We start from the raw sequence: 288,358 nt of genomic DNA on the forward strand, positions 1-288,358 counted from the left end.
GTTAAGTTCAATCAATATCAAAGGGCAAAGGATTGCCTCTGCAGCAAATTCAATGCAGACGTTAAAGGAGATTCATTTTAATTGCTGTGGTTTTTGTAGAGTTAGCATAACAGAGACAGGAAATGGAAAAATGGGGAAAAATGAAACTTTTTACAGTGGGGATGTAATGGTATTAATCACCAATGCCTGAGATGACCAAAAACATGCACAACTGTCAAGAGGTTTGCTTTGTGTCCAAGCTGCTGTAGGTGGCAGCAATGTGCATTTGTCTGTTTTTCTGTGTTGGGTCCTAAGTCTGGTACTAAAGAGGGGGAAACGTACAGAACAAATTGCTTCTTTTTTTGAAAACTTTTTAAATTGAAAATTTAAACCTCTCCTGTCTCATACTAATGACTGATTTCATTTAGCCTATGATATGATGGTGATAAACATTACACAAAAATAGCAGGTTAACTTTGGCGCATCATTGAGTTGTTGATAAATTTGGATGGACACAATGGAATTTGAGTTAGCTGGCTATCAAGATAACACCTACTTACAAGATAGCTGGCTAAGATAGCTCTTAGGGAAAATAAATAAATAATTATTGTCAGTTTGTAAGTTTTCCTATCAAGTAAGTGAGGATTCACAGAGTGGTGGAATTTGATGAGCTTGTCAATTAATCGATACTTTAGTATTTAATTCTGTAAACAACCAGAATTGTATCATTAATTTTTGTTTCTAGTAATTATATAAATTTGTTTGTTTTACCACTTCTGAAATGTGAATTGCTACATACTGAGATAAATTCTTGATAATAAATTAAATCATAGATGCAATATTTAGCTGGCAAGATTAAAAACATACAGTGACTTTGGACAATTAAAGTTATTTATCTTTGGCTTTTAAAAAGATCAGTTATATCTTGATATTTTTCCTTGTGGTATCTAAAAGATTGTTCTTAGTAGGTAATCAAAACATGCCTGATCACTGTGAGTATATTGCAGGCTATGTTATAATGAGCTTCTGTAATTAAGTAGCCAGTTACTCACCACCAGAATTGACATTTACATGAATTTCATTTAAATTGCTTTTCAACATCGATTTATTAAAGAATTAGCCAGATGCATCTTTACATCACAAAAGTAGAATGGCACAATGGCAAATGTTCATTTACATATTTCTAGTAAGTGTATTATTTAGCAAAAATAAGACTGGGATCATACATCTCTTAAATGCCTTTTGAATAATTGAATAACATAAATAATTGAATAAGATAAATATAAAGACAATGGCTCAGCTGCTGTTCATGAGTCTTACTTTTTCTAAATCAAATCATCAAGTTTGTCTTTCCCTTATTGTACCATTGACCTACCATGGATGTACAAAACCCATCCATGGGTATAATGCCCAGTGAAAACACCATCTTCATGTTCATGACAGTCCCATTATGAACCTGGATGAAATGGATCTAGACTATGTGGAGCATCTGCCAGTCATAAGGGACTGGTGTCGCCCTTGATAAACCCATCTGAAATATGTGAGATTTCAGGTTTCCTCCTGAAAGAGTTTTTCCCTGCTGTAGCAGAATTACAGTCACTTTCTATTGGCATTGTGTCATAGGCAGAGACATGTAAAACAAGGGAGGGAAACAGGAGAGCAGAGAGGCCGGAGATGAATATGTTCGCATTGCTGCCCACATTCAGTCATGAACCCATTTTATTCTGAAATTGAAGGTGAATGAGTCTGCATCTTATTAAGTGGTATATGTTTTTGAGTGACTGGGAGCCAGTGGCAGCCATGGAGCCTGAGGTGCTGACAGAGCTGCAGTTGGAGCTGGTGGGAGACCAGACAATCCATTCCTGAAAGCCGGCTGCCGCCATTAGGGCTGTAGCAGAGGCATAAGTGTGTGGAAGACAGCAATATCGCATGCTTTTACTGTGTTTTGCTGATCCTGAAGATAAAAAACGATGTCTGTGATTCCTCGGTGTGAATGCGCATGGGTGGATGGGCAGCCACATGTTGTTCCCACAGTGGGCCTGCTGAGGGTGTCCATCATGCAAAAGGGGTCCAGGCGTTATCCTGTGGCAGTGAGAGAGAACCCGACTGATTCAGTTTCAGCAGCAGTTTCTGCCAGGGCCAAAAACGCTGAGCTTTGATTAATTTTGCGGAGGTGGTTCTCAACCTGGGCCAGCCAGCAGAGGGGGGAAGAGAAGCTTTGCCAAGCCTTATTTTTGTACATTTGTCATGCCTGTGTTGGTGCAAACCTCTTTACAGCAGTTGTTGTCACTGTTTTTTTTTTTGGTTTGATTGTAACAACCCTTTGGGAATACAGTAGCAGTGTGTCCTGTGTAACCTCCTAGTGGGCTTTCAGCATAGGTAAATGTGTAATGCACTTACAGTGTAGTGAAGTGCAATTGTATGCATGTGGGCTGTGCTTTGAACCATGTTGGACAGCTGTGGGCTATGGTCAGGAACAAAGTCCTGTGCAGGGAGACGATATTTCCAACTGCAAAAATTAGATTCATGATCTTTGTTTCTGTTTGTCTCTCCTTGGTTATGGCTGAGAAGGCCGTGTTCCCTTCCATCATCTTTTTATGAGTTTCATTGAAGTATTTTTTTCCTTGACCACCATTGTGAAAAAATCCCTTTAAATTGTTTGCCCTTTGACAAGAACATTATTTATTCCCTTAACTTATGTCTTCATACCATGAGACATAGAGCTTTAATCTTTACTCATTAGCTATCTCTCATTGCTAGCAAAACTCTGACATGGCTGTGATGTTTTTAGTCCAGGTATTGTCACTGCCTATTAATAGATGCATGACATAAAAACTGGCACAGCAGCTGAAGGATCTGGCGCATGCAGAGGATAACACAAAGGTGAAATTCACTGCTGCTGGCAGAAAACAATGAAGTACAGAATCTGCAACACTTACCCTGTCAGCAGCTACATTTTCATTGGCTCCTGATACACAATCTGCATTTGGAACTGATCCTGCTGATGCACACTACAAATTATGTTACCTTCCCATCTCTTAAAAAACAAATAAATGCATGCATACATCCATATATACATATATAAATGCATGAATGAATAATTCAATAATTCATAATAGAGTACATTATGGTAAAAGGTGTACAAAGGTGGACAAAGTGAAAAGAAAAAAATAGAAATTTAAATCAGCATTTATGCAATAAAAGCTTTTTAGATCACTGTGCTGATTGAACTTCTCTGTATCTTTTATGTCACCGAAGATTATTTCATGTTTGATATTTATTGATTTTTCAAAGGCTGACTGTGAAGATGAAGGATGATTGTGTTTATGTTTCATGCCTTTTATTCAGTCTAACCCTAATCCTGTTTCAGCAGCTGTTCAGCAATGTTGTACCGGCTTGTGCTTGAAAATATCACTAACACGACACACAGCTCTGCTGAGTGCTGCAACTCCTGTGTCAAGATGTACACGTTCATTGAAGGAAAGTGGACGAGTGGCCACACCTGATTAAATTAAATTTTCTTCCACTCATGGTTTATGCATCAGCTCTAGAGAGTGACTGCAAGAGCCTTACTTTAGCATGCGCCTAACAATGGGATTTACACAGGATCAAGGTTAGTTGTCTCCACTCAACCACAGCATCTTCGGATAATCCCTGTTGGGGCGACTGCAGTACTCCTAGGAAACATTCACTTTTGATTATGGCACTTATTTCACAACAAACGTTATCTTAATTTGTTGCTATATTTCAATGAGAAATGAACCCATTCTGTTGACAGTAACCTACATTCTGTGAGCTAAGCTTAATGTGTAAAGGTACATATCCCTTGGAAGTGTGAAAAAAGCACCATGGATGAATTAAAATATCTTAAATGTTCCACAGTTGCACACTGGCACACTACTGTAGCTTTCAATTGGCATACACATGTCTAACTCCTGTCAGTTAAAACAGGTACAGAATTAATGGGAATACCAGTATAACGTTAGCTAGCTGGCTAGCTAGTTCGCTATACAAATTGTTTCTGCTTTGTTGGTGTCTTAGGAGGTGTGAGGTTTGTGCTGTACTGTAGGGTAATATTACAAGGTGTCAGTTACAATATCTGAGAAAATACTTGTTTCTCACTCTGTCTCCCTCTTCGGTTTCAATACATAAAATTATCTTTGGACAATGAATGCCATCACACCTCTTTGCCATTGTAACTATACAGCCTTCCTATCATGACACTTTGTTATAGTGACATTTTGTCCATTTCACGTTTACATACATTTATTGATTGACAGGTATAACTAAATGAATTCATTAAAGCAATGTCTGGGTGAGAGATCAGTGTTAAGTCAAATATCACTGCGGTTTACTTCAAATGTATTGTTATTGTATGTAGCAACAGGCTATTGTCCTAGAGGGAATTGGAATTTTCTTTATATCTTAAAATTAGTTATACATGAAATGTTGAATATCTTCATTCCATGAATGATAATTCCTCCATGAACAATAATCATACATGATAATGTGCTGTCAAAATTATTGTCCGTTCGGAACACACAGGTAGCACTTCTCAAAGGTTTGTGTAGAGGAGCTGGTGCTTCTGGATGGTAGGCATTGTAGTAAGACCACTGTCCCAGCAAGGGATTTTCTGTCAAACCATTAAGTGTGTCTGTTGAGAAGATAATACTGCAGTATTCCAGCCTCCTCTATATAAGATTTTAAAGCTGCAGTTTGATGTTACAAGATGCTACAGTTCTGTGAATTAAAAGAGGTTTTTTTATATACTGCATTTCACAACTAGTCAAACACCCATTGCCATTGGGATCAAAAGTTAGGAAGAAGGACAAGAGACTAATGTGCATGACCACCGTCATTTTTTTAAAAATGAAAACTACATTAAAAAGTTAGAGAAAGGGTCACAGTTACGCTTCAGTTCAATTCACCAACAGATGACACCTGAACTTGGTTTCCCCACATACACATTGTTTTTTGTTTATTCTTTTTTTTGGAGGGAGGGGAGTGGGAAGGGGGCCTTCAGTCTGACATAAAACACAGCATGTGAACAATATGTCATTTTCTTCCTTGGTAAGCATTTTTCCTATCAATATGTTCTCCTGATGTCCTTCTACCCCTATATGGCTGCTTTTGTGACAGACGTGCAGAAAGCATTGCACAGGCATTCTGTCCTACATCCTGACTGTTGTTTGTGCTCCATTAGTTGATACTATTTGTAGATTTTTGATTTATAGCTCCTTTAAAACATAAAACAATCCCCCGGGACACGCATGGGGACCATTTGTTATTGTTGTTCCAGCCCTACATTCTGTTTCCCACTACAGCGGAGACTGTAACATCATACCCTAATTGGCAGCTGCTGAATGTTCTGATGATTGTATTGAGTTGGAAATTCCACCAGAGTGAAATCAATCTGCAGGAAAAAAAGTACTAAATTATGAACAGACCTGTAAACATTCCATACAACTAAAACAACCCTATTAACCCTTACCGTACGCTTTGAACTTTATTAATCTTTTCCATTCCATGCCTTCACAAGCACTGTTTGGAGAAAATCATATCCAACAGTACAGAAAAAAAAGGAAAAAATAAACTCTTCTGAGGGCGATGACAACCTCTTTCATATGCATTCACAGTTTCACAAGAAACAACTTAGGGTATATTACTTTTGAGTATTTTATTTTTACCCAAAGGATCCCCTGTGTGTTTTTGAAGTATCCCTGGGGGTATTGTGGTCACACCCTCCCAGCTACAGTGATACAAATGATTCTCATTATTCAAGTACTTTAATGTTAATGTTGCACATTTATTGCATAAAACAAATATGGTGAGACTTTAAGCTTATTGCAGGCTGTGTTGAAGCATTTTCTGTAATAAGCAACGACTGTGGGGCATTGATGTATTTTCAAAATCGTGTTCATGTCACTTCATTGTAGGGGATGCATTGGGACTTTGCAGGCGTTGCCGACCATCCTTGAGTACACCTCTGTGTCCCAGCAGACAGTTGAATGATCTGTAAAGATTTATTCAATCATATTCTACAACGATCATTATAGTCAGACATGGGATATGTGTGGCGGTACAATGCAAAAACTATAGACGCTACCATGTCCTCAATTGACTAAATGATCAAGTATTCAATTATACTATATATAATTGTAATTCGCTTAGTAAAAACAACATTAACAAAACATAGGTATATAAAGTGCTTAGGTATCTTTTTTCAGTGCGTTCGAAAGAAGATAGAAAGTGCAACAGTTTTAAATCTTCATTTTTCTGGAGATTAACAAACTGCGTGTGCAGGCGAAGTCTTATTCTGAAAATGACATTTGAAATTTTTGAAAAACAAAGTTACGTTGTTAAATGGATAGTTTCCCCGCGTTTAGTTTGTACGCTTTAGCACATATCTCAGAGAACTTGACGTCGCAATCGCGCCGCATTTACTGTGGAGCTGTTTCAAGGGCTCAAGCAGCTACAATGGTGGCTCCTCCTTTTCTGTACCTTGTGACAACAACAACGCGTCCAAACAGCGAGCTGCACTTCTCCACTCATTTCCCCCCTGCCAGTCACCCTCATTCAATGATCAATGTACTGCCGAGCCGAGGATAAATCGCACCTATCTCACCTCCTCTGCATCTCTTTTAATTGTAAAACGAACATCAGAAGAGCTCGCCCTTTTTAGATTTCTCTTTTTCATGCCTTGGGACACTCTTTATGCACTGTTTTTTGTACTTTAAACTTATTCTCACTGGTGACCATGGCCGTACCAGCTGCTTTGATCCCTCCGACCGCTCTGGCTCAGCCGCCTCCGATCGCAACTTCTTCAGCTGCAACCACCTCGCCCTCAACAACCTCTTCGCCGTCTCCCTCATCAGCGCTTTCTGGACCAAACCTGTTTCGATCTGAGATTATTACTACCACCAGCCCCGGCACCCCTGCCGGCAACCTGCCCAGCAAGCCCGTGTACTCGACTCCGTCTCCTGTTGAGAACACTCCACAGAATAACGAGTGTAAAATGGTAGAAGTGCGGGGAGTTAAGGTGGCTTCCTTTACGGTGGACGGACGCGAGCTCATCTGTCTTCCCCAGGTATTCGACCTCTTTTTGAAACACTTCGTAGGGGGGCTGCACACTGTTTACACCAAGCTGAAGAGGCTCGACATCACGCCGATAGTGTGCAATGTGGAGCAAGTCCGCATCCTACGGGGACTCGGGGCTATCCAGCCGGGAGTCAATAGGTGCAAGCTCATCTCCAGAAAGGACTTCGAGATTCTTTACAACGACTGCACAAATGCGAGGTGAGTCCAAAGAAAAAGATACCGTATCTTTTAACGTCGGGTACAGTGTATGTGTGCTTGTGGTATGTCTCTCAAACCCGTTTTCGACAGTGTTATTTGTTAAAGTTCGGGCAGCTAGCTAACTTCGGTTAATAAGCGCAGTACAGTACTGGCTGTTGGGGTAAGGATATACACAGTGACCTACAGTTACTAAAGACGTTAAAACGGATAAAACCTCCGCGCGTCAGTAGAGGCGATACAGTTCTTCTTTATTTGCATAAATTCAAAGCATATTGGTATTAGTTGCCCTGAATAATAATTTATTAACGTCGTTGGTTAATAATAGTGGCCACTAATTACCCTTTTTTTTGCTGTACCCAGTTTCAAGACAGTAGATTAGAGTTAGCTTTTTAAACAAAGAAACCAGTATATCTTTAGTCATGTTTAACACCAACTTTACGAAGAAGGTGCAATTATTTCATCACATGGTATCTACGACCAATTTTGTTTGGTTGTCCATGGTTCTATTACTATATTTAAGGCATTTACTATATTATCGACAATCTTCCTTAACCATTGTCCAATTCTGATATTAAACATGCCAATTAATTATTTTAATCCGTAATTTGTCGCTGATGTGCTTTTATGGGACAATACATGTATGAACGATCCATAATTCAACAAGTGATGCATCAATGTTACGTGTAGACGTTGCAAAGAAAGGCATGTTGGTCAAAATGAACATTAATATGAATATAAAATAATATGCGCAAAGTACTGGTTTACAAGTGCATTTTATTCCACTGTCAGTATAGTGATGTGAGTGGTGTTCTAAATAGGGGAACTCGTTTGCTTGTAGGTTTTTACATGTGCATACATTGCGTATATACGTATTTACACGAGTTTTTGTTAACTGTATGCCCGAACTGAATAGGTGAATATATAGAACATGGGGGTCATGGACATGCGCCCTCTTTTGCTCAGGATCTGTTCCTAAACCAGGCCCTGACTCACGTCATTTTCATGAAAATTATCCTATAGTGACTATGTAACTGAATTAAAATTCACACTCTTGTCCAATGCTTACATACACTGTTTCAGCTTCACTGCAGTGTAATGTTGTAAGCACTTTGGTGGTTCCCTGAATAATATTTTACATTAATAATGCATTATGCAATAATGGTCTTATTACCTGTGTTCTTTCACAAGTGTCTGTGTTTTGAATGCATTGTATATTTGTTTTCCCTGTGTATGCACACACACACAAAACCACACACACATTTAACTAACTTAACTGACAGTGTTACATTTTTAATGAACACATTAAATAAACACAAACACATGATGTGCTTTGTATAATAACACCAGTGATAATATAAGCAGGCTAATTTTAGAACAGAATATTAGAAATCCAAGCCATGTATGCATATTATGCAAAGTGCCTACTATCAGTGTCGGCTGTAATAAAACCAGGGGCTTGGGATGAAGCGTAGTTAGGTGGTGATGTCATTAGCTCAGATTGACAGACTGACGGATTTATTTCGAAGCTCCACACCTCCTTCCCTCTTTCTTTTTTTAAGTAGTGAAATGGTCATTGTGATTCTCACTAAAGGAAGAAAACCGCTGAGCTTGTGTTTTTTTTTTTTTCGCACATGGGCAACTTTCTCCCCTCTGTCTCGCTTTTCCAGTGCATCTGAGTGAGAGCGGTTGGTGTCCGTTTCCAGGCCGCGGGTAATAATGTCCGGTGAAAGGGTCGCGGCGTAATGGCGCGCGGTGCGTTGGTTTAATGGCGGTAAAGTGCTCGGCCATTTACGCTGCTCGGGGAGGCCTGTAATTGTCTCTGAAGGCACCTGGGTGTTGTGGGGGCCGCGCCCCAATCAATCACTCTTCTAGCAATGGCCACTGCCCGGCTACAGGATCATGTCATTTGTATGAGCGGGCAGGCATTGATTTGGTATCATAAGTGGTAAGTAAGGAGCCGTGTCCAGGTTGAGTCGCTCGTCGGGTTGGAGCCGATCCAGGTTTTTGGTGGCGTGAAAAGTACGCCTCCCTTCCCTGGATAGGATGCCAGTCCAGTGCAGGGCCATTACCCCCAATCCATCTCTTTTATTGCTGATTGCCCTGCAGAGAGGCACCGGGGGCACTTTTTACCGTAATTGGCGTGACGTGGCAGGGGATTGAAACCAAGGACACTGTAACCGCTTGGCCACGGAGCTGGCCATTAGATCCCATACATCCAGGAAAGGAACAACAGCTTTTGTTGTGTACATTGTTATATATATATATAATGTACATTTCTGCATTTCCAGTACTGAATAAATGGTGGTCTGCAGTGTGCTCGTAATGCATTCCTGTTTATTTTTTATTTTGTAAATGGGTGAAGAAAATGAGTAACACATATAGTAATGTAATAGTAGTAATTTTGTAATCTGACTTCTGCTTTGTAAGTTTCTGCTGCTTTTTTGATCATAGATTCACATCTGAAACTTTATATGCAGTGCTTGGATATTTTACTTGTGCATAAATCCATAAATAGTGCTGTCACTATAGAGCTAAAGAGAGATTTGTGTTGTTTGTAAGCCATATTTTTTTGACCACTGTTGGTTGGTTATTGTAAGGTTGGTCACGCTCATGTTGGTGTCACAGTTTCACATTTCTCACAGGACATCTTGTCTCTCTTTGCAGTTTGTCCTGAAATATATCACGTATTTAAAGGCAAAAGTGCATTGTTGCGACATGTTTCATGCTTTTAGAAATTCTACAATTTCCTGCAACATCTACCTGGGTGATAATTACTTTTCTATCAAGGACTGAGACTGAGCCCAGTATTCACTTTTAGTTGGGTTAACATGAGACTAATGTCCACATTTAGTGGTGTGAAGTTGTGGGGCGATCGTCTCTTTGCATTCAGTCACAGGGCTGTGAGCACTAAACATTAAGATTCATTTGGATTATTATTGTAGTTCTCAATGTTACAGTCTGATGTTGGTTGAGCAAGTTCTCTGGTGCTTAGCCTGGAATACAGCTGTTTATGGACAGTCATTGCCTACACTAACTGTGAGAGATGGGCTTGTGTCAGAGTTGCCACAGCGGATGTGATTCTGTGTTTTATCACTGCCTCTTGTAATTTCTCTAAATTGAGGTGCACTCTCACGCACATTGAGGTGGCTCATGATACAGTCAAGTGACATTCAGTGGTGTAAATTTTACTACAATATTGTGAAGGCCAGAGCATTCCTATTTAAAGCAGTTGTTCTTTCCTCATTTTTTTTTCTTTTTAATATTTTATTTATGATAAAAAGTACATTTGCATGTGTGTGCTTACGTGTGTGTTATAATTATTTCATTTAGCATGCACTATTAATCTGTACTATCACAACGCATTATACTTTTGAAACATTTATTTGTTGTTCACTAGTGGTTTGTTTGTTTTCTTCAAGACAGATAGATATGATCACAGGTACTCATGGGAAATCTCTGGAGCAGATTCAGATCCTTCCCAGTCAGAATGGGTGCTACGATACCCGTCACCCAGCAACCGCATCCAAGAGGGATAATAATATCCCATGGTGATAATGACCGAAAAAAAAGAGTGACAGATGCCTGATTTCGATGAAAGAGGGGAGGAATGCATGAAAAATTAGGCTTGTTAAAATCCAAATTCAATTCAGATATCTTCACACAAATCAAATGAACACTCTCATCTTTTATCTCATGATCCATGGTATTTCCACTGATTGACCAGAGAGGCGATTTGTTAGAAACCATAAATGTGATTTTTACACCAATTAACAAGTAATTGGAGCACTGTTTTGGAGTGGAATTGGCCACCTGTGATCAGAGCTGCTGCTGTATTTGAAACATGTCTGCAAATGTTTTTGTTGACATAAAGAACATAATGGAGAACAATGATTGATTTTGAAACATGACATTAGGCAGTAGGCAATTATGTATCAATTCCTCATTTGTTAAAACAAAGGCTCTGCTTGACTGTTCTGAACATAATTGTTTCATGCTCCACATTTAAAATTGGTTTCCACTGAAAATAGACTGGTAATTTCCATATGCCTATTCAAGCCCTGATCCTATTTTCATATTTTATCAGTTGAATTAAGTATATCTGAGAATTAAGTTTATTGTACATTGAGCTATGCTTGAATCTTATATTTCAAAGCTCAAAGCAGTAAGACTAATTTCCAATAGACTGATCGTGTTTTATTTGCATTCTTACCTATCTCATAAGACAAAAATATTGTGCGTATGATTGGAAAGTTACAGTTTCAACCCATATGATCCATACATTAAAACAGCTAACATAATCATTTGCAGTATTAAACATACTACTTGTACTGCCTGTAAGGTATAAAGAACAGCATCAGACTCAAGATATTGTGTATCTGGAATATCAGTGTGATTAAACTAATTAAGGGAACAACAAGGTATCTTTAATGACATCATGCCTGAGAAGAAATCAGGGTTATGGATTCCTCCATTTCCAAGCCTGATATTGTGTGCTTTAGCAGTTCTTGAGACACCAGCTCTTTGCACCATAGCATGTGTGAGGAAAGTAGTGAAAATCACTGGTGCTTTTACAGGGATGTTAAATGCTGCTGACAGAGGTTGGAAGGAGCAGATGAGACTCCCTGATTGGAGGAATAATCCAGGCCTTTCCATGGCACAGTCTAATGTGGTCACGTAGGGAAATTGATTTTCCTCAGAAATTAATTAATTTTTCATATAGCCCAAAGCTGCTGTTTAAAAAAAGTGTGCACTTACAGGCTTCCTCTTGCTCCCTTTTAAAGAATTATTGCCTAATCATATTAATACTTTACCCCAAGGATGAAAAGATAATTGTACAAATGCATTTGGAAATATGTAATGCTGAGTGTTTATTATTAAATTATGCAAATAGCAGCTTCCATCCTTCATGGCTGCAGATCGTCTAATTAGGACCGCTATGCCAGATAGATGTTCGTAAATCTGAATACAAGCATGTCTAAATAGCAGAAAATTGAAAATGACAAGACAGGAATTCATAAAAGTTTTTTTTTCAGTGTCTAATTCAGCATTACTCTATTGGGGAGTTACTTTCTCGGCCATCATTTCTCATTGGAGTGGACAGAAAAATTGAATACATCAAGGAGCACATTTCAGATGGTGCTCCAGAAATTGCCTGTACTTGTTTTTTCACTTTTAATTTTCGTGATGGCAGTCAAAGATTTATGTTCTACAGTGTAAAAACTATAATACGCATTTTCCTAAATGTCTGGATGAAAATGTTCGCTGAATTGATTACATGATTCATAAAAAAGTGCAATTCTGTTTGAGATTAAGTACTATCAAAACAGAAGGCACTATACACTTTTCACTCTTGTAATGCTGTTCATTTTCCACTTTAATGTGGCCTCTCTGCATTCCAGTCACAATGTGATTTGTCTGTAATTTTGAGTACCACATATAACCAATTGTCATTATGAGTGCTACATATATGAAATGACACTAAACTGCTGTAAAACCTAACAATCTAACAAACACTTGCTAACTTATTACTCAAAGTTAAGGACAAAGTATTAGTTAGTATGTTAGTATGAGAGAAAACCCGCATGCTATGGGCAAGCTAGTTTTTTATTCTTATTTTCCCTTCTTACCTCGTTATTTTAATTGAGAAACATTTTGCCCCTCTGCTGGTGAGGTATGAGTATTATTTCTGTAGCTTTGCGTGATTTAAATTCTCTTAAGTACAGAAGGAACAACTATAGCAAAAAAGGGCATGCATTGCACAGAATTAAGACAGGTGCTCATCAGCAAAGTATTCTGAAGTTATAAATGATTTGTGAGCCTGTTGGCTGGCTCCAGCTCCCCCTTTTTTATTTTGCTTAGTTGTGTTTTTCAACTGGGTCAGGGCAGGAAAAGATTAAAAAGAGGGACAATAACACCACCATGAAAGGAAAACAAAGGGCTCAGGAGAGCCTGCTACACGCGGAGGGGGGCGAAAGTGAACGCCGAGACTCTGAAGTCACCTTCAAAGCTCAAGTGAGAACTGAAATAGGTTATTAGCTGTTCCTGTTTGCCTAAAACTCTCAGGAACGGGGGCTGCATTGTTATTCACTTCAAGGGGACGGTGAGCGTGGCGGCAAGGAGGAGAGTTCATCCTAATAACAGCGGAGCGGTGCATGTTTGTACAGACTTCACTTACTCATGCACAAAAAAAGACACTGTAGCGGTTTTGAAATGAGCAGTGGGAGCATGACAAATCTTTTCCACCACTGCACAGACGCGCACTGCACCTGTGTGGTGGACAGGAACAGAGATAGGTACATTCTGATCCCAGTGTTTTGTGAATTCTGACTTTGAATTCAGTGGGGGTTTTTTTATTGTTTTGTTTTGTTTATACGTAAGGCCTGCAGGCTCCGTAAGAATAAAAACGTAGGCATTACTTTAATAGAGATCATAATGAAATTACACCAGATAAACTGCCTCTCTACAAATAGAGTCATATTGCATTGTTTTGAAGTCTTAGATGCATTGAGAGTATCAGTGATTGGATGTCGTTAGATTCCAACCCAAACGTATTAGTCAGGTCATATGTTGAATTGCAACCAAAAGGCCTGATTTTGACACTGTAAACAGTGTTGTCCGACACAAACGTAATTGACAAGCACAGGTTGAAGAATTGGAGGTGGAGGAACGTGTACTTGTGTACTGGCTATTCAGAATGTGTGCCACATTTACAATGGTGTTTACCCTAGCAACCCTAACCTACTCTAGCAAATGTCATGGGGCAATGACATTTTCTGAACTATGGCCAATAGCGACTGTGATTGGCTTTGACACAGGCTTGGAGGAAGAGTAAGATGACAGAATGCGAAAGACGAGAACGAATCATTCATTGTGAAACTTGCATTAATAAAAGGCTTGGAACAATCGTATTATTTTTTTTACATTTGTGAAATGACTTAATTTAGATATACCTCTTTAAATGTAGTTATATGTGCATATTGTACGCACAGATGTAGCTAATGTGTTAATATTTAAAGTAATAGCAGTCTACCAGAGAAACACTCAAAACACTCACGTAAATAGATTGTTTAAAATACTTTCTTTTTAATGATATTCCTAACTATAAGGGTTTATTACAGGTATATTTTTCTCTATCCCATCATCTTAATTATTTTGAAATGAAAGTAAAACAACACGAAATTAAATGATTAATTCATGCAGCATTATATATTATTATTTTAATGAATTTAGTTTTGTCATTTATTAAATTATGTTACTGATCAGCAATAACAGGGACAATGGCAACAGTTTAAGTACAGGAGTTGCTGTTGTTAGAAAAGTTAAAGATGGTGAATTACTTTCAGCATTTCGAAGGTTCCTTTGAGTCTGTGAAAGCCAGCTTTTGAGAGACCGCTGTCATTGTGTAGTGGGTGAAATATAGTGACAAGGTTGAAGAGGTCGCAAGCCAATCCAGGATAGCTACTGTAAACAAGTGATTGTACGGGTTCCATTGCAGAATACCTGGACGTTGAATGAGTGGACCCCTCCTGGGGGTGACATTAATGGCAACTGTGTGAGGGTAGGGTCTACAGTGACGTGACCTCACGCAGAGCAAAACTGACAGCCTGGTCGGGAAACACTGGTGACCTGACCCCAGGGTGTGCTGGAATGGCCTATTGGTATAGAGGGGAAAGGCGTTGGGAGAGAGGGATGTGCTGTGTGCATGCTGCAGATCTCAGCCACAGCATTCTGAGATAGGCAGAGATCCTTAGGCAGAGAGAACAGTATATATGTAAGGTTTATGCGCTTACTGTTCATACACTATCCCCTGTGCCATCATACCCACTGAGGACTCGCCTCAACCACTAATGTGTAGCACCCACCTGGGTGCTGCACCGCAGCTGGCTTTGCACCAGAATGCTAACCACACATCAGATGAGGTGGAGAGGGGCTAGGAGTCATCTAGCCAAATGAAATGGGGGGATTATTAGATGTCCAACTTGAACGAGCCTGATTGGGAACTGCATGCATATTTGCCATTTCACAAAGCACACTTGATTCTTATTTCCTTGTTTATTGCGGGAAACCTTTCTCAGTTTTGCTGGTTCTTATTTGTCACATGCACTGGGTTAACAGTAGTGAGCAACATTATGAAGAAAAGATGCACTGTGCAGTGCAGTGTGTTTTGCAAGTAATTCAATGATACTTGCAATACAATCAAAATATTCAATAGCATTATTGTAACATTTATGATCTGTGGCAATCATAACATTAAAGTAATATTGCAATGACGGTAGAAGGTTGTTTGGAAGGACACTCTTATTTCACTGTGTGAGTTACCTTGTGTGTGGTAACAAGTTGTAAATATTGAGATGTATGGGAGAAGCCCCCTGAGAACTAGCTATACCCTAGAGGAAAGTCTACCCATATGATTTTTTAAGTTCAAAGGGGTAGAGGTATTTACTGCTGTAAGTGTATGTCCAAGAGGTTGTAATCTATGGGGTCAATCAGTAGGTCACAGATTGCCATAACTGTTTGTGAGATCTGGCGTCCTACCCTGTAACACTCTATGGCTCAGACAAGAATCACTTTTTTGAGATGCTGTTCTGTATTAATCTCTAGTGCTTTGTTTTGCCGTGATTGATTTGTCTTTTTCTTCAAGGCATCTTGACATTTTCGACCAGGTCCAGGCCCATGCTTCTGATTTTCACTTAGGCCAGTGACTCATCTTTGACATTCTTGATCTCTGCTTGTAAACTGCCTTTGATGGAAAAGAGAATGTATTAAGACAAGCTGACATTGCATGCTGGTAATTTCTTTCACTCCTAATGCAGTCATTTTGTACCATAGATAGATTTATTGCATAGTCAACATTTATGAGAGGATGACCTAGTTCTTAGTAATGGAACAAAAATGGATTTCAGGGAATGGGTTTACCTTCCTGTCTATTGAGTAAACCCATGTCAAGAAATGAAATAAAGTCCGTGGCCTAGGCCTAGATGCAGGTTTTACATGTATGCCTTTGTAAATAGTATTGGGAATGGCCTTGAAGCAACTAATATTGCATAGTTTTACAGAGTATATAATGTATGTTTACCTTTATTGTAGCATAACTCAAAACTATGTATCTTCAGACAAATGAAAATGTGTGTATTCTGCTTTGTTAATCGTTTATGTCTACTGTATTTGTCATTCTTTTGATGTTTTTATGGAAAGGTTTTTATCTTTTTCCTTTTCTTTTTCAGCATGTTCAACATATCACCCTGTCTAGATGCCCTTTATAGACTTAAAACAGGGTTTCCTGTGAACAGTCATCTTTATTGATAGTCATCATTTAATTGCTATTTGATATTTAATCTTCCTGGTAACATCAACATCTCTAAGTGCCACTGGACTCATTTTTCTAAGTTGTTCATCTTGTATGCTTTCTTAAACCCTTTAATGGTGCCTTAAAAACATATATGTAATATTTCATACATTATTTATATCTTTATATTAACTTCTTCATTCTGCTTGGTGAAGGAAGGAAGTCACTCAGACTAAATGCTTAGTGTAACCGCATAATATTCAGCCAGTTTCACAGGAAATGTATGTCTTGCTAAATTGTACTGCGGTACAGAGTTGAAGAGAATTAAAAGATGTGGAAATCACAAAAGAATGAAGTTGTTAGAGTACACAATATTTACCATAGCCGTAAAAGAATATTGATGAAGAAATACATTTTACACAGCTCTTTTTTTTCTGCAGTGTTCAAACAGTAACTTCAGTTAATGTTTATTCGATTAAAAATACACCTTTTGACTACTGCCCATAAAACAATATTCTGTGTATGGAAAAATTTCCAGTATTAACACCAAACTATTCAGTCCAGAAGAGTTAGTATGAATATTTTTATGTATACGTTCCATTCATTCGTACCATGCATTGACTTGGTACTGTAAATACAATGGGCTGCTGACCAGACTTCGAGTAACTTTAGTCGTTGTCATGTTTTTCTTTTCCCCAAAGGGAGACAGGTTATGTTTTACTGTTTCCTGGAACTGGAAACCGGTTGTAAGACAAAATAAATGGCTTTGTAATTTTCAAGTGTCCTTTTACTCCGCACCTTTTGAATGTCACAAAGAAACATGAAACAGTACCAGGCAGGGAGATCTGATTACATGGCTCAAACACGATTGTGCCCCCGTCGTGTAGAGTGAGAACTCATTGTCAGAAATGTGGGCCAAAAGTAAGCAAGTATCTTTCGTTCATGATCCATCCTGCCTTACAGCATTTTTATGTTGTTTTATTGCTGAATGTGACCACAGGATTCAACACCTGGTATATTATGACTTGATATAATCTATGTATTGAAAATACAGTTTGTTGTAGCCATGCTGGGTGCTGTTCGGAGCATTCTCCCTTGCAGTTCATTATTTCAGGAGCTGATAGTCTGTGGGAGGTGTCTTTATACAGTATGCATGATCACTTACATCACACTCATACATTCATATCTATGATGATGTTGCCTCAGTTCTCGAATGGGGACTTGGTACTCAGACGTATGGTTTTGCAGGTCAGGAATGAGATAATGGGGATGTCAGTGCATAGCGAGGAAATGACAGCCCCTTCCACTGCTGCAGATCGGGTGGGGGGGTATGCAGCCACAGCAGGAAGACATCAGTTAGCATCGATAGTGAGCATACTGGGAGTCCAGTCAGCACAGTGGACACTTTCACAAGATTACACGTGGCCTGCAGGTCGCAGTGTTCCCACCGCTAAAACAGGCCAGAGGGCTTCATCACCCTAATTAATTACAATCGGAAGAGAAGAACAAATCAAGCTTCCATAACAAACAATTCCGCCATTTCATTACGATACATGTGCTGTAGTCCATTTGTTATCACTCTGAGTGTAATACAGTATATGCAGCTTGTATGCAATATGTTAAAAACTTACCTTTAAATTACAGTTTACACATTGTAATTAAATTGTTCTGCTAGAAGATGCTTCATAAACATTGTGAAAGCACAAATGTTGTGTATGGATACGTGTCTTTACTACCATTTAGTACTTTAAACTTTAAGCAAAAATTAATGTGGGTTATGGAAAATGCCTGTATAGATATGTCTGGTGGCGGAGTCAGAAGACACAAGCTCAGCCCTCCTCCAACCTAAGCGGTGACTCAGGGTAGTGATATCATACTCTATTGAACAGGAAATTGTACATGATTGCTGAGTATTCTTGATGAAGTCATGTCTTGCGATTAGAATCATGACTATTAGTTTTCAATAAAAAAAAAAAAGTTTGTGAGTTGATCGCACATCTCTTTCAGACGTCTGAATTGGGGGTTGCAGCAGAGGCTCAAATGAGGGTAAACGTGACAGAAATTAATGGATTGCACTGGGTTGCACAATGGGTTGCAAGCCCCATGCAATACTTTAAACTGAGTGGCATTTCTGTGTGTGTTTTTTCAGCGAAAGGTTGAGTGTGACATATTCACTCCTTTGTTTCACACTGCTGACTGTATTTAATTTCGCATTGTATCGGCTCCGCTTTGTCTGTCTGAGAGTCGCTCTGGAGTCACAGAGACCCCCTGAGATAAACTCTGTCAGCCTCCAAGATGATTTATTAAAATCTGATTTCTGTGAAGGACTTTAATGTCAGGGGGAAAGAAAATGCATCGCAGGTGTCTGCCAGCTCCAGGCAGTATTTGCTCTCTGTTCCAGCTTTCAAAGGTACAGTAAACGCACAAAAAAAGAGAAATGTACAAATATGTGTGGGATTTCCTGTCTTTGTTGTGGAAATTGGGGTTTCTCTCTGTATCGCCTTCTACTCCTTTCCCCTAAACGCCTGAGAGCGGTTTTATTTCTATGCAAATTCAGCTGGGAATGACTGCATTGGTGGACACTTACATGCGCAGATTGCCCTCTGTCCAAATCCGTTGGGAAGGTGATTGACATAATCACCACCATCATTATTCGATTTGAATAAATTCTGACTCACAGTTGCCAGGGGTTACATCAATGTTTTCAGATGCTTATCAACCACCCATCTGTTTATGAGGGCTTTTTTGAAGCTCACAAGGTATATTTTCACACGTGCACAGCATTGATTGAGAGTGCCCATTGAAGTTGAGTGTAATTTCTTCAATTGGTTGGCTGTGTGTCTTTTGCATGCGAACCCATTTGATGTGATACCAGTGATAACAGGAACTCAAAGTACTTCCTTCAACACTGGAACCAGCAGGTATTTGATCTGATAGAGCAATGACTGGGAAGCAAATTGCCGATGACAATTTACTTTTTTTCACATTCTCCTCATTCACTCAGCACTTGAAGGCTCTCATAACGCTTTAAATTAATAAATTGATAGAGATCCTTCGGGCTTTTCTCCACATTTCAATTTGGTCTTTAAAGGTCTGTCAAGTTATCAAAAGTGTCTTGACAGGAGAAAAAGGGGAAAAAAAATCACAGTCTTCACTATCTTCAAAAGTGCACACATCATTTAACTTCATAGATAATTAAGCAAGTATAATTAAGCATGCTGAGCTGTGTGTTTTTGACCGGAGGTCACATAAGTATTTATTTTGCAGAAGTCATAAATAGATTGAGAGTGCAGCTCATAAAAGTGATGCTTTGCTCAGTTTATAGTTATCTCTGAACTGCAACACGATTATATGCTAATGTTCAGAGAGGCAATTCCCGGCTTGGCCCCTTTGTTCCATCCTGGTGTCCCAGGGCTCTTTTTTTCCCTACAATGGTTCCATTCTCCAGAGCCCTGAATGGATGATAAAGCGTTATGAATTTCACATATTTATTTATTGCTTTCATTGAAGCAGTTTAATGGAACACGCTGGGCCGCGATGCGTGAACGGCTTACGGGGGCCGGCCTGACCGCGCGAGCGGGGATTTGGGGGGCGAAGGAAGGGGGGGGGAGCGGAAACGGGGCCGCTCATCTGGCTGCTAAATCACTCGGTTAACTTGTCAGGCGTTGCTCGCTCACTCTCCCAGGGAACCGTGGACGCGAAACCAGGGCAGCTCCCCTTTGAAAAGGATCTCGGGGAACGTCCCCCACAGCAACCCAGGCGGCTCGGGTTCGCCATTGTCCCACCCCCCCCCCCCACACCCCCCCAGTTCGTCCGCGCCTTTTGTCTTCGCCCCCTCTGATTTGCGTTTTGATCTGCGCAGGTGATTTATCTGCGCCGAGCCGTTTCCTCACTGTTGCCCCCTCAGGAAGTTTCGAGGGGAGCCTCTTGTAACCTTGCCAGAGCCAAACAAAGCCTGGACATTTATATCTTCTGATACAGTCCTCAGTGAAACAGATGAAATCAGAAGGGACATAATTGGTTCTGTCATTCATTGCCTGTCAAACTTAACATAAAAAACAGCACCTTAATTTGACCATTACAAATACCAGATACCAACAACTACATGTAACATTGCTATGATTCCAATTCCTACAATAAATGCTACAGTCTGGCCCTCACTCGTGGTCCACGCGTGTTATTCTGTCTGCGTGTGCCTCCGGTGGCTGAGACGCAGCAGAAGGTGTTTGGTGCAAGGCAATCATCTCGTTTGACTGCAACAGTTTTCCCTCTGTTTGCCCGGTTAAAAGCACTGTGGATTCAGGGAATTGGAGTCGACAACCCTCAGGGTATTAGAGCTGTTTGCCTTCTCCTTTTTTTTCCAATTGTGCAGGCTGCAGCTGTCTGAGTCTCCTCCTGCCAGCTGTCAAGTTTCGACGGCTTTCCGTAAACACCTCCACACGCCACCTGCTTCCCAGTTCGAAAATAGGTGCGCGTTCTGTAAGTTTGAACAAGGCAGCGAAGGGGGACAGGTGTGTGTTATGCATTCAAGGGGTCTAGATAGGGGAAAATGAAGCTTTTGTGCAGGCCTTGTGTTTTCACGTCTGAATGATTGATCTCATTCAAGGTAATTTTAATGCGGCGGTGTTGAGCGAATTTAACACCAGCTCAGAGTGATCCCTCCCTGTATTTTGGCACATTTTAATCTTAATAAATTAACCCAGGGAGAGGGAGTTTTCAGACCAGCAACACAGTATGCATGTGGCAGCACAGTGGGTACATTTCTTTATAGCTGACATTTACAATGTATATTAAACCATGTGCAGTGTCTGTATTGCAGTTCAGTATACATATATATATACGTGTTAATGTTAATGTTCTTTTCTGATTATCTCTCCAAGCAGTTTATGCTACAGAATAGATATATTACTGTAAAATCGTGACTCAAAAATTGTGACTGTCATTTCAGGTGTTTTAGATATTGATAGGCACTTTCGTTGTTAATGGTTTTGGATTGTCCTTTGTAGAGTAGTGACATTAACGAATATGGGTTGAATGAACAAATGGGGGAATAAGTACTAGATCTCTTTTGCTTTTAACTGCATTTGTTTGTTTGAAGAGTATATTCTCCATTATGTACTTTCAGAGTTACTACATGTGCCATATTGACAGTGAACAGAAAATGTACCATATTGTGACCAGTGACCATGAACCATATTGACAGTGACATATGACCAGAACTACTATTCTGTACTTCATTTGAGTATGTGTGTTGCTAAGCATTGTTGGATTTAACCACTGCCTACCTGTTGGTGTGTTGTTTTTTGCACCAGCCAAATATTATCGTGAATCCCCCACTTTGCATTAAGTCTGGATATTTGCTGTCGAACCTTTTTCTTTTAAAAGCATTGAAGTAGAAAAACAAGTGAAACAGTCTCCACTTTCCAAAGTGCTGCACGTGAACATAAAGATAAGTGACTGATGCAAGCTTAAGAATAATTGAAAGATAAGGTCTAACTGAATATTTTGCTTTGGTGATGCCTTAAATATGTTAAGTATTACAGATAAGATATCCTGTATTGTTGATAAGAAAGAACTGAAAGTGTGCAGTGTGAAGACATTTTTATTTCATTTAATCCATCTGAAGCTTTTATGTTTGGTCAGCTTTCAGTGTTACGGTTTGCTTTTCATAGTAAGAGAACAGTTTATAGTTATGTAGACAGACAATTGCTTTTTTAAAGTTTCTTCTTTGTATTTGTGGGTCTGGACTGACAATTTGTTGACATTATTTAAATAAGGAATTCAAAAAACTAATTAGGGTAATATCTCTTATATATATATGATAAGGTGATTCTGGCCTGAATTGTGACTCTGGCATTTCAAGTAATGTCTCACTGTTGAGACACTTGTGGTAGATTGCTCTTTGTACAGGAAATTTTGAAAGTATTCTCCATTTGCACAATCTTCACTGGCTGTCTTGAATGTAATGAGTGACTATGTTTAGGGTTAAGCAACTGACCACGAAAAAAGTTTTTTTATTTCTTTAAAGCAGGGTTTATTTTATCATGTGCAATGCAAAATTCAAATAGAAAACAGGTTATTCCTGTTTCTAATTTGACTGTCCTGTGATAGACTATGGTTAGCATAATGATACAAAAAACAAAGGTCACTCACAAATGATAGATGTTGCAACATTAACTGAACTATTATTTTCATAACAAGGTGCTCTGTACCATACCACCATACCACACACTTCTGACTAAATTCAGTAATGCTACTATTAATGTCAATCAAAAGTGATATGGTTAATTGAAAAAGCACATTCATTTGAGATAATACTGTTATCTGTTCTTAGTTTTTTTTTTTTTTTTCTGAGAAGGAGAGGCCAGTTTAGCCCATTTCACAGGTTATCATTTAACCTAACAGTGAAGAAACTGATAACCTCATTCTAAGATTTGAGGATTTCACCACTGTTCTATGGCATTTCTTTGTTGTGCTTTAAGTTTTGCAATGTATTACACAAGTGCTGTAGGACGGTGTGAGTTTCTGTCAAGGCAGATATTTTTCTCCAGAACATGCAACACATTGCTTTGAAAACCCGCACACAGATATTTTTGTAGAAAGCAGGGAAGTTGACATTCTTGATTGGATTTACAGGGACTTTTGTTTGGATTTTAAGAGCCCCCCAGGGAACTGGAAGCCATTAAGGACACCTGGGTGAGATGTTATTAAAGTATGAAATAAGAGGTCCAAACCTCCCCTCTGTCACACAACATCCTGCTGCTTGCTCTCCCTTCTTTCAGCTGTCCTGGGCTACATTTTGATGAGTTATCCATGAAAGTGTTTTCCATGAATCCGTTCAGGGAGCACTGTTTTTCTTCTGTGACACATACAAATTCAAATCCCTCTGGCCATTAGAAGCATGCCAAAGTCATCAGGTTTCTTAGTCAGTGGTAGCTGTTTATTTATCTGAAATCCATGACATTGCACAGACACCGGGACTGTTCACAGGAATCCATAGATTGAATTTGTAGATTGCATTAATGGTAATTAATTTTCCCATATTAAGAAGCACAACATCATTAACAAACATTCTTTGATAGCTGTTTCAAACAAAAAAACCTGTTTCAAATCAAATCATTAACCTAATAGTCTCACAGATGCGGTCATTTTAAAACCTGCTACAGCAGCTAGCTTGCAGGCAATGGGTCTTGCACTACCTGAGCTCTTGTTAAATTTGATGACCAGGACCTTGCAACTTGCAGCTTTAACTAGTGTCTGCTTAATCCTGTTTTGCAAACAGGTGAGGTGTAGGAAATGGTTTGTCTGTATGAGTGAAACAAGATGTCCCTTTTCCTAAATAAAAGGTTGATGTGGAAAATGGTACCTTCAAAGAGCAGTGGAGGAATTATCTTGGGTACCTCCCATACTGATGCTAAACCCATGTGCCACTTAGAAAAAAAATGCTTGTATAGCACAGCACAGCCTATATTGACACTTCAGGTTTAGTCAGAGCATATTACTGTCAGTTACAGAGTTTGTCTCACACCTCTCTGAAGACAGCAGCAAGCCTGAAGCCTAATTGCAATCGTGATTGCTTTAATGCACAACACACACACACACATAGACACACAACTGTGTATACATTTATAATACTATTCAGTATGGCAATATCACACAAAACATGTATGTGAAAGTACCTTTGGAGTTTTGTACCCATATGTTGTCCACTAGTAGTCAATTGCATTGCATTAATATTTTTCTGAATGATTATACTTGTGTGTGAGCTGAAAGGTTGTTTTTACACAAGCAGCTGATTTGTATGCTGCTCTTCAGACATCTCGTTGGACAAGCTTTAAGTACCTCCAAGCCTTGATTGTGAGGGTTTACATTTTGCAAATTAAAATGTACCCTTACTGCTCTAGGGAATGAATGATGAGTCTTTGATGTGCTTTGATCAGTTTAGATGTATTGTGTTCTGGGGAACGTGAAGATGTGAGATACATTTCTGATTGTGCACCTTTGAAGAATATGACATTCTCTGCTTGAAATTCAATGACTTGACAATCCCTCTGAAAAATATAGATTTTTGGTGTGATGCTGAAGTGGACAAACATGATTATAGAGGGCTCTTTCACGGTTCAGTATGACCAAGAACATTGAAATGTTTCTTCTTTGATTTTTGCAGAAGTGGAGTTAAATGAAATTCTGAAAAAGCCATGTGCAATATCACTTACAGATATCAGAAAGCAGAGACTGAAGTATGTACTTATTTCTGCAGGCAGGTGAGATGCTGTACATTCCAGTGATCATTTCCTCAATCATTATTTGTTTTTGATTGTTCTTTTAAGCTTAGAGCTTTCTAAGCTTTTTAAGTTCTTAAAGGTGTTTTAGAATTGGATGCTTTTGTGGTTGGCATGGAAGCATAACAGTCTGATATGAAATAACTGCTGCCAAGGAATGTGCTCTCTGGTCAGTTCCATGTGAAAACAAGTTGATTTTGGCATTACCCGTTTTGTTTTATTTTTGTGAGAGTTGGCACATGTATGTCGCCAGTTAAATCCTTTTTGAGTAGGCTTGAATGAGAGAGTTTTGCTATTTGTGTGCCTACCCAGGCCTCATTTAAAACATTCAGTTGGCCCGACCATTGATGCAGTATTGCAGGCAAACACAAGGGCAAAGGAGCATTTCACCATTTCTGACAGGAGAAAGTCGGTGCCAGGGCAGAAACAAAAGTACTGCACTTTTCAGAAGCTCGTCTTATACAGTAGCTTTCCCATTGGGTTTACTGCCTTTTACCGTGTGTTCTCAGTAGCATTACCTTGGATGGGTGTTGTCTACATAGTGCTGTGTTCCCTTTCGTAATGGAGTGCTCATAAAGAGAAGCAAGGCTTACCCAGGAACACCAAACGCCATAGCCACAAAGTGTATGCAGGTTCCAGAAACGAAAATCTCTAAGCAAGGAAATAAAGAATAGCGGGACCTCAGCAAGAGTGGAGCTGTGTGGCTTTTGTTTTCATTGACAGACAGGCAGTCAGGCGCTGCATGTTCAAATTTAATTTGGCTTTAATTTTACTGTGTCTCCTAAAATTAAATTAAATTAAATTAAATTAAATATTTTCTCTTTTTTTTACAGGTTTATGAGATCTGTGAGATATTATTTTTTTTAAAGATAAACCCATTGTAATTTTTTAGGATTGTGGCATTCATCCAAATGTTTTGCACCCCTGGGGATCTGTTCAATAGGACTGACAGGCTTTTCCAAATGTACATTTATCAGGTTCATAAGACTGCAAACAAAGACATTATTACTCCTGACAGCTCAATAGAACAGCGCAGACCAGGGGTCGGTCAGCAATATATAATCATTGTGACTGAACTGCCTTGTTATGTTGGTCTCATTTTTGGTTTATATGTATCCATATACTTAAGCACATTACTACCATTTGAATATTTTTTCTAAATATTGATCAACAAGTTTATAAAAGGCACACAAATAGTGCGTAAATAGCACATATAGTAAGGCATTTTTCCCAAATAGTATGTATTGCTCTTGTGGGTGCATTTATGGAAAAAAGGTCAGCATTATCAACGTCATATTTTGACTATTTTTTAGGTTGTAACTATGTGCCGAAGTGGAATTGTGTTTTAGCGTATGTGGTAGGGATGTAACGGTCTATCGAATTTTGCGATAAAAAATGTCTCGATACCGTTGTGGGACTGTGACGAAATCTACCAGGATATTACATGGTTATTTCGCTAGTATAGTTGCGTTTTACGATCTCTCCCTGTCAAAAATTGTATTGTTTTTGTTTTGCAATTGTACCAGGGGCGGTTTTTTCCTTAGGCCAGTCAGGCAACACACCACCAAAGGGGGAAAGGGAGGGAATTTTTGTTATCACATTCTACCACAGTGTTACGCTAGCTGTGACTGTTCTAGACAGCCCAATCAGCATCAAGTCGTGTTCCGTGGAGTACCGCCCCTTTCGGGCGATTTCAGTCTGCCCAGATCGCTCTGATAGACTCTCATGTTAAGACAATTTTTTTCAAACTGCAGGAACTGCAGTGCAATCTGTATGGGTTCTGGGTGGCCTTGCACTAACGTGCTTTCGTCATACGTAACCTGGTGTAGAGATCACCGCATTCGCCAGGGCAGCCAGCGATCTTGTCACATTCAAGGTCAACATGGCTAATGTTACTTCAGCTCAGAGCAATTCAATCATGTCATTAAGAGAAATACTGTTCAGTCGTCGTAGTAATCAGGATAAATTGGCAACTAAAGAATTAGGTCCACCCAGACGAAATTTAAACATCAAGCAAGTATCTTCAAAAGGGGGGAAATCGTATAACTGGGGATTTTTGTGGAGCTGGTATGAGCTGAAAACGTGGCTAGCAGGCTGCGAAGTAAACGCTTTATTTGCAATGTGACAATGTCAAGTTAGCTAGCTGTTAATTTACCCATTGAACGGGTCAACTTAGCATTCATAGCAACAATTGCCCCCTTGAGAGATTTGGCAGGAGCCGCCACTGAATTGTACATACATAGTTCAATCATTCATTGCCAAAGAGAATTCATGCCAATTTTTGCAGGTTATGGCTGGCTACTTTTATTTTATTTTATTAAAGAAGGAAAGCAGAAGCACTTTAAGTTAAAAGGAAAAACAAATTTTATACAAGTAAAAAATGCTGATTTATTATTTAATGAAGGACATTTTTTTCAAGTCATCATTTTTCTTCGTTTTTTAGTATCGCAATAAATATCGTATCGTGGATTTTCAATTGTCCTAAACTTGACATACACAAAGAATAAAGTATTTATAGTATTTATTATTCCTTTGCAAAGTAATTTTATTAATTTTTCTGTGCCAGTTCTATACCAGGCTCATCTCGCAGCAATGATGGGAGCACTGATAGAGGCAAATGCAGTCCTCCAATACACTTTTTCACACTACACATCACACAGTGGCAACAGTTGAGTGAAAACTCATTGAAGGATAGGCACTATTGTACTGATGTCATTTGAGTAACTCACAGGCACCTGATGAATAATGTGCCTGATAGGAGTGAGACAAACGGCCCCTGCCAACAGCCCCGCCCCTAAATAAAACCGGTTTGTTCTGCCACTGTGGTCTTCCAGACATCATTGTCTGATGACAGCTGGGTTTGAATCTGAACCATAGAGCTCAACTTGTGCTCAAGGCAAGGCCTTTAACCATAGAGCTACTTGGAAGCCCTTTGTATTCATTTCATTCAACTTGTGCAAATCTACGACTGAACATACACAGATCTACTGACCCACCCACACCGACACTCACACACACACACACACACACACACACACACACACACACACACACACACACACGCATGCACGCGCGGACAATAGCTGATTGCAGTCTAGCTCAGCCAGTGGGATTGTGGGATAGACCAGTGGGAGAAGTGTCACATTGCTAATGTGCTAGTGCAGAAGAGTCCTTGCAGAGGAATCCTAACTAAAGAGAGACATGTCCAACCTAAAGGGAGCCATTTTGGCTTGTGTTGCCAGCCGTGTTAAATCACAGCAAAGGCAGTGGACATCAGAAGGACTGTTCCTAAAATAAGCCACCCATGAGTGGCACTCAGATTTCCCCACTGAGAGTGGGCTGCTGTGCTGGGTGGCTGAGTGCCTGCTGCAGTGTGGATGACGGCTACACAGGGAACCGGTGAATCATGTCAGGCCTCACACAGTCCCAGAGTTCAGTGTGATCAGGCAGGGGGCCTTTGCCTTTCTTGGCTTTGATGTCGTTCCTATGGAAGTCATGCACAGACAGTAGCCTCCAGCTCTCTTCCATGGTCTCACTTTTTATCTCTGTTGTCGTGAATGTTTGGCCAATGCTACACTCAACCCTCCGAGTCTGATCTCCATTAGCTCCATGTGTGTTATGAGAAATGCATTTCCCACCGTAAATCATCTCTCATTAAACACGTCAAAAAATCATGTCCCTCCCATCCTGCTGTGACTGCTCTGTTTCCTCTGTTTGACCTCTCCTTCGTTCCATTACAGCCTCCCAGTAAACAGAACCGTGACCTAACTATCTAAGAAAGCATAAGCTTGGTTTTGAATTTTAGGGCAAGGCAAGGTTGAGTTTTGCCTGAGCCTCATTCATAAGGATGAGGGTGCATTTGGACAGAGCATGCAGCAGTTTCTATTTCGGCTTAAAAAAAAAAAAAACACTTCCCCCTCTGGGATCCCTGCTTATTTTGGAATTGTCTGTGCTCTTTACTTTCTGTGGTACAGTAGGTGTCCTTGCACTAGAGTGGATGCCCTTTTAAAGGTAACGCAACTGTCTCTTGATTTGAAAGTTGATTTCACCTCCCAGTTATTTGTGGCTGGCTCAATACAGCATTTGGATGTCACATTCCACTTGTGCCTGGTGTTGCCTCATAAAAATTGTTGACTTACGTCAGACTAATCGTCTGCAAACAAAAAGTTTCTTCATTACCTTTGTCCTCACACTTTAAAAAATGACTCTTTAATGTTAATGTTAGATACAGAAAACATGATTTTCTTTTACTGCACTTTATATTTGCTTTTCTCTTTTAAACAGCATAACAGTAAAACCATGTGTATGGACATTCCATATTCTTTTGCAGACTCATGCATTACTTTGGTGAAAATTTTCAAAAAAGCATGTGAGCCTTTACAAAGCTAGTCTCCCTTTAGCAGTTTACAGAGCAAAAGCAGTTGTTCTAATCTCTTTTCTCAAAGCATAGCATTTTTTTCTTACTTGTGGAATGCAACAGGAAATGCTTATTTCCCATTTGCAGTCCCTGGTGTAGAGAATGACATACCTTCTGTCTGCAGTTATACTGATTTGTATCATCAAAGGAATGTATTCTGCCAAACAAGACTGACTGAAATATCTATTTTACAGAAGAAATGTGATTTTTTTTAACATTCACTCATTAAAGGTCTTGGTTAGTTAATGTCTTAAGAGGCCTGAAGGTTGAAGCATGTGGCTAGTTTATCTAAGTCCCATTCGTAGCCATTACTGTGTGTCTTTTTGTTGCTGCTTGTAAAGTGCTGCAAGTGTAAACTTTGCACTAATAACATAAAATAAACTTCCATCACTTTTAGGAAGGTCAAGGTTGCCCTTTCCTCTTCATCAGTGCATCAGTGTGGGTCATTTTCAGGTTACATTTTTTTTTATCTGCCACCTCCCATATCTACATGAACATGAAAGGAAAAATTGGCGTTCAAGGGATCACAGATCATCAGTTCTCACAGCAAGTAATTTTTATTATACTTGAGCAAACAGACAACATTTCGACCCATCTGGTCTTTGTCAAGAGCAGGAGGAACTTTACATGTTTTTTTAAATACCATTTTGTGATGTTACAACAATCAAAGATCATGTTCAGTGACATTATCTGATATTTATGACCCAAATAAATCCTTTTACTGTCTCCCATTTTGATAGTCACTGCGTAGACACATCAAAACTAAGATGGATTGCTCATTAGCACGTAGGGATTGAAGGGTTTGAATTTATTTTGACACTGTTTGCTGAGCATGGAAACATTACTACTGTAAATAATTTTTTTTGGACTGTTGCGAAATGGACATTTATTAATCACCATTAAAAAGCTAGCTGCAAAAGCAGAACATCTGAAAGCAAAACATTAGCTTAAGTTATGAAAGAGTTTCTCCTGGAATGTTTTGGGGAAAACGGAGTACAATGAACTGGGTATAAATAAACAGCGGTCAGGAAAGCAAACATTACAAAAGGCCGGCAGAGAGGTATTCTGTTGAGTCGAACTGAAGTTCTGTGGCTTTCCATGAATGCGTATTGTTTTAGGAGTAAACTTTGAGCTTGTGATATGTTAATTACCATGTGACGCACAGCCTTAGAAGTAAGGTGGCCGACAAGATCATGAAAATAAGGATGAACCATTGTGTGCAAGCGCTGAACAGGATTTTCTGCAAATTAGCTGGGCATTTGCTTATCTAGGACAAAATAAACAATTCCTGCTTCAGTTGTCAAATTTAATATGCATTCGTGAGGATTAATTTGCACAAATGGGTGAAGGTGCGTCAGTTTGACGGTAGAAGGGACTGCTTGTGCTAAAAAAAAAAAAACACATATGCAAATCATAACACAAAGGCAACCAACTTTGACTAGTTCACTGAAGCCAATTTTTCTTTTTGTACATTTTACACAATATTATGAATATTGTGGTAGTCACTGAAAGAAAGAAGTACCACTTTTTGTTATGAACTATGAAAGTTACACCCATTCTCAAAGTGGAGGGTTAACTCTTAACTGAAGAGGAGTGTGTAGTTATCCTACAAGGTAAAGTTAATATGTGTGTGTATTATTAACTTAACATTGTCTGGATAGAATTTTGAGTTACAGAAGTACAAGAATAATAGGATTTGACCACATGATTAATAGTCTGGCATGTTTCCCATCCAGATTAAAAATCTGGGGTTCAATGTTCATAAGTGTTTAATTATTCACTTATTTCTTTTTACTGGCTGATCGATGATTGTCAAGATGTTATACAACATAGTTATGTAAAGACTATTAGAAAACATTCAGCGCTATTGAATGATATTATTCCTGTATAGTGTCAATTTATTTATGCTAAAAGTCATTTCAGGTCCAGATAGAAGGCAGCCCTAACCTTTCCTGCTCTTTTTTTTTTGCAAGACAGGAAGAAAAGAAAATCTTGACTCTCTGAAACGGCCGGCCGTGATTTTCGGATTCCAGCCCTTTCTTATCTTTCCGGGAGCCTTTAGGGAAATAAATATCTGAGAACATTCAGTGGAATGAAGCTCACTCAATAAATCAACCTGACACGATAAATACTGCAGGCACATGAGTCCCCATCCTCCAAGGCACCACCCACCTCTCCCACTCCTGTGAGACCGAGCTGAGGCCTCCCCAAAGGCCTGCAAATAATATCAACACACACATACAGCCAGCAGTCATTCGCGCTGGCTTTGTGTTCTGCTTAACATCTGATTGCTGGGGGGACCGTCCTGATAATAAATCTTGTCCTAAGGACTGAATCGCCAAAAAGCCTGTTGCAATTTCTAAATAAATAATGTTGTTTCACAATCTCATTGTACAATAGAAAGAAATTGACATATCCAATATCATTTTATGATGGTACTTTATTTTTTTTTTCCATTTTGTGCATGCATTCTCAGATGACACAGAGAATTGCAGTACAGTATTGTCTCCCTTGCTACATATTTTCTTTGTGGCCATGTACATACATTATACAAGAATTTCAACTCATTACAAATCAACTGCAAAGAGAAACATTGTATTACGCATGGATAGTTTCAAAACACAGGCTGTTTTTTTTTTTTTTTCTATTGCAAATGCAGACTTTTCTTGAATAATTTATCCAACCATGTTGTTGACAGTGAACTAAAAAAGTGATTTTTCTGACAATCTGATGCACAGAGCCTACCAGTCTACAGTGTGAGGAACATCCTGTCTCATTATGGTTGACTGTCATCTTATGTATTACTGTGACATTTAATTGTCTGGTAAAACAGTCTGCAGCCAATCAGTGAAACTCTACTTTCCTTCTTTACTCTTAACTTGAATTTAAGGCCATGAAATCTGAGTTTGAAACACTCAGCTTTAATGCAAGCTCAAGCTTATTGCAAGCACATGTGCGGGCATGTCTGAGCTGAGTTTGGTCATTTTGAGATACCACCACTTGGCACACTGGTGGTGCCAGTGAGAATTCAATGAATTAATAGCCTGGGGGTGTGGTGAACGTGTGATGCCATAACAGCCAATCAGATCTCCCCAACTCATATCCTTTAAAATCCCTCGCGCCAGTGTCTAATTTGTTGACAGTTTTCCCATGGAAGGAAGCACAGTTTGCATCAAAGCAGCAAGAAAGATTCTCAAAAGAAAAGATGGAGGTAATTGTGTGGGAGGTGCACGCCAGACATCAAACCTTTTTTGGCACAATGTGGGCAATCTACCAAAGTCCCCCACAACTTACAAAAGTTTATTCAAAGCAAACAGGAACAGAAATTATAAAAAAGAGCTACTAAAAAGGGGGAAGTAATCTCATTTTCGGTGTGTGTTTTTCGTTGTCTGAGCTACAAATTAACAACATAATAGCAATATAAGACCATTCAACACTATTCACCAATGTAAAGTTTTAGTCCTTTTTCAAACATGCACATAAAATGTCTGTAAAGCAGCCTACTATCTGGGGCAAAGCTCCTCAGCCAAAAGGTCCCTTTTCTCCTGAGCAGATGGTGCTGCACCCCGCATCTCTGCCAACCCTACATGCAACTCTGCCTCACATCGTCTGAAGTCCTCTAATGTGTCCTCTGGGAAATGCATGTTTCATCCATGGTTTACGGCAACGGAGTGTAAATATTGTGAGAAGAGGCAGGGCTGTTTTCCACATACTGGAAAAAGAGAATGGACATCCTCAATAGTCCAGCCGTCAAGTCCAGCCACTGCTTTTTTCAACAGACAGAACTGTCTTCCTTTGCAGTCTCTGTACAAGAGCATGTTTCCGTTCTACACTGTGGTGAGAGTCTGCATTGAACATCGTTGTTTTGTGCTCAATACAATATTTCTACACTTTTTTGCTTTTCAGTGATGTGAAAACTGCTGAATTATCCAAATGTCAAGGTGAATGAATGAAATGTCAGTTTCAATGAGTGAAATGTCAAGGTGAATTAATGACTGAAGTATTGGGACTTTTAACTTCCATTGCAGTTTTGTTAGAAAGCATTATAAACAATATACACATTTCAATATGTTCAAACAGAACATAAATTTGGATATGACCATGGCTTTACAAATCGTCAGAGACTACCATTGAGACCTGAGTCTTGAAACTTGGGACCTGAATCCCGATTCCATCATCTTGTGAGTTGACTTTACCTGACTTAGGCAGCTTGGACCTCTACTTGAAGACTCTACCATTTTGACTGGAGACTCTTCCTTTAGGATATGTAACTCACTTGGGGTTGACACTTTGTGCCATGTCTGGAATGCACCTGTTGGAAGGCTGGACAGCAGCGGTGGTTAGTTGTGGCACCCTGTCAGTGATGCCAGGGTGTGCTGGAATGACCCAGTGGAGCCAGAGGACACAGGGGCTGCAGTGAACTTAAAGGCCACAGGGATAGTGGGGGGACATGGTGTGTTATAGCTTCATCACAAGTCCTTTAGCAGGTTAACTGTATGATAGCTCCCAAATGCTTGAAACTGAACTCAATGGAGCAACAGTTCTTTATGTCCCTCATCTTTCAACAGTTTGTTCAATTGGTAGATATTTACACACAGTTAGTGTAGATGTTTGCTGCATGTGGTATAGTGTAAATATTTAGAAATGGATGCATATGTAGTCCTGGAAACAATGTAAATGCAAAAGGTTTTGAACTTCTATTCTGAAAGCATTATATGATTGCAATGAGTTGCTAATAAAATGACCAATGTAAAGACTTAGTGATGTGGTATGCACGTGTGTTAGAGGACAACACCTTATCAGATGTATCAGAGCTCCACATAACGTCCAAAATCAAAACGTTCATCAAAAAGCGTTATACTCAGTCAATGATAATTATGAGGCTGCCGCTGAATATTACACATGCATTGATGTGACATTCTTTCACTTCCTGTATTTCAAAAATCTTTGCTCTTTTCGCTTAGGCTCAACAGATATACTGACTACATACCCAGTGTAGAATTTTGCTACTGGAAATGTCCAGTCTTTACATTCTCACATAACCTGCTATTCCCAATAGCTGAATGGTTAGTGGATGCAAATGTTTTAAATCCTTCAAATTTGCATTCAAATATACGCAGATATCTTCCCATTGAAATGAAACCCTAAACTATACAATCCAGTACCCTTGCATTATTGAGCAAAGCCATGAGAAGGCCCTTGTGCGTGGATGTTCAGCTTTGTTTGGTGCTCTTGGTCCCTGGTGAGAGCCTTAATTGCATTTTTTCCCTCACAGTAACAGGCTAAGTAATGGTTTTCCTCCCTGCTGATGCCTGAGGTTTCAGGCTCTATTACTCTGTGGAGGAGGAGGCCATTCCTTTGCCAAGGGAAAATTTCCGAAGTGTGTTTCAAAGCAGGTATTCTCAGCTCAAAGGACCCGTCCGGTATCCATGTGCATAATTAGTTTATTATTATGGTAGAATACATTAAATCAGTAACATACACACAGGTTCATCTTTACTGATACAAATATGTCTGTGTTTGTTAACTTTCAGAATCCATCACGCAATTTATAAATCAAAGGAATCCATTAGAATGATTGCACCCTTTCATATGACTGTAATTCCTTCATGAATGAAAAGAACATGTCTGAAAATATGCCATACATGCAGATTTTTCATTTACAGTGGGCTGAGGTTTCCAGGGTTAGGAGCGCTGAAGTATCTGTAAACAACATTAAAATGTTAAAATATTTATAGAAATACTGCAGTTGAGATTATATTCATGCTTTTAAATGTTAATGTGTTTAAATGTTAAGGCTGAGTGCCAATGCGTGCAAGAACATAATGGAATCACGTTTAGTTGATTTTATCAAAATGGCTTACTGCACGTTAGACCTTAGTACTCAGTGATCATTTTCTATTCAATAGTGTAATCTGACAATACTTGGATTGGCGGTGGCTTTCATATCTCAGCAGGAACCCCTGACACAGTGTGCTGAAGTCAGATTAAAGCAAAGTGTTCGAATGTATAAAGAATTTGAGTCTGAAATCTGCACAGTAAAAGTTTTTCTTACTCCTTTGCAATTAGAATTTCACTCCTGCTTAGTAACAATTTATTTAAGATCAGGCAGTTAGCCATACATAGAGCCAGACACCTTCAGAAGTGTATGTGTATAGCAAAACATGTGCTGGTAGTGCTGTCCTCCAGAATACAGTGAATATCATATCTATAGAGCAATGCACAGAATTTCTACAGCAAAAAGAGATCTGATACAATTTATATAAGCTGCGTAACCGTTTGCTTAAGATATCAATGTCTTTTAGTTTGGGTGCTGTCCCTGTTTCACTGAAAAACACTGGCAACTGGCAACAGACAACAGCCTAATAAAGACAGTCACATTAGTCTTTCCTGCTGCAGGATGAATGTAATTGTATTCGAGTTGTTGCCTCTCTTGCGCTGCTGTAAATATATATATTTTAGTGAGAATGCTGAGGTTGAATTGATGTTGCTTGTTTAATCCTATTCTTTCTTCCTTCATTTATGGATTTTGTTAGAGATCCATTTTGAAGGCGATGAGCTAACAAAAGGCTGTTTTAACAGCTGTATGTCTGATTATGTGCCACTTTGAAGTATCACTTTGATTTAGCCTTTGAACGTGGACAAGGATCAGAAATGAATCCCGCCTCCCTTTTGATGTAGAAGGAGGGATTTTATTGTTGAAATGATCATAAACTGTCTGTGGCCATTTTTAAAACAAGTTGGTGTTGATTTTGAATGGAAGCAGGGAAGAGATCTAGGGAAAAGGCCAGGCTCTCATGGACTGGGAGAGCAAAAAGAGACATACATACTGCATTCTGCTGATATCTGCCTTTGAGAAACAGACTTGCATTGGGCAATAAGTAACATTTTCCTTTGCAAGTGATGCTGGTTTGAGGACAATTTATCTACGTCTGAGGAGTTACGACAAAGCCAACAACCAGCAGGAAAAGAATAAAAAAAACTGACCTTTGATTCAGTCAATATCTGTCCTTAAATTTGTCCCATAATCAACCGTGAGCCTTTTTTTCTCCTTGAACAATTTGGTGAGTTGCACGGTCACCAAAATGGATAAACCTGTTTTTATTGGAACAAAGGATTGCTAGTATTCAGCAAGTCATAGCTGAGGAAAAAATGACAATTGAGTAGAGGCGAAGGCTTTGTAAGGTAGTTTTGGATGCACGGTATGTATTTGCACAAACAAACAAACAAAAATAATAAATAAAAGGAGCTGAAATAAATAATTTACTAGCCAGATTTGATTTTTCTTCTCCTCTGCAATCTGTGTGTGCGAGTGGAGCTCAATCACGGTGTTTCATGGGGTGACAAAGACTCACTCACATCATGATGAATCCCAATACTGACAAAAACGAATCCTTATTTATTTCAAAACTTCCTCCCAACCACCTGTCCTTTATCAGTTGGGTTGGTTTAATATGCTTTCACATATTTGTTTTGGTACATCTGAATTCAGTTACCCTTTTCTCCCTTTCTTTTGGTTTCCTTGTTCACTCAAGAGTACACTTATGATCATATTAGCTGTGCAGTAAAGTTTCCTATTGCTAAATTAGGTGTTGGTCAAAATCTCAAACGCTTGCACATGACTTTAACACTATTGTAAATGTATTTTCTTTCAATGTCTTCTAATTCTGGCAGAAAAGGATGGAATCAGTGAAAGAAAAGCAGATTAGTCCTGGTTCTACAGTGAGTTTGAGCTACTCTTAGTTCTGTGGATTTCTTTTCATTGTGAATCACTTATTTGTGCATAAGTGCATTTTAATCTTCCATAATTATTACAAATAAATATAATAAATGTCAGATTTGTGGCATTTCTACCGTGTTTCAGTCAATGAGACTTTCCCCATGGAGCCATAGTTGGTAAAGTATACAGTCTTGTCATTTTCACAAAATCTGGCTGTAGAGATTTACTTGTACTGCTCAGAGACCAAAGAACTAGTCCAGAAAAAAATACACATTTTAAGAAAGTGCCCTATATCTGTCAAAGTCATTGAGAGATGGAGCATAATGCTTGATTTATATTCTGCTCCAGAAAAAAAAAGCTTTTTTGTTTTAAATTTTCATTGAATCAAGGACAGAGAAATGAATGTCCCCTATACTCCAAATGACCCACATAAGACTGTACGTGAAATAGATTATGTCTGTAAATGTATCTGTGCGGTATGATCTTCTTAGACAACATGGTTGCTGCAGGTAGCAACAGTAGTCTGTGCTGCTGTAAGTTTATAATCAAATTAATCAAATATGGTACATCATATTTTCATGTCCCTCATCTTTCAAAAAAAAATGACACACTTTCAGTAGATGGTGTAAATATCTTTATGTAAAAATATAACTAAATGAATTACTTACTTATTATTATTTTTTCCACAGTGCTTCATGTCCTGGATTTAGTATGCTAAAAGTGGAATATCGCCTGAGAGAGGGGAAAAGTGTGTTCTTCAGTTGTCAAAAGGCAATAAGTAGTGATTAAATATGGCAGTGTGAAACGCTTGGAGATTAAAGTGATGCTAATGATAAGTGAGAGAAGAAAAGAGTAAGCTATATTTTAATTCCTGGGAGAATGGTTAATGACTTCTATCGGCCGAGATTAAACTAAACCTGTCTCATCAGCTTTTTCTGCTCTGTGGAAAAAAAAGCTCTCTGCAGTTTCATTTACTAAATTCTTTTAAGGAAGTTCTCTGATCTGTGTTGGCTAAGCTTTCAAAATTTGGGTGGAACCCGCCGAATGGCTGTTATAAAGGGCAAGGTAGTGAGTCTGATTTGACAGGAACTGCGTATCACAAAGAATTCATTATCTCTGAGCTGTGAAAACATCAGATATCTTTAAGGGAATGATTGATTCCAGTTTAAGGCATGATGATTTACTGACTGACTAGATCAAAATAACAAGAGCATCAAATCCATATTTTGCAATTTATCATGTGGTAACACTTTTGCTCAATACAATTATTGTTATGCGGAAATAATGTACAACTGAGTGAGTGAGTGTATGTTTGTGAGAGTGTGTGTGATTACAACTATATGCAAAATATAAAGTAAATATTTCACTTCTCAGACATCCCATTGAGTGAGGTCTGTGTTGTATATAGATAGACCCTGGTGTTAAAACACAGGACCCTGTGACATACAGACTGCTGGATAGAACTAATTTGATGAAATGATTTTGTCGACCTTCTGTTACAGTGTTTCAGCACCGCACATTAGTCTTTGTTTTCTTTCGGCATGTCCGTGGAAGTATGGAGCGATGGCCGAAATTGTAAGGCTTAGCACATATTTTGACGGTAATTAACATGCATTCCGATCCCCTGAGCCCCGCGGAACAGCAGAACCCTTGCAGCCACTACTCTTTATCAGCACGGCGCTGATAGGAGTCATTGAACATTCTGCTGACAGCAGATTATTTCTGTTTTTATACAGATGTCAGCCTTGAGTTGATGGTGTTTTTTTGTGCTTCTAAGGGGCCCCTTTTCCCTTAGTGCATATCTGTTGAGGAGAGGAGAAAAAAATGTGTGTGTTTGTATGTGTGTGTATACAGTATATAGTATATAGCATATAGTACTATAGTACAGTGTGTGTGTGTGTATATGTATACATACACACACACACACACACACACACTGTACTATAGTACTATATATATGGAGAGAGAGAGACAGACAGAGAGGAGAGCGAGAGAGGAGGAAAAAGGTTTAATTATTTTTACAGACGAAGATCAGGCCTCAGAGCCATTACCACAGAAGCTATGTCCTCTACCAAATGTTCTGCTGTGTTGAGTGTAGGAGCTATTTTTACATGGTAATGTCAAAGACCTGAGAAATAAAAAGGAAACACCCCCACCAACGACACTCCCTTCCAAAAATAGAAAAAAAAACAGTAACAGGCATTTTATACATTTTAAAAGAGGGGCTCATGCAATATTTCAGTGTCTTCACATTAATCTCCAAGAGCCAGCATTAACTGAGCCAGATGACTAAATGAGCTAATTCAAGTCAAAATTATTTGTTTATGCTGGTGGTCTGAAAACTGGTATTCTCATTATACTGTGTTCGTGAGTATATTTTATAAGCAGCTGCTCATTGTCAAATCACCTTTATAGTACTTGTATTTTGTGATATATTTATAAATGTCCTCTAGATATCAGCTTGTCACAGTTGTTAAATCCCCAGCGATTTAATTTAAAATCAGAGGCAGTGAAAATAGTCAATTAAATTGGAGCAAGTACTTGAGAGGTATGTGAGGTCTGATTAAAGAAACCTTGAACATTAACTGGAGTCAAAGAAAGCTTAAGCATCTTTTTATAACTACATGCTATGTTTAATGCTACTATGCTAAAACCATTGCATTATTATCTGTCTTTGAAGTCAACGTCTTTCAAAGAAATTTCCTGTTTCCAAACTTCTGTCTCTCTCTCTCTCCCTCTTTACATATGTGTGTGTCTGTGCATGTGCGCTTGTGTGTTAATGTGTGTGTGTGTGTCTGTATGTGAGACAGCACTTTGCTGGTGGTGTTCTGAGGTGCAGGTTTAACATGTGCTCAAACGTATGCAGAGGCACATCACTTGCCGCTGAATGTGCTGCAAACAGTGTGTGATTAGTGCAGTAAGCGCTATCACATTCCTCAGCCCCTTCCCAAGTGTCTCCTTCCCTGACAGTGTTTTATACATTAGCATCTGTCTGCTTTGCCGCGCTGCATTTTAACAGATCACATGCCCCCAGATTCACCCCTGGCGTATATGCGGGATTTCAGACCCTTTTCTCTTTTTTCCAACTGTTGGTGTCCTCAGCAATTCCCCTGCCGCATGACATACGATGAACACCCAGCGAGTCTCGCTGTCTTTCCCTTTCAGGCCTCTGATTCACAACCAAAGCTCCTAAAGAATGGCTCTACATCCTTTCACTGTTTAACCCTTGTAATAATGGCTCCAAATGTCCAACGGGCCATCAGTCTCTATCAGGCCTTTTTTTTTCAGAGCACTTGATACCCCCTAAGGGCTGGGAAATGTCTGATTCATCTAATAGGGCGACGAAGCTCATTAATTCCAGCCCTCATTAAGAATGTGTTGTGGCATCTCCTGGATTTTCCATATCTATAGCCTCTCTCTCCTTGCCCCTCCTCCCTTCCTGCCCGGACACCCTCGTACTCACTTTCTGCCCTTGGCAAAGGAAAGGTCAGAGACACTCCAGTGATTAATGATCAAGCAGCTCTGGGATCTCTCTGTCACCCCCCCCCCCCATGGCCCCCCCTGTGTTTTCATTTTATCTACTAATTCCTCTAAGACTGCCCAGATTTTATTGTCAGATGGCAATGACATGCTGTCTACAGATGTTCTATCAATACTTACTTTTTAACACAAATGAAATACGTACTTGCAATCGAAGCTTTTTGAAATATTTTAGCTGAAATGTTTAGAACAGATGTGGTATTTATGTACATTTCTATTTAAATGCCCTGCTTTTCATCTGAAGTATGTCTTTTCATTTGAAGTATCTCCTTTTTTTTTTGGTCGGACATTAATTGGCCTTTTCTCAAGTAGATTTTTGGAAGCGCTACATTTGAAATGCAAAGAGGAGGGAGCAGTGCTGCTTCAAACAGACCTGCCCTAGAGGGATCCATGTATTTTAAATGCTGTCACATTAAACGCGGCTCTCCATCAGTACAGACCAAATGTTTATTTGAAAGTGTAATGAAATATTTACCTTCCACTGCAATAAGGATTAGCGCCGGTAATTGACTGGGGGGCAGAGCTGAATGAGCCTGAATGTGTCCATGTGAGAGGGCCCCGCTGGTCTGAATGGGGATCCTCGGGGCACAATGGGCCGGTTACTGAGAGCGTATTCCCGCCTGTCACTTTCTCTCCACACGTTGCTTTTTCTTTGAGAGATAAGTGCGGCCTAATGCTGAACAAATACTGGAAATCAGAGGCCACTGAGAATCATTTGGCTCTCATTTTCCCATGGTGTGCAAATAAGCCCAGTCAGAGAGAGAGTGTGAGAGAGGGAGAGAGAGAGGGTGAGGGAGAGAACTCCTTTCTGCCAGCAAAACAATTTTGTCACTACAAGCAAATCCAATTGAAGAGTCCCCTGGACTTGGGGGGAGCTGGAGATGTCACTTTGGGCAGCGGTAATGAAAAGATCGGAGTGGTCTAAATTGGCATCAGGTGCAGGCCACTCTCGGTGGTAATAGGCTGCCACATTGTGCTGCCAAGACACTCGGCCATCTCCGCATATAATGGGAGAAATTAATGCAAATGAGCAGATAGAATGAAATGTATTTAAATGCAGATTGAAAGGGGGCTCTGCGTTCTGCCTGATAACAAGTGGCTCCAGGAGAAGGGCCACATTGTGCCGGCTCGTCCAGCCCACTGACTACCGTTTTTTTTTTAAACTTATCCATTTTTTTTCCCCCACTCTCACTTGTGTCTCATAAGTGTCTTTTGTCCAGCGGGTAATCTCTCTCTCTGTAAACTATTTACATTGCTCATTTGTTTAGATTGCAGACGCCTCTCCACTGGCACTGAGGCCTTTGGATGTCTGGTAAAATGCTGGTTACGTGAGGGCAGGGGGACCAGAGGGGAAAAAGGGGAGCACAGTCATTAATGATTGCTTCGCCGTAGTCCATTACCTCATTAGAATCTACACAGCAGACGGTAGCGTGTGGGTTTCACAAGCGAGTTCCCGGCCGAGTGCCGGGCTGTCCATCTATTGAAGCCCCTCCTTCTTTAGTAACGGGGTTGGCTGTAGCTTCAGAGGCTTTGAACATGTAAAACACACTTGTCTGCTAATTTCTACAAATGCCAAAAAGTTGCTGTATGGTATTTGGAGCAGGTGACAATTTTTTTTCACATCTGTGGAAATACATGACATCATAATGACCAGTTAATGTGGTGATGCTGCAATCTCATCTGCATTTTCCCTGTCACTGTCATTGTCCATTTCAGTATATATTGACTTGGGCTTTCTCAGAAAAAAAAAAAAAAGAAAACAATAAAGCAACCTGATGACTTCAACACTTTCCGCCAGGCAGCGATAACAGCTTTGGCTCCAGCTACACTGTAGATTCCGCGAGCCAGCTTCGAAACCGAGCGGCCATTTTAAAAAAATCAAACTTCAGCCGACGGCCCGTGGAGCGAGGCACCCGAAGACTCTCTCTTGTCCAGGAGTTGCGGTCTGGTGATTAATGAGTGAGATAATGTACTTTGGAAATGAGTAAACACTCCCCGGCTCCCTGGCTTTGTGCTTGAGTGGGCTGATGACGAGGGCAGATGAAGGTGAGCCCCAGCCAAGTGAAGCATTACCGCAGCCAGGCAGATACACTCTCTTGAGTGGGAGTGGGCAGCCCTGCGATGAAAAGGGCAGACAGAGTGGAAGTTTTCCAGATCAGCAATAATTAGATTCAGTCAAGGAGCCACAGTTTTAATTTTGCATGCGAGGGGCTAAAGATTCCATTTAAAGAGGCACTGAGCAGGGGAGGATTTTAATAAGATGAACAAAGCATGGAATGTGGGACCATGCTTTGAGAAGAACGGGCACGGACTTTCACCTGACACGTTATTAATTATCCAACTCTAGCCTCTTTTACACAAGGAGAGAGGAAAACATCAACTGATTAACAATCTCTGTAACTGATTACTTACACATGGTAATTGTTCCTAAAAAGATTGTAACACACCAAAACTTGTTCTGCATTAAATGTATTGTAACGTGTGGCATTTTTTTTAGATTACATTGTCATTGAGAAAAAAGGCCTTTATATAACACACGATTCTGTAACACATTTATGTGTTACATACACATATGTAACAGAATTCGTAAAACAGTCTGGTATTTAAGAGAAGAAACTGACTTTATATGACACCTCAAACACACACATGCACACACACACACACAGGCAAACTAATTTTAATTCATGGTGCAGATTGTACAATAACATTAAACATTCCCTTCATTTAGCTAAAACATATATCCTTCACTTTTTGTGTTTTAATTGAACAACATTTGGAAAACGCCAGCCTTACAGTTTGTTGGTAGGACATTTGGCACATTGCCCTCCATTCTGAAATAAGTTATTGGGAGCAACATCTGAATGACTGTCAAACGTGTTCTTTCCAGGGACGTTCAAGTGCTCATTTGCCTTCCCCAGAATCATTCATTCTGTCAGCTGTGTGCGGGGGAATTTCCAGCAGTGATCCCAGTGCAGTTCCCCCCTGTCTCTCTGACAGAGAGCTCACTCCAGTGTGCGCTAATGTGTTTATCAGTCTCTCATGAAAAACTGACAAGTGCATATCACGCACATCATTCCATATCATGCATCATGTTTTCTGACTGTCGAACAGAATGGATATTTTTTGACGTTAAAATCATTTACAGTGATTTGCCTCCACTACACTCTGGCGAGTGTACCCACGTTATACAGAAGCCAGAAAAAGAAATGTGCTGTATTGTCACGTTTATTATTATTGGAGATATAAAATGAATCCTCTGTTCAACTTGCAGCATTAATATGGAAAAAATGTGCAAGCAGTTTGACAGCTATAGTTGCCAATGGAAATGTACAGGTATAACTGGAGCTGGACCTGACTTGGAGCTGATAGGAAGGAATGTGAATTCTAAAACATGTTATCACAATGACATTGTTATCAGTGTTCACCTGTCATACTCTGACCATATACACTGCACTAATTTCAGGTAGGTGCATCAAAGCCTTGAACGGGACATTATAGCATTTAAAGTGATGTAGAGAATCAAAGCATTTTAGCCTTTTTAGGTGCTTGCATTACAAACAGTACCTCCTTTCTTGTAATTAAGAAGCAAAAAAGCGTGATTCTGCTCTCTCTGCTTTTGAAACAGCCGGTGTTATCTGTGTGGAGTTGGCATTCAACATTGACAGTGGTAAATAGCTAACTTATGATATCTGATTCTGTGAGATAACCCAAGCAATTGTTATTAAAGAGTGAAAAACACTCATGTCTTATTCTGTCAGTCTGCCAGTACAGTTAAACAGCGAATCTTGCAATCTGTTTGCTAGTGTTTCTAGGGCTTTTAAATGGGTTTGGGTGCTTTGGCAATATTTTAAAGTTGTTTCTCCCCATTGAAAATCTGTTTCCATGTGATACCAAATTCACATTCTCAGATTGCTTCGGGATAGCACATGATGGCACCAGCAGGGTTTTCATCAGGATGATTTTGTCGAACATTGTGTGTGTGCTTTTTTGTGTCATGTGCTGCGAGTAGTTTCAAGCTTGGCACAGAGTGGTCATTTCAAACAGACTGCACTGCTGCGATCAGGTTCCAGAGCTGAGGAGGTGTGCTTAATCCGTTTCTGACATCTACGAAATATTACTCGGGTCCAGCATGAGAGCAGGAAGACGAAAGGCGAAAGGTACTCCATCTGTGATACACCATGTAGACTAATATCAGCTCCTCTTTCTTCCTGCATATTGCAGGGAGATATTGATCGGGTAAAATTGTGCCATATTGAAGCTGTCTGTTGTGATATTCATCATGCTGTCAAGTCTCCTGGTGCCTATGAGTTATTAGAAGATAGAGCTGAAGGGTTTAATCTGAGGGATGTTGCAAACAATTTATCAAAAATGAAAATAAATAGTATTATATAATATAATACAATACAATATACGCACATGATATCCTGCTGACGATTTATGGCTAGTCAAGCCGTACATAAAGACTGTGACTTGTACTAATATCATTAGGACACAGCCAGTTTTACGTAGATCTGCTGAGTCTGACACCATCATCTCATGGCAAGCATTAGGGGAGTGCTTTTCTCCTAATGAACCCTTTAAATGGAGCCCGTGACTTGTATGAATAAAGCAGTCGTTTACTTCATGCGACGCAGGAAGCGTCACTCCGGGTCACTGACCAGATGAAGTTTGTCTAAAGTAATTGCTGTTTGTCAGATTGAGATGTTGCAGGGCTCTATCTAGAATCCCAATGTGTTTGGTGGGAGGTGCCAAAGATCGCTGATGGGGAATTTGCGCGAACTTTTAACGCGCCGTTTTCATCCCGGCCCCAAACGGCCCGAGCTCTTTATTTCATTCTTGTTTTGCGTGCGTCCCCCGCGCAGGCAGTCAGAGGAAAATTCAAAGGATCACACATGTAAACACGCGTTCCGGCATGTTCCGCTGAAGAGGCGTTTTTTCATGCCTCTTCACAGCGCACGAAACGCCCGTCCATGACAGCGCATGGACTCTCCCAGAACCGCTGCTGCTTTGGAGAAAACAAAAAACAAAAAAAAAACTTTGCTGTGATGATATTATTTTAAGCAGCATTTAAAGAGCAGCTGGCAGAATGTATCAGGGCCGCATTAAAGTGATCTAGAGCAGACAAGCTGAGCTGCGTAAACACTATCTAAATATGCAAACAGTTCTTGCAGCAAAGGACCCTGGGGAACGGCCTCCATTATTTCTGACTTTGAACATGGGAAAAAAATGGGCCAGCGCAGAAGCCTCTTTCCATACAGAGGTCTCGCAAATTATGTAAACATCCCTTTTCCTTTCCCACTATGAATCATGTGTGTCTGGCTGGATTATTAACACTCCATTAATTGATTAAAAAAAGACTGTAAAGAGGTGATCATTTTTTTGTTTAATGTTTCACACGATGATTCACGGTTCAGTTAACGCTAATCATTAAGCATTGCCTATTTAACACACGGTTAAAGTGCATTTGTCTAAGAGATGAATGCATTTTCCTTAACTCTCTCCATCGGTCTTACACTGTACCACAAGTTTAGAGTCACTGTGTTTGTGACAGCCCACTTTAACTTCACTGGAAAGTAACAAAGCTTATTATTTTAATTTTTGGATTTGTATCCTTCTCCCCCAAATAAGCAATGTGTAAAAAATAACACAAAGAGTGAAAAGGGCACTCTTTATATTGAAAAATGCTGTTATATTTGAATGTTTATGAGAGTTGACCTCATCAGAAGAAAATGATCAAGTTGAGTCATTTCTACTCATCTCGGTGTATCGCAGGGGTTGATATTAAATCATGTGTGCATTGATTTCAGCATACCATATCCTTACTCTGCTTCTTGTAAGTTACAACTGAAAACTCATTTGATTCATATCTATCATCGCAATTGATGTTTAACTTTTAATTTCACAAAAAGCAGGCTGCTTTATGCCATTGTGTTTCCTAAATAAATACACGTCAGGGTCAGAGTGACTGATCGACTGTTAAAGCTGGCATGTTCTGCCAGAATTAGGGATTCATTTGAAATTAATAATCTCACCAGGACACATTTGCCCTGCTTAAAATATCACACAAATTTCATTATACACCTTTGTAGAAACCTCTGAAACAGATTGACTCTTTGCAGTTCCAATCCATATTTTAAGTGAATTAAGTGATTTTATTTTCTTTTCTGCACAGCATCACAGTCAGTGAAAACTGTTAAGCATGGTATTAAAATAAGTAAATAAATAAAGAAAAACTAGAACAGCAAGAACAAAGCAATTTGCTTAAATTCATTGCTGGAAGTTAAGGACACAGTGACATGCGATTAGATTGAATTGATGCCTGAATCTCTTCAAGCAGACAAAAGCATGTCATTAAAAGACCATGATCGCCAATGATTCTTAGTGTGAGGGCATTTATTATCCATGAATATTAATGATGTGAATAATCAAATGTTTGACCTTTTCTGTTACACGCATTCATGCTTGGGTTGTTTGAACCACTCACCAGCACCACACTGTGTTGCTCACAGTAATGTGTCCAACAACTCCTCCAGCTTCAGTCTGTCAGTCTGCCCAGCCATAGGTGCATGTTCAAATGTGTAACTGCAGTGACTTTTAAGAGTACTATCATAGTGTTACTATAGTATTGTTGTGGTATCATACTATTTTCCTGCATGTCTGTTTTTTTTTTTACCAATTCCCCCACAAAGATGTATCTTGGATATACAAACAACTAATGGGAAACGGTAGTCTCATTTTGTACTTGTTTACTGTTCAGAGTCTGTTTTGAGGATGGGAAATAATTGAAAGCACAGATGGACTGCGTACAGTCTTGTCAGGGATGGTTAGAAACGTAGATTAATCTGAAGGCAGACATTGTGGGAAAAGTTTGTCTGAATGCCTGACAGTCGTGCTCTTTTATTTCAAGTGTTGACAGGGGCAGCAGACGCCTCCTAGGGAACTGTGCTCCTTTCATACTTGAGTAATTGATGAATTGTATGCAATATGCAAATAGGAATCCATAAATCTTATGAATGACAGCTTAATTTATGTGAGCCTTAATGAATGCAGGATTAGATTTTAATTAAATATCCTCAAAGGCACCCTGACTGGTAAGTTTCTGAAGCCTTGTTTCTGTAGACTCCTCTCGTATGCTTTGCAATCCACGAAAATCCGAGATCAGTCCGAGGAATTGTCTACAATTAGATAAAAACCTTTTGAATTTTGTTAACCGACATGATCTGCATTTTTAAGATATTAAATGCATGTAATAAGATCTTCCATGCAGAGTACATTCATCTGATTAGTCATTTAATTAATTATTTAATTGATTAAATTTTTTTTAGTTATGTGAATGTTTAAATGTGACACAACCAATGAATATCACATATTAATGTTTCAGCTCAACCTGAAAAAAACAAAAAAATCTACTGTGTTCAGCTGTGGTGTTTTACTGGTTAAGGAACAAACAGGCTTTCTTATGAGGGATGTTTTCAGTGTACTGAGCAGTGTACTTAGACCCGTGTCTTAAATGTATGACCATTTAACATCCTGTTCCTAACCAGGACAAATGCTAGATTAGAATGAAAATGGTCATTTCTGCACTACTGTCATTTTGGCTGCCTGTGCAGAGTGCATTATTGCCATGTCATTCTCTAGCCAAAATTGTGGCCATTAAGTTATTAAACTGGCTACATTTAATGTTTGGTAAGGACTTTGCTTTCTCTTTTTTTCCCCTGTAATGTCAATAAGACCTTGTTTTCACTGCTGGTCTCCACCTCGCAAACTAATCAATGAGACATGCAGTGCTATCGCCATAAAATAAATGAAATATAAAGGAGTGATAATCCCTCAGTAAAAGGTTAGTCAGTGCGATAAAAGCAATTTTGTTAATTTATTTACTCCCTGCTGCACAGAGATAAAGAGAAGGAACAATTTGGGAATTCTAGGTGATGGATTTTAAAAGGGCAATGACATTAGGTTAATATTTTATGAAGGCTGACAGGCGGTACGCTGGGAAGGCCTTTATTTAGAGAAACAGACTGCCTTCCTTTCTGAAGTGTGCTCTAGAAATGGAAATAATGTCAGCGTTGGCCTTTTGGGTACTTCAAACAAAGGGACATTAACACATAATCACGCTGTTTTAGCCTGGCAGAGAAGTTGTTTTTATTAGGTAAACTGAACTTTCATTGAAAAGCATCAGTTCTTTTTGACTACCTATGTCTACAGCCATTCATTTTTTTGTTCCTCTGTTCACTTTGGTCTAGTCGACAGATTCACAAACATGCATTTCAGTAAAAACTAAAATTATATTATGAGATATGTATGCATACTTCGGAAAAGACACTGAACTATGCAGGTTTCCTATGTAGTTTCTGAAGAGAGAACAAGCCCATTAAGATAATCTAAAGAGGCGATATAACGCTCTGTTACTCGAATACCATAATCACAAGTACAGTAAGTATATGTGACTTAGTGTGTTGTATGTTTGGAAATTAACTGCATAGTAACACATTGAAAAGACCAGGGCCTGTACTCATAAAAAGTCTCAGTGTGATGGTTTACAGTGGACTTAAGGTTTGAAATTAAATTTCACCTAAAATATGCACCTTAGCATGTATTCAGCAAGGCACTCTGAGGAGCTTACAGCAAGGTCTGGAGTAAATTCTCAGACAAAACCCACAACAAGTGTGTGCCTTACATCGTTGATAGGGAGGGGATGTGATGTTCAAGAACAAACGTATTGATGTTTTTTTCCAAATATGGACTTGGGTCATTTTAAAAGGACGGGAGTGTGAAGCCATAGCAATGCTTTAATTCAAAGAACTGCTTGTACCTGGCATTGTGCAAAGAGCTGTGTGCTTTATAGCATGCTGTGTTTGAAATGAACAGCTGAAACTGTTGCAGGGTCTAAGAATCACAGTGCGGAATATCACAAAGCCATCCGCTCGCTATTTCTCTGTGCACTTGAACCATGCAGATACAATACACCCAGTAACACATGGGGGCAAAGCAGACATCTGTCCCTGCATTTGATATTATAGCCTATTGCTATCCTGCTTCTTTGGAAACCACCACTGAGTGCTGCCAAAATGAACGGCAAGGATTCACTGCCGCTGAGTTTCATTGATGTTGGGGGGTTTTTGCAAAGTCAGAAAAGTTTCTCTCTTTCTCTCCAAATGGTTATAATGTTTATTGGGTAAGTATGCAATAGGCTTACAGAAGGGTTTTAATCTGATTTCCCTCTATGTTTTTCAAATATTTTTGCTAAGCTTTCAAGATTTATTGTCCCATACTGGAGTTAAGCAGTTTTTGCCTTTGTTTCTAAAATACAGTTATTACTTTCAGAATTGATGTGTTAAAGTTTCGTTTCCAGCTGATGTTGCTTGAACTGTATCCTCAAACCATACTTTGTATGTTTGACATTTTACAGACTTCAGATTTTGGCATTAATGGATTTTTGATGTATGCTGTGAGAGATTATGACATTTACAATAAAATGTGTTTGTTGGATTTAGTATTTAATTTTGCTTTGTACATCAATCAGCCATAAAAATCATATTTTTCATAATTTTTTTACTGTGGAATTGTCAATACTATACTACACTACCCAGCAATCCAAGAAGCACCCCTCAAACTTTCACACTGTGTCCAAGTGTTAATGCTTTACAGCACATATTCAAGAATTTTGGTGCTAAGCTACTCGGAAATTCATCATCCTTTTCTTGTCAAATTGACACCCTGTTCAGTTGTTGCCTATTTTGGGCTTTTTCATGTCCCTGGAAATTAGACTTGGCATGGTGTTCCCTAGAAAACAATACCTATGAGAAGAGTCTCTGAAACCACCCACAGCTTAGTCCCACACAGTAAATGTCCCATCACGGGCTTTATTGGTGTTGAGACAACAACCACAACTTAATGGCAAGCGACACTTTAATTTACTGTCCTGGGTTCATGAGAAAGTCAGCTTCGGCAACATTTGCGTTATTGAGCATCCAACTTTGATTTCACAGCTTGCAATCACATCAGCAATGTTATGTGAAATTATTTACTTGAATACATACAAAATGTTTTTTGTGTTTTTTTAAATTTGTCATTGTATTGTATTGGAGTTCAGTGGTAATGCAAGGTGCACAGCCAGAGAAGTGATGAAGGCAGAAACATTTTGAAGTCATATTTTACACCACACCAAGTACATCATTCACCATTTCACTGATTTGGTGAAGTAATAAGTCATTCCATCGGGCATGTACTGTTACAACAGGTTTTACTTACTCTTTCATACTGCCTCACAGGTTACTCCAGTCTTCATTCGAACATGCTCAATATAATATTGTAGGCATTGCCGTGTAAGATAGCATGAGTTACAAGACATACACACATATTTGGTCTCTGTATGTATATCTTAGTTGTATAATGTGCTGTTTGAAGTAATCAGTCAGTATCAGTATGGCTCATATCAGTTGTATCACCCAATGTCATTTTAAATCTGAACACTGCATGTCTGAATTCTGCAATACCAACAGTGTTGGGGATAGCAGGTAATGAGGTGCAGCCTAAGAATCATGCACCAAAAAGATGTTGATCTTCAATAAAGCAAAACAAATTCAGAATGTGACCGAATTATTGTTTGAAGCCTGCCCTTAAAAAAAGAAATGTATTAACTCTTTGAAATGGAAATGCATTTTGAAGTGGTCAGAGTGTTAAATGCTCTCTCTCCCTCTTTCAATTTCAGTTCCAGACCCGGGAGGCCCCCAAAGAGGACACAGGGCGTCACATCTGCAGAGAACCCTCACATGATGGCCCACGCTGTACCTGGGCTGATGTCATCAGGAATCATTGCTCCTACAGGTAAACCTGGGGCCTCTCTCCCCTAAAAGGGTTGAAAGTACACAGCCTCTTCTGAACCTGAACCTGTAATCTTAAACCAAGTTATTTCTCAACAAGCCAGTCATTGTTCAAGCCGGTGTGGTGTGTGCTGGTATTCGGTACTACTGACAACATCAAAACGGCTCTGCAGTGTATTTTTTTTTAACCAGAGCACCAGCTCTTCTTCTGATTTCTACCACATTACAAAAAAAAAACATAGCCTGCACGAAGCCACAATTGTGCATGTGTGTAACATTAAGCGCTAATCTGTATCAGATAGCCTTACTAGCCAGATAGAAATAGAGGACAGCCTCGTCGCTAAAAAAACACAAATGCCTCCTTGTGGGACACCACATCAGTCTCTCCTGAAACTAGCTAAACCAGCTGGAGCTTCCTGTCAGGACCATGGAGTAAGCCAAGTAAAGCAACCTTAGTTGTTTTTGTTTTTTTGGGGGTTTTTTTTTTGCATTTTTTCCAAGTTTAACCGCATGTTCATCTAATATTATGATTAATTTATTATACAAAATAAATTGCGGCAGCAGTTAGCCCAAGAAGCTAAATCTGTTTTTATTAAGGCTACTTTTTGAAATGCTTGAATAAAACAGTTGAAGTGTGATTTATTTGTACTTTTATAGTTGTAGAAGTAGTAATTATGAAAAGCAAAGCTTCAATAACAGGCATCACATCCGGTTTGGTTTTCTTCAGCTTTAAGCACATCAGATGCTTCATGTTTACATGATATCCCATGTGAGTTACGCCCTTCTTTTGGCTATGCCCACAGGGGTTCCTCAAACCCAAACCCTAATCCAACCCCTAACCCTAACTCTAGGGTGGAACAGATTGTGATAGGAGGATCCTAATCTGATATGACACCCTTTACTGTAAAAAATACCATATAGTGTAATTTTGGCCTTTATATATCAGTGTGATATTTTTTGGAAATGCCACAAGCCTAATTCACTGTACATTTTCAAGTTTACATTGTGCTTTCTCTCAAAATTTACAGAATGTTCTTTGGAATGCAAGAAATGCAACATGACTAAGTCTACAGATGTTTTATGGACTATACACAAAAACTATTTACAAAAAACATAAATGAATTATTAGTCAGATGTATTCTGTATCTAGCATGTGGGCTGTGCTATGTGACTTTTGTGGTGGGAGCATGTGTCTAGCACGGTTCAGGCAGTGGGATTACCTGTTGCAAGCTAGCTGTACAGTAAATGCTTACTACAGACGGAGCTCTTATGTTGCCTATACCTGTGTAGGTCCGGTTGAAGAAGCTTATCAACATTAGTAAAAAGTTTGTATACCAATGTCGTGTTGATATCACAGGAAAGTATAGGAAAGCATGGTTAGTTACAAGCCTCAGATATGAAATATAACAAATATTTTGTAGGTCAATTTGAGTTCATACATTGCACACTCAATAAAATCAAGATGTTTTTTGTTTGTTTTATTGGATTATCTCCCAGGGAAGTCATGTTTTCTTAACGCATGCCATGCTCAGGAATGTTAGCAGTTTTTTTTTTTTTTTTACCAAAACACATTTGCAGAAATTCCCCCAGAAAAGAAAGAGAGTGCAGTGGAGTGGAACCCTTCCCTCGCAGTTTGTCTCACTAGATGTTGCATTATGCCTAGAGTGGATTTTAATTAGCCTGATTAGACAGCAGTGATGTTCGAAAAGAAACAGCAGCAACCATTTGTGCCTTCATTTTGCCTGAAGCATGTCTTATTACGGCTAATGGTTTTTCTCTTCAGCTGGAGCTGGTCTCATTGTGAAAGCTCTAAGCCCGTACCAGGAGGTGTGTTATTTTGTATATTGTGCTTTCTGATTGATCTGAACAATGGATTGTATCAGATATTTTATCATGTTGTATCAGTAATTATTCTAGCAGTTCCTTCCAAATCCCCTCCACAAGACTTAATAATAATACCAACAACAATACACTATGCAATGCTCTTGTCTTATATGTTGTCTTGATACTCCTTTAATGCATGCATGTTGTACAGAAATTTTCCATTTGCTTGCAGGCTCCATTCATCTTAAACTTTAAATGCATATCCACCGTTCAGGAAAACAAGCTGGCTTCTTTTTTTGGGAGTTTTCCATCTACTTCATTTAGGTCTCTGTTTTTTTTTCCCACCCACCGCATGTCAAGGATGCCAAAATTTGGACAAAAGTGCTTTGGAGTTTTGTTTGAAATTCAAAAGCGACAGAATAGCCACACACACAATGGACGCTCACTGATGCAAGCTAGGTGCTCCCAGTCACAGGAGCTGGAATGCCTTCTCACTGCTTTAATGTCTGTGAGAGGTCTTGCCATCAGAACCTTTGTGGAAATAGGAACATGAAAGCCGGAGGGGACAGCGAGGAACAGAGAATGCAGTTCTGTTTAGCTTGACAGAAAGAGAGGGGAAAAAAAGCTGATCGTCTCCAGTGGACCTGGGGAGTGGCATTTATTTCATGCTACGGACCTGTCATTTTGTCAAAACTTTTAAAAATAAACATACATAATATGCGTGTGGAATAATCTAACATGTTTCTAAGAATTAATTGCAATGCCTGTACGTACAGTACAGTTGCAATGATATTTGAAAAACAAAACAAAAATAGCAACTAAAACCATAGGTGGTAGGACAGCACAGCCATGCTCATTTGTCCCTGATGACATAGACCTGAGTATGACTATACACTGTAATTATGTCTGTCAGGTGGTGTACTCTTGTAAGACTGATATTCAGCTTACTTTACTATTGTATCTGAAAAGAAAAGGTGATTTATTTACTTGTTTTTCCACTGTGTGATATCATCAGGTGACAGTAAAACTGACTAATCAGGGTGAGAGATAACCAATTAGATTATGGTACAGTATTTGTCACCAGACAATGATGACAGCGTCTCTCAGAAAGGGAACCTTGGTAAGCTCTGACTCAGATTTGAACCATGGCTTCATAGTATACCATTCATATGTGCCCTGCCAATTAGGGGTGCAACGGATCACAAAACTCATGGTTTGGATCGTATCACGGTTTTTGAGTCACGGATCGGATCACGGGTCAACTACGGTGCGTCACACCACTACTGCCAATGTATCCTCACGGCTGTTGTGTCATTTTGCTACCAACATGCAGTGACACATACTTCATAGCATTCAGTCTTTGAAATCTCACAGTGACTGTAAGTTTATAAAGTCATATGACTGTGAAATATCTCAACCCCTCCACTACAAAAAGCTGAATGATAATATGGAGGAAGATGGTGAATGAGAAGTGTCTGATTTATCACGATTGTGCATTGTACATTAATGTAAGCCTGGTGTATTCGGTGTGACAACAAACCTGTGAATTAAATGCACCTTCGTTTCCAATACAGAACATGCCGTCTGCCTGTCAGATGGCGGGGAATCAGGAGGGCATATTAATGCCACATGTTCGATTTTTCCTCTCTGCGCGCTGGCTAGATGTGCACACGTAATAGCTGAACTTGAGTCATGTCAGTGCAATGCGCATGACACCTAAGTGATGAGATATTTATGAATCAGCTGTTGCCGTGTGACAAGCACACATTTAAATAGCAGGCACAGGCTGATTAGGAAAGGAGAGCCGATTTATCCTTACTGGTTATTCCCACTCCAGATGCATCTTGTGTGCTTTGATAACATTTCTTTTCCAGGGAAAACCTTCAGTGTCCTATAAGAAGTGAGATGAGCCTCAAGGCAGGTTTTGAACAATCTCAAGTGACTTAGGAATTTAATTTCAGCTTCAGTTATATCAGATGCTCAACAGGGAGCACAAAGAGAGAATGCTCAAATATATTTATAATATAAACTGACAATTGAGGGAGTGAATGATGTTTATGCCTTAGGTGTGCATGTGCCTGTCTATGCTTTATATACAGGAAATGTGCATCAGTGATTAATGTTCATCTCCCCTTCCTCAAATATTACACATGTAATTTCAAATATGATTACTAGAGAAGAATACTTTATATGAAGCTAGACTGAGTCCTCTTTTCTTTGAAATATTTTGTACAGTAAAGAGTTAAACCCCTGCTGCCAGAGCAGCAGTGGATTTAAAACACTATTATACTGAAGGTCAGAGGATCAAAACTGGTTTGCACACTTGAGATGCGTTTTTTTTTGCAAGTACATCAATCCTGGCATTAGTGTTCTAACACCCATATCCTCCCTTGACACCCTGGTGACATCTGCTAGAGAGCTCTTTTATTCTTCCCCAAGCACAATATGAATGATATGGATGTGTGGGGAGATTTCAGCCAGAAAGGAAGTGTCTGTACATGCCTACAGGGGGGGGACTGACTCAACACCTTTCTAAACAGAGGTCTGGTTTCATTTCCCTCTCTTTTAAGCCTCTTTTAAGAGCTGAAATGCCATAGTCCTTTTTAACTCGGCCAGGAGAATGGGAAATGGCACTCACACTTTTTTTTTTTTGTTGTATGCCCTTCCCGAGCCTGGAGTTGGCCTTTTAGCTAAATTGAATACAAAAGAGCAAACTTATTATAGCCATCAAAGCTGCTGGAAATATGATGTTCTTTGCTATAGAGCAGTTCATTGTTTGAGAAGGGGTTAGATCAGGGAAATGCGTTTGGCTTTGTACACAATTAAAATATGGGCTCAAAACATGTCGTCTTTAGAAATTCACTGTTTGATTTCTTGCTCTTTGAGGCTTCTCACTGTAATGAGCTGTGTTCCCACTGAGCCCAACAGACACACACACACACACACACACACACACACACACACACACACACACTCTGTTTATTTACAAACAAATAATGGTGCTGGTTTGTCAGTTCAGATGTAATCGCCTGACTCCATCTGTCACCATTTAAACCCAATGGCATTGATTCTGCATTGGCAGCTACACTTGAAAGACACAGAAACACAAATGTTCATTATTTATTAATATAAATCATGTCTGGTGTGTTTCATACCAAATTTTCAAAGAGACATGAATACGGAGACATTAGAACTGTCTCCTCAGGCTGTATTTTAAAACTTGTGAAAAAGTACTCTATAGGCAATCATGTATTTTAATATCCTACACCATCATTTCTCCTGAATGACACTGTGCATTTAAAATTTGGATTGGGTTGTATTACCTTTGCTTCAGGCTTAGAGACATAAAGTTACAGGGATGGTCCACTTAGGAGAAAGTAATACTGTACACAGAAATATATGAAATTAATTTAAACTATAAATACATATTGTCACAATATCATTTGTATTATTAAATATTATGCTTTATTGTCACTTTGCATTGTTTGTGCTGTTGCCCTCTGCCCACCTGCTGAAAGTGAATGTGTTTTTCCTTCCTCCACGGCCCAACGGGTTTCACAGCCGCTGCCGCTGCAGCCGCCACCAACGCCGCCATCATCGAGGCCATGAAGGCAAAGAAGATCAAGCTGGAAGTCATGGGCAGTTACCACAGCAACAGTAACCAACACGGGGCAGACTCGGAAAATGGAGACCTTAACTCCAGCGTAGGTGAGTCCCTATAAGCTGCCTGGCCCCCATTCCATCACCGCCTGGTTATAAGAAGTTCAAGCATTTACTATATATAGTAAAGTGTAAATGTAGTAAATGCATGTACATATACAGTATATGGGTTTACATAAATTCAGGAGAACATTGACTTGAACTTATACTGACCTGGGTTTAGGGTATTTCTTACAATACCATGGTCAATCTGTGGTTACATTAATTTATCCTAAATCTTTTCTATAGGGAAAAAAAAAAGATTCATACCTTTATAGATTTTGACATCACTATAGTCTGCCTTATCATGGTATTTTTCACCATAATCTCACCATAATTTTGTGAGGTTTTGTTTGTAATTTCTGTGGTGTAAAAATTTGATTTTAGCAGAGGCATTTATGAATTTGTACAAAAATTCTGCAAATTATTTTAAAATAAAAATGACAGTTATCAACTCCTTTTATAAAGATAACATTTATCTTTCCGACCACAAGAAATAGGGTAGTCAGCTGTGAAGCTACAGTTAGCTCTGCTAACATCATCGCTGTCCAATAAGATAGCTAGCTTGAACAAAGGACGTGCAAGTCTGCCAGAATTGGGGGAGGCGTCTCCATGTGAGACCCAGTCAGCAGAAATGACACTTTCAATATTGTTTATGTATTGTTCAGGATCTTAATATTATCAGTATTGTCTGTCTTGGTACGGGCTTTTGACTTTTTTTGCTGTGCTTAGCCGGTAACAAATGTGTATCTTTGTTGGATTTCTCTTGTGTTCCAGTACACAGTTGCACATAAAAAATTCCTCCTCATTTGGCTATTGTCTTGCACAGTTTTTGGCAGTAGTATTTGAGGGCAGGTGGGCCATATTCGGGATTAAAAAATGACCGGTGAGAATGCCAGCCAGTTACTCAATGGGAGAGAAGTGGATACTGGGAAATACTTCTTCTTGGCAGATGGCACTAAATCATTACTGAAAATGACAGTATTTTCATAATCCTGCACTGTAGAAAAATATTGTCTGATTGTCATTGTCTACAAGTTTTTTTTTTTACTGTGTACAAGCAATTGTGTGTTAAACACAATATGTCACAGACATTTTTGATTTTGCAGCAATAGTTAGGTCACAGAATCTTGGAGGGACTGTTTATGACATGACTTTTAACGCTCTTAAGGGTCTACACCAAATTTTATCAAACCTGAATAAAACTGAACAGCCTATTTACTTGATCAAGTTAACAGAAATGATGACAGCTAAGAAATTCCATTGTCAAAGCTTACTGTAACCTGCTTGCAGTAGCAATGTAAAGGTGCTAATGGTGTGCTTTACTGGTAGCCAGTCCTACTTGAAAGCCCATCTCATTTTGTAAAGCAATCAAATTGATACATGCCCACTTTGCCATAGGGGCTGCTGCATTTTCATTATTTCAGCATTTTCAGTTGCAGGGAGTATCCTTGTATTCCCCCATGCATAATTTCACAGCAGTGAGGTTTGCACAATGCATGACTTACTGCGTAATTGTGAGGGTCTACCAGGGAAAACATGTACATAAACATGCAACATATTTGATAGTGAACAGCTATTTAGCTATTATAAGGGAGAACAAATTTCGAATATATGTTATTTACAGTGCTATTTGCAGTGCAAATGTTGGCATTATTTTGTACATTTTGTTTTTTGGAAACATACCATAGTATGAAACTGAAAAAACACAAATAATAACTGGACTGTTTTCCAAGTTTAACATTTGCTTTATTTTATGAAAGTCTGGAATATAATTATGATTTACTGCTGATCTTTAACCTGCTGTAATTTTCTGAAAATATGGTGTAGGCACAGATTTAACAAAGCAAGCATTTGTGCTAACAACAACAAAAAATGCTTGGATGCGATGGAAATGAATGTAAATCTCAAGGTTGTGGCTAATAAGAAGTGATTTTGTGTGACATGTTTAATTGTGGCCTTGACCACGCGGGCTCCCAGCAGAGAAATAATTCCCGTAAAACAGTCAGCGCAGATGCAGAAAACAAGGCATTAGCACTCTGTGTATAATAAAGTACTGTGCACAGCGGTAACGCTTCTCCCCCATCCACAATCTATCCGGCTCTTTTATTAGAATATTTACTCACACGGGCAAGATGCTAGTCGGCATGGAGATGAACAGTCTGCCACAGGCATTTGAAGGTGACCTGTCACTGCACATGGACAAATCTCTCGCTTGCAGAAATGTACAAAATAAATCATTAAAGCAGGCGGCCTCTCGTTTCAGGATTTAAATCACCCCAGATTTATGATTTGAGTGAATGCTTTGTCTGCTCAAAAGAAGGGTTGCCGAGACAAATGATGTTTGGTACTGAAGCCATCCTGATATTGATTACTTGATGTCTGTGCTATCTCTTGTTTATGTCAAGCACTCTTGTGACAGGATGGCCAATAGGACTCTCACAGATGATAAGAAAGGAACAATGTCTCTATTCAGGTATCCTGAAAGAGCAAAGGACGTTTACACCCTGCAATTCTGATACTAAATGAAAACCTGGGAATTAAACTGGTTGGATGGACTAGGCAGATAGGCAACTAGCTAAGAAAGCATGTTTAACAAGAACTGAGGTGTTCACTCCATCATTTTATAAGCAGCTAGCTACTGTGTACTTCTGTGAAGTGTGTTGTGATTCACCATATCCTGATGAATGATTGCAAAGACTTATCGCTGCTTGTTGAAAACACAGAGACAGCATGTGTCAGACACTGTTTGATGGCGGTGAATTACTCTGTTGTCTCTGTGTTGATTTAAAAGCGGGCAGATTTTCCCCTAATTAAATATCCAGCGCAATCACTCTCTCAGTCAGTGTTATTAATTAAATCATATTAATTATAATAATTAATCATAACAGCCTGTCTGATTTTGAGACAAACAGCGAGAGAGGAACAGTAGATTGTTTAGTCCATCAATTTTCATCAATTCTTTAGGGCGGGGAGGGGGTTCTCTGAGTGCACACTGGGAATTGTTCCTCTGACTCAAAAGAAAAACTAGACCTACAGATTACAATGGAAGCAAAATGTGTGGTGGCCTGTTTTGGAGACAACTAAATTGGGATATGTTTTCTCCAACCTTCACTAAAACCCGCATTGTAAGCAACTGTAAAAAATGCCACCTCTCTTATCATGCCTATTTCGAAAAGGTTTACTTTTTCAGGGGACACAACAGAGACCTTGAGTGGAGAGAAGAAGAAGGAGGGACAAAGGGAATTCTCTCTTTTTTGGCCACTGGGTGCAGTTTCAAATGATTCTTCGCCACAGCAATGTTAATGGAGCTCAAATCCTCTCTGTAATTAGACGGGGGAATTGTGTGTATCATCGAGCAGATGATGCTGCTGTAACGAAACGATTTTCTTTTGGGGAGGGGGAGAGCTGGAACTCACACCAGAAGCTGTGCCAGGTGTCTGATCTGAGGAAGGAATTAAAACAGGAGAGGGAAAGTGATGATGGGAAGTCTTTGCGCAGTTCACGGGGGTCGTCCCGCTTATCCCGTCAGACTCCCATGTCGGAGGAAGCCGAGACTCCCGAGGTGGATCGGAATTGAGACCACAGCTGCAAGCACGGAGAAGCTAATTGGTCCTTATCTCGCTGTCCCATTCATCTTCATTTTTGACCAATTACTGAGAATTATCTGTGTTCTCAGCTGACTGTGGCAGTTGACCCTCACACAGAGTATACGCTTTGCTTTCCGTTGGCCGAATCACTTTAGCAAGCCCCAAAATTAGCCAACTTCCATGAAGGTTTTCCAGCTAGTACCCCCATCCCCTGTATCTCTTTCTCTTTAGTTTTATCAACGTGGCCCTGTTAGGCGTGGAAAATGTGGATGAACTGCTGTGATGTGCAAGCAGTGTACTGTGCACTACAACGCACAAAATATAAAACCATGCAGCTAACCAGACCCGATGATATCAAATATTACACAAGGAATGACCTTGTATGTGCCTTTCTGAAACTGCTACAGTCAAACAACATATTCATCACATATTTCCATTTTATTAAACAAGACCACTTATGGTAACACGATTTTCTCAGAAGAAAAAAAAGGCACCCTATAGGTCTAAATTGAGTGAGCAGTGCCTCTCGCTTGTTGATTGCGATCTGTTTGGTCACACGCTGCACCAGCTGTCATCTCAGCCTGACTGCTGTGATTTAATTAGTCTGTTTATGTCCTTTCTAATAATAAATCCCTCTCTATGGACAGTCAAAGGCAACAAGGGCCTCTCTTTGTTAGCGGTGGTGCCATGCAAAGCTGTGTGCGCGCTGGGTTTGAAAGGTTCGCCTTCCCTTTGTTGAGCTTCTTTTCTTGTTGCTTTTAGCTGTGGAGAAAACAAGCAGCCACAGGAAAAGGAAAAGGAATGATGAGAAAGTGTTTAGGATTGACTTGGTTTGATAGATAGGCACTCAGCACTCACAGTTCATTTAACGTATGAGTTCGTCATGAAGTTCTAGTAAATGTTCATTCTGTAATTCACTGTAATTCATTCATTATCCTGTACTGATGGTGTTACACATACTCGTAATCCTTACAATAGAATACATGGAGATAGATACAATTCCATAAAGTTCCTCATTAAAGTAGCACAGTTTATCATATAAATAGTGTTTACCATGGAGTATGTTTCCCTGGTTTCTGAGTGCTGCAAAATTAAACTGATATCATAATAGATATTAAGACAATAATGCAGTGAGACACAGACTAGACAAAATGGGAGTAAAACCTACTTTAGATGACACAGGGGGACTCTGGGGCATTTAACTTCAGATTAACTCTGTCAGACAGTTACACCTGTCAGAGGTAGGTTGCAGATGAAACGTAAGAAGAACCTAAGAACAGCCTGAACAGACCATTCAGCCATGCTAGGCTTATCATTCTGTCTGTAGTGTAGAGTCTAAGACTGTATCAGGCTTCGGATTGACCACTCTAAGGATCTCTTCTTCTTCTTGAACTATGGTAAGATATTCCATGTGTTTATACCTGTTTGGGTATAATCCTAATGCTTACGTGAAATTTACCTTCAACAAATTTCCAACAACAAATGTCTTCTTGCTCTGCTGACAGAACTAGTCCTGTTTTTTTAGTCGACTGTATTAACCCCTTTTATAATTTTAAAAACCTCAGTCATATCTCCCCTGTCTGTACCTTTGTTAAGACTCAAAAGAAGAAAAGTCTTGAGACTGTCTTCATAAATTATATGTTTGACACCTGGAACTAGCCTTGTTGCCCTTCTCTGTTTTGTTTTGCATTTTGATTTGTAATAACTACTTTTTGCTGCATATCTATATATATACATTTGGCTTAATTTGCATGGTGTCTGCCCAACTCTGAATTCTGTTTAAGTCTTCTTGTATTTCTTTATTAGCTTCCAAACTATTGGCTTCACCTCCAAGTGACATCTGCAAATGCTTTTGCATCCTCAAAAAAGTCCGGATTTTTTATGCATTATCACCCTCTGCAAAAACCATGTTAACTATTTTTTTCCAGGAATAATTCTAACCTACCGTTTATGATTCCAAATTTTACATGAAATATAAATTAAGTTGACTGACTTGACGTCTGGATCAGTGTGATCTACCTTCTTATACTTTGGTATGGAACATCCTTCTTTCCAATAAGCAGGGATTTCCTAATTACATGAATATTTTTACTAATGGTTTAGAAATAATCTCTCCCAGTTCTTTAAGTACTAATGCAACAAAATAGCTTCTTGTTTCGACTTAATATAGTTCAGTATTTGGTACTAGTTCATTTTTCATTGGCACTCTCTGGAAAAGACATCAGATGTTTTCCACTACCTCTACCACATCATAAATACCTCTCAGGATGAAGTCAGGTTTAATATTAGTTCTTTATTGACCTCTGTCAGATTTTGGTCAGGTAGAAGGGTTATTTAAGCTGAGAAGACAATAACAAGTAAACCTCAGCGATGACAATAATTTGCTACTATCTCGTTTGGTAAACTCAGTGTGACAGAAGTACAGTTTACATCATCATGTACAGTCAGCTTATGGCTGCATGTTCCATTAACTGAAAGAACCAATTTTGAGTTTTTTGACTTCATGATGACGTATGCATGTCTTCCAATCAAGCTGAACATAAAAGTATAATTGTGTGACCACTGCAAGTCACAGTACGAGTAAAGGGGTCAACCCTATTTGAAAAGACATTGACACTTTGTGTAAATTTGATGTGATAATGTGATATGTGTTATAATTTGATGTGATATGTAAACGGCATTCAACATTCTTCATATGGTAAATTTTAATATGATATATTTATGTCCTATAATCACTAATTTAGCTATTAAATAAGTCATTAGCCCTTTTGTAATAATACCTGAGCATATAAAATGATTTTTTTATTAATATATACCCTTTAGTGCTTTGTGGAGGTTTTAAACCTGTAGGAAGTAGGTGGCTGTTTGATGTAAAATTAATTTGTTAATAATCATATAATTTGGGGATTGGATTGAATCTGAATAGCAATATTCCGAATTCAGATTTTAAAAAATGAAGCTGGTCTTAATTTGTGGAAGTACAGTAATTAAGATTCACACAATTTCATAACCATGTGATTGCTACTGTAAATGTAAAAATGTAGTGTGTTCACAGTACAGTATATTAAAACAAGTTATATTTCTACATTTCTTGACATGTTGCAAAATATCTTTGACAAATCAAAGTCTTAGCAAATCAGCAGTCAAAGTCTCACCAAATCAGCAATCAAATGTGGAGATTCAGCAGAAAGACCAGATCTGAGAACTGTTTTTCTACTCTAATTCCCAGACCGCATAGCAATTGGTATTATTGGACTAAAATCATGACACCATCTGGTGAGGACAGCTGCCATGCCTTTATCTTTTTGCTGAATGGCTATTGCTGTCCGTCTTCCTCATAATTCCCGTCACAGACTTTCCTCTCATGGCTTCAGTGCAAGTGGTGTGATTATGTCAAGATCCCTCATTAAGGCATCAAAGAATATGGTTGAGACTGCACATACTTTTCATATATTAAGTTATTAGGTTAATATTGTTAGTTAATGCAAATTTTACTGTGACATGCTTATTTGTTCGTTGATATTATTATATGGGATTATTATGGAATGATATCCATAACATTGTCCATATGTGTGTGTGTGTGTGTGTGTGTGTGTGCACCCATGTGGATCATCAACAAATATAAGATGATTATTTTATTGTGAAATGTCAATAATGCACCTTAATTTTCTCAGTGGCATACTGTATGTATAGCAGGCACTGAGTAAATATATCACTATTAATTATATATTCACTAATGTGTAACAGGACACATTCCTCAAAAAAAAAATCCTTTTGTGCTTCTGATTTGGCAGTTTGCATTTCAGCAGCCTTATGTCCTCTGTAAAGACAATTGTTAGATTCAGGTTTGCACTGATCAGGCCACCTTTACACCTAAATTACAAACAAGATATTTCTCACTGATCTCACACACTTAAATGTACACATAGTATGAAACACCCTGATTTTTAACTCAGAACCAATGCATCTGGTGTTAAGAGACATTTATTTATTTATTTATTTATTTATTTATTTTCACATATTGTGAGATCCCTGTTTTTGCTGTAGCATGCAATTATACATTATTCATGGATCACCTGCTCTTACGCCACTGGGGAAAGCTAATATTTCCTGATCCTGTCTGTTACAGTATCTGTTTCCATCTCGTTTAAAGAGAAGGTAAACAGCAAAGACAAACAGCTTCATTAAAAAGCAGCTGACTAGTGGCAGGATTTTTGTCGTCCAAATTGCAGACTTTCACCAGAGGGCTTACCAGTGACCTCGGATCAGTTACAGCTGACATTATTTGCCGTGAGCTCTTCCAGGATAGAGGAACAAAGTCACAACCAGTCTGAGCAACATTGAGCACACAATTATTCTCTTCCTTTTCTTTCCTTCCACAAAGGATGTATCTTTTGGTTGAAGTAATAAGTATTAATTCCTGAAATGATGCTGGTTTAAATTTTGACAGGAAAAGCTTTCCATGCTCTCAGTGATAATGTAAACTAGCTACAGTGATAATCAACATCAAGCTAAATTTAACATTTCTGTAGCTGGATTTCTTTCAGCAGCTTTGCCTTTGTTCGTTATCTCCTAAAAATAATTATATTACTTTGCAATTGAGTATGTGGTTTGAAAAAGCCTTCTGTCATATTTTATTTATTTTTATTTTTTCACTCTTTCATGATGGCAAATTCATGCAAATACATTACAATATTAAAACTAATTTAATCAATTTTGCTGATGAATGAATGAAAGTGGATACGTTGCTGTGCTTTTGGGACAGTGAGGTACAGTATATGCACTAAAGTTCTGACACTAAACCTGACTCACAGTATTCGAACCACACCTATGAACCTCCCCCATTGTTTAGCTAATTAGCTTAGCTGAGGGGTGGCTGGCTGGATGTGGTGCTCTAGCATTAATATCATAAACTATAAGGGGTTTGGGTGACCTTTGTAGCAGAGCCATGGCAGTCAGTTGGTGGAACAGCTGGCGTGAGGGTGTGAAAGATTGTCTTAAAGGTTTATACTTCGCCTGTCAGTGTTTTTAGGGGGATTTGGCAAGTGTTCTGCGTGCTTGTGCATAAGTTTGATGATGTTTATTCCTCTTTATACTCAAAATCTTTTTACACAATTTGCAAACAGCTCTTGTGACGCCAGTGCTGCTGTTTGTGAAGTATATCGATATGCTCTGAGTTAATGCGCAAGGTAAACTCAACAGGACACTCAAATGTTAATTGTCCAAGGGACAGTACAACCATACTGACTTTTAAAAGCAGGTGATACTATATGAGGCGGAGGAGGCACAGTGACTTTAACTTAATTTGTGATAGAACTGGTGATGCTCTGGTTTAAACAAAAAATGCAAACACAATAAATTGCAACAGCTGCTCTGTATTTGTGAAACTGAAGAAAATAATTGATTGAAAGGAATTAGCAATCTAGTTGCCTATCTTATTGGATGATATAGATCAACATAATAACCTGGCAAGCTTGAAGAATCTAATAAATGGAAAATGGACACTGATGAATAGCTTATTTGAGTTAACATTTTGGCCTGCTTAAAAAACAAAGAAAAAAAAAAACACCTCCTTTACAGTATTCCTGGCTAGCTAGAGTGTACCGTACCCAGGGTATCAGTTTTATTAGGCACACATGCAGCTAGCTGACTAGCAGAAGGAAAGAAAGTTGAACATCAGTGATGTTTATATTTTCGCAATTGTCACTAATTAGTTGTACAATTAGGTTAAGAAGCAAGCACTAGCTTTGTGAAAATAATGAAGATTGAGACCACATGAAACAAATACAAGCATTGCTTATTCTTTCACATCCAAATAACATTCAGAGTCAGGTACCTCACTTTCCTCCATATCCAGATGTTTGAAGGACTTGCATGTGGGAACAACGAGCACAAGATCATATCAGTAAACAAACCAATTCATGATAATTTGATACACTCAATGTGGGTCCTGCCTCAGGCTGTCGAAATTGTTCCATAATACCAGTTTTCTTCCTGGTCCGTTTCCAAAATTAGATCGTTAAACGTGGATTTTCCAACTGATGCAAATGAAGTCCATTAGCTTTCTTCTTTCAAGTGCTGTATTTTGGCACGGGGTGTTTTGCTCTTCCAGGCATAACTGTGATAGCGTTCATATTGAGGAAATGGATATGTAAAATTCTGTCCAAGTTTCTCTGTTTATGTCATTATGGTACCATGAATTCACTTTTGGCCTAGTATCAAAGCAATGGTTTATTTGACACATTTTTTTCTTTTTATGGTTATCTGTTTCTTTATAAATAAGAATCATAGTTCTAAGATTCTATGTCTTTCTGTTCAGTCGCCAAAACAAATGAAAACCTGTCTTTCCTTTCCTTTCCTGTTATTAAACTGTTCACAGTGTAGTCAAATATTGACACACACATTTAAGCCAATTTTAAGGAATTTTGTGAGACATGCACTGTGTGATTTAGGCAAGATTATTATACAGCAGTGTCATAATTTACAGATGTAGCCCTATAATCCTCCTCATACAAAGGATTTTTATGTGCCTGGGCTCCTCTCCATTGTGATTCATTTCCACTCTCCAGAGAATGTGTTTTACTTGTCTGTTTCAAGAGACACCCAGGCTTGGTATTTTCACAATAAGCTCTCTCTTCACAGGAATCACCCTGAATTATGTTAAGAAAACCACAGTCACAGATATGCTAAACGTGAATAAATGGGGTTTGCGGAGGAGGTAACACCTGTATTTGTGTTCATTCTCTGATCAGTAAGGTGATGTTCAGAAATGTGCTTGAAAACAGAAAGTACATTACAAATTACAAACCCAAATAATTAGCTGTAGTTACAGGAAACCAGTGCTGTGAAAGTATAGAATCTGATAAACGTCAAAATCTAAAATTTCTACAAGAGCACATATATGCTAGAAACATAACAAAGAAACAGATATAACAAAAAATACTATGTAAGTAGCCTTACTTGTTTGTACCAGCCACTAAACACACCTGTAATTTTCAAGTTAACTGAGAAGCTTGCTGTTTAACAGAAAAGATTTGAGTAATATGTAGCAATGGAACAGATTAATACAGAATGCTTCTTTTTGTTGAAGTAGTGTGTTAAATTTGGTCAGCACCTTTGGTCAGCATCTCTATAGAAACCATTGATGGTATTTACAAGCAATACTCTAATATGCACCATGACATACCCAATGTACAGAAACGTTGGGTATGCCTCATTTGTTCAGGTTGTTCATTTTCTGGTATGGTATTTCCTTATTCTGTATGGGAAACTCTAGAAACAACTGCATCCCATTTAAGGCATAGTGGCTTGTGCAACATAATGGTATCCACATAACAATGAGCTTTTCAGAAGACTGTCGAAGAGTCTGTTTCAGCCGTAGTTTATTTGTTTATATATGTATTATGAAGCTCACTAGTTTCTATTCCTAAACTGTGTTACTCCCCTGGAAGGAGACTGGCCATGTTAATAGTATAAAGCAAAGCTCCTCTGGTGTGGGAGGTCCTCATTTCATGTCAACAGGTGTTCCCTCATTTGCGGGATCTTTAACTTCCTCCCCTCGGGACCGAGGGGGTGCAAACCTTGAGTAAATGTAAAATATTCTACACATTTAATTATAGTACAACAATGCTGTTGCTCTTGCTTGAATAGCATATATTAGCTATATTAATAATAATGATGGATTGCATTAATGTAGCTGCTTTTAATGCATCTCAAAACCTTTTAGACCCACTTGAACCATCCACAATGTGAAATAACAGCCTGGGTGGTGCGCGGCAGCCATTTTGCGCCAAAATGTTCACCACCATCAGCCTAGATGGAGAGAGGGGAAATTATTTGGTTAATTAAATTGGAGGATGTGTAGAGGGTCATATTGGGAATTTGGCCAAGACACTGGGCAACCTCATACTCTTTGTGATAAGTGCCACTGGATCTGTAATTACCACATTAAACAAAAAATGGAAAGTCTCCTGGAAAGCCTCATATATTCAGGGTGTAGGTTCAGGATTTATGATTAAAGTCTGAATAGACTTAAAAGTGGTTAGCTCTGGGCAGTGACAGCCAGACACATTTCTCCACTTAAGGCTAAATGAAAATTTTAGTGCTCCTTGACACTAGTAATGTAGGTATATATTTTTAGCTTGATAATCATAAACCAACACTCATATTGCAGTGGTATTGCGGGGTATTGCTCGGTTGAAAGTGGAGGGTATTGCAGACTTACTTCAGGAGCAGAAATCAAAACAGTAATTGTTGACCATTGATTGGTCCTCACTGGATGAAAACTCACTGTTGTATTGGTTTATATGCATTGATTGGTTCACATTAGATAAAACCTTCCTGTGGGATCTTGAAATTTATGAGAACAAGTGAGAGAACCATGAAGACAGAGACCACACCACAGAGAGCTGCTCTTTACCACAGTGGAGCTGTCTTTCAGATGCCTTATTACAAAGGGAGTTTACACAAGAAGTAGTATTCATAGCCAGGGAGGTTAAGGAATATCCTTTTAAACAGCAAGGCAAGTTTATATCCTTGTTTCTTTCTTGTGTATGCCTTCTCTCTAAAAACCATGCAGCCAATCTTTTGTGCCACATTCAATGGCTGGATATCACTCATTCTGGCTTTTGTGTGTCTTTGAAACATAGATGTATGGATGAATGTCTCGCTCAATTTGTGCCTTGTGGTCCGGCGAGTGTTCCGTGATCAAACTGCGTTTGTGCAAGCATTTAATTGAGAGCAACCGTGAGAATTGTAATTGATTTAGAATTGCTGTTCTACAGTACAAGAGACGCAGTCATAAGATGTTGCTCGGCCTCTTCTGTCTTTTTCTTCTGTGGCTTTTTTTTTTTTTTTAACCATTCTGGGATGTGCTCCTCCGGTAATCTGCATGCTGTCTTTCCTATGGAAATCAGTGTTTCTTCTGGAGGGAAAAGACAGAGAGGAGCTTGTGTTCCTTTTCAACCCTGCCTCATTGCGTTCGAGGCCTCGCAGCTCTGATCCCCTTTGCCCTGCAGCTATTGATAGTTTGGTCAAAGGCGAAGTTGAATGGCGTTGATTAGCTAGCGGCACAGTTGTTTTCCTCTTTAGCGATAGCCCGCCAAGAAACATAGACCCGGGAACCCAATCAGTTTCAAGTGGGAGGATGAAGTTTCCCTGTAAAGGGCTTGTTTAAAACCTTTGAGAGGCCAAAATGTTCCCAGTCGCTTTTGATGCATTCCCCGTTCACAGTCAATGCGGAGACTGAGTTTAGTTTCAATGTAAGGGCAGACCCTTAACTGCAGTCACATTTGTGTGTCCCTGTCACAACACGCACTTCTTTAAAACCATGGTTTTCTTTACGTTCGTTTGATTGCTTTCTATGGTTGTTCCATGGTTTACTTAGAATTATTAACATAAATACAGTAAGCAGAGTGTTGTATATGTGAATTGTGTTTATTATCTTATGGTATGGTGTAACAATTCAAAAGTAGTCATATTATGTATAATTGTATCAAATGTATAAAAGCAGTATTATCTATGTGGTCCAGAATACTGTAAATTGGCCTATGGTTATCTGTATGTGTTCATCTGGGTAATGGCTTTCCTAATTGACTGCTTTCTACAGTTTTTTTTTTTTTTTTTCAGCACATTGCGCATTTATAATGAACACATTTACATAATTTGATGTTATTGCTTACAGTTTAATTGATACATCTGTAAGGTTTTCGAAACTTTTGATTTTTTTTCCACAAATAGATGTATAATTAACAACCATTGTAAAACATTTGTCTGTTATGCTAATACAGCTGCTACACCTTATGAGGCAATCATTTTCATTATTTTATTATTCGCTCTGCAGAAGTGTTCATCATGCGTTAACAGCTATTACAGCTATTATGTTATTCCTAATAAAATGTTTTTATTGAAAGGGTGCCGAGTCGTCCATGTTGTGAGTGTATTGATTCTTCCAGTTAAAATATATTAAATTTTGTAGAGGCACATTTAAACACTTGAGTTTTAAATGGGGATAAAGCTGACAGTGCCCCAGCCTTATAACCTATTAATGCTCTTTCCTTTCTATACTGACAAACCAGGGGTTCTCAGCGTTTTAGTGGTGACCTATTTGGAAACCTTGAATTGGATAGAGGGCCCGAAAGAAAGAACAGTGCTCATGAAAATAAATGAAGTCCAAAGCAATATATTTTTATTTGCTTTATGTTCCGAATGTGTATGCTCATTAACTTAAACATGTTATGTTCAAGTTGTAAAACATAATTGAATAGCTTGAATAATTAACAAGGGAAAGAGCTACACTGCACTACTCAGCAACAACAACCAGTCTAGTTTTTTGTTTTTATATGTGTATATTACATGTATATATTATTATTATTATATAAAAATGTGTGTATCATACGCATATTTTCTCATTATCTTAATCCCAAAAGCAATCAAAGGGAAGATTGTTTTGGTTGAGGTTTAAGTGAAACTCTCATGTATATAGTAACCAGTCTCGTTCTTTGTTTAGGTTTGGAGCTCCCATTTATGATGATGCCACACCCCCTGATTCCAGTCAGCCTACCTCCCGCGTCAGTCACCATGGCGATGAGTCAGATGAACCACCTCAGCACCATTGCAAACATGGCCGCAGCTGCTCAGGTCCAGAGCGCACCATCCCGAATGGTGACCTCTGTCATAAAGGTGACACTAAGTGCCATTTATTCAATCACTTCGACACAGCATGGGTGTGGAGACATTTTACAGGTGCACTAGCTCTAATGTAGGAGGTTTTTTTTTTAATCTAGACAAAAGCTTTAGCCACACCTAAAATAAATTCATACAGTATGTTGCTAGTTTGTGTCAGTAAATAGCTTTTGTATTTTTTTTCTTAAACGCTACCATTTCCTATTTTGCAATATGATTGAATGTAATACAACTTTTACACAATGAATGTCATTTAATTTTTTTTTTTTCACCGTGTATTGAAATGCTATGCGAGATTGTGTAGAACAGTTTCGGTTTTAGTCCTAACCCATGTGTTTCAAATAATTAGACTGAATGTCAATAAATGCCTCATCTCAAAAGTTTTACATGAAAAATCTTCTTAGGGCATGGACAACAGCTAAGAAATTGAACAAGAATAAAAAGGGAAATTGCTTCTGTGTGGCACGCAGTCTTCGTGTCATTAGAGAAAAGTCCAAAATATCAGACCCAGGGTGGGTGTTAATTGCTTTCTGACTTTCGGCTGCAGGAACGTGTACCAGACAGTCCATCCCCTGCTCCTTCTCTGGAAGACGGGAGGAGACCAGGCAGCCAGGCATCGTCACATCAAAGCAGCAGTGCGTCCAGCTCTCCCGCTCGCACAGAAAGCTCCTCTGACAGAATACGTAAGTGTCCCCGCCCTCACCTGAATGGATAAAATTATAGCCTTGCTGAATATTCTACTTTTTGATAACACCTGAGATTGACACATTTAGAAGCTAGTTTTTAATTGGCCAATTAGAATTACATTGAATTACATTTAGAAAACATCCTTGAACTTCACACAGCCTCATGTACTGTGTTTGATGGGCAGGAAATTGTCAGGCTGCTGGCAGCTCTGAAGAGTGTGAAAGCCAATCCAAGAACAATTAATTGATTGATTGGGTGAATGTTTGATTTATTCATTGAATGAATTGATTGGTTGATTTTGAATTTTAAGTGTTATTCATAATCTTTATATAAATGAGTGTGCTGTACAGTCTTTGTGCAAACATTAACAACAGATTCACATCTGTAGGCACAGTTTATACTTGTTCATTTTCCCATGCTTATATATTACTTTTCCATTTTAAGCCTTGCACCAGAATGGGCTCTCCATGAACCAGGCTTTTCTGGGGCTGTCTCCAAATGTGCTGCCAGGTCCTAAGGAGGGAGATCTTGCCACTCATGAGCTTGGGCATGAAATCAAAAGACTACATGCTGAAAAAGGTCAGACCCATTTCTGCTCGTCACATTTTAACAAACTCATCTTCACATCATGATGGATTATATGTTGACCTCATTACCACCACAGGAACTTTAGCGGACATTCAGGATGATTTGAATGGTTCTTTTAATTTTGCTGAGCTTTGACCTTGATGTTGAATCCGCAATCCAATATCATACAATAACGCTCTGGCTTGGGCTCTTGCAAATATGTGCATACATATAAAGACAATTTGCATTAGCAGTGAATGGAATATGCCTGCATTTGAAAGAGGATTTGTGCTTGATGATTAAAACTGCAGCTTGATCATTTGAAAAAAGTCATTAAAATGATGAAACAAGTTTGATTTTATTTGAAATAATTCACTTACATGAACATTAGTTGTGAAAACAGTTTATACTGCCTATTAATAACACATGCCTTCTACATGGACTGACAGTGGTTTGATATGTTTTGGGGTGTAAAGCAATAGCCAGGCAGCGTCCTTTGCAGCATTGGAACTTACTCATTGTTTGTAAATACTGGCATACGTAAAACCACCAACTGATGAGGTGGTTCCTCAGTCATCATCTGTAGGCCTGGTGACTACTCTGAGACCAAGCACACACCGCTGTTCTCTAACACAATGGAATGAATGTCAGCAACACCTAAGGTGGACAAACTAGCCAAAGAGCCAAGTCCTCTTTAACTATGGCTCAGGGTTTTATGTAGACCACCCCACGAGATGACAGCAAGAATGGTGTAGACACACAGAATGAAACGCTATTATTCCATGCGTGTGCCTCACACCAGACTGGAGCCCCGTTGAAAGTCTGTGAGATGAGCTGAAATGACATGTAGTATCTAGAGGGTCAGAGACCAATGCACAGTCACATGTTCATTCAGGGCCTGTAAGACAAAACCTAACAAGAAAGCCCCCGCAACCTGGCGCAAAGCTTGTGTCACAGCCGCACAGCTTATATCGTTACGTTCTCACAAACACTCAGTGGGACTGCTAGGTGAGCCGTTCATGGAAAAGCTATCACATTCTTATCTCACGCAAGAGCTACTGTTGCATAGACAGCATGAGGATGTGCATTGAACTTCCCATAAGACGAGGGACATTGCGTTGACCGGCAAACCCAAAGCACACGAGTAAACAGGGTCATGTTGGTTTCTTTCTGTGCTTTGCTTTCTTGGTTTTCACCATGTTTGACATCAAACAGGTCAAATGACCCCGTTGTTTTGACATTCTCAGTAATTAGGAGAGGCAATGCTTATGCTAAACTCATTCAAGCATACCACAGATAGTCATGAAGAATCAATTCATCAAATAAATTGGGGGAAAAAAAATTGAAAATCCACACTTTCTTCTTCTAATAACATACGTGCATGAATGGAGAGATATGTTAAGCACTATTCATACATAGGTTGTACATTCTAAATAAGTTCAATAAAATAAATTACTGGTACGTCTCACCAGTTGATTAGAATTCAGAGTCCAGGGTCTCAGACAGTGGGAAGCGTGTGTATAAACCCCTCTATTAATGTAGAGGAGTGCAACTAAATTAGTTACCAATTTTCTGAGCATGAATTATAATGAACAAAGCTTCTCTGGGCTCCCAGAGTTGTCATTTTCATAATAACCCCGGACCTTAATTTGGTAAGTTGCTTATTTATTGATTTTTTTTTTTCGCTTGAAGTTTTTCATCCGCCTAATGAGGATGGTACAAAGGTGAGCAGTCAGCACAACGGACACGTCCCTTTTATCATAATAAAAGAGACGATCTGAATAAAGCGCACAGGTTCATGCAACAAGATGAGATGGACTCTACAAAGAGATCCAGAAGGAACCAGTACATTACACTGACTTAGACCAAAAGTAATCGTAACAAAAGCTTCAAGTGAATGGAATGAAATTAATGATACGCATATTTAATGAGTTGATACCCAGTGTATAGAGTTATATATGTAGACGTATCCCATTGTTTAGGAAAAGTTCTTATAATTCTGATGTTTATGCCAGTAAATACTGGGTTTCTGTTCTCCCTTAGAAAGGTTTAGAAATCCCCTGCAAGTTGTGACATTGTATTGGTTTATGCTTGACTGACTAGCCAATAAGATCACATCAAAGTGGCATTGTGGATAAAGCCACTTAAAGAAGAGAAGATATTTGTAAATACTCAAAGAGAACATTGCATGACAGCTGTGGACTGATGTTGTGTACTCCATGCATTATTCATATGTTCTCCCTATAGATTACAACTGGTGTAAGCCGCAACAAACACTGTGAGAGCACTTTGCATAAACAAGCATTCCATTTGGTATAACTGAAGGACAGAGACAGCATTGTGATAAAATGAGAAGCGTGTTTCTGCTGTAGAACTTTAAAGAATCGCATTAGGGAGACATATGGCTGTTTTCTGTTTGGAGATTTTGAAAAATACTTTTAGTTTTCTGTATGCACTCCCATATTGTTGTATGCTGTGTTTTATTCAATGGAAATACATACAGCGTTTGTCTATTGTTTTTGATGCTGTTGTGGTGGTTTTATGTAAGACTGCTTTCTCTAGCTTGAAAGTAAAAATGCAACTTTCCCTCGTAATTGCATTCGGTGACACATATAGAAGTTTCTAGGCTTCGCAAAATCAATGCCCTTAGCATTCCAACTTCACTCAAGATCTGAGGGCTGCTAATGCTGACTAGCTGACTTGTGTCAGGCAAAAAAAAAAAACAAATTTTAAGCAACCTTAGCAGAAGATATCTATTTATGATCAAACAACATATCAGCTTCCTCAGTCGGAATAAAACTGCGCTGCATAATATTTCGGTGTGGGATCAATCAGATTTTGAATTCATGTAACAAATCCTGCTGATGGTGCAGGCCAAGGTTCTCCTTCAGGGCAGGAGAGTTCACGGAGGTGTTCTCTCTCCTGCATGACTATCCCACTTCATGACAACACAGTCTATTAATCATATTTCACTGAAAGGATGCTCTTGAAAAAAAGGGGGATCTTTTTCATTTGTCAAATGTCTTAAATGTGACAGAACGCTCCTTCTGCCAAGATGCAGTGCTTGGGTAGGGGCTAAATGTGCTGTGGTCAGCTGAGTGCTACTGGTGAGAGAAAGAAGCACGCTTAATAATGTAATAGCATTCTGTTGGGATGGTGATAATTCCCTCTGTGTCAGAAGGCATTTGCTACGTTGTTTTATACCAGGCATCATTCAGAGTACATATCGACAAATAAAAATAAATGTGTATTTTCAAAATTCAGTCTCATTCAGGGCTGCGTTTAAGTTTGCTGTGTTGTCCAAGATGTCCGCTTACAGTTGTAACTGATGAGCATCTGGATGTCATATTTACATAATCGCCATTCCTAAGAAATGATAAAGGGAAAAGTATGACTGCAGCCATTTACATTACATTACATGCATTTAGCTGATGTGCTTATCCAGAGCAACTTCCAGCACAATAGAACTTAAGTGCATGTGTTCAAGTTAAATGATACAATACATCATCACAATACTACATGTAGAACATATAAATTTACTTTATTTTAGACTTTAGAACATATAAATGCATTTTTACTGTCACTTACCATGCTATTAAACAAATATAACTGTTTATATCTAGATATTTTTACCTACTCTGTTCATTGTGTTATGCAAGAGCCAAGAGCCTTCATGCTGACTTCAAGACATATCCATCACACTGTAATTACCTAAATTAAACCCAACAGAAAAGGGAGATGAAGGGAATAAGAAAAGTTCCGTCTGTCTGCTCTGTAGCAGCTTCACTGTGTTTTTTGAAAGGTGGTGTGTTTCTCAGTCACCTTGACAGAGAATTTCCTGCTCATCCTCCCTAGCAGTGCCCTGTCAATTAGGCATTTAAAGAATAATCTCTTTAGCTGTGAGTCCGTGCCAGTTTTCTGCCATCTGTAAATTGAGCATTAGTTGTTCACGCTGTGCAAATCCAGGGTTGCGAATAATGTTATCAAAACAGATTTCCGCACATTTACCCCGCTGCCTAGTTAAAAATATTCAACTGATTTTAATAACTGTGAATGGGTTGCAAATGGATTGTGAATGATGGGCTCTTTTTGGTTACTTTTTAAAAAGTTAAATTCCTTTCTGTTTTTACCTTACCTTTATCCCTCTCTCAAATATGTGTGCTGAATGAATGAAAAAAATGACTAATTAATTATTAGTATTATTTGAAAAAAAGCATAATGGAAATTGAATTTGATGTGACAAATGATAAGCAAATGCAAAATGAGAGGCACAATGTTTTTCCACGATAAGAACTAAAAAAAGGGTTTGAGAGGGTACTTAACTGATTTTATTTCTTCATATCAGATAAGATTTGAGGAGTGATCATTGTTCAGCAGTTTCCTTCAGAACACCTTCATACTGATAACTCTTTGTCTCGCATATGCAAATAATTGCATGTGTATTTATAGAAGTGTAGACACCGTTTTTACACTGTGGAACATTGTGAGGTCTACATCAGACAGCCTACAGTTTGGTTTCACAAGTGTTACAGTTGCAGCATTCCATCTCCATGCATTTTTATTGGTTTACGCGCTCCCAGATTGGCAGCACCAGTGGCCTTGCTTATGAAGATGAAGAACATCCTGCATTTCAATTGAAGAAAATTCAGTCCATTGATTTGCAGATTTGCACTTTTAGGATCTGTTTCAAGGTCACTGCATTGAAAAACAAATGCAGGGTTTTATTCCGTCATCACAATCTGTCATGCAAACCCTTAAACCTCAGTGGGCAGGTAATGACATGCACCAGGGCTTCATTATGCAAAAGAAAGAGGAAATGCTGATTTTCAACAAATGGACATTCTGACCTTTTTGTAATAAGTATGACTCAGGCTGTACAAAAATAAGATAACTTGTCCTTGAATGTCAGACAATATTGGCATTCTGTCTAACTTGTCAGCATCAATGCCATAACTGTGGTAAAAAGAAAAAGTTACGTTGCTTTTTATGTAGTGTATTTTTCTCTATTTAGGATTTTGGTGTTGCTTTATATTGCACAAAATCCTTCGAAAATTAAAACCTATATGGAATGCTTCATGCAGTGCTTCATGGATGCTCGCCTGCATGGGTATGTCCGTCAATCTCCATTTTGATCCTTTCCGCTTGATCAACATTGAGACAATAAAGACAGTGTCTTTCTTTGACGCGTTGTTGGTAATTCATAGCAATTGAATATGCCTGTGTTACTTTTAACAATCTAGCAATCATGGGCAGGTGCACAACCATGAATCTTTTACCCTTGGTTTTTTCTTCCGCACCACAATCATCCCCTGGCCCTGAGAATATATTTCATTTTATTAAGGCAAAACAAAGGAGTCATTATTTCAAAGGGGGCGAGTACAGTGGTATGCTGAATGGGTAATAAATAGCAAGGCTCAGCCACAGGGCAGTTGAAATATAATGATTTCCTACAAGAAAATATGAGGTTGTCATTCTCTGAAAAGTCATGCTAAATGTCAGCTTTTTAAGGTCCTGATGCTAATGCTGAGCCCATGAACTGTAATGTTTTCATAGCCTTTATGAAACACAGTCCAGTGACTGTACTGATTATCCTTCCCACCTTGTCTCCTGTTTCCAAATGGGTTTCCATGGGAGGCAATGCAATATCCAAACGCAGAGATTGTTACGGAAGGAAAGAAATAACAGCGATGGATTTCATGGAGATATTGAACACCAATCCAAACTCTTGATCCTGGGTTAGCATAGTCAACTGTTTTACAACCGTTTTATATTGTACATTGCTAAGTAATGCAATATCATTCTGTATTCACATCCATATACCCAAGTGGCTTTTGTAAATGAAGCCAGGCTGTATTCTTGTCATAATGGCTTAATATGTAGTCTTGTGCGTTTGGTATTTTGAGAGCTTAATTTTGTTGACCAACTTTATGGTGCAGCAGTGATGTTTTATATCTTGTCAGGCCAATAAGCAGCAGTTTCACTGTGATACTTGTCATGATTCATTACAGAACAATACCCTGCTTTAGTTTTGAACAAAGGCTAATATTGCAAAAAGGAAAGTTAATGGTGAACTAGCCTAGTACGTCAGTCAAAAACAGAATACCGCCAGATCCGAACCAATCAAACATCATCAGTGTTTGCCCTTATCAGGTACAGCTTTAGAATTCAATGAATTATGGATTACAGAAAATTCGCCACAAATTAGACCTCAGGTTTTTCACATCATAATCATTAGGTCGCCCTTTACACAGCAGATAAAGCAGATAAATACTTCTAATACAGTTCAAGGCCAAATTAGAATGAAAGTAGGATCTTGCCTTTAAGAATGGGAGTTGACATCCTCCAGCTTTTTGGTTTTCCCCCCTGGGAAGACCCAGGTGTGCCGACATGGGCTTCACTTGTCAGCACTGCATATCACAGTTACTGCTCACACAAAGCTGTCCTCTTTTCTCCCTGATAAGGGGACTATCTGAATATCTGAGCACAGGAGCCACTTCAGTTCTTAAGATCATCTTCCTTTAAGTGCAGAATCAGATGAAAGGCCGTCTGGGATTGTGCTGGAATACCAGCAATTAGAAAGTAATGTGGTGTTCATTAAATATCAATAACAGCTATTTATTTAGGTAATTTTTTAGACTTTTCTAACTTCCTGTTGTTATCTTAAAATGGAATTTTTAATGGAAAACATCTGAAATATACATTGGCTATTTTTTCATCTGGGTCACTTTTAAGTATATTTTTAGACCTTTTCGAAAGACTAAAGTTAACTTAAGCATTTTCGCTCCATTGATTTTCTGGATTCAAGAGCCTCATTAAGTGTACAACTTATAACACATAAAGAGGCGATAAACCAAGATCACTCAAAGTGATAGTTTTTTCCATTCTCAGCTCCTCAAGTCAATTCCTAAGTCCAGATTTAGTAGCAAGGCACAATATGGGGAGAGAAAATAAAGCAGGAAAAGTGATTTATCACCGCTAGTATACTGTCAAGGACTCCCATCGCAGCTGTGGGAGGAGGGTGGTATTTCAGATTATGGCATTTCAATCTGAATGTGTTGCATTTACAGTGTGCCCATTTTATATGTGGCTCCTAATATCCAGTGAAACAGTTGAGCGTGAAATGTTGTTTGTGACATGAGTGACCTGAAAGGCTTTCACGAGGGCCGTTGCATCTGCTAGAGGCAGCGTCTGCGGAGAGATATTCCTGGGAATCGGGAGGTTCAGTTTTATAGGGTCCTTCCCTTGTCCACTTGGTGCTGCAGTTTAATTGAAGTCGATGATTTTGGACCAGCTGTGAGAAACAGTGATCACAATGTATGCCAAAATGAAGTGCTCGAAATGAAAGCTTGTTGAATGAAGAAAAGAGACAAACGCTTTTTTAGAGCCACTAAAAATCCTTTTGTCTAAATTATATACTGTCTCAATAATAGTAATTTATGGCATGCGAGCTCTGAGTGTTTCCCAAGACAATTTCAATAGGGTCATATATAATAATAAAAGTTGCTCACTACTGGTGTGTAAAACTGGTAATCACATTACATTTTAATGGGTACATCCCTAAGTTAAATTGATCTCAAAAATAAAAAGATATTAAAGAGTAGGTAGTCTTTTGTCTGATCACTTTGAAACAGTACAGTAATGTATCATAAGGGCAACATTATTATCAGTTTCTATCCCTTCCACAGATTACATATTTTCACACCTCTGTAAAAGCCTTTGCAAATATTCAGCTGTTGGTTAGTTTATGTTTACATGGCATTTTTAGATGCAGGTTATAATGATTTGCTCAATCTGTTCTGGAGATAGATGAAACAAATAGTTTAAACTGATTAATGTGAGAGCAGCTGTTGGTAGGATTTGGCAGACTTTGCTGTTGGTGACTGTAGGTGGGAGAAGTAGGGATGATTGATTTGTGCAGGACATAGATTACCACAGAAGCATCCGCTGCACAAAGCTTGCATTATGAAGTTTTGCCTGATCGAAATTGAAAGAGAAGTATTTTTCGAGATCACACAAAGTGTTGAAACTATTAGCTGGCAGTCTGTGTCATTAAGGCACAGAGTGAAATGGATGCAGACATGCAGAAGTACAATTATAAATATAAATAATGTTGCTCAAGACACTTGCTCTTTGACGGTTGAAATGTTTTGAACTGTCTGTTGCTTTAAATGAAGTTGTTTCAAACACTACAGAGAACAGAATTCATCATGCGTAATTTGATTTATTTTCATATACACCCCTGATAAGTTACAGGATACAATTTTCACAAATGCGATTTATCGAGCTGCCATGAATTCAAGCTTCCAGTTTCATGCATCTCTTATGCTGTTTCACCGTGCTTGTTTGTACTTAAATATTCATTTGTATTTGGTAGTATTTTATTGCATTTGTTTGTGCCTTTTAAAATACAATGAGGAAACCATTAGGATAATACAAATTGCATGAATTGAAATTGCCTTTTCTTTTTTTCCCATCATACTGTAATAAGACTTTTACAGAGTTCATTTTGTCTTCTGTCTGTGAGATCCATCAATTTGTTGCTGACAAAATGGCCTTCAAAAACAGCTTTTATTAAGATCTCAAAGGGCACCTCTGTGCAGTTTACGCAGTATTTCTTCTAAATGTGTGTGGAGTTATGATAGCCTGGACAGCAGATGGCAAAGGCTGCCCTCACAGAAGTGATAGATAGTGATGTCACCACGGCTGTGACAAGTGCCAACGGGATTGGTACCTGTGAGGTTGAGCTCTGGCTGCTTTGAATTTGAAATCTTGAACCGGGATGACATCCGTTAAATGGTGAATGTGCAATTTGTATTCTGTGTGATGTTCTTTAACCTTTCACCGAGCCCTGAACAAGCATAATGCGATTTAGTCTCTGAGGACAGGAGGATGTTATTAAACTGTCAGCGCCCATAGCCCTGGGAAGTGCAGCCGTGAGAATTCAATACCTATACACACATCACTGTGCGATTAGGAGCACCAGATTCACCTTTGTGCCATCAGGAGCAATGTTTTATAGGAGCAAAGCTCAGAGTTCCAAAGAGGCAGAATATATTGCAGGACGCCCAGTGGCAGAATGATGGTTTGAGCCTTTTCTGTGGATGCCTACACCTTGTGTTTTTGTTTCCCAAGGTAACCACATGAGTGGGTTGTGTTGTGTGTGTGAATGCGGCACATTCTTATGATAGGTCGTAAGATGCCTAACATGGTTCAGGGAACGGTAAAACAAAATGAAGAAGAGCAGAAGAATAAAATGACCTGCATTCATTGATGCGAGAGAATCGATAATTGCCAGTGGACTGGCACTCATTCCTCTCTGTTGAAGGTATTGACTTTGTGTCATCACCAAATTTGCCAATTTAAAGGAACAAGAATGGGTCTGTGTAGCTTTTCAAATGGCTAGGTGCCTGGCTAATGTTTAATTTTTGGGGCTGGAGGAGAAGGGTACTCTTTGATGTCAGACCTGTGAAGGAATAAGAGAAAGAAGGGTCAAGGTGTGTGTGTGTGTGTGTGTGTGTGTGTGTGTGTGTGTGTGTGTTTGCCTGCATTTATCAATACCAGTCTGTATTTGTACAATTCCCTGTGTTTGTGCATGATTTGTCTCATTCTTAAATTGTAAATGTATCCAATGGGACTTTTAATTTCTCCTCTCTCTCTCTCTCTATTTATATATATATATATATATATATATATATATATACACATATATATATATATGTAAGGGTTTGTGTGGAAATGCTCTTAGTTCTATTGATTTTTAGAGCTGGCACTTTCTGAGGAAAAATGCTTTTGCCAAAAATAGATTGTCTACTTTTCCAGGCTATGGGTTGGTTTTGCTTTCAGCAAAAAAGTGTTCATAAATATAGAACTGTTCCATTAAACAGAGCTTTTCTAAACAAATGGGCCTGTTGTTACTCCATGTAACTGGATACTCTCAAGCATTTCTGAAGGCCTCACATAATATGATAACTGTTTGATATACTATATTTAAGCATGAAAAAAGGAAGGCTGATAGGCGTTTCCAGCTGATTGTTGATTTACCTTGTCAGTTTACAATAGCGGTGCGCAAAAAAGGTCTGTGAATACCATCTGTTCAAGGACACCAGCTTCTTTTTTTATGCTATAGCCCAGTTTTAGTTTGAGTGATTTCCCTTCATGTTGGATCTCATTCGTTTTCAGTGAGGTGGTGTTAGATAGGTGTTCAAGGCAGTCAAACTTAAAACCAGTATTTCATTACTTTTTTATTCTTCTTCCTGTTTTTCTTCCTACCATAATACTTCACTGAACTGAACAAAAATTCTTACTGTTTTAGGTCCAAGCCCACACCAAATATGCCCACCAGATGCATCTTTCACACTGGTCAATCGTTCAGTCGTTCATCTTGTATTTGATGCATCTATTAAACATGACTGTGCACATGTGAAAGATGCATTTCATAGTTCTTGGTCCCTGGCTTTGCACAGAAGAGTGGCAAACATGGTTTTGCGTTGCACTCAACGGGGATACATTGTTCATGATATTTAGCAGCATGCACAAATGAAGGTTTCACCTGAACAATGGGGCAGACACTGCTGTTACCATTCTCATGAAAGCTGAATTATCATGTGGTTAGGTAGTTACATTCTCTCAAAATCATATTATTATTACAATTATCAAACATGTGCAATCATAGTTCTTTACTTCTGGCTGTTTGTAAAACATGGTTTTAGCCTAATATTTCCCCAGAATTGATTGATTTGACTGGAGTGTGGCACATTTATATTTCATCATGCCTAGGTATGTGTAAAATAATTTCATGTTGCCCCGAGCAATAAATTACACCCATCATGGCTGTCAATCATGTTTCTCACCTATTCCAGTAACATTTGACAGTATTCACTTGTTCATCTCCTTATTCAACATATTCCTCAGGCCTGGACTGTCAGTGTGTGAAAACTGTTGGTCATGGCATTGAGTCCCTGGCCACGCCCGGGACTCAGGATGGTAGACACTGTTTTTATCTCTAGATGTGTGTATCCCTGCATTCACTTTATCAGCATTCAAACTAATATTTTCCAAATTTCTGAAACATTGGCATTAGGTGTATTCTTGCTAAAAGTCACCAACCATGTATTTATGCATATATTCTAATTGTAATATTTTGGGGTATTTGTGGCAAGAGGGTAATTGTGAACATAGTGTCATCATCAGTGTTTTGATCTTTACAGTCTTAATTGTTGTGTGCTCTGTTGCAGGTGAGACTTCACTGACAAGAGACAGTTACGAGAGACTCCCGCGGGGTGGCCAGATTTTACCTGCAGGATTCCCCTCTGCTTTCCTCTTTCCCGATGGGTTATCCTCAATAGAGACGCTGCTGACAAACATACAGGTACTCTGTGTGCAATTATAGCAATGTATTTTTCTGTGGCGGTGCTGTGTAGGGTGAATTATGAAAGGAAGAATGAAGACAAAGGAATGATTTTAATATGAAATTTTGTTCATTTTAATTTAATCAAGTTCATGTATGTTGAAACGTTGAACATTTCATTGAAAACTTGGTGGGAGTTACGCTCAATGACATGTTGCATGGTGAAAGTCAGCATTAACAAAGAGAGCGAAACCCTATGAATAATAATATGAGACATGTTTATTTCCATACTTCGAATTTGTGCTGGAGAATAATAGGTCAGTTGTTTTTTCATTGCAAGTGGAATATTTTGACATTCTGTTCTAAAGAGTTATTTTTCATCTTCGTATGAGGGTGGACTAACCACTTTGAAAGTACTAAGAAGGCCTTTGTATCACATGCTACTATTAGTTTGTGCAGAAGGTCTTATCTCTGAGTGCCTGTTTTTATAATATTGAAACATGCAATGACAATGTTATCTTGCTGTGTATGTCCAAAGGGCCTCTTGAAGGTTGCCATCGACAACAACCGAGCCCAGGAGAAGCAGATTCAGTTGGAGAAGACAGAGCTGAAGATGGAGCTGTTTCGTGAGAGGGAACTGAGGGAGACACTGGAGAGACAGCTCGCTGTGGAGCAGAAAAACAGAGGTACCTACAAAAATAACAACACAATGGAGCCTAATTTATCATATGTTTGTCATCTTGAACGAATTTTATGTATTTTTTCTGCCACAAAAAAGATTGTTAAACCTTGGGGGCACCTTTAACTTAGAATGCATATACAAACCTTTGCATTACATCTGCTCTAATATGGCGGTGTAGCTGCAATATTCGGTATAATACTTGTGAGTGACAAAGCTAAGCAAGTTTTGCTTTTATTCATTCCTACTCAGTTTCTTTCAGTTTCAGTGGCTGCTGGTGTGGTAATGATGTGTAAATACGGATAGAACATAGTACTCAAAATTTAGCTCCCAACAGAAAGGGCAAAGCACTAAAGCTGTGAGACTGAGTACCACATTGAGCCTGTGGTGAAAAGCCAAATAAAAAGCAGAATCATCATGAATGCAGCCTCTTTTTTTTCCCCCAGCAATAATTCAGAAGCGGTTAAAGAAGGAGAAGAAGGCCAAGCGGAAACTGCAAGAGGCCCTTGAGTTTGAAACCAAAAGGCTCAACCAGGCAGAGCAGACCTTGAAGGAGACCTCACCGACAGACAGTGTCAGAACTCTGAGTGGTGAGACATTTAAATCACCTTAATCTATGCACAGGACTAGAATAATTCTATTCTATGATGTACTGTCACCGGAAAATGAGTTTTTAAGTAATGATTGCCAGATATCCCTTAAAATTTCCCTCATTACAAACACAATTTATGACGTTTTGAGATATTGTTTATCATAGAAGGATTACAAATATCTAATATTTTATTCTCATTGATCATAGTAGGAGGCCATTCTTACAGTACACTGTATGTTGGGAAAGTAAAGTAGGATAAAGTAGGATTCACGCTGGACTTAAGTGTGTGTTAAAAGCCCTTAAGTGATTTTGAACTGCCTTCATGTGCTTAATTGGAAATCCACTCATTGGGTGAGGTTTTGATAAACTATCAGATGTTATATTGTTGAACCCAGGGTTAAGAGGATTCTTATCTGAATTTGAAAGTTGGAAGTTTAAATTGTGCAAAGTTCTTCCTAAGTAAATCAAATGCCTTTAAATGCAAAAAGCCGCATATGGGCAGGTGGCAATGCATGCCGAGTCATCTGTTCATTCTTCCCATTTACCAGTATTACAGAAAGGATAAAGTCACTGAAAGAGCAAAATTACCGCACAGCCAAACATGCTTAAATATTGCTGAGTGTGAAACGGGCCCAGAGCAACCAATTGCTTCTTCAGTTTCTTAACATCGCCTTGCATAGACAACTGGTATTTAACATGCTACATTTTTCAATGCATTGAAAACAAAAGAAAACCTGTTTTGAAGAATAAGTGGCAAGATTTTACAATATATATATATAACCTAATGCATATTTTCTGTAAGAATCGATTGCTTGCATGAAGAAAGTTTCAAACACATATTTTTGTGTTTGTCTTTCCTACAGACTCTCAGCAATTAATAAGCTTGCATTTTCTTCCTTGACATTGATGTTTAATCATATTTATCCTTTCATTTTCCTAGACCCATTAACCCAAGAGATTGAGACTGACCACAGCGGTGGCAGAACAGATGCTGAAAGGACAATACAAGGTACGTGTTTTGTGGAGGCCATAAATCTGCTCTCTTTTACAGAATATGAGCTTTAGTTTAACTGAGCCTGCTGTTCTGGCATGCAGCTCGCCATCTGGGCCACAGCACCGCAAGGTCAAGATGAAGGTCATGCCAGTGTTCAAGAATAACCAGCATTTTATTGAGTCACAATCAAATACTCTTTTTTCTGGCCCAAATTCAGTATAACCAAAATTCATGTTGCCCTTAACTTTGAATAATAAATGTTAAACAACAGCATCCATTTGACAGGTGCTGAATAAACAATTGTTGTACAAGAATTTAAAAAAAGGTTAGTTGCCTTTAATGACAGTGTGCAGCATGGTTTGCTTTAATATGGGCCAGTGTGTACTTCTTTTTTACTTTTTAATATTTTCCTCAGTAGTTTACAAGCCAAGAACCCACAGAAGTTGATACATCTGTACTACATCGGTACATTATACTGTAATCTATACTATAATAGAAAAGTCAAAACTTAATGAATTTAGTTTTTCAAAAATCTGCTTTGTATTAGGAACAAGCTTGGCATGGTTTGTTATTTCATTACTTGGTAGTATGCAACTTTTTGCCATTTATAAAAAGTAAATAATGTGAAGTCCATTTTTTTATCAATTCATTAAATTAATGTTGTTGCCTTTTCTGCTTCAAGGGTCAACGATCAAGCTGTGTTTGGGGAGTTTAACAGTGTAGTTCAGGTTTTCAGAGTTTAATTCTGTTTCATGCTATCAACTCTGATTAACCCTTTACTAGCTATTTTCTCACATGGCAAATGATCAGTTTGTTATTCAGCAGCTTCAGGAGTTCATAATGAGTTGATCATTTGAATCAGCTGTGTTGGAGCAGGGAGAGATCTAAAACATGAAGGACAAGTGGCCCTCCAGGAGAGGTTTGGACACCCCTGCTCTAAAGTAACAAAAGATGGTATATACTGCGAACATGTGGCAAGGATGAGGCCCAAAACATGAAAGCAATGAAGGAATAATGGCGAAAAGATTAAAAGGAAGTGGCATATCGTAAAATTACCATTGTAGGCTAAAACAATCCGAAGAACCAGCACAATTACAGATTTTATAACAGCTGCTTAAGGAATGCATGTACACTGCTTTTAGGTTGTGCTGTGTCTACAGATGTGTCATAATAACCCTTTAGATTTAGATTTACAGTTACATTTTGTCACTCAGCAGACGCTCTTATCCAGACTCCAGAAGTCAAACATCCAGAAAAACAACACAAAGCGTTACACAAACAAGAGCCAGTATGAAACACAAATGGATGGACCCGCAAAAGTGCACATGGCCCAACACGCAAGTGTATCACAATATAGTTGACAGGAGTGTGCCGTTCCAATACAATACCAACAGATACCCAGGGCCTCGCTGGGTTAAAGGTAATGTAATGGCATGATAACGTAACAAACAATTAACACCACTGCCTTTTAAAAACACACTATATGGACAAAAGTATTCGGACACCTGAGCGTTACACCAACAGGGACTGTAATGACATTGTATTCAAATACATATACTTTAATATGGAGTTTTTGCAGCTATAACAGCTTCCACTCTTCTTGGAAGGCTTTCCACAAGATTTTGGAGTGTTTCTGTGGGAATTTGTGCCCATTCATTCTGTAGAGCATTTATAAGGTCAGGCACTGATGTTGGACGAGTTCTTCCACACCGAACTCATCAAACCATGTCTTTATAGTCCTTGCTTTGTGCACTGGGGCACAGTCATGTTGGAATAGAAAAGGGCCTTCCCCAAACTGTTGCCACAAAGTTGGAAGGACAGCATTGTCCAAAATGTCTCGGTATGCTGAAGCATTAAGATTGCCCTTCACTGGAGATAAGGGGCCTAGCCCAAACCCTGAAAAACAGGTGTGGCCAAATACTTTTGTCCATATAGTGTATGTTCTTTTAAAAGTTAATATGATAAAGAATTAAATGCACAAGTTTTCTCTGATGGGAGAAGAAGTATTATATCTTGTATCTGGTGGCTGGTTTGACTGTTTGGACTTTTGATACACACATGACATTAAGAAAAAGAAGGGTCGAGGTGTGTGTGTGTGAGATGTTCACTGTTGGTTGCACAACAGGCTAGATTCAGTGTATCAGCACTGCACGGTGCACATTCCAGGACTACAACCAAAAAATGGAAGCAAGTTTTATCTTTTTCTTCCATTTTTACCAACATTCAGCCATGACTGAATAAACAAGGTTGTACGGTCATTAAAAATTAAGTAACATTTGCTTAAATGTGTCACTAATGGCAAATCACACTTTAGTCACATTGAATTAGACCTAGAGATAATTACAAAGCTTATAGCTTTAATTCAGTTTTCTGTTGGACAGAACAAGGAAATTTGGAAATAGAGATCAGAGGACAGCAGTTTACACTGGGAAGTCACTTGAATAAATGTAAGTCACTTGACTGTGATTAGCTTGGATTGGGATATATTGAAATAGTGCTTAAACAATAAACATTATTTTGATCTTGATTATTGAGGAGGGATCAAATATCTTTGAAGTGCCGGCAATTTTTTGCATTTTTAATTCAAGTTCCCATGGAGTCATGTCCTTACAAGAAGGATATTTGTGTAAAACGATCTGCTTTGCCTTTACTTATACCCAGCGGCAGTGTGAGAACACAACCTTTTCATATCGAAAAGTCTCAGTTTTCCATACTCCCTCTTAAAACACTCCTTAATTTTATTATCCTGCTTTCTGTTAAAAAATAAAAAATAATCTTGGAAAAATAAGCAATTAAAATCATGAGAAAGAATGATTTGTACCATAGTTTTGGCATGGTTTAATGAAACATCAGGCTGCAGAATTATGAAGGGGAAAAAAACACAAACAGATAGTTAATTTGCTATTACCATTATGACATGCGTTGTGATGCAGAAAACACATATATTAAATATTACATTACAACAGGTAGTACTTACAGTGGACCCTCAGAAAGAAAGGGTTTAACAATAAAATACAGTAACAAAAGTAACAGTAAAAAAATTGGTCACTACTTGTAGTTTCTGAACTTTTTAATTACTATTAAATGTTCACATATATAAATTGACATTATTTGCATGGCATCTTGTTTTTATCTTGTACAGTATTTTCAGGCAAGTCTAAATTGTCTAAACATTTGCTTTAATTTGCTACTAGTTTATGTTTCTTCAAAAGGGTTTTGGCTGGAAATATGCTATTAGAAAACTGATATTGTCAGTTATTTTGGGAGTTGAATCATGTTTTGAACGTAAATTACAGAAGACATTGTCAGAGATATCTGTTAATGTTGTATGTGCAGACACCATTTTGTTGGTTTTGTTCTGAAATCACAAGTGCTACATAATATATCTAAAAAAATATAACAACTGAAAATATAATGATAATAATAAGTTAACTCATGGCATACATATTCACACATAAAAAACAAACTGCACGTATGCATGATACTTTCTTTTCACTTTGCTACAGTAAAAAAAGACACACTAATGAGAGTATCATTTTAGACCTCTAATTATTTCGATTTGTCTTGTGTCACACTTTCTAATTTGACTATATTAACACAGTCTGTGCTCATTAACTGCTTCCCCAGTGTTTGAATCTGTTCCAGGAGTGGGCATGTGTGTATTTCCAGGAACCCAGTTACTGAGAGCGCATGATGCCACTGATTCCTGGTGATGCCCAGTATCGCTCCTGATCTCTATAGCCTGGCACCTGCTGAAATGCAGGGGCACTTATATGACCTGATGTGGAAACATAAAGCACATTGTTGCAAATTTAAACATCTAAACAGTTAAAGGGAAATTAAAATTAAATGAATGAAGCGGAGTGAAGCAAATAAACGCAGCAATTAGTGGGTCCCTTAATTGTCCTCATAAAATATTTGCATGGGTATAATTTGCATAATTTGCATGTATTAATTAATCTTTAAAAGGAATTTTATGCTGAGAGATGCCAAAAAATTACTGTTGTTTTATTTAGCATCTACTGAAATATTTATCATCTTAAATGAACTTTCAATCATGATTTTCATTTTGAAATGTCATATTTGTAACATGCTTTAATGAAAGTTTTCTTTCATATAACAATATTTGTCTCTCTTATTTCTTCAAATATTTCATATTTCATGATTCATTTTGTAATAGGGATTATAGTTTACCCACATATCTGCTGAGATGTGAACGTTTTTCAGATTTTTTCAGATTGTAGATTCAGACTGAATTTACTCATCTGTGTGTCTCTTAGAATGGGTGGGACAAAGTTGCATGCTGCGAGTAAATGTAAATTGACCTGGAAAACCACACCTCCCTGTCTGGATCCTGGTGGCCATTAGATTTTCTCATGGAGTTGTTAGTCCTCATTACAGAACACTCAACACTCACTTTAATTATGAAAGCTGAGCAGATACTTCCAAGAGAATAAAACAGCTCTGGAACAGAGATGAGCCTTTTCAATACTTCAGCATAAAATGGTACAGGTTTAAAATATCAAAAATCAAATATTTTATTTTTAAAAGGAGAAACACCACAGGGTGTTTAGTTCTAAATTGCTGGAGGTTTTCTCTAACTTTATTTGTAAGGTAATGTTAAGTCAATATAAGAACAAAACAGCATAAGCAAACCAGCCAAGTGTCAAGTCAGAGTATGTGTATCTTGGAAAATAATGACACACATTAATTTTGGGCAAACTCTGTCCCAAACATGCATCTCCCACACAGGAGCGCAAGTGGGTGTGTTTGGATGTGCTTACTAGTAACAAAGGTGCGCAGCTCTCTGCAGAAGCACTTAAGCAGGGTTTGCACGTATGTACTTCAAGTCTGAATTGGCCCCACAATGAATGTAAAAAAAAAATAATAAAATTTGAATTTTTAAAGGTTTTTATGATGCAGTTTTACTCTGATAAAACACTAAGTAACTGAAGGTCAAATTGAAGAAATGTAGGAGATATGATATGGCAATTTCAGTGTAGTAATGCTCACATCCAAATTTTTTGAAAATTTTCATAAAAGCAGTAATTGTGGAACAGGCTTTCCAATATCCGACAACAGAATCATGTTAAATACATTAACTTATAAGGTGGTTAGAAAAATAGATAGATAGATAGATAGATAGATAGATAGATAGATAGATAGATAGACAGACAGCTTATTGACCTCAGAGAGTCCATGGTCCATGACCAGTGCATGTTACATACAGTCTCATAACATATGTTAAAAATAAACAGTGTGACAGACAAAAGTTTATTCCAGAAAGCATTAATTAGAGTCCTTCCTCTGGCATGGAGACTAGATCATTCAAGTTTCAGTATGAGGAGTTGTGTTGTAACCTTTGTAGTCAGAAAGAATTGGGCAGCAGTGCAACTGGAAAGCTCTGGTGAGACACGCACTTGAAGTTTCCTCTGCTTTCAATTCCGGAATGATATCTTTCTAAAAATTTATGTTGTCTAATAATATGTCACTCAACAACACTTACCATTCAAGGCAAGCTTCTTCCCTGAAGGCAATACATTTGTTTTGACAAGAAATTTATGTAAGGAGCATTAATGTTAAAAGCTATTTCTGTACTATTCACGTATTTTATGAATGCGCTGACAGTCACAATATTCTTCTGTATCTTCCATGTTTGTGCATGTCACATTGTCCCAGCCTTGGCCACCATCTGAATTTTTAACTTGTCAAAAGTTAATGAGGCAAAGCTCTTACCAGTGGGAATAAACCATTCACAGATATTTTTAAATAAGTGTACTTAACACTATACATTTCCAAAAGAATTTAAATCCCAAATATAACATGGTATTTTGTTGGAAATAAAGGCAACCAGTAACTTCACCGTGCTGAGGCTGTCATGAATACAGTCTGTCTAATACAGGCTGTCTAATACTGAAGAAATGTAGATTCTTATGTCTGTCATGAATTCAGAGTGAGGCAGCTCTGTCAGAGTTGGGATATGTCAAGCCTCGATTCCAGCCATACTGAGAGCAGTGCGGTTACCCACAGTTTATTTTTAACCATGAGTTCACACTGTAATGAGTTTCACACATAACCTGACAGTGTTGCTGGAATAGAGACTGCCTGAGTGCCAGTCCTTAGAGATTCAGCTCTGTGTGCCACTATTAACCCATGTGTTTGTCTTTTCATACAACACTCTGCTTTTCCTCACAGCACACAGATCACAAGTCAAACGTCTTTATTGATTGTGAGCCCGGCATCTGCTGTTTGTTTCTGAAAATGTTTCTGCCTCTATTGTGTCTCGCCAGTGTACTCGACCCCAGACAGCACAATGCTTGTACAAAATGTTACAGCTTCTTTTTTCTCTCTTTTGTGTGTTTGCTGTGTAAATTGAAGTGTTTATACATTAACAGAGAGAGGAGATGCGGTTCAGAATTGGAGATGCCACGTTCTTTCACAGAACAAATGTCAAAGCAGCAAAAGTCAAACAGGCAGTGGCAATCAGATGCTTTTACCAGCTCCCGCACAGAAAGCTGTGGCGCATTGCACATATGCAAATGTTTTTAACACATGTGGCATAGATTCTGAAAACCTAACGTTTTCGTGGTCAACTTATTAAATTTGTAAAGCATTCAAAATGCACAGTGTACATTATATCTTAAAGAAATATCATTCTTTTTATGGCATAATGGCCTCTTGGTTTTGTGTCTCTGGAAAATGAGATTGGAAACTCTTGTGAAATTCAGGTTTTAAACTGCTCAACTCCAACAGAAACCATTCTGTGGCTGTGTCTTAGCTATGTTTGGTCAATTCCAAACAGAAGAGCTTACTGCTGTTGTGGTGGTAGCGAAATTTCAGTAAACTAAATCAAATATTGCCAACTCAAACCTTTTAAAATCCTGTGTGCCAATATTTGGTTTGTTGCCAACTTCGACAATTATTAAAGAAGCACAGTTTGAGAGACATTGGTGAAAAAAAGGCTCACAACAGAGGAGATGCCGGTAATTGTGCAGAATGTTCACATAGATGCCACTACTGTTTGCTAGTGCATACAGCTGTATATGAGTACAGTCAAGGAGGGACCAGGTGTTGTTACGGCCTGTTACAGTTGTCACCACCTTTTTTTCTGAGGATGGGGGGGTGGTCAGGGTTTTAACTGAGGCAATGTTTTCTTCAGAAGAACAGAACTGAACTTGGGCCAATTTCATTTTGTTAAATTATTTATGCTCATGTGTTTATTTCTTCACAGATGGAAGACTGTTTCTGAAAACCACGGTGATGTACTGATTAAAGAGAGGATTGTGTAGCCATCAAGAATAGGAAGATCTGCAAATCATCCCCTTTTACCAGGCTGATCTAAACAGAAAAAAACTTGCTTCCTTTGCGTCAGACATTTCCCAGGAAGTGGCATCATATGGCTCTTATCATCTGTAGAAGTTATATGTGCATAAAAGTTTATTGTGTCACTGTACCTGACAAAAACAACAATTCCATTGTTCAGCATAAATGCTTAATAGGACAAGTTTCTCTGGTCCTTTCAGCATTTACTCCCCATAACGGCAACACAGACAAGGCAATGTTTGTATTTATGTAAATTGCTCATTAAATAGGTGACAACAAACAATTTAGATGTCTAAATACAAGACACTTTTATGCATATACCCCATTGTGTCTAAACTTTAAATTAGAGATATTTTTCCACTACCACACACAGCAGTAATAGCCAGGACTGAACTATGCTGTATAAATAGTTACAAATCCCCTATTTTGAAGGTATAATATTTCAAAAGGAAATGTCAGAGAGTGCAGTGGTGATGATTCCCAGCACTGATTTTGTTAGGACCATTTTTAAACCAGCAACACAGTTTTGAACAAGAAATCAAAGTCAGAATTTTTATTTTATGTAAACTATTATACTTTGCTTTTCAATTTCAAGACAATACACAAAGTCAAAGACAGCCTCTGGGGGGAAATGCTGATTTAACATGCTCATGACAATAAAAATATGGTTCAATGTTTTGTAAATGAGACGGAATCCATCTTATTTTTACCACTGTATATATCAGATTAGAGGAGCGACTCGGGTTAACTAATAAGGTTATGTGTACATAAAATTAATGGGTGGAAATGTGTATGCATTAGATTGATTAAAAACAAAAACAGTAAACGCATTTACATTGAATTTATAGTTCTTTTTGTTAGTTTCTGTGTGTTTTGTTATGCCATCTTTTTTTTTTTTTTTTTGAAGGCTGAAATTTTAATTGAAATCTTCCAGGCATGCCAGTGTCTTTTTTTTTCCTGGGGTTAGGGTATTAATTTTTTTACAAAAATGAAATTGTTTTGCCCCACCTTTCAACAACATTTTGACAGCTGTTTGTCCTTCTAATTACTCATTATTTGTTTCAGTCTGAAACAAAATTCAGATGTTTAAGGTTTGGTTGCAAAAGTAGCACTGTCTCTTTCATTCTTGAAAGTTCAGGCTGAACAGCTTCCTGAATTAGTCTGTCTCTCGGCTTTCACAGGGCTGTGCAGAAAACTGGAACCACACCTATGGCATGTATTGTCAAGAGAAAATTGTTTTTTTCTTCTTCTTTTTAAACACTTTTATAATGCCTAGTTAATATGTTCTCTGAAACACCAGCAGGATGTTGACACACCTCATCTTTCCTGAAATATGAAAGAAATATCACCATGTCAGAGTATACATTAATTGTCTGTTGATGTCTTGAACAAAACTGATCAGAATGTTGCCATACTCAGTGGTTCTGTGTTTATTAAGCATTAAATTGTCGATAAGTTTTTCCACTGCAGTCTTCATTGGACAGTCATACCATTACCAACAAGATACTGTATTGAGCATTCAATGTGCTGTCGTTTATTTATAAAAAATTTAAAACACATTTGCTAAATATGCTTTTTAGGTCTGGCATTTGTAAGATTATAGGCAGCTATTTTTGTAATTATTATATTTATATTGTTTAAACGTTATTATAGGTCCCAGGCATTTAAGTTTTAGTAAATTAATAATTTAAATGATATGTTATTATTGAAGTCATTTTAATAAAGCTAACATGGGTTTATTATTTGTCATATAGATTATAAGTACAATGCATTCAGGTAAACACTGTAGAAAGATTTATGAGCATATTGTTCCTCTACACTTTGAATTACAATGCAGGAAATTTTGAATAGTATGGAGTATTTGAGGAAATGATGAGAAAATTTCATTGTTTTGTTTCACCATGTGAGTGCGTGCGTGCATGAGAGTGTGTGTGCGTGAGTATATGCATTTGTGTGGTTGTGTGTGTTTTATATATCTTAATGTTACTATATAATAATGTGTAAATGAAGATAAAACGTATCTTTTAAATGTAAATAAATCATTTTATGTGTAAATATGTGTCACACCAATTCCATACTATATATTGCTAATTAGCTGTGAGTTGCTACAAATGTCTTCAGATTTTGTCTTGCATTTTTGTCATGCATTTTCAGATTGCATTCAATAGGCCTTGATGGGGACAAAATAGCTAATCAAAACTGCTCATCAGAATTTTACAGAGCATTGAGTAAAACATTTTTCTTTATAAAATTTTCAGTTTTGAAACTGATTTTTTTTTTTTTGAAATTGAAAAAAAAGAATCACTGGGCAATTAACTATAGGGTCTCCAATTTCATATTATCAGAATCATCCTTTTTGAATTATAGAAGAGGAAATCTGATGAAAATACTGATGAAAAATTTCTGTTCCTCTGATTTCTTTGCTGAAAATCCTCACACCATTTCACAGAGCTCTATGTTTGTGGAGCCTCTGTTCATGAGATGGATTTGTCTCAGAAGAAAATGAGCTACACATTTACACATCATAGTAAATTGTTCAAAAAACATGTAACGCAGAAGTACTTTTACTTGAGTATTTTTTATTAACCTTTGTACTTTTTTACTCTTACTCTGTTATGGAGAGTCTTAAGCGTCAGAATACGTGGAAAATAATGAGGCACACCCTCATTTTGAGCAAACCGCCTTCATTTTGGGCAAACTCCACTCCAAAAAGCACATCTCACATATAGGTCCTAAGGGGGCTGTGTCTGATAGCTGTCAATAGTAACAGAGGTGCGATGCTAACTGCAGAAGCACCTAACTGGGATTGGCGTGCACGTATCTCAAGACTGAATTGGCCATGAAGTTTCCAGGATGAGTACTTTTAATTATACTCAAGTACTTCCCTGAAGTAACAGTGCTTTTCCTTGAGCAGGATTTTCCAGTACTCTTTCCACCACAGGTAAACAAAGCCCCAACATCAAATAGAGACCTGAGCAGGTGAAGAATGCTAAAGAGGGTCCAGAAAGTATTCATTCACTGAATGAATGTGATACTGTGTTGAGCTGCACTTGGTTAGTACCTGGTCTTCTTTTCAGTTAATTATCAAAAAAATCCATTAAAATGTGGATTAAAAAAACCCCAACTCCCTTCACACTATGTTGTGTGAGGTGAGGTCCTTTGAATGAGGCATTAAACCAATATCCTGTCTTACGGATGTCAGTGAAGATGCTGTGTCACTTTTTGAGAATAGTGATGTTAAGGCCACCCTTCCTAAATGTCCAACCTTGATTATGAGCCATAGGCTGGCCTCCATAAGGCAGACTACTCACCAGTCCGTACCTATATGATGTGACCAAGATGCTACTAATACATTACAGATGGGGTAAACAGTCAGATTTTATGCAATTCATCCAAACTCGTCCAAGTGAGTGGCCAAGAAAGAGGTATAGGTTGATTGAACAGATGATAAAAGTAATGTCAGCTAATCAGAACAGACCGTAATGTATTAGTGAAATTGCAAAACAGAATTATCTGTCAAGGGGCAGGGCTACATTATCTAAATTAACATTACACAAGCACGGACATGGAAGGCCACTGAGGGAAATGGAAGGCCAGATAAGAGTGGTCTGCATTTAGACATTCTGCAGTAATTATTAATTTATGCTCATCTGTGGTCTTATTAATGAAAATGAAATCCAGGAAAGAGAACAAGGAGGGATAATGTACCGTGAAATTGAGTTTCATTTGTACAGGGGACACCTTTTAACATTCGGTTTCTTCACAGGAAATGAAGCTGGTGGAATTCTTTACAAAGCAGGCTTTGTGTTTATTTTCTTGTCTTGCGCCTCTGGGCCAAGGCAAAGATTTGTCCGGTTTATTTTTATGGCTGGTTTTATCGTGTTTGTGATGTTTGGAATCAGAACCGCTGGTAACTGTTGTGCACTTTGACAGCTCCACCAGCTCTACCTCTGAAAAAATGAAAAAATATCTTCAAAGGAAATACCTCGTTGTTGTTATATTTGATTCCAGCCATGGAGAACATACACGTTTGACTTTGTTGCTACTCATTGTTCAGTTGAAGAAAATTCCAGAAAGGGGTTTATCTGTGTAGTAGCAACTGTTTGAGATGATCTGCCCTATTAGGCTTGCACTTTGCTTTCAGTTAGAATGTATGTTTAATATATGACTGATTATTCAGCCTCTTGGTTTCTGATCAATAATGGGGCCTGCTCCCTCCCAATTAAACAAATGAGAATTCCCTGTGTCCATGGTGATGAATGTCATCCTGGGATTTTTTTCATGTGTTGTTTCTGTCAAGAGGATGAGGAGAGAGAATGCTGTGCAGAAGAAAAAAAACAGCATAAGCTATTAACCTCCCTCTAGCTCATCAGCGTTATTCTGCAATCTTCCTTCAGAACCATTAGAATACCCTGAAGAAATAACTTTCCAATTAAACTGGATCAAGGAGAAAAATGTCTTTTTATCTCCAACTCCTGAAGTTCTTTATTCCAATCATTTAAATTGGAATTGATTTTACAATTTAGCTGCTGACTTCTATGGACACACAGCAGAGAGGGCAAAATATTGTTGCGTTCCTGGAATATTTGTCATGGCAATGCGCTCCTCATAAATTCACGGGGAGCCCAAATCCTTAATGTGTTTCCCCTACGGTCGTCGGAGACAACAGATTTTTGGCGCAGCATGGTCACATGCAGAAATCACATCAGATACTCCCTCCCAGGTTGTTCCACGCATGCCCTCCACAATGCTGGCAACATTTCCTTTTTATTGGGAAGACAGCACTGTTATTGTTGAAATGAACACATTTGCCAATTTACAGCAGTGAGATAAAATCACTTTCAGTGCTAATGGCCACCATGCCTGTTTTAAAGAAGCCTTACGTGTAATTTAGGAAGTCTCCTGAATAATACTCTCTGTATCTGAGAATATATCAAGCGTCAGAATTGTCACACTGTGTCTGCCTCCTTAATGAACGCCCTGTTTGCAAATCAAGACGTTTGTGACTGTGACTTCTCCTCATAAGTAATAAAACTCTGTTGCCATGAGGAACGAATGCAGCGTTCTAATTAGTAAAAAAGCAGATGTTTCGGTTTATGTATGACTTTCATCAGGTTTGTCCCATCAATCAAAACTTCTGATTCTTTTTTCTAATTCCGAGCTGTCTTAGAATTAGTTTACACTCCATTGGTGTACACAGTCAAGATGCACATACTTTCTTGTTGATGGTCCAAACAACAATCATTGTTTGCACCAGAGTGTGCTGGACATACTGTTCACATCAGTAGGTGTTCCTTAACTCCTGTCTTGAATCTTGTATGGTTTTTGGCTTGTTAATGGCTGCCTTCTCTGGGGAAGTTGAGGCTAAGCATATGGAAAGGAAGGGGTCTACTACCTGAGGCCTGGAGCTCAGCAGCTTGGCTGAATGGGGTCAAAAAATGACGAATCCTCACTTACCTCTGCGGCTAATGACCCTTCATTAACATCCTCCCAAATACAGGTACAACCTTCTGGCTTTACTTATGTAGGAATTCAAGTTTGACCCAATTGAATCCGTAAAGACTTTTTAACAAAGCAAGAAAACAATGCAAGAAAAGCTTAAGTTGGATTTGGCATGATGGTCTCCTTTGAATGTTACTCTCCCAGGCAGAATTTCTGTCATAAAAATGGAAAAGTGATGTAATAATAAGTAGAATAATGATACAATTAAGCATAAAGATTAGAGAGAAAGAACGTGTAAGATTGTCAGACTGAGAGGCATGCATGTTTAAAGGAGGGTTTCTATAGAATATATAAGCTATTGTTCTACAGACTTCATTACCATGTGCTTACTGAGAAATATTTACTTCAGATCCATCAACTCACTACAAGCCCTCGGGAGCATACATTAAAGTATTTGAAAATAAAAATTAAATGAAGACAGCTGCTGGCTTTAACAACAACACAGAAAACAAAGTTGCCCACAGATGCACTGGAACAGCATGCAATTAAGTGGAGAAGGCTATCAACTTTACATGCTCTCTAATAGAAACAACATGCCAAGCTTACGATACAGTAAAGGTGTCGGGAGATGTTGCAAAACCTCTGCGCTCATTTTCCAATCCTTTACTGCAGAAAATAAACGGTAAAGATTTTAATTTTAATTAATGTAAATATTTTGCATAGTTTTTAATGATCTCATTAGCTCATTCAGTCATGCATCTGGTGCTGCTTTATAGTATTTTCCTTTTTTTTTGTCGTTCTTTCGAAAGCATCGGTGCACTAAAAATATACTGCTGTGTAGGGAAAGGGATGAGTGCAGTCTAGAAATAGTGGACATGTTGAAAGAATGTTCTTGTAATGCAAATGGTAAAATACCTTGATCGTATGTAACATTTTTCACCTTGCTTGTCAGAAACAATGTACCATGTAAAAAGGATATGCCAGGATGGTAGTCCTGCATGTGCGTCTATAAATGCATACCTGTATGTATATGTGTGATGCGTTTTGTAACCAGTGGAGCAGTGGCATATGCGGGATTTTACAAATGCAGGACACTCAATGGGTCATTGTGAACTACCAGATTAATTCATACAACAGAAATTGAGCAGACTAAATATACTGTTGGTCAAGCTTCTTTGCATTAATTCTTTGTTCACCACATACTCTCCACCTCTTGCGAAATGCTTGCACAAAAGTAGCCTACTTAGGTTCATAGTTGCCCACTTAATCATCGGGTACTACAATACTTTGTTTGTTTACATTGCTATGCAATAACATTCCATACATTTTCTTACTATCAACCAATACAGAAACACTACACAGAATGAAATTATCGTGGGTCAGCTTCCTGTTTCCCTACAATGTGACACAGCTACATTCAGCTGCTTTATCCAAAGGTGTTTTCTAACTGCAAGTTGATTTGCTGGCTATCAACCAATCACTGCGTTTGTGTCAGTCAGGCCTTGATAGAACACAAAACTACAAAATGTAGTTGGCATGATGGTGTAGTTGATCCTGATAGTACAATGCCAGCATTTAATTATTTGGGATACATTATTTGTATTTATGTATATATATGTTTTTCTTTTTGTGTTTCTTTTACCTTTTATGTCTGATCCTTCATCTGGTGAATTTTCTAATGAATCCATTGACTACCCTTGAGTAGAGAATAATAATTCCATGAATTGTCTTGAACACTCGTGCTGATCACAGTAAACCTGGACAGACATATGATACTCGTGTAGTCTTTTAAACAAGGGTTGTAATTTGTTGAAGTTGTAGTTTGAAAGTTGGTTGCCTTTAACTGCACACCAGCTGAGAGAATTTTTTTGCATTTTAAAAATTTTGTTGTGCTTACAATTTTTAAGATAATCCCACATTATAATAAAAAGGTTTTCCACTAGATATGGTTTCAGATACAATGACATTCAGAAAACTGTTTCTTCATGGTTATTTCTATGAGTGCATTGTTGTGTCTGTCTTTCACATCCAACGTGTCCAAACTAATAGAAAATATGTCATGTGGAAAATCAGATAAAGACAGTAACAATCAATGAAAGCCCATAGGCAAAAGGGGGGAAAAAACTATGGTATTTATAGAATAAATATGATTATGTAATCTCTAATCATTACTTGATACTGTGATATAAAAAAACAAACTCTATTAAGCTGTCTTCAAATATGTAAAATTATATGATTTTACAATGATTGCATATTCACTTCACAGCTGGCTGGCGTCATGAGCCTCCATTTGTCATTGACTATTGTGTCCAATTATATAATTAGCTTTGAAAACCGCAGCTCATCAAGGGCCCTTATGTGTTCCATCGCACTGAGCGATTCACAAACAAAGTCATTACAACATGTATTCACACATATCAAATAACAAACAGATGGTCACTGCACACACATGCTCATTTGTATTCGGCACGAGAGGCAGAGAAAACGCGTCCTTGTTGAGCTTCGCATTGAGAGCCGACTTCTGTTCTCAGAGAGCGGCAGCTGCTTAAGCTTTGAAATTGGCCCAAACGAAAGTCATGAAAGATCCTGTTTTTATTCGTTCCCCTACAGTGAAAATAGCTTGTGATGAATGCAGTATTTTCTAAATGATAATTCGTTGCTGATAATGTATCATATCTTGTTTGTCTCAGCTTTTTTTTTTTTGCCCTCATGCATGCACCATCGCTACTTAATGGAAATGAGCTCATTGTTGCCAAGTCATTGCATTATCTGTTCTTTGTCATCGTGTTTTTTTTTCTGCCTCTCTTTTTTTATCCTTGACAATGTCTGAGTTAATAGACATAATTATTCTGGTGTCACAGGCTAATTTAAGGGTACATAGATTTCTAGAGATGATGGTTAGGCAGGTGAGGATGGCTAGGCAGGTTTGGAAGTCTCAGACAGAAACCTATGCTGCCATCTACTGGAAAGGAAGGAGAATAGCAAATTTGAATGAAACTACGAATTCTTGTTGCCAGACTCAAACCAGCCTGTATGTTTATGATTATTATATCCATTATTATTATTATACACATCATTATATAATTATACCTATCAGTTACCTACTAAAATTCATATGACAATAACATACCATACCTGTTTAGCTTAAACACTCAAAATAGTTAACATTTTAGATTACTCAAGCTTACACAATATTTTTTAAAACTAGATTTTCATGTCTACGTGATACTTATGATGTTGTTTAAGGGTCTTTAAGGGTTGTGGAGAGAGTGGAGGTGTATGTCTAATATGAAAATTACTGTATTAAACAAAACAGTATAACAAAAGCCATACTTTTACAGACACAATCCACTGTTGTATAGTGGAGTCAACGTTCAAGAAAATCCAGCAGATTATTGCATTTTCACATTTATGGTTCATTAAATTGATGTCATTCATGTCACATTTTTAATTTCTACAATTGCTACATCATTTCTCATATTTTGTGCTGAGGCACTATAAAACTATGGATATTGAATGGTTAATTCATATATTCAAATGATCTTTCCTTCTCTGGCATTAATGTATATTTAAAAGCATACTATACATCCTTTTTGTTTTAAAACATTCATGGTCTGTACCGTTTGAATGTTGTATTAGTGATTACTTTGGCTCCGTGAGTGTGCGTGTGTGTGTGTGTGTGTGTGTGCGTGTGTGTGTGTGTGTGTGTGTGTGTGTGTGTGTGTGTGTGTGTGCAGGTGAGAGTGTTTACAATCTCCGTATCAGTGTGTGAATCTGTGAACTGCAATGCTGAGGTTAAGTGAGCTCCTCCCTCATGTACACAGGAAGAGTGATGCTGAACTCCCATCATACCTGTGCAAATTAACTCTGTTTGACAGTCCTCCCTCAGTGTCTCTAAACAAGATATGGCCCTGCTTCAAAACTCATTTACTGTTATTACACAATAATCTGGTTCATTTTACCATATGTCTATTCTGGTTGTTAATGTTTCAACACTGCATTGCATGGTGTTCAAACTTTATTTTCAAGTGGTGCCAAATTACCAAAATAGTTGCACTGCGTTTTTGAGCTTTTGAGAATGAAAATTCTGCGGCCTACTCTTACTTTATCCGCAATCTCTTTCTTTCCTAATGCCAGAGCAAAATATTTTATTTTTGTGTGTTGGATTGTATACCGTAATACAGTACAGGTATATGCCCCATTCCAAGGACTCTCAAAGCAAGTTAGATCACCTTTGGCAATCTGTCACAAAGTAAACAAGGGGAATTTTGATTTCGCTGTTGACTTTGAAGTCAGGCCTTGCAGTCCTACCTGCAACGCAAAACACACTTGACCAGAGAATGATAAAAGTACAATTTACCACCTCTGAAAGTACCTTTCTTCAAAATATTTCCTGTGAAGTTTCTCAGTTTCAGTTTGACTAAAATAATGCCACCAAATACCACATATATGATAGATAGCAAATGAAGTCCATTGTGTCAGTTTTCCCCTCACTGCTTGGTAAAGAATTTTCTCTCTGACTGAGAGGTCATGCACATTTATCAAATCTGTCATCTGTCCTGAATACCACTGATCTGAAATGTGCCATCTAATTAAAAAAAATTCAGTCACCAACAGTCACCAAATTAATTCCCAATGTTTTAATTTGCAGTGGGGTTTCATCAGTGTGAATACTGTCTGGTGTAACCAGATGGGTGGGGGATCTAATCCCTGGAGGAACACAATTCCAGCCTTGAGGGAGGTACTTCTTCTGAAGTGGATCATTATATAGGGTGACCAGAAGTGGAGCATTTTCAACATCACACTCCTTTAAAAAGGCACATAGCCTAATCCACACAATGTAACCAATCTACCAGGCAGAAATCTAAAGATTAAAGTACGGTGCAAATATAAAAGATTGCAGTGATGTGATAACAAAGCTTATTGATTTAATTATATTTCTGACATCTTCTTAAGATGGGAAAATCTAAGACAGCTGATGCATTCATTAATTGCTATGAAACCTGGATTGTTTTGGGGACATTTGGTGAAAACCAGGATGTTGTAGTATTTTTTTTTTTTTTTTTTCAGATATTTGTCTGGACACTGGCCTCAAAACTGAGAATGTCCCTCCAGTTGCTGTGGCCATTAAGTCGTAACTTGGATAACAAACTTTAGTGAACTTGGTGAAATAAAGGTTGAGACTAGGGTTTCCAGCCCTCCCGGATTAGCCAGGAATCTTCCAAAATGTGATTCTGAGAGGTTTTCTTGTTCTTATGACTGAACAGATGATAATATTTAACTATTGACAAAGGCTTTTACTGGGTAACATCTATGTGGTTTGAAATCCCAACTGCCAATCAAGAGCCAGAGCAAGCAGCATGATTGTCATAGCATATGTGAGTTCTTCACATAGGGTACATTCACATTTGATAAGGACAAGGCACAAATCACTTTTTAATTGTGTGTGGCCATAAGTGATGGTTAAGAGGCATAAATTGGGGGCCTAGGGCATTATCAATGATGTAGTGAGGCAGGAAGGTGAAAAAGGTTCAAGTTTGTGCATTTATTTTGTAACCATACCATGGGCGGCAGTGTAGCACAATGGTTAAGGTACCTTGGGCAAGGTACAATTCCCTCGGCTGTATAAATGGATAACGTTGTAAAGAACTAACCTATGTAAGTCGCTTTGGATAAAAGCGTCTGCCAAATGAATAAATGTAAATGTAATACCAAAAGTTTGTAATGAGGTTATACAGTACAGAGATGAATGTTTGTAATAAGTCAGACCTCAGTGTCATTGTGGTTATTTCTGCTGAAAACCCTTAAAAGGGTCAAAATCTGGGTGCTGTATAGGTAGAGGTTATGCCCCACTAACCTGTTCCTTGGCAGATGCCATACTTGCCATTCCAATTGCATGGTTTGGTGAAGGGAATATTCCAGCAGCTTTTTATCAAACGGATGTGCAGGTGAAATCATGTTTTGATGGTAGCAACAAACATTACCCTCTGCTGGCAATACAAGATACTTACTGAATTTCCCTGCCTTTTACTCCTGTCCAAATATTAGTGCCACACAGTATTCTGTTCCATAAATCTGAATGTTTCTTGTTGTTGTCATCCTCAACAGTTTAACTGAAATTCACAATTAACTTGTGCATAGTTAATATGTCTTTTGTGACGTGTGAGTGCGTTGACCTGATCATTTGGCAGGTGACCAAAGTGAGATTACGCTCTCTAGACACGTTGCCCAAGAGGCCATCTGAGTGTCAAAAATACAGTAGCACAGCCACAAAATCTCTGCTACAGAACCGAGAGGTGAAGAAACAGACAGAGGGAGATGACAGTCAGAGAATGACAGGGGCAGTGCACTCTGTGAGGTTCTGACCGCCTGTAGTCCTTAGTAATGAAATTGTTTCTACTTTGTTATCAGCTAGCCTCCCTTGGCTTTACAAAGACTGCTGAAAATGGCTGTAAAAAGAGTAGCTAGTGCCACATGATTGCGTATTGTGTGATTACAGGAAAAAACAATCAAACAAATCCAAAAGTGCCACAAGGCATCCACGGCAGCAAAAGGTGAGCTCACCGATACTTTGAATCTCTTCCTGGGCCAGTTCTGTACTCTGGGCACCACAGCCACCAGAGCCACAGTGGTGATTTGTTCAGTTTATTTGTATTAAAAACAATGACACCAAGATGCCAGACCAACACAGGCCTCAACGTTTTGCAGGAAAACAGTGAGTCCCAACTCTTGTGAGTCTCAGCTGTAAAAAACAGCACAACAATCTTGAGGTGTGGCCATGGTAGGTCCCAACTAATCCTCTATACTGGTGTCCCACCTTAAGCAGAGCTGAATGCTTGAAGTCGAATGCTTGAAATTATAAGCCCCCTGACAAACTAGTCAGACTAGTCATCAACATCACTGTTCTGTTCAGACTTTCCTCCATATGTGATGTGTCCCACCTCTTCCGGTCAGCAGTTCATCTTTTTACGTGTACCTGGAAGAGAAGCTGCCTTAAGCTGCGTAGTGATGTTGCAGCAGAAAAAAAAAAAAAGTGCATGTATGTTGTTACCTATTCATAACACCTTATTACTACAACTACAATAACTACAACTACAACTATAACTACATAACTACAATATTATTGAATATTAATTGTTCAAAGGGGGGATTCTGCTTGTGCAGTTTAAGGAGTCTTCTGAAGGTTTTTGGATGCTCTAAGAGGTCCAGTGATGGAAAGGGACTCTTGAATATGCATGGGTCAGACATTTAATTGTTCAAATGGAAACATTCCCCTTAACTTTGCCTTAGATTTTATGTGTCTGCGTCTTCTACCACACCCACAGCTTGTAACCACATCCCCCAGCCCACATGCATAAGAAATAAGCACGTGCAGGCGCATACGTGTCAAAAAACACACACACACACGAGCAGAGTGTATGTGCCTGTATATGTGGCAGCTTATCTTACTGTGTAGCATATTCTCATCCAGCACTCACAGACACTGTGGTTTGTCACATAGATACAGTACACAAGATATTTACTGTTTCATACATATAGTAGATGTGTGTGAACACAGATAAAAAGCTTAACTTTGCAAATACAAATACAAATACTGGGGAGCGGAGATGTTATCATCATACTTAATGCAGACATAGCACTAACAGGTACCCACGAAGGCTTCACTTGATTGTTACAAATAAAAATAAAAAAGCACTCAAAATATCAGAATTCTTTCATCAGTCAAGTCTGAGGTAGTTAATGTACATATTAGTATACCTTGCCTTACTGAATCTAATGCAGTGCAGCAATTGCAAAGGTAGATCTTGGTCAAGATATCTGTCCTTTTTTTGTTCAGTTTGGTTAGGCTGTTTGTTCTCCAGTTTCAGCCTGGCACCCATAAGCCACTGCAGGAAGGCAGGTTGCACGTCACAAGAATTTAACAAGATAATGAGAATGCGTCAACAATGAATCCTGTCCGATTGATGAGAAATCAGAGTTTGCTTCTATCTAGTGCTTTAAATAAGGTACGCCTATCTGTACTCCTCATCAGAGCTGGGAGCGTCAACTGAAAACTATTCATGTTCGAAGTAATCCAATGATGTGAATGAGTACTTGGTCATGACAGTAACCAGGTCACAAGCAATACTGCAATTGGTGGTATACTCACCTCTTTCCAAAAATCCACAAGCACTTGAGTACAAAGAATGTACTTTTGTGCTCTCTGAACACTGACAGTTCAGTGCTCTGGCACAGTTTGGTGAAGATCTATATATAGAGGCGCACTTACCAAAGACAGTTTTCAAAAGACCACCTGTTGTTGCCACTTCCAAAAAAAAAAAAAAAAAAACATCTGCACTTCTGCAACATCTGAAGACTTGCTGTGGGTAATGTCGGAAGGAGAAGTAGGTCAGGAAGGAAAAGCAGCAGAGATTGAGAGATATGCCGTACAGTCCCCTCCTCTCACTGCCTCTCTCAGGCCTCCCCCAGTCTGGCTCCCTGCTCTTTCTATTGACACAGAACAGAGCATGACGGGGACATCCATGCCAAAAATTTCCCACGTGCATTTGTTTTCAGGTGCTTTGTGTGTTTAATCAGCTAAAGACTGACAAACATTACTCTGGAAATTAAATTCTTAGAAAACTGAGACAAAACAATTCTGATTACGGCTGTACATCAAACATTTGCTTCTCACATGCTTGAGATTGAACTGTTTCTACAATGCAATTAACTGTTCATATTTCACTCACACATTTGGGCTCAGTATAGTTTTTCCCCTAATTGTAACTGATGACCCACTGAGAGAGTCTATTAAGGCTTTGTTTCTTTAAGTCTGTATTTCAAATATTTATTGCTATTCTGGCAAAATGCTTAATTATTACACCATGTGGTAGCAGTTAGCGTTCATTCTCCCAAATGTCCTTCTCCATGTGGGAATGCAGATCAACAAAATGATGATAATTTTATTATTTTCATTATAAAATAATGTGTGGAAACTGCAGCAGTTTGTAACAATACAGAGCAGTCCATGGATGTTGATAATCAATGTCAATTTTGTGGTCAACGGACAAAAACATAGCATGATCTCATATGAAATCAGATGAAGAATAATTGACTGAACTGTCATGAACTGCTGTGTGTAATTATCATTAGCTTGTCAGTTCATACAACCCAATTAACTGTGAAGGGGTCAACTGTTGCTTTGAATATACATGCATCTATTTCTATTTCTGAGAATTAATAAGTAAAGCACACATAGTATGGATGACACTGCACACAATAATTTGACACTTTTCAGGAGTTGCTGAAACACTGCTTAAAGTAGTCGCGCAAAGAAATCATTTGCATATGCAATTCTGTATTTGATCTTAAGGTGGAAGGAAGAGACCATAATGCTGGTGTGGCCGTTAACTCACTGCGGTCCTGAAGAAGACACATATAGAAATGGTCAAAAACAATCTTCGCCTCAAGGAGACACACCAATTCTCCATGAATCGATTCAGTAAGCATAGACGCATATTTGTAACAAGAACCTGAATGACATTACCACAGATCTGCTTTGCCAAATTTCAGGGGACTGAGGATGTGCTTGTGCATGTCTTCATGAGTTTGTCTGATTATTAGAATTTACTTATATTGGATTTGTCCCCATGTACTGTAATTGTCAGACATTGTCAGCTAAAAAATATTTTGTTTACTTTTTTAATTTATTTGTTGTTTGAGAACAACCTTTATCAAAGTTTATTTATGTTATTTGAACCTAACTAATAAACTAACTAATGACTTAATGACTAACCAATGGCAGTGTGTTCTGGTAGAATATTAGCTTTTGCTAGACTTGTAAATTATATCTGACACAAAAACTTGTGATTTTTTTTACCTGCTGCAGGAGTGGAGTGTTTGGGTTTTATATATATTTTTTTTTCCTAGCAATTGAACAAAACTAAGATACCGTTGATATTTAACTAATGAATGCTGATTATTGAGTTAAAATGTTCAGGTCACAAATATATAGGATGACATCTTGAGTAAATATCAAACTGAAGAGAACCTAGCATATAATTTAACATCACATTCTAATTTTACTGTTTGCCAAAAGGTGCTCCTTTTTTGGAATGGTTCGACATTTCCACGATATAGAATGCATCATTACTTTTGTGTAACAACTATTTCTGCAAGATTCCTCTCTGGTTTTCACAACACACCAGTGGTGTCATGGAGGACAGAGGCTTGTGTCAGACTTATGGCTTGTCTTACCTCTGTAACTGTAAAGAAGTACTTTTAAATCAAAATGAGGTGAATCTGTGTTTATTGTAAGGACAGTATCAAGTAAGGTCAGTTTTGGATCGCTAAGAAAAATGGTATGCATGATGTGCATTGATTTGGATCTCTGAGAAAAAGTTTGAAAACTTACAGTGTCTTCTTTGTTTTACACTTTTCACTGAGAGGAGTGAGGGTAACTGTGTAGATCACCCGAAAAAAATTCAATCTAAGGGCATTGCTATTAGCTTCATCTCCATGACCTGCTGTGCGTCACTTTGTACTTTGCAAACTTCAGTTAGATTGATTGCTGAATTAAGGCTGCCATACCTCTTTTCTGCATTTTGCAAAAATTCCCTCATTGTTTCAAGCTTGAAAAATTATCGTTGAAACCACTGAGCTAAGTAGGTCATCTACCTTAGCGTGACTCAGGACCGTGTTCCGTTACCACTGTTTTTTCAGAATAATGCCAGGTATCTGCCCTTGATTTCATTTATCTCTGGGTGGTTTAATATTGAGGGACCATGCCATACATGCAATTAAATGTATCTTTATTAAAGTTTTAACATACACTACTATTGAACAGGTGATTCAAAAATGTACCATTCTATCACATTCTCCATGTGTATCAAAAAGAAAAACTACATAGATATTCAAATTTCAAGATTTTTAGACTGTAAGAACATTGGAATTGCCCAAAAGCTATATATGGTCAGGCGTCTGTACAAATAATGTTGGGATGCTGCTTAGGTTTAGACAGTCTATTTACACATGACCTTTTTGGTTCTCAGTAACTACTAGGTTTGACAACAATAAGATATAATTATTTACAATGTGAGGATTGTTATGCTCAGACTGACATAATGCTCATATTTTTATCAACATAAAGTGGTCCTCCAGATGCATAATGTCACGTATAATGGACCCTGCCCTTTAACTCTGACATTGGGTGACCATTGAATCACCTGGGCCAGGCGTGAATCTGGCTCAGGTCTCAGCATGCCGTTAAACATCAGCACAAGCCAGGGAGTCCAGAGCAGGTGGCCTGGCTCTTAAGTGTTGCTGCTGCTGTTGTCGGTCATGGTTTTGGAGGACAGGACGGACGTGAACAGGTGGCCCCTGAGCAGGCTCATCACCCGCTGCTTGTAGCTTTTGATGGCGAAGAAGTAGATGACGGGGTCCAGGCAGCAGTTGAGGTTCATCATGGAGACGGTGACCTGCAGGGACATCTTGAAGGCCCTCAGCTCCTCGCAGGAGGGCTCACGGAGCAGCTTGCGGACCATAAACTGCATGATGTTGACGTGGTAGGGGCTGAAGCACACCACGAAGGTGAAGAGAACCAGCAGGATGATGCTGTTGGCCCGGTGGCCTCGGCCCGAGCGGCTGGCCACGGAGTTCTGCCGGGCCGCCCGGGACAGCTTCAGGTTGATCTGGGTGTAGCAGCCCAGGATTACCAAAAGGGGGATGCAGAAGCTGATGGTGCAAGCCGTGAGGAGCAGGTGTGGCAGGAAGCGGGAGCCCTCGAAGCTGAAGTACTCCATGCAGGTGCGCTTGCCCCTGTTGTCGCCGAGCATGCTCCTGAAGAGCAGCGGGGCGGTCTGGAGGAACACCAGCAGCCACACCAGGCCGCAGATGCCCCGCACCACCTGCACCTTCCTCAGGTAGAGGAGCCTGTGGGGGTGTACCATGGCCAGGTAGCGGTCCAGGCTGATGCAGGTCATGAAGGCAATGCCGGCATATGTGTTGGTGTAAAAAATGACAGTGGTCAGTCTGCACAAGAGGTCCCCAAAGGGCCAGTCAAATTCTAAGATGTAGTAGGCGATTCTGCCTGGCAGCGCCAGGGAGAACAGGGTGTCGGACACTGCCAGGTTGACCAAATACAGTGAGGTGGAGTTGAATTTTTGCTGCTGAAGGCAAGTGATGTAGAGGACCAGGCTGTTGCCTAAGATGCTGACCAGGAACACTAGGGTGTAAAAGATGGGGAAAAGGACCTGGGCTACTTCCTTATAGATGTACACATCACAGCTCTGATTGGAGGTGACGGCATCCTGATCCATTCCAACCCCAGCAGGTAGCACAGGAGTTTCATAGGCCATGTCCCTGTAGGAAAGAAGAGTAAGTTTACTGACACAGTCAGACACATTTCCATCCTGTATATCACATATCATATACTAATTAATATATTATAATTACACACACACACACACATATTTACACACACACACACACACACATACATACACACATATACACGTCACAATTCAAAAACAAATCCACAACTTGTTTTCCATATTAATACTACTCCTAATCATCCGTATGCTATCCTAACAATCCTCCATTTTAAAATCAACACTTTGTGAATTTTTAAACAAACATGAATGAGAGATTTAACAGATTTTGAAAAAGGTCAATTACAGGTGCGTCAATCAGTGTGTGTCAGAAAAGAAAAAAATATGTAATTTGTCAAGGGCACAGTGCCGAAATTGATCACACCATATACAAAACAAGGAATGACTGCACCAGGAAAGAAAACCTGTTGTTGCTCACTGAGAGAGATAGATTGACACCCAACAGGATATTGCTAAAAACCTCAAAACAACGTCCCCAAATATGGAACTGAATCTACACCTCTGTGACCCAGTCTCATTGAAAAATATATGTCTTGAGCATATTTATAGTAGGGCTGCCATTTGGAAACCACTTGTAACCAAGCCAATGTGCAACATCAAATAACCTGCTGTATTGAACACAAAATCTGGACTTCTGAGTAGAGGAAGAAAGTATGGTCTGATGGGCTGCTAAATCATTGTTTACTGTTTTACTTTCATCTGGAGAGATTTACATTTGGAGAAAGCCAAACAAAGCCTTAAACCCATACTGCTTGTTCCTAACTGTTAAACTGGTAGACTGGTACTGGAAGGTACTTTGGTAGTGGCGCTCTTGTGAGAGTCCTCGGGTCTGATTATTACCCTGCATAGTAGAATTATGGCCAAGGATTATGAAGCCATATCAGGCAACCACGTGCAACCTATAGTGCAAACATTATTTCCTCAAGATGTTCTTGTAATCCAAAATAAAAAAAAAACAAAACAAACAGATTACAAGTGTGGTTTCTTGAACACCAGGATGGAGTCAAACACCTTCCACTGGCCATTATTGAACTTTTATGGGAAGTTCTGGAAGGCAGAGTGCAGAAAAGCTTTTCACCTGCTTCATTTCTCAAACAACTGGAGGGTTTCCCTTTTGAAGAATGGTCCAATATTCCACTAGAAACAGTTCAAAACCTGTATAACCTCACCGTGAGAAGGACTGAAGATGTTCTGAAGGCAAAGGGCAGCCCAACTCCTTATTAGTTAATAAATACACAAGAAATAAATATATTGTGTGGTGTTTCCTGTATTTTGCCAACCACCTGCATAGGAATAGCAAACATTCTTTAAATTGATTTTACTACTTTCATATATCAATATGGTTATGTTAAAACATTATTTAAAATTCTCCAGTCTCTATAATAACAAAAATGTTTTTCATTAACAGTGGTCATGGTTCCACATTTTATCATGGCATGCACAGTGTATTTGGCCTCAAAAATATTTTAGCATTTTTTTGTGATACATGAGTCTGTTCAACTACGGAAAATACATAAAATATCATAATAGCAATCAGAAGCAACACACTATCCAAACTTAAATTCCAGCTTGAAGAGATAATTTTATATGAACATGCACAACAATGTCATTCGGCACCATTAACTTTGAGCATTAAACTGAGCTAAAATATTGTCTTGAGCACTTACGGCAATTTGTAAGTCTTCTGCAATCCAGCAGACATGCTCTGTGGTGACTGTCTTCTCTGAAGGGTAATGCTGAACTGACAGAAATGTCCTCATGACACCTATGACACCAGCCCTTTTATCCCACACCCAGGAAACACATCACAATAAACAGCATAATAACACTGATGATAACATGATCATCTTCTGAATGTATTATGCGAAGGGATCACTGAAAATTTATGCGAAGGGATCACTGAAATAAGATCAATCTTGGAAATTATTCCATGACCAAATTATTTTTTTCTTATCTTTTATAGTTATTGATTTTTTCCAGTAAAGCCCCAATGTTCCAAAAACTAATCTGAAATAAGTTGAAATTTTAAATTCTATTTTTAGTTGTCTGAAAACCACAGAAAGAAAACACATCAACCATGCTGTGGGTGTATGATAACCACGTTATACCTTAAAATAGTAAACTCTTCTAGAACATATGGTGAATGGGTTCAAGCCTGTCAACATAACACAGCCCTAACCCACTTTACCATGCAGCAGCTTTGACCCATATCCATGAATGCAAGTTTAAAGCTGAAAGCATTGTAAATGAATTGACTGACTTTCCACTGCAAGCAGTTGATAACCATATGATGCCTTGTGGTTGCCAACTCTAAGAATTATGTTGGCATTTCTCGTGAAGTGTCAGACATAGAGTTCACTTCAACAAGGTGCAATTGTGGGCAAGCTGGAAGACCGTAGAAAAAAAGTAAACACGATAAAAATCTGAGGCTGCTTCCTCTGTTTGACTTCTCTTCTGATTTCCTGTGAGAGTTTGACAATGATACCTTTTTTTTATACAAGGGCAGTTTAGATGAAAGCAGATATGAAACAATGTTCTGAAACTGTCAGTTATTACTCTACATTATCAATACCAAGAGCATTTGCAAGCCTGCAAAAGTATAAAACAGTAAAACCTTGAGATGAGCATCTCTGAGGAGACACACCTATATCAGGTTAGTGTTTCACACTAACTTCTTCCCTGTCTGTAGTCTTTTCCTCAGTGGTCACAATGATATAATGACCTGTAACACTACAATTGATCAATGGATATAGTAATATGTTTTACTGATTATAAGTGAAAACAAATTAGCCTGTAACACGTCAATAAAAAGTTATGGTATTGTGGCCTACCTGTTCACATTAGTCTGTTAAGTGCCACTGTAAATGACACGCAAACCAAAGGTGCCTGATAAACACAGCCATACCATTAACTGATCATGTACTGATCATCATGGCTTTGTTTGTACATGATAGACTTGATCTTACATATCAAGATATCTTACAAAATAGTGCAACAACTGTATAAAATGTGTTATACAGTATGCTAGAGAGGGGAAGGTGCTAAAGCATATCACAACCTCAATCAGTCCGCTACAATGACATAAATGAGTCATGTATGCTGACAAGTAACATGTTTGATAAAACACCTGTTTTATTGTAAGATCTCAGAAAATTATGATAAGTGTGGGTTTAGAAAATGTATAAAGTCAAAAGAAAAATATTTCCAATTGTGCTCTCTGTGAGGTTTTTTTTTTGTCTTTCTCTCTGAATATGTGTCTTATTCAACTATTCCAAAAGAAGATTAAAAACCTTTGTCACGTTTTGTATTTTTCATCCACTTTTATTCACCATCCTAAAAATAACAGATCATGCTCTAACTGGCTTTGATGTGCATTTGTATGTGTTAGGTGTATTATGAAACTGATACTTGTAGGACTTATGGGACACCAGTCAATATATTATTTATTAAAACCCACTTTACATTACATTACATCATATAAAATTTACATTACATTACATCATATAAAATTATATATTTTCTTTTTTGTGTGGTGCTGCTATTTATGGTGAATGCTTCAGTTTTTTTTTTTTTTTTACTTTGAATATCCAGGTTGTCAGGAAACACACACAGAAAAACACTTTATTGAACAAAACAGTGTGCAGTACGCTGTGCCTAGGCTTGGGCTGTTCACTTTTTATTACCACATAGGTTGTGTGCTTGTGTGTTGTGTGGCAGACCTGTTCTAGCTGCTTTGTCTTTTTTGCATAGATAAGACTGCCCAAGTCTGGTGGTATATCAGCTTCCTACCATTACCTGGGCTTGTACGTTTAACCAGTTGCGCAGATTACCAGATTTTGCCACAGATACACTGATCGGTACAGTAGCTAGTAATGCTTTTTACATTAAATGTGCAAAAAAGGGGCACCACTAGCCAAGTGGCTAAAAGCAATATCTCTGTGATGGTCAGTGACAATGAAATACGTAATGTCAGACAAGCATACATATACATGAATTTTCTTTTAAAATCAACTTAATTATTAATTGTTATTATTTTATGCTAATTTGATTATTTTTAATTTCATACATCTCCCATAACTAAATATTTTAGGTGTGTTCAACAATTTACGGAAGTGTTATTATATTATAAATATTATAAATATTATAATACATTATAAATATATATATATATGTATATATATATATATATATAATGTATATTATAAATATATATTTATAATTTATATATTTATATATAAATTATATATAAATATATAAAGGTGACAGTGCTCAACTTGCAAATAAAACATTTATATATATATATATATATATATATATATATATATATATAAATATATTATAAATAAATGTTTTATTTGCAAGTTGAGCACTGTCACCTGCAGGTATAAACAATGAATTAGAGTTTCAAGATTTTCCTTCATTTCAATACTGCTGCTGCTACTATTACTACTACTACTACTAATAATAATGTATTTTATTATTATTAAAATTAATAATATTATTATTGGTGATGCAGAAAGGAAGTGATTCTTTCTCCTCCCAAATCTTCATCTGGAATGTCAATGTGCAAAAAAGAAATCAATAAACCTATAATTACCTCCTCTTTTCTTCCATAGACAGGCCAATCTACATGATTTCAACTCCATTTCATCACCAATACATCACAAGGAAATAAACATGAATGAAATAATAGAATAAGAAACTCAACATATTTGTGTGTCAGTTGTTGCTTTCTTCTCTCACCTTGATGAAAACAGGAAACCAAAAACTATACATGTAGTTTGATACATAATACTCTCTATCTATGGGTTTTTTAAAATGACTAATACCATCAATACTTTTCCAAAATGATTCAACATCAAATGTGGTCTCACACCACATGATGCGGCTGGTCAGCTTTTTTCAATTGCTTATAAAGACTCACAGAGCAATGGAGATGTTTGTACTCTTTCACACAGTGCAGCCAAAACCATTCTTCTAACAATGCAGATGGATAGCACTCTGTGAATTATTCGTTCCAAAACTGGCAAGAGAAAAATCTGTCATTTGGCTGGTAAGAGTTTGGAAAAGGCATAGTAAATGCCAGTGACTGTGGCCCAGTTGGGATTACAGGCATAGTCATTAACAGGCTGCAGCCACTGTCAATGCCAGAAATACAAAGCAAAATAATAAATGCAGTCTAAATAGATTCTCTGCTCTCAGCATGGATATGGACGGTGTATGACGATCTTCATCATGACCAAGAAACATGCCTTAATGCTGAGAATGCTGTATGTTAGGTGGTCTTAGAAGATGCTCTTAAAGGATGACTCAGTCATGCAAGAAAGGGTTTTCCCCTGAGGTATAGCAAGGGAAAATATATGGTGGGATGTACATGAAAGCATATGCACAAACAGAGATCAAAAGGAGGATATTCAGTGAACCGTTACAGTTTGTGTTTAAACTTCTCACAATTATGTCTTTTCATTGCCATACTAAATAATAACTATATTTGCCTCAGATGCTTTTTTATTGAGTGGTTATTTTGTGGCCCCTTTATGGGTCAAAATGCAGATTTTTTTTGAATACATTTTTCCAGGTTTTTTTTTTTTTTTTTTTTTTCGGGGGGGGGGGGGGGGGGGTGGGGGGTGGTCAACTGATAGAAAAGCAATGTAGCATTTGTCTGTGGGGGTTGTATATTTACTCAGTGCATCAAAAAATGTGGTACGAATAAGAGTGATAAGAGATTGAAATATATCATTTAGCAACACATTTTACAGATCTCAGTGTTGTATTTCCTGTTTTGAAAAGCATGATGATGCTTTGTGAGACGTAATTGATAGGGTAAAACTGTAAACAAGACTGAGTAATTAACAATTCTTTAATACGCATATCATAGTTAACTTAGAGGCTAAGGGCACATTCCTTCAAATGCTAATGCCCTCAAATATGGATAATAATGACTGACCAAAACCATTTCCCCTAAACAGTGATGTATTTACAACCACAGCAATAAATGACATATAAGACAATCATATTGAAGGAATACCTTTTTTTTTTCATTGTAAGGATACAGCATTAAAATTTAAAATAAGAAACTGTTGAAAGCTTCGCTCCAGTTCATCTACACCAGTCGTGAGAAGCATTCACCACTGTAATGGGGATAAGATGTTAGTAAAGTAACATTCAGTGGAAATACCACATGAAATAACATCTTCAGCACACCAGCCTCACAGGGGCCTGTCCCTGTATTTCCCAAACATCATGTTTGTATGTTTTTGTACAAAGTTAAGAAAACCTGAATTGCATCATTTTTCACGTACATTAATTTTAAATCAAGGCGGCTGTGAACTAAGTCAGTTGCTGCTTAAGCTTTGTACTATGAATGAATTCACATTTGATGAATGTAGGCTAGAGCACAGTTTTGTTTTTAATGAATGTCATGTTCTCATGTTTAAAACTTTCATGTGCTCAAGGAGTCTGAAGACTACCTCAATCAGCTCATCAAAAATTGATAAAGCACGCTGAGCAAGTTACCGTTACTGCATGTTTTAGATCTCTCGCTGCTCCAACACAGCTGATTCAAATGATCAGTTTGTTATTCAGTAGCTTCAGGAGTTCGTAACGAATTGATCATTTGAATCAGCTGTGTTGGAGCAGGGAGAGATCTAAAACATGCAGGACAAGTGGCCCTCCAGGAGAGGTTTGGACACCCCTGCCTTAGAGCGTTGGGTAACGGTAACGTGCTCAGCGCGCTTTATCAATTTTTGATGAGCTGACTGAGGTAGTCTTCCTCAGACTCCTTGAGCACATGAAAGACGGTGACATTTCCTTTCCGCCAGCATCCCACAATCCTCTTCCAGGAAACTCAACGATGACGTGTCTCACTGGAGCAGACAGTGGTGAGCTGTGTTAGCGACGGCGAGCTACGCATAGCTACGCTTGCTAGCTAGCTACAGGCGTTTAAAGTGACAGCTAGCTAAGCCATAGCTAATAATTTGTTTTCGTATGTCGACATTCCGTGGGGAAACGTTAAGCGATCAAAATCATCAGAAAAAATGCGCATCGTTTATAATTCCCCTTCCGTTTTGCGGGGCTTTCTGATTATTGTTGGAAGCTTGCATAGCGTCTCAAGTTTTTATCTGCCTGGTTTGGCTCCTGTCAGTTTCTGTGAACAAGGTCAAGCTGGGAAAGAGCAAGATGTACCAGACTGCAGGGTAACTGTCATCCCTGACAACATGCATGGCACACGATTCCTCGTCCTGTTAAACAGCATGCAAGTCGCAATAGCTAGCTAGATAGTAGCTAGCCAACAAACTATATCAAGGCCTTGTAATTTCACTAGGTAGCTAATTGCTATATGGTAGCTGTAGTAATACATTTCGCTAGTAAGGCATTCGTCGCAAGTAATTAGTTAGCTAGTTTAGTGCACGTTAGCTGGCCTGTCAAATGAGTCTTAAATTCCACCACTCTTTCGCATTTTAGTTAGCAACGTCAGCTACCCGGCTGTACCGACAGCTCCTTTGGTAGTTTGCGCGAGTTCTGTTGGAAAAGCGTATTTGCTGATACAACGCCTGCTAGCTCTATCTAGCTAGGTATATGCTTATGTTCCCATTATTCTGCTTGTGTATATATACGGTTCAAGTTAGCCAGCCATCCGTAACAATACAGTGGAACAGTGAAAAATTGGATGGTTTGGCTGTCTAGCAGTAGGAAGCGATGTAACTGAAAAGGGTTTCGTAACTGACAAACTGCTGCACAATGTATGACTTTAGGTGGTCCACGTCCTAGCGTATCCCACCTAGCCGTTGGCATCTTATCAGATGCTGTCAAGTTGTTGTTGACAGATGAGACAGTGATATGTGACAAAATGAAAACCCTAAATGCCTGTAAGCCAGCTGCAGCGACCTGTATTTTGCATTGCTTGTGCTTGGATTTATCAAATGCATGGAACTCCCTAAAATAACCGTGTCGCCAATCAAACCAGCTGTAGTTGTGTAGTGTGTGTGTAGATCAAGAATGCATGTCCGAGAGCTTAGTACAATCATTAGGGGATAAGTGCGTGTCATCAGCTTTTACCAAGCCTTTACAGATAGTCGGCATAATCATGGCACATTATATTTTTGTTGTTGTTGGGGAGCCGTTTGCCATGGCGTTTTTGCAGTGCAGTTCTGTTATTGAAGTGACATATTGTCATATTTAAAGTGGTGTTTTTAATCATTTTGCTCTTTTCTTTTCTGTTAAGTCTGAAATTGAGCTGTTTGTGAACCGGTTGGATTCCGTGGAGTCAGTCCTGCCCTATGAATACACAGCGTAAGTAATCCAACCCTTTTAGGATGGTGCTCTAGGCGACAGTAACAAACAAATTAGCAGAGAATAGGAGAGAAATCACTAGCAATGATAATAGAGTGCTGGTTGCTGGTTGTGGACATTGTGTGCTGTATACCAGTTGCCAATATTTCTTGTCATCTAGAGAAGAAAATTAAAGAATATATCAGTCCAGAATGTTTATAATTTTCTTTCCTTCTCAGCAGCTACTTAACAGCAAAAAATTGAGACTGACCCTGGACTGTAGAGTAGGGTCGTTTCTCTCACTCTCACTCCACCCACCCACACACCTTCACACACTCATTTTTTGCTCTCGGCCATATTTTGTGGTTAGAGCTGGTAACACAGCACGCTAAGACGGGATTGTTCTAGAATGAACAGTGGCTTGTTTCATAGGCCTTGCATGAAGTTCAGTATTTTGGGGGGTTAAGCATCTTCCAGAAGAGTAACCTTTTTCAGCATTAACTGTAATTTCCAACAACTGAGCAATACCACAGATGTGTATATTTGAAAATATTTTCCAGAGAGAAAATTGGGCTCGTGGTTTCCACTTCCATACAAGTTACCATGTCTTGCATAGAATAAAACATTAAATATTTTAATCCAGAGCTTGATAATTTGTTTTATTATTTTTAATTTATATACACATACACACTCTTGTAAAATGTAATTATTACATTTACTACTATGAAAAATACAAATAAATTGCATTCCAACTACACAAATGTATTTTTTTTATTAAAACCTTTCAAAAAGTAGCCATAATAGAAATGTAGTAGATTTATTGAGCTAACTGTTGCTGTCTAATTTGAAAAATTAATTATCAACAGTTAGGGGAGTTAAACTTGCATAAGGAAAAATATAAGAAGCAACTGAAAAAAAACAGCTAATTTTGCATTGCTTTGGCTACCCAAAGTTCTTGGCAAGAAATGCAGACATGTCCAGTTTAGCTGCTTTCAGGACAGACTGCTGTGGTATTCCACATAGAAACATTTTGTTTTTTCAGTTATGAGATTGTCCTCTGTTTTAGCTTGATAGCAACACTATCTGTTACATTAATTTGTTCCTTAACATTCCATACATGCACCATCATGGTTTTGTTTATTATTTGTATTTAACTTTTCTGAAGTGGGGGGGAAAAAATGCCATTCCATTTGTTAGTATGGCACGACACTGTATAAATATAGGCACACACATACACATATAATACACATTTCATATTGTGTGCAGTTATTCAAAATTGAGAATTCTGTGTTCTGGATTTCAGTAAATATGTTTTTTGAGTCAGTTATAAGAAATCATATGACGAGGTCTCTGTAAACAATATCAAATAAAACAACAAGAAATGTAACGGGTTGGAATGTCCCTGGTGAACAGCTGTGAAGCGTTTCAAGTATGGTGGGTTGATGGGTACACGACAGAGAGGGCGAGATTGGAAGTGACGCCCCAGCGTGAAACATGCATGCAAGTCACTTCTCAGGAGTTTGACCTTTGTCTGCTTGATGGAAAGGGGAAGGAGGGAGGGGGTAAAACTGACTTGGAAGGAATTTTCGCAATAAATGGCACAACAACAACCGGGTGGGGGGGGGGGGGGGGGGGGGAGAAGGGAAAGAAAGAAACACCCCCAGGAGGCATATCACTTTAAAGGCGTCTTCATTGCAAAGAATGACTGTTTATGTTTCTACCCATGAGTTCAGCTCCTACTGACTCCTGATGTTGACTCCATGCCTGAAATGGGGGTCATTCTGCTCTGAGTTGTACTCTTAATTCTCTTGAATGTCGACATATACAACCTTTTTTTCTGCCTTTGAAGAGACCAGAGGGAAAATTTACTGACTACTTTAATACCTTAAGTCATTTTAAGAAGTGTTGTATTGTATTGCATTGTTTTTTTGAAGCACATATGCACAGCAGTTTTGATGTCTGGATACTATAAGAACAGCTTTAATCTGTGAAGCATGAATAAAATCTTACTGTATTTTTTTCTTAGGTTTGATTTCTGCTCCATAGAATCTGAGAAACGACCCTCTGAAAATTTGGGTCAAGTGTTATTTGGTGAGCGAATTGAGCCGTCTCCATATAAGGTGTGTATTAATACATCACAGCACATTAACGGATCTCTAATGTGTTTCTATCAGTGAATTGCATGATCGGTTGTAATTTTATAGTTGGCATTTATAGATAGCATATGTTATAGTAATTGCTTCCACACAGTGACATTTCTTTTAAAGTGGCTTACAGTATTTGTTCTTATGAGTAAGCCATAACCATTATCTTGAAATCTACTGCGGATGGAGGCGCAACTGAAAACCGAACCGTTTCTGTTTAAATCTATAACTTTGCAGTTTCAATTTAAGAAGAAAGAAGAATGTAAACATGTCTGCACTAAAACCTACGATACAAATAAACAAGAGGATAAAGCGAAGCTGGACTTCTTGAAAAAAGGGATGCTGCTGAACTATCAGCATCATTGGTGAGTGGCACAGGACTGTGGGTTGTTGTTGTTGTTGTATTATAATTTGTTTTGTGGAAGCCCTAATCTTGAGTGACTCAGCTAAATGCTTTCAGCCTGATATTTGAAACATTTCCTTTGTCATTAACACTAGACTTCGGAGCAGCTAAAGTGGGATATTGTATTTAAGAGACAGACACCATTTCTAAACCTTTCCACTAGGGGGTGTAGAACAGTTAAAGAAAGAACTGAGGTAAGACAAGTTTATAGGAACTAATGAACGCACAGAAATGTATAATCTCAACACAATATGTTATTCAAGAGATACTACCGTGCTCCAAAGCCACATATGTTGAGTATTTGTTTTTAATTGGAATGTTGGGCTGTTTTCTGTATGTCCCCTGTTGCCCTCCCATAAAAGATGCTGCCTTCAGAGAGATATGATGTACTCACACCCATATGTTCTAACATCTTTAGTACAGTTAGAGGGAGGGTCTACTTCTCTTACTGCCAAAATATTAAGGCACACACCATTATCACAATAGATGTAATTTGGATACCTAGTGCTGGTTTGGATACCAAACTTTGTCAGGGGGCTCATGTGGACTGCCTGTCCTGTCATTATGCTATATCATAAGACCACAGTCATGAGATATGCATGCCTGCCAGGCTGAAGAGACCCATTAGTTAGGTAGTCACTGCCTTTAACCGTTTATTGTGAGGGTAGACTCTTCTCAGCAGCTCTGTGTAATTCAGCATGGGTGAGACAGAGACGGGGCGGGAGGGTCGGGATCTCGCTGTCCTGGTGGTGGTTCGGGTGCAGGTGCTGGTGCCTTTGTGGGTGTTGGTTTGGACGTGGTCCTGCATGTTAGCAGCATCAGCATAGAATCTTAGCTTGGCTGTGAATTAGTGCAGGTGCAGGATTCTCAGTTGGGGCTAGCAGGTGATAGGTACTGGCCTCCTAGGTTACCAAAGCCAATCAGCTGCAAAGGACTCAGCCACCCTCCAGCTGGTCATAAATGTTGGCAGTATTTTTTTTTATTTTTTATTTTTTTTAACTAGTCCATGCCAGTGCATCCTCCTCAGCTGCTGATATAATACTGAACTTCACACAATATCTTGCCAGCCTTGATGTTGCTTCTCACCATTTGACACATACAGTACAAGAACACTGCTAATGTAGGCTGCAGAAACCAGCGAATTCACCCCCAGGGGTTCAAGAGTGCAAGTGACTTGGGACCTCCACTTGTTTAAGTATCCTATCTGCTGTTGGGAAGACTGCATTGTCTTGGGTTCAACCCATGCCCAGACCACACCAGTTACATTAGCGGAGTGACTCGCATAATAGAGATCAGTGGCAATTAGTGGGCTGAGATTCCTACATGTGTTCAGTGGGGAAATGTAGTAGAGCTCCATGTTCCATCTGCTTTGGATGGTGACATCACCCACTGTAGTCAGGATCTCTGCTTGGTTTAGCATCAGTGATACTAAGACTCTTTCGGCAGGATTGTGGATAACATGCCAGTGACCTGGTGCTATGACGTGGAGGATGGACAGAAGTTCTGCAATCCTGGCTTTCCCATAGGGTGCTATGTTACCGAGGGAGGACGACCCAAAGATGCCTGCGTTGTCAACGTTAGTGTCGTATTAATCAATTTTTATGACTTGCATGAGTTTGGAAGCATTTTGTCAGCATACTCTTCATATGGAATGGATAACCACTAATAATGAGATGGAAGTTGCTGTGTTGAATTCATTGATTCTTGAGTAATTGCGATATTCTTCTACCAACAGTCTGATTTCAATGACAAAGACACGTTCTACATCTTCAACCATGTCGATATCACCGTCTATTACCATGTGGTGGAGAATGAGGCTGCAGGGGCCAGACTGGTGGCTGCTAAAATGGAGCCCAAAAGGTAAGATTCTACATGTGGTTGTAACCTATGAGTTTGATCAATACATGATTAATCAGTGCATGTGGAAAGTGTTAATATTAGACATGAGATGAGGTATTGTAATATGGAATTTCACAAAATAAGAAAATGACACAATGTTTTGTGGCCCTGAGAACAAGCTACAAAAGCAGATTTAAACATGAGTTAGATGGCTAGGATGTAATACATGTTTTTCCCCCAAAAAAATCACTGGAAATTTTACCTGCCTTACTCAGCATGTCCATTTCTCCTCTTAAATTCTGTTTGTATTTTTGGAGCCATTTGAGAACTGCTTTTTTACTAATAGCATACTGTTACCTGTCAGCTGTTATGTAGTAATTCTTGAGTGTTATCCTTTTGTCATAATTTTGTAACGTGATCTTCATTTCGTGAAATGTGTCGTATCATGAGCTGAGTGTCTCATCTCATGGCTGTTGAATAAAGTGTAACATTGTCTTGTATATAACATGGGTGTGGAGTTTAAAAACTGACTACATTCATTTTTCCTAAAGCTTCAAGCATACAAAGGTGGACAGTCCAGACTGTACTGGCCCTCCCATGGACTTAAACAACAAATTCTCTGGCGAGCTCAAAATTCCCTACACCTATTCTGTACAGTTTTTAGTGAGTCCTTTTTCTTTCTTTACCATTCTTTACCATTTTGCATGCTGGTTAAACTACTGTGAACTGTAGTCAAAAATACCATTGTACAACATGCCATTCCTCTTGCGGACAGCCATTTTGTGCACATGCACAGACTTAACCACAGTTCTGTGTATGACTGGACAGTAATTTAAACATTTTAAAGCTGAAGTTCTCACACAAACTCCTCTGGCCGCTTTTAGGAGGATCCAAATATTCGATGGGCCTCGCGCTGGGACTACATCCTGGAGTCCATGCCTCACACCAACATTCAGTGGTTCAGGTGAGCACTCTGCTCTTTCCAAAGCAAGGCTTTGTTCGCAAAGCATCTCAGTGAGTGTGACCAACGGTCTTGTCTCGTTTCCTGTTGTGGCTCAGCATCATGAACTCCCTGGTGATCGTCCTTTTCCTCTCCGGCATGGTGGCCATGATAATGCTGAGGACACTGCACAAAGACATCGCCCGCTACAACCAGATGGACTCAGTTGTAAGTAGAAATGCTATTATTCTGACAACATACAGTACCAGTCAAAAGTTTGGACACATCTACTCATAGAAGGGTTTTTCTGTATTTTTACTATTTTCCACATTTTACAAGAATAATAAAGACATCAAAACTATGAAATAACAATCAAAACTACCTTACATTTTAGATCAAAGTTCAAAGTAGCCAGAAATAAAAGTATAATTTAAAATTAAGTTGTTTTTTTGGGAACAAAATTCATGCATAGGCATCAACTTGACTATTTATATTTTTCTGAGAAACAAGTTTCAAGCACTTAAGCATAAGTCTTTAGATCCAAATTGTCTTTGGAAGCATGTGTCCCATTATTTCAATCAGGGGTCTTCAAACTTTTGATTATACTGCAATTCGTTTGTATCCACTACAGTATTGCTAAAATATGGTACTTTCACTCTTACATTTTCAAAGTTGTCAAAACAGTCACATTAAAGTGCTTGTTGAGACAGGCTGCAGGCATACATGTTATTGTCTTTGTAATGGGCATTGGAAGAGAACAGTGCGTTTCAAACCAGTACAGAGTGAGAGGAAGGGTCATGGTGTGTTTCACTGAAGCCTCAAGACCTGACAAAGGCTGCCTTTACAATGATTGTGTTTTGGGTAGCTGGTCTGTTTCTGGCTTGAGCTTGAGTTTTTGCCAACCATCATACATGGAAACAAAGCCTGTATTCGCCCGCAAGACGGGAGGTTTTCGGGGTCATCTGAGGCCACACACATACTCAGAATGTGCTCTTTCTGCAGTTTTATTGTGGTTTAGTCCACAGAGCGTGGACTCATTATTTCAGCAGCTCTCCTCCCCAGAGAACAGACTGACAGTTGGCGTTATTGGAGTGATCAGTCTGTTCCTCGGCCTCCGCGCGAGGTATTTGAAGTCTATTAAGGGTAATTGGTGTTAAGTAAACCCTTGCGCCGTTTTTTCTTCCAGGAGGACGCCCAGGAGGAATTCGGATGGAAGCTGGTGCACGGAGACGTCTTCAGGCCACCGAGGAAGGGCATGCTGCTCTCCGTCTTCCTAGGATCGGGCACGCAGATCTTCATCATGACCTTCGTCACCCTCTGTGAGTGTGGCTCCGTCCCCTTGCCATCTGCTCTCAGGTCCCATGCAGACGCACCATAAGAAAAGATGTGACCCAACATCACAGACATCACTGCAAACAAGTATTTCCTTCTGTTCATTAACATACTTAAGCAGCTGTGGACCGTTCGTAAGCATAAACCATTATATGTTTATCAAATACAGTGTACCGTCACCCATTACGTAACACTTAGGGCTTAAAATATAATGCTGTACACATTTGTAATACACGTTTTTCACCCGCTGCAGAACAGGCGTCATGCTTATATGTGGAGTGGTTGTGAGACTGCCTCCTTCGTGCTCAGGGCCAGGTCAGTCCGGTCTTGTTTTACTACGGGTTTATTTTTGTGTGTGTGTGTGTTTGTTTGGCAGTCTTCGCCTGCCTGGGATTCCTGTCGCCGGCGAACCGCGGGGCCCTGATGACGTGCGCCGTGGTGCTGTGGGTTCTGCTGGGGACTCCAGCAGGTTACGTGGCTGCCAGATTCTACAAGTGTAAGTGGGGAGGCGATGCGCGCTGACAGGGGGGGGCCCCCCGCTCGTTAGGCCGGATCAGCGTCAGCAGCTGTCAGCCGGGCCCCGCCGCCCCGAGGGCTCCGCGGGCCATTCCATCGCTGCCGCTGTAGTGCCGCGGTCAGGGCAAGCACCAGCCCTCCCCAGGCCGATCACCAGCCTCTTGATGTTCGTTTCAGTCCACCCTGCAATCTGACACCATCACGGTAGCAGCGGACAATCGATAATTCTGCAATTAGTGGTTTTTTTTTTTCCCACCGAGCTCTTACTTTGTCCCATTTCTGATGTCTGTGACGGGCAGCTTAAATCCAGTGCCTTTCTGCGTTTTTAAATGTTGTAATCTGCATGGATCTTCAAACAGTAAAAAGCGAAGGGCTGTAATTACTAGTGAATGACTGTTGAGTGTTTTAACAGTACATTTTCGATTCCAGATAATGATTGATATCCATTGTAGTCATCTGTGTAGTTGTTTATTCTATTGTGTAAGACACTAGCTGTCCTCTTAATGTAAATACGTATTCCGTTTACCTTTATCAGCAAAAAGATGAATAGAAAAGGCTATGACCTACTTAATTGAATACGCGTGATGTCAAAATAACTGTTGACACTCCTATATCTTTCAATTAGATATGGCGATAAACAAACTGACCCCACCACTGTGAATGGACACAAAAGTGAAATAGTTGGTTATCTACTGCGGCTCGGACTTCCTTGTTTAATTTTGCCACCAGTTTTACGACCAGGAGTTTTGGCCTGCGTAAAGGCTTCATGTTCACTGTTCCTCTGTTTGACACCATGTACTGTAGATGGCGCAGGGGGTGGTACATACCTCAGTCCGCAATAGTGGGGTGTGTAGGTAGTGTTTTTGGCCATGCGTAGTATGCATCGCGTGGCCTTTTGAGTCGGAGGCTGTGTTATCCTCCAGTTACGATCATGCGTGGCCAGCACGGGGGCGCACGTCATGGGTGAGGGAGAGTGCAGGCAGCGGGAGCTCTGTTGTTCCCGGGGGCCTAATCCAAGCACATTTGCCATATTTAGCCACAGCTGTGGAACAACAGTTTCGGAAAAGACACATTTATTTTTGTAGCAAACCTTCGGGAGTTCGGTGGTAATGCGTGTGAGTCAGATTTGACAAATTATCACATACAGAGGAGGTTGTTCTTGCCGGAGGCTCCTGGGGCGTGGCATAAAAACATAATTTGTAGTTGTGCTGATGGCCAAATTCTTCCAATAGAACTCGCTGCTGTTATAAAGCACATGTGAAATCCATTTCTGAAGTGCGTAATTTTAAGGACACGTATGACGGCTTCTGACATTAAGATTTGTGCATATGTGTATAAGATCTGGAGGTGGATTGTGTTGGGGGGGGGGGGGGGGGGGGGTTGTTGTGGTTGGTTTGAAAGCCTGTACTCTTGTAGTAAATGCAACACTTTTGCAATAAAATATAATCTCTTAAGCAGGTTTCATTTTCTGGAGATCCAAATATTAAGTGCTGGTATGCATTTTTAACACCTTGTCATTTTTTCCCTCTGCACAGCCTTTGGTGGTGAAAAATGGAAAACAAATGTTCTGCTGACAGCTTTCTTGTGCCCGGGGTGAGTGAGTATTTCTGTCAACAACGTGATAACATGCACTGTTATGTTCTGGCCAACACATGGGGATTGGGAGCTTGAACAGCTTTCTTTTGATTTTTCACCTTAAAATAGTGTTGTACTGTTTTTAGGACAGGTGAAGCATGCATTTTTAATGAAACTGTTGGCTACCTCAGAAATTATGTCCTCAGTATTATGGCATTGTGGTAACTTCATGTTTCACTGTTCCTTAATTCCTATAATTCTAGTAAAATGAATTGAATTTAGTTGTAACAAACAGTAACAAAAAACATTCTATTTAATTTAAATATTGGATTTTAAACTAATTTTAAAATGTTAATCTTTTATCTTTAATCTTAAAAGCAATGTGTATATTGACTCAAACAGTGAATTTTAATCACATGGGGAAGGGTCACATGTATTCACACCATTAAGTAATCATTAAAATGAAATCTAATGAAACCAGTCTAAACCATTATTGTGTTTACTGGAAGAATTTTTTAAACTATATTGAGGTGTCCAAAGGCTTCCTGTTTCCCTTTGGTGTAGAAGTAGGCAGCACACAGAGTAAATGGATTAGTAGCACACATTATAGCGGTTAAGGTCTGAGAGCTTTAGAGAGTTTAACTGCAATCAGAGACAACTTTTGTGTTCTTTCTGACAAATATTTGGAGAGAAGTTTTAACTTGAAGGGAACGGTGTGAAAAGTCTCCATATATACATAATCAGTGTGGGTTGAATATGAAAGAACATTAATTACTGTTCTGTTTTATCACTAGGCTTTCATGAACGTTCACATTCAGTTCATATTTGGTTTACCTTTTGTATACAATTGTAAGTGTGTCTCTTCTTTATTGAAATGAAGCACTGAAATTTGACTGCCTTCCCCCCTCCCTCCAGGATAGTGTTTGCTGACTTCTTTGTCATGAACCTGATCCTCTGGGGAGAGGGCTCCTCAGCGGCCATGCCTTTTGGGACACTGGTTGCCATCTTGGCTCTGTGGTTCTGCATCTCCGTGCCCCTCACCTTCATAGGCGCCTACTTTGGCTTCAAGAAAAGCGTGAGTCTCTTGGGCAACGCCCCAACCAAACATCCAACCCTGAAGATCAGCAGCTTTTATTCACCATTTACTGGCAGCCTTTCCCAAAGGAAAGTTTGCCTTCCCAGAATCCTGATTGGTTGATGTGAGAAAACTGGTCACTAATCGCTACCTTGTTCTGAAACAATATGATACCTGACAGTCATATTAAATCCAAACAATGGGGTTTAAGAATGGCATTGTTAAGGCGTATCCCTGCATGCTGTGTGTTGTGGGGCAAGGCTGTTGGTTACCTAAGTGCTCACTAGCAATGCAAGTCAGTCGCTGCAGTTAGTATGTTGCACTACTACTACTACTATGAGTTTGTTCAGTTTGTGTTTATTAAAGAGAAGGTTTTTATTCATTAGTGACAGACTATAAAAACTCAGTGGTATGATGGTGGAAAAACAGCATACTCATGTATTACCAGCAAATTGCCATACCTTCCCAACTGTAGTGCTGGTCGGATATTCCCAGGTGGTATATGAAACACAAGTTATTTTGTAAATGTGTTGAAACGGAATTACTTTGTCAAGCAAACTGATAAAAATTCACCGTCTATAGATTTAGCCGGTTGTATTAGGGGAAAAAGTCCATCTTAAAATGTATATGGCCTTCTGCTGATCACTGCTAAAGTAAAGTAGCATAGTGGAAATGTTTCTAGTGGACTTCAAAAGAAACATCTCTTGAGTTTATTTTTCATTGCCTAATGTAGTTAAGCTAAATCAGCAGCATGAGTAATCACTTCTCTCTATGTTCGACTGAAGGGGATTGAGCATCCAGTCCGCACAAACCAGATCCCTCGGCAGATCCCAGAGCAGTCCTTCTATACCAGGCCTCTGCCCGGCATTGTCATGGGAGGAATCCTTCCTTTCGGCTGCATCTTCATCCAGCTCTTCTTCATCCTCAACAGCATCTGGTCAGTAAATGTCCAGGAGAGATTTCAGCACATTGTGAAATTTTATCCCCGAATCCCAATACCACACCCAATCTCCAGCTAGCTCGCTTGTGTCACTGACATTGTTGATCCACAGATCACCTTAAGGACACTCAGTGTGGTTGTTCAGTGCACGCTATGACTTTACAGATTCACCAGTTGCATATGCATATTGCATATCCTGCCGCTTTGAAATGCTTGTCTGGTTTAGGAAAATACTTACAAGGAAAAAAGCAAAGTGTGTGAAATAAGTCTTTCTAGTTAATAATTGAGGACATTATTCTTTGAGATGCTGTCTCTCAAATGTATTATGCAGTGGGAGATGGATTTGTAGCACAGACTACTGACATTGAAAAAGGCTGTACAATTCATTTCATCATTATCACTGCTGTGTATTTCAATTCTTACAGACCACCCTTTGTTTTGTAATTAATTCATTGTAACTGTGATGACTTAATTATAATTTGTGACTGTTTTTGTCCCAGGTCTCACCAAATGTACTACATGTTTGGATTTCTCTTCCTGGTGTTTATCATCCTGGTTATCACATGTTCCGAGGCCACCATCCTCCTGTGTTACTTCCACCTGTGTGCAGAAGTGAGTACTACCCAGAGACAGACCCAGAGATCGCTTACATCTCGTCAGTGAACAGAGTACAGGGGTGTGATGTCGGATGAAGAGGGCCACTCCCTTAGGTCTTCTGGGCTGCTGTCAGTCCTTTCAGATATCTGGCAGGTGTCAGGACCAGGGACAACAGTGGCCTCACAGACAGGCACCTGTGTAGCTAATCATCCCAGCTGTGGCTTGTTGCCTTCATTAGGCTTGGTGTAAAGACAGCCAGCAGTGCCGGTAGTGGGAAGAGAGCACAGATGCTGAGCGTGGGGTTGTTTTAATTGTTGTCTTGAGTTTGCAAGGTTGCCACTGTGTTTTTCCATTTTCCTTAACTGGTGAAGTATATCACTCTCTTTTGGTTTCTGTTCCCCCGTGAGTGGGAAATAAATGGCTGTTAGCTATAAAACACATCATCTGGAACCTCTGGTCTTGTCCAGTCACCACCTGCCGAGGTGACCATCCCTGTCACCCTGTCACTTGGAGGCAGAGATGAAATTTATCTGAAACTTCTGTTTGTTGTTTGTAAAATACTAGCCCAGTCAAGACAAAAGCAGTTGGCTTGCTTAGGTTTGACTGAAGGGAAAGAAGGTATAAATATAGACATATAGACATGGGCAGTTTTCTCAAATGACGACTTTGGTGAGATAGTTCAGCTTCTGTGAATGTAACATCTATAACACTGTAATAACCACAGTTTAATCCCCCGCTTGCAGCTGTGGGCAGTGGACTGGATGTTTGAGTGTGAATGTGCTTTACAAATGCGCTGTGTCTCTCTGGGTTTCCTCTCCCAGGATTATCACTGGCAGTGGCGGTCCTTCCTGACCAGCGGCTTCACCGCCGTGTACTTCCTGGTTTACGCCGTACACTATTTCTTCTCCAAACTCCAAATCACCGGACTGGCCAGCACCATTCTTTACTTTGGTTACACAATGATCATGGCTTTAATATTCTTCCTCTTTACGGGTAAGTATGTTTTATGTTTATATATTACATGTGGTATATATTATGTATGTATTATGTTCAATGTGTTATGTGATTGGTTGTTGATATTGTTAAATACAGCAAAACAAGGTGTTGGTCAGACACATGAATTAGGGGCTCCGGAATAGCTCAGTGCTTGTTAATAGTATATAATATATTCTGGGGTTTTAAAGGTGTAATAAGAGGATTTAGAGTAATGGATCAAAAATAGAACTTAGGCCCGGTAAGGATAAATGACCCACATTTTTCTCATTGAGGAGTACAGTTTTTGATGCATTGGTTCTTACCATTCCATATAAATGTGTAAATTAGCTTGTGTACTTTGTTCTTTTGTCCAATAGAGATAAAGGCAGGGAGAATAAATATAGTTGTATAAACTGATGAGATTGATACTGCTGTGCAGTCTCACATCAAGGTCACCAGTCATGAAGTCACAACATTGTTTTGTTGTTTTGCGTTTCACTGGCAAATAGAGACAACCAAGCTATGCTCTGTCTTCTTAAAAAGCACACATTTCAACTTACTTAACCTGACTGGTGACCCTGCCGCATACAGCCTCCACAGCTTTGCCCAGCTGCACTATCACACCATTCCCTCCGAGGCAAGTGTCAAAAAAAAGGCTCTAAGAACAGACAGAGGAATCTGCAGCCTGTGTGTGGAAAAGATCCACTTTGGCTGCTTACTCATCTGTTAAAAAGGGAGTGATGTGGAAAGTTTACAGGGGAGCGTTTTGGACAGTGCCCTGCTGCTCTGTCAGCGCGGCACATGCTCGGGGCGCTGGCGTCCCCCCCCCCCCCCCCGGCACCTTCCAGGTCACTGGTCAGCCCCAGCGGGAGTGCGGCCACGGGCCGCCTGACGAGCCTCGCTCGCAGCCGGGTCCGCCCCGCGGTATCATAGCAAATGAATCGGGAAAACATCACCGGGCCGAAGAGCGTGAAAAAAAACCTGCCATGATATCATTTGTAACTTCTGATCTGAGGCTAGCCGGTAAACACGGTTGGGAGATGGGAGATTTCTCTCCCCAGGCTCTGCAGTTCTCTGTGCTAACAGGAAAGAGTGAGGTTTCCGATAACACGAGGGGGCAACAGTCAGGCATTCCTCACTACATGTTTTCTGCATTCGGTAGGGTGCAGTGCCCTTGTGACATGTTCTGATTTACAGTTAGGACTTGTGTTACCATGGAGCAATCATGATGTCTCATCTCCATTGCTGTATGATAGTGGGGTTGCTTTGGTAACAAGTGATATCAAACTCAATTAGTAGTCATTTCTAATAGTGCACACTTTGAGAGAGCTCACTCAGATGGAGTCGTTTTGTTGTAATTTTAAAGCCCTTTCTTTCCATGCAGTTTGCTTAGGTTACGAACTTGCTAGCCTTGCACTGCCATATAATTCCATCTCTTTAATCAGAGCTGTAATAAGAAGCCAAATGTTGCAATATTAATAACACTTTTTGAGAATTCTGGGAAATTCAGAAACCCTCTTCAGCCTTCAGACTAAAAAAAGCCTGTACAATCTGAAATGGAGCATCAGCTTTTCGAGTTGAGTGGAATCCCAGGAGACAAAATCTCTAAAAAAGGAATGCTGTTGTGGTGACACATTTGTAATCTTCTAGAGACAAGGGTGCAACAGCACACTTAACCTCTGTACTGTACCACCGTGCTTCTCAGATTGTGAAAACCCATGTTTTTAGATGAGTTTCTGCACAATATATGTTGACACATGGCTAATCTTGAAGTTGCTTTTCAGTAAGTCTTAACATTAAATAAAATGTGTAAATGTATGGAAAATTAAGGGTTGGTACTGTTGCTACAACAAGTATTGATAAGTAAAATGAAAGACAAAGGATAATGTTGCAGTGGATTACCTGAGGTGTTCCTTGCTAGTATTCATTGGATTGTTGTAATTGTAAGTCACTAAGTATGGTATTGTTTTGCTTGTTTTCCTCAGGCACAATTGGATTCTTTGCCTGTTTTTGGTTTGTTACGAAGATCTACAGTGTGGTGAAAGTGGACTGACGGACTTACCACAGCAAGCTGAACTTTTCCACTTTGGGATTCTTTGGATGGAGGAGGGTCCTTTTTTCTGGACGTCCTTGTGTTAGATAAAAATTCCGTTAAAAAATGCCCAAGTACAACATGAATCCAGCTTTTGTACACAGTGAGTGGTGCAAACCGCTATTAGGAGAAATGGATTGCAAGTAAAATGGCATATCACTGAACGCTGTTGCTATAAATACATTTCACTGAAATCGTATTGCATACATTTTATTAACATGAAGTGAAGTTACCCTGCAAATCTGTGGGCTAAGGTAGTGCACATGTATTATTAAAACATTACGGTGACATTAATGTGATTGTAAATAACGTTTTCTAATGCTGAGGGGGGAGGTAAATGTGATATTTGTGTGAAAGGGATTCCATTTGATTGTAGAAAGACTGAGGCGTTCTTTGTGTTTTTTTTTTTTTTGTTCTTTTTTTGTATGAGGAACATGAGACATACTGCACTGTTACTCAGCCTGGCTTCTTTTTATTTAACTTATTTTTGTTTTGTTTTCATGTTTGGCCTCTACGCACGTTGTGCCTCATGAGTAGACAACCATGTACATTTCCAATAATAAATGTTGTACAACTGGTCACATTTGTTCACTGAAGCACTCTTGATTTTCAGTGTGTTCAGTTAACATCGCATTGGTATGTGGCACCTTTTATATGTGTAAATGCATAAGAAAGTTATACTAATGAGAACAGCTCACAGCCCAATGTCTCTCTAGCTTGTCATTTTGCTTAAAATAACTGTCTTATCTTTGTGGTGCATTAAAACCATTAAAAACCACAAACAACAACAGATATAACAATAATTGATAAATGCATCAAAATGAAATAGATACAATTAAATAAACCAAACAAAAATCAGATAAAGAATTAAAGTTAAAGCACAGCTATACTAGAATGGTAAATGTATCTAGTTTGGCCTTAAATGATGCTAGGATCTTTAACTCTACCTCAGAAACTGGCAAGCTAGTCCATGCTTTAATAGTTCTGAAGACATACTGTATATTCTAATGTAAGTGTGAAATGCACTTCTAGCTATGTTACAGCTGTGTAACTTGTGTACACTTGATGTTGTTGACAACTTGTTTTGAAATGCTCACACATCATTTATAAAAGATACAATCCAATCCCTCTTATATAAAATATCTTATTGAATACAATTATTGACTGACAGAAGCTGATCCATCATTGGAGTTACAAATTCCTTGGTAAACTGCCATGACTTTTAACTTATAAACTTCAGCATCAGACTTCGGTTCCTGATTACTATTATTCAAAGTCCATTTTCGTACAAAAATATGCAAGTGACTGAAAAAGGCGTAAAAAATGGATGTATAATTTAACTTCACTTCTGAAAACTATTCACCAAATGAGACAATAAATTACAGTCTGGGAATGTTAGATTTCATTGCAGAATAGATGTGGCAGTCTGGCTTGGTGGCTGAATTGAGCAAAAACACTCGACCATGCTGCTTGCACATCCACTTGCACATTTCACTGTCGGCGTCTCTCTCCTTCACCGTGATCTCGATGAGCGTGTTTGTGACCGCCTCATTTCCAACCTGACCAAGTGGTCAAAAAAGGATGAAGCGGAGCTCTTCTTCAGTATTGCAGAACCAGTAGAGACACTGTGTGATCCTGGCATCACCGCTGAATGCCCTGCAAGTTATTTTGACAAGAGTGGCAGGAAAGGAAAAATCGTCTTTTTCCTTCAGCATCAGAGAGGAATGCCGTGTCCCATGCTGTCCCATCCGCAAACATATTCAGAAGTAACAATGTGATGTATGAGTACATTGTGACAGACATTGTGTCATGTTTTAGCGGAAACAGGATTAGGAGGAAATGAACAAAATTCTAATACTCTAATGTAGCCTATACAACTGCAATGACTGCAACTATGTTGCATGCATAGTGCATGGACTTACATGTATATGTAAATAACTGATGAAGGTAATGAAATTAATTTACGCTGTATGACATTACAATCCAACAAGGCTGCATGCTCAGTGTTATTGCATTCGTTATTTGTATTTTCCATTTACTATGCCATGTAACTGAAACTGTAATAAAAATACTAACAAAGAATTTACATCATTACCAGAATCAGAGGGATAGGTATCTGACAGCTGCATTGCTTGTGTGAACTGTAACGGTAACATATTCCATAAACAGAGATTATGAATACAGACCCAGTGGCCCTGTCATTTTTGGCAGGACCTAGCAGGGCTCCGAGCCCATGTCACACCAGTGATCACAGTGCTTATGGCCACAGATTTTTGTCATGGATTAATCTAATATCTTTCAGTTAGACGTGTTTTGCTAAAAAATCCATGGGTTATTACTGTGCAGATAGACAGATATATTGATATATTAAGGGGAAAGTTAAATTAAGGACATTGTACAATAAGCTATTCATGCAGTACATTAAACTATGTAATATGCACCATCAGTGATAACTGGATTCTTTCTGTCTTTCCTGATGCCTATGCACACAGTCCCACACTACTGAGACATTAAACACCTCTTTGACATTTAGAAGTAAACACTGTGTCTATTTCTAGCCACATTTCAAATCGGACTGGTGATAGAATTAGTGAATTCGTCACTGATGTACGGAATGTCCTGGTGAGTGTCCCCTCCCTCTGTGGTTAGGATTCCTTGGTGGCCCCATTCCCTCTGTCAGCGGAAGCTTGGGTACTCACGACTCGGCAAAGGAGGACGTTTGCAGCTCAAAAAAAACAAAAAACAAAACAATTCTAGCAGCATAGACATACGGCACATCTGTAAGTGTCTCCTTCAAAGGAACATAGTCAAGTTTTTTCAATAAAATAGGTAGTTACCTCAAGATAAATCGATGCATTGTGTAAAAATAACGAAGGCTATGTAAATTTAAAAGTAGAGTGAGGTTACAGCATCTGCCTTTGCTATGTTCTGTTTTGTGTAAACATGGACTACAAATACATCTTTATTTTTCCTTAACAGAATGTGTGTGTGTCTGTGTGTGTGTGTTTGTGTGTGTGTGTATTTTGTATGTAGCCATTTTTAATATCCCTGGAAATACATCATACCAGTGACAGTGCAGTTGACATACTGGTGACTTTCAGGGGAAAAACATTAAAGAACATATTCACATTATGCACTCTCTTTTTCTGAACCTTTTCAGTGCTTTGTCTTCCAGACTGAGTCACTCTACAGTGTATTACTCACCTGTAGCATTTGCACTGACTGCGTACACCTGAGTCGAAAGAGATGAAAGGCATTTGCATGATAGATAGATAGATAGATAGATAGATAGAACTTTATTGATCCCACAGCGGGGAAATTCACTGCTCTCACCCACGGTGTAAGAAGTACTCATTTACCAGATGCATTTACCAGATGCTCTTATGCAGAGTGCAATCAATGGTGTGTACAAGAAGGTTAGGCAAAGAGCGGAGTCGATATAAATCGTAAATGTCACAATACTGATAGCAGGAGTCATTACATAACATGTCATATTCTGTAAAATGGAAGAATATACCTGTGGATGTTGACCAGTATTGCATGTTCATCATTCTGCTTTCCTCTGTCCTCTTGTAAGACAGTCTGTGATCGCATGAAAATCCAGATCGCTTTTAACCAACCTGCACCCCCCAACCTCTCATCGCTTCTCACAACCCACACCCATTACTTCCTCCTTCCATTCTCCCTGAGTAGTCTTCTTCCTGCCTTCCTCAACGGTTGTGGACGTTTGTAACTCACTCAGCTCTCCAGCCTCTCCTCTCCCACGCAGCTTTCCCCCTAGGTCGATCCTCAGACAAAAACAAACCTCAGACGCATGTACCCCATTGTTTCTTACGCTCTCTTGCTTCCCACTACCTATCCTACTTCTGAAGGCTGTGTCTATCCCAGAGTACCAAGAACTCTGGGCCGTTATTTATAAACTGTTATCTTTATGCAATCTCTAGAGACTGGAGAGGTTCCAGATGACTGGAGACAAGACAATTAGAGACAAGACAAGTATGATGGCAGAATATAATAAAGGGGATTACACTGATCCTTGGAACTACAAGGCAGTCATTTTTAATTGAATCTATTTTAAGATTTTGGAATCTATCATTAGGTATAGGTTAGACTTATTCTGAGAAAAAAAAAACACTATCATTTATGAGATAATAAACATGGTTTTCTAAGAGGGAGAGCAGCCAAATTTACTGGATATCTTTGAGGTTACATAATATGAAAACTCAAATGGACTTATGATGTTATGTGTTTAAATTTTAATTGAGTTTTTATGGTGTTACGTCTGGCCAAATTAAAAATGGCTGTCAAAATACAAAGAATAAAAATGAAAAGGATGATTTCACTATGTCCAGTTCTGGGTACATCACTATTAGGAGGATAGTGATGCTTTTGAAGTTCAATGAAAACATAATTATAATAATAAACAAAAATCATCATGGTCATCATCATGAAGTAGCACTTAATCTACTAATAAGTGTTCCTCTCAACAAATTAGATTTTTCTTAATTAGCTTACATAATTGTCAATGATATACTTGATAAGCATATAAATGAAAACAGAACATATTGAATATGCCTCTCTGATTTTTTTTCAGCACATAATTAAAAGTAGACATTAAGCTGATTTAATTGATTTCCTAGACATTCCAGCAATAACCCGTTAATTAGGACCATCAAACAGCACTCAGCTTTTTCCCTCAATTTAAACAGTACTGTACATTGTTAGTTTTGTACATCTGCGCCTAATTTGTTTTAAAAACTTAATGAGGAACTTCAAACACTTTAAGCGCTAATTATGAAGAAAGCTTGTTCGCAAGGTTCGCAGTAATCTGTTCATTTTGGTCTGTCAGGACCAGGTGGTATTAATTCAAGGCAGATGAATTTCTAGGGTTTGCAACAGTGAAGCCCTTGATGCCTTAGAGTTTCAAGCTCTGTCATATTTGTTTCTGGTATGCAAGTGTGAGATGTACAGCAACTGCCAGGCCACCATAGAATTCATAGTTTCTTAATTCAAAAATCAGATGACAGTATATTTATCGAGGCCAACTGCAGGCAACAGTTCCTGTTCACCTGAATGAAATGGTGATCTAGTTTGCATGCCTTTCATTTCTGAGTGCATTTTTACAGTTATTCAGTTTTTCCCCTATTTTAATTTCAAAGGTTTTCAGGCTACCTTTCTAGATAATGTTACTGTGAAAGAAATATTAAGCCATCCATTCATAAATATGAAGGCAGTCAAAAAATAAAGAATTCAGACACCAGAGCCTGATCCACGCTCAACTAAGTGGTATACAAATGATGTATGCTCTTCTTTCACATGCGCAGATCATAATGTTACCTTGGTAATGGACAATTGCATCATGGGACCACCAAATGTGGACCATCAAGTCTTGAGGTACAGAGATGTGGATCACTAATTATCCAATGCACAAAATCATTTGCATCAGTGTACAGTATCTTTCTGTATCACTGGAGGAAGCCTTATGGCATACCATGCATAGGTACAAGGCTGGAGTTACATGGGAGCTAGGGGAAGCTCAGCTCCCTTTAATGACATAAAAGCTGCCATAGAAGTAACAACAACAAATTCGGGAGGTGATTCTTTAAGAAGTTATTACTAAAAAATTTCACTCGTTTTCACATCTATGTTCCATGATCTAGATCCTCTGAATAGATAGGCTTCTTCTAAACATGAACAACCTTAGGTGTCCTTTCATGGACCAACCCAATTATTGTCAATAATTTCCTCACCAAATCAGGGGACGTACTATTATCAGATGAAGCATGTTTTTCGTCAACTGAGGGAAAAAAATTTCCGACCTACGATGACGCTAGCTAAGCAACAGTTCTTTAAACCATGTTACATCATTTGTTGAATAATTATTAAATGCCAATGCAACGTTTGCAGTTTTACATGTCAAAAATCACAAAAATAGTGGAATAATGTTGGTACTAAATATGCAATTGTAAAATTGAAGTGTAAGAGAAGCTTGGCATCGAAGCATATCCGGTGATCCCTTGTGTAGGCCTAGAGGGTATCTGTGCTTAGATTACCACTGTGATGGTATGCATTTTGGAAGCTGGCGTTCCATCAGATAGCTGAGTTTGTCATTGAATCGGGTGTGTGTGCCTGGTCAGATTGCTGTATATACATGATGTTACCAATGTTTGAAACTAAAGCAGGGGCGTGAGATGAATTGCTGTGCCATGGGTACAGCAATGCTTTGACAAATAAACTCTGTGAAAATAAGAGGGCCCCACAAATGTGGCTGTCATAGGCGTCATTTAAGCTGGGGACGCTGGGGACGCTGGGGACGCTGGGGACATGTCCCCAACACTTTTTGTCGTGGCCCATTTTGTCCCCACCACTTTAAATAGGTGTGGACACGTTGAACCCGTCATTGTCCCCAGCGCTTTTCAAAACAAACTGATGCCCATGGTGGCTGTATAAGTCAAATCCTGCATACACATATTTGTTCACTAGGGAACATTCATATTTTGGAATCTTATGCTCAGTTTTGGTTTCGCAGCAGACTGCAGCTTGTCACAAGCACGGTTATGACACTGATGCAACAGCACCGTAAGAAAAGTTTGACTGCTGGTTTTGAGTCAACTAGTGATAAAAGTAGTCTAGAGGTTGCCAATTATACAGCCAAGGCCTGGATCGAGTAATCACCTACAGTAAGTTTCCCCTCCCCTTTTTCAGGTCTGCCAAAGCTTTATAGCAGAAGTCATAAAACATGAGGCACAATGTAATGTGTTCTCATCACTTTTTTTTTTTTTTTTAATAAAGCGCAACTACATAAACTATTACTGACGTTTTGCACTGAGGGTCTGCCGTTTTGTGAAAATATTGTAAATAAATCAACCATGACTTTTCAGCTGCCTTTGTAAACAAAAAATAGCTCAGATTTGTACATCTGGGTGACGTGTCTTGCAGTGCACGAGTAACACACGTATAGTGAGTAAGTTAGGATCACTTTAAGAAGATGAATGTCAATGTGCATTGGAGAGTTGCATTTAAAAAAAACTTGTCAGGGTTTAGACATTGAAATGGGAGTTTTCCACTGACCCTCTTAGGCTTCACTCAAGAGCTCTTTCACGGTGTGATGTCAGCACTGGCATCCTGCAGAAAAATAAATCTGAGTAAATACTGAAGTGTTGACACCTCATTTCCACACGGGATCTGATGGCCATGAAGGCAGAGGTGTGTGGCCCTGATCCAGTTAGAGAATACAACATGATCCACCCTGTTACAAAATGCAATCGCATAGAAAACGCATGCATGTTTTCCACAGTAATAAAGACCTTAAGTTCTTTTTGGTAAAATTATTTTCGTTGAGCCGTTTTCATAGCAGCTATTGGAATTTTGTGTTTTTTTGAGGGCTAAAGCATGTTAAATGTTTCTTTTAGAATACTCAGAGATCAGCGCACTTGTAGCTAAACGATCCAATGAAAACCCATTAACAATGTGTCCAGAAGTTACAGGTTTCTGTTTTGAAAAGCATGAGTAAACCAGCCCAATGCTTGTTGCTGACCTCCTTGCGATTTTACTTTGAAATGTGCTACAGAGCATTAACTTAGCACATGTTGCTGGGGTAAAACAAAGCGCTAGTCACAAGATTGGGGCCCAGCTGAGTAAACTAATGTGGACGGATGGTAGGGAGGACTGCACTTGTCCCGGAGGTAACTGAGAAGATACAGACGGATAACAGATGGAAACGCACTCCAGGTCCCCACAGGCGAACACATGATCCAAACAATTGCCTCTTTTCTTGCGTTGAATCCTTTGATCAACAGAAACATCTTGGCTAAAGTCTGCTTCTTCAGATAACACATGGAGCTGCATCTGTATAAACACACTCCATCAGGAACATGTGAACAGTGCAACCAAAGAATCTTTTCCTTGTTGTCATGCCTAGCTCTGGTTGATAGGGTTCACAAGTTGAATACTGTGCTCACATTTAACAGAAAGTTGATGAAATGGTTTAAAGAAGTTACAATGGATGCACAGTTAAAGTGATAATGCATTTTTCCATGTGTAATCTAAGAAAAAACAAAAAACAAATGATATACTGAATCTCAAAAATCCTGAATGAAAATGTCAACTGCAATTATTAATAATGCTAAAATATTACAGTTGTATTTAAAGTAACTATATTGTCAGTGTCAGTGTTTTCATTCAAAATCTACTTGTGGAAGAAGCATTGAAGTCCAAGAGTTGCAGACTGTCATAACTCATAAGATGATGTTGTGGGCTGAATATTACTGCCATGTTTTGATACTTATTTCATCTTATTCTGAGGGAAATCTCAGTTCATCTCCAGTGTGGAAAATATATGTTGTCATGATTAGATGTAATTACCAAATATACCATCTCTTTTATGTTTCTTGGATAAGCCAGTTTAACTTTCCATAGTATCTTGTTTGGCCTGGGTAATAAGCAACATATGATTTTAGGGTGCATTGTAACGTTAGAGGTGGAGAAAAACAGTAGCTATTCCCTGTTCAGCCCCATGGTGTCAGTGTTTGCAGTGTTCTGTTGGGTATTGCTGTGCATTTAACATATCAGATTGCTTCATCGCAAGCCTTAAATTGAGGCTTTTCTTGAGATTCAGAGTTTGATTGTATACATGTTGACATTCATTATATTGTCCTAAATAAACATAAATTAATTGAAACAGCCCAGATGCTATATACTTGATGTAGAATTGTAGCCATTGCTGGTGTTCAGTAGATATGCTAGGTAGGAATACAGTCCTGAAAGCTGTGGTAGTCTGATTTAATCTTGCTGTGTGAATGCTTTGTGTGTTCTGTGCACATTTCCCGATTGTTATGCTAATACTGATAAAGTGCATGTACAAAATAACAGTTGTGAATATGAATAATAAATAATAAAATACAACAAATACAACAAAATTATTTCATGTAAAGTATTAATCCATTGAATGTCAGTGTTAATATTTATGTGTAATTACCAAAATACAGCAACACTATCATAAATGCGCAAAAGTAATAGGTGATTTCTACCTGTTTAATCAGCATTGACTTTTAAATGAGCAGGCAAATCCCAGATGGTCTCAATGTCCCCTAAGTGCATGATAACACAGCACCTTAAGCTCTTCAGTGGTTTCATGAAAAATGTAAGCAGAACATAAACACTAGTGGAAACGGTAATGATGCAAGCAGATTAGCCTGAGTGCAGCTGTCGTCAGGGCGAGACGAGGCCCCTAAGATTCGAAGGCAGTCTTTCCGCAAGGCCTGGCACCCTCTCCGCCTCCCTCCGCGCTTGCGAGAGCTTGGGAAAGCTGGTGACATGTCGTTATGCTCATTTGGTTTGGAAATGAGGGTGTCTCGGCGCACAGCGCGCGGTGGGGGGCTCCTCAACGCGAGGTCTGTAGGTGGCGCTGGCTGTCACGGTTTACATGCACGTGTGCTACCCGTACTGACAGGGTTTCGCTGTTTGAGCAGATACTGTATGTACAAGCAGACACGCTAACTCATTGCTGTTATTGAGTGGTCTGTTTACAGCAGTTCACATGAATGCCTGTTAAATTTTTATATTGCTTCAAAGCTTGCCCGCTGCTAAGATGCTGAATGATTAATAGCAATTTAAGAATGATGCATACAATGTATTACAATGCAATATATTCACAATTAAACTTCTAAATGACTTTAAATCATGGATCGATAGTATTATAATGACTTCAATGACAGAGTGGCACTATACCCTAGAATTGAAGTTGACCCATAATTACTGAAATAAGTTAATAGGTTAGGACTGTGGTTCCCAGACTTGAGTAAAAAACACCCATAGAAGTTTTTTAGCTCTTTTGTGTGTGTGTGATGGTTGTCTGTTTTTAATAGATCAATTATTTATTTATTATGTTGTTTCAATGCTCTATCAATGTTGTTTGAAATAACATAGCATGACATAGCATGCAAGCTAATTCAATATGCTGTCATGTAATAATGTCAGACAGTAAGATAAGTTATAATCCTTAGTCTCAAGATGAAAGTACAATAGCTTGCTAGCTAGTTGCATTAGCTATAGAAATACTTCCCAAGTAATTTGTTCTCACTTGTTCTCAAGTTTGTTTACATCAGGTGTCATGGTTTGGACATGCGGCCTGTCCGAGTGCCACTTGACTGTAGCATTCGGGTGCTAATTAGACTGAGCAGTTTTGATCAGGTTCTGTCAAGTTAGCTATTTGCTTCAGCGTGTAAGTGCCCATAGCAGCTACAGCAGCAGCTTTGTCCCTTGGGCTCATTGTATGAAGACTTTGTCTCACAACGACAAGGGAATCTATCAACAGGAATCCATCGAAAGTCAGAAGAGAGACAGAGTGCTCGACATCCTAAGATGCCCTTCCATGCTGTCTTGCTGTGTAACTCTACTCAGTTCTGGTATAGCATGTTTCTTCTCCCTTCCACTTGTTTCTTGGACTTTTCTGCAGATGAATCTCTCATCGTGATTCCTCACCCTACTACTTCCACCTCATTCCCGCCCTGACATTTTATTAGATGGTTGTCTCTGAAACTGCCAATCCCTGGTGCAGAAGGCTGATTTAGGCTAATCCCTGCTTTGCGGTCCTTCCACTTTCTGGCCTTGATAGAGCTGAATCATATCTAGAGGTCATCTCCCCAGACCTGCTCCCTTTTGCTTCCTTGATCAAGTCTTCTCTGTCTGCCGGCTGCTGAAGAAGGCTTCCCTCAACCATACTGCTGTCCAAAGCTACCAACCTGTCTCTCTTCTTCCTTTTCTTTTCAAAACCCTTGAACCTGTTCTGTTAACCCAACTGTCTGGCTTTCTCTTTTAGCATGAGGTGATTTCGGAGGTGCATGCTGGGGGAGGTGATTGGGCCCTCCTTGACCCCAAATTAATCTGTTGTCAAATTTAGGCATTCAACTGACACCACCCTGATTGCAATCACCAAAGCTCTTCAATCTTCAACAACACCAAACCCTGATCACCAAACCTTAGGCCCTATAGCACCTGGTCCAGGCTATAGTTTTCACATAAATAGGATATTCATGTCTTACTTCTTCTCACTCCACTACCTACAGATTATTACTTGCATCAAGTCTAAATAACAGGTGCGGGCATAGTGCACAGCCACGGAAACCCAGAATCCCTTGTCCTAAGACTAACCCTAACCCTAGCCCTAAGCCTGACCCTAGCCCTATCCTTAGCCCTAACCCTAACCATAACCATAACGCTATCCCAACCCCCACCACAACCCTACCTTGGCTACCTATGCCCACCTTTTCTGTACTGTGGGTTTACACTTGCACATTGATTTTTATTTTTCGTGCTAGTGCTACCCTTCCTAATCCCTTTGTACTTGCCCCTGTATGAAGTTGCTGTCTTGGTTAAACATATATGTACAGTATATGTACTAGAGTCTGGCAGCATAGCTTTCAGGTTCCCAGAGATGTTTCTACAGTTTGCTTTGAAATGGCACAGCAAAGTCCTGTTTCCAATTTCAAGGTGCTACTGCATGTTTTTTGGGGGGGACTACCTGTGTTTCAATCCTGCAAGATGAATTTCAGTTCAAGGTGAGCTAGTATTATGAAAGTTTGCTTTAAAGTAGCATAAGAGTAGAATTCCACTGTTGTCTTGGTTCCATGTTTCTATATATACGTGGGGTGAGCTGTGCACTGAATTGAGGAGAGCAAAGAAAAGAGCTCAATAGGTTGGAGTCATTCGTCAGGGCCCATCATTACAACCTTTTTCATTATTAACTACAACACAGGAGGACAGGCTTGGCTGCAGATAGAGAGTGGAAACCTTTGCTCATCAGATGTGGTTTAAACAGGCCTTTAATCAAAACTTATAGTTTTCTAAACCCCTCATGTTTCTGAAAAGAAAAAGAAGTATTTTCTTTTCTTCCGTACTTCGGAATGTGTGATTGCTTTGAAATGTGAATTTACTTTAATCTCATTTCCTACAGTGTTTTAACCTGGAAATGAATGAGTCATTTTGCCTGGGTAGCTTTAAGAGAATTGGTAAGAAATGTTAGCCCCATTGTACTGTCATGATGGAATCTCCTTTGCTAAAGTAGAGCATTTTAATGTAAATAATCTTGTTTTAAAAACCAGTGCATTACAATTAGTAGCAAGGACAACTTGGAGGTCATAAATCTCCCAGAAAATTGAGTTGTTGACATGCAATTACCAAAACAGCCAACCTACCTGACCAACTCAACTCAAATAATATAATATTAGTATTTTTACCCTCATATTTCATATTTCAAACTTGCACACTGGTCATACTTGTAGCTAATGCAACAGGATAATATCATTATCGGTCTTCATATCTGCAACATACTGTCACTTGCTGATGCTGATCTTGTAGTTCCTAATCCTGTTGTATTTCCGCCTATATTATCACAGTTTCAAGTATACTGTCTCCGTTGTACTTCCTTTTTTATCTGCAGGCTGTTAAATGTTCTATCCATTGTTCATCTTTTGTGGCCACAACACATTATCATTAAACTCAGAGGAAATCTACACAATTCAGAGCTGTTGCTGCTTCTTTTTTTTTCCCCCCAGTCTGGCTCAGTGCAGCTGGTCATGGCTCCAGCCCATCGCACATGCTGTGGTTACCACGCACCGCGGGGCAAATAGGAAAACAGTGTGATCCCCAGCACTGGGGGAAGGCGCTTCTATTCCTGTAAGCTTCTGCCTCTTGTTGTCACAAATATGCTCCCCTCTACTCCTCTAACCAGTGCGTCTGGAGTCCCGCTCATGAGCTACCCGCCTTTAGGGACGAAAACTTGCATCCACCTCATTTCTAACAACTGTTTCGAGTTGTTGGAAAAATTCCTCTTTCACAATTTTTTAACATTTCAAACCGATATACCTGATATATGTGAGCGTGCCAATATTTTTTGTTGATACTTTCCGAGGACAATATACAGTATATGTTTGCCCTAGCTAAACAGTTACTGCCAGCTATGACAATCAGGGAAGTAAAAATCAAATATTCAATTGGTAATTTCTTCTTCAAGCACTATTTCACTGTGCTTTGATATAACATGCCTGATAGCCTGAAACATCAGTTAATATCTGGTCTTGCTTTCTTTTCACCAGTCATTTATATTTACATGTACTCATTTGGCAGACTGTCTTATTCAGAGTGAGTTACAAAAATTGCTTTTTGTTTTACTTAGTTTTATTTTAGTTACATTCAATATCAGGTGGTGCCATGACCTTTTTGTACATGTATTGATGACTCATATTATTGCTCAGTATTTACTAACTTAACAGGCTTTTTTTCACCTGTAATAATAAAATGATTTGTTCACTGCTGTCACCTCTTTGTAAAGGCGGGATGTGTAGTACCCTCCAGCATATCTGTAGCAGATAAATTGTGTCTCTAGGAAATGACAGACTTGAAAACCCATAGAAGAAGAAACAGTAGGTGGTAGGAAGAAAACTTTGGAAAGTATTAAAATGTTTGCCATGCTCATTCAGGCAACTGGAACAATTGTTTGAGTGAGCATGGCAACATGCAACAATTAATTGGACTCGAGATGGAAATATCCAGATTTCCAAAAACACTTTAAAAAAGTTGTTTTCCATGTTATCTTAAAGTCTGTGTCCATGTTATTTTAAAAACACTTGGATGTTATCTCTCCTGATTTGATTTTTACAACCTTGAGAATATACAATCAAAGTGTAGAGCAGCCAGACATACAAACTTTCCAAAGAGTTAGTTGGTGCATGCTCACTAAGTTTATATTTAAACCAAATGCTAAACTACTAAGTAATAATGAGTTGGAGCAAAGGCAATGAAAACAACTGTATCTGCACAAGAACACAATGGCCCTTTGAACCTTTGCTCTGCTGCCCTTTCTCTTTCTCTCTCTTTCTCTCTCTTTCTTAGACATGCATCTGTGAATCTGAGATTTGTGTTAAAAAAAAAATAAATAAAATGTTAACACCTGTTCACTGCTCCGTCAGACAACAACATTGATATAAGCTTTATCAAGAACATGAAATAAGTAATTTTAGAACTTTTGTAATTGTTTATTACAGAGCAATGTTTGTCAAAATTGATCCCTGCAGCTAAATGTTATTATGAAGGAATGTCATGTGGACATTATTGCAGTCTTTGTAGGTCTGTCCTCTAGATTGTCACTTAAGGAGATATGTTCTCCTTTATTTTCCTTTTTCTTTTGTGTGTGAATGTGTTTTTTCTCTGTCAAACATCAGCTTTGTGTCAGAGATTATCAAGGACTCTTGTACAGCCATTTTCATTGCTTATATTGTTGTCTCAAGGGAGACTGAATATGATTTGTTCGCCTGAAAAGGTCCACAAAAGGGTTTAAGCTTTTTCTGACACCGTATGAACTGAAAGCCTGAAATCCGTGGTGGCATGACCACCCTTTTGGAAGTCTGTCTGTTTTTCTGGGCAAAATGTCTCCTCCGCATGGATTTCTATGCACCCTGCACAAAGGGTCTCGATCACTGAGATGTCCAGGCCCCCTTGCCAGGTCATTTGAATGTGACAATCTGGGAATGGCACCATGCATAAACTCTGGAGTCAGAGGCTTCACAGTTTGGCGACCGGAGCTGGCATGTCAACAGAAGCCATAGTTTGTCCAATTGGCATGATTTTGATCGGCCTAATCGTCAAAGGTCTCACGCACAGAGTCATCCCCAGCAAAACAGGAAACTGACCGCAGCTACAATGCGGCAGAGCTGGGGTCAGTTCCATTTCAGTTCAAGTCAATTCAGATACTTAACTGAAATTCAATTGCTGAATTAAAAATTGCCAGTAATTTCTTATAATGAAGATTTTTCATTGGACTAATTGAATTTCAGTTCATTTCCAGAACTGACTGAATTGAAATTGAATTGACCCCAACTCTGCAGTGCTTTTTGTTGTTGTTGCCTGTCTATTTAGTTTTCTTTGTGTGTGTGTGTGTGTGTGTGTGTGTGTGTGTGTGTGTGTTTGTGTGTGTGTGTGTTTGTGGAGGGTATTGGACAGGGGCATTGTATGCCCAAGTTTGCAGTGCAACATTCACAACAATCACATTACAGTGTGATTATTTTCTCCTCCTGACTCATCCCTGGATTTGTGGCTCAGAAATGTCTTCTCTGGGCCCGGTCCTCATGTGATGGTATCAGACACGAAGGTGGACTGGCCGTGAATCAGACGGCATTAGTCCAGGGAGGGACAGATTGGCACGCCTATTAAGCCTGTCATCAGTGATGCGCTGCTTCCTGCAGGCCTTTGTTTATCCTTCTGGGCCACAGCTGTTGCGGGATAGGTGACTGCCAAGCGCTTGTGGAAAAACCTGAGCGTGCACAGTGTTGCACTTCAAACGGTAAATAGGCACATTAGACACACCACATTAAATGCTGGTGGTGCATTTGGTGTTGGGTGAATGTCCCAATGGCCTTTTTTTTTTCCCTGATCGTCACATTTTCCTCAACTCCATCTGGGAGGAGCGGGGAGTCTACAGTGCGAAAATAAATACAAAGAATATATGAAGCATTAGACTTTTGCTCTGAGAGGTCCCTCTTCACAACTTTTCAAACTAATGTGTTAGTTTTTGGTTTTGAATTTGTGGCTGGAACAAATGTGTGTGTGTTTTCTCCTCTTTTTGAACTGTCATTATATTGCCCTTGAGGCTTCATGTCCCGGTTGGCTTGGGCGGGCAGAGGTGGGGTGGGGGTAAGGGGGGCATTTGGGGGGCTTAGAATGTCAAGTTTTTCGCCCTTCTTCCCTTTCGTCCTGAAAAAAAAAAGCAAAACCAATCAATGCACAGTATTGTGTATTTTCATTATGCACCAGCAGAGCCTCCCCACAGCAGGGCATATCCACGCATGGAAATTAATTCACAGCTAAATGTTGCAATACCCAGTACAGAGGGCGAATGAAGCAAAAACAAATGTTGGTTTACACCTGGCAGCAGATGAAGAGCTGTGGGTGGGGAAGCGGCCAGGGGATGGTCAAACACTGACGCCAGGGCAAAAAAAATATTTTTTGGTATAAAAAATAGGACATCAGCGAAAATAAGGAGATTAAACCCTATTATGTTTATTGGAAATAAAATAAATGCAATGTTTTGGAAAAATTTATTTGATTCAGTCCATGATCGTCTGTAAGTGTAATGCTTAATGGAGTGGCATTCATTTCCAGGCAACAGCGTCTTTCTTGTTTTGTCCACTGGGACAGTGTAGTAGAGGACAGTCATTTTTTGAACGATAATAAGTATGAGAAATAAGGTGACCTGTTTTCAACTTAAATTATCATAAATCCCTATGGTGTGTGCTGAACTTTAGCATGGAAGCACTTGACCAAGACTTTGTCTCAGAGCAATGCAAATGGAATTGCCCCCTGATGGTTTGGAGCGCACCCAGCTGGCATTTAGAAGGTGATAATTGGGAAATTCAGGATGCAGCCGTAGTCAGAGTCGAGACTATTACACTAGGTTAACTACTGCATGGTTAATATCAAGATGCGGAGCCTGTTTTGACAGGGGTTGTGTTTTTGTTTCTGTACCAGTAACTCTTTTTAATTTGAGTATAGACCTGTTGTGTATTTTTATTAATGAAGGTCACCCTTTTGGCAGATTATAGCAGTACGTTATAAGAAACACAAACGCACACATTTCATTTTGATTGCGGGAGGCAATGAGGGTAGGTGTACTGGAAACATTGTCCCTTTTCAAGCTGACATGGAAAGTGAGAGTTCAACCCAAAATGCAGCTGCAGTCAGACTTTATTATGTTGAGATTGAGAAGGGCTTTACTGCTGTGGCATTTGCAGGAGAACTCCTACGGTTGGAATTGTCTTCCTTAATCTGAGTCAAAGTGCTGGAACCCTACTGTATTTGGATTATTGATTAGTATTCTTCAGGGGCTGCTCTTTGCTTGTGTCTTTTTCTTCAAATGTCCGAGACTTAAAGGCAGAATTGCAAAATTACAGGGGGCTAGAAGGTAGCCAATAGCATACTGATATCTCACATGGTATGGCCACCACATTGGATTTTGTGTCATTTCTTTTCACTTAATTCAAAATGGTCTACATATGCACTATGTATTTTACTTATAGAACAGGTCACATATATTTGTTTTCATGACAAAAGATTTATTTGTTACTTACTTTTATGACCTCTTCCATGGTGGATTTTCCTGCCATTTTGCATTAGGCTATTAAAACTATCTAGCCAGTGAGCCGACAACATTATCTGGAGTCCAGCAATCTATCTTGTACCTGGATGAGGCATGGAACCTGCCCCTTTATTATAATTAGCTCATTATTCTTATCACCATGCCAGTCATGCATACTGTTGATGTGGCCCATATAACCAGTTTAATGCTATACAACCAGAACAGTGCCACAACAGTTTACTACTTCAGGTTTACCCAGTACTTCCTTTTGTACAAGCCTGTACAGGATACACATTGGCACAGAAACTTAAATTAAATTACTTCCTGGCCATCTGTCTGTTGGTCCTATCTGTGTTTGTTTGTAACCCCTTTTTTCTGTACTGTATTGGATCTGTTTAGCAATCATGTCAAAAGATTCTCTCTGATATAAACATAATTAATGCTAGTCCTTGTTCAGAAGACAACTCTCCTTTAAGGACAAGTAGGGTGGGTTTTGTCCTGTTATGCCTCACCTGCTTAAAAGACGTACCAGACATCCTAAGCGAAGAATTAATTGGCGCTGTTTATTTTCTATTTACTTTTGCGGTCCCAGAAAGCATACCCATCATCATTGTGCCAGTGTAGTCCACATCATTGTTGCCTGCTCGTGTCGTAATGCGACTTTAATTAGTTTGTTTGCTTTATGTCTGTCAAGAGTGTGCAGAGGGGAGAGGAAGCCTTTATTCTTTTCCGAGGCCCTCAGAGGCGAACGTTCGGGGGGCTCTTTAAGACCGCTCCCCTCCGCCCCCGCAGGTCCTCCCAGACCCAAGCCTACAGGTTTTAATGTCAAATTTATAAGACGCTGTGAAGTTGCGAGTCTCTAGGTGATTGCACTGAAATTCGCAACCACCTGGTAATTTACTAATTTCATTAGCCAGGGGCGAGAAAACAAATGCGGGCCTCCTCCACTGAGCCATCTGATCTTCCTTGCTTTGCCGCTGCTGCGATGTTGCCTCTCCGACAGCTCCATTTGCCTTTTATTCAGGAATCATTTCAGACGTGAATTTCAGAAAGTTTCAAAGAAAGGAATGCAAGGCACCTTGTTAGTCCACTCTTACCCAGAATCCCTAATTAATTAGCACCCGGTGTTTGCCTTTGAGCAAAGCACCGTCAGACGGTCTATAGAATTTGTAGCGTAATTTAATATATTAGCCATGCATTTTGCCCAGACAGACCCAGTAAAACCCTACAGTAAATCAAGCACTCCTTGTTTCAAACAGCAATGTTTTAAAAGGGTAAAGAGGTTAACCGTCCTAACAATTATATACACAATACATCACTGTAAATGCGAGAGGTGTCTGGAACCCATTTGGATTTAGTGCAAATTAAAGTAATTACATACTGTGCTACAGTATGGCCTAACAGCAGGGAGTGCAAAAAGTGCATACCACAGTAAAGTTTCTGCAGCACCCAATTCATTATTATGTACTGGATAATCATGGATTAACATATCTGTAACCCCTAATGCGGACAGAAAAAAAGTCAACCTCAGATGCTTACACTTCCAGTAAGCAGTAGGTGTTTTGGACTGGTGTTCTATTGCTTCCTGTAAACAATCAATAATAGCCGTAACACTTTCATTGTATTGCCTAGCCCTGATTGCTCTAAAATTAATCAAAAAATCAATCTGAATATCAGTAGTACCTCTGTCAGCTCAAAGAGAGGGTTCTTGCTTTACCTTCGCAGGAAAAAAGCCTGTTATATAAAGTGTTTTTTTTTTAACCTGAAGAAGGCTGACTTTTAATTACGGCCGTTGTTAATTCTTGTGAGAGTTTTTCTGGGGGAGGTGGGAGGTTCTTGGCCTAGGCTTCCCTTGGTGTCATGGGGTATGGTGGGCTGGGTCTCAGGAAACTCCCTGGTGTGTCAGAATAAATCAGGCCTAAGCCACTATTAATTAAAGGATCTGGGCTGTGCGGAAGTTCAGGGAACAAGAGGTTTCTTGGCTCTGAAAGAAACTGCAGGTTTGAATCAAAACTAGACAATGCAGTGCTGCTCAGATCAGACCGCATCATACCACCAGCCACACGTATGAATGTGCACACACATATGTATATACAGTAGACATTACAGTTATACATATAAAAATGAAAAAAAGGCTATACAAATGTTGTAAGACTGAACTAAACTAAATTAATATGGGATTTTTGATATTTATGATTTCAAGGCATCCTGTGTTAATTTGAAAAAATAACTACCATAACCTGATGCTGCCACTGGAGGGCACAGTAAACCAAGCAGGAAAGTAATCACGTCTCAGGCGCTAAGTGGCTTTAATTAAGTTGAAATGTTTCCAAAACAAGTAAGACTGTTCAGATTCGCACACATGCATTAAAAGGCAAACAGGCCCAATGGGCCACAGTGCATTGTTTGATTTCATCCTTTTTTTTTAAATCAACCTCTGACACTATTTTCTTAGGTCCATCCCACCCATCTGTCAGACGATGCCTAACTACACTACCGGGGGACACTGTATCCCTGATACCCTGTCGCATATCCATGACAAAACTGGACCTTGGCTTCCCCACTGTTCTCTGGCTCAGTAAGGCTTGTAAGTGGAGAGTGAGCAATACTGATCTCCCCTCACTGATACTCCATCAGGAGTGGTCTGAACCCGGGAGAGAGGTGCGGCTGATTTGGACTGGAGCAGGATGGGGTACTGCTCTGGTATGTGGGCTGGAGGCTGAAGCGTGTGCCTCACTGACCTCAGCATTCCCACCAGTAATGCCAGGCCCCCTGTGGTGCTGTAAGGCTATATATATCTTCCCCTGCTGGTAAAGTGTAGTGGCGGAGTCCGCACAGAGACAGAGGTATACACAGTGTCTTTCTGATGGACCTCCTGTGGAACTGTTTCTGTTATGGGATCCTAATATAAGTGCCTGCTTTGAAAAAATTATAATACTGCAATATAGGTATTTTTGTGTGAATCGTGTAATTATGTGTCTCTCTCGAAGGGACGTTAATTACAATGCATCTTAGTTTAACAAATAGTTTTCGATTGATCAGTGAGTCTTTTTCTCCACTTTCAGCTGAAAGCTATTCACATTATCTATGTTTTTTGAATTGACTCACTAATCAGGTAGGTGGACAGGCTTCTCATTTGTGAATTAAAAAAGTGCAAAAACCATTATGAATTTTAGTGAAACATTCATGTGACATTAATAAAGGCTTATTTGCAATTAAACTGCATTACCAGAAGACAACATATAGAGGGCCCAGGCCAGGGTTATTAGGGAAGAGGGGCTTCAAAGCAGGATTTCAGGTTGCTGGATGCTTGTTCAAAAGCACAGCATACAGGACAAAAAGTTTGTGTGAAACATTTCGGAGAGGAAAAATGAGGGCAAATGAAAAGTACTGCATGCTTCAGTATGCTTTTGCCCTTTTTCTAAAAGTTCTGACCCTTTTATTTTGCAGGTGCTGCATCTCTGTTCTACGCCAAATACCCGCAGCAGCTGTGAATTCGGGAAAAGTCTGGGGCGCGTGCCACAAAGTCGTGTTGCACACTGCAGCCTTGCTTTCATGTTGCAAAGACTTCAGAAAAATCTGTTACATGAAATCAAGCTTTTGTGTTGCAGAATGTGGAGTCTTGAAGAGGCAGGATATTTGTCTTATTACGTGTTGCTTACTGTTATGTTTGTTACGGCCTTTCCTTATTCTTCTTTTCTTGCATTCCCCGCCTGCTGTAGAGAGGTCATTCTCATTACATTTAATCCCTTTCATTCACTGCGATAAGTCAACATACCTGTTGTAATTAATGACAAATGGACATATCTGAACATGACTGAGATGTGCCAGGCCTCGCTCTCGGTGATGGCTTCTCATCAGCATTGTTCATGTGTATGCTTTTGGGCTGCCCTGGAGTCCAGTAGTATTGGTCAAAGGTCAGCTCCCCTGAAACTTACGAGAACCAAACTCCTGGGCAGTGATTTAAGATGCCCACCCCCCTCACCCTCCAGATAAGGAGGCTTGTAAGCCTGCAGCATGCTGGTTTACTGCATGTTTTCTGGAAGTAAATTGATGGCCAGCTTCTGTTATGGTTCCTGTCAGTTTAACTGACGGCATTACCAAGAGAAAAGGAGAAAGAAGTGCACAGCGCAGGAGAGTGGATGGCCCCCTTTGTTGCACCCCCCCTGGCCTTTGATGGCATTCTGGCTGCAGGCCAGCTTTTTGCATTTTACGTCGGCCTCCTTTGTCTCGGTGTCATTATTGACGCTGAATTCTGTTTAAATTCACACTTGTCTGCAAATCAATTACTGTGTGTATCCATTAATCAGCTGAAGTGGCGGCTGTGTAGTACCGCCTCAGTTAAAGCTAAGCTGCTATGGGGTCTTCAGACAAGTGCTTAGCAGTCAGGCAACTGTGCTACAGTGTTCTGCACTGTCAGATCATCAGCTGGCACTCGGGGAACAAAGTGGCAATCTGCTGAAGAAGTCTTCAGGGCAGCCGCCACAGGTCGTAGGTTGCGAGTGTATTGGCACATAAACAATTGTGTCAGATGAATATATGTGTCTGCGTATATGCCTGTTGAAAAATAATGATTTTTGTGTGTGTGTGTGTGTGTGTTGCATGTATGCCTGCGTACTGATTTCTGGAGATTGATTTCCTGATTTGTATTTGCTGTGTGTATATTGCATGAATGTTGGTATACAGAGATCGATTTCTTTATTTGTGTGAAATGTGTCTTCCTGTGTGTCTTCTCACCGCTCTCTCTTAATTTGCCCTGTTTTTGCAGGTGACATGAATTGGCTGTAAATGAACTATTCCTAGCCATTGGAATGGGCAGCACACACTGACTCTTAATAAATTATGAACAATGGTAGTATTTGATATTCAGTGCCTCAAATGAGAAGGAGATTTACAGGAGTCAGGAAGTTTGCCAGATAAAATGGCTATATAAGCCTTTATCATTTTTATCTCTCGTGAGGAGAATTCTCCAAACCCATTGCATTGTTAGACTTTCTCAATGTGACACAGACATTGCTGTCATGGTATCTGTAGTGACAGAGTAAATCTGACATAAAAGTTTCTATGGGAGTTAGAAAGCTAATTGTGCTGGAAAACAAAGAGACACCCCCACAAACTAAGCCAAAACAACAATGCGAAAAATGCAGGCAACAAGAAGCCGGTGTGGAGCGGTGCCACGGTGTCCGCCTTCTCGGTGAGGGAATCCCGCCTCCTCGAGCCCTGAATGACTGATGGAAGCAGATCAGCTCCCTCCGTCGACTCCGGCCTCGTGGTGGCTTGTGGGTGTTTTTAAAGCAGGGGGGAACACCTCTTGTGTAGATTTTTCCATTCTCCCGCGTGTCACTCGGCCGTGAGCGCCATTGTCCTGGGGCCCTTTTCTCCGCACCCCCTCCGCTGAAACGAGTTGTGTCATTCCCTCATGATCAGCGCTTTTGTTGCCTTTGTCTTTTTGTCGTACCTCTGAAGTCCATCTCCCCTTTCATCCCCCTCCCATTCAGGCAGAAGGGAACAGTTGTGGCCTGTTGTTGGGATGTTCCACTGGATTTCAGCCAGTGGGGTTTCTTTCTCTTCTCTTCAGAGTCCTACAAAGGGGCTCCAAAGGCCTCAATGTCTATTACAGAGTGCACACTTAATATGCCTCGTTATTTTGTTTTCTTGGAGTCAATAAAAATGCTAAGTTAAAAGTTAACCGCCATACCCTCCCCACTCCCAACCCTTTTTCCACCTCTCTGATTACATTTGTGCTCAGCTTTATTTTTCCCCCAATTTGAAAGAAAACTCAAAAAAGTGAGAAATTTTGCCTATCTTCCACAATCTTCCTGTGCTTGTCAGTAAAAATGAAAGAACAGAGCCAAATGGTAGGTTCCTCAAAGCATCAAATTGTAATCGTTCATTTCTTCCAGCCTGTATTGGCGCACAGCTGTGACTGCCTGGCAGAAATAGTTGGCAAGAGTCCATTAGAATTTAACTTTCGAACAAATGAGCCTTGAGTTTTTTTTTCTTGCTTCTGCGACTTCAACGGGCGCTGCAGATATAGACATTTCTCTCATTCATGAGAGGATGGGGATGCGGGCCTCGGGAAAAAAAAGGATTTAAATGTTTGACAGCTGAAACGGCTGTGGTCTATAGGCAAGAGCAACAAGGCATTAAAGCCAAGGCTCTTTTGCTTCTGCCTTGTAAGTACATTGTCGGGGGAAAGATGGTGGAGAGAGATAAAGCGAGAGCATTCGAGAGAGATTACAGGTAGATTCGTCGGCCTCTGATAAGATAACTAGTATGACTTCATCGTCATTGTGCAGATTAGGGTGTAAAATCTGGCCTAACGAGGCCGGGAGAGGGAGCGGAGGAACTGGCGGTGCCCGTGTGGCCCTAGGGGTGTTGTCGGTGGGATCACCCGCTGCCAGCTGATCCTGCTTGCTGTAGATTGGATCATTCAGCCAGACCCTGTATGGAGTCGGAGGCCTGCTCTGATTAGCTCCTCGCCCCAGCCTTTTCAGCCCCCCTGGTTCATTTTGGTGCAGTTTCGCATCCAGCCCTCGTGTCTGCGGACCCAGGGCTTAAAAGGAAGAGTGTCTTCACGCTGAGAATTAGCTTCGTTTGGAATTGTTTTCTGCTGCCGTGTTATAGATTTGGGAAATTCAAGAGAGAAGATAAAAAAATGAAATAAATATTGATGACTTTTGACTGTTTTATTTTCTCGCAGACTCCTTTGTGGGGAGAGCAACTTGTTTATGCATCCCCGCATCGATTTTCCTCCATTTTTCATCTTTATTTATTTAATTCAATTTAAAAGCTCAGCAGTCCCTGAAAGTACTTTGCATATTAAAAAGATGCTGATTATCAGAGGGAAGCAACACACGTTTTCAATGCTGCGCATTTTAGACACAGCTACTGTGGTTGGAGCCAGTCTCTGGAAGTAATTGTCAAATCTGCATATTTAAAAGAAATACATTGCCGTTGGTCATATTTGATGTAGAGACAGTCAATTGGAATTGCAGTGCATGTCTTTGCTGAACATAAGACATAGTGGTGTGGATTTTTTATCAGTAATTCTATTTGAACTAATTTCTGGTATCTTATCACACACCTTTTTACCTTTTCCCTCGAATGGATTGTATTCTGGTTGTCACAGTGCTTACTAGATGAATACTACAGACATTTCCACCATAAAATGTGTTATTTATTCAACTATTCATCTGCAGTCGTTATGTGCCTTGAACTCTTTACTCATTGCCCATCTCTGTAGTCTTAGCTACAATGTCTGCCTTTTCTGTTTTATCTGAGATGCTAGTGTCCTGTGAAATAAATAAATAAACACAAACAGGTTTTTATGGAAATGAACCGCATATGGTGTTGTTGTGAATTCCTTAAAAGAACAAAACAATTTTGAACCATATTATGATTAAACCAAGGTGTATATGTATGAATGGCATTATAGTAAAAATAACTTAATAGTCACTTAAAACTCTCACAAAATCATTCTGCACTGGCCCACAGAGCCGGGAGCTTTGTCGAAAGAGCAAACAGGCAGAAAAAATTACGAAAGCTGATGCAGTTCCCTACTTCTTTCTATAGGGGGAGATCAGTCTGGTGGCTGGGTCCAGGTCTGACTGTTTAAATGAGACCTTGTTGTACAAAGCCGCATATCAAACCACTAACACAGAGAAACATTAGACAGTCTCTTGAAATGTGACCAATAAATCTACTTACTGAGGGCAAAACATGATATATCCTGTGATGTATACAAGCTGCAGTGATTTATGGTAACTGTTCAAATAAAACAACAGGCACCCTTAACATAGAAGCATTATATACTTCCCAACCATGTATCATATACATTGGCAGGAAAATACCAAACAGATGTCAAATTGTGGAAAAAAGCAAAATCCAGGCAACACATCTCTTAAACTCTGTGTTTAAGATCCATTCCAAACGGTTACAGTACTTCTGTGTTGTATCAACAGTGGTTATCCACATTTGGCTTCATTGGATCCAGGCAGTGTTCACAACATTTTTTATGAAATATATGCCATATTGTTACCGTCAGTCTTCATTTTGAAAATTAGCCTCCTGTTTCTCGTTCCAGATGAGAACTAAGAAAAATAAAGTTGAGCATCACTAAACAAATTTTTAGTGGAAGGTCTGATATTAGGGCCTAGAGAGTAGATTTGTGGTTTAGAAAATATAGCATAATTAGTAGTACCGTGCCTTTATTTATTAAGACTTTTCTGTAGCCTTTGTAAGTTGATCTTTACTATTTCAGAATGTAAGCAAATCCAAGACAACACATTGTTCTGTACTGTTAAGTTGAACATATGTAGATGGAATTCAGAATATTGGTAACTGGATATTACAGTGAGAATACATAATTGGGACTAAATGTTCATGCCTGATAAAATCTGATTTGGCATTACTGTTAATATCTCCTGAAATCAAAGGTATCGTTTCCATTTTAAAAGTGCCACACTGTATATAGTATTGTCATGGGTACTTTTTTTCTAATTATATAATGTGGTGACATTTTGCTGTGTCCAATCAAATGGACACTTCAGCAGGAGACACAGATTTACAGAGGGCACTCAATCACACCAGAGCTCTACATACATAGAAACATATATAGTCAGTACACTAAGAGGTGGTATGAGATGTGAATGGGAGTGAGTGTAGTGGCACCTCAGTCGCACCTGTTGTGTGAATGGAGAATGCTTCCATTTAGAACCTTCATACTCCTGTTACAACAGCTCTGTGGCAGCACATGGGAAAATCTCTAGTCAAATACAATAGGATTGACAGTTTAGAATATGATGGAGCTAAGGACACAGTAAGCACACCCTTAGACAGGGAAAGGGACAACGATTGGGTTTTATGGATTCAAGGCTAATGCAGACTTTTGTCAATTATTTGAAGTATGTGGTTATCACCACACACAAAATAAAATCAAGTGGGCTCAACAGGCATACCAGAATGACTAAGGAATGATATACATTTACATATATATTATATATATAATATAAGGTTACCATGTTATTTTACTGCTTTGCATGTAAACTGAAATTATTCCCACGTCCTCCATTATGAGGTGTTGTAGACCATTTTTTCAAGTTAATAATGTTGTTACATGCACGTGCGGCATGCACAAACACTATTCTTGGCAGTACTTTCCTTCTGCAGTGAAGCCATGTAGCAGCTGTCAGTGATGTAAACATCCCGGCAATCAGATTTGGCAGAAATGAAAAACCCTCAACCACAAAATAAATGGCTCTGGCTGGGAGGTCCAGGTGCGTGTGTGTGTGTGTGTGTGTGTGTGTGTGTGTGTGTGTGTGTGTGTGTGTGTGTGTGCGTGTGTGTGTGTGTGTGTGTGTGTGTGTGTGTGTGTGTGTGTGTGTGTGTGTGTGTGTGTGTGTGTGTGTTTGCGCGCGTGTGCGCATGCACATGCAGAGGGTGTTCTTCTCTGGTTATGACATGGCTGTTGGATCAGCTTTGCTTCCTTTGACCAGTTCTCGCTGGTTCACAATTAGGAGTATTTTTATTCTACTTCTGCTTCACTTCCATTTGCTCGGAACTCCTGAAATAATGATACGTCCAGAACCCTGCAATAGGAGGGCTTGGACACTCATCTTATCCCTCTATGGGCTCAATGCCAGCATAGAGCAGGGTGAAATCAATCAAAATCCTCCCTCTCAAGCTGCAAACAGCACAAACCTTTAGAGGGCCTCTAATGTGAGCATGTCAAACACATTGGAGCACGCCGAAAAAGGTTTACTTTATGGTCCGGGATCATCAACAAAGTGGAGCTCCTTTCGTTCCCCAATGGTGGCCAGGTTCCTGCAAAGTGGGACCCCCACTGAGCTGAAAAAGCAAATAAAGTGAAGAGGGGGTGTGGAAAGCTCTAAGGTATGTTGAATGTGGTCTCTTTGTTCGACTGCTCACTTCAGTGTCAGCGGATCTGCCTTGTCCTGTACTGTCTCTGGTGATATGACATCAAGGGCCCCCTTCCTTCTCATTTTTACATTTTTTTTAATCTATTCCATAATTACTGCTACCATCTCTCCTTGTGGGCATTCCTCTTACGTGATTTTGTATGTCTTTCAAGTGGGCACTTTAGAGTGACTGTTTTAAAACTATTCCCCAGCAGTAGTGCATGCTGAATGCAGACGAGTTTGGATCCCCCCTCTGCCCCCCCCCCCCACCCCCCACAGGGCCCCACCCCCACCAATCCATCCTCCAACCTGCTATTTTACATTATAATTTTGCTGTATGCCTTTTTTTATTTCAAAAGTGCGCCGCACAGAATGAGCTCCTGAGGGTCTTTTTTCCCTCAAGCAATGGCGACTCTCTCCCTCTGTCTCCATTTTACCCTGTTACACACTGGGAGAGGCCCTGCGTGCCCCACCCTCTTCCTCCCGTTTCCGGAGAAATCGAAACACCGCGTTCAGAGCCCCCCACTCGTACCCGGGGCTCCCAAAGTGCAGCAAGCAAAAGCCACTAGAATTGTTATCACTTGCACAATGCTGGCTGTATTATCTTAGTTCAGATTATGCCTGATGGATACTCGAAGGCAATTGTAGGCGTGGATGATGGGATTAAGTGCCTATTGAAGTGACTTTAGCTTCTTAAGAGGACAAAGAGGGGGGAAAAAAGAATACTTCACCCCCTTTTAGCGGTGTGTTGTATCCCCCCAATCTTTCCTTTTCTCTCCTCCTCCCCAGACAGAGAGAAACACAATCAACAAATATTATCCCTAAGAGGGAAATTGAAATGCGCGGGGAGGTGAGAACTATTCCTGACTGTAATTAGGTATAGATAGGTATAGATGATCCCCAGTTATTTTACCCACTCATTAACCATAATTGTTCGAGCAACCCGACCCACAGAACAAATAATTAAAATGTGAGGACCATAACCGCGATTATTAGCATGTGTGCTAAGACGTGCTCTGGGCATCGGAACCAATAAAAGTGTTTGTGAGGGCGCTTTCATTAGGCGGCGCCCAGCGCGTTGCATGAGTCTTTGGCTCTGCATGTGCCGCTGTTGTTTGCTCAAGCACCGCTGCTGTTTATAACAATCGGGCTCTTATTTCCAGGCATAATTAAGGAAATATTTTGCCCGTTTGTTGTTTTGTCTAAACTTGAATAATTTCGTATGTGTCTTAATCTTGCTCTCTCTCTGCTCCTTCCCTCCATCTGTCCCTTGTACTGTCTTCCCCTCCTCTTCTACCCCTCCCCCCTCACACACGCACACACACGCACACACACACACACACACACACACACACACACACACACACACACACACACACACACACACACACGTGCGTCAGCCAGCCTCTTAATAGATTTATTCAGCTGGATCATCTAAGGCTGGGAGAGAGGGGAACAGTTGTCTCTGATGTTGTCTATGACAGTGTTTCAAAGAACAGGTTATCTTTTTAACAAGGAACAAGGAAAACACTTTTCAACTATGTTAAAGACCTGGAAATGCAACAGCAATGACACACTCTTGCCATTTAAAAAAATACTTTCATTCCTGATTGCAAAATTGAACAATTTGCTTTTGTGACAGACTGTATTTTACAAAAGTTTGTTTACGGTTGACAAAATAGATAACCTGCTTAGTGCCTGAAAGTACTTTTTTTCATTGTATCATTGTTGTCATTATTATACAGATATAGAGAGTAGTATTGATAAGACAGTTGTGAGATATACAGTGTTATCCAACACTAACATGGCTCAATAAAACATTTCATTACATACCCTTACAGTAAGAAATGTTCTTCATTTTTCTTTATCATTTTGTCACATTTTATGGTAAAATCAATCAGAGAATTTTCATTGACAACTGTTTGAAATGACATGCTCTGTTCACAGATATTTTCACCAACCTTCACAATATCCCTCTACATAGCATGTCCCTCTACATAGCTTTATTTATGTTTGTGTTTGCATCTGACCCGTCCCCATCCTTAGTCCAGTTTGTGTTTTTCCTTGCCTCTGACAAGATCTATGCCCCCTCCCTGGCTGGCATAAGTCATGGGGCCGTGGCATCATGGCAGTTGGCATTCGTGGTGCCACCCGCTGTCCTCGTCGAAGTACGTGCCTTGGCAGCAAGCATGACAGGTAGCTACTAAAGCTGGCTTCCCTGGACATGGACTGTACCATACCGGACAATAAAGGCAAAAACACATGACTAATTCTGACAATTTGCCATATTCCAATATCATGCTATTTCCTACACATATGTAATTATTCTCTTCTGAAGTCCATCTTAGCAAATGTTTCTATTAAAGACCATTGTGTAGACATAGAATAAAAGATGTCTGTATAGTACATTTTGAATTTACAAAACCTTCAATTGCATACCTCTCTCCTTTTTTTGTGCTGAACACAGGTGCTAGTCCTTAATCACTGAATAGAAATCTACATGCGAGACACTTAAAACGACCACATTATTTACCATTATTCTGTTGTAAAAGAGAATTCCCCCCCTTCCCACATTCCCTTGAAACAAGGTGACCACCCCACACTGAGTTAACAGCAGGAAGTGAGCAGATGCAGCAGGTTAAAAGCATTCTCGACCCGCCCACGCCGGCTGACAATTGGCCCGGCTTGCCTCTCCAGGATGTCATGATTGGAGAAAGCGATAAAGAGGGGCTGGGGTAAAAAGTCACGTAGCAAAGCTTTTTAAATCATTATTATAAAGATAGATGTCGTCGGTGAAGGCTATTTCCGCTCGAGGAAAAGCCTTATTTGACCGGCAGCTGCAGTTGAGATCCCTCATGAAAACTGATGGAAAGTGTTTTTCGCGCACACACATTTATGACCTTATTATTTTTGAATGGGAAAGCTCAAAAGGAAACAGCATTGTGGTGGCCAGTCAGAGATTGGCCTGACATGAATTCTTATTGTTTCAGACCTTTTGAAAGGGAACTGCTCCACTGATGTCTACATCAAGCACAGAAACATCAAAAATATCCCTGCATGTAAATTGCAGGTGCAACTGATATCTTCATCATTTATTTTACATTGGTTCTCAACATCATTTAACGGTAATGACAAATCATTAGTCTCTTATGAGTTACATATCTATTAGTTACATATGATTTTGCTAAGCTTCACAGCATTGAAGATTAAGCATTTTATGTGCTAATACCATTTGCAATATCTGAGAATGTTCATTTTTCTTTTCTTCATTCGATGCGGCAGCTAGGTTCTGCCTATACAGGATTATCCCACTGACAAATATTAAGTGCTTGTGATCCGAAGATGGGGAGAATGGCATTAGGAGCGGGCCTTCATTCAGTCAATAGGCAGAGCAGTCCTTGCGAGGAGGCCAAGTTTCTGTTGAGGCAGATAGAATTAAATTGAGCTCAGGCCTTGCAGATAAAATGCTAATGAATAACCCTGTAAAAAAGATCGTCATTTTCTAAGAGGCATTACATTTTACTTCTCTGGAAATCCTATTACTTTCCCCTTCATGAATACTGTCATTAAACACAGACAAACAGAATCCTGCTTTTGATTTCGGGACAGGCTAATAGTGGTTTCATACAGAATTCGATCTACTTTCTGGTTGGATCGTTTTCAATGATAATGGAACTTCATTCCAGAAACTTGATAGGTATCAAACTACGGAACAAGTCAAAACAATTAATTGTGTGTTGTAACAAAATCGCCCCGCACATGTCATTATAGGTTACGTCTTTGGGTTGTTCTACACACTGCTGAACAAAGATCAAGCTGGGCAACCATGTAGAAAGGAAAAAGTTGCATAATGATAGTGGGGGTTGTGTGAAAGTCATCACCGCATATAAAGGTAAGCTTATGTTTCATTTAAAAAAGAAAGAAAAACATAAAGATGTCCAATCGCTGTGGAAAGCATATGACATGTTCTCCAGTCACTTTTTTTGCCAGGCCTCCGTGGCCTTCTGTGTGATTGTGCTTGCAGAACTACGAGCACTCTTCTGTCGGGCCACCGGGCTGTGCCAGACCCTGCCCTGCTCCGCGAGCCCGGTGTCATGTGACAGATGGTGAGAGGGCAGTCCAGAAACCGCTAACTGTCACAAACTTGTCACAAAGTGCCAGGGATGGCCACACTAATACCCACATGTATATACATAAAAAATAGTGTTTGTGAAGGGAGGGGGGGACTAGAAAAAAACCCCACAGATGCCTGTCTAGCACTCGTTTCCAGAGATCTGTTTATCTCTCTCTCTGTAGTATGCCGCATAGTCCCCAGTGCGGTTGTCACATTCCTTGCTGAAGCTCTCCTCCCTGTCTGCCTCCTCTCTCCTCTCCGAATCCAGAATGGATGTGTTCCTAATCCCTGGAAGTTTGGAGCTAATGAACTAACCGCTGAGCAACCGCCACCAGAGCCCGGTCCCAAACTACACTGTACTTCACACTCGATTTATTCTCCAGATGGCAGGAGCGAGCAGCCCCGCCGCGCGGGACCCACCTCCTCCACTGGAGTGTGAAAGTGGACGGGTGTTGTTTTCCCGCAGATTTTGATCAGCTTTCTGAGCTCGGATGCAGCCTCGGTTGATTATCTTCCTCCGAGTCCCTCCGCAGACTGTCTGTCTTCATATGAAGATGTTTTTTTGGTGTTTTTTTCTTTTTCCTTCCTTAATTATGAATGTGATTTTGCTGCATTCGCGTGTGGTTCGTCCCTCCCGCCGTCACCTGATCAGCCTTCCTGCATGTGGTGGTCGTAGCTGACGGCTAAAGGAGTAACGCGTCCCCTCTCCTCAGCTCCCGCTCCTGTCTGTACAGTACACAGAGGGGTGTACAATAACATGTTTATTAACGGCGGGTCTGGCGGGTCACCTTGATGGCCTGCTGGTGAAATTGAATACACTGACCCCGCCAGCACCTCCTCACCCCCCCCATCCAGGACCAACCCCAAGATTCCATAGAAGGTGTCACACTGTTCTGTGTTGCATGCCTTCACTATTTCTGGGACATTTCAAGTCGATCATGCCAGAGGACACAGGTGCAATCACAGCTATTTTTTACGCAGTGTTTACTAGTGACAGTATGGTGCAAAGGTTAGGGAAGTGGACTTATAATCAGAAGGATGCTGGTTGAAGATCATGCAGGGTATGCTTACAGTGTACTGTTTTGTAAAAAATCTGCATCCCCTCAGTAAATATCCAGCTGTTGAAATTGAATGTAAATGAAATTTTACCCATCTGTGCACTTCCTTGAGTAAGGCTGCATTAATATTTAGCGAGTCTAATGTTTTGTGCAAGTGTAATTGAATAAAAATTCACACTCTAGAGATATTTGTTAATTATAATGAGAAAGGGATTTAGGTTGTCTGTGTAAAGCATTGTTGAAGTTGCTTCATAATGTCCTGGTGGTGGCAGCAGATGTATGTTGCTGTGGCCATCAAAGGATAATTAATACATAAAAACGTTTTACAATTCATTCCCTTTCACTGCCACTACCACCTAGTCTTTGTTTTAGGAATCACCTTTATACTTCTTTGTGTAAGGAATGCAAATGGGATAAAATCTTTCCAGTAGATGGTTTCACATATGTTCATAATCCTTCCCTGAGATTGTGAAAGGCATTTCAAGTGTAGAAGAAATAAAATATGCAATAATTCTGTTAACTGGTGTAATGCACATTTTGTTCATCTAAAAGACAACCTACAAGCTTTCTTTTAACATCAAAGGAACAGTCTGAGCTCATCTAAAATCATTGTGAAGTAATTCATGGTCATTTTCAACACCCCACCAATTCATGATCCTTCTTGATTGCCTCTAATCCATAGAGACCTGAAAAGAGTACCTTTACAATTTTACTTACTAAGAAATAAGAGAAAATCAAGAAAATTGTATTCATGAAATGGATATCACTGCAGAGAAATGTTCTGTGCAGGAAATTATGTTCAGTTTCTTCCAAATGCTTTACTGCGCTAGACCAGGAGCTGACTTTGGTGGAATTACACCGCTGGTATTTGTATTCATTCATATCGACATTTGTCATGCATCTTTATTTATGGAATTACTGAGAATATTGTTTGTTGTGTCTCATACAGCTTTGGGGTTGGAAAGATCATATATGTCGTTGTGAGGGAGTCTTTACTTCCAGGTAGTTGAGCAGTATTTCTATTACACTGAAATCGAATGCCTGTAAAGTGTCAGAAAATCTCTGTTTGTGAAGGAGCGCAGTCCTTTTTTTTTCCACAATTTGTGATACATTGAGAGAGGAGATGAGTCCCCAGGGTCAGAAGCCCGGTGCCACGCACTGGGGGCGTATCCTTGGGATGTTGCCAAGCTTCAGTTTTCGCTCAGCACCACAGAGAAAATGAGAAGCTGCCTTTAGGAAAAAATCCGGCTTCTGTATCATTACACACAACGGCAGCTTTGATGTTTGCTGCGTTCTGCTTCTCTGCAAATTGACATGGGTCTGCGTTCCGTGGTGAATGCCATAAATGTTTCCGTTAACAGCCGTGAGAAAGATAAGCCTTCACTTACATTAGAAAATCACGCCTGTGCAAACTTTTTGAAATGTTTGTTTGCGAAAGTAACCACTGGCATGTGTTTATTTGCGACTTCATTTCAGTGAGAGTGGCGATGGATGAATGTTTATAATAGGCCGTTTGGAAGACTGACAGTTCCCATGAATGAACAAATCAATAGTAGGTCAAATCCAACAAGATCCTTTCAGGTTGTCATTGTGTGTGTGTGAGGACTGGCTGTATTGCTGGATGCCAGACATTGATTATAGAGCTACACCTTTCTCATTAGCATTGCTTAAATGTGGATGTGCCCCTCCTGAAAGAGTAGCTCTTTTCGTATGCAGTTTGGTCAGTGCTCACTTTTGTGTTTTTTGCTTCATATTTATTGGATATTACTAAGAATTTTGTTGGTAAATTGCTTCTGCTGTTGGTTTTTAAATTGGACAGGGTTACTTTGGACAGTTGTCCTTCTGTGTGCAGGGAAGATGTTCAAAATTAATAAATAAAATATGAAAAATAAGTAAAATATATAAGTAAATAAGAACTCTAGCTAAGGTTTGTATTGAATGTGTTACTTACATGAATCAATATTGCAGAAGGAAAAAGTAAGAGAAAGGAGGCCAGGTGTACTAAAATAGGCAGGGGTTGACACAATGCCATGAGCAATTCCTTTTCAAATTGTAATTGAACGAATTGTAGGAATTGAAGGAGATATATCCAAATAGATTGGCTGTCAACAGTATTCATTGAGGTCAAATTTTGTCTTTATGAAGGAGATGTGAAAAAAGCTAGCTGACTGGCTAATAGTCATTGTCTTCCCGCAGTGATCAAAAGCATGAACAAGCAAAAACATGAAGGAAACGAACCATGGATAGAACAGACGGCGACGGTCTCTTATAGTATATATTATTTGTCTGCTAGGCTAGCAAGGGGATACCAGAATGGCCTGTTGAGATCATTGAAATATTCATGTCCAGTAGTAGGTTTAAACAGCAGGCTGTGGACATGGACATTCCTGGACCATTGCTTTGAGCCATATTCTCAGTTTATTTCATGTTTAGTGCATGGTGCCGCTGCCTGTTTAGTCACTAATTTAAAGAATTCTGCTGAGTTCATTTAACTTGTTTTAGTGCTAATATTCTTGCTTCTTTTCATGACTCAAAAATAAGTTTCATGGTTAATTACAGGATTTGCTGCATTGCCATAATTTGTACCACATGATGCCACTGATCTGTTCATTTTACTCTGTCCAGAGCTAAGGGGTCAAATGGCGACAAAACATGCTAAAGGGGTCAAACGCTTTCAAAACATGAGTGCTCTCAAGGGGTCAAATAGGTATTACGTGTCAGTTCACAGAAATGGTCAATTGACTAATGAACATCAGAGCTCTTAGGTGGTTAAATGAGTTTTAAATATCAGGATGATGAAAGGATACAATTCAAAGGGGTCACTCAAATACTGAGCACTGTTGCTTTGAATGGGGTAAATCAGTGCTATTGATCAGGGATCTGAAAGGAGCAGCTGAAGAGGCCTACTACATCACGGTGTCCATAAGGCATAGCAACATTACATTGTAATATATATGTCATACATGCCTAATATCCTTAAGAACAGACTTATGGAAAATCACCATGGTGACTCAACACAAATGTCCAAAAGCACACAAGCTCTTGATCCTGTTTGGCCAGCTTGCAATATTACAGCATCAAAGGAACTGGCGTGATTTTATGGAAGGAAACGGGTGCTCGTAAAACCTGACTGAACACATTCCAAACAAACACATTTTTTTTTCGAAGCATAGCCCAGAATTCGCAAGTGCGTTACGGACAATGACAGGTCTCACACTGGTGACAGCTGTGGAATCCCGCTCCTGTTTTATTCAGCAGGGTGTTTCAAGCAGGTAACGGGGAACATGACAGCTACTGCATGTCTCTGATGATGCAGCTGAGCTCTCTGCCGGGTCAGTGTGTATTAGCCTGTCTGCAGCCACTTGACAAGCCAGGCAAGGCTACACTGGAGAAGATAGGGGACAGTATCCAGCCTGACTCAACCCCGTGAGGAGCACAAGGAAGAGGCTGAGCTCCTCTCTCTCTCTGCTCTGAGTCCGCATTACTTTCTCTACAGCATGTCTGCACATTGACTACGTGTTTTACAACAGACTATTTAATCTCCATTTAAAGACCTGATTTATTAATGGATGTTTAAGTCTGTACACAGCTGTGTTAGGTTGCACTAGCAATATGCATGGTTAATCTTTATTTGATTACTAGCATTCCACCAATCTGGTTGCATTGCAGATATGCACAATCTCTAATGTAACTAGTGTAAATCTAATTAACAACTAAGTAGAAATTTTTCCAAGAAGCTGTTATCCAATCATCCATAATGAACTGATGATTAATGTTTAGATAATTAAATCAAAGAAGTATGTCACTAGTAGTAGCCTATAGTTACTGTACTGTTAGTGATACTGTAGTTAGCTGGTTACTATTGTAGTCAAATGTTCAGTGTTTTGCTCATAAGAATTAATGGGTCAACTAGGTAACTGTCTTGCCAGCTGTCAAGTTCTTAAGTAGCAAGTTTTAAATGTTCCCCCAGATAGCCATCACTTCGCTGCCATAGCTAAATTTAAAGCTGGCACAAGCTAGGTAGCTACTGTTAGATAGGTAGCCAGCTGGCAACTAAGGGGTCTACTTAGCCAGTTAGCCACAGTATGTGCTAATTAGGTAGTTTGCTAAATACTACAGGCAGATACCCAAAGGTTGAATAGGCCTAATGTTTCACTTTGTTCATAAAATAAAGAGTTGTCTTTAGGGCAATATTTTCATGTCAGACATGTGTGATTGTGTTTCTTGTTGGAGAAAACTGACGTAATTTGGCCACAGAGGGTTGTAACTTGTAAATAATACTGTCAGCCATCAGATACATCTCCATAGTGATTGGTGTAACTCATTAGTAATTACCAATCATATGTTAGAAGCATTTAATATTGTGCCACCCATTTGAATCAAGGAATATGTAAATGTGAACTTCGCAAATGCTTATGCAGTCACTAGACTACAGACAAACATGTGCATAGTTATCATACTTGGCTCCTGGTCTTTAGGCTGGCAGCCCCAATGGAAAGCCATGTGAGCCATGTCTGCTGGTCAAAAATCCAGGACCAAATAGCCTCTTCCCCAAATGACATATCAAGGTCTTGAAGGCAGTTAACTAAATCACATGGTGATATAGAACAAGAAAAAAACAGTTCTTCCTAACCCTTCAATACTTATTGTCTTTTTCCTTATCATATTAATAGTCATTCTTATCTTGTTAATACTCATTATACTGAATAATTATCAAATTGCAGCGCCTTATTTTGCAGTTTTTGTGTTGCAGAGGAACACAGGTTACAAAATGGTTCTTGAATGTTCTCCTGAACAGTGTACAGCCATTGTAGTCCTTGTCCCCAGCAACCAGTGAACCTGTGGTGGGGTGATGACATTAACAGGTTATGCTGACACTGAATTGAGAGTTATCCTGGAGTTATGGCTGAGAAATCCACGTTACTATTGGACAAGCTGTATCCCATTATGTCTGCATAATGACACAATCTACAAGTAGGAGGGCAGGAAAAATCCCACAGTAAAATGGCAGTGACAGTTAAGGCAGAATCTGTGCCCCTGTGACTTGGAAAAGACCCACTTTCAAGGCACAGGCACGGACTCAAACGCAGACCAGGCGTATTCAGGTTCCAAGCGGCTTTATTAGAATCTCAGGGCAGAACAGGCAGGGTCAAAAACCAGGCAGGCAGGCAAATCGGGCAACCAAGGAACAGGGATCAAAACAGGAACAGGCTGGGTCAAAACCGGGCAGGCAGGCAGGCAGATCAGGCAACCAAGGCAGGGCGGCAGGCAGGGACAAGGTAGGCAGTCAGGCAGAAGTCAAAAACGAGATCAGCAACACAAGTAAACAAGCAGGTATGCAACCGGGAAGACACTGAGACAAACTGGCAACAAGACAGAGACAAGCATGGTATATAAAGGGCTGGGCTGACAAGGAGATGGTATGCAGGTGGGCAGGCAGGCAGGCAGGTGGAGATGGTTAGGAAATCAGGTGGGCGGGGACAGGGCGGAGAGCGAGAACGGTAAACAAAAGCACGTGGATGACACTGACAGACAGGGAAAAACACAAAAACAACAGCTAGGTAGCCGAAGTACTGACACCCACTGCCAACCAGACATCTCTCTTGTCCTTGCTATGGGATTTTTGCACTGGTTTTCAGTCTTTTGCCGCTGAAGCAGTGAAAGAAGCCATTAGACCACTCGCAAAGCTTCACAATGTACCACAAACCATTTTAGATCCAAAGAATCTAAACTGTTTATGCCTTCTCATGGATTTATTACCAGGCACTGAATGGAGTTTCAAGTTTTGCTCATGCGTAGACACACAGATGCAACACGGAGCATCACATCAAACATCAAATCTGTTTATCCTATCTTGGTTCTGATGTTCAGATTTTCACCTGTTGAAGTTTCCAGACAAAAATATACCAGCAAAGAGCTGACACCTAGAGACAGCCTGTCCTTCACTTCGAACAGCAACTCATTTCCAGCGACAGTGCTGGCTGCACAGCAGGCTGTTAAATGCTTGGTTACTTAAAAAAAAAGACAGCTCATGTATTGCATCTCAAAAAGTAACCCCTACAGTGCATTTCATTTCAGGATCTATGACACAGACTAGAAAATAAAAAGGCATAAGACTACTGAAATAAAAAAAAAAAAATATATATATATATATATATATATATATATATATATATATACTGAAGCAGGCTCAACCCCAAAACAAATAAATGAATAAATACATACATATTTTGTGAACTAATTTAAACAATATCTATGAAAGAACTGTACAGGATCAGTGCATTACAAATAAATAAATCTCTTCAGCTGAGCAGTTTTTTTCATGTTCATATTCTGCTGCATATTCTGCAGAGTCCTTTTACACCCTTTTACTGTGGGCTCTTGCTGTAGGTCCAGATGTGACGTTATGATTGCCAGCTCTCTTCCTCCCCCAGGTCCTAAAAAGTCACCAATAGGACTTTTAAATGCACTGTCTCTGCATTCTTTAACAATGAAAGTAACAGTCCAATGTTCTTGGTGCCCTGTCAAAGACACACAGGCTACCCCCTACTTGAGCTAACTAACTAGCAAGTTAACATTAGCTCCCTAGTTAGCTAGTGACGTGTCCTAAGTACTTATTTTACCATCTAGCTAGCCATGTCACAAGCTATGTAGCTACCTAGCCACTGTGTATCTTTGTATGTCTGACCAATCACAGACCAGTAAGCTTGATTGCTTGGTCATTGTTGTTTGAAACAAACATTTTTATAATCAGATTGTCCTAAAAATATCATAGCTAGGGAGTATTATCCTGTGTCAATTACCTTTGAGAGGTAGAACATTGTCATTTGATCATTACTTTCTTTGAAAAAGCTTGCAGTTTTCTAATGTCTATAGTCTATGGATGGGTCAATTTATGGGGTTCACAATGCCATTTTCAAGTGGCTACAGGCTGTGAATTGCAATGCAAGTAATGTCAGTGTTTAACATGCAGCCAGGCTCACCTTTCTATTGAAGCAAAGGAGGATACGGTCACCCAAGGTTCCCATCTAACAGATACTACCACATCGTGCTGCAACCCATGTATGTGTGTATGGATTATGGGATGGTGTGCATGAACTGTACATCTTTGTGTGTACTAGCCTACATTCAATCATTGTTGTTGAGGTAGAATATTGGATTTTTGTTGTTACTCTCTCAGGTGTTGAGTATGAAATTTCCATTTATTCTTTCGAGTTAGCCTTTTTAGAACAGGCCAAGATTTCCAGACTTGAAAGCTTAGCTCTTAAAAGCAAGTCTCTTTAACATTTCATGTATATGCTGTCATCCCTTTATGTCAAAATTTAATGACTGAATTGATGTTTTGAAATCAAAGATCTCTCAAACTTGGCATTTCACACACACTCGGTGGGTTGTGAGTTGATTGAGGTGGGAGCTTTGAAGCAACTCATCAGAAGGTGATCAATTAATGTAAAACATTTCCTTCTCAAAGTGTTTTATTCAAGATTGGAGCTGGTCTCTATCCACAGGAATGAAAGTGTACTCAAAAATGTTGTCTCCATCAATAGGTAGTTTATGAATCAAAAAGGATTACAGTATTTCTGTTTCAAGGATGTTTAAGTATTTAAATGTGCATTCATCATGTCGCATGGAGCATAAATTAGAATGGACAAGTTTCTATATGCCTAGGATCACAATAAAGGAATAAAATTATATGCGGTGGCTGGCTGTAAATACGCATGCAGCATGGCAAGAGAAAGTCCATGTCCTATATTTGCTCAATTGTTATTATTATATACGTTATGACACATTCAGTATTATCATATTATGATGTGCAAGACAATATCGGGGGGTGTGGCCACATCTTTTTCTTTTTTTTTTTTTTTTTTGATAAACTGCACCTGGCCATTTGTGTCCCAGTTTCTCAAGTCTGCATTTACTAGATAGGACTATGAAGCCATATATCCGCTGTGCAACAGGTTTATAGATTTATATGCCCTGAAGATATTTATGAGCTAAATTGGTAGAAGTGAATTAAACTTCCCTATAGCAGCAAAAGGACCTTCATAAAGCATAAATGAGTGTTAACTTGAAAGCTGTGGCTTTCCCCATCCTAGGTTCTACAAACTGCATTGCACATACAGTGAATGCTACAGGTATAAAAACTTTACTAACAGGGTCCAAGGGGTGAGATATGAGGTCTAAGAGCCACAAAAAATATCAATGGCATTTCTCTTTTTTCCCTTCCTGAACACAGCAGTCTTCATATGTGAAGTCAGAGATGGAGAGGAAGCCACAGGCCCCTTCAAAGGAATAGCAACAAACTTGTAAAATGGGTATTGATCCACTGTTGCTGGGTCAGGAAAGAGATGGGATGTATTTTTGTACTTTAAGTCGATTCAAGGAGCTGATGGCATTTTAAATCTAACTCCGACATTGGAGATATCTTGAAATAAGTACTGTTTTGCCCACTTTGATACTTCAGAAATCCTGCGAACCCCTAAACAATACCTGCCATCTGCCAGACAGCTTTTGAAGACATTTTTAAAAACATCAGAACCCCACAAGTGAAGCAAATGGTTTCATTTTTCCCTGTGAGGGGAGAAATAGGCATGAAGGCATATTTAAATGGGCAGACTGTCATGCCTCAAGGTATAAATAAATGGTGCATTGCTCCCAAAAATGTGTCTGCCTCGACATCTCTGAAGTTTTTGGGGCTCTAGAATGGGTTTCACTGAAATTCCTCGCACTCCGTACCAAAGATCAGCCGCTGCTATGCCTGTTCCACACAGCCAGAGACGTTCAGACAGTACCTCAAAGGAGCTAGTCTTCGTAGTTCTATGAAAGTTTGCAGCAGGGATGTCAGTTGCTTACAGGTCAGGAGACAGTGATATCATTAAACAACTTGTTTCCTGATTGCCTCCTTATGTGTTAAGTGGGTGTGGGTTTAGGGGTATACATTTCTTGTTGTAGACACTATGGTTGCCAACCATACCCAGCCCCACCCTCTGAGTTCCCCACACACACATGTGGCAGTTGCACAGTAGGACAGCAGTGAGTGTATGTATTTGCCAGCACTGTTTTTGAAAAGACCTGAAATGAGATGGTGTGTATGTGTATGTGTGTGTGTGTGTGTGTGTGTGTGTGAGTATGTGCATGCGTGTGTTTGGGGGAGGGGGACCTAATTCTTACAGTAACTTGTGGGAAGAAACAGGAAGTTTTTAACTTGTGTTTTTAATTAGTCCAGATGCATTTCCTTGGCAGCTCCCTTTCTTCCCTGTTTAATTACTGACAGGTGTACCAAGATTTTTTGCTCCACATAAGTTTAAAAAAAAATCATTTAAAAAAACAGGCATTCAACACCGAAGTAAAATAGCTTTAAGTCAAGTAGCCAGATAAGCTACTCAAATAAAGTAATTAATTAATCTGACTTATATTTTATGCCTCATAACATCTGCAATTTTTTAAAAATAATTTTTCTTTGATATGAAAAACTGGTTTTCCATGAGACAATTACAGTTGATCAGTATATTTCAGAAATTATTTGTACAAACTTTTTGATGTGTTGATTACAACAAGAGGCGTATATAGCAGTGCGTTTAAACCCTCTGTCTGAACATAGGGATAACACACTAGTAACACTAATTCAAAAACACAATTTAATATAGAAATATAGTCTTGAGTCCAAAACAACCAAAATGTGACAGGAATAAAACCACCTCCTATTCCTTACAACAGAGACCCACAAGCCATCACATTCACAAAAAGACAAAATGGATACAATTTTGGCACAATTTTGAGCAATGAAACCATATTATAACCCCCACTCCATGGCAGAACTCATGCTCCATGGTGCATAAAACTCACTGGAATGAGGGAAGAATTTTCTGTCCATTGCATATATCAAGGTATTTTTATCAGTCCATTTCCCATAATGCAGCTGTTGAAAAAAGCAGATAAACCACTTTCATTTGTGTCTCTACCAGAGAGCACATAAGTGTATACCTTACTGTACTTCAAAAACAGTTTAACATTTCGTTTTTTGACTGACTTGAATTGGCAGAGGCATAATTAAGACAGCAACAGCAATTTCAAAGCAAGACAGGACTTCTCCTGTTATTTTTTTTTCACTTACCATGACAACCTCATCTATCCGCTTTAAAATTTTAACATTTATGTTCATATCTCAGCAGCAACAACAGTCAAGCATGTTCTGCCTTAGTGAGTTGGGCTGTTAATGTTTATGTGTTAACGTAGGCAATTAATTATGTGCTTGATTGCAATTAACTATTAATATTGAATTAGTCACAATTTTAATCATTTGACAGCCTTACATTTACCTTACATTAACCCACTCAGTTCAGATCAATACATTGTCAATTACATTGTCAGTTTTGGTTGTTAAATATATGTTAGTACCAAGGACTGTGGTACTAAAATCTGAATCATTGGATCCAAGTATTTCTATGTCATTTACTTTTGGTAAACTAAAATCATACGTAGTTTCATTTATTTATTAAATCCCGAAATACATGCTGAGCATTTTCATGTACATGTGTGTGCATGTTTGTTTGTATGTGTGAGCGTGTGTGTGTGTGTGTGTGTGTGTGTGTGCGTGTGTGTGCGCGTGTGTGTGTGTGCGCGTGCAATATGTGTGTGAGTGCGTGTGTGCGCGTGTGAGTGTGCAATATGTGTGTGAGTGTGTGTGTGTGTGTGTGTGCATGTGTGTGGAACATGCTCTCCACATGGCAGAGCTCATAGCCTCAGCAGGGCACATAAGATTGGGAACAGCGAGGAATTCACACCGCAGTGACCCAGCACCAGCAGCTGCTTTGAAAGGGTGACGAGGGGGAGACATAAAACAACTGGGTTCACACTTGCCTGCTGATCACAGAGCCGTCGTTTCTGGGAGACACGTCTCAACCTCCTTCCCTGGTGGGGCCTCAGCCATTTATTTATTTATTTTGCAAGTAGTACTCACACAATGAGACGTTCAATACATGTAATGTCTCGTGTTGAAATCAGCATATATGTTCCTGTAACTTTTTGCAGTTCAGTTCATTCAGGTATATAAAACTTATTGATAGTCAACAGAAGTTTACAAACTATATAGTGCCAGATTCTGGAGCAGCAGTAATGGGGCTTTTAAAATACTGCTTGATGGGTATATTTTAAACTCCATTTTTTGCCTGTAAAAGATAATTGATTTCCTAAGTACTGCCTATTCCCCAATCTGCTGTTTCTCATCCCACTGTGATTTTGTTTCTGGAATCCTGAGGAAAATTATGAAAGAGTGGAAGTGTAATATTTTGTTTGATGGGTTGTGTTGTGGGTTTAGGGTTTCCTCGCTGCGTTTGTGCTGCTTGACTGAATCGCTAACCTGTCCTCAGAGATGGAAAACGGGGGTCATTATGCTTCTCCTCGTACGCAGAGCCGTAAATCCTCCTGTTTATTTCCCCCTTCTTTTTTTTAATTTATAGTAGAGGAGGAAAATTTCAAGGATCACGTGTAACTCAAAGATGGGCTTACTTGTTTTCTTTTGTGCGAGAATCTCTTGCTCCCCCATTGTCCCTTTTCTATGCGCTTGTTTGACTGACAAGGCTTATTGGACTATAACAAGCGTAACTCCCTCCTTTGTCCCGGGACAATTCTCCCACAAACTCGGTGCGGTTTGCATTCTCGCCGGCATGCCATTGGCTGCACGCTTGGACCGAAAGAAAGGCCCAGGGCCCGCTCCGCACTCCCCCTCCCCCGGTTCTCTTTCTGAGTCTCCCCTTGGTGAAATGAACACTTCAGCAGGCCGGAAACATTTAATCTGGCCCCCTTTTGAAGGACATTAATTGAATCTTGTCCACTCGCCGCCTTCTTGGTTGTGCCCTTTTCTCTCTCTCTCACGACCGGCGTGGCAAATTTTTCACTTCTGGGTCCACTATGCTACAGTCAAAGTGGGCGGGGGGGTTGAGAGCGTGTCTTTAAATGGAGGGTGGTGTTTTAGTTAATGCCGGATAAGTGCTGCGAACGTCTACAGATGAGGAGAGCAATTGACCGCCAGAATAGCCGCGGCTCTTGAGAATTAGGACGCCCTCTCATAAGACGACAATGGAGGGGCGGGAGCGGCCATCCTTGAGAGACACTGAAGCTGCTCTACAGTATGACACGGAGTCCCTGGATACTGTTTAGACAAATTGAAGCCAAGGAAAAATGTCATCTCTGTGAGCGCACTACGAGCAGTGGAAATGTACCAGGGCACTCCTTATCACTCGAACACATCGTAATGGCCTACTTATTCCCAGGGCCTGCGTTGTGCAGCCTTGCGGTAAGCTCTTCATTTCAACCACCAGGCGCATGTGGACCATTTCCCTTTGCCCACCTCTGTGCCAAAATTGGGCAGCTATGATTATTTTGAAGGGTGTAGTGAACAATGCACGGAATACGGCCCCTGACAAGGGCTGGCAGAAAGGGAACGGAGCAGCCGCCAAACGAGTTTCTTTTTTTTTTTCTGGGCAGGGGGGGTGGGGGGGTGGGACATGGATTTCTTTCTGTTAGGGGAATATTATGCTAAGCCTTCGGCGTTAGTTTTATTGTTGCCATAGCAGCGTTACTCTGCAGGCTCATGACCTCTGATGATTACAGTACAAAGCTTATTGGGTCTTGAAAACCCCTTTGAAGATGAAAACTCTTTGATGGTTTTTATTTATGCAAATCTCTCAGATATTATTTCTCCAACTGAGATTGAATAGAGAGATGATTAAAATTCCCCTGTCCAAAAACTCCTTCAGTGAAAGAATAGTCTATTAGTAAAAACAAAACATATGTCCAGGAGAGTCTGTCATTATTTGCAAAAATATATATTTATATATATTTTTTAATTTACCTGAGTTTATTTTTTATCCTTTCTCAGTCCTCTGAGTCTGAGGAGGTTAAGGGGAAGGGAACAGCGGATAACAGACTTCTACTTTAGGCTTTTTTTTCTTTCTCATATCCTTTTTTCAACCTTCTTTGAAAAGGAAAATCTGACGGAAGGAGCTTTTGTGTGTTTCCAGATGATAGATTTTGGAATTTGGGCTACCCCACTGGCAGCCCAGAGCTAGCTGTGAACTGGTCTGTTGGAAAAAATTGGAATCCTTTGGTCTTCAAAAAAAAAAAAACTAAACTTCATTTTAAAGCCTTCTTAGGTTGGATCGAATATTAGTGGGAACCGTAGAGAATAAAAGGTACAAGAAGTGTCCTATCAAACCAGTTGTCACACGGACAAACCTAAACTGGATACTTCGATCAAATGCACTCATAGACATACTTGGATTTTTTTGTCCCTGCTTCTCAAAAGGCACACTGAAGCATGTAATATTTCTTGAAGGGTGTCTATGAAGAAAAAAAATTGCAAAACCCAGTGGTAGCATGAAGAAAGTGTTTTTTTTTCTCTTTGCAATTGTATGGTGGCTTTGCATTTTATTTTATTTTTTTTTAGTAAGGGGTGGGTGTTGATTCATTTTAAAATGCAAATTAGAATGTACATCAAAAATTGCCATTAAAATACTGGAATTTATATCAACAACTGCCATTAAAAAGCTATGACCAAAGCAATACAGGGCACATGTGTGATAACAGTCTGTAAGGGTCTGTTTTGAAACTGTGGGCCTAGAACTGAACTGTAATCTAATATACTCCTCATTAATCTCCAACAATTAATCTGCGTTCAATTTATGATTGTGTGCATTGTCAGATTTCACTTGAAAAGAACTGCCTTTTCTCCTGGACTTTTTTGTTGAGAGTCCTGTAGATGTTAACGCTTTGAAGGTAAATGACAGCATGAACTGCTGCAAGATCAGGGACGTGTGGTCATGTGAGCTCTTAACTAAAAAGGTGTACATGCCCGTATTGTTGAAGATACTCAAGGAACAATAATAATCGCCTTGCATTACTTTTTTTCCTCTGTGACCCCTCCTGTGACTTCTTTAACTTTAGCAAAGTTATTGATTTGTTTTCTAAAATATTTGACAGGCTAAGAGAGAAAGGAAATTAGCAGCCCACCATACCATCTTTAAAGAAACTTTGAAAATGTAAGGGGAGAGTGCACCTCTTTAGTCCTTGTGGAGGAAATGTACCATCATCTTTGTTTTTTTTTTGTTGTTGCTCTGTGGTTCTCGCTCCAGCTTTGCCTTGACTTGAGTCCCGGAGCCACAACAGGAAAGCATCGCTGTGTCACAGCAAGAGGCGAAATTGATTTGGAACTCTACAAAAGCATCAGACAAATTCCAACCGTTCCATGGCTAACACAGTGGCATATCAGATTCCAAACTTTTTTTTTTTGTTACTCCTAAGAGAGTTTTGTGGCCAGTGCCACTTCTCTAGAGTGGACTGGAAACGGAAAGATGGAGATAACTAGAGGCAAATAACGGAAAAGAATGTGGAATAGACACCGTTAACTTAGCATTAGTTTGTAAACTTCCCATTGAAAGCAAGCTGTGTTGATGCTGATTGGTTTTAGTTTCGAGACCTTATTCCTGGGTTGTCTGGCAGAGGCAGAGGAAGTGGCAGAGGACGCTGAGAAAGTGAGAATACCACTGGTAACATGATCTGTTTGACAGGGTGAGTTGTGAGAGAGCCAGGATGTGTGGTTTCTTTTGCTGCACACACATCCACCTTAAATTGTTTTTTTTTTTTTTTTATCTGTGTCTGACAGCACTTATGAGATGAAGTCTGTCTGTTCCATCCGAAGGCCCAGCAGCATCCAATCAGTGTGGTGTTTGGGTCTCATAACTTCTGTGACAGTACAGGACCTTGTCATTACATTTTTGGTAATGTACAGCAGCATTTTGATTGTCTTGGTACTCTGTACATACTGTAACTTTGAGTGATCTGATAGTTATATTCTCCAATTGATTTTTTTTGTTTTGTCCACTAACCACTAAAATTATGATGATACAAAAGTATAGAAATTCATTAAAGTTGTTTTCCATAGTCAAGGAAAGTACCATGCAGTTTTATTTGTGTTTTCTTTTTTCCTTTAAGTACTTAAATGTTTCTCAAAGTTTTAGTTTGTTTTAGTTTTGACTGTTCCCTTCATCTTGAAAGCTAATGGATTAATCAAAGCCAAACTGAGTTTTTGATTGCTGAATCTGAAATCCACTATGTAGGAGTACCTGTTTAGATAAATGACTTTGTTTTAGTTTTGTTTGACACTGGGCAATCTTAGCGAAGTCCCAAAAGGAGAGTGACTTTTACAGATTTTTATGTTGCTAGTTGTAATTTATCTATGGTAAATATGTGTTTGTCATATTTTGCCAGACAGCTAAAAATAATAAATCATTGTTATTCCACCACACCTGGGAATTTTGCAGCCATTGGGTAGCATTGCACTTGTGTCATTTGGCAACTGTTTATGGGTGTTTTGTTTGTGATGTAGTGCATAAAAAGCGGTTTTAAACGTTATGTTTTGGTGATGCTCGCACTAAAGATGTACAAGATGCCTTTGGTGATACTGGCAAAGGCTTTTGGCAGGCTTTTAACCTTGTTTACATCTACCATAACCAGAGGTGTGAGGGTGTGGATATGATGACAGCATGGTCTTTTTTCTGTCCCCTCTCCCATCATTCTCTGCAAGCAACTCCCATACAGCTGACATGGCCCTCCACCCCACCCCTTTCCATGGCACCTTCAGAGGTCAAATGCTGTCAGTGGCCTTTGCAGACTTATTGTTTGAGAAAATACATTCATACTTGTGCTTTTTTGGACGGCAGGTATGCCATCCACCAACAAGCGTGTAACCACTTGTGTGGGGTGGCCCCTGTCCATCACACTCCCTAAGTGATCCAATTTCAGATATTTGGATAGTGTTTGTAAAATATTCCAGTAACAGAGAACATTGTAAAATGTTCTAGTAATAACTTGCAGGCTACTTGCTTTGTAGCCTGCTCTATCTGGAATTTTTAGCACACTGGATGTGTTAAAAAATCTTTCCTAGAATTGTGGCTTATGTTCACAACAAGCATCATTGAAACAAATAATGCACACTTGTAATATGGTTTGTAAAACACTTGGATATCACTTGTGAATTAATTAAAAATTATGTCATACAACAATGATAGGTTAAAGTGTTTCCCTTCTGTTAGTGTCTTAATGAAAATGCACTTTCTGAATGCATAGTACATAAGAAGATATAGGTTAAAACTAAATACAGTTTTCTTTTTCATGGTCCTTTAACCATTGCAAGCTTCTCAAATTGTCTGTCACTAAAACTCAGGGAACACCTGATCTTGAGGAATTTCATACTGTCTGCTTTACCGTACATGTCAGTATACAATAATGAGTAATTGACATAAATCTCTGCATTGCTCTCATGGGCATGAATGACTACTAATTAACTACTTCAGCAAAACTGCATCCAGATCACAGCAATTCTGAGTTTTCTGCCGTTTAACAGTGTCATTACATAACCTCTTATATGAACTGTGATAGATTGTTAAAACAACCTTTACACAGAGACAAATGACAGCACTAACATAACAGAAATACATACAGCAGACAATCTGGATAGGATAAAATGCTCTGCTAAATGTACATACACACACATCTGATAAATATGATCTTTCACAAAGTGTGTCACATTTAACTAGTACTGAAAGTATCAGGACAAGCCTCATACAGTTTGGCTATTGATCTTTCTAAAATAAGTATATCCAAAAGGTAATGCAGCCACACAAATTTGAAATGGACACCAGGTTCGAGTTAACCTTTCTGTCCAGCCTGCCATGAAAAGCCTCTGTTGTAAATTTAGTTGTATATTAGAATAATCTCCCAACAGTAAGCCTGGACACACAGGTAAATTCAAAATCCAACAATTAAGAAAGAACCACAACATATTTCTAGAGTTTCAATATTTTCAGACATTCTCAGAATGTATGAAGAAATGTACCTGATGATCCTAAATTACACTTATTACAGTTTTTGTCATCTACCTAGTTTCATTTGCAAAACACAAAAAATGAGATTTGTTAAACCTGTGTGCAATGTTGTTGTACATTATTTTATGAGGTGAATGTTTTGGAAGAGCAAAACATTCCTCTGTTTAGTACTACATTGTAAAACCTACCCCAAGCACACAAGACTCTATTCCACAAACATTTGAACCAAGAGACAAGTTTTTAGCTGAGATAAATTTGTCATTAAGTACTAAAACAATGCCTTGCATTGTATTATTTAGGATGAGCAGCTCCACCAAAAGGTAGCTCTGTAAGGAGCCATTCCAGGGAACACCAGTGCACAGAGAATGCTGACTGCAGTCTGACCTATGGACAACAGGGTGAACCAGGGAGAGAATGTGATTCTTAGAAATTTTGAAATGACCAAAGACCAAATATGTCATCCAACCCTAACTGATCCTAAAGCATTTTAGAACCTGTCAATAAGAAATCATTATGCTAAACAGGTGAAGACTTGTGAAAAATGCACAAATATCACAGAACTGTGATATCCCCTCACTCCCATAAGAACTAAACTTAATTTATCAAACCTGCTGATTAAAGCAACATTACAACATTAAATGCCGCTCTGCAACCAAAAGCAAGAAATCATCCCTTAAGGCTGTCTCCAATCAAAGTGATTGTTTAAGGTAGAGATGACAATTAGAACTAGTGCAAGTACATGAGAAAACGATGCTCTGTGACTGATCTGAATTTGCTACTTCCTGCTGTACCACTCCAGGATGTGTTAGTAGGTGTTTCTTTGGTAATTCTGTATATATTTTTTCAATGCCCAAAGCTTAATATTTTACCAAACATACTTTCATACACAAAGACTGTTTTAAAAGCATGTTGTGAAAAATAAATGTTGTGATTGAATTACAAAAAGTGACATAATCTATAATAATATTGCAATCACCATAATGATTATCCCATCTATTGCTGAGAGAAAACTGATCTCTTCCGCAGCCTCAGTACATGTATGTATAAATAATTTTAGTTTCATAACTGCCCCACAATGGCACACAGGAGATGGAGTAAACACAAAGACCTGCTGCACAAAGTAGTGTTTTGTTTTTCGAAACAGTAGCCCAGGGTGCCGTCTGTGGTGTGCATTAAAGCTATTGTGTTGTGTAGCTTCGTTGCTGAGATGGGAAATTGGTGTGAGGACTGTGAGTGAATGATTGAGATTCTACTGCCTGTGCCTTCCCTAAGGACAACAAATGTTAGATCAGCAACATCAGAAGAGGCCCTGGTCCTGTGTCTACCACGCCCAAACCAGAACAGGCTTGCTTAAGCAACAGGAACCAGGAAGCAGTCAGGCGGCATGATTTGACAACACCCACTGATCTACCATTGGCTCTCCCAGCTGCATCACTGAGATTGCTTCGGTCCCCCCGACCAATCGCGCCTTGCCATCTGGTGAAGCCGTCTCATCACAGGCTTTCAACTCGGCTATCTGCTGAGTGCCAAGTGATGGCCACAGATGGGCATTGAAATAGTTGGGGTAAGCTGCAGCTTGTGTATGTTTATTTTATAAGTGGATTTTCTTTTTATATTATGGTATGGTAATGGTAATCCTACCATTAAAAGAGGGAATCACCAATTGGTTGAGCCAATAACGGATTCTCTGTTGTTTTATCAACATTAAACAAAAAATAAAGGTAGACCAGCACCACTGTCCTTTTATCAACCATCCTGATGACTGGTATATAAGGATTCTGCACTGCCAAGGTCAATTGTCTTGTAGACAGTGCTTTTCAGTAGAGAGTATTATTGCTGGAGTAGACTCTAGGCACTAATAGCCACTAACTAAAATTATACAACAGAGGCTACACAGTGTTAATCCTTTAATCCCTACCCTTTTACGTATTTAATGTAATATTGAACTGAACAGTTGTCATTGTTCACTATTTTTCCATCAGTATATGCATTTTGATATAAATTGCTCTGGCAAACATGGTCATTTTCAGGTGGAAAGGAGAGAAAAAGCAAACACCAGAAAGCTTTTTGCTGCCTTGTTCACTTGCAGGAAGACACCTCTGAGTGGGGAAGACAGTTCACTTTCAAAGATACAAAAAGAAAAAAACACTTATTCCAGAACTGTGGATACTTCTACTTAGCGAGAGAATGCCGTAAGACCCACCCTGGAATAAATACCTTTATGTGTTGTTGACAATCTGAGGAACCACTGTCATGGCAGACAACACACTGACATGACACTAATTCCCCCTCTGCCCCAGTGACACACATGTTCCACGTCACAGTGAACAGTCTCTACAGCATCACCGGAAAGCAGCTGTGGCAAAAGAGGTCACAGGTAAATCAGCCCCCATCACTGAAACTCCACACATGGCGCGAAAACCCTCATCAATCACAGGCCAGGTAAAAAAAAAACATCATTAAACACGGCTTTACCTGACACAAATGTCTTTGATATCTAACACTATGATTACCCAATCACTGAGTGACACACGTATGCCAAATCACCAAAAACTGGATTAGCTGGTGAATTCAAATGCTATTGTTTTCTTAAGCTATATTTTAAATATTAAAAAATACCTAATGTATGTTTTTCATTTTTTGTTGACTCTTCAGTTATGCCCCCCCCGTTAACATTATATTTGTGAGACTCTATTTTTAATCCAAAAAAAGATCATAAAAATTTAAATGCATTATTGTGATGCATGTTGTAATGAAATATTATAGGAAATATGTATATTCAAGGCAGCTGGCCCTGTTAGAGAGAGGGGAAAACATTTTTCATTTAAAATGCAAAATATAATGTGTAATTTCCTTTTTCCTGACCATAGAAAATGAATAACCTCTCTCATTGATCCAGAAAGAATTATCAATCAAAACAGATAATAATTTGCCTGCCTGAAAATTAATTTCAACAGTACAATGCAATATTGCTATTTTTTCCTATATTAAGTGCTAAAATATGAATGATTGGTAGCGTATTATCCTCTGATTGGATTGGAGTGATCATTGCAAACACAGAATCTAAAAATCATGAACACCACTGGAATATTAATTAATTACTACATCTAAAATTGTTCTGTGTGAATTTCAGAAGCAGTTTGAAACTTCCTTGTGGTCACTGTTGCTAGTGCAACTTTTTTCTTCAGGTGAACATAAAATTGAAATTGTAGCTTTATGTATGTATTTTCTGGACACTTATTGTATTTTTGTATCACTTACATTGGTACTTTGGGATTGTTCACACCTGATAGCTGCTGACACCTGGTCACAAAGCAAAAATACTTTATTGTGTCCCAGACATAAATATACCCTGTGAGGAGAGAGATAGATATCAAAGATGATATGTGTCATTTCTTTTATTTTCTTTTGCTGGAGGAGGGACAAGAATCAGTGTTCCTGATCCTGTAGGATATGGGTATCGATCTAAGAGAATAACTACAGCAGAGGAGACTCACAGCTGGGTTTCATGGTCATCGATGACGGTGGATTCCACCTTTTTCTCCTCTATAGTTATTCATTTAAACTTTAAATAAAATTTGAATTAAATTTTCATTTTAATATTGTCTTCAGAGTACCAGCTTTGGGGTCTGCCCCTAGAGGTTGCTGCCCCAGTACAGGATCCGTATCCTCTTTAGAAGTAAAGGAGCCCCACATGAAACAACCATAAGGAAAATCATAGTCCACAGTCAAACAGACTTCGCTGAAGTATAAACTCAGCATGAAGTAAAGTTTCAGCGTTCTACTGGGCTTAGGGTCAAAAATCAGACTGACACTCAAGATTCATGGCATCCTCTCTCCCTTCTGCTACACTGTTTTCTCAGGGCAAGGAACTGCTGGGATGAAAGAGGAGAGCATGGCCAGCTACTAGGGCGTCTACTTAAAGAGCATATAAAACTTTAGGAATCACTTAAAAATAGTAATAATAAAAAAGTTTCCTTTACAACACTGATCTTAAACGACATCAATAAAAGGATGTGTGCTGATGGTCAGCATACAGCTATATCTCTGTGTAACATGTAACTGTTAATCGTGCCTTAGACTGTAAAATTCATGACACTATAAATGTTACTTCCATAATGTAAGAGATAATATCCTCTCTCTGGCAAACATCAGTATAATGCCCCGTGGTTTCAGAGATGGGAAAAGCAAATTAAGTGCAGAATAGTATTGTTCCCAATTTAGTGCATCATTGAATCCTTTGTTTGCTTCTCTGTGGGCTATTGCTGTTTAGATGGTGTAGTAGTAATGCACAATCTGTTTGTACCTTGCTGCCAGTAATTCTTATACTACGAATAGCCTTAAGGAACTATGGCAGCCACTGCTCTGTTGTAAGTTCATTATCCGAAAGGCTGAAGCAAAACCGTTTTTACTCCTTTTTTTCATCTTCTTACTTGATTGTTGGTACTTGTTCTTTATTTCTGCCTGCAGTGAGGAGAGACTGAAATTACGTGTGGCTTATTTGGAAAATACAGATGACTGTTATTTCATGTTCTCAAGAAATAACAAGTGCAGCTTACCTGATAGGAGCTAATGTTTGTGTTTGGCGGTTGATAATGTGGCAAAATAGTCTGCATGCACTTTGTGATTAAACAAATAAATTATGTCTGTCATAAAAACAAATGAATCCTTTTAGGTTCACAGCTAAAATGTGAACATTCCATGTGATAAAGGGAAACGTGGGCACTTACTGACAGTAAGGACATATGTGGCTAACTGCTTTTCAAATGCAGTTAGCTTGCTGTCACATAAGAAGTTTAAAAACCAGAACAGGCTATTCAACCCATCATGGCTCCAGAGTGTACATCCAGTCCTGGCTATTATGCTTTTAACTAGCTGACACAATCCTGCTATGAATATATAGCTTATTAGATAATTATTAAACATAACTGTATTTGATATGTCAGATAAACTTATTTAATAATATTAATAATATTTAATAATATTATTAGTTTCCTAGCTAAAGAGAAGAACCTTTGTACACACAATGTGTGTGTGTGTGCGTGTGTGTGTGTGATCTTTTGTTTACCTTATGTATAATCTTTGTGGAAGTGTACTTCAGAGTATGTGCTAGCATTGTGTTTTGAATGGAACAGTCCCTCTGATGTGTAATTTGTGCTGTACTTACCCTACATCCTTATATAAGTAAGCAGTTGAGCTTTTGGCATCAGGTTTGGCATTGACAATGTTTCACATGTGGTTAGTGGAATCTCACTTCAGGCCGCTTTGTTAGACATACTTTGTAAGTTGCTCTGGATAAGATCATTGGAAAGCTTATCCAAACTTCAGTATATTCTTGTTACGTTTGAAAGTTTGAAAATTTGCATTTGTGTTCATTATGAATTTGTAATGTGCTTGTGGTTTTCACAAATAATATCTCCAGCATGACACAATATAAACCTGGTTGCTGCAATATATTTTATTATTTGCTGTTTCATTTTTGTTCTCAAATGCTTTTGTGACAGAATAACCAAGGTACTTGCCTCAACCAACGGATTACTCAACAATTGTGTACTAAATTAGAATACATCTTGATAACCTCAATAGTTTACTTGCAGTAAACATATCTAGTTAGAAATTGCAATTTAGCCTACAGACAAGAAAAATTATTCTCATTTTTGTTATCTGGAAGAGTGACCAGGATTGTCTGCTACCTTTAAACATGATCCTTGAATATCCTATTTCAGTCAAATTAGATATATACAGTATCACCTGTACATCCTCAGTCTTAGCCCCAGCGTAGCCATCCATTGTATTGTAACTTATCTGTTGTTATTTGAACCTTTCATGACACTTTATTGTATTCACAAACTGACCACAGTGTACTTATTGCTAATTTATTTCATCCTTGATCTTTTATGAGAACATGAGCAAAGCATGCACTTATGGAACAGTGAATGAAATCTTATGGTGGGATTCGACTGTGTCCCTGGGGGAACCCCCTCCTAACTGTGCCCCATGACTATACCAGACCTAACCTCCCTAACTGTATAGGGTTCCAAAGCTCCCCTATAAACACCACATAAAAATCGCAAGTGCCTGTTCTACTGTGAGCTTTAAAAAATGCTTAGTTTTGTCAAAACAAGCATAACAATTTAGTTGCTTAAAGGCTGGTGGGTTCTCTGAATACATCTGGATAACTTATGTATATCAAACAACTAAAGTGAATTTTCTTGAAATTGTAATCCCTGATTTTAACATGCACAGACAAATGTACACACATACATTTCTACAGGGAGATGAACTGCTTTTCTGCATAAATCCATTTCATATGATTTTGTTTTGTGACAGTGCTTTGTTGACTGCCATTCTTCTTTTAACAAAGTAATGTCTACTCCCAAGTCCCAGCACCTAGATCTCACGGTTTCACTCACTGTTAGTGAATCAAAAAAAAAAAAAAACACGAAAAAGATTTTGTGCAATTAATACCTCAGTAAAATGCAAAGCTCCATGCAAAGAATGTATTTCATGAATGAGCAAGATGTTTAAATACTGCATGATAATGAACTTGAATCTGTGACTCAAATCATCTCACAGTCATGCACATTTGTTCTTTATTCTCATTTTATCACTTTTTTCTCATAACTTGGAAGGTGATTATTTACGTTTTTGTTCATTAGACCAAAGAAAATAAAAATATGAAAATAATTTGGGGGATATTGAATTCTTAATTTGTGACTGTAAGTAACAAAAGCCACCACAGTAAGTTAGAATTCAATTCGAGATTTGGTATGATCAATTGTGTCTATAGAAAGCATGCAGGCCTGTGGGCTGTGCCAAGCAAATGTCTGACAAAGATCAAACCCACTGCTGTGCCCAACCGAAGGCTTAACAGTAAGCTGGCTCTTTGGCATGAAGCCATATTTTTCTATTTGTCCAGTCATTTTTTTGCCTTCAGTCCTGATTTATTTTAAAAATCTTACGGTATTGTATTTGTTTCCCTCAATCTTATTTTCCACCTGCTATGTGTCTTCCTGTTGAAATAAACCTGTCTCATCGCGGCTTCTGTTCCAGTGGTGAAGTCAGGCCTTCCGCGCCGGTTTGCAGCGTCGGCAGTGATGGCTCTAATCCAGGCGTGTCTGTCGCTGGGAGCTGGGGAAAAACAGTCGCGGCTTGGAAGCGCTCAGTCGATGTCATTTTTCACTGTAAATACTGCTAAGCACGTGTTCATTCTGTAGAAGTCCGTCTGTCGGTATATAGCCTACACACATAAAGAGGGGCATTATCTGACCTGTCGCATTATTATTATGAATCTAGAAGGTTCAGACTCTTCCTTGTCTGACACCACATTACCAGATATTATTCAAATATCTGTCCCACAAAGAATTGTGAACAGAACCAGTATTTTGGGCGCAGGGACATGCCGTCGGAAGGAGTTAACTTCGTTCAACATGCGTTTAAGTAACGGCCACTATTCATTAATTATTATATTGAGATAACGAAATTAAGTAATGTCTACTTTTTGCTTTTTTTACATTTACACACCGTTCCGTACTTTTCAGCGATCGACGAACTGAATGATGTGATGCGGAATGAAAAATAATCTAACTAACTGTTCCAGCGAATCTAGTAAGCAATTTTAAATGGTATCAATATAAGCCTGGAATACGATGACGAGACAGTAATTAATTTAGGAGGTCTGACTGTCACTTCCTCGGAAATATTGAGAATGCGACTAAACCTATCACGAGATTTTTACGTTTCCAACTGTTGACAAGTTCAGGCAGAATATTCTCAGCCTTCGTGGTATTTCGTTAAAATTACTCTAGTCGTTCCTGAAAGGCTAAATTGCGATTATAAAGATTTAAAACCTTGCTATCACACTTACATGGAATTCAATTAGTTGGCGACATCCAGTTCTTGCTTGTGTCTTGGTATGTAGTTCTTGAATTTCCTGGTACAATTTAGCGGAGAAATCGCGTGTCAGCAGAGCAATGTCAGAGGGTAGATAATTATTTTAAATGTAAAAATTGAAATCATTAAATCTGAAATATTTTTGAATTTTTCATTCAATAATCGAACTTGTGTGGTGAAGACGCTTGGAGCCTCCCCTTATAATATATATACAATATCCCAGCCTATCCTATAAAATATGTATGGGCCAACCGTTACTGACGAAATTAGAGTTTTAAAGTTAAATTTAAGTTTTTCATTTCTGTAGACCTGTATTGCATTGGGTGATTTATATTGCTTTATCAGGAAAACTGGCTGTTGAATGTAGTTCAAAATGAATGCACACATTAGTTTAACCAAAAGTGTATGGACATCATTGAAAAATGCTGTTGCTTACAAGACGTTGGATTTGGCAAGTGAAGGGTTCTTGCGGTCCGTTTCAAGACAGCAGTTCTTTCGTTTCTAGGCTCGTGTTTTTTTTTTGTTTTTGTTTTTTTTGAATAATGGGGGCGAAGAAGAATTAAATGCATTGGGATTGTTTTAAATACCCCTGCATGCAACGAGTCCTCTCTTGATTTCAGATCAGTCTGTCACAACTGTGCTTGTAAATTCTTTGCAGAATGGAGTCTCTTCTTTGAACCAAAACAATGAGAAAGTCAGTTCTCACGAAAATGTTCTATTTTGATGTTTTTAAATGTGATATTCATAACTAAAACATTATTGGATCAGGATGGATTAGGTCGAGGGACTGTCTGCTTCTGGTGAAACCAGCGAAGATGGGCTTCTAATTGTATCATTTGCAATTGTTCCGGAAAAATCTCGATGGAACGATGGAACCACTGCAATGAGAATACATGGCCCAGAAAACCCTATATATATATATATATATACACACACATATATATATATATATATATATATATATATATATTGTGCCATGTATTCTAATTGCAGTGGTTCCATCGTTGCACATAATGGTTTTGGAAACTTAAAAAAAGGAAAAAACAATTCATATCCTTCACAAAAATTACAAAAAACTGCAGAGGTTTTTCCGGAACAATTACAATGATACAATTATATATATTCCTTAAAAATACAGAAATGTTGGACTACAGGGGACATGTATTAACATATTAACATATAGCCTACGTTACATAATCAAGCCGGTACAGGTAGGTCATTGGTCTGATTCGAGAGAACTGATCGTTCAGCTGTATTGTCTTCAGTGAAGGATAATTCCCTTCAACGGAGTTAGTTTTGTGACGTTACAAGGATTGGGACGACGCCTCTATGCACCCCGGATTGTCTGAACTGACTTGCTCATTTAAATGGTGACAGATCAAAGGCCGCTCCTTCTCCCCGTGGACTCCACTAAAAACATTCTCTTTGTCTGCCGTTGCTAGGATTCTAGTAAACTAAGAACGAGTCTCGGGGGCATGCTAATCAGAGTCGTTACAGTGTGACAAAGTCTTTCCAACTTTTCATTTTGACTATGTTTTCGACCCCGCGCACCTGCAGTTATATTGCTTGTCTGATTTAAGATCCTTTTGTGACCGTTCAATAACTTCTGAGGGGCGTAACTTTTGTTTACATAGGACCACAATTCTTTTATGTCATTAATGTCAAATTCACCTGAAGAATCGTTTAATGGTTAGATGTTCATGCAACACAACAGCAGTTCGGAAAGTGAAATTGAACGTTGTTTTCGCGATCACCATGTGCGTGGCTGAAGTTGAAAGGTCTTTTTTTCTGGGCAGCTGAATTGGCGTTATATGCTTTACAATTTAAGATGACTACCATTCACCTCCTTTCGCCGATGAAATAAACGTTATTGCCGCATGATCCTAACCGTACAAAACTCATACCTTCCAGTCGGATGCCATTCAATTTGCGATTAATTCTTGCATTTCTGAATAAGCTGTAAATAGGCCTACATGCTTGATTTTTTAGTATGGTATGTACTACTTTAAATGCGTGTGAATTTATATTTAAGGAATTGAACAGCTAAAAGTATTGATAATTGTTATTCAGCCCTACACTGGCAAGCGTTCAGCCTACAATTAGAAGCCAAAACATGTCCCTTAAGTTAAACTAACCTGGAAGGACACACCTGTGCTTCACAACCGATGGCAGAGAAATTGCGCTCTTGCACTCTTTTCTTCTTCGGTACAACACAATTCAAGTCGACTGTGCCGGTGCGAGTATAAAATATGGCATTTAGTCAAACCCAGGAGAGATTACAAGCGCTATTGCGCTTTTTCTTTACAATAACCATTGCAATTCTATCGAATTAATCAAGCAGGCCCTATTACGTTTATTATTTATTTGCTGTTTTTTTATCCACCAAAATCCCGTTTCTTGAAGGCGTGGTGATGTATAAGAATCTAAAAAGACTGGGCCTAACACGTCCTGAAGTTGTCGTTTCACTTTTTGTACCATGCAATATCTGATCGTAAGCAAGTAGAAAATGTGGATACGCAACACTGCGTGCATTAATACCGAATGGTTCCCCGTCATAGAATCATACAGGCAATTTCTTCACGTTGTACAAGTATTTACAGAAAGCTGACAGTTCTCTTTCAAGAATTTTTGTTTTGTTGCCGGGTGTTCATTTCCATCTTAATGTAATTTTTATGAGAGCTGAAAAATGGTAAGTTTCTGAGGATCTCATACGAAAAATGTATAAAACAGATTTTCATGTGCCTGTCATATTAAAACATCACCTTAGCCTGAATATCAAAAATATTTCAATGCTTGTATACATGCAAATTTTGGGGGAAAAGACTGAACTAGAAAGCCATCCATTATCATACTCAAGTTCGATATTACTTTAAAATATGCTCTATACTGATGGCGGCAGTACAATAAATGCATAAGAATAAAAGAGGCGGCTTGCTGTGTGATTCACCTATTCTGATCACCTTGTGCCACTTTCTCTACTGGCTTTCTAATGGTCACTGAATAGCACAGGCGCCTTCAGATCAAAAGTTTGCTTGTGATGGTTGTCCAAAGGGAGGGCAAAGAGAATAGGGGCTTTACAAACACCCATTTAGTGCTGCCTCTTGACTAAAGATGAATGGTATCCTCGCGCTCTGCGATCAACGAGAAGGGCGCGTCTATAGAATCATTGGATTCATCATTGGTCATTGGAAAGAGCACAATCTTTAGTTAGTTCTTCTCTGTTTGTCAAATATAATTTATAAAATTAATTGTCCGTTGGTGCATTATGATGTTGAAATGGGATCCCATGGTTGACGTCAATATGAATGGATAATTATCACCCTTCGACTGGGATTATCTTTGATTAACTGTTTAAATTGCCAGGTTACACGTCAGTGCTGCACTTGTATCTGACTTCTTGACAGGTGTAACTCACTGCCAGCTTGGTGCGCTGACTGTTCTTCCGACTGACTCAAAATTACATTCTTCTTTGTCTTATTTTATCTGAACTTTTACACTTCCAGGTGAGAAATCTTCATGAGTCATCTGCATATTATAGTTAATTATATTAATATTATATTTAAAATTATATTTAAATTTTGTTTATGTTCATTACAGAATTGTGTATTTTTCTATTATATATATATATATATATATATATATATATATATATATATATATATATATATATATATATACATTACATTACATTACATATATATGTAATCTGCTATGACAGGTCAAGTTTATTAGTAGAACCAATATAATTCATGCATCCAAAACTCATTGTCATTTCAAATGAATGTCTCAGTATGCAAACAACTGTTGCACAATATAATAAACAAATCACTCATAATTGGTGAGTCATCAGACTATAAAATGTAATATGTCCTCAGGAAATTGAGTCATCTTTGATGTCAGTTTTGCAAACAAACTTCAGTAGTGCATTACTGTCACTAGTTGTACTGGCGAATCACATTAACTTCTGAAACCCAAATGCATTTCACTACTCTTCACTAAGGTTATCATATCTGGAATTATATGACAAATTACATTACATTACATTACATCATTTAGCAGATTCCCTTACCCAGAGTGATTTCCAAAGTGAGCTACTGAGTTAAGTGCTAAATGTGTGCATTAAAATGATTACGAACCAGTTAGGTAAACAGGTGAACTCTCTGAATGCTCCCTAGGTACTGTGAAATAATCTTTTTTTTTTCCCCAAAGGTGAACAGAGCAATGCAAGTGCCACACTTTCTTATTCTTTTCTTAATCTCTCTTTTCCCCCTTGTAAATGGCTGGTATATTTCTACCAATGCCAATTTGGGATTGGATGTACACTCCCAGTAATGTCATAAAAACTTCCTGTCCTTGAGCGCATAGAAGCAGCATCCAGCAGGATTCACCTGCAGACATCAGGAAGCCGAACATGATGCCATATTTGGATATAACACCCAGCATTAAGTTACAATGCAGTGAGGCTAAAGGTTGTTACATATTAACTTTGGTTAGGGTGGCAGGTATTTCATCTGCTTAGCTAAGGGTAAGATGGCCATGCCCTGTAACTCTACAGAGCTGAGCGTGTGGCCCTTTTACATTGTTGATTACAGAAGTAACTTTTTTTGTGTAATGTTTGTGTAACACGTCATGTCATTTGAACATACACAACTCAAACACAAAAGATTAAGCCCCATACTTTGGACTATATAGCATTTTCTACCTTATCTTCTCCTTTATAGCCTCTCTTTAGCTACCTCATAACATAGCTAGCCAGATGCCTTGATAACTGCCTAGCTGTGTAACTACCAGCAACAGTCTTCTGTCACTAAACTTAGGGCTAGCTAATGTTTCCCTCCTGAACTGATATGGAATTGTGCCTCAGAATTTCAAAAGCAAAATCATATAATGTACACTATCTGTATGACATGTAATCAATAAATAGAATCATGCACTTCAGGTGCTATTTACCGCATTACTGAAGCCAGTACAATAACAGTACACTTTAGCTGATAATAATACATGGGATTAAAATGCTGCTGGCTAGTTAGTTCTCTTTCCACATTCACAGCTACATCAGACACAAATACATTTCAAAGGCTGAATACATCATCGACTAGACACACACATTTTGAACATTTCAGGGTTATTGGCACACACAGCTGGTCTTCAATAACATGGCTCCTGAACTTCTTAAGACTATGGTATTGCTGTTTACCAGTACTTTATGTTAAACTGCATAAAATCCATATAATCATACCTCTGAGGGGCTGTTGAAAATATAATGATTTACAGTTTAACAATTCATATGAGGATGTTTTGAAGGTTTTGATTGTTTCCAACATATCTTCAAATTAATTTAATTTATAGTTGTCATACTAATGAGGTACTGGCAGTATCGGTGCACCACATGTGACACCTGTTGATCTAAGGGAGAATGACATTTGCTCATTTGCATATTACACACACCATATCAATTTAATTAGCTTCTTGTGACCCTATTGTTTCAGATTTTAAATAATTTGATATCTGAGCATCCAGAAAATCTCTGTGATTGTCAGACTCAAGAAACATGAGCTGCTTATTGAGACAGCTGCTGTCTAATGAATGTGATGAAATTTGGATTATTGATATTTATTCCTCCCTATGGAGGCATTGCCTCTGAGAAAAGTGGCATGATGATTTTTAGATGTAAATGATATATAAATTCCGAGGGGTAGATGGAGGGGGGGGGGGGGGGGGCATGTCCCCCTACTTTCATAAAGACATCAATTGCCTCTTGTTTTTCAGGGGCGATTGAGAGGGATTGTAGGGTGCAGTATGTTGCAATACAATCTCTATCCCACCATATGGGGATATGTTCATTTAAAGTCATCTAAAGCAGTAAAGCAGTACATCAATGGAAGAAGAATGCAGCGCAACCACTAGCAGTACAAAAAGATGTTAAATGTAGTCCAATTTACGTATATGTGTAAAATTCTTTTGTCTAGTTTATTTGCAAGGTAAAGCGATAGTGAAGTTTAAATAATCTGTCTAGCCATATAAATAAAAATCACGTCTGTGCTTTTAAGTAATAAGGTATAATCAAACAGAGTTCCTGGTGCAGTTTTCTTTTAGATGAGCTAGGTAGCATCAGTAGTGTTACATTAGCTTACTAACACAAGGTGGTTTGCCCTGCTGGCTAGAAAACAAAATTAATGTTGGCCAGCTTGCAAGGTTAGTTTAACTGGGTTTTCTGTGAAACAAAACTGACTATCCTTTTTACAGAATTTCTGAGTATCTCCTTCAGCATCCTATTTATATGCAGCAAGCCTCCCTCGTTCAATTACCTAATTCATTGAGTACGAGTACCGTGGTGTACAAGATCATCTAACAAACTTGGCTAGCTAATGTTAGTGAAGAGTAATGAAACATTGCTAGCTGAGCAAATTATGTTGCAAATTCTGTTTCTCTTTGTTAAGGGAACAGACTTCAACATGATGGTTAATGAAATATTGTATCTAACATCATATTGGACTTTTTGGCATTTTTGGAACTATCATATTTTACAGAAAGTCAATGTGTAATTGAAATTATAATTAACAACCTACAGGAGTTGATCTGTTAAGGCAGACAGCATAACTAATATGCTCTGCTCCACCTTTGTTTAAGGTAGGGATGCATACGGGAACATAAGCCAGCACCAGCATAGGAGCAATATGAAGTTATACCTCCTGTTCAAAAGTGAGAATGTTTAATTCATGCACATTTAAGGAGATTAATGTGTCCAGATTGTTGTGGATGCTTGAGGCAATTGGAATGATAACATGAAGCTTGTTTCCAACACCTGTCTTTTCTGTGTGGCCATTAGAAACATATCAGTTATGCCTAAAATCAGCTAATGAAATGTTATTGTTAATACTAATTGTAGTGTTACTGGTAGTATTAATAGTATAATTAACCAAAAAATCCCCATGTAAGATTATGAATAGACGCCAAAGGCAGTGAGGGAAAAACGCGTGCTTTATACCTTGATTTCACCTGTCATTCATAGTGTAGTAGGAGGGAAATATAAGAAGTGACGTCAACGCATAAACTGACCACCTTAAATCCATTAAACCTTACTTGGAAGCTCCACGATACCCATTGTATAAAGCACCTGCCTGTGCTTGGTTCCTCTCAGTTCAAAGGCACCATCTCTAGTTTGTCAATTATGATAATGATGATACAATGCGCATTATATGTGTTAGTGCCCTTGATCGTGATGGTACTGATAATTCATGTCACTTTAGTTAGTCATAACGCATTTCACGTGTGATAGATTGCTGCTTTTGATTGCATACTATTCTGACTTATTTATTTCCGTTATATTAAAGCTGGTTTTGATCATTTGTATTATCTTATTGGTCTTTGTAAAATAGTATGTGGTAGTAATACATTTGCTTAAAAACGGTAGGCATATTGTGATACATATTCGTATGGATTAATGAGCAGCACCTATATATAAAGATCGGTTGTTTATTTTATTTTATTCAGAAATGTCATCCTCTAGTAATATCATTCCAAAAAATCAACACATATGCCATTTATTATTTGTGTGATTATATGTTACAACATGCAAGATGCAATACTCTGGTTAAATTTTAAGTGCAAATGGATTGCGTTGTTATGAAATGATCTAATTTCCTTTTAAATGAGTGTTTGCATTTCGTTAATAATAATTACAACAAAGTGTCGCCTAACTATCTGCAAGGGGCCAGAACATGTCTGGGGATATGATACGTATTCTTTCGGTAATTAATAATTGTTAATTAAATTTTTAATTATTTTATTCGTTGCAGTAAAATTAACCCAATTTGCTTGCTCGCATTAGGTTTCACGTTCTAACAAAATAGTGAACAAAAATGTTCACTTAAACCCGTTACTTTCAATCTATAAAATATATTACTTTTATTTGGGGATAATTTATGTCCTAATTTATGCCCTAATCCTAACCCTAACCCTAACTGTCAAAATTCTAGTAGCCTACGTTTCATGGCAAATTGAACTTTTTCATGAAACATAGCCGGAGTAAATGCGAAAAAATTATGTAAATCCGCATGGCGTCAGGAGAAAAAAAAAGTCAGATGCGTGTTATTCGTTCCGTTGGTCACTATAGAGAATAATAACATAACCATATATTGTAAAAACACCTACATGTATTGCTCTTGGAATATAGCATAAATGGTTTTATTCTTTTTTGCATCAATAGAGATTGCTATGTCCTTCTCAGTTTAGAGACATTTTTCGGTGTGTTAAATATTCGAATATCACTTGCAGCTCCAGAGTGCGAAATCAATCATCCTTTTGTAACCTGTTCGTGGAAGGACGGGAAACACCTTGTTCTGTCTGGAAAGGGCCGTAATAATAAAATGACTACAGTCATTTGTCTCTGCATGACAGCAAGGCGATGTGCATAATTGAACACGGTCAGTTAAAGGAGTTTCCATTTTGTATGTACATTTAATTTGCATACAAGTGTATCATTCAACAAAATGACAGTTAAAAGGAGTAATTGGATTTACGGTGCATTCTTTGATATGCCGGCTAGCCGAAATGCCTCATTTTGAATAGTCCTGTCATTCATTCTAGCCACAGGGCGGTCTGTCCTTAAGACTGAATATCACTTTCGAACAAGCGTTATAGTATTTAAATATGCTGTTTAAGAATATTTTATTTGTCGTTTCGCGTGTATTTTCATGAAATCAGACTACTCTGAGATAAACGAAAAACTGGAATTACAAAAATTTTCAAATGTTAATTTGATTAATTTAATCTTTACGTTATTTACTTATTTAAAACAACCGCGTTCATACGTAAATGCGAAAGTATCGTATGAATAAATACATTGGTGCTGACAGAAATTTAAACGCTACTTTATGACAACAGAGACAATTGTGTGCTGTACTGCTCCGGCTAAACTGTTCCTGCAGCTGTGTAATATTTCTGGACTAAGAAGGTATTGTTAGGTTTAATGTTAAATATGACAGAATTGACAAACTATGTTTGGACAGACATATTACTGATGTTAACTGGATGCTACAGTATCTCCAGTAATTACATTATTACCAATCACACATTTGTCATGAACTCTGTCCACACAATTGTCTTTGCATCTTTGTGCTGACCACCACCATTTTCTTAACATATGGTACCAATTCTTGATTTGAAGTTAAAGATCTACAAGTATGTATATGTCTGTGTGTTGCAGAATGGGGAAGTACATCAAAATCAATTGATTTTTTTCCTATGAGTAGATTAGTCATTAGCAGCACTGACATTCCTGTGTATTTGTTTATTCTAAATATGTGTATGGTGTAAGCATTGACATAGTACGGTCTGTTTAACATGTGATTTGAAAAATAAATAAATAAATACTGGACTATTTGATGCGATCCACCTAGCAACCCATCTAACAAGGGCTTTTTAAATTTATGTTCTCAAGTCTTTAAATGTGACATTCAAGCAGAGCTAAAAACTAAAGCTTTTTGATCAAGTCATTTGAAATGTCAGTGGCATTGCACTGAATTTTGGGATTGAAAAGATTAAAAAATTGGAATTTGGGATTTTTGAGGGGATTTTCTCATGAAATCTTGTCAGCACATTTTTGAGTCAACTTATAACAAAATAGACTACATCCTGAGCAGAAATAGCCATGCAAAATGTAGCCTTAATGACTTGTTTGCTATGAAAAACCACACATCATTTAAGTCCTTTTTGTGTCTTTGGCCAAAGCAGACCTTGGCTGTGAGATCATGTGACGCAATGATTTGGGCTGTTTTGGCTAGGAATTTTGAATCAGACACGAAAACTGTTTGCCAAAATGCCAGAACAGTGGCAGTGCCTGTTGTCAAAGCCTCCCTTCATTTCCGTGCACTAACTTTTGCAAAAGGATGCTTTGTCCTTAAATAATACTAGGGACTGGTAATATCCCCATCGTATGAAAAATTGGTGTTTCCTTTTGTCTCTAATTTGAAACTAAACCTGGAATGCAGGTTGTCTATGCTCCTCATACTGTCCTCACACTCCTGATCCTGTAGATGGGTGATTTACTCATTGTTCTCAATCAGTGAAGTAGTGTTTTCTCTTACAGTACCGACTGTATTCCGTCCAGTCTCTGCTGACAAGCACAACTATAATTTCTAACTTGTGGTAGGGCTTGAATAGTGTTATGCTCACACTCACTGGTCTGGGAGTGTTGGTAGCCTGGTCTGACACATTTGCTCATTCAGTTTGAATGGATACATTTTGTTCTTTTGTGCTGGAAGTCACACTGTATAAGAGCATCCTCTAAATGAATGTAATGTAATGCTCAGCTGACACTGAGTAATATTCAATGGAGCAAAATTAGCTAGGTTAATGCAGAATTTGTATGTGCAGAAGTGTGTGTTAGCAATTACAGCTAGCAGTTCACAACACAACTACCTAACTGTTACCTGTGGAATCATACCCAAATTTCCCTAACTGTATCAGACCAACTCGCTACATTGCAAGCTCCAACAGGAGACAGTCAAGCAGGACTTGGTTGATTATTTGTCCACACAGGCTACATTAAGATGATTAAGCCCTCTTGATATTCTGCTAAGTATAGCACATAGCAAGTGCATAATTTCTTCTTGGTCCATGTTTGTTAGCTTCCTACTACATTTTGCCGGGTTAAACAATCAATTTTGATAAAATAATTAATTAACTAAAGCTATGTATATATAAGCTATGTATATATATAAATCATGAACTGACAACCTACAATTAGAGTGTCTTTTTTTGTACTTGACTTACATTCAGTCCAGGAGCGTAACCTGATTAATCCACTCAGTATGAGGGGCACCTCACCAGAGGCATATGGGAAACTAAAAGTGATCCAGCTAATGAACCATCACTTACTGACCTTTCGGCTCTCAGCACAGTGTGTAGCAGGGACAAGTTTGTGGGAAACATCATCAGCCAAGTCCAATTATTTCACTCAATGAGCTCCAAATTAGATGAGCATGACATACGGACACTGGTACATGCATGTGCCTTCATCATCCATACATTTTACACAAGAAAGCTGCCAGACGAAGTTTATGTAAGCTGAACCGATTGTGTGTCAGAAACAGAAAATATCGCTTCATTACTCTGTGTACTCAGTTCAACTCCTTAGCCTGGGCTTGCTTTGCACGTATTTGCAGGGTCTGTGAAACCTGCTCAGATGTTCTCACAGCATCACACATGCAAATTTACTTTGCAGGAAACTCTCTTGTTTCAAATTCTGTGGAATATGCGATTAACAACCTACATTCCTTCCACACAGGAAGCAGGGCAATTTGCTTTGATGCAAAAGGTGGTTTGCAGTTTAATGCACACTTGCAGCCATGTTAATGCCCTCTCCTCATCTGTGTAAATGATTCTCAAAAATAGGAGCTATGCATGTATTTGTGTAGTACACCACAATGGAAATGGCGCTCAAATTCTCTGTTTAGCTTAATTTGGCATGATTTGGTTTGTACTGGAAGTCCCTCTGGATAAGAGCATTTGCTAAATTGATGTAATGTAGTTTCGTTCCATCATTAGAGCAGCAAAATATCCTCACTATCAATTTCAGGTTAGAGTGCATAATATTGGACTGCCTAATACATTGTTTCAAGCATTACATAGACAAATAATAGATGGTAAACCAATGCCCAATCCTCTTTCAGACCTTGCTAGTCTCCTCCTGACTACCTTTTGTACTGTGAGCAAAATGTTCAAAATCAAAATGTGTCTTCAAATTGTACACATCAACACATCCTTGAGACGAGATTAATGAAAATATTGCTGCTCAATTGACCAATGGTTGTAGCTGATGTTTCTGAAACCTCAGAAATCTGTGAGATTGTTTAAACATTTACTTTGATTTACAGTACTGACATTGACATTTAATAGACCAATCCTCTTATGTTATTTACTCGTCCATTTATTTTTAGTCATTCAATGGCGATGTTTAATTATGTTTCTTGTGGTTTTGTGTTTTTGTATTTTTTACAGGAGGGATAGACATAAGAGAGCTTTATCGTCATTGTTCAGGACAACAAAATTACAGACTATATTACCTGTCTGACTGACATGAATCAAAAGAACCACAGAAGTGAAATAATATTAATAATTTGGCCAGGTAGATTACAATTGAGACACCAGAAGGTGTGCAACACCCTAGCAAATCACATCAAATGCATATTTTCCATGCGTTTGGACATACATATTTCATAAACCCTCAACCCACTAATTTAGACATTCAGTGTCTAAATTCAGTTGTTTTATTCACAAAGTATGGTTTTCTCATTGCTTTTACTATGTACTACACAGGTGCTGATGGTGGGCAGTCTAAGATTGCCATGCCGTATAGCTGACTGTCTCAGATTGGGGGGGGGCTGACTTCCTGAAGGCTGACTTAGCAGAGGAGTGAGAGCTCAGGGAGGCGCTCAACAGGCAGACCGTTTGCTAACATTGCATCTGTTTTGACATCTAAACTGGTGTGTGCATAAACTGATACTGAGTGCATTGTCTAAAGGCCATGTCAACATATCTGTGATGGCTGCTTAAAGCACTGTTGTATTTTAGCTTTAGTATGTTCATTAGCTGTGTTCCTGAATGCTAGATAACAAGGATTTAATCTGCCTCATAATATTTTGCTTTCAAATTGAATTGTATTTTTAATATTTCCACTGTTTTCATAAACCTGTGGCTGAGTAACATGGGGGTTTTGTTTTACTGTATATTTTGAGCATTCCGTATTGCTGATCTTCATCTTCTATTGAGACCACTGTAAAAGATTTCATATCAAACAGTCTAAATGTGTCACAGATTGTGAAACAGTTTGTGTGAGCCGAAAGGCTAATAATGAGGTTACCGTATGATAGGCTGCTAGCCTGTTGGCATGATGAAGTGTGAATCATCTGTCATTGGTCCTGTTGTTCATCATCTGGCTTTTTGAGCATCTACTGTTAGTAGCTCACCATGCTTGCGATCATATAACTGTGTAGCATTTTTCCATGGACCAACATCTCCAGAAATTTCTGTGGATGATGTCTTTTACTGCTTTTTTTAAAATCGGGCCCAATGGTAATGGCAAAAAAAATGGATTCACAAATTCCAAACTACTACTGTCATTTAGGAAAAATGGGTTTACTCTAGTAGGACAGTACTTCACTGACACATAAACATGTTTTCTGTCACTGCACATGTTTTATGAATTTTGGAAATTGGCCAAATGTTAAATGCTCTGGCTCTAGTTTTCTAGTTATACTTCTCCGTGGATGTAACCCAGGTTTCAGTCTGCATTTCTACTTAACTTTAGCTGAGAGTTAAAGCCAAGCATTTCTTTTTTTTTTCACAAAAACGTTTTCCCAGTTTAGTGGTCACCAGAGCTAATGGGAAATACTATGTCTGCACTGGTAACATTTACATTCATCTGTAAAGGTATATCAAAGTTAAGGGCGAATTAAGGGCAAGTTGATTACATCCTACAGTAAGTGAACACCTGATGATGACAGCTAGCATTTCTACTGCTAATCAGCCCAGAAATGCTGTAAAGAAATATGAGCCATAAAACTGTGCAGATAAATGTAAATGATTTAAGCAAGATGTTAAGGAAAGCAACCTTCTCACCAAACACAGGCTCATCCTCATCCTTAACATCATGAATAAAATTTCAATAGAGGCGAGTAGGGGCAGCTCATTGGGGTTGCCCATAAAAATCATTTGTTCTTGCTTTGAAATGTATACTGTAAAAAATAATGTACACAGTGCAATTCAATGGTACATGAAAGAATGCAGTCGTCTAAACCTCATTATATTCTTTGGGTAAAAGTCATTGTGCCATGGCTGTACAAAGCCCCTGCAGTTCCTTTGAGCACATGGCACTCTAGCTGCTAAACGATGAGTGCTTTTTTTCAAGGCAAAGTGCAGTTATGGTCATTTTAATGCTTTGACAAGAGCACTTCATTGTGTAACACAGCACATAATTCACATATTCCAAACTACTCCTATGTACAACCAAAACTTGTGGCAAAATTAGGGTTTAACAGTGACTACATTTTAAATTAATATTTATATCTAATATACTTCCAGACTCTTTAAATAGGTATTAACATTAACTGCTTATACAAAGGTGGTAATAGACAATGAATAAAGAGCTATGTTCCTCCTGCGAAAGTTTCTTTTTCATTTATGATGAACCACTAAATAACCATACACAACCTTAACCATTAACATTTTTCTAATTATCTATCAGTGCAAACACTCCTAGCTGAGCTCCAGAACAATGTATAGAGGGCTGTCTGAGGTCAACAATGAAATAGTTGCAGTCACTTGCGATGTGTAGATCCGTTTGGCCACCTCAACAAAGCCAGCCGAGGGTGCACATGGCTGGAGAGACACCAGGGCCTGCCCACAGGGGGTCCCTTCCTGCTAGCTAATGAGTTTATCAATCACGGGTTAACATCCCACTGAAGAGCATGTCTCTACAAGGACTAACTGCTCTGCATACTGGACCAAGCTGGCCTTCCCACGTGCTTTAAAGGTGAACGCATTCACACCCATCTACACAACTGAGAGTGTGCCGCCTCACCTCTGAATCAGAGCAGTAACTGTCTGTGTGCTCTTTTGCTGTCCTCATTGATGATTCCGCTCTTCTCATCTCCATCTCTACATTACATTACATTACATTTATCAGACACTCTTATCAAGAGCGACTTCCAGTACAATAGAACATAAGTGAACACCTGTCCATCTCCCTGTGCAAATTACATTCACAAATTGCCCATCCTTCAAAAGCTGTTCACTGAAAGATTCTTCAAAAATGTTCCTTTCTAGGTATGGTCCACTTTTTGTTAATTTCTCACTGTGCTGTAAATGCGTATCCTTTTTATCAGATCACTGGACATATGATAACAGACAGGTAAGATGTGCTACACAGTGTGTTCAATGCCAAATGAACCGTTCTCTACTGTGGAACCAGGCCATTGATTTTCAGCATGCATGTACACTAAATTATTACATAAGAAACAACGGTACGTTTTGGATTATTGCCGAGGCTTTAATAGTGTTATAAAATTATGTTTTATTGTTTGTGCAGAACCTGGCCCAAAGCACTCTGCTCAGCCGCAGATTTGGCAGACAGATGGTGAATTTAATCAACTAAAATTTAAGGAGATTGATTCATTCATTCCACTCTGTGGAAATGTTCAGTGCTCCTTAGAGGAATACATCTTGATTATGATCAGGTCTTAATGTGAAAGGAGCTGCACACATTACGAGGGAAATGCATCACATATTGGTTTTAGTGACTGGAAATGGAAAATGCTGGCTCATCTCCCACTGGATAAGTTTCATCACTTTACTACTGACTGAAAATGACTGGCTTTTCTTTACATTCCAATTACCTTCTTGTGAACATGTGAAAATAGGGAATACTTGCTCTTTTAAGTATGGTTAAACTTGCCAATTTTTGTACTTGACACTATAGTTTTTATTGGTATGTAATGTCTCACCAGAACATCAAATAAATACATTGCCCATCCATAATAATAATAATAATAATAATAATAATAATAATAATAATACACTATTATTTGTCGTTTTGACAGGACATGAAATATCATATTACAAGGGTTAATATGGATGGGGACTACTACTGATCAATAAAACAGGCTCTGGAGGGTATTTCACATTATCAGAATCTGCGACAGGGTGAAATGACGAATCCTTAATCCTTAATTTTCATTAAAAGTTCTTCTTCACATAGAAAGGTATGAATTCATGGAGTTGCCTTCCAGGAAAGATTTGTGACCTTAAATAACCTCACTGATAACCATCCTCTGTGGTCAGCATTTTCAGACTGCCAATGGTGACAAGTTATTTTAAATGTCTCTCATACTTATTAAGAAATGAAGTTGTTTTGCAATATTTTAAACAATTTTATTTATCAGCATGTATGTCACCTTTCTTTCTAAATAACATTTCTGTCAAAAACAATGGGCTCAATTTGTTTTATATATTTGTTTAACAATTTGTTTAACAATTTATTTTTTTAAATCCAATGAGATGAGGTAATAGTTTTCTGATGATAACCATATATATTCCTACAAAAAGCATGAAATATGTAATGTCCTCTGCCTTGTTGTATTCTAAACATGTATTAAACAGTGCATCAATGACTGTGATGGATCTCTTTGACCTATCATTAGCTTTAGTGTGAAAAATCTAATGAGCAAAAACTTATAGCACGATACCTTCTGGCTTCTGAGCAGGATCCTCAATAAACATACCATTCACCTCTTCCTATATATAGGAAATGCCATGTGCGTTAGTGATAGGGGCACTGTACCCTGGATCTGGGAGTTGCGGTTTTGAAATCCCAGAGTGCATTGCACTCCTACCCCGAGGATACCAGTTCAGGACAAATAATCCAATTTGCAGATGTGGGGTATGGCGTGTCATCTGTAAAAAGATTTATTAGCCCCCGATTCTTACACCTAGCACAGCACAGATGCCACTGCAGGTTTAACTCTGGAAGTGTACACATGCATGTTTGTGCACGTGGACACATGTGTGTGTGTAAGCGTGAAATACAGAAACATGGGAACCGTGTTGACTACATGCTCGTTTCCTCCTTAATGTTTTTTGAAAGCACGTGTCCTGCCGACACAGCCTGAGCTTTGTGTTGCTTTGCAACGTGGCCTTTTAGAACAGCAGCAGTGTGACTGCAAGCGGTGGGGATACAGTGTAAAGCCCTAGACTGAGGACGTGGTATGTCCCTGGCACAGGCTTCGAATAAGGGAGTACCACACACAGCTGACTCCACAACTAAACCGACAACTCTCCTTCACAAAAAGTAATGGCACAAAAATTACTGATATTGGACGAAGTAACGTTCACATTTATTTGTTAATCGCACTTGGGCATAGAAGTGAATGTTGATTGAACCCGTGGGTGAATTTCCTGGGAGAGAGCGGGGGGGGGGGTTGTACAGGACAGGGACAAAAATCTCGTACGGTGACGCACGAGGCCTTTGTTAGGCATGGAATCTGTCAAACAGACACGCTGGCACTGAGGAGCAAAACAGTGTCAAAGGAGCATCTCCTTCACCCCCCTTTTTTTCCTCAGGACAGCGTTTATTGACAGAGCGGCTTCGGCAAGGTGCTGCTGTCTCGTTACGGTCGCCCGCGGGCATGGTGAACGATGCCCTCGCAGACCCCTGCCTTTTCCCAGAGTTTTAACTCTGTCCGCCAGAGAGCTGCGGACAGGCAGCCGCATGCCAAGCGCACAAAGACCGATGAGGTCCCCCTGCAGCTCTGTGACGCCCGGCGCTGCGGTCCGTGTGCTGGAAGGCCCAGGTAGCGGGCAGTTGTGTCTGCTTTAAACCGCGGACGACCTTGCTCTCAACACCTAGCGGCTTGGAATCGTTCCCAGTCCTGTGGATCGGGTTTTGGAGCTCCACCAATTTCTTAGGTCCACAGATGTTGCAGAGTGGCCTGATACTCTGTCAGCCACTCTGCAATATCAAGAGATGGACAGGGATGATACATCTGAACGAATTTAATGTGTCCTCCCATTTTATGTATTAGCCTTTTGCTTGAATGCAATATTTAAAAGCCCAGAATGACCCGTTTGCTCTGTTTAACTAGTAGTAATATACTAAACATGTTTTAATTGTTGCATTTCAAGTGGATCTTGTTATAGATGAAAGCAATTGACAGCTGAAAGTGAAAAGTAATATAATTTTTAAATATTGTTTTATTATCATTATGCTGTGCAAGGTATTTTATGATTCTTTCAAAGGATTGAGAAGGTTCAGCAATAAATGACGCTATACAACAAATATTTTATAGTTCTGAATGGCCTCAATTTAGAATTCTTATAACCCCAAGGGCAGCTGACAATGTCTGTACCTGTGTGTTTGTATGCTTGTGTATTCATGTGCGGGGTGAAGTAAAAGAACGTGTTAAGCCAGGTGAAGTTTTGTAATTAGTCTGGGAGACTAGTGACCCAGGGAGTAGAATTTAGGAAATGTCAGTATTAAATATCAACTGCACGTTATTCCACCGTCGAATGGTTTTTCCCAATGACTTTCATGGCTTGACACTTCCTCTAATGGAAACACATCAACTGACCAATTTATCGCATGGTTTTTACTTACAGCTATTGGCAGGTTGCTCTCAGAAAGGTTTTCATTTTCAGGTTTCATCCAAACCCTTGTTAAAACGGTTACAAACTTTTTAACCGTATCTAAGAGAATCCTATATTAAAGAGAATGTCGCACATACTAATTTATATTTAATATCGAATAGGACATTTTACGAATAACAGTTTGACCGTGTGGAGGACAACGTGGTTTCTTGCTTTAACCCCAAAAATCAAATACCATTGAATGTATGAACAGGCAGGCAGGTATTTGCCTTCAGGAAAACAAATCTATATTTATTTGGCATAAATGGGGAAGAGGTGGCGATGTGCGTCTGCGTGTGTATGTGTGTGTCTGCCACAATATAGGTGCACACAAAGTTCTTTGACACAATGTGCTGACCTTTCGCTATGCAAGCGACACGAGGCTAGTCTTTGAGAATTCGGTTGCCGGAGATACGTAAAGCACATCGTTAAAGTTAACTTTGTAGCCGCTTCCATCATGTGATCAGCCCGGAATTACACGAGCCCGAGTACCTGATTAAGACGTTAAGATTCTACTTTTGTTGAAACTGGCAAATAATAGCTCGAGTGAGAAGCAAACAAAAGTGCTTGTCGAACACGGGGAAACCCGCTGGGCTCTTTTCTGTTGTGTGCTGCAAAAAATCAAGCTTTTCAGAGCTAATTACAAATAAATTATGATGTGCTCACTTAGTAATTGATTTAATGAAGTTCCTATGAAACTATTAAAACCGAGTACAGGTCAGGCGAGAGGCACCCCGGAGAGCCCATTGTCGGATGTTTAACTCCACCAATCTCCTCGGAAAGACATCGGGGCTAATAGGTGAATTCACAGCTTCTCGAATTGGGCTACGGCAAGAAGTACGAGACGTCCCTATAACAAATCAACTATAGCTATTCATCCACTTCTAATTTAACAGGACACAACCTGTTACGCTCCTGCGTTTCTAAATTGCTCACAACAATCTTAGTTCGACAGAAATGTGCAAAGAATCCCAGACTGCCAAAGCCACAGACGCCCGTTTCAATTCAGTTTTATCTCAATCGAGAAAGAAGTCAGCTTTCATACTTACAGTGTGATGTACTGAGGAAAAAAACGTTCACGTCCCCAAACCCACTGTAACTTTGCAATTCCGTGCGGAATCTTGTTTTGTTAAAGGTAAGAGCTGACCAGGGAAGTGGCATTTAGGCTACAACGGCAACAGGACGCGGTAGTATTTCTTTTGCATTTATTCAGGAAACTTAAGCTAGTAGCCAGGTAGGGTGCATGGAAGGTTTTGGCAGAATGCCTGGATAGTGAACATGTGCCCAGTTTGCTTGGTCTAGCCTTTGTACAACAGAGTAGGCAGACATTTGGGGGGAAAATGGGTGAAGATTTCGAGGTTTTTAATTGTGCATCGGAATACACATCAGTGAATAAATTTTAGGCTTACGTTCTAAATTGTGCCTGTTTAAAGAGATGCTCCTTTCGATTGGGAAGAGTTGAAAAAGACGTATGACTTGGAAATTGTTTTGTGAACGCCGCAGATGAATTCATTGGTGAGGAGCGAAAGTGGCCTGACTTTTTCAACGTTAGGTCAAACGCTGGCGCTTATTTGCCCTCGAGGGCCGGTGAAAAGTAATGCAGCCTGTTTGAATGAATAAATGAAACAATTTGGAAGTACCTCACGGTTTTCCTGTGTGGACAAGTCCTAGACTCTCTTTTATTCTAAATATAATTAAACCTATAAACGATTCATATTTTATAGTGGCCATTTTATGAAGGGTGCCCGGAAACATATGTATATATATAAAACGTCATATTTATATTTCATAATTGTATCGTTATATTTCATCACATGTTAAAGTGAACAGTCACTCCCAATGTTTTTGTTCGTCCATTATTTTAACATTTATTTTAACTTGAATTTAAATCATACAACCATCTAAACATGAGACATTGTTATATAGAACTATAGCTGACCATCGTTATTAGTTTGCCTTTTATTCAGAAATCTAGCCTATTAGTAACCGCAACTCCTGCAGGCAGCTTCAGTTCAAACAAGCTTTTAATGATAATTGTGTGCCTTTTATCTTAGTTTATTTTATGCGCTTCTTGTCACAAAACTACGCATTTTTACAAAATATACGTTTGTAGCGTATTGCGAAATGCGCTCTTTTTTTTCTCAGCGTGCATCTGAAACTGGATTTTAACAAAGTTTTGTCGTTATTTTTCTTACGAATGCTGACACCTTTTATCTTATGATGAATCAATGTTCTGTGCATGCGTGATGAGCTACCCTCTCAGTGTAATGTGCCTTGATATTCTGGGATTAAATTCAAGTTATGATGTTTACCATTCTGGCATTCATTTGGCATTCATGAAATTGAATCTAGAGTGGCTTGGGAGTGGACTAATTTCTGTAAAATAATTAGCTCCTTGTATTTCTGTCAATGTATACCTCACTAGTCAGAAGAAATGGCCACATCATTTCGACGCTTTATTTAAATTTAAAAAAGTTCTTAGGTGATTTCTAAACGGTCCCTTTGTATAGTGGGATTTACGCAAGGCCAGATGAACATTTGCAACTAGGACGCGTGAATGGAGTGTTTCCTCGACTAAGCGGTCTCCTCTGAAACCACCCTCCGTCAAATAAATGGGGCAGTACGGGTGTTTTCACTGCGACTTCTGCTTTGTCCTTTGGAGAGTGGCGTCTGCAAGTCTGACTAAGAAAGTTACCGATTTGCAGGCTGTATATTAAGGCAGTCCATGTAAATGATTTCTACGGGCATCTCGGTAAAGGAGAACAAATCGCTGACAAAGAAAAGCCGTTTCAATTCAGCAGCGTCGTTAGGACAACCAAAAACTATTCCCCAGATAATAAGTTCCACTTCAAAGCGTTTCTCATTCAGGGGTGACCGCTTCACTCTTTTATGAAGTCCCCTTTCTCACTCTGAGGAATCATATGTTTGGTTATTTTTCACCGTGTTTATTTTTCACCATTCACAGAACTTGTAGTACGCTAAATAAACACAGAAGAACACTTTCCCTTTTCAAATTGGAGTTTGTGGACAAAAGATAGCTCATACAAACGCACATGTTTCACGATAAACTTGATTATGGAGAAAAGTGGTGCAAGGGGGCGGAAAGTGGGAATATGAAGGATTCTGATGAAATGAAAATTGACTGAACTAACGTGGCATGAAAGTAAAGGTCACTTCAACTGTATCTTAATAGAGTGTCACAAATTGAGGTGGACTGTTTTGAATGAGCTTTCCGTGCGCTCATTGCCAAACAAATCTTAACTCTCAGTGCTGATTCGCAATAAAAAAGAATAGGCTAAATATCACGGAATTTGCCTGTTTCGCCACTTTTTGTCTGCGCATTTAAAGCAGTCTCTCTGGCACTTCGTCCTGAACTTTTTAAACCATGCAAAGCACTTCCTCGGAGACAGAGTCAAACCCTGTACCAGACCGGTCTCCGTTTTTGTATTACTGAAAGCCATGTTATACCAGCTGGTAATATACCACTCGATTCACTCCTCTTGAAATGACTATTCACCATGCGAGAGCTCCTGCACGATTCTTAGGACTTGCAGCGTTCCAACTGCAATAAATAAAATCACCTGCACATGTGTATGTCTCCTCCCATTCATAATTTCACCGTAATACTGATATTAATAGAATGTTTAGTGTTTGTGGTGTTTAAGTCAACAGTACACTTTTATTCTTATAATTATTTTACTGGCTCTTCAAACTATTGTTGTACTGATTGTTGAGATCTTTGATGCTTCATAAAATGTCCTTCTTGCTTTGATGACTTACGGTTTAGTGGCAGTAAGTGGTTCCCTGCTAGATATATTCAAATGTGAACGTCTTGCTTGCCAATAGCTATAGAAATCTTAACGCGCCATGACGATTGTCCAAGCGCCAAGCCTTCCGCTCTGGAGTAGATCGCTTTGAAGTGAAGCAAGACTTGCGTTAGTCAATTTTCATTCTATAGACTGGACAGGGGACACTTTGAAAGTGAGACTGTGCGTTTTAATGGTGAAAATAAGTGGGGGAACTTGTTTCATATGCTCAATAAAAGATCCCGCTTATTGTGATGTGTCCTTTTCTCTTTTATATTTCCATTGAATGATTCATGCGTTGGTGGCTTTGTTCCGCTTTTCATTTAGGGACTCCATTATGGTGCTATAATTTCCCCCCATTGATCAGTCCCTTCATTTAAATGCGTATTACTTAATTTGATGTTTTATTTGCACGCCACTGATCGCAAGGTTTTCTTTAAACTCTTCTGCATGCAAATACAGTTTAAGTCACCATTCGCGTATGCCAATGTCTGTTGATTCCCCCAGCTCTTTTAATTCTGTTCACTCTTGTCCGTGGACAACCTTTGGTGAATAACTAATTCCCAGTGTCGTATAATGTTTAGAAAACTTTCCCTGTAACCAGAAAAGTGCACATATCCAGTTCACTTTTATTCAAGTTTGCTATTCATATTATATTCATCAATGGCTATCATGGAACACGTAGGACCTCCACAGTCTCGTATCTTTTCTCTTTCCATCAAAATCAACAACATCATACCTCAACGATACATTTACCCACGACACTGGGCATGCGAGAGTGAGTTTTCACATTACACAGCTTATTCAAGTCAGAAAAGAATGCCTTTTTTACAGTCCACGAAAAAAGCATCACTAAATTTCACTAAATTAGTATTCTTTGGTGTATCTGTAACTTCAGGACAACGGTACACCAGCAAATAAATTACAATATAAAAGTCATATAGATAAGTAAACATTTACGACCAACAATAAAAAACAAGAAAAAAATATATATACCCTATATACAAATCTGTCCGGTGTAGGCCTGTCAACTTGTATATTAACATATTTGGGGTCTCAAAAGACAAATTAGTAGATTACTCTTAAATGAGTGCGTAGAATGTGAAATCATTTCATTAAAAACATATAAAACATTTTAAATAGATCTTCATACTTCTTAGTAGGGATGATTGTACATTGTTAGCAATCTTTATGACGCTTCATTTTACATTTTTCTTTATCCATTACTTAGCGAAGACATCGCCATTGTATGATGCATTCATTTGTTGAATATATAAAAGTTAGAACTATTGCATGGAATGCTTTCATATTTAAGACTGTAAAATACTTATAATTGTACTAATAAATAAATAACATTAAATAAACATACCCAATTTTAATTTTAGGGGCAGTCATGTACATTATTTATGGAAAGATCTTCACTGGGACTGAGTATTCTACCAGCTTGTTGTGCTAATACAGTTCAGATGGGAATAGGTCAAATGTTGAGGGGTGGTGATTTTTATGAGATCATATGGTGCACATAGATCATATCGTCATCATATACTTAACTGGTGATGACTTAATCATGTCACAGAGAGGATACCATGCATGTGCACTGAATGTATGTCTGTGTGTGTGTGTGTGTGTGTGTTGATCTGTAAAGTTTGATATATGAGGAAATCCCCTGATGGTATTTGTTATGCTGTCCAGAATCTTTTGGCTTTTACTGATGTGCTGAAATTGATCTATAAATCTCCTCTTGGATAATGAGGATAGTTTCCTATTAAAGTATAATGTTTTATGGGGACTGCCTTCATTATCATATTGTAAAGCTTTTCTTAAATGAGAAGAAGAAAGTATTTCAAAGGCTGTTGTCCTTCATCATTGGACATCTGTGACAGTGTTTCCTGTTGCATTGCCAAAAACAGATATTGTTATATTTATATTCTCTGCATTTTTTGTGTTTTTACCAACCAGCGGAAATATTGTGGTTGCATCTGCGGTCACATTTTCAGATTTCAGAGCATTGCTCTTGGGTCTAAGTTCCTGAAAGAATCCTCGTCCTCTGAGTCAGATGTTGGCGCGTCGCTGGAAGGGGTGTGAAGATTGTTGGGCCCGGCGCTCCCTTGGCACACGTACCACTCGTTGAGGTTGGCGACGGAGCGGTTCGCCAAATGGCTCCGGTGAGCGCCAGACGTCGGGGAGAGGGGGGCCCCGTGAGTCGCGGGCAAGGAGGAGTGGTACGAGGGCTCACTGTTGGCAGAGGGCGGCGGGGGCGACTTGCAGTGAACTTTCATGTGCTTTCTCAAGGAGCTGGGATGAGTGTACGACTTGTCGCAGCCTCTTACTTTGCAGTAGTAAGGCTTATCGCTCGTGTGGACGTGAGAGTGCTTCTTCCTGTCGCTGCTGTTGGCAAACTTTCTGTCACATCCAACAAATTCACATTTAAATGGCTTCTCCCCTGGGAAGACAGACAGATGGATGTGCAAGCACATTAAGCATTAAGTTTCAACTCATTTTTCAAAAAAAAAAAAAAAAAAAAAACATCCAGAAGAATTTTGATTCTTTGATTTGATTCTTATCGAATCACTCCTTCAACATACATGTCAACATACATTTCTGACCAGTGGTAAAATTATCATGCTTATCTTTACTATTAGTATCTTTACTATTAGGAGACTTTGTCTCCAATGTGGCAAGAACAGACCAATAAAGGACCAGTTTTGCCAGTTTTAGGGGTTCAGGGGTCAGTTTAGAGAGGATGCTGATAAAATAATGTAGACAATACTGTGAGTATGAACAGTGTAAGCTGTTTATCAGCTGTCGAAATATATCCCTATAGCTCTCTTGTCATGCATAATGTAAAATGCGTTTAATTTGCACAAAACAGGCTAACTCGAAGTAGGCCGCTATTCGCTTCATGCCTGTATGTTCTGTGAATCAAATACATTTACAGCGTGCTGAATAAATGATTTATAACCATGGTTTCTCCCAGTTTTACAGCATTTGTAATGACACGTTGAGAGTTGGAATAATACTCCTTACAATATAGTTCATTACACGCCCACGTTCGACGTCTTCCCTCAGTTGCGTGGTGCTGCGATGGGCATTTTAAATAATTATTTATTTGATAGCCTTCACGTCATTTTCGTCAGAGATTTACTCCACGTCCTGTTTAGCACATATATCTGGCAAGACTCCTTCGGCGCGAGGGGTCCCTCCACCATACAAAATATCTGATATAAACATATATTTGCTGAAATAGTGCATGCATGTTAATGCAGATGCATGTTAAGCAGATACGTTGTTTACCCATTAGTTGCTATTTCCGTAGATCATTGAGTACCCGCCTTTTGACAGAGCTAGTTTTGTTTGTTGTAGGCCCCGTGGATTTAAGACTCAAAGCGGACCTGTTAATGTGTTGCACGTATTTGTTATTAAATGAAACTACCTTCAGACGTAGAATCGCCGAGCCCTTTATTTGCGAAAGAGAAATTATCGAATAGTGGGAATGTGGAAAATAAATTAAATGTGTAACCTATGTATTGCTCACTCCCTATCACAATATTTTTTGAAAAAAAAAAAAAAAAAAATATATATATATATATATATATATATATATATATATATATATATATATATATATATATATATATATATATATATATATATATATATGATTGATTGCATTGGAAAGTAACCCCATTGCCAAAGGGAAAGATTTAGAGGCTTTTTCATGGGATCTAACTTCGACAGAACACCATATCCACTCAGCAAATAAATAAATAAATAAATAAATGGCCTTGGTTTTCGTGTGAGCTAATTTCCAGAAGGCAACAAGTAAACAACACATACATAGAAGCCCGAAAATATCACGTACCGATATTTGTATGATTTATATAAGCAGGAAAAATACTGTTCATTACACAGAGTGAAGGTGCCACTTTCTTTTTTCGCACCAATATTACTTAATATCTTATTAATTATTAATATCTAACTGATTATCTAAGTCTTTGTCTTTACATCTTTCATTTTAAAGTGTATGTTGGAAATCATAAAAGGCGGTTAAAACTAAAATAGCGTATTCGACAATGAATTGATATTGTATTTTGTCCAGAGTGGAACCAGCAGACAACTAGGTCTGGCTAACTGGGAGAAAACGAATCAGCCGACCAGTGAGGGAGCTAGCTGACTTGCCCCTGGATTCAATCAACATTTGCCCTTTACTTTGTCTCACTGCTAAATTACTTTTCATCGCAAAGACAAACCGACGATTCTATCACCAGTATGCAATGAAAAAAAAAACATGTGTATTGAAAATATGGAACACTTTCATTCAATTTTAACTCAAAGTTATAAGGCAAACGTTGATTGAACGCTGGGGTAATGCCCAAATACCCAGCCGTCCTACAAGAGATAGTATCTGTCCTAAGCAATCATCTTACAATCATGTATTTACTACGCAGTAAACGTTCATCTTGTTCAAATTGTAAGTTCTTCTATGCACTTTTCATCTACACAACTGTGGAATACAAATGTTTCCCCCTCAGGAGTTAAAGTAGGCTACAAACTTAAAAAATACAAATCCATATTAATGGAGGGGACCAGAGGTTTATGTCACACTATTTCCGTGAAAGCGCTGACTTTGCCTTATTCACAAACTGTTACGAAAATATCGGTCCAAAGCACTCCGTAACTGACCTGTGTGTGTCCTTTTGTGGATCTTGAGGTTCTCCGAGCGAGCGAACACTTTCCCGCAGCCAGGGAACGGACACGGGAATGGCTTTTCTCCCGTGTGAACTCGGATGTGGTTTATCAGTTTGTACTTCGCCTTAAAAGCCTTCCCTTCTCGCGGACATTCCTCCCAGAAACAAACGTGAACGCTCTGCTCCGGTCCCCCGACGTGCTCCACCGTGACATGGTTAACTAGTTCGTGCATGGTGCTGAAAGTTTTTGAGCAGGGCTTCTTTGAAGTTTGTTCCTGGTCGATCCATTTGCAGATTAACTCTTGCTTGATGGGCTGCCTCATGTACCTCAAAAACGCCCCTGCGGCGGCGTGAGGAGCTGAAGCAATGTTCACATTTAAGTTCATGGAGCTGTAGCTGTGGAGAGGAGAAGCTCCGTAGTGCTCGGGCCTGTGGCCGAAGTGTTCTGTCCTGCCATAAATGTCCCCCGGAAGAGCCAAACGCATCTGCCCATTGAGAGCATGCTGGTGGGAACCAGGGGCCGCTTGGTCTTGAAGTCCAGGAAAAAGTGGATGGGTACCACCTTCCGCGTGCCCATAAGCACCTGTTGGGGAAAGGAACATGCCATGGTGATGAGGGGAGGAGGCGGAACTATGCTGGTGGCCAAGCGCTTGCATAGCAGTGGCTGAGAGCTCTCTCCTGAGCATGTAGTCTCTGCTGGTGGCGTAGCCTGAGTGGGGGTGAGCCACGGGGAAACCAACTGTGGTCTGAGAAGAAGTGAAAGATACCGCCGTGTGGGCTTCGGGGTGGCTTTGACTGTGCTGAGATGGGCTAAGTTTGAGCGCATTTGTCTGTGCCATGTGCTCGGGTCCGAACGGAGTGTGTGTCACTCCGGGGTCGTTGCCCATCTCCCCAGGGTGGAGGTGCGCATGGTGGGACTGAGGGTGATGCCCCCCTATCCCTGGGAGGCCTGTCATATTCTGATGAGAAAGGGGATGAGGCGCTGCCAAATCCGCTAATCTTAGAGTCGGATTCCTCTTGCTCAAAGGGGGCTCCATACGCAGACTGCCAAGTCCATGCAGAGTCACTGGTGTTGTTTTTTTCCCCCTAACACCTTCCAAAATATGAATGCATGTATATAAATATTATTGAGCGATGTATACAACTTCTTTTGTCCTGCTTCTAACTCTCCTTTCCCCTTTGCTTCTCCGTCCTCAAACGATCGGCAGAGATACAACATTTGGGAGACACAGTGGGGAATACGGTTTAGAAATCGCACCGTGGGTATTGGACGGATTTCGGTGAATGGCAGCAAAGGGAAGGAAACGATTGGCTGATTTTCAACGCAGAGCACAGCAGGGATCCGCCCCCTCACACCCTTTATCCCTGTGGTCTGCAAAAGTTATGCTTCCAAAGTTAGCCACAATTATGTTTATACGTTTGCTTTGTGCTTAGTATTCATCCAGGTGGATGAAGTAAAATCGGACTCTGATTCGGCTTTTTAAATTCCTATTATATTTGCTCTTTTCCTAGACATGTTAATTTTCGAAAGTATAATCCCATAGCCTGTCCGTTAAAAACAGATATTTCAAAAGCAATGATATATGTAACCACAAAAGGTTCTGTGCTTAAGTATGCTTATAATAACATTTACATTATGTATACAGCCTTGACGTCTGTGCGGGCAGGAATATAGTCCCCTATGGGAAAATATGTAGGTGTTTTTCTATGCCTTTTCAAAGAATGTTTCGATTATGTTACATTTGCGAAAATAATACCATGGTAGTTCTGTGCTGTATTTCCACAGGCACGCAGAATATGTGTGAAAATAAGCACTCACGTCGTTGTCCTAAAGAATACTCAAGAGGAGGGAAAATATATAGGATGACAACTTTTCATATTTACTTTTCGCAATAAATAAAATGAAACTCTCTTCAAGTGTTTATAGGAGGAAATGGGGGTATATGTGATATGTAAAATTGTTCAATACTTTATCTTAATAGGGGGATTTGAGGTTATATGAAGCAAAGGTTCTGAAACAGTTCAACCGTAAATCGTGCTGCTTTTAAAATGTGTACAGCAAAGTTTAAGGAAGTGTTCTTTTTTTTCGTTTCTCAAAAGTATTCATTGATTGCCAACGAACTATTATGAAATCCCTACAAGCATCTGTAATGGCAAATGACGCCTTTGGGCTTTGATTGAAGTGGACCCTTTACAATCCACAAATTAAATAAATTATCTAGAATAATGAGCATGTATAAAACGGGAAAGTACATTGAAGAATATTACAAAAATACGTAAAACCTTGGAACAAAAACTGAACTGCGCTTCTTAAGAGTGCCGTTTCCTTTAAGAATCACTTCAGCACCCCCGGCAATGAAGCCAACCCTGGTAAGAACCGGTACCGAGTTGTGAATGAATCCGGAACCGTTATTTTACGCATGATGATGACAAATGAGTTATTAGACAGGCTAATCTCATTCAAGCGTATAACTGAAAAGTATATACTGATCTGTAACATTTTTATTTTGTTGCAACTGAACTCACTTTTACGACTGGGGGGGGGGGCTTGTAAACCTATATGTTGGTACGCTTTATAGTGCTAGTACAACCCCCTTTGCAGGATCCTTGTTGAACCCAGCATGTTGTGTATCTATCATCGATTTAATGTCTTCATCCAAAGACACCTTTAGAATCGATTTATGACGGTAGACCAAAGGAAACAGTGCACTAATGTAAACTGTGTTGGTAGGAATAGGGCTGGCGGTATAGGCTTAGTATTTTTCAGTTTTTAATTTCAAAGTGCATAGTATATTTACCAATATAATGGATTATGTTATAAATAACAAAGAGTATTCAGAACACACACACACACACACGCATGTCATTTATTAAAGTGTATTTCACTTGTTCACTGTAAAAGGCAGATATAATGAAAAGTATATATAATGAAAAGTGTTACATCCGTGTCACTTTTGCTGAGCCTTCCTCAAACATGGTTGTATTTTCACTTTTACTGCAATGTGAGTGCTATCATTCGACTTTAGGTACAATCCCTCAACAATGGAAGTGTGCAGTCATTTTAAAAAATACTAAAAGGTAATTTCACGTGTTTTTTTTCTCGGATTTATCAAGTGTAATGGGCTACTTATTGTTAACCTTTCCTTGCCCAGTGCCAGGCGTGCCACAGCGCAAGAGAGAGGTCTGCCGTAAAAAGTGAGGAAAACACGTACCAACACTACAATACTAGCAAACACTTCTGTAATACTACAAACACTATCAATTGTGCTTTTTATATATAGGTGACTACAATCACTACACAGGCAAGGTCTTTACCATAAATGCCCAGCAACATCCTAATGTCGGTTGCAAACGTTTAATTACAGAATTCATTAAGAAGCTGTGCAGGGAACAAATTGATTTTAGTTATTTTACGCATGTTCTTGTGGAATACTAACTGTATGTATGTATGCATATGCTTGCGTGTGAGTGCGTTTGTGCGTCTGCGTATGTATACAAATGTATATATGTGTCAAAAGCATATGGTTTTGTCCTTGTAAATCACTTGATTATTATTATTATTATTATTATTATTATTATTATTATTGTTGTTGTTGTTGTTGTTATTATTAGCAGTAGAAGTAGTAACATAAACAATAATAAGAACAATATAAATAAGAAAACATTCCATACGTTGAGGCAGTTGTACAACATATTTTTGACCACAATAAAATAATAAAATAATAGTATATAAATACATAATATTGGCATCAAATGCAATTGTGCAACCACGGTTGTACATGGGTGTGTTTTTTCATACACAAACACAAACGTGTTTTGCACAATTATTTGTTGTGCTTCCGCAAAGAAATGGTTAGATTAAAAGATGCTTAGTATTAACTGGTCGATCGTCTTGTCTTATTTGACAGTGTTATATCAGCTATATTTACATTCTCCCTGTGAAGCGGCATAGACTTATGTAATGCTGGTTAAATGTGCCTGTGCAATTTTTCAAAGCACCATTGGATGCATCTATGTTAAGAAGCATAGCCTACATCTCTAAAACTGAATAAAATAAGCCATACAGGCCTACTGTTATTTTTATAAACCTGTCATTTTTCACCTCCATGAAATTTATTCCGGGTAGGTGCGTCTGGTGAACTAATGGCCCGCTGTAACCTGTTGAAATGTCCATGTTTGTAAGAGCCCGTGTGTATTTAGCTGTCCTTTCTCTCTAGAAGCAGATGGAAATACGGACATGGAGCAGTGAGCACCAGGCTGATTGCGTTTTCTTTTTTCTGTTCCTCTTTCTTTTCCCCCTCTATCCAATGACAAGGGAAAGGTTTTTTTGCGGTTTTCTGCCGTTATAAAGCGCTTCTTAAGGGGTCGGCAGACGTGACTTTGAACTTGGATCAGCTCCTATGAGTCCTGCGGGGAAGACAGAAATGGAGTCTAAGAAGAATGGTACATACTGCCCAGGCTCCAGGGCTTGTGTTCGAGAGATACACAATTCCTAAGTTTTTATACATTGTTCCCCTTCCATTATTTACTGGTTGAAGTGATTGGAAGCCAAAGAGAGCAGAAGAAGTTTGGTGTATGATGGGACAGGACATTGTGAGACCTGAGCCTATTGAAAATGTAAGTAAACCACAATAATAACAATGCTCTATGGTTCATTTGGCTGCGTGTGTGTGTACGTATCGTTGCTAATTAAAGTAGCTCTGCGCGTTGGTGCTTTGATTGAATTGCAGCCCAGCTGAATGCCGTGTCAACTTGAAAAACTTTTGCCAACGCGTATAGATCACCAGACTGATTTAATTAGTCAAAATGCATGCGTGTCATTTAACCGGATGTTTCCAATCAGCCTCCTCAATTGATGCAAATGTTATCGATTTTTAACAGGTCGAGTGTGAGACTTCAAAATGAATGACTCTGCATTTGTTCATGTGTATTGCTTTCGGGACATGCGATGTAATATGTGCCGAAATAATGCAAAATAAATTGTCACCAAAACGTAGTCCTCCACACAACCTATGAGAAGTGAACTCATTACAGTACAGTGAAAGCCATATTACATTATTTAATTTATACTACAGTACTCTAAATTAATGATTTCAGGCAATCCAGCATAAATTAATCGAGGGGGCCCGCGCGTATTTGTGTGTGTGTGTGTGTGTGTGTGTGTGTGTGTGTGCGTATACGTGTGAGTGCGCGCGCGCAGGCGCGTATGCGTGTAAATGGATCAGTAAAAAAAGAGTAATGGCGTCACTTGGAGTTTAATATTTATGAAGCACTTTGAAAATTGTATGCACTATACAGAACATTGCTTACAGTATGTGCCCAGAAAAAGATCTTCCCTTTTATTAATACTCTACTCTTTTTATCAGGGGTAAAATGTTGAAATTGTATTTTGTATGAGGTATTTTTGATGTAAATTTCCGTAAACTCAGTGCATAATTATGTTATTTACAGCAAAAGTCATCGTTTGGTAGTCTGTCATCAGTACCTCAACATATTGAAGCACGGGATATAATATCGTGCATATATGCATACAATACAAGGTGAATGTATTTATCATATTGATATTATTAATTTATGTGACTCCGCATCATCAAGACTTTCCTCATAATTAAATTTAGTGTAAGAGTTTTCCATCATTAGTATCCTTTAACAAGAGTTATTTGTTTCGTTGATACTAATTACAACAAATTGCAACACAGCTTTGCATACATGAAACAGATAAATTGGAAAACACAATCTCTAGTTCAAGAAAAAAAACCACTCCAATTTAATTCTACGTAATGATTTCAATGTATGTTTTTGGGATCTAGGATTGTAATCTGATGACTTGTGCATTTCGTCTTATTCTCCTTCATAAATTGTCTGTAGGTAAGCATATGAGTCCATTAGAATATAAAGCAAAATATTGAACAGACGCAGCTGTAATTCAATGTAATCATACCCAGCAAAATAATTTATTGGCCTATAAAATTTTGGTTTTAAAGCAGTATTAACTACAAGTATGTGTTTTCTCTTTCGCCGTCATACTCTTCATAAAAGTAGGCGGTAATTATTAGTGTAAAATGGCGAACAGTTATTAGTCGCGAAAAGGATACCTGTGATTGGAGGGATACCTGGGATTGATGAGGAGCAGCGGCCAATGGGACTGCGGCGAGGGAATTACCGGGCTTCTGTTAAAGGGGCGTAAGAGCAGAGATTGCCAGTCTACTGAAGAAGAGGGACACTCAGAGATAAACATACAAACGAAAGAGATAAACACACTAATAGGAACAACGGTCAGAGATGCGTCGAGAAGCTTCGTGCGGAAGACCTAATGAGAAAGTCAATTATGCTGGGCATTTTCCGTAGAAGAACCAGCGTTCAATAATTTCTTCAGAAAAAAAAACGCAAAGGGATCGTTCCACATCTTTTCCTTTGGATTGTGAATTAAGTACGAGAAGAAGTGGTTACTAAGGCAAGCATTAGACTGTCTTTTGCAGTCAGAGGATCATCGCTTTGAACTTCTGTCGATGTCGTGTTTTTTCCCCCGTCCGGCAAGCGAGATTTCCATTGAAGAATAGGCATTATAATTTAAGTGTTTTTTTTGACGTATTGTTAAAGTGATTTACAGAGTGTTTTTTGAAATCAAACCATATTCGTTGAGAAATCATGTTACTGGATACTGGTCACCAGTTCCCTGGGTTGGGAGTTGGCACGTTTGCCAGGCACCACTCGGCAAGCGAAATGCAGGACAGAGACTTGGGTTTAACGCAGAATAGCTTTGTTGATTCTGCACACATGGGCGCTTTCAAACTGAACCACGACATCTCGCCGGGACAGAGCTCTGCTTTCACCTCTCAGGCGACGGGTTACCCCGCTGCGGCTTTGGGTGCTCACGCGGCTCATGTCACGTCGTACGCTAGCTCGCCTTTCAACTCCACGAGAGACTTTCTCTTTCGCAGTCGCGGCTTCGGAGACTCGTCTCCAGCAAGCAGCCAGCACGCTATTTTCGGTCCCACAGCGGGGTCTCTACATCACTCCCATGCAGACGGACAAGGCCACATATTGTTCCCAGGCATCCACGACCAGCATGGATCACACGGCTCTCCGAATGTGCTAAACGGACAAATGCGACTTGGACTACCAGGGGAAGTTTTTGGGCGATCGGATCAATATCACCAGGTATCTAGCCCCAGGACCGACCCTTACTCCGCCGCCCAACTCCACAATCAGTACAGTCCCATGAGCATGGGTATGAACATGGCAGCCCATCACCACCCCGGTGCCTTCTTCCGCTACATGCGGCAGCAGTGCATCAAGCAGGAGCTCATCTGTAAGTGGATCGACCCGGAGCAGCTCAGCAACCCGAAGAAGAGTTGCAATAAAACTTTCAGCACCATGCACGAGCTGGTCACCCACGTCTCGGTGGAGCACATCGGAGGACCCGAGCAGAGCAACCACATCTGCTTCTGGGAAGAGTGCCCTCGAGAAAGCAAACCCTTCAAAGCCAAATATAAATTAGTCAATCACATTCGGGTCCATACGGGGGAAAAACCGTTTCCTTGTCCCTTCCCTGGATGTGGCAAGGTTTTCGCTCGATCGGAAAACTTGAAGATCCACAAGAGAACACATACAGGTAATCATGGACTTTGTTAAGGCCATATTAACGTTTTGCATTGATTTTCTGCGATATAGTGGAAGCCGTTACGGTGGTGACTAGTTAAACGCAACTGTGAGATTTTTTTTCTGCCTTGCACGTGATTTTCTCTTCTGTAATTTATTGTAGTGTAGAAGACCAAATAGGTTCCATTACCACGCCAGAAGAAAACGATAAATCTAATGTAGATGTAAGAGATACTTAAATGTTAATACAGAATAATAAAAGAGGAGAAAAGTTATGTGCGCTTTGATCTCACTAGGATATATAGTAAACGCTAAACGGATAACCTCATTGGGATTATAAAGACAACTCTGTCAAATCCAGCACAAATACAATGTTTTTCAATGGTGGTATAAATTATGTAACAGTCTATCGAGGGTTTGTGGTTCATAAACTTTAAACAGGTCAAAGGCAATTTAAGGGCACCGTTGTGGTAGTGCATCGCGTGCACAGAATTGTAGTAAATCTTTTACGCTCGAGTTGCCAAGGTTTAACTCATGCGTATTATGCATTTACTTAATGCAGAATATTTACACTGAAGTCATTTTAATTTATAGAAAATAAAATTAGTTATTAAATGCGATACGCATAATTTGTTGTTTATTAAAAGGGAAGTTAAAGGCCTCGGTCGCGTTTTGTTGATACCGCTATAAGATGCTGCGGGAATAGTACTGGTACAATTTACCTAGTGAGTGCATCGTGTTCTGCATCGTTTTAATTACACTGCAAGTGTCACAGTGCCTTTTTTGTTGGCTATACAGCTATATAAACTGATTAAGCATTGTACGGATATGTACAGCATATATGGATTTGAAAAAAAGACGACAGATTGAATGTTCCTGTGTAGGTGAACTTTGTTTTTGGCAAAAGGGTCATTTTTATTCAATTTTCAGACGAAGCAAAGCTGGAGAGTGAGAAACGCAGAAGTAGTCGTTGCTATGTCTGAAAGCCCCCTTTCTTGGGTCGCTTGTTCTCGGAAGCCACACCTCTTGAATTACAGAAGTAGCCTCATGTCTAACACATTTTGCTTCTAAAAGGAGGGGGGGGGGGGTACATTCTTATTTAACAACATAGTATTTATAATTAGAATTAAAATTAGGAGTTTTTCATTTGAAGCTTGTTGTATTAGCATTTAACGAATGAATTAAATATTTGAACATCTACGATAATGGATTATGTGGGGTCTGCAGATTGTACCCTGATATGTTCTTAGAACGTCATCGCCGATTGGCGCTTGGTAAAAAGGTCGATGTATGGATTTATCATTTAGAGGGACTTACTGAAGACCAGTATACCTGCTTTTCGTAAGCCTGCTTTATTAAACTAATGTATTTTCTGTGCTTTTCGACAGGTGAAAAACCGTTCCAATGTGAGTTTGATGGCTGCGACAGACGCTTTGCGAACAGCAGTGACCGAAAGAAACACATGCACGTCCACACTTCAGACAAACCATATCTTTGCAAAATGTGTGACAAGTCCTACACTCACCCCAGCTCCCTCAGAAAGCACATGAAAGTAAGTGAGATGTGAAGCTTTGAATATATCGTTTCATCGTTGTTGAATGGGCAATTCATTCAATGCGTTTTGCACTGTTCTCTTTAGTAATAATGGTGTGCGTATGCGTTGCATGCGGTTGTGTGTTATGTCATTGTGACTTTATTCAGGTAAATTGTAAAGAGTCACATTCTCTCTCTACAGTTGGTCTTATGCTTCATGTATTTCTTTGCAGGTTCACGAGTCCTCTTCCGGGTCTGACTCCTCTCCAGCAGCCAGTTCAGGCTACGAGTCCGCGACGCCCCCTGGCCTGGTGTCCCCGTCCGCTGAAACGCAAAACAACACCAACCTGTCGCCCCCGTCAGCGGTTCACAGTAACAATGGACACAGCCTGTCGTCCAATTTTAGTGAATGGTACGTCTAGGACGGAATATTCAGAATCCAGATGCATTTCACAGAGCGTAAGGAAAAATAACAGCATTACAATAGATAAAATGCTAACACAAAGGAACTTGTAATATAATGTGATGAAATACAATATTGCATAACTTTGTGAATACACCAGTCAACTGAATAAAAATGTTTTAGATTTATTTAATACTTTGTAAATAAAAATAAATATTACTTGCTCCCTTTCTGATGGTTGTAATTGATTTTTTGTCGGTAATTGTATATATGTTCCTTCAGTGGTAGCTATTTCTCTAACTTGACTTTTAGTGCACATATTGTGATAAACAACATCAGAAACATAATTTGTATTATGCTGTTAAATATTGTTATTCCAAGGCAGTCTGATTGTAATACCATTATAAACTGGAAATAGTGCCAAAGTTAACACAACTGAAACAGACACAATACTTGCTCGTGAATGTAATTTTCCTTTGCTGGGTTTAACTTGTGACGTTCTGTGCTTTGAAAGTTTAAAATGTGAAATAATATTCGGAAGACTGTGGGGAAAATCAACATTGTGTTGTTATATTTCCTGTAACTAAACCCTTCCTTTTTGTAAATATGAGCTGCCATATTTATCCATTTGTAATTAAATTATGGTATTTACTTGCCACAGATAAAACGATATTTATAAAGAATGTTTCTTTACTATAAATATGTACAATTATAAGGCAAACATGAACGGTTGTTTTGTTATGTGTTTTGATCAAAGGTAAAGAGATCTCTACTTCATTCTTGTGTCAAGTTTCAAGAACTTTGCTGCATACGAAAATATAATAAAAATGTGGTGCAAATGTAATCAAGGTTAATTACTTTTTTCTGTTGGACGGAGATTAGCCTACCTGTTTCCACGGAAGCGAATTATATATAAAACAATATTTCAGTGAAATCTTTCAGTGCAAGTGTTAGGAAGTAAGGCCCGAATTACAATTCACATTTTTAACGGATCCATCAAACGAGATTATATAATGACTTCATTCAATGCCGTGATTCAAAAGAGTGTCCGTCTAGTAGTATATCGAAACTTCAAAACAATATTCATCTTAGCTTTGCTAAACTACCAGACTTGCGCTCTAGTGCTGAACATTTTGACATGCGAGGGGACGTTTGAAAACATACGCATACTCTGATAAAAAAAACAACAACTTAAAATTCAATTAGTTGTTACTACTCGCAAATATGCCATTGTGCCATTTGATGCTGTCCATTACGTCCCTTTGAATGTAGGCTTTCATGCTAGTACAGTCTGTTGCCATGTGATGGTGAGGGTATTACCAAGTGAAGATAAAGATCTATATTCATTCTATTCTACAATAAATACAACAAGTTCAAAAGCAATGTTATTTCGGTCTACCCAGCCTCTCGCCACGCAAGAATAGCATCATAGCGAAACAACTGGGAATATCACTTTCGAAAAAAAAAAGAAAAGAAAGAAAATTAAAACGACGATCGAGCCCGTGGGAGTGCAGACTGTGAATCTTGAATAAAATCCAGGAAGCAACCCGTTTTGGAGTCCTGCGATGTGACTAGTGTTTCGTTCAAAACAGACATGTCTTTATCTCTCTGACTTTATGATGATTTAGCAAAAAGCTCCGGAGTTCAATGTGAAATACTAAATTTGACTGTAATTAATAACTGTATTAAATATAATAACTTTATGGAGCACGTCCTAAGTTCTGTAACAGGTTTGGCCCCCTTCCTGTAACAAGTAGACCAAATGAAGTTACTAGACTACTCAAATGCGTGCAAATACTGCTTTTATTTATTGTAACCGACCGACCACGACCGAACCGAATACTTACGTGTATGTTCAACGATACGGACCTATGAAGCAGAACAATGTTTTGAAGATTTGTGCCCCTCGACACCCCTTTCCCACCCAAACAGTTGAGAGTAAATAGAGCTCGATGCTGGGCAGCCATGAACTTGAACTTGACACAGTCTTGAGTGTCCGGAAGGCAGCCCTTTGTACTGAAAACTTCGAGTCGCACATAAAGGAGTGAACTTATGTGTAGTCAGTGTAAGTGCTTTTGTTAATGTATTTGCCTTAGGGAATAGTTGGAATGGTTTATTTGTCTGGGACGCTATTCCTACATGTAGTGCAGCATTTTAAAATTCTTTGGTATGCATAAAAAGTTCGATGTAACCAAGATGTTTATCATAAGTACAGTGTGCTGTGGTGCAGTTTATTGTAATTTGGACCTTTGAATAGGCTATTATATAATCTGTATATGAACGTATCACCACAATTAAAAAAAAAATGGAAGCTAATTTACTTTTTGTTTGGGACTATCCGCTATATGTGCATATATTAAAGAGATTCAATGTCCTCTTTGAAAATGGCTTTAAGAACCGGCGATGCAAATTAAATTTTATTCATTTTTTTTTCTTGTTTTGTACACATGCCGCTAGATCACATATTGCATATTGCACGACACAACCAAAGAACAAACCCAGCCATGAAATATATTTTGTTCCAGTTTCACATGCATACGGACTCATTTAAGATGCCTGTAAATTATTAATTTGTAGAAGAGTACACGGTCCCATACATACACTATTGTAATGCGGAAACAATGTGAATTAGGTTAATTCTGACAGTTATCATATTCAGTTAATTCAAGTTGAATAGAATCAGAACATGATCATAATAACAACAACAGCTATTTAAGATGGGTTCATCATCTTTTATGATATTCATGCGTTTACTCCTAACGGTTACGGAGAAAGATCAACCAATTAAAATGACTAGGGCATTCGACAGGGACTGTGAAAGGTATGACTTGATACTTAGTGTTACTAGTATCAAGTATCAACACTTACTAGTACTAGTAAGTGTTGTACCCGTTTAGCTCGCTCCTATAGCGATTTGCTGGTTTCGCTGCTTCATATTCAAACCTGCACCCTGCGCAGTTCTATCCAAGCAGTGAACAGCCTGCTTGGCTGCGTCCCATAGTTCCTTCATGCGACCGTAAGACATTTTTATAGTCAGTGGACGACATACTTCATTAACACGTTTCTACCTTTAGGTAATATATTCACTTCCTTGGGTTACCCTTTATTATGGTCTGCAAAATTTAACATGTGCTTAATCTTGAATTTCAAGATGACTTCATTATACCACTTTGCAGAAGCAATTAGGCAGGTGTATGCTATCACCTTTTCGGACGAAAATTCTGTGACTTGTAAGGACGGGGAAAGGTCAGCCTCGTGCAGAGCGTTGAGGCCATTTGTTCGCTGCTGTAATATTGATCACTTTTTTTTTAAAAAAACATTCAGAGCCAGTCTGCCACCAGGATTTCTATTACAGCTGGTAGAGAAGGTCCAAATGAAGATTTCTTATTTCCGTTGCTTTCTTTACTAAATCAGAAGTAGTTTGTATGGACTTCTGTGAGCATTGACAAGTAAAGCTGCCTAATACGAATTTCACGAATGATTTTAATTAGATTTAATTAATTACGTCCATTTAATGAATAATGGACACTTCCTGCATGGTGACTGATTCTTATCTGCGATGCTATTTAAAAATGAATAAATAAATAAATAAATAAATAAATAAATAAATGAATAAATAACAGCAGAAACAAGAAAAAAAGGCTTTTTAAAAGAGTCCTCTTTTAAAAAGCCGAATCAATTGAGACAGAGTTACACACATTTTAGCGAAGTTTGTTTAAGTTTGTTTAATTTGTGCAGCTGTATTGATAGAACTTCACTAGCAACTGCTACAGACACGCCCACAGTAACAGTTTTACATGAGGTAGCCTATGTTTCCTGAAAACTAAACAAATCGTAAAAGTACAGTGAGAGGTGGTAGACTAAAATCCACAGTAAAAAGCTTATCCACGGCTTTGTATGTATATATGTTTACTGAATCACAGATAACATAGTTTTTTTGCCGAATGGTATATTTATATATGGGTCTATTGTCTTGGAATTGTACCTACAACTTTGGGGTTATAATTCAAACGGCTCACCCATGACGCCACAATAAATCCAAGCCTGGTAGAAGTTTAGGCTTGGTCCAAGGAGATGTCATTCTTAAAACTTAGGACTCTTAGGAATTCATAAAATATGACTACAGCATTGGTACAAATCTTACGTTGTAGTAGGCGTAACATGTTGAATGTATTGGATTTGGGCCTGGGCCTATGTCAGTACATCCATCTCATTCCCACAGCTATAGCTATGGCATCACTGTTTTCAGCTCATAGCTGTAGTACACATTATGAAAACCTGCAATTCATATGCTATTCTGGAGTTTTTACTTGTATTTATTTTACAAATCATGTTTTTCATAAGTTCGCACTTTGGTTATAAGTAGAAATATTTCCAATGTCCCTTTGGTTGGGCAATTAAGAACCACGACTACTAATGGTATAAAACTTTATTTTTTATCGAGTTACTACGAAATTTTAACTTGGAGGAGAGGAGTGGGGCACTCTCTGATCCGAACATTTTCTAAATACATCCATAATTGGGATTTTTATTATTTCAATTAGCGTGCAAAATGTGCAAAAAGGAATGGATAAAAACACTTGTAATGTGGACATGCTCGTTAATATTGATATAACGGAGCAATACGAGTACACTAACAGAAAGTGTGTTCTAATTTGTAACAAAATAAATGAGATAGAATGGTGGAGGAATCGATGATTACACACTGAATGAGTTAATGATACTGGATACTACAAATCACAAATATAAAATTACAACGGTAAATGTTTTGGAAGACAACGAATTTAAAATTTAGACTTTGGTTTAAAATAATCTAGATCTATTATGCCTGATTTTGCAGAGACCAATTGCATCGAAGGTAAGGCAAAGGAATTCAAATGTAGCAGACTAAATAAACAAATAACGACACAAGTAAGATAAATAATTCATTCGATTAATCACAGGCCGTGTAGTGTCAATTTATAGCCCCCTTTGGGAATCAATGAGCTGAAATTATCGGGACGTAAACGGAGGAAGGTCTGATCGAGAAATACCATAATTCTGTGTCACATTAAAAAAGTATTCTACATTAATTTAAACAATTGCAAAACACACGCATGCGCACAAACATGTACAACTCTTCTGTGTTTTTCAAGAATTTATTGGGTTTGTCTAAAATATTTGAACACCCCAGTACGTGCACTCTAGCAGCTCTGAAATATATTAAATAGCAAGCAAATGAAAGAAATTATCTTTTTTTCCCTTTCTAAACCAAGAAGGAATCGTAAAGATTTCAAAATATTTAATGAGTCTCGATTTTGTATTATTTTCTATTATTTTCATTAGCCAAACACTCTGTGTCGTGTATAATGTTTCATTTAAACGTTGGATTTCATCACCCCGACTTTATAAACATCATTACTGTGTGGTGATTCACTCTGTAAAAATCACCGGACCAATAAATAAACAGGAATGTTGTTAGTATTAGTTAAAATCTACTCAAAACGCATTCACCTGACCATTACAATTACACTGCTAAAACCAAAAGCTAAATCTGTCTTTAATATACTTTCAGATGGGCCATTGAACATCGCGAGTGTCTTTTGGAATTCTGTATTCTGAATCATTCCCTCAAAGACATGACTTTCTTCACAAGCATTCTTTCATTTGAAAAAAAAAAACAACTTTTAAAAAAACAACTTTTAAAAATAATACATATTTTAATTACAGAAACTCGAAAATAAATCATATGTTAGTGTAATTGGGATGTGTGACGAGTTATTGAAAGTTACAAACTATAGAAAAATACAAAAAAACTATATTTTGCTCTCTCTTCATTTATGGTTGTGCCGTACACGTACGACCGTGTTCTCTCTCAGATACAGGAACATGCTTTGCTGTGTACTCGTGAGTGCTCGTTTTGTTGCCTGATTCTCTTATGTTTAAACACACCTGTCGTTCACTTCCAGCCCCTGACTAGTAGAGATTTTGCCCCATTACTTGACATGCATTGCTGTTACAATTTACTATTGAAATCAAAGCGCCTTTATCATTTACAGACGAACTAAAGCGTTTACTTCTTGCTATATACGTCGTGTTAACACTTGTATTACATGGTTTCCTGGTTTGATAATGTTAATGAATGTAGTATAGCATAAGGAAGACATATCATAGGTGTTTGGCAAAAGCCAATTGTCCCTATCTTTCTATTCCTGCCAACATCAAAACACACTGCCAATTTAAAACTTCTATGCAATAATACTGGAAACGACAGCAATCCTATTGGAGGCTTGAACCTTGAAAAATACATTAATGTGTCCTATATCACCGAAATGTATTTCAGATCTTTGGATTTTGGTGATTAGCCTATCCATGTATTTATTTTTCTATCTTTATGGCCCTTATACGAATCATTTGATGCGTTTGGCGAAAAACCCAGTATGATGACTACATTAAAAATAAATATGGCAAAACACATACAGAGAATAAACACGTCCCTTTTTTCCCAGAAGACTTGAATGAGTTGAAACAGGTTGCTCACCTGACCACAGGTCTGAAATGTGTATGTGTGCATGTGTGTGTGTGTGTGAGAGAGAGAGGGGGGGGGGGGGGGGGGGGTGGGGGGGGGAATAGAGAACTTGCAGATGTGAATCAGAGACTGGGCCCAGTCCAGTACCCTCAGAGACTTCAATAACAGGAGCAGCCCTGCTATGCAACAGTACTTAAAGTTCAAGCTGGCATCAACATCGGACACATATGGGAGATCAGACAAAAATAATCATATATTTGAATAACAAATAAAAAATAAAGAGTGAAATTGTTTACACTGAAAAAGGGACGTTGTGTACACTCTACATCCCCTGTGTCTCTCCGTAGTGAAAAAAAAAAACCCTTCCCACAAAGAAATCTGTCATTTCCAGGCCCAGGAGAATGAACTGATCTGGGGAGACTTTATTGGTCCAACTGCCTGATGTTATCAATGAACACCTGAACAAAAAATATTTGGACCTGATCAACCACCAAATACCTCAGAAACAGCTCTGCCCTCCAAGTAAATAAGAATTTGAAACACCTGTTGCAATACCGTTGAAATCAAGGTCTGTACGTTGTTAAAGGAAGAATGTGGGGATACTCTTTGAAGAGATAAACCTACAGCTATACCTCCAAACAAACAAAGAGAAATAAAATATTTGCTATTGCGTTCATCAATTAATTCAGCTTGGCATGACAGGCTATTTTGAAAACTTGCTGAGGTGGGTGTATATGGTAAAACCTTTGTGCAAACTTCTAAAAAGTTTGCACAAAAGGCATAGCGGTGGAGAAAAATTAGCAGTCAAAATGTCAGGGAGTGAAACAGGGCTGCAGTCTGAGTCCAACACTGCACAACATTTATATAAATGAAATGACAACAATGTAGGAACTGCATATCAGTTGTTCTGGGGCTCTCACTATTTGACAGAGGAATCAAATTCTTGCTCCAAGCAGATGACCTGAATTTGCAAACGGATTTTTCTAAGTGGGACAAACACCCAACAGAAAGTCTGAATACACAGTTCTGTAAAATATCCCACAAGTTCAAAAGAAAATATTTCACAATACACTCAGGGCAAAACCGAGGCCAATACCTGCTTTTATTCGATATCCAAAGGCAGTAAAATTCTGTATTCATATGAAAAAGCATTCACTCCTATCATTGCAAAGCCCTGCAATGTATTAGCCAACTGTGTATGTGTACGTTTATATTATGTGTGTAATATATTATATATTTATTGATAGTTTGGTACTTAAAATGGACTAGTAATAATGATGATAGCAGTTATTTTGGATTTAGTTATAAGTGATGGATATCAACACTATCCAATGAACATAGTCATTGTTTTGTTGTTGCTACTATAGTAACTTTGCACCAAGTGCATGAAGTTGGTGCGTTGTATTTTAAGTGGTTTAACTGACTTTACAGTAGACAGTGCTTTTAAGTGTGAGCATAATAATTTATGGTTTGCCTGGCAGGAGACTTTATGAAAGTGCTTTGCCTTAGCTGTTCCTCATGTGTAATAGATTCTGAAACCAATTAATGCTTTGGGTTGTTTTTTATTGCAATTCTGATTAGGGGTCAGTAGTAACAACAACTACACGTACCCTGGGCTGGTCTAACCATGACAGCACGCTTTTAAAACAGGCCATCTTTCTTTGTTTTTGTTTGTTTTGCAGGCAACCTCACCCGGGGCAAATTACAGCTCGCGTTTAGCCTGTTTACACAGCTAAATATTAACTGGCGTAATTCCGGTTAAGTGTCTCACTCACGGTTACAGCAGCCGTACCCCAAAAGGGATCTGAAGCTGCAGCCTCGTGGGAACAATTCAAGCTCCACATTCACTGTCCGTCATTATCACTCGGTTGGGGCTACGTGCTCTTCCTGCAGTAAGGCACCTAACCTGATTGACGTCTATGCGTTTAAAACCAAAAATAACAGTTTTGATTTCCCTCTGTTTTTAACACCCTCTGCTGCCACTTGTGCTGATGTCTGCATTATTTCCCTTACACTTTCCCCATAAACTCTTTATGTGAATACCTACATGCAGTTCACCTACACGTGTTACAAATTACAGTCTCTTTCATGTTCCACGGTGGGAACAGTGACTGCTGATTAATGAGCTTCTGTGGAAAAGTGTGGGGATCCTGCCACTCCAGACACTGGTGTAATTCCACAGTCTGACCCAGCAGTATATGTCAAAGTGAGTGTGTTTGGAAAAGGAAACCCTCACTTTTGTATAAGCACTGATCTGAAACTGTATGATTACTCTTTGTAATATTTTGAGCTTATTTGCATCAGCTGAGCAAATACATAAAAGTCAGGTATAGGCAATGAGTTTGAAGACATGTTTTTTCCTTCTCATTACATAACATGCAGAACAGCAGCAGGTCAATAATATGGTGTCTTGGTTTATTTGCTTCACTTCTCCTATTCAGCCTTCAGATAAATGTGTCTCTAACTTTCAAGGAAATCCTCGGTTTCCCAGCCACTCTCCGCATCTCAATGACTTTGATCTTCAAAACGATCAAACTGAAAGATATTTTTTGTGTTTAATATGCACAGAGTGGTGTGATAGAACAAATGTTTTTGACTGTTAGTACTTTGATAACTTTAGGCCTGTTACAGTGTTTCACAGAGCTAGGGCATGGGTCATAAGAGAACATACTCTCTGGGCTTAAACAGCAGTAGCTTGATCCTATACTTTTACACGGTCATTTATAGTGTGTACACCCTAGCTGTATTGCCATTTGTATTACTTTTTTGTGTCTCAGTGTTTCCAGCCAATGGCAGAACAGCAGTAGATTCATGCTATTTTTTTCTTTTATTGCATTATCTCAAAACCTGTTATCATTTAGTATTCACTATGATCACCTCAGTTTTCAAACATGCTTTGAAGTTTCTTGACAGATTTCTGAAAAAAAAATTGTCATGAACCAACAATTTTTCATCTTGGAGTATGTTTCTTGAAGTGAGAAATGCAGTTTGTCAATAATCTTTATTATTATAAGATGATTTTTTAATGAATGTAGTTAGCTGAGATTCTTTTGATCTACACATCTGTTTTAGATCTCTAGTCTAAAAAGTGTTGTGTCTCTTATTAAGAAAGAGAGAGCCATGCACCTGTAAGGATGACAGCTATAAAATGCTTCATATTGTGATTATTTGTGGCAATATCTTGCATCTGGTTTTTTTTCAAACCACCAAAACAATGTACATATCTCTGTCTTTTATACAGAAAAATTACTTATTGTTTTAGAGCCAAGTGGCAAAGACTATTTGATGATCAACTACTCCTTTCCATTGAGTTTATTAATATAGCTCTTACCAAATGAATCACAAATCCCTCCGTCAGCACCATCAGCTCAGGAGATATGTTTAACCACATCCTCCTGTGCTAGGGCTCACTGGCTAGAAGCTTTCAGACTGGAAGGAGCAAGTCTTTCCTCTAAAGCTGCTGGCTCCAAACCTCCTGACAACATGCTGTGTCGCTCATGGTGAGTGACCTTATGAATGGGCAGTCAGTTATTTACACATGTCCATCTCCACAAAAGTGACATCAGAAATTTGAGGTACTAATGCCTAAACTGATGTTGATTCATATGACGAGTTCTTGTTCAAAATTGAATTGTATATCAGTTTACAGATACACTTTGTAAGTGTTTACCTTTAGAGTAATATTTAGCTTCCCCTTGAATGAACTGCACTCCTGGGAAGTGGAGGCTGCTCAGAAAAAACGAGCAAACGGAAGATTAGACTGCATAGCATTCATATGGTGGCTGATATGATTGTGGATCAAAGGCAGTGATCTTTTCCTTTGACTTGCCTTTTGCTTTAATATCACAACTTAATATGAGGAGGCAGAAGTAACACAGACCTCTTTTTGGCACTTAAGGTTCAGTTACAGAATTCTACCTCAGCAATGTCTGAGTGGATCGTGCTGTTATTCTCTCGCATCAAAAGGCTTGTGTCAATCTGATTTGGGAGCCCAGAGGAACTGTTTCCTTTTGTGCTCTGAGTTTCCGTTTGAAATACAGCTGAAGTGCTCCCCACTTGTTTTCTGCATTCTCCCTCCTATTGCTTGGGAGTTTAGAGACTATGCAAGCGCTTACCATTTTCAGATAACAATGTACAAAAGGCTTGCAGTTAGAGAGGTGTCACCACGGTAACCTGGGTGCTTTCTCCTGTCTCTTCTGATGTCTCTCGGGTGAGTCACACTGCTACCCTTAGGACTGTGCAAAAAGGTTGTGCTGCTTCTTGTGCGAGCGCTTATGGGTGATTGGCAGGCGACGTGAATCAGTGTTTATCGGGACATTACTGCGCTTACCCTCGATAATTTTCCCCTGCTGACAGGGTAGGCGACAGGGACGGATGTGGCTCAGCGATGTCAAAACAATTAGCATTTGTTGGTTTCACGCTGAAATCATTCAGTAAATATTGTAGCATGGAGCGCATATTAAGCCATAAAAACAGCCAGCTTTGCTCATGTTACATAACCCAGTTCAGTGTAACATATTTTTTGTCGCCCTGACCACTACCGCACCATAGGTCCTACACTTCTTTCTGATGTATACAATGAAATATATGAGAATTTAGATGCAAAACTGATGCTTCATCTCCAATTAAAATGTGCCATGTCTGAGACCTAGTTTTCACATCTGTAGTGGTGCTAACAGCTTACTATTTATTGCCTGGTAGTGTTGTGTTGGCTTTGTCCTACAACTGCCAAGACAAGATGTCTGAGCTGGATGAAAGTGATGTATGGTAAGGAAAGGCACCTCCCCTGCTTCTTGTTTATCATCTCTGGAGCACACAAACTTAAAGGAGGTTTTGATAAGTAAGTGGAGCCTTGCTGGAGAGAAACGGAGCAGATTCACTCCCCAGCTCGCTTTCATGTGCAAGGCGGGCAGAGAGAGCTCGGGTCCCTGGTGGATCCGCTCCCTGACTGCGGGCTCCTCAGAAGCCCCGTCCCTTCCGCCCCCTGGACGAATAAACACGGCACTCCGTTGACTGTCACTGCTGATGGAATTGGGTGACCAGGAATTGCACGACAGGAGTAACATTCACAATAAATAAAATCTGACGAACTACAGCGCTAGACCATTTTGATGTGTGCTGTGGTGGGTTAGCTAGTTTTCTTAATGAGGCTTTACAGAGCACTGTTGTTGCCTCACTCACCCTCTGAAATATGGCCGTGTGGAGTGGAAATAATGGATTAATCGATGCAGTGTATTTCGAGGACCAGGGTGGTAAGAGAAGGCAGGTGGGGGGCCAACAGGGGTCGACTTGTTACGGAGGCGAATTGTTTCTGTCGAGGCGGAGAAGCAAGAAACGCTACCAGGAATTTGTCCACATTCATTGTGTTCTTTAGAGATTCTGTAAATTTAATTGAAGATCCCGCAGTATAGTTGTGTGAAGCTGAGGGGAATTATCAGGCATTAAGCGTGCCCCTTCTGGGAACTGAGCCCTAATCAAGGAGCTGGTGAGCTAGCTCAGGGGCTGATTAGAATTATGACGATTATGACATGTTAGCACATGTCTGTAGGTGGACAGGCGATGAGTTAATCAAGGGTTGATTTAAATGGCTCCCATGCTGGGTTCTAACTACCCCCAGACTCGGTGTCAGTCTTTCACGCCATTGTCCTCTTATTATGGTCAGGCTGATTATTAATGGCTTGTGTATATATGTTTTTTTTTCTTTGGTTTCCTTGAATAATTCATTGTTTTTTAAAATATCATTGTCTCTGTGATAAGGGGGTCATTAAAAAGCCTTGATCAATGTGTACAGCCAAGGATCTAAAGCTGATGTTTCTCTGCTTGTGCCAACAACTCAATTAGACTTAAAACATATTTCTATTACAACACTAAATTTGAACTACAGTTCGATCCACTGAGTGTGATGGGTCAAAAAGATGTTATAGGTCATTAACAGAGGCAGTTGTCAGTGGAATGCTTTTATTCAAGAATGCAGGTGCCTTGATTCAGAATCAAACCCATCTGAAATATACTTTTTCCTTTGTGTATGTTTATATTCCAACATCTTTGTACTAATGACAATAACCTCAAATCACCCTCTGCCTGCAAAATGTTAGGAAAGCTAGAAGTGTCTAATCATGTGCGTCTCACGTGACACAGTTCCCAAACTGTAGCCTCTGTAAAGCTTCTACTAAATCTTCTACTGAGCTGATTTCCTTTACCGTCAGCCATGTCAATCTGTTCTGTAATCATATAGCCTTCAGGGGAGCCCTTTGTCTTCTTTGCTACCTCCATATTGCCCACACTGCCATTTGTGCATGAGTTTTAAATTTTAGACTCTTATTCAGTGACTGCGATTTTTTTGTGGCAAATTTCAAAGCTTGGCGCAGGCATGTTCAGGCCTCTTTGACACCGCATGTAGAGTTGCGTGCCTGTGTGCTGTATCTCTGTGTTGCTGTCAGGGGTATTGATTTTCCATTTGAGAATCAGTGAGAACTCATCTGTAGATGATGACTGATGTGATTCATGCAGGTGATGGGTTTTTGGCTTTCACCTCAGCTGTTGAGTCTGTCATCTTGAGATTAGATTTTCTTTTGCTTAAAATGAGTTGCATTTGGATGAGTTGCTCTTTGGATACTTAGCTTGATGCTACACTTTTACACAGGCAGATATGGTGTATACATCCTTGGCAGTGTTGCAATTTGTTTTTAAATCTTTGTGTCTCAACATTTCTAGCCAAATAAGGGAAAGAAATCACTCAGTATCTGAAATGTGTGCTTTCTTTGGCCTGTAGAAATGAAAAATCTTGAAACCATTCATTTATCTTCCGTTGGAGAGGGAAAGGGCCTTGTAAAAGATTTGTTGCAAAAAAAAAAAAAATCGTTCTTGAAAAATCTCTCAGAGCATTTTGTTCATTGATTGGAAGCTGGGTGAGTTAATCCAGTCATGTAAGTAAAAACGCTTGAAGTGGAAGGGGAAAAAAAAAAAACTGCGAACTTCTTCTGGGTATTTAAGTCTTCCTCCCCCCATGTCACTAATGAAGCCACCTTCCCTGCTGATGGAAAATTGTCAGTTTACCTCAAACTACAGGGGGCTTTGCAATCAGTCCTTAAAAAAGCAGAGGAAGGCTAACCTGCTGTGCTCATGGGTCTCTGGGGGAAGGACTGCACCGCAGTTTAGCATGCAAGGCCTCTGTGCTGCAGTGAGGGCTCTGGTGCATAATAGAATTGTTACTAGCTACTCAACTTAACCTTTTCAGACCTTGCAGAAAACACATGCAACATCTCCTTCTCCTTTCTCTGCACTTTTGCCTACCCTAAGAGGAAATGCCCATCACATACCAAACTGTACAGAGGTACAAACCTCTGACAGAAATATACTGGGAAAGAGGGCAATAGAACCAATGGCTGTCTGGATTTTGTGACTTTGTGATGGAAAAACATCAATGTAAAATTTAAAATCAGGCATTTGGTGAAATTGACTAACAGGAGTTTTTAACATTTGAACAAACAAGCATATACCTAGCAATGCATAAATGCTATATGTAACTTCTGTAAAGCAGTAGCTTACTACAAAGTTCATTCTTTTTTAAAGAAGTCAGTAAACAATCCTTTGTTTCTTTTGAACTCGTTTCATTTATTCAACAGGTTTTTGGTTTATTCAGTGGTAACTGTTGTCTGACTGCATATTACATGGGAATTCTCTCAGCAAGGTGAACTTATTAGGGTTCTCCTTTGATGTTATGAAACCATAGTAGCTGCCATACTGGATGTTAAATTGACGAGTCCTTAAGCATGATATTAGGGCACTAGTGTTTACCTCAAATTGCTATGGGGCTAGTGTGGTAACATCATTTGCAGAACCCATGGACATCATTGTAAACTCAAAACAGGCCATCCTGCTCCAATATTGATAGTGGGATTTAACAAATTGTGACCCTTTGATTTATATCACTGAAGATCTCATTGAAGTAATATTAGCTCACACCTGGTGATGGACCTATCTCTTTTCAACTAGGAAATTGTCAGAGAATAGCACATTGAGGACGACAATAGAAATACGTTGTATTCCTATGGCCTGGGGTAAAAGCTAGCCTTTTCACCACCTAACAACATCCTGGAGGCTACAGTGGAAGAACACAGTTTCTATATTCTGCCAGGGATGGGGGTGGGTAGGTCAGCCAGGGGTTTCTTGTCACACTGCTCTTGGGACCCTCCAGCTTTTTGGGTGCAAGCTGCAAGCTTGGACAACATTTGCGAATTACACATATTTGCGAGCATGTGTAAACACAAATAGTACAGAATATAACGGACGTGTGTCATTACCAAAGGCTTTCATGACAGACCAATGCTTCACATACACAGAAAACAGATGAAGAGCTTGTTATAGTCTTTGGCATGGGATCTTGCTACAAATGCCCTGCAGTTAGCATTCAGATTATTCTAACAGGAAGTGCTTCACAGGTCTGAGTGAACCATGGAGAACAGACAGTGGTGTATATTAGACTTGCCCAAAAATTAAAACTAAAGACTAGCAAATGCCTGCCATACCTAAGTATCTCACCTGTGATCTTTTCAAGTGATGTCATTAGTTGACATAATGCTTTGCAATGCATATCAATTCTTTCACAGGAGTTTTGTCAGACCATTCCTATGACTTCATACATTCCATATTTACTTAGGAGTCACAATATATAAAATGTGGTTGATATAAATGAAATGAAATAACATGGCTGACAGTTTGAGCAAAGGAAGTTTTTTAACAGCTTTAAGGACTTTGATTTCTGAAAGTCAGAATATCAGATTCAAGTGTAAACATGTGACATGCAGCAAAAGAGGAAAAAGTATTGCCATTGAAGAAAATAATTGTCCTCATTATACCCACTGTACAGCTACAAACGCAATTCCCTATTATACAAACAAGCACTGTGGGCAGGGTAAAAATACCAGTTTAAAGTTATAAATTGTCCTGTTCTGATTCTCATTATCACTTATGTATAGCAGCTATGTGGTGTTCGATGCTTTGGTTTACTTTCTCTGTCTGCACCTTACCTGCTGATAATGTACTGATAATGTGTTAGCTTTTTGCATGTCATCATTTTGTGCTCTCTGAATGGCTCCCTATGTGATCACTGTAATGGACAATCTGACAGCAAACTATTTCGTATATCCACAGTCTTTGCCGAGGTTCCTTGACCATTGGATCATGACATGCTCCTTGGTGGATCTTGGGATTCCTTAAGCCTGGAAACATATATGAAGGATAATGTCCGTGGCATCAATAGTACAGCCAACAATGATATTCCTCACTGATATTATCCAGTGCAGGCATCAAATGTCAAACTAAGCCCAACTGTTTATTTTATACAAGTATAAGATCCAAAGTAATATAACTACAATGCAGGCCTGACAACTAAATCCTTCATTTACAATTTCCTTAGCAGGTGGCTTTTAATTTAATTCAGGAAAATAATAATAATAATAATAATAATAATAATATGTTCAAAAGTTAAACTCTGTATAAATCTATTGTAAGTGAAAAGATTTATGTACTTTTTTCCTAACAAACTCTTGATTTAATTATTAACCGACACAGCGACTGAGGTTTGACAAGATGACAGTTTACTATTATTTTGTAAGATGATTGTGTACATTCTATAATCATCATTTCATTTTAGCATTAATCAGTTGCAATGTACTCTACATAATGAAGCAAATATAAAACAAGGTTTTATTCGTTAGTAATGAATTCAATGAAATTTAATTCATATTAAAAAGTCAGTAGCAATATGACTTCATAGGAGTTACAGAACCTTTCAATAAAACGTGCACTTTTAGATAATACGCATGCTGACACTGTAGAGATTAACAGCGGAACAAAATGTAAGCTTGAAATTCAGTAGATTTATATGGATTCAAATCTGAGATGTAAGAAAGGGAGACTGGCATGCAGTCTTGCTAAAAACAGTTATGTCCACCCCTAAAATTTATCAATGTAATAAAATATTGCTGAAAAAGAATCAAAGCAAGGCACAGTAAGCCCTTACTCATATCATACATGTTGCATTGCTAACAGGTGACCAGTATGCCTTCTCCTAGCTAGCAACACTCCCATATATTCTTCTGCTCAATATGACAGGACAAGCTGCTAGCTGCACATTGTCCTTAAGAAGGACCAAAAAGAGTCCACTTTGAAAAGCTGTTTCCCCACACAGAAAAAAAATGCATTGACATTCTTTCATGCAAATGTTATGTATAACTTGCATGTATATATTTTTTACAGATTCAGATAATGCAGTAACTACAAATAATATACACATGTATTACTGTCTTCTATAAGCATCGCATACTAGTAAAAAAGTCACTATTTTTGCACTATTTTTTACATAATCCACTGGTCATGGTGCTTTCTGCCTGTAAAAAAGTGTTGAATATTGAATGTTGAATATTGAAAGCTTTGTCTCAGTTTACTGTACCTTACAGTTCAAACAGATTTGTAACCATTATCAGTATTAATGCATACTGTATATGCCCAAGAACTACCATTCCATAGATAATAATTAAATAGCTAAATATCTTCTCATTTTCATTTGTAGAACTAGTGATGTGAACTAGTGAACTAGTTATTTATGATAGTATCATAAGGCCTGAATTGTTTTGGAACAATCATTTCCAAAGCATGTGCTGTGGCCATGAGTATCCCCTCAATTAAAGCGTAAAAAAGTGCAAGTAAAGGCTATTTTAGCACCTTTGTTTAGATAATAAATAGTGTTGAACTACTTGCCCATAAACACCTGGCTGCTGATCCAGTTGTTGATAGGAATTCCCAGGAATGTCTCCCAGTGCAATTGTCTGTCAGTTAATTAAACAAAGTTCTGTCACCACATGCTCATCAGGTGTGTGTGTGTATGTGTGTGTTTGTAGCAGATGGGCTGCAACTATCAGCTTGTAACTCTATTGTCTTCAGATCCTCACATTTTTATCGGACATTGTCTTATCTTAACACATTTACCAAATAATTATTCACAATGAATTACAGTATGTACTCATGCCTGTGATTAAACTTAGAAGTTATCTGTACAGTGTACTGCGGAATGGTTCTTTGTCTTTCCAATATTTGTATTTGTTTCTCCAGACATCGGTATACCTTTTAATTTGCATTGCAAGTAGGTCTTTTCATACATAATAAGCTACATAAATGTATACACATGCATACATATCTTAGGCGTTGAGGGCATGTACAGGGAACATCATTCCTGCAATGAATTAGCTAATAATAAGATGCTACAAATATACAAGGTGAAGTGCAATCCAGAATGCATTCTTCTATTTTTCCAGTTCAAGTGAATTGATATTGAGCTCTTCAGGCTTGGCTTTAATTTGCGCACGGCTTTGACCTGACGCTGTGCAGGGATATTCATCGCATCTCCTTTACCCAATTCATTTAATTATCCGCACCTTCCTAGGGTGCCAGCGCAGAGCTCGCTGTGAATGTTGGTTCGTCAATATGGCTGTATAAACAACGTCGCACGTTGCCCGTCCCTATATAAATTCAATTACCGATCTTATCTTCAGGCAACTTTATTCATTCAGGAAATAAGTTATGGGATGAATGCCTTCTTTCTAGGCAAATCCTTTTAATGAGCGCTCTAGTGCAGCAAGTTCAGCTTTGTGTTTTGGTGTGGGGTAGCACAGCAACATGAAAAGTATTTTTTGTACTTTTCATAAAACATGACATATTCAGTCAAATTTCCTGCCCTGAGAGTGCACATGCTCGTGTGGCTGTGTTTTCCAGTGCTGTTTGAAGCCAGGCGCCTGTGAGAACGGGCAGATGAGACCGTCCGCGCTGGCCTTTCTCCGGCCACGAAAAGCTGCCTCAACATGGACGCCATCGTGAGGGCCGGCAGACAGGCAAGAAGGAGCCCAAGCTGTGAGCCTGAATCAAGAGCGGGCTCGCCGGCTTAAACATACCCAGAATGCAATGGTCCCGCGAAACAAGAGAGAGACCAAAACAAGAGGGAGAGAAAGAGGAGGCCGCACTTTTTTGGTGGCGGCTTTTTTTTTTAGGAACCAAGCGCAACGCGTACGGTGCAGTGGGTGTGTGGATATCAAAGGGTCCGGTGGCATCTGGCTGCGCTGGTGGCGGTTGCCCTAGGTGGCCACTGGATTCAGCCCTCCCAACAGGGAGCAGCTCCAGCCTCCACTCAACTCTGAGTCACTGCAGAAAGACAGGGAGAGAGAGTGAGGGCAGCCAAACACAGACACACAAAAAGAAAACAGTACAAGAGTAGATTGATATTGGTGGGGCACTGGATCTTAGAGAGAGTTTTTTTTTTCCTCCCTGGGCCTGGGGTTTAAAGCTTAGACAAAAAGAAGCTTACAGTCCAGGTGTTGAAGGACAACAGAGAATAGAGAATGGAGAAAACAAAACATCTTCCACACACTACTGGTATTTATTGAAATGCACAGGAATCTACACATAGAGAAACATTTTTAATGACTTTTTAAAAGGTTGGTATTTGTAAAAACAAATGCATCAGTTGTGTTATGCTTATTTTTGCATGTGAGAGGGTGTAGATTATAGGAGACAATATAGCAGAACAACAAAAACTCCACAGATGGGCATTCAGCATGAAGAAGTATTGGAATGAATTTCTAATAACAATAATCTGTGGCTACCTGCTTTCAGGTGTTGCAATAAATTAAGTTTTTTGCTTTATTTTCTTTTTGAAATTTTGAAATTACTTTTTAATTCCAGTTTGATTGCATAGTTTCTTTTGTTTTCTTGCTTGATACTTGTGTACTACTGCTTCTTACCATTTTCTTTGTTTTCAATAGAGGTGGAAAGGAAAAATTGTTAAGGGTATCAGCAACCACATTCAGGCACCTTATGAGCAATGTTTTTAAAATGGTGCCACTCCCTGAAAGACAGGGAAAACATACAGCGCCGATGGAATTTTGGGTGTCAAAAGCATGCTGAGATGGAGCGAGGAAAAAAATGCTTAAGTTAACACAGAGAGTCCTTTTCTAGACCTACCCTAAAGTTTCAACAAGAACAACTTTTCTGTGTTTTCAGTTTTTGTAGCCCTGTTGTATATTTATATTAGAGACAATATCTGATAGACTTTACATAAAGCATGTTCATAGGCAGTGCTAGGTTTAGCAAAAACTAAAACTTTAACTAAAAAATTGCGGGCAACTTTGAGGCAATTAGATACAATATATGGTGATTTCACTGTACAAGGCTTACATTTTATTGACAAATATTAGATTATTTGACATGAGATGTCCATCATAATAATACCTTGCTAAGTAAGCACCCTGAGAATAATAAATGTAGCAAATTGATTAAAGTGTAAAAAGCAAATGCCAAGAATGGAGATTTTGGGAAGAAGTTGTGACAGTTACTTGCTCTGCTTCTATGATTGTTATTATTCATAATTGTTATTATAATTTCTTATGCCATTGTAGTATTCATTCAATTTCATATTAGAACAAAAAATACTCTTGCAGTATGAAGGAGTGCAAAGAATGTATTTTTCAAAATTTTCCACTGTTGACTTCTGGAATGCTATTTAAAGTAGCACAGTTCAGAGTGTGGCCTTTTTGATTGGCTCATTGCTTAAACATCTCTGCCTATGCAGTGCTGTCAGCATTCTGCCATTCTCTTCCCAGCCATAAGATGTCGGAAACCACACATGTGATGAGACACTGGCCCTCTCTAGCCCGACGAAAATAAGTCAAATGTGTGTATGTGTGAATTTTTAAGCTTTGTGGCTCTCACTGAGAATGTTACAATATGTGCCTGGTTGTTAATTAGGGTCAGCTCAGCTAATTGTCTGTAGAAACCTAATGTCAATTTAATCTCGTAGGCTCCTCATTCACAGCTGTGCACATTTAATCGCTGTGTGGAATTCTCATTATCTTCACAAAATTCGAATACCATGTGGGCCAAGTGCTTCCTGTGCTTTACTGTCCCTGTAGATGGTTAATTTCAGCATTTTCGGTTTACCAAAAATTAATATGATTTTCCCCTTATATTTCATATTTATCCTATCTGTATTGTGAGGTTTTTACATAAATCTTCATGCTGGGGAAAATCAAGGCATCAGATTTCATGAGAAATTAATATATACAAGCCAATTGTTAAGGGTCTCTGTTCCAGTTCCCCATTTGTGTTACTTGGTGTGTGTGTGTGTGTGTGTGTGTGTGTGTGTGTGTGTGTGTGTGCTTGAAGGATGTGAAGTCTTTTTTAAAAAAAGATGAGAAATCGACTTACAAAGTCTTGATATAGAAGTGTAAGGCAAGTTTGTTATTTCAGGTGATTTGATGTTAATATATTCAATATTCTGTTTCAGTAATACAATTACAGTTTAATTACCCATTAATACCAGGAATGAAGTAACTCTGCTCTGTAGAAAATGTGTCTTCCATCCATACAGTGTATGTCTTTAGCAGTGTTATTGAAATACAATGCAGTAATTATCAAGGGTCAATCCATCTGTCTATTAGGTTATTCAGGAGGTGGAAATTTAATTTTATATATAGCTATTCATGTAATTGCTTTAAATCATACAGATGCTTCAGTTGTCACGTTGCTATCTACTCGGTGTTTATCTGAATTTTACTTCTTTACTTCTTTATTCTTTCAGTGAGGTTTCAAAGCTTTATTTTATTAAATGCAACAATAATTCTTCAGTAGGATCTCAAGCTGAATGCTTGTTCCTTTCATTTTGCAAAAAAGGCCTCAACCTCATCTCCTTCAACCTTTTCAATTGCCATGTTTTGAAATGGCTGCATGTTGGGTATAAAATGACTTGTGAGATAAAAATCTGCCTTCCTCATTTGTAGTTTTCCAAAGCAGGTATAAGGTGTTGTCTTTTGCCCTGGTGTACAGCTGCACAATGGATGTGTCTTAAAGCTATCTGCATTAACTGGAAGAACCTGTTCAATGTACTCATAGTTAGCAAGGCTGTGGTGGAGGGAAGTGGCCATTAGCATGAACTGAAACTTTTGCAGCCTAGTGCAAAGGGACTGGAACCCATAGTGCCCCCTTCAGCCATCGCTGGGACAATCTGCAGCTCCACTCGGATGATCTGGGGTGTCTCTCTGCCCAAACCACAAGCTAAAACCACATGGGGGAAGAGGTTCAGTGCTAGTTGAGAAGGCAAGAGATATGCATGTAGTTTGCTATTAAACCATTTAGCAGTGACTCCCAATTATGGTTTGACCTAGTCAGAGTTCCTCTTATTTTGAGGGCTGAAGAGGACATCCAGCAGAGGTTTGAGAGGAGCTGACAAAAATGTTTAGCAGCGTGGTATAACCCATAGTTTGTCAGTTCAGTCCCCAGGTGGGGCACTGCTGTTGTACCCTTGGGCAAAGTAAACCCTAACCACCTCAGAAAAAAATCCAATAGTTTAACTGGATTTCTATGTGTGTAAATACTGTTACCTATGTAAGTTGGACTGGATAAGCACGTCTGCTAGGCAAATGTATTGTAATGTCGTGGAAGGAGCTGTCAGAACTGTGTGGGAGGAGGTAATATGTCTTCCCTGAATGATACTAAGAGGTGCATTTGAGCCGACTAACTGGCATTACAATAAAACTTCATTTGCTGTGTTTCAGTCTTTAATCCCACCCTCACACAGCCATGGTGAGAGTGCTTGTTTGAAATGGTACTTGACCTCAAAGCTTCAAGTGAGCACTGGGTCTTGGTCTCCACCTCCTCCACCACCAATTCTCCTTCTGAGGTCAAGCCCAGCAGTTGCCCAGTGGCCCTGTAGCTTGCTCAACATGTCAAGCTGTGCTAATATTTTTGTTAGCCTGAATGGGATGCTGACAGGGTATATATTTAGATTAGCATGTCGTTGTCATTAAAATGAGTACATACTGGAGGAGGAATGATTGAAAGGACATTCTAACATCAGGGCAGCACTCCAATCTGTGTTGACATGGGGAATATTTAACAGTGGTGACCTGGAGACACAGAGGAGGAGGATGGGAAAAGATATATAGAAATATCTCATTATTCAATGACAAGAATATTCCAGTGAGTGACAGCACACATGATACACTATTAGGGTAGTATTAATTTTTCACCCACACAATTTAACCTTAAGTGTAGATGTCAGTTCTACCAAAAATATTTCTCTCTGACAGGTTTGCTTTTTACTAACTCAATTTCATAATAGTCAACAATACACATACATAAACTTGGCTGAAAAATATCACCCCACACAACATCAAGCTTAACCTGACCACTGGCACACCACACAAATTAACACCGAACTGAACACTGAAGGGTTGCACAATTTGATTTGTGCCAGATTCAGAAATACCAGAGACAGAAACAAATTGGAATAAACATGAGCCGAAAGCTGTTTTTCCAAGGATTATGACTCTTCTAGCATCACCAAGAGACAAAAATAATAAAGTATTACGAGAAGTAAATTGGAGCTAAGTGGGAGAGAAGGGCTGAATATTCACATTCATTTGTCTGACAGCTGGAGGGGACCCTGGCCACGGGACACACATTGATATTTACCGCACCATGCCCCTCTCCCTCTGTTTTGACAATCAATGGCTTTGACGCCCTTGTTTTAATTGAATTAAAGGTGTGATGGCTGGGGTGAAAACTTCATTTGCACATACTCAAAACAACAACAAACAAAATAAAAAACCTAAAAGGGGTCAGCATATGTGTTGTGCTCTTTCCAAATAATTTAATTGAAACCTAAAAATGGCCCGCAAGACTGGCAGTGAATTTAGAATATGAGGCAAGACAATGCAAACTGTGTGCTCTGTCAGTTTTCAGCAGAATATTGCTCTTCCTCCTTTCCAAATCTGGGGCCATTTTTGACATTTCTCAACTGAGTGAATAGTACTGTGAGTAGTATGTCATCATACTGGATCACAGTTACCCAACTCTAGTTCAGCATGAGGGCAGCGGGGGTCTTCATTATGAGTGGAAGTGGAGACTCCATGTGGGATTTTGGAGGTGGTTGCGTTCCATTCTACATGTGGAAATGGAGCTGATTGTCAGATGCAGAAGAGAATGAGTACAACATTACATCAAACCCCAGCACCCCAGTACCTTATTAAAATCAGGAAGCGAGCAACCATTTCAAGGATTTGCTCTGTTAGGGTCACTTTGAGAAGTTACGAGTGCTGCTGACTGATTTCAAACAATGGCTAGTGAGTGCCAAGCAACCAGAAAATGATTAAGTCCTAAAAAGGTAAAGCTGAATAGATGGTACAAGCATTTTTCAATTTGCAGCAGGGGGAGGTGTCAGCAAGTTCAACAGTCAGAAAATTCAACAGTCATAAACAATATTTTATCACCGCCATTAATGAGGATCAGTAATACAATGTACAGTATAACATGTAAATAGTCATCTTGAAGAAACCTAATGAAACTTTCTATTAACTGAAAAATTGCATTGTATAAATGTTTCTTTTTTTATCACTGACCAATTACCAGGTTGTTTTGTTTTATGGAGTCAGACTCAGAGGCTTCAAACTTATATGAGTCTGTTATATGCAAAACTGTACCAAATCTATGTTCAGAATCTGCTGGTTTTTAGATATCTACCAAGTTGTGCGGGGTTGGACAAGAGCTGGATGAGTATAAACCTGCTTTCATCAGTGTGAAACATGTATTTGGGGAAGGCCTCTGTGGTACCAATAGTGTTAGCTTCCTGTAGTTTGAAAGAGCACCTGGGGGAATCCGATGATGTTGTCTGTAAGTTGTAATTTATTTCTCTGAAAAGAAAAGCCCTTATTTTCTGAATGCGGAATGCAGTCCTGACACACTCCTCTCAGCACGACGTATCATTAAACAAATTAAGCGCATTAGGAATGGATAAAAGCCACAGGTTTTGTCATTGAGCACATCTAGTATTCACATCCCATACCCTCCTCCTGGCCAGAAGCCTTGTTTTATGCTGCATGTTCTTGATATGAGGGAAGGAGGGAAGAACTGCTGGTCAAAATCAATGGCTACTGTCTCTTTGAAGACTGTTGTGCTCATTGTGAGCATGAATGAAGATGTTTTCAGAAATCTCTCGCCAGGGTTTTGTCAATTGCTGGTCTTGAGTTCAATTCCTGTGCAAGCCTCTTTTTATCTGTCATCACGGTTTGACATTGGTTTATGTGACTCATAAGGAGACATTTATATTTGGATATGTATCATCTATTATGCCAAGTAATCTTATCTTTCCATTATTACGGAAACTTTGCATTTGAAATGCAGTTTAGTTATAATTTTTTAACCTGAGCCACTTGCATCAAATGAAGAAGAATACAGGTGAAGTGCTTAAATCTGTCAATCATCAACCTCAGTAAATTTTTCCCAGCACTGTTCTTTTAAGCACCAAAAATGGACAGCCAGGTTGGATGTGATGCTGATTTTGAACCTGAGGCCGAAAACCAAACCTCTCCTTGCATTTTAAACAGAGTATTGAGCGACACTAACAGAGATTTATAGATTATTCAAATGTGTTGACATTTTAATTGCTGTGTTTCGCTGTGTGGCCTGTGATTTATTCATCTCCTAAGCGCCCCCCTCACCTGCAAATTGCAGGAGCCTGATCCAGTGGGTCTCTGGCAGGATTGAGGCGCCGGTTAAAATAATGAGACTCCATACTGATGGATTAAGCGTGCGGTGAGATGCCTCCACTTGTGGGGTAATTTAGCGGATTCCAGCTCCTCTGTGCAGAGACAGAGAGGTATGTTGAGGCCCAGGTGTGAGCGTGTTCTAATCAGCGCCAGAGCTGCCCTGGAAAGACCCAGTTAGGCAGCTTAATTGATTTAATTCCAGGCCCGCAACATGGACGCCAGCTCTTTCCCGATGCACCAATATAAATCACCGCTTGCAAATCCAGCGATCACAGGCACCATTTCCTGCAGCTGAATGGAGCAAGCGAGTGTGTTGTAAACAGCGTGCGCTTTCAGTCTGAGTGAAAAGCAATCATGGTCCTGGGGTCCATAAAACAGGAAGAAAAGAAACTTGATGGGTATGTAAGCTTTGGCCGTAAATGCTATGCACCAGGTTAAATCAATACAGCTGGGTGGGTGCAATGAGGTCAAACTCTGTGGTCGGCCAAAGTCAGAGCATCGGCATTTTGTTGCTCATTGACACTGGTTTCATGTGGTTATCGTGTTTTTTTTTTTTAAATTATGCTTATTCACCTTATCTTCCTGGAATCTGACATTAGTCAGCCATTATGGGAATGACTTGTTTAGTCTTGCGGTCTGTTTTAAAGTGAATTTCCTAACAGTTAGAGCTGTAGGGAGCATTTACAATCATACAAAATCACTTAAGTCCATATCTTAAATAATTGTTAGCTTTATTACAGAGAATGTGTTGTGTTCTTCCAAATATCTGATTAATGGACTTTTGCTGTCAGATGAAATTATTTTAGTCTGATCTAGTATTACCTGTGTGCTTTGTGAAATGTACAGTCATAGTATCCATAATATGAGCTATGTAAACTGCCACTGTGAAAGGCCTCTACCTGCCACTAAAATATAATCACATAATAAGGTCTTAAGTACATTATATTTCCAGTGTGAGGTTAGGTTGCATTCATGGAGTATGCAGACTTAGAGTATTTGCAGTTGTGTCCAGGCTATACACAGGTCTGTTGCCATCGAACAGAATACTTCCCTGCTTTCCCCCATGGCCTGGTGACTGACCCTTGAGTGCAATGCTCCCAGCAGTTCCCAGTACATGGGGCCATTTGATCCAGGTTTCCAGCTGGCTTCAGGGACTTGGAGGGAGGTCAAATGTTCTGCCACTCAGTCTTTTGCGAGAAATCCACTGCAAAGCGGCTTCAGTATGAAAGCAAGTCTTTTCTCTTATCTTCATTTGGAGCAGCCAGACAGAAATATGCTTACTGTAGTATGTCATTGAGCTGAAAAAAGAGCAGGCTTCTGACTAAAATTCCTTGTGTAATGCTTTAGTTAGAGCATGTCCCATTGTTGGTTAGAATTGTCACTCAGTATTCAATATCCTTACACGTATAAAACAGTACTGTCCCCGTACTGTCGCTATACTTACTGTATGCACTTTTGTAAGTCGCTTTGGATAAAGCGACTTACAAAAATAAATAAATGTAAATGTAAAAATAAATGTAAAAATAAATAAATGTAAAATGTAATCCCCTGCCTTGTGTAGTACACATTCCCTATTAATGCGTGTCCCATGTCATTGGATTTTAAGGACAGACTGTATGCTCTACCTGTGATGGATAGATGTATCACTGTCACTGGGATGCATGTCCTGTTCTGAAAAATTCTACTCCACATAACATGAACACAGCAACTGTCTTCATGTTATGTTTCATATGCCAGTACAGTAAAATGTACTTTACCCAATTTGGGTTTCTTCTTAGACATAAATACAGATAAAACAACCAAAAGACAACTTTTCCACCTGCATCTGTTAATTCTAGTGCCACAGAAAAGGTGGCCATTGTCACTCGAAGAACAAACAAAAATCAAAAGGCCACTATCCTGTTTGCGTTTCTCTCTGGTCTCAAGGTTTCCAGCTGCTAACGTAATTACAGCCTTTAAAACGAATGGAAATGGCAGGTTAATTTGGGCAGTTTCTTTCCCTTTCTCCTTCTTTGCAACAGGTAAGCCTCTTCTTTCAATTCGGACCTTTTTTGTTGTTGTTGTAATCTAGCTTTGAAAATGTGGTCCTGCCCATATTCTTTTCGGCCGCCTGTGCTTCCTGTCACTGTGAAAAACCAGCTCTTGGCACACGTGGAGAGGAACAATATGGCCTCTCTGAGAGTCCACTGCTCCCCCCCACCAATTGCCAGCCTGGCTCTGATTGTCATGCAATGAGAAAAGGAGAAACAAAGAATCTGGGGAGCTTTTCACCACCTCAGGTTTGTGCCATTCATGTCCCTGTGAATACTTGCTCTTTCACTCACTATTGTCCCTTTAGCTACCAGTTTGTTCCATGATAAGGTGTGTGCTGGCAGCAATGTGCAGAAATAGCATTGGTTTCTGATTGAATAGCATTTGAGTGTAGGGCAGCAAAGGGTATGTTCAGGCATAGTGAGCGGCATTAGGAGTAAATGGTTGTATGTGTGGAAATTAGAGCCAGGTCCAAGTGAACTGTAACTCACATTATCCTAAAACTATGTTTAATTAATAACAAACACAAATGCAAGAATAGAAAATAAATGCAACATTTGCTAAAATTGTTATATTGTGATAAGAGCAAAGTATTTTCAAAGGCCCCTTAGCGTGTTTGTGAGCACTGCTAAGCCCCAATGTGTTTATTTTACCCAGTTTTTTCCATTTTCCCATATAATAGTGGCTAAATCTAAAAGTTTATTGTTTCATTCCTTTCCTTTGTGATAATATGTGTAGATGCTGAAAAGCTGATTTGTTTTAATAATGAAGAAAACAAGCTAATTTAAGTTTTTGTGAGTTTATTTATCCTTCTCTCTGTGTATCATGTTATTTTTACTTATTCTTAAAATATATTCATACGTCATTCAACTCAAATGAGAAAAAAAAAATCAACGACAAAAACATTAATATTAACAGCTAAACCGTAAATATTACTTGCATATATTGTATTTTTATAAGATGTGTGTCTGTGTTTCACTGCGATATTTTAGTATGTATCCATTCGATCAGTGTGTTTGCTTTGTGGCAGGCAGATGCAGCCTGGCAGGCTTCAGATCTCATTCTGGGAACTGGAAAGGACAGGAGAAATGTTATGAGGACTACGCTTGATTTACAGTAAAAGTGTAGAGAGTATCAGTGTTTAAATAAAAAACTGAGCGACTTGCATTTTCCCTGACTGCTACCTGTACGCGCTCAGTAACAATCACAGATGCAGGCCCTTGTGCCCTCTGTAGGCCCGTACAGATGTTTGCTGTTGGTGTGGTGAGGCGTGAATAGGATGTCAGTTGCAGATGTTAAGCCTCGGAAAATGCAACGTCCGCCTGTGATTGTCATGTATGTTCCTGCGCTGGGTACGTGTGGGTAAAGGGGGAGAGGGGGGGTTGGGCCACGTGAGTGACAGCTCTCCTCCCTGCGTTGGGCTCGGCAGATGGAGAGGTGCCACTGTGTTGATTAATTGTTTGCAGTTGTCTGTCTGCTTTGTCCTTCAGCGCTGGGTGTGGGGGGGTGGGGGGGGGGGCGTTGGCTGCGTGACAGGAGATAGGGCGGCAACGGTGGTGGTGTGAGGTGGACGTTATCTTGGGGCGCGTGTCGTACAGTGGCACGGGTGTGTTAAACACATCCAGCCTGCCATCGCATACTTTGCCACTGGTAGAGGGAGGATAGAACTGTATATTAATTGCATACTGATGCATTCTGGGAATGCTTGTGTGTTATGAAATAGTAATAAGAAGAAATTATTGTTAGTATTCTGTCATTGTGATATACAGATGTCTGTTATTATTAATGTACAAATTAAATAATTGAATATCCAAGAGTAACAGGGTAAATTTAGTGTGAATAAATTGTGAATAAATTGTTCACAATCTTAGTATCTCCATTTTTGCCTTACTTAGATACTTGCTGCAGCCTGCTATATTTTTTAAATGTTCAGTTCCAGCTGAATGTTAGTCTACAGGGCGATTGTACATGCATTTTATATTCTACCAGTATATCTTTTTAATTTTTTACCCCATGAATGAATATAAATATTTTACCAAGTAATCCATGTCATGTGACTGCAGTGGAGCAAAGGCCTGCATGAAATAAAATATGAAAGAAAGTAACAATATGAAAGAAAATATCATTGACTGTAAAGGGAACACCATCTAAACTATTCTGTGTTGCCATGGAAATGGAACCCTCAATAAATTCCTTTTTGAATTTTTCAGCCTCAGTGGTGGTGAAATGGGTGGTGGGAGCTTCACACTGGCAGAGGAACTGGAGTGATTCGCTGATGAGGGCACTCTGACCGAAAGCTTAGCAGTTAACTGAGATCTGCAAGACAACAGCGGGCAGAAGTTCTTTTCATTTTCTGAAATCTGGGATAGGAAGTACAACAGGGCTGGAAACACTGGATGAGTAATGGAGAACAGATTCAGTCTCCACGTAAATAAGGAACAGGAAAATGACAAGTGTATGTGTGTTTAAATGAGGCATATCAATTAATATGCACCAGGAAAAAAGTTCAATGAATGAATTCGAGAACAGATGTATGTTGCCTGTTCTTCTGTGTCAAATGAACCTATTAACAGTGGTTACGTTTGTGTTATGTGTCTGTGTATTGCCAAAAAAAGGGCTCTCAGAACAGTGCGTCTCCTTTCTCAAACATGGCTGGAATACAAATGTACTCCATCAGTATCTGGGCAGAGGGCGATGTTCTCAGATCAGATGGTTTCTAGGAAAACACTTTTGATCTTAATGTTGTGTGAACTCTGTGAAGAGCCGAACGCTTTCAGTGAAAAAAAAAAAAAAAAACAACGCTGTCTGTGTAATCGTGTAATCGTCTTTGCAGGTCGCGCGCGGCGGCGCTAATTCCTGAGGACATGGTAGGGGTGTTACTGGTCACGTACAATGTGATATTGCAACGCAGTTTTGCCTCAAAGCCTCCTACGCTGAAAAAATGAGGCAGCAACACGTACCGATCCCCCTTCTGCTGGCCCGAGCGTTTGCGGCTTCCTATTTATTGGGAGTCAACCCAAAGAGTGTTGTGCCCGCTGTACTACACAGCTGCGCTAATGTAATTCTGCAGAGATGAAAGGGAATTGCTGGGCAGTGTGGGGTACAGTTGCTGTGGTACATGGCGGGAGGAAGCCAATTACTGTGTAAGTCCTAAAGTGACATGATTAAGCAAAAGTATTGCATGAGCTTTAATGGCTTGAGCTGTGTAAAAGGCTCTTTTACACAGCAGATATACACTTGGTGTATGCAGGCTTGTGGTAAAAAGTGTCTGTGTTTGCAGTACAGATTTTTATAAAATCATGAAATGTGGTAAACAGGGCCGGTTTTGATCCTAGCAATGCCATCTCAGGCAAAGTTCTTCTGGAAGCAAAATGTATGTCTGTCCTGTCAGAGTTTAGGCCTGGATTCAGGCAATATCTGTCTTTAACTTTCAATACCATGTAAAGACAAATGTTTTTTTTTTTCAGAACAGTTATTTTTTCATAGTTTGGGTTATCACAGAACTTCTATTTGTGAAGAAATTAAAATAATTGAATTTATCTGTGAGTCACTGTTGATAACAACCGGTGGATGGATCCAGCATTTATTCCCTGCTGAGGTTTGCAATAATGCGTCTGAACATCATGAAGTTTCAACTGCACGTCTATCCCTAACTCTAACCCTGCTGCCAATTTCAAACACACACCTGAAATGTTGGCATTTCACTGATAATAATGACAACAAAATATCTGAAAGTGACTACTCATCTCCACTGGAGATAATACAAATTCATTCTCAGTGAAATACTCTTGGAGTTAGCCTATGTGCCTTCCAAAATATTTGTTAGTTTTGATTATTCCAATGCCAGCATTTTCATAAACACATACCAGTAAATAACATAAAAATGTGGAGGTGCAATTAGAGTGTGATATGTAGCATTGTACAGTAGATATAGATACTGAGAACAAATGTTACTGTACCGTAATATAGATGTAGATGTGTCGCCTAGAAGTCACATTGCACTCAATGGCAAAGAGATATTTGACACCTATTGGAATCATCTCCCCCCAATATCCCTGTACAGCTCTGTACAGGCTGGAGAAGTGGAGTGGATATCTGCAGCTTGCGTGTTTTAATGTCAGGTGAGACATGTCTATCACCTTTTTCAGCAGGGTACTTTGCCTTACTGTCTTTGCCTTTGGAAACGTGGTCTGAAGCCTAACCAAACGGTATATTTATTTTGAGGAAGGTGGCAGGAATTTGAGTGGTCGGGGTTAAGTGGCCCTCGTTTGGGTATTGTAGCCCTTTGTCTTTGGGCAATCTGCGGCCACTTCCATTTCCACCGCCACTTTCAGCTGAGCCGGGGTGATAAGACCGCCAGTGCATTTGCATTCCTGGAACTACTGTGGATGGCGCAGGAAAAGAGATGAGTTACCGTGAATATGAGAGGGCTGTTTAACCTTCTGTTCTCCTCTGGAAATGGAGATGTAATTACATTTGCAGCTAAAAAGGCTTATTCACAGTTTGTTCAGTTTAAGGATGCAAATGAAGCATTTCGTGTCCTGCATTGCCCAAAGGTATGTGCAAGAAAGAAGAAAAGATTTGCCAGGATTAGTTCCATGGGCTTCTTTTGTTATGTAAAGAACCCTGTACTGAATAAAGTATTAGGAATAGGTGAGCTGTGGGGGGATTTTTTTTCCTCCACAGCACCTCCAGTACAAGATATTTCAATGACCCAATGCAATCAGACTAATATTATTATATTACATACACTCACCTCATGCTTGTACACACTTGTGTATGGGGTTGCCAGGAGTTTTCAGTTTCTGCCTATACTCCACACAGTGATATGTTTGCTGTTAACAGAGAGATAAGGGGAAAGTGAGGGAGTTGTCTCAGGTTTGATCTTCTGATAGTGCTTAATTTGTAAAACATGGCAACCTGCCTCAGGAGAGGTTTTGGAGCTCGGCCTGTCATTGAGTGTAGTTAACTGTGATTGGGGGAAATAAGATAAAAATTTGTCATTTCTGCTTCAGACATGCTTTTACATCTGTCCATGTTTATTTATATTTATATCTCCATATCTATGTTTTTCTATGTAAAATATAGTGTTCCAAATGAAAAAGCCATATTTGTTTTCAAATACATTTTATATTCAAAATTTAACTGGAAAGAATTCATTATTTTATTACATTTTTCATAGAATTAGGGTTTAATCTGGGCCTAAATGTCATTAGGGAAATAAAACCTCAACACCCCCTCTCTCCACAAAGAAAAAAAAACCCAAAAGGGTTCTTGGCCTCTAATTAGTGGCCTGAGGTTCTACCTGCAGCAAAGAGGAAGTAATACACCCCCTTCAACTCCTGCATCACAACAGGAACAAAGACTAAAAGAGGTTCTTTTTAGTACTTTCACTGTTGATACAGTGATCGTGAACATACAGTTCATTTGCAACAATTCCAGGGCATCTATGATGCACGCGTGTTACTCTTGCAGCTTTGATTCTTTAACACTAAACTTAGTGAAGGGACCTCATCTGGAGATTAATGGCCAGTAATTGGTTAAATCTACTGGTTGACAGTAGAAAGTTTACCTCTTCAGAATTTCTGTTGTTCACTGTGCAGGACAATCTTTCTTCAGTCCACCTAGGATTCTGTGTTTGCTCAGTGCTGTTGGCTCAGACCATGCGGAAACACCGTTATTCACCTTTACCAGTTCCAAAGGCCCAAAGAACTTACAGAAGAGAGAAAGAATATACAGGAGACACACTTTGGACACAGGTGTAATAGTGTACACCATGATCCATGGTAACATCCTGTGTCCTCTCTTTCTGTCTGTCTGTCCCCAGTACCAGAGACACAGCTACTCTAGGTGAGACATTTTGAAGCATTCTCTGTATGGACCCCGTTTCCTGAAAAAGAGGGGGGGTGGGGGTCTGTAAACAACTGTTGTTTTTCATATGAGTGTGAAAGCACAGCTACATCTAATATTCTTGTGCTGTAAAGTTAAAGCCTTCATTATCTCCACAGGCAGCAGAAGGTGTCGCCTTTGTCGGACCCAACACACATACTGCTGAGACCATGAGGGACGAGACTGTGAGCAAACTAAGGGAAAAAAGCCAAGGTCAACACCTAAGCACTGAGCTGTGAAGAGATGGCCGAGGTGAGGTGATCCCATAGGCTGTAACAGGGCATATTTACAGCTGATTTAGTAAAATGACTTCTGTCAGTCACACAGTGGTAAGGGGTAAGGGGTCATGTATGTGGATATGACCCTGCCAGTGCAGTGAGGTTAATTTTTGTCTGTCCTAATCTTAGAGCTCTAATACTTCCATTTAATGGAAGTATAAGGCTTACATGGTTCCTTTGGGAAGATTATTAATCAATAAGATACATTTTGAAAGCAATTAAATGGACATTTTTGTGAATGTTTGTTTTTCATGAGGAGCACAAAGTTTGTTGCTTTACTTCAATAGCAGGACATCATCAGTCCACACACATTCATGTTGTTTGTAAGGCTCTAATTGTAGGCATTTGGCAAGTTTAATGCTTTCTCACTGGATGGCCATTAAGGACAACTGCTCTCACATAACTGTCACGGATAGGAACAAAGGCATTGCGCAAGCCACTCAACATGTGGAAGCACAGGCATTCCCGAATTACGTCAGACATGCATTTACATCTCTGAGAGCAAATAATGGCAGCGGACAGAGATGTCACCTCTCACTACCTCTCACCCATATGGTTAACTTCAACGCTATCCACATTTACACAAAGAACATCTCATTAGCAGGTCTTGTCATTTGAATGCATGTATGCAAACACAAACACACACAGGCACACATGCACACCTGAAGCACCATTCACATTTTCTAACGGCTGAATCCGAGTGTGGTGAAATGTTGTAAAACTAAAAATACCTCTAAAAATACATTTTTAAACACATGGTCTTGTGGAGCAACGTGGGGACACATGGGGCAAATACTAAAAGGACAGAAGCAGTAGACCCCCTGAGCTAACAAGTATTTGTTAGTGCTTTAGAGCCTGTCATTTTAAGTTTCATTGTAATGCTTTAACATCAGCTCCTGCTCCCTGTTATAGTCAATGTAATATTTTTTTGTGAGGTAAGGTATTTTGTTTGCAATTATGTAAGAAAACATGTTTAAATGTGTTTTGTTGGTGGAGATCATACTTGTTTAACAAAATTTGTACTTCAATCATGGAATTTTCTACAAATGATGGTGTCTTCACTTTTTTGCTATAAGGGCCCATGGAAACATGAAAATTTGTAATGTTCTACTTGATGTGATATTAGAATGAGTTAAGATCTTGCAGTCCTACAGTTTTATCTTTCCACTTATAGCATTTTGTTAATAATTTTTCTCTTGGCTAATACACGCCATCTTACTGCAGTACATTTATTATGTCATGGCTTTTCTTCCTTATGATTGCGTATCATTCTCTGCAATATGCTCTTAATGCATTCGATTACTTTGTTAGATGTGATTCATTTTGTCCCCATAATAAAAACCTTGGCCCATATTAAATCTATATGCATTGCACTTTGTCCTTATCTTTGAGTAGGCGATCCTTGCTTAAATCAGGTTTGCTTAAATTTAGTAATAGACATTAAGGACAAAGTTCATTGGAATTAGATCTGGGCCCTTGAGGCACATTTACTATTTCCTCATAATATGCAGTTATTTTGTTTGAGACACAGTTGCACAGAATGGTGACATTATGAATATCAATGGAAATACATTACTAAATCAGTAAAACAGGGGAAATATGCAGTGAACACAATATATCTGACTCTGCCTGCATAAACTGAAAGGACCTTCTTTTCAAGCATGAGGACCTGACACTTTTTTTGTTTTCCCTCCAAAAGATATTTGCATTGGGGATGGGCATGATGTGGTTAAAACAATAGAGGAGGTGCTCCTCCTGCTGCCAGCTAGTGGGAACTGCTCCAGGATCCTCCTTGGGGAAAATGAGGTGGCTTTTTCCCCAGGGGATCGCACATACACCCATATCTGTCACAGAGTAAATAAATGCCCCTCTCTCCTGCTGTTTCATTCCTGTACAACAACAATATCGTTGCTCCAGAGAATTTTACATCGGTGTCTTCATCTTGTGCCTCCACTGAGCTCTGCTATAAAATGATCATTCAGAAGTGGCCCTGGCCTGGATGGTACTCTTGTGACATTGCCCCAGATTAGATGGGTTGGGGGTTGTATCAGGGGTATTGAAAGAAAGGAGACTACAGAGTGATATGAAACTGTGTTGGTCAGTGCAAGTACTGGAAATATGGTGATTGCTGCCTCTTGGTTACTTTTCCTGCTCAGTTCAGATGAGACTGTCAGGATTGCAGGAGAAATTGGTCAGTTGATGGTTTTAGTTTCACGGATGCTGTGACTGGCTGGCTATTCTTCAAAGTCACTTTCCTTCCTGTTTGCAGAGGTCTTAACAGCCCAATTTCTTATTCTGGACTCAGCCTCTTTCAAATACAGGCAGAAAAACAGAATGCTTAAATGTGTGCCACTACCATGCCCTCGAATCTTAACACAGTTCCAAAATAGCATATTGTGACTGTTTCAATGTCATTTGGACTATTAAGCAAATTAATGAAATGCTGAAAATATGTTTATGCAGGGGTGACAAATTTTCTCATTCCAATTAAAACACAGAAAATTTTACCCTTTCCCCTCTCCTTCCTTTGCTCCCTCCCTCCATTTTTATATTTTCTTTTCTTTTTTTTTGGTCAAGAAGCATTTGGAAGATTTTTAAGGATGTTGACATTGTCCACCATATCAGGTTGGGCATGTGGTCTGCTGTCATGGTCATATGACTAGGTGATCAAAGCCTGAATTTATTCCCCACCGAATGGCTTCCCTATCACAATCAAAGTACCAGCAGGCAGTTTGTGTGTGTGTGTGTGTGTGTGTGTGTGTGTGTGTGCGTGCGTGTGCATGTGTATGTGTGTGTGAGCGTGTGCGTGTGCATGTGCGTGCGCGTGCGTGTGCGTGAGTGCGCGTGCGCGTGCGCGTGCGTGTGTGTGTGTGTGTGTGTTTTTGTGCGTGTGCGTGCGTGTGTGCATGTTGGGGGGGAAGTGACAGAAGGACAGACTGGAATGACGAGGAAGCTAAGCAAGACCCTGCCCAAAAATTACACAATGTTCTCCTTCACCAGCCATCAGAGGCACCACCCCTTGTCAGCTCTTGGAGCAGCAGAGAGACACCTCAGCTTGGACATTTGTGCTGTTTATTGTGTTAGTTTAATTTCCACCCTACTCTGCATGCTGTAGATGTGCCAAGATGCACTGAGATGGTGAGATTAGTTCATTTGTAGGTGTTGCAATTTAAGAATTTTTAACCCTCCCCACACACACACACACCCAAACACACAAATGCTTTGCAAACCATTCAAGACATGATCAGCATCTTCAAAAGGCCCTCCTCAGGCACCAAAGCAACTGATGGACAGATGTCAAAAATATGAACTAACAGAAAACAAAGAACTACTGAGCGATTTCTAACCTAATACGTGAGTGAACACTACAAATCTGACACACCTACACCAGGACACACAAAAAACAATATGTCTGTAAAACAACTTAAAGTGCATCACCAAATAGGCAGTGAAACTATCTCGTAGAGTTAAATATTGTAATTTGCACACAGCATAGGAACAATACACGCAGGCTAAGTCTCAACAGAGATGAGATCAAGATTATATAGCACATTGTGTCAAGAGGGCATATCCATCTGGCTGTTTTTGTATCAAAATGACTGCCCTTAGGATTAAGTATCAGTCACAATTTGTTCAAAAGTGGAATTGATTGGGTGTCAATGCATATGTGAATTTGCAATGCTTCAGTCTTTTTTTATGCTTGTGAATAGTACACACACACACACACACACACATGCTCACAGATCTCCTCAGTGCACTCTATTTACTCTGAAGTGCCTCTCACCCATGACTCAGAGTGCAGGCCCACACCAGGAGCAGGGGCTTGGGTGCCCTGGCTGACCACTGCTCCGTGACAGGCCAGCTGGGCAGAGAACACTGCACATTGATTGGCTTTTAATTTGGTGGAGGTCTTCGAAGTCGGGGTGGTCCAGTGGGGTGGTGTGGGCTGGACGGGGCAGATTGCTGGAGTAAACAGGACCCAGCAGGCGTGGCGCTTCTGTTTTCTCTGCTGGAGAGGGTGTCATTAGACCAAACAGGCAGCATTGCTTCACATGTTGCTGAAAATCACCGTTGTGCCATTCACTCCCGTTTGTCAGAGTTTACACCAGCCCAGCTCACCCAGATGGACCTATTTCCCAGCCCTCTCTCCCCTTCCTCTCCCTCCCTCCACTCCTCCTCTTTTCCCTGCACCATCATTAAAGCGTCTCTGGGCAGATGGTGTGAAAACCGGGTGGTGTGAAGGCCTACGAAGAAAAGAAAAAGCACAAAGCAAAACAAACTCTTCAGTGGCATTTTAAAGTTAAAGCACTTCCTTATTTGCATTTGCTATCTAATCCAATCTAATCTTTGGTTACATTTTTTAATTTGCAAATTCAAAGGCGCTTAAGAGAGGAGGCTAGTCTTAATTAGGTTAGTTATCTTTAGTCTGAATGCATTAAGTCCTCATTCTACGGCTGTTTTAAATTAGCCTAATTGGATTTTTCAAAAAACCTCTACAAACATGGAGGGTCAAGCAACAAAAGGAGAAAATTGGGAGGGGGGTGAGCGGTGGTAGTTATCTGGTCTCGCGCAGCTGTCCGTTGTGAAAACGACCTGCGGTCGATCACGGTCATGTTCCCCTGTCCCCAATTTCAAAACAAACAGTGGACCCAACCCACCTAATTACAGGGTGTGGTGGTCCAATGTGTCTGCAGGCGCCGGGAGATGGACATAGCTGAGGACTCCCTTGTCCGGCCAACTTGGGGGTCCTCTCCTGGCTCTCTGTGGTCTTTGGAGCGGCTGGAGATGCTTCCGGAAGGCTGCCTTTCATCAGTGCCCTGTCCTGCTTCTTACGACCCTGGGAGAGCCACACATGACGCGTCCCTGGGTGAATGCACACCCCCCTCCCCCAGTTTCTCACAGGAGCAGAACCATCTTTGGAGATTCTCATCCTGATCAATGTGAATTTAGTCCGGTTTCCTCTACAGTACAGGTACTGAAAGAGTGTAAATTGAATAATGCAACAAAAAAGGAAGACAACGGCTAATTGAACAGAAATAAATTCATGCCTGCTCTGACTAACCAAGCCACACATGGTATTCATATATTATGCAGCAGCCAGAGAAAATGCATCTGTTTTAATATATCAATACATGATTTAATCCTCTTATTATCTTGAGTGATATCAAAATTAAACAAGGTTATTGAAATTAATTACACATTTGCACATTAACACTTCTCTGAGAACTGGGACTTGCATTGATATTTTTATGTCTTCCTTACAGGGTGAAGTGTGAATTTATTCCAGAGGGCCAGATATTATGAAATGAGTGAACTCAACATATTCCCATGTTGGGTTGTTTAAACAGTATTCAGTTATGGGTTGTGGGCATCTTACCCACTGGCTGCTTTTCCTTATAGAACTAATCTTATAATGGCATTTGCTGGCATTGAAAAGTAAACATTTATTTTTTCTTAATAATACTATGATTGGTAATAATACTATGATTGGATGCTGTATTCCCCAATATATTCCCAAACAGTGTTTCTTTATTATAGCAAAATAAGTGCAGAAAAGAGATCAAACTTCATTTAACTTGGTGTATTTTTTAAAATAAAAAGTAGATTTTATAGTATGTGCAGTGTATATTAATTTATGTTATTGATGTATGAAGAATCAAGAATGTGGGTTTTAAATTAGACTGTTTTAGTGTTGTCAAATTCTCCACTCTAGTCTCAGTGTAAGCAAGTGAACTGAACACATTTGAGTTGCCCATTCTTGCAGTACAGTCTTGAAGTACAGTTCTCTGCTACCAGCACTGCATATGAATGCTCATATACTCACTGTATATTAACACTCATTTTCTGCCAGCATTCAATATTAACACTCATTATACACATTGTATATTCACACTCATCACAGATTTTTTTTTCTCCACTAGATGTGATTTTCGCTCCTTATCACTTCCTCTATCTCAATGTTCTCTACTTGGAAATGTTCTCCAACTACGTTTGACACTTTATAAATAACAGGGTTTGTCTATTCCTATTGTAATACTTCAGGACTTTTGTAAGGTAATTACAGGCCCGCTGCAGATAACTACTTAGTGTAATGCAATGTAGTTTTCATATATAGATTTTCTTTCATTACTTTGGGCTTAGAGCTCATGCTCAAACTGCCATTGAGCACTTTTCATGGATAGTGCAGAAACAGTCCACCTTAATGTGGCTCTGAAGTCCATACTGAGCTGGAGGATTTTATAAATCTGCGTCAGTGCTGGGTCAGTTCTAATGTTCTGTTGGCCTGTGAGCAACCTTCCCTTTGCTCTCTTACATTGTCATCATGAGAATGCAAAATATGACCACACTCAGCTTCACTATCTATTTAGCCAACTTTACCTATGCATCTATCAGTTATGCAGATGTGGTCTGCTTTGGTGAGGTTCATTCTGCCTGGCTAAGCGACACTGTCTCAGCCTGTTCTTTGTAGACCTGTGAAATCCACTGGACCCCTTTGCCCCCTCAACCCCCTTTATTGCTGAAATGAGGCCTGGGGCAGTGCATATATTATTTATGCATGAGTCTGGCTTCAAGGAGCCAGGGTTTATGGGATGTCTGGAACCAAAGAGAGACACATTTGTCAGTGTGGCGAAGCAGCAGGTTTGCTGTTCATCCCCTGCGAGGTTCTCAAGGATGTACCTGGGTGATGTGTGACCAGGGGCGAGTTTGGCAGCAGTGCTTTGTGACTGTGGGGTCCCACTCTGCTGCTCCATCTTTGGATGAGTTTCTGAGGGACACCTGTGGGAGAAATCTGTACACAGACCAGGAGGTGCTCCTAACCTGCTGTTCTGGCCTCTCCCATGTCAGACATGGGGTATGTTTCCTTCTGAGCTCACAGTAGAGAGTTTTGTGTTGTTGTTGTTGTTGTCGTCTGTAACAAGAGGCCGTTGCACAGTGAACTGTTTGTTTGGTGTATTGGGATGAATAAGCATACAGCAGCATTCTGTTCAAATATATTTCTGAACAGTGGGTCTGTGCAGATAAAGGTTTGCATAGTTCAGTAGTGAGTATCATTCTATGTAGAGATACTAGTCCTTAAGAGTCATCTGGGGCACAGATGAGAAAGCAAAATCAACATACCCAAAGAATTTATAACAGCTTGATAAAGAGAGTGCTTGCTATGTCAAACTAAATATTTTTCCCAGGGTTTATTTTTTTTCATACATAGTACCTCTTAAATTGAAACTTTGAAAATTCATCATATATGTAAGCTCTTATTTTGAAGAGGTCAACCCAAGGTTCCCAATAAACAAACACAGACAGGTCTTAAATTTTAGCCGGTGACTGCCTACCACTTACCTGCTGAGTGTATAGCTGGCCCTCGTAGTGTTTAATTGTATCTTATAGAGTCCTTCAGCTACCCAGTGAAGGTGTTCTCCAGATTTTAAGCACTTCTTATCACAACGGCACACTGCTTGAGACACACCTGTATCTGGGGCATCCAGCAGAGTGGATTAAACCCTTTTTTTTCTACGCACCTGCATGGATGAATGAATGGCCCCAAGTACGTTGCTGACATGCACGGTGATGCCCTGCGGTTGAAAGAGACCGGGGATCCAGAGGGAGATGGAAGAGGTGCCAAGGTGGTATCATCTCCACCCTCCCACCTCCCACCACTTAAGGGCATGGCAGTGGCCGGTGTTTTCTCCACCTCAATGAAAAGCCCTCTTGTTTTGTCGCAGGGTCTCCGAAAAACAACGCAGAGGCTGCCAATTAAATCCGGGTTCCGAGCGTAACTGGCCCATTAATGCTTACCAGCTGCGTCTTTCACCTGGTCCTCTGAAAGGGGCCGGGTCCACCGCGGCGCGGCGTGGTGGTGTGCTCGCTCATCCGAGCGACGCGGCGCAAAAATAAAAACAGCCCAGGAATGACTTCAGAGCTATCGGCACCTGCTCCGCACAGGGGAGACTCGGCGCATGGTCGCCGGCACGGAAGAGCGGCGAATGAAAGCGGCCATTGTTTCCCCCCATTGTCGGGGGGACGTGAACTGGAAAGCAATGCCAGTGGTGCGTATGGTCCACCACCACGGTTTCTCTTTTTGTTGAGGGAAAAACCCTGGCCGGCCAGAGCTCCCTGGAGCTGCCTCAGGAGTGACATGTGACACGGGGCTGCCCTCTTTCTTTGTGCAGGGCTGTGGTCTTCAAACACCTGCTAATTGCATTAACAGCTACCCCTGGCCTTTCCGTGCAAGCAATTCCCAGGTGTTGATTTCCCCTCAGCACAAAGACTGAGATCTCTTCATGTGGACTTATGAAAGGTACCAGACCTATGGATTTAGATTCAAAAGGTGACCAGAGCCCAGCCAAGTCTTCTCCATCTATCTGACACTCCATTCAATTATGTTAGAATTCTTGTAGATTTCTTATCTGCTTTTGACACTTTGCAGCCAAATATCCCAATAAACAGGCTAATGAGAATGGGTATAAATACAAAGCTGGCACAATAGATTAAGTGTCTTCTCACTGCTTGTGTATGGTGTGTTAAAGCCAATGCAACATTATCAGAACCCCTCATTACTAATATGGAGGTCCCTTAAGGTAGTGTTATATCTCCTGAACTTTGTACACTATATATGAATGACTGTGTCACTGTTCAATATACAGATGATACTGCACTAGCTGGCATTATATCAGGAGGACTGTAGGATCAAAATCAATGTTTTTTGAGTGGTGCACAACAAATGGTCTTATTCAGAATGTCAAAAAGACTACAGTAATGACCATTGATTTGGAGGAAGGTTAGTGGGTAGCCAGATGTTTATATAAACAGATGACAGTCAGCATCAACATGTTAGTCACCTGTGTTTGTGAGTTTGGCATTTCTGGGAGGTAGTGATGGGACACGTTAGTGTGTTTTTGTGTGTAGTGTATATTGTCTATGTTCGCTTTTGGCAAATTATTATTTTTTTCCAGCATACTTCATTTAGCCTGTGTGTGTTAATATCATTGTGACAATGATTGTATCTGATGGAGCAGCACAATGTGTGTTATTAGTAGCTTGCCAACAGGCTTTCTGTAGTGAGTATTCTATGACTTGGTTAGTGAGTGAATGATGGGCTATGTTTTTATAGAGCATGTTGATGCCTGATCAAGCTGAACAGTGTGCAAACCAATCCACAGGATAGGTTTTATGTGGTGACTTTTGTGTGATTTAGCTAATCAATGAATGTATGTTTCATGGAACTTGTTGATGGCAACGCCTATAGCCTATTGAACCATAATTTTTCACAAATTAGACACGTTAGCACAGTTACATATTCTAGATTGGTGGGGAACAGTTAAGAGGTCTGGAAGAATTGGATGGGTGCAATCAGAAAGATGAAAGAAAATCTCAACTGACCTTACTCAGCTTCTAAACAGTGAATACAAACGTCTGTCATTGGGCTGCAGAGTTATAACACCAGTTTAAAACACAGCCAGAGTTCAGAAGTCTTTTGTTCCCACAAGCATTCCATATTTTAACCATACCTCACATTATAAGGACCATGTGTCCCCTGTTTGCTGTGTATCTGCATTGCTGTATATGTATTTGGTCACATTTTTGCCATGAACGATGTTTTTGTAGGATACAAGACAAATTTCCCCAGTGGTGGGTGACATTAAACGATCAGTCAATAAAGCTGTCCAGTCCTCTCATTTTTGATTTAGTATTTTTTAGATGGGCTCAAGTGCATGTGTAATTCTTACTGACTGTGCCATACAGCTTCATTGCACTACCCTGATGTGCGGTTTGCGTGGTTTGTGTTGTACCGCCTCCCCTTCTGTGTGCTCTGGTCTTTGTCCAGCCCCCTGACCTTCCCCAGGAACGGCTCCAGAGCTGGCTCATGCCAGATGACCTCCGCTGTGCGGGAGGTTCCTGCAGAAGTTTACAGACTATTGGTCTCTGTAAATTCATTAAACAGCATCTGCATCTTTGAAAGACTGTCTGCCCACTGAAGGTTCCCTGGCATGGTAAAACCCAGCATGTTTGAAAAGGACACATACATCAGTGCGGACAAGTAGGATGTGTTGCAAAACTGTGCTAAAGCAACAATGCAATATAGCGGTGCTTCCGTCGTAATCAGCTGTGTTTTCAACACTGCCCCCGCTGTCACTGTCTGCTATGTGGCCGTGAGGCACAATTCAGTTTATATCAGATTCTTCTACACTCCTAGAGTTAATCATAGACTAACCCATGGAATCATTTTGAAATCACTTGTGTTGCACTGGCATTGTACAACACATACAATGGGAAAATCAGTGCTAGTGCTATTATGACAAAACAAATGTGGCTGAGCTGTTTTGAGCGTCATGTGGGCAAGATGTGTTTCTGTCCACCCACGTTAACTCAAGGTCAGCTATACCTGAGACCACCCATAGATATTTCTACTGCAAATCAACCCCGGTTGACAGCATATTTGAGAATCCTATCTATATTTTCTGCAGGTGTTAATATGTTTGGAATGATGTTCTCCTCAGTAGCATCAAATATGGTGAATACCGAATACCATGCCTTCCCACGGTTATGGTTATTTTCTTTTTCTTAGCTGCCTTACAGCGGCTATGTTGATTGCAACAGGAAGGTTATGAAACCCCATGCTGTAAAACCCCCTTTGTATAAGTGGGTGTGTTAATAGGAACTCAGACCCCATGCCTGCATGTGTGCAGCGCCAGTGTTTTTCCCTGTAGAGCATTCTTGGGCTGTGAGAGTGGGTGGGCAGGCGTCGGCCAAGACTGCAGTATTTCTCCGGCAGAACTGTGGATGTTCCTGGTGGACCCCAGAAAGTACACCGACATCCCGCAGAAGAATGCTTTCCTGGAGATATGTGAGCGTTTAACACTCCCTCACGAGGAGACCGTGGCCCAGTGTGTCCGAGGTCGGCCTGCCGTGGCGCTTTGATGCTTTCTCCCCTCGGCAATGCAAAGTTTATCCGGGACAGAACACACGCTGGCCGTGCCAGGGAAATTTATGATGATGTCAGCAGTGGAAACACCACCGCTCCTCCAAATATTTTTTCAAGCAGCGGTCTGTCCTTTATCTCTCTATGCATCTCTGAGTTTCTCACATTTTATTTATTTTTGAACATTTTGAGTCAAGACACAGAGGACTTTGCACATTCCTTGGAATATTTTCCTTGTGAGGATTGCTAATGTGTATTTGTATTGCTCCTCCTCTGAGCCAGCATCAAGCATGACGTAAGGCTTAGCTGTGACTGTGTACCTAGTACTCAGTACTGTGTACCCAGTACTCAGACTGATATGGTTTAAGGTCATTTCCTTTTGTTAATCATTTTCCTAATAGCTGTATATAACACCGTGCAACAGCTGTCTAAAACAAATTGTTGTACAGACACACAGCCTGCACTCCTGTATGCTTAATTTATTGTGCAGTAGCTGTTCATATTTATTTTTTATATACCTCAATCATTCCATCCTTATGCCATTCTATGTGTGTGTCCTGCACTACTTTTTTCATTTGTTGTTCCACTTCTGTTGGTATTTGTTGTTGTCACCTTGTAAATCATTGTGTGAATGTGCTACAAGAAACACTGGAACCGGAGTCAAACTCCTTGTACTTGTATTCCAAGTCTGTACCATACTTGGCCAATAAAAAATTATTCTGATTCTGATTTTGCTAATCTCAGAAAAGATCCAGAGCATAAAACGCAAAGCCTAGTAGACACATGCAACATTTGAACCTCAAAAGCAAGTGCCCTGCCACTGACTTTATGTGATGGGCTGCTGTGGAACTGACAAAGTCCAGGCTGACACAGTATTCAAGTTTTGAAATTGGGGAAAACACACAATGTGTCACCACCTCAGGACTCTACAACGATTTCCTGGTCAGTGGTACTGACCTATAAGAAATTTAGCATTTTTTTCCACTGTGTCTTTCTTCTTCAATGGCTTTTGCTGGATCTTCATGTGCATCTACAGGAGACAGCTTATGCAAAACAGCTGCTTCTTCTTGGTTCATAATGTGTTTGACTACAGCACATATTTGCTTAAAGGTTATTTTTCATTAGCTGTTAGCAGTGTCTCACAAGATTCATCGCACGGAACATGATTTGGCAAAATATCCATCATGCTTGTAAATACCTCACAGCAAACAGGCTTGTTGAAATGCAGTCACTGACCTTTGCACATGGGACTGGGGGGAGGAGGATGCATTGAGTCTATGAAAAAGTTTATATAGATTATAACCAAGGTCCTCTTTACTTATCTTGGTGGTGATGTTTAAAGGACACCAAGGGCTGTTCTCTGAAAAAGGTCACTTTACATGTACTGTATGTGTAATTGTGGCTTGGAATTCATTTAGAATTTTCTAAAGAATGTTAAGATTTGAAGATGAAACCCAGAGAGTGTTTAGCTTAATAAACGCAAAGTCAATGACATCTATATGGCTGTTTCTAGACCTTGATAATGGCAAAGCAATCGCTTCCCTTGGGATTTAATTTTTCATAGAATCACCCAACACACATATGAGAAACTAATCTCATACTTCAGATCTTTTAATGCTAAAAAAGATAAAATGGTCTTCAAACTGAGGCGTGAAGGTAAGCTAAATGTGTGTGGTGTGTGGTCTGGTGCCACAGTCAGGCTCAGAGGCCCAGTGTTTTTCAAAGTGCTGTTGCCTGAAGGTCACTGATAACATAAGGCCCCAACTCCCATTAGCTGGAGCCACAAGAAGTGGCGATTTCACAGGAAGGCACAGTGCTTCTTATGGGACACAGGTTAGGCCGAAATGCAAGGGGGGTTTAAAGTATTAGGCTGCAGAGCTGGGTAGGAATACTTCTTAGGCCGTTGTGAGTGACCTTTCAAAGTAGGCTGTGCTTTGTGGGGGATCAGCACTTTTAGGTATCAGAAACCTCCTGCTAAGACAGGAGGGGCCCAAAACGGTGTCTCTGTATATGTGTATGTGTGTGTGTGTGTGTGTGTGTGTGTGTGTGTGAGAGAGAGAGAGACAGGGAGAGAGAGAGAGAGACAGAGGTTGCCCACTTGTGATATGTGGTAACTTACACAGACAATGGCATTAAATAATAGAAATCATTTTCCAGGTTTGCGCTATCGTAGATGAGGACTTGTGCATGTATTACCCTATCCTGCTAATTTCAAGCCCCTCAATACACAGGTATATAGTGTAAAATCGTGGTACGGGCTACGTCCCTATCAAATACTAATTTCTTACTACAAGTCAATTCACTGGCTGGGTCATCCTGTACAGATAATGCAGGAGCCAGTGCTTTCCTGGAGAGTGGGATTTTTCTGGGGGAGGGAGAAGGCATGTGGATGTCTCCATCAGGATTACAATGAAGCCACACTGCCATAGGATAACCCCTTTTTTGGATCAAACACTAGTTGATCTCTTTCTTTGAATTGGCAATATCAATAGACTGCACATCATTATATTTATAAAATATTGTTATATCCTCTTACAGTGGTAACTTTAGCTTTATTTCCCAGTTTTAGAAAGCTGATGTTGTATATATCAGACATGTCTTTGGGTTATCAGCCTTCATAAGTTGCTGCTTCTGTTACATTTTTCCTTGTGTCTACTCCAAAACAGTGCTTTCAATATGTGATTTTGATATTATGCTGGGAAATAATAACTCAATCTGAGATGAACATTCACTTATTTTACCCTTATAAGTGAAATTGCTGATTGACTGTCTTGTTAATTCCAGACTGTAATTTTCAGCCTAAATTGATTCAGTAAAAAAAAAAGAATGAAAATGTTTCCATTCTGTGCCAAAGCAAAACCGTGGGCTCACTGAAAAAAAAATCTAAGCAATGGGCTACAAATGATTTAAGACTGATGTAAGACAATTTTTGTCAAAAGAAAAGACATTCTTTAGCTTGTTTCAAGACTCCATATTACCTTGGGCAAAATGGACTTCTCCCTCAACACTGGTATTCTGCCCTGCAAGAAAAAGTCTCCATCAAGTCTTTTATCATCCAGTAAATTCCAAATGTTGACTTTTTAAATGAGGACTTTGGGGTGCCTTGGAGATCCCCAAGCTTGAATAACTGTTTGTCAGTCTCCTTACAGCTATACCCCCCAAAAAGGGTTGTTAGAAGGTAGTGTTCGACGGTGCCTGTGCCAGTATAAACTCTAGCCAGTATCTATGAATGAGGAAAAGGGGGAGGAGAGGAGATCACCGATGTTCATTACGGTGAGATCTACCACTTGTGTTACACGTTTCTTAAATGTAATTGCATCCATATTCAGAAGCCCTGGCAAAACAAAGGATGAAGCGTGAAAAAACACAGGACTCCCATAAGCACAAAATGGACATACAAGCCCCTTTCATCCTCTCAGAAAACTGCCAGTCCCCTGCCCCAGAGTAAATATTATAGTCTCTAAGTGATCTTGTCACCCTTTGACAGGCATATATATCAATAACCTCACTGCCATGTTGCCACTTTGAGAACTGAAGTGACTTTTACTCTTGATGAAAATGCTGCTATATTAAGTGCAGCAAAGAAGACGAGTGTCACTGACAATGTAAAAGGGGAAACTGAGAGTAACAAAGGCTAAGGCAGCGTTTCTGTTTTTAATGTAAAGATCAGAAAAGCAACAGCATTACGCAGTACCTTGTTACAGCCACGAGGCTGGATCCCACTCTTCGCTTCCTTCATGTCTGCCCTTCGCTTTTGAACAGATCGGGTGACTGCTTCCACCCTCTTCCTGTTCTGTTCTGCTTTTTTTCCCCCCCTCTGATCTCTGCAGGTGTCCTGTATGACATGAATATGACAGAGACCTCCACCAGCCTATCCCCGACGCTGCTAGGCAATAGCTCTGGGTCTACCGGGAGTGTAATATTTCCCCTTGACAGTGACATTATCCTGTCAATTTGTCCTTCCAGACAATAGGCAAAGCTGTCAGAACGGCAGGAGATCACTTTCTACAGGGGATTTCGGCAGACGCATACCAGGGCTTTAGCAGGGATTGCAGCTCCACTCCCTAAATGTAATGGATATGCCATAGCAAAGGGGAAAACACAATAACAAGGCATATCCATGTGTTTCTCTAGTGTTTCTGTGTGCCAATGGAACAGCAATACCTTGCGGGTTCCGTGAAACATTGTTGATACCGAAACGTCATGAGTACCATGAGGTGCGATATCTTAATAAATGATGTCAAGATGTCTGGTGCCCTGTCTCTCTGTACAAACAAACTTACAACACAAACTCAGCTAATAAGCCAGTCCATCTGTTCAGTTTGCTAAAGCTAGTGATATTTATCTCTGAAACTGTAAAACACAAAAAAGAGACAAACTCAGTGTTCCATAGCAGATGACAAGTATCAGAAATTAAATTCAGCAACATCATGTTTCTCTTTATGTGAATAATGTAGTAAGTAATGTACACACAGTAATGTTAAGATAGTCACACATTTTAGATACCTCTCAATCTAGATCTATCACACTACAGTGGTTAAGATTTTAAATTGGACTGTTTTGGACCTGAGAAATTCGAATCCCTTTCCAAATTTACTTTAAAGTACTATTTACATAATAAAATGGATATTCTACCCTAACAGAGTTAACCTTGTAAAGTCCATGACTCTGCTCGCTCCTCCTTCAGGATATTGGGAAAATCTTCCCTCTGCTCTGTCTAGTTACATTTGGAAACAGAAAAGACCTTGTATTGAATTCTCTACTCTTCAAAAAAATCTGAAGAGGTGGCCAGCCTTACCTAATTTTAAATATTACCTTTTCTCATTTGTCCTTCACCTTCTCTCTATCTGGTGCAGGTGTCCTGGAGCTCACTTGAGTAAGGCCGTGTCACTCCTCATAAATTACAGAATTTTATTTACTGAGGCATTCCAAGTGAGCACATTGCTCTTTGAAATGACATAAACACTCACCAAATTTTCATAACTATCAACTCCTCTCCACCAGCAGTTTGTTTCCTAAATGGCAAAAATGTGACATAAATAGCTTCATAAATATTAGATTTACAAACTTGTTGCAATTTGGCAGGTTTCTCCTTGATTCTTACTGCAGTCTATGCGGACCTATGAACTACTGTGGGGATCAACCCTACCATCCATTTCATAAACTTTTAGATCTTGAGGGTGAAACAGGGGGGCTTTCTTACCTATGTTTCTCTTCTAGAGACCTCCCATTTATGGCTAATAACAGTTTAGTAAAGAGAGGAGGAGAGATCTGTTGCGATAACATATGTTAACATATTGTATGTTTTGGGAATGTCAAGATGTGCTTCTTTCTTGGACAAAGGACTTCTCGTCTCTTTCCAAAATTCTCAGCAGGAATGCCCCGTGTGCCTTGCGGTTACCCTTGCTCTGTGATGGTTCAGGTCTTCAGCTCTCACGGAGTCAAAGACGAATTCGGCTGGCCAGCTGTACGGCCGCTAAAAAACAGAAAGCCCTTTGATGGCAGCCCCCACATTCCTTTTTCAAGCACTTCTGAATTCATGCGTTTCTTGCTATAATTTACATGGAGCTTTCTATAGCTCGCATCCATGGTACCAGAGCAGAAACTGTGACTGCTTGGAGTTCTGCCGCAGAGACCGGTCAAGGTCTGTTGATATGATATTAATTTATACACAGTTAGAATAAGTAGTATATATTGTAATTTCCCCAAATCTTCACGTTTCACATATAAAATCTGGGCACTTATTTGTTTCACTGTGCACATTTTTAAATTTACATAATTTGCTAATTATTGAGCTGTGTGCTTCCCAAGTAAATAGGTGTTAATAAGTAAGCGCTGGCATTTTAGCAGCTAAGATCTGCTTGTTTGTGATCAAATACTGGTGCCGTGTTGAATGTGAAGACAGAGCTGGGTATTCTGTTAAAAACATTGTACAAAGTTGTTAGCAGTAATTTGTTAATAGTACATTGATTGTAACGGTCCAACTCTGGCTATTGTCTACTCTGCAGCCAAATCTGAGGGGAGGAAACTGAATGGTCCTTCTGCCTCTTTCTGTTCCTCTACAGTGACGGACGATTACTAATCTTGGCACTTCTCAAAACAGGTTGGTGAGAGCAGGCAAATGCAGGGGCCGTTTGGCTAAACTGGTTTGATTTTTCAGGTTCATACATTTTAATAGGTGACCCTGTGGTGTTGCTATCCCAGCCAATGAAGATGGAGGCTGTCAAATGTCATGCGGAGAGAAAGAAGAGAGAAATGTGGATGTGGAAAGAAAACACGGTTATGTCTCCATACAGAGGGTCCCTGCTTTATCTATGCCTTGTGCATGTTGGTCACCCTGATTCGGACTGATGTGGACATCTGGACCCCAGGTGACTTGAATGTTTAACTGTCCATGCCTGAGTGTATTACAGGCCTGATTTTAGTCTAACAAATGATTCGTGTTGCCAAGGGCTACAGGCTCTAACACATGCAGGCTGACATTGCCATCAATGGCTCTGCTGCCAGCAGCAGAGTTAATACCAAGATAAAGATCTAAAGAAATATATCCTGCCCTTCCGTGTACCAACTGCCATGTGCCCCTTTGTTTATAAGTAAGAAGGAGAAAGGGGTGTGGCTAACAAGGGACGGTGGTGGAAGTCATTTGGTCAGTTTGTCTCCTGACCCATCCATTAGTTTGCCTGCATTTAATGTTTTTTTTTAAAAAAACATTTTATATGATTAATAGTTTTGTTTGTTAAACTGCCCTCTTGCGTCTCAGACGACATCCTGTGTGTCTCAGATTTACTCTGCGAGTAGCATAAACGGTAACAATTTTAGTAAATTGTTATGCTAATTGGGGTTGCCTTCCAAGTCTCTTTACAGCAGCAGCGTATTTATTGGCCATTTCCTTTGAAGAGAGGAAAAGAAAGTAAATTAAAGGGATTAATGCTAACGGATGATAATTTGAGAACACAGAGCCTTGACCAGTGTTTTAAATCAGAGCAGTTAACCTTACTTTCTACGTTTAATTCAAAGATTAACATTTCTCCTTTTTAAAAATTCCTTGTAGGATATGTGCAGATCTTTCAGTCTGCGTTCTGTGAGTTACCTTTACAGTCCTCATTATGACAGTCCATTGCCCTACAGTAGCATCCAATTTACATTTCTGTTTTATTTGTAACCAACTGTACAAAATTGCCCTTTTCAAAGACTGCATGTCATAACAAGCTTAATCTTGAGGTAAAGTGACCCCAGATCATTACCATCTTTGCCTGTGATTCTCTTATGTTGTCCTTTGAACATTTGTATGATACAAGCAATAGGGAGCCAGCCCACCCATTATTTTCAGAAGTAAATGTGTAATTAATATTTCTGCCAAAACTCAGAAACGGGTGCTGTATTCCCCTGGATCAGGTGCAGACCCTTTGCCATTGCATTGTGGCATCACTTCCTCTTTCTTTGGAGGTCCACTATTGTCTGGAAAATCAGTGACTTAAACTGTGTGTTTGGGGGAGGTCACTAATTTTGTCCATCCTCAGCAGTTTAAGAGCTTTAACAAAGCTGCCCTTGAAGTTCCCATTGTTCTCAACTGAAAAGGTTCATTTAAACTGCTATACATCATCTTGTGCTGAATGTGACAGCAACATTCTTGTCAAAATATTGCCATAATTTTAATTTGGGATAGATCTTTTCCTTGTTTTCCGATTTTGAATTAAAATGTTTATCAGGGGAAAAAAAGATTTCTTCAGATTTGTTAATATGCTCATAACCCTGTGGTATCCCCTTTATATTATTTCCCATTACTGACATTGACTTCTGTCTCCAAGCACCCAACTCAAAAGATAGAAATCTGCTTTTTCAGAACTGTGTACAGGACCCCAAGGTTAACTCCCACCCAAGGTCCCTGTTTCACCCAGCAACCATAAGAATGTTATTATTTACAATAATTATGTTGATGTCAATAAAAATTACAAAAGGAATATTTCTGAACTAAGACTTTAATTATTTTAACCACTGCCAATCCAGACAGGCAAATGTATGCAGGCCATGGTTCTTACATTGCATGCCTAAGAGTTAGTGAATTTTGAGTGTACCTTTCCCAATAAATTTCTGCTCTGGCACCCCAGCAGCCACCAAGTGATATGACAGAAAACAAATCTAGTGGCACTAGCAGGGTTGTTGGGTAGGTAGGTGAATGGCAATGACAACAGGAGGGCGTGGTTCAGAGGAGACCATTGAGGATAACAGAATGTATTTTTTTCCTCGTTACATCACACTGCTGTCTACTTGTGTTTTTTATAATAACACCACAATGCAGCCCACAGGTGGTCTGCTTGCAATTGCTTACTGCTGCTTGCACTAAAAACTCACATCAAATTATGCTGAAAGAAAACATAAACATAGCTATTAACATTAGCTATTAACATACAATGCAAGCGCACGACTGGATCAACAGACCTCTAAATTCCTATATAAATAAATGAATGTAATTGCCACGCGCCACTTGAAATAATGAAAGCACAGAGCAAAGGCATATAAAGCAAAGACAAAGCAACCTTCAAACTGAAAAAAAAAACCACGTTCTCAAAGTGAACTTGTCTCGCCCTTTGTGGAGGACGTTATTTAGCCTCATCCGTGCACCTCCCATCACTGCTGTCCACGGCGTGAGGAGGAGGCGCAGCAAAGTGTAGGCCACCTACAACACTTGACATCCCCCCTCTGAGGTGAACCTCCCATTAATTACACAATTTAAATTGTTATTTCCACATTTTTTTTTCCTTCCTGCCCCCCATTTCACACTTATTTATTTTTATTTATTTATTTTTCTCCGTCTCTTCTCGGGGAACTTTTTCACCATATGGTTGCAGATCGAGTAATGTCAAACATTTTGCCCTTGCAAGTTTTTGCAATTTGCAGTTTTCAGACGTGAGACCTGTTGAAAGCACAAGTGATAATGGACACGCTACCCCCCGCAGTCATTGTCCTACCATATCTTTCCGCAATTAATGCTACAGCGGGAGTTGTGTGTAATAACATTTGTGCTTCTGTGCTGGGGAAGGGAGGAGGGATTGAGAGGAGCGTTTAAAAAAAAACAAATAAATAAGAAAGAAAAACAATTAAAATGCCTTAAAGGTTTTTTTTTTTTACGCGTTGCTGTTATGAGCTTGTGCGAATGTTGCATGTCAGCTAAATGGACCAAAGAGTAGATAACGCGACTGGCTGCAGGAGAGTGCATGCTAATCTTTGTCTATCATTATTGCCGGGCACAATCAAATTGATGCCAGCGGGACGGTGGACGCGTTGACAGCTGTAATTATGTATCTCCATGGTGATCACTTTTGGCCTGTCATGAAGGCCCGTGAGTCCCCGCCCTCGTACGCATTTAATCAGATTGGGCTGTCAGTTGTCAGGTAGACAGCGGAGGGCTGGGGGGGGGGGGCAGACTGCGGAGAGGGGGGGGAGAGGTGAGCTCAAAAGGATGGGTGGGGGGCGTTCGTGTGGCCACCTCGTTCGTCTCGGCCCCCGTTTTCAGCACAGAAAAGGATGCTTAATTACGCACGCTGGAGCACACCCACTCACAGATCACACCCAGCCTGGCCAGACACTTTCATGTTGGCATCCATTCAGAAACATCCTGAAAGACATTTTAAAGGTCCTTTATCCTATTTATGTAGAGTAGCTGTGTGTCCTCTCCCTCTCTGTACTGAAATAAAGATGGAGGCTTATAAAAGCGCCGTTCAGCCTCTCAGAACCAGCCTCACTCTTTCCCTCAAAGGTATTATCACAGAATACTACAATGTGCTTAAATTTTTGAGCTTTCTGTGGATTTGTGGAACCAATGAAACAAGGCATGCCTGCTCTTTTCTTTTTCATGAAGTGGATATATTCTTGTTACGCAAACAAGAACTCTTAATTGGAAGTGCATTAGAAGGATTTGTATTTAGCTTCATCTGTGGCTGGCTTGGAACAAGGCCCAAAGTGTTGGTGTGGATCAGCAGTAGGGTCAGTAGGGTAGGGTCAGCAGTGCTATGGATACTGTTCCCTTATGAGATGGGGGGGGGGCGGACGTGACCGGACGTGGCCTTGTGTTTATGTATAGCCCCAGTCTTTGAATCTGGTACAGAAAAGCACACACCATATGTGATGTGTACTTCATCCTTTTTTATATTGGTCCCTAGTTTATATGTGGGGAAATTGCTTTGTTGTGAATGGGCTCATCAGTGATATGTAATAATAGAATGAAATCTGTGTGCTTCCTGACGCTAAGAATAGAATTTCAGACTGTGCTTTGTAGTTTGTGCTTTTGTTTTCAGGAAATTATCATGCATTTTTGTATCCTTCTGCACAACATAATGAATGACAGAGCTAATGTGTAACTGAATATGTAACAATTTGTATCAACATTTGTGCTTTTCAATTAAAACAATTTCATCCAAAAACATTTTATATACAGCGCAGCCCCATAGTGTTTTCATTTTTACCCTCTTCTCAGTCTACCACCACTCTACTGCATATCCTTCATAGAAAGTCGCTCTCCAAATCAACTGGATGTATTCTTCCTTGAATAACACATTTTACATTTCAATTGCATAGTGTGAGTGCTATCTAGATGAGGTTCAACTAGCTGTGAGTGTATATATGTTATTGGAAAACTATTAGTATTCACAACCTGACTGCATGTTGTCACTATCAAATTACTATCGTAGGATATATAGACTTATTTATCAGAGGTGCATATATCAGTAGAAGGAAGATTTAATTTCCAATAAACAAACATTCAACATGTAGAGGCAAAGAAGGCATTTTGAGATCAGAAGCAAGTCATCCGTTTCTCATTTCATTTTCTACTACTTTCATGACTGGTGCAGTATATGATTCTCCCTGTAATGTCTCTGTTCACACCTATTCTGCTGTATATGTGGTGTATAAATTCCCACCAGGAGCTTTCCGCAGACAAAGTGACTGTCGTGGCAGACGGGAGAAATCTGTATCCAGTTTTCCAGTGAGAAAACTGAGCCAGCAAGCAGTGCAGTGTGTGTTCGTGTGTGAGTTTTCACTGTACTCCAGAACAATGTGATCTTGAAAGGGTCTGTCTCCTGTAGGTCTGTACCCCAGTGGTTTGTATTCGCAACCTGTGAGAGACCACGCCATTTCCTTCTGAAGAGACCGAAAGCTGCAGCGCAGACCGCTCTTAAATTCAGCTACTACTCTGCATTCGAAATTGATGCCACAGTGTTACAACATATGCAGGACTAACAAGAAAGAAATGCATGTGTATGAGTTGGTGCAGGGGTGTTTTTCAGGCGTCGGTTTATATTAGGGGCGCACCAATAGATCTTCTGAGCGAAAAACAATGTTTGATGTTTGCACTGTACCCGCAAGCTCTGATGCCGATACAGTTTTAACTACATTTGCGCTGAGAACTTGTGCTCAGTACACAAACACTGAGGACATTTACATTTTGCAGAAGTTATTTCAGTTCAGTTTAAATGCCATCTCATGTGACACGGACCCGGTGTAATTAAACTTGGTTTGCTGAAAGTATCCAGGACTTTTTCTTTATGCAGAAAGCTCCCAATAGGTAGACAGAAGGAGTAAATGACAAGGCAGCCTGGCAGACCTGCGGCAGGTGCTTCTGTCAGCGGTGCTCCTGGCCAGGAGGAAAGGTCACTCTCACACGTACAGCAGGTGGGACAAAAACCTGAATTAATAACGCTGAGGTGAGCAGCGGCTCCAGCTAAAACCCTTACCAGAGTTTGTGTGGCTGTTTTTTGGGGATGGTGGCTTGAAAGAGACCTTGTCTTTTCACAGAAGGAAGGCAATATAACCCTGCTTTACCAGTGATTTAACAAATTGACAAATTAAAGTGTTATCATATGGGAGGCTACACTTGCTGTGCTGTTAAACCCTTTTTTGTAAATGAAAAGGAGATGCTGGTTTTGTCCACATTATTTGAATGGATATACATATAGCTGTCTGTTATGACTGATCACTATGAACATATGTAATGGTGATGTTGACCAGTTTAAAATCTGAGTAATTTTTTGTGGAATTTCAGTATATGCTATATAAAAATCTGGTTTTCTGAGACCATGGTATTGTAGTACATTTTAAAAGTGGACATTTTTACTAAAGCTCTTTTTTGGTTGAAGAGATGGAGAAAGCACATCTCTTGGACGCACCACTAGTTACATAACATGAGCTGCGTAAACAGTGATACACTGTTGTCTTTCAAATCTAATATAACTGAGTTGTTTAAATAAAAAGCAAGCACATTATTGGTCAGTTTGTGGATTAAAAAGGCAATTAACACTTCATGGATGGAGAATATAAATGCAAGTGTGGAAAACCCTTGGTCACACTTATTGCTCAGGTGTCCAAGTGGCAAATGCATGAAGCTGAAATGTTTGATGGTTTCAAAAGTTCTACATGAGACCATAGGACTATGCTAATGATTTTCACATTGTGTGTACTTGGTTTACAACTAATAGTTCAACTAACCCTGATCATTCATACTATAATCATAAAATACATTTGCTAGATCCTCAAACCTCCTCTTGCAACTGCTGTGGAACTTAAAAGAATGTGGTATGTTATGCAATTCTGTTGGATTGTGACGCAATTGTGTGTCAACTCTGCTCTTAGCCTATCCTTTGTGTAGGCTGTAAGTCGCTCTGGATAAAGGCATTTGCTAAATGACTAACTGATGTAAATAACAAGCAAACTTTGAAGGTTTCTTGCTGTTGTTAAAAGAATCACACATGAATTATTAAGACTAGATGTTTATGTGAGGGAATTCTTCAGAGCTTTAGAGATTTCAGTGCTAAATCTGAATGATAGGCCTTACTTCATCCAGAGAGGTAATCTAAACCTGATATATGAGGTGACAACATTTTCCTATCACAGTAACAGACAATGATATTGTACTGCCTTGCCCCCTCGTAGCGTTTTTATTTGATATGCATATATAGGAATTTTACAACGGTAAACATCTTACATAACTCATTTCTTAATGAAATCTACAGTTCATTAGAAATCTACAATTCATTGTGGAATATAAGAACAAAAGACACCCTTACTGGTTCATATGATTTTTTGTTAGTTTTGTTAGCCTTTTCTCCTTCCATCCCTCCAGTTTCACTGTTCTCTTTGCTTCTTTCTCATTTCCCCTGTATTTCTGTCCTCCTTCATCTTCCTTTCCTCTCAGTTCTCCCTCCCCTTACTCCTAATGTTCCCTCAGTCTTGCTCTGCTTTTCCCCCTCCTCTCTGTCACAGCAGGGTAGGCAGCCAGCCCACCATCAGCCCTCCCAAACTACTGCCTATCTACAGCCATCACAATATGTCTCCTGCTAGTGCTGTCTCTGCCACAAGGCATCATCAACCAAAATCCAGACACAACGGATAAGTCAAGCAGGACCTGAACGCCATAGGGAATTATGGGATAAAGGAGATCTACTGATGTTTCCATTGTTATTTGTTTTATTGCAGAATTAAAAGTTTGGTGGCCATTATGGAATTCTCCCATAATATAAAGAATGGGTGTTGTATTGCAATTTTTAACATTGTATAGAATTTAAATGGTGACTTCAGTTGAATTAGCGTTGTTAAACTATGTAGCGTCATGTGGTTGGACAGTTTTGTAAAATTATATTTTGGCCCTACTGTATTTAATTCATCATGGGGTTGATTCAGATTTAAGGGCATTGAGTGCTTTTTACATGCCTCATTTACGTGTTTTCAGTTTTATGGGATTCACACTTAAAGTACACACCTGCATGTCTCTTAAAATGGGTGGTACAAAATTGCATACTGAGAATAAATGTGCTGGAAAACCACAACTCCCCACCCCCAAGTCTGAGTTATTAATCCTCATTGCACGATGCAGTCATAAGACACTCACTATAATCATGAAAGCTGTGTAGATACCTCTGAGAAAATAACACAGTTCTGGAACTGAGATTAGCCTTTTCACTACTTCAGCATAAAATGGTACAAGTAAAAAATACCAAATATTTTTGTTCCCACATTATTAATCAGCTAATGTTAGATCAATCATACATCAAAGGAAAACCACTTGAAAAGCTCATGATATTTACACATATTGTTTAATTCCTTATATGAAATTGTCAATTTAATACTAAGTGTGGAGGAATTTTATGAAAGCAGTTTTTCTTCTGTGGTGGAAATACATTCTGACAGTCTGGACCAGTTACTCAGTTGTTCAGTCTTGTAATCGGGTAGCTTGCCAAGACAATTGTGTCAGCTCTGTCATGGCACTGTGCACTTTTTCCATTTGCAGCTGTATTTATACAGTGGTTCTGTTATAATCATTAGGATAACTGGAGCTACAGTATATTCAGTGTAGTCTTGCTAGCTAGCTACCATTTCAATTGTAGCAAATGTCACTGAATTAACAAGTTTCTGGCTCCTGTCAAACAAATGACTACAATTTGTATTTGCTTGCTAGCAAGAAGATAGATAAGTTTTGAAGATAAGTCATGACATACCCTGACACTACCTGGAATAGCGTGATTAGGACTAAGAGCACTGTTTTTTTTTTAGCATAACCAAGATTTCAATGGGGATTCCAGGTTTTTGGATCACAGCCATCGTAAATTCTCACTTTATCCAGCCGAAAATGCTGGAAGCACTGTCTGTCAATACCAGAAAGTGCCTCACTCTCAAGTTCTGTGTGAGCTGCATCTCGATCATCTCCAGCTAGCTAGTTAGCTAATTGGCAAACTGTTCCAAGTGTGTCAGCTATTTCACAGAACTGTGAACTGTCCGAAACTGGCATCTGTTTAAATCATCGGGGAATGTCGTTGTCAAATAGACGTCTGAATTGTCATGCCAATCTCACCCTTCAAATGACAGTGTCATAGTGCAATGTGCTACATTGAAATAATTTCCACTTGGTAACTGGGAGCGTTACTTCAGGAGTTGATTTTACATGAAGGCACAGATATCTCAGAACCACTTGACCCTTACTCTCGTCAGGAATAATTGAGGCTTATGGATGTATATTTTCATGATTTAAAATGCTGTAACAGATTAGGCTTCAAACGTTATGGTATTCAAGGCATTGCAAATCATTAAAGATTTATTTTACTGAAGCTTACTCAAAAGTGGGTAATAATCCAGGTTACTCCTTTGCAATTAATGTGGAATGACTGTTCTCTTTGTCCTACTGTCCAGCTTTCCTCCTTCCTTGACATGGTCACTACTAATCTACTTTAGATGGGATCCATTCTTTATGAAATGAGCTGTTTTTTTGGCTCTGTTTGATCCTGTGACTATGCAGGGCTTCATGCCCGGCCCATGTTTTTCAAGCAGCAGGTGATCGCAGGCAAGCTGCTGGAGGGTCATCATTCTTTGGTCTAGATGTTATTCTCACACAGATGGAGACCTTATGATCTTTGACAGAGGTCATTTCTGAATGACACATTTTTAAAGTCTTACTTTCGTAGGTGAAATCGACTGCCTGACTGTAAAAAATATTAATATCATATTATGTCTTGTATCTTTTACCTCGCAGACACAAAAAAAGAAAATTGAATTGTTTGCCTTTTACTCTTAGCAAGAAAACTCCCTCCCTCCAATGACCAGGAATAAGGCGTGCTCTGACTCTAACATTTTTATCAACACACTAGCGCCTCCTAGACAGGACCGATATGAGCTTTGCATGCAGCATTACAGACCAATGTGATGAAATTCTACTGTGCAAACTTCAGGATTACAGCAGTGGAGTAGTAGCTTGTGTCATTGCTTTATTTCCTATACTATTTATAGCACTAATTCAAATCAACCAGTTAGTTTTTTAACCAGCAGATTTTTAGAAGGGAATTGAAACAAAAGTGCTGGACAGAAGGTGTTTGCTTATTAATTTCCTTTGCATACATACATACTTACATACACTTACAGATGCATTGTTTTATTATCACTGTTCGAAGGGATAGTAGCCAGTTAACCATAACATTTTCAAACCAGCTAATGAGAAATGATTTTAAAGAAAGGTTACTGTTTGGAAGAGAAATAAGCATGATCCATGCAATTGACAATTTAGTTGTTTAATTGAAGTTATGATTACTATTTGCAATGGTCTGGAATCCAACAAACACATTACCTTTTCATGACAAGACTGTCAGACCAGCAAGCCAGTCAGGTAATGCTATTCACAGTAGAACTAGTGAAAAGTAAAAGGAACATATTCAGATATCACCCACTTACATGCTATTACTACAGGATTATATATTCAAAACCATTCCCAAAAGCCCATGCTCTTCTTAAATTTTCATATTCACTTCAAGAATAATTGTAAAATATGCATATGAACCATGTTAAATGTATTTGTTGACTTAATTGTCAATTATGAGCATTTATTATGATTTTTTTACCATTGACTCCCTGTTTATGGTGGTACTGCAGAAAAGCAGCAGAGTGTGCAGATGTAGATTTTTTTTTATCTATAGGCTTAAAGTGTCTTACACTATGTGAAGCAGTCTCGTTAGTGTGCACAACATTTGGCTAAAGCTGAAATCCTCATAGGGTCACAAGAGATGTCTCACTGGTTGCTTTCAGAAACAGAGGGGTGAGGAGGACTTTAACCACAGGTTGTATCCACGGAGGAAGTATAACCTCCCAGATAGCACCATTTCACTTTCAGAATCCGCTCAGAGGTTGATCACCTAAGTTGATTAAAAGAAATGTGACTTTGCATGACTTTGCATTACATTCCTCAGGCAGACGCTCTTATCGAGAGCAACTTCCAGCACAATGGTGTATCCAATCAAGTTGAATGATGAGTGTCTTACCTTAACAATCAATTAATAAGGGTTAATAAGGGTTAGTTGCTGGCTGTCAATATTTTCAGGGTCTCGGGGTGAATAAAGGCTATTTCTTTGCTGCCTCTGAAAAACCCAAACTCTGAAAAGGACTAACTTTTAGCACCACATCTTACACCACACCTTACCATCTTACCACATTTAACACCATGATCTTGAGGTATACCAATCCCATTGATTTTATATTAGAATGGTTTAAAGAAAGGGAATGGGGGCAAATATAATATAGAGTTGAGAGGTGTGGCCATGTACTTTTAATACAGTCAG

General features: G+C 39.3%; 5 protein-coding genes across 5 annotated transcripts; 3 read left to right on the forward strand and 2 right to left on the reverse strand.

The window, feature by feature from the left end:
- The first annotated feature begins 6,569 nt into the window (after nt 1–6,569).
- Nucleotides 6,570–94,069, forward strand: LOC118788896 (dachshund homolog 1-like). The gene is made up of 11 exons (XM_036545091.1): nt 6,570–7,275; nt 51,235–51,350; nt 56,732–56,878; nt 70,967–71,139; nt 71,690–71,825; nt 72,274–72,408; nt 83,631–83,764; nt 84,282–84,429; nt 84,869–85,012; nt 85,955–86,023; nt 93,240–94,069. The coding sequence occupies exons 1-11, from the start codon at nt 6,737–6,739 to the stop codon at nt 93,275–93,277; spliced, it is 1,779 nt and encodes a 592-aa protein (XP_036400984.1). The 5' UTR covers nt 6,570–6,736; the 3' UTR covers nt 93,278–94,069.
- A 15,995-nt stretch (nt 94,070–110,064) lies between these two features.
- LOC118789413 (G-protein coupled receptor 183-like) lies at nt 110,065–112,864 on the reverse strand. The gene is made up of 2 exons (XM_036545825.1): nt 112,809–112,864; nt 110,065–111,112 (listed from the first exon to the last, which is right to left on the reverse strand). The coding sequence occupies exons 1-2, from the start codon at nt 112,841–112,843 to the stop codon at nt 110,065–110,067; spliced, it is 1,083 nt and encodes a 360-aa protein (XP_036401718.1). The 5' UTR covers nt 112,844–112,864.
- A 5,149-nt stretch (nt 112,865–118,013) lies between these two features.
- Nucleotides 118,014–134,439, forward strand: LOC118789411 (transmembrane 9 superfamily member 2). Its single transcript, XM_036545824.1, has 17 exons — nt 118,014–118,337; nt 119,366–119,433; nt 121,439–121,532; nt 121,794–121,921; nt 123,406–123,535; nt 123,695–123,819; nt 124,350–124,461; nt 124,683–124,762; nt 124,858–124,966; nt 125,925–126,057; nt 126,447–126,566; nt 128,122–128,179; nt 129,077–129,236; nt 130,022–130,173; nt 130,677–130,788; nt 131,595–131,766; nt 133,734–134,439. Exons 1-17 carry the CDS (start codon nt 118,179–118,181, stop codon nt 133,799–133,801), a joined length of 1,980 nt encoding a protein of 659 aa, XP_036401717.1. The 5' UTR covers nt 118,014–118,178; the 3' UTR covers nt 133,802–134,439.
- Nucleotides 134,440–214,215: 79,776 nt separating this feature from the next.
- On the reverse strand, nt 214,216–218,679 carry LOC118788945 (zinc finger protein ZIC 5-like). The gene is made up of 2 exons (XM_036545165.1): nt 217,509–218,679; nt 214,216–215,268 (listed from the first exon to the last, which is right to left on the reverse strand). The coding sequence occupies exons 1-2, from the start codon at nt 218,548–218,550 to the stop codon at nt 214,826–214,828; spliced, it is 1,485 nt and encodes a 494-aa protein (XP_036401058.1). The 5' UTR covers nt 218,551–218,679; the 3' UTR covers nt 214,216–214,825.
- Nucleotides 218,680–223,708: 5,029 nt separating this feature from the next.
- Nucleotides 223,709–227,294, forward strand: LOC118789557 (zinc finger protein ZIC 2-like). The gene is made up of 3 exons (XM_036546032.1): nt 223,709–225,128; nt 226,504–226,667; nt 226,882–227,294. The coding sequence occupies exons 1-3, from the start codon at nt 224,162–224,164 to the stop codon at nt 227,068–227,070; spliced, it is 1,320 nt and encodes a 439-aa protein (XP_036401925.1). The 5' UTR covers nt 223,709–224,161; the 3' UTR covers nt 227,071–227,294.
- Nucleotides 227,295–288,358: the final 61,064 nt, after the last annotated feature.

Source organism: Megalops cyprinoides, chromosome 14 (assembly GCF_013368585.1).
Source record: "Megalops cyprinoides isolate fMegCyp1 chromosome 14, fMegCyp1.pri, whole genome shotgun sequence".
Classification (NCBI taxonomy): domain Eukaryota; kingdom Metazoa; phylum Chordata; class Actinopteri; order Elopiformes; family Megalopidae; genus Megalops; species Megalops cyprinoides.

Bases quoted from the DNA above. Each gene is read 5' to 3' on its own strand.
- LOC118788896 (XM_036545091.1), top strand. From the start codon at position 6,737: ATGGCCGTACCAGCTGCTTTGATCCCTCCGACCGCTCTGGCTCAGCCG. The intron at 7,276-51,234 runs GTGAGTCCAAAG...TTTCAATTTCAG, and splicing joins AACGACTGCACAAATGCGAG to TTCCAGACCCGGGAGGCCCC. The intron at 85,013-85,954 runs GTGAGACATTTA...TCATTTTCCTAG, and splicing joins CAGTGTCAGAACTCTGAGTG to ACCCATTAACCCAAGAGATT.
- LOC118789413 (XM_036545825.1), bottom strand. From the start codon at position 112,843: ATGTCTGCTGGATTGCAGAAGACTTACAAATTGCC. The intron at 111,113-112,808 runs GTAAGTGCTCAA...TCTTTCCTACAG, and splicing joins CAGAAGACTTACAAATTGCC to GGACATGGCCTATGAAACTC.
- LOC118789411 (XM_036545824.1), top strand. From the start codon at position 118,179: ATGCGCATCGTTTATAATTCCCCTTCCGTTTTGCGGGGCTTTCTGATT. The intron at 124,763-124,857 runs GTGAGCACTCTG...GTTGTGGCTCAG, and splicing joins ACCAACATTCAGTGGTTCAG to CATCATGAACTCCCTGGTGA. The intron at 130,789-131,594 runs GTGAGTACTACC...TTCCTCTCCCAG, and splicing joins ACTTCCACCTGTGTGCAGAA to GATTATCACTGGCAGTGGCG.
- LOC118788945 (XM_036545165.1), bottom strand. From the start codon at position 218,550: ATGGAGCCCCCTTTGAGCAAGAGGAATCCGACTCTAAGATTAGCGGAT. The intron at 215,269-217,508 runs GTCAGTTACGGA...CTGTCTTCCCAG, and splicing joins CCACAAAAGGACACACACAG to GGGAGAAGCCATTTAAATGT.
- LOC118789557 (XM_036546032.1), top strand. From the start codon at position 224,162: ATGTTACTGGATACTGGTCACCAGTTCCCTGGGTTGGGAGTTGGCACG. The intron at 225,129-226,503 runs GTAATCATGGAC...GCTTTTCGACAG, and splicing joins CCACAAGAGAACACATACAG to GTGAAAAACCGTTCCAATGT. The intron at 226,668-226,881 runs GTAAGTGAGATG...ATTTCTTTGCAG, and splicing joins CCCTCAGAAAGCACATGAAA to GTTCACGAGTCCTCTTCCGG.